Source organism: Lepidothrix coronata, unplaced genomic scaffold (genome assembly GCF_001604755.1).
Source record: "Lepidothrix coronata isolate B3197 unplaced genomic scaffold, Lepidothrix_coronata-1.0 Scaffold60, whole genome shotgun sequence".
Taxonomy (NCBI): Eukaryota; Metazoa; Chordata; class Aves; order Passeriformes; family Pipridae; genus Lepidothrix; species Lepidothrix coronata.
The window spans coordinates 2725025-3013382 of NW_016690240.1; the positions used below are offsets into that span (position 1 = coordinate 2725025).

The 288358-nt window shown below is 41.0% G+C and overlaps 3 protein-coding genes across 6 annotated transcripts in view; 2 read left to right on the forward strand and 1 right to left on the reverse strand.

Annotated features, from left to right (window-relative positions):
• The first annotated feature begins 36116 nt into the window (after positions 1 to 36116).
• On the forward strand, positions 36117 to 165270 carry RASA3 (RAS p21 protein activator 3). 3 transcript variants are annotated; one of them, XM_017817379.1, is made up of 25 exons: positions 36117 to 36264; positions 73832 to 73949; positions 85287 to 85390; positions 97261 to 97355; positions 108302 to 108378; positions 131343 to 131423; positions 134116 to 134188; positions 138445 to 138524; positions 142487 to 142591; positions 143094 to 143250; positions 144063 to 144211; positions 146115 to 146229; positions 147102 to 147176; positions 148045 to 148168; positions 149279 to 149385; positions 150013 to 150090; positions 151020 to 151097; positions 151646 to 151719; positions 152718 to 152765; positions 155386 to 155492; positions 156423 to 156505; positions 159863 to 160074; positions 160842 to 160945; positions 162654 to 162837; positions 163416 to 165270. In XM_017817379.1, exons 1-25 carry the CDS (start codon positions 36210 to 36212, stop codon positions 163489 to 163491), a joined length of 2559 nt encoding a protein of 852 aa, XP_017672868.1. In that variant the 5' UTR covers positions 36117 to 36209; the 3' UTR covers positions 163492 to 165270. The 3 variants fall into 3 exon arrangements, with proteins under 3 accessions (XP_017672868.1, XP_017672869.1, XP_017672870.1); XM_017817380.1 differs by lacking the exon at positions 152718 to 152765 and having other exon boundaries at positions 155386 to 155501; XM_017817381.1 differs by lacking the exon at positions 152718 to 152765 and having other exon boundaries at positions 36121 to 36264; positions 163416 to 165267.
• Positions 165271 to 216833: 51563 nt separating this feature from the next.
• GAS6 (growth arrest specific 6) lies at positions 216834 to 259152 on the forward strand. Its single transcript, XM_017817410.1, has 15 exons — positions 216834 to 216913; positions 217334 to 217500; positions 231799 to 231823; positions 232547 to 232609; positions 238336 to 238458; positions 239955 to 240074; positions 242042 to 242167; positions 243279 to 243400; positions 244400 to 244518; positions 244907 to 245096; positions 250466 to 250630; positions 252127 to 252295; positions 253930 to 254102; positions 254915 to 255143; positions 258569 to 259152. Exons 1-15 carry the CDS (start codon positions 216844 to 216846, stop codon positions 258718 to 258720), a joined length of 2013 nt encoding a protein of 670 aa, XP_017672899.1. The 5' UTR covers positions 216834 to 216843; the 3' UTR covers positions 258721 to 259152.
• A 4053-nt stretch (positions 259153 to 263205) lies between these two features.
• Positions 263206 to 288358, reverse strand: part of TMEM255B (transmembrane protein 255B) — a 71503-nt gene continuing 46350 nt past the window's right edge. Inside the window, exons 5-10 of one of the 2 annotated variants that reach the window (XM_017817312.1) lie at positions 281310 to 281390; positions 277419 to 277504; positions 273846 to 274005; positions 270969 to 270977; positions 268496 to 268639; positions 263206 to 263886 (exon numbers count right to left, since the gene is read on the reverse strand). In XM_017817312.1, the coding sequence (XP_017672801.1) occupies positions 263719 to 263886; positions 268496 to 268639; positions 270969 to 270977; positions 273846 to 274005; positions 277419 to 277504; positions 281310 to 281390 (648 nt within the window). In that variant the 3' untranslated portion in view covers positions 263206 to 263718. The remainder of the gene's footprint in view (positions 263887 to 268495; positions 268640 to 270968; positions 270978 to 273845; positions 274006 to 277418; positions 277505 to 281309; positions 281391 to 288358) is intronic. The other variant, XM_017817313.1, reaches the window with a different exon arrangement.

Here is a 288358-nt window from a genome sequence, read left to right on the forward strand (position 1 = left end):
GTCAAGGTTGTGAGGCCACACAATTATTATCATCTATCTGTCAGCTTGGATATATTACATTTTAAAAGCTATGTCTAATCAATGCAACTATGTCAGGGAAGGTTTTAGGCATCAGTGGGCAGAACTGTATTTGTTTGGGCATTAGCAACTGGAAACAAAAAGTAATCACAACTTCAACCCCTTCCTCAAATGTCTGCAGAGAAAAATCCTGGTTTTGATAAGCTGCTTATAGGACCCTTAACTCATCTATGCTTAGAATTTTATATGTTAACACTGTGACTGTTTGTCACCGTTGGGAGAAATAAATATGACAAGGAGGAGGGAGAATACTCTGAGTTGCTACTGTAGATAGGAAAGATATGGAAGAATTACCCAGGGACCTTCTAGCAGGAAGGGAGGTATGTGTGATGAATTTGGTCTAGTCTGTAATCCCTTAGAAATTTAATTCACTGTGCTCCACAGAAACTGAGGATATTTTTACACTGCTTTTAGCAAACAGAGAAGTAACGTTAATGTAGCTGTGGTGGCTGGTTGCTTTTACCGTAGGAATGTTTTAGGTTGTTTTGTTAGAGTCTGCCAATGAGCTGGCAAAGAAAATGTCAGCATGCTTCACTACTGACATGGATAACAAAGAGCTTGTGTCACAGGCAGAATTTTTCCTGGGCTGAGAATAAGTACTGTGCTCTTGTACAACATATCCTGTCAAAGCAGGTCTCATGATCATTGTGTTAATGCCCTTCTAAAATTGCTTAATTTAATTTCTGCCCGTGGTATTTCTTAGTTTATCCTGGATCTCAATAGTTGCAAGGAGATACGCCCGTGTGTGCACATACCTGCTTATCCCTCTCTACCAAAAAAATAAATAAAGTCAAGAGAGATACTGAACTGTGTTCCTCAGACCACCCTACCTGTCCTTCAAAGGCCAGAGAGATAAATGGTGACCTGATCATCTGCATTGCACTTTTCTACAGTTAGGTAAATTTCACAGAAAAATAACAAATTCCATAGAATAATCTGCTTCCTTCTATACACCTCCTCCAAAAATATGGCAGGAACTGGAATGTTGCTTGTCAACTTTAGGCTTAATATCTCATTTGTTCCCGTTTGGTTCCTTACTAGAGTCTATGCTTGCCTCAGGCTATTAGCAACATGTTTGTTCATGATGAAATGTGATCAGTTATTTGGATGTTAGTTGTAAGTGGTGTTTCTGTTGGTTTGGATTGAGTCTTAAGAAGTCCTTTCTTTTTTTTTTCCTAACTGCTGGCTTGTTTGTTCTAGCTCTAGATTAATGCACTCTTTTGGTAGCACAGCAAACCGGCCTTGGTGTGTGTTACTGTTATATATGTTACAATTTTTTGCCAACTGACTCACCTGTGGCCTGCGTTATCCCACTGGTTCCTGAAAAGCCAACACTTTCTTGGCTGGATAGCATTCAACTGACCTCACAGCACGTACAAATCTTCATATCTACCTGGATCTTGATCAAAACCCTTTTTGAAATCTTCTAGATCCCAAATGTTATGGCTGGAGGGAGAGCCTATGCACCTGAGAAGTGACTTTCAGAGAGGTCCAAGGTTCTGTCTCTCATCATCAACTTTCTCTAGTTTATCAGATTCCATTTTCCAGTTGATATAGGGGATTCAATTGGGCTTGCAAATGACCTGTAAAAGAGTCCCCTGGAGGAGGAAAGCTCCCAGCTTCCACAGAGCCAGTTTCTGCAGGCTGCTGTTCTCTTTCCTCTCCTCCTGCTTGGCAGTGGCCGGTAGGAAAGGGCTGAGGCTTAGAAAAGGCAATCTCACTGATCTTTATATGACCTTAGGGTTATCACAATCTGACACAAAGGTCAGGGAAAAAGAACCTGCTCAGAGATCCTCTGTTTTCTTGTGTTCATTGTCAGAAGGGAGACCCTTACCCACAACACCCCTGCCAGCATTTTCTACAGGCAGCATAAATTACTTGGACACCCAGAATGCAGACCCAGCTAACATGCTTGCTTAAGTTTCTGCTCAACAGTGCATCAGGAACTTGTGAGAGTTATTGCACTTGTGATGTTGATTGTAGATGGGCACGGGCCTTGTGCATGTTCAGGATATTCCAGGCTTAGTGTTTAAAGCCATATATTTGCTCTAAGCATGGTAACTCTGAGTGTCTAAAATGTGACTGTTATCACAGATGAGTAGAATCTGGTGTGCCTGTGACAATGGCTTCATTGTGCATACAGAGTAGGGTTGCTCTGCGCAAGAATCACAGGTAATGGTCACTGAACTTGTTCTAGTTTATAATTCCCAAGGCAGCAGGGTGAGAAATGAAAGGAGCAGAGTTGGTAGCCCTGTCTAAACATAAAACCATACGCATAGGGCAGCTTTCTCTATCTTCCTGTTCAGTCTCTAAAATCGAAACAGCTCGTGTTCTCTTCTGTCCTGTGTCTGGGCTTTCAGTCTTACTGGACTCAACTATGTTGAATTGTTTGACCTTGTGGAAACTGATGATTTGAAAACCACTTCCTAGAACTTCACACATTTACCACAGTCAAATTAACATGGTCACTCTCTGCAAGCAAGTCACAAGTAGCTGGGCTTTGAAGGAGCTATGCATTTAACTTCCATGGGATACAAAATTCCTTATCTGGAGCTTAGAAAGAACATACTTCTGTGATGTGAAGAGAAAACCGTCTTTTCCTCCTCATATAAAGATATTTTCAATATCATTATCAATGATCTGGATGAGGGGATCAAGTACATCCTCAGTTCGCAGATGCCACCAAGTTGGGTAGAAGTGTTGATCTGATGGAGGGCAAGAAGGCTCTGCAGAGGGATCTGGACAGGCTGGGTCAATGAGCTGAGGCCAATTGTATGAGGTCAACAAGGTGAAGTGCTGGGTCCTGCACTTCAGTCACAACAACCCCGTGTAGCACTACAGGCTGTGGGAAGAGTGGCCAGAAAGCTGCCTGGCAGAAAAGGACCTGGGGGTGCTGGTCAACAGTGAGCTGAACATGAGCCAGCAGTGTGCCCAGGTGGCCAAGAAGGCCAATGGCATCCTGGCCTGTATTAGGAATAATGTGGCCAGCAGGACCAGGGAAGTGATTCTGCCCCTGTACTCAGCGCTGGTGAGGCCACACCTGGAATACTTTGTTCAGTTTTGGACCCCTTGCTCCAGGAAAGACACTGAGGTGCAGAAGCCTGTCCAGAGAAGGGCAGTGGAGCTGAGGAAGGGTCAGAAGCACAAGTCTTTTGAGGAGCGGCTGAAGGAGCTGGGGTTCTTTACCCTGGAGATGAGGAGGCTGAAGAGGGACCTTATTGCTCTCTACAGCCACCTGAAAGAAAGTCGTGGTGAGGTGGGGATGGTTTCTTCTTCCAGGTGACAAGCAATAGAACAAAAGGAAATGGTCTCAAGTTGTGGGAACATTTAGATTGAATATTAGGAAAAATTTTTCATGGAAAGTGTTGTCAAACATTGGAACAGGCTGCCCAGGGAAGTGGTGGAGTTGCCATCCTCAAAGATATTGAAAAGATGTGTAGTTGTGGCATTTAGGGACACATTTTAGTGGTGGACTTGGCAGTATTGGGTTTGTGGTTAGACTCAATGATCTCTGAGGTCCTTTCCACCTTAAATGATTCTATGAGTCTATGTGAGAGATTTGTTCAAAACACATTCCAAGACACATGTGGAAAGATCTGCAAAGATCCCAGTCACTTTTGTGAACAATATGACTATACTCAGTAATTTGCCAGTCTTTCTAAAGCCAATAAAATACCTTTCTCAGCTTGTGAAGTGGTTATTGCTTTTTTCTGTGCAAAGAAGTTTATTTCTTCAGTTGCATAATTAAGTCAAATTGTATTTCAGGTTAAACAGGATGTTTATTGGGGAGCAGCTTTGAAACTACTAGGAAATCTAAGTAAACTAAAAAAATCTATGCATCTTGCTGAACTTATTAAAAGCGCAGTTTTAGTGAGATATACATATCTCTCTATATATTGACTAGACTACGCATGGTTTAAGAGAAAAAGTTTAATCTTAAAAGTTTAACGCAAAATATGCTTGGTAGCAGTGATTTGGATGAATCCTTCTCCAGACCACTAAGGCTAAAGAATAAATTCTACAGCTAAAAAGGTGATACACGATGCACTCAGAGGTGTGGACCCCCCACGAACTTTTGTTTAGTTAAGTTAATGTGCAGTACTTGTCCTCTCTAATTGTTAATCACTCCTGTGCCAATATGTTTTGCTCGAGTTAATTTTGTGCAGCTGCTGCAAGCCTGTGCCAGATGGCAACCTAGCTCTTCAAGCATGAAAAATAGAACTGAAAGAACCAGGAAGGTCTTGGATGTCCATGTAAGGCTCTGATCCTATAGGCAGTAGGAGTTCTTTATATGAAGGGCTTGTAAAGCTAAGTCCTTTGCATGCTTTAACTTAATACAATTAGCCTACCCTTTGATTTTACTGGCTTGAGCTGTTTGCCTTTACAAGTGTGGTCAGATGAACAACATTTTTTAAATGGAGTCAAACATCTTAATTCAAATTTGATTATCTAATTAAGATATAGAACCATACTTAGACAGCCAAGAAAAGAAGGCTTGATTTTTTTTAAATTTGCTTTCTGTCTGAAAATGCCAAGTGCCTTGTAAACAGGACATTTTATTTTTGCACATAATTTAAACTCTCAAATCAGAGACATTCCTTTTCCCCCCACTTCCAGGTAGGTTTGGTATGTAGACCATGTGTCTTGTATTAAGAATGTTCATTGCACAGAACATGCAGACCAAGTATGTCTAACTCTAATGTCTACCTCTGGTATTGGAGGTAAGATAGCATTCAAGATACTCTTCTTCTTATAAGAACACTGAATTACAAACAAGATTTTTAAAAAGTGTATACACTTACAAATTCAGTAGCAGTCTGAGAAATTAGAAACATCAAAATAAAATTGTGTTTACAGTTTCGTGATTAGTTGCATCAGGATAATATGTTATATGATGGAAAAAATGTGCCAGTACATCTATGCCAACCTTGGTTTTTCTCTCAGAAAGGTCAGAGGATGAAAGTATTATGTCCTGTCAGGCAGCCAGCACTATTTTACAGCTGTTATTAGTTGCACTCAGCCTAGAGGAAATGGGCTCATGCCTTCAGCTCACAAAATCAAAGCCCGAAACACACTGTGCAAAACATTCAGATTGGATCTCTAATGTACTTGAAATTGATCTTGATTCAAGTCCAGACCAGCTCTATGTACTTGCACCCCTTTGCTGGAATTTTGTTTTCCTGATGTTTTCCAGCAAAGGTAAATGTGATTTTCCCCCTCATATCTGAACATTTGCAAACTTTTGCAGGTTTTCATGAATAGCATTAATGTGATCTGTGTTTTATAACTTTTTTAGCTGATGTCATCAAGGGTTTGCAAATATCACTGATTTTTCCCAGGTAAGGCTCAGCTTATGTTCTAATGTAATCTAGTGGACAGAGGGCTGCCTCCATGTATATCTGCATCAACGATGAATTTGAACCAGTCAGGTGGTCTGTATCCTTATCGTGTGTCTTCCAACCTGTGTGTCTTTTCATGTTGTTTAATCTATCAGTCATGTTTTGTCTAGCCTAGGATGTAGCTGTGATACTGAAATGCTTTAGCTAATGGCTGCTAATATGTTCTAGAATTGTGATACAGGATGTATCAGTACAGCAAAACAGTTAAGAAATCCAAGCAGCAGCAAAAATGAAGTAATTTGCACTTTAACTTCACACAAGAAACTTGCTTTCAGGGTTGTACTAACCTATGTAGCAAAGGAGAGATTGAACTGCTGCGAAACACAGAAAGTAGAAAAGCTGCAGGGACTCTGACGAGTGGGTGACTAGTATTTCCTGAGGGTTTATACCCACTTTGCTTGTCTTTCATACTGTGTTTTCACAGGTGTTCATGTCAGTGTGTTCAAGCTACAGCTGCACTCCATTTGCTGTGTACCAGATAGCCCAAAATCCAAGGTGTGTTGTCCTCTGGGATATGCTAGCTATGCCTGGTTAATTCTGTGTTTTCTTGAACTGTAACCTGTTAGTATGTACTCTAATTTGTGCTAAGCTTCAAGCTAAGGAACCTAGAAGTGAAATAAAACTCGTGCCATGTAGGCTGTTAAGAGAGCTTGGCCAGGTTTGCCCTGCATGCTTCTGTGGCAAAGAATTCTGACAATGAGACCAAATTAAACCAATTATCAATATTATGCAGTTCAGCAAATGCTTCTGTTTCTGACAGTATTAATGAAGTGGCAGGAGCAATTTGAGGGCTGTAGTCCCCACAACAAAGTGCTGGGAGTGCACAAATGAAGCGGCAAGTAGCCCCGGGAGGGACAGCTGGAGGATGGGGGGGAAGGCAGAGGAAAGAAATTATTGTCTCCTGAGAATGGGACCAATTTTTAGTGCAGCTATGCCAGCTGAGCTCCAGGGAGGCACCAGGGAATCCAGCTCAATGGGCTTTAATTTGTGCGTATGTGTGTAGATTATATATGACAGGCACGATTCCACATGCCTTCCAAATCATGGCACTACTTAAGCCCTTATACATAGATAATGCAGACGTGAGATAATCAAAGCAACCTTTGTCATGCTGAAAACTGAAACTCCTCTGGGCAGAGTTTAATCAGTGTATTATAGGAACTAAAATTCCAGCCTTACTGTAGTGATTGTATTACTAGATGTCATACTTAATTCATGAAGAAAACTATGAGTTTTAAAATTGAAATGAGACTCAAAATTTGCTGGTTGATGCAGAATACAAAATTAATTTTCCATTGGTCATGGTAACAATGAAATTGGTAAGAAAGAGCAAAAAATCTTTCTCCTTTGGGTTTGGATTCCTTTTGTCAGATTCTTAGCAGTCTTAAAAAATGTTAAAAGAAAACACTGCAGAAAGGTAGCTTTGATTCACTTCACAAGTTGCATCTTTCTTCTTACCAAAGAATTTTCTTCTATTCCTTTGACAATGTGTGTAAATGTCACGCTTCTGTAGGCTGAAGAAATATTTCAGCATTATTTAAATATATATTTATAAGAAAATTATTACTTCCCTATGGTTTTTGTGCTATTACCTCCTTTTTGTTCTTTTTTTCAGACAAGTGAATTGCTAGGAGGTGGTAATATATCACTTTTACATACACATAAAAAGGCTGTAATCATTACCCTTGTTCTTGAGATTGTATGTTTTCCTACAGCTTTAGAAAGGTTTCCTTTAATTAAAAAAAAAAAATCTGCTAATTCAAAAGAAAACATGACAGTGAAATAAATCTGGGTTGTATTTGGTTAACAAGGGAACAGAGGATGATGCCGGATGTGGAGGTGACCAGGATATTCCATTCCAGCTTTCCTTCCTCATTTAACTCTGTTTTGGCTGCTTCAGCTAGAAACTATGTATGAGAGCTGGAACAACAGCAAGCACGGAAGCTTTTCATTACCTGCCCCTCTGACACAGTAGCACAGCAACCAGCATGTCTCCATCTTCCTTCCTGTAGGCTCTTTCTTTCCTACCCTGGGGATATTCTTTCTCCTGATGTGCCTTATCTTCCCCCAGGTATGGTTTTATAGTTACTGTTCACAAAATCCCAGTAGAAATTAGCTTTTAAATTGGAGAGCTGTAACAGTACTTCAGGATGACAAGTTATTCAGTGTCTTCCTGTAGCCCAACAAATTCTAGTGCTTCCACACATTGAGGTTCGTGTGTTTGTTTCAGACTGTGGCTTTTCATCTGTAGAATAGCAAAAGAATAACTGGACCTCTTGTTGGCAAGGAAGTGACATCCCCACACGATATTTTGGGCACCAGCCTCTCACTTACTTGAGAACCTGGACCTTGAACTCTGTGGTTATCTATGTACAGTCTTAGGTAAATGTGCTTGAAATTGCGGAAGTGGCTAGGGACTGTGGAATTACTGTTAAGAGAAGAGTTTAAATTCCTACACCTGAGCTGATTTGTTTGGTGGCATAGTTGGCTTGTCCTGAAATGCTAAAGGTGACAATAGAGTCAGGTGCAAATATGACCCTCTGACTAATGTGACAGTAAACTTTATGCCAGAGTTCCTCATTGCTATGGTGAAGGTAGTGTTTCCATCCTTCACAGCAGGGTGTATGGTGGGATGAAACTATTTTAATACTGAAGGGACAGATTAACAGCATAAACCACGGATTTAAACAAACCATCAGGCTGTACTCTGTCCTTGTAACCTCCAGTTGTTGCTGCATGACACTGCTGATTTCTTTGCTCTTCTTTTGTGCTGATTTAGTTTTTAAACACATACAAGTTAAATGTGTTCGTACACATCCTACATCCCTTCTTAAATAAACATTACCATTTATTTTTAGAAACAATTTAAAATATAGAGCATTTGACTTCAGTGAAGTTAGAAATGAGAGTCAAACATGAGCACTGGGAAAGAACAAAGATCATAGAATTAGAAACAAAGATCATAGAATCATAAAATGGTTTGGGTGGAAGGGACCTTAAAGATCATCTAGTTTCAACCCTCCTGCCATGGAGAGGGACACCGTCCATGAGACCAAGTTGCTCAGATTTCCATCCAGCTTGGCCTTAAACACTTCCAGAGATGGTGCATCCACAGCTTCTCCGGGTAACCTGTTCCAGTGACTCACTACCCTCACAATAAGAATTTTTTCCCAGTATCTAATGTGAAAGATTCTCACTGATACAGTTTTATTACAACTCTTTTAGTATCTCTCTTTTTTCTATTTTTTTTTTTATTTTATTCATGTTTCTGCTGCTGCGGCAAATGAAAACCTTTCAAAAGAAGGTTTCTTAACTTCATAAGAGCAAAGGAAAAAAAGATTTACAATTCAGATTTCACTTTCACAACTTTTAATGCACTAATACAAGTGCAACACTTTTCAGAAGGCCTGATTCAATTTTTTTAAACTGCAGGCTGAAATATAGTTTCAGCTCATTATTCTTGCTTAAACTCAGGGCCTGGAAATCCAGGTGAATAGTTTTATACTGAAATCGTAAAAACTCCATGTTAAAAAAAAATTTACAAATTGGGAATACTTAAGTAATATTCCTTTTATTGTGTAAATATAAAGAAGTAATAAAATCAATACAGTGATAATTGGTGTTTGTCCAGTTAAAAGGGTGGTGTGTGTAAATACCGGATTAGTCATTCCTAATTTGGACGACTCCTGATTGTGTCTATATTCATGATTTTTCCATGGTAACCAACATGGATTATTGAGTTGCAACCATTTTTTCAGACTTCTTGTGTTTCTCTTGAGAGTTACTTTGGTGCCAGGCAGTGAGTAAACTGTTTTCTACTTTACCAAAGGCATATGCAGCTTTACTTCTTCCTTCCTTCCCTGCATAGTCTTAAATTCATCTTCAATGAACTGATTCAACTCGTTAGCCCACTGGAAAACTATTCTCCTTTCTAAAAAAAAAAAATATGTTTTTTTATCCTGGAGCTGACCTAGCTCAGGGTTTAGAGAGCACAAGCATAAGACAAATAGAATGGAAGAAGAGCACTAGGATTAAGATTAAAGGGTGAGAGTGACTTCTTGTTTCCCATGGCAGTAAACTGGTAGTTAAGCTCAGCCCACTCATCTTTAAAAATTCAAAATGAATTAATGAGGATTTTTTTGACATGGTTTCTTAATGTAAGGTTATCATATCCACAGCAATTGCAGCAAAGATAAGGCTGCTAGCCTGGATTTACAATAGTGAAAATAAAAGCAGAACTTGACCCTCAGATTAACATTTCCTGTAACTCTTAACATTCTTTTTTTTTTTTTTAATAGTGGTACTTTAGTTCTCTTTTGTTTGAAGTATTTAGTTTGTAATGATACCAGTGCTTCAGTAGCAAAGTGTTTTAACTTTGGAGCCAGGGATTTGAAGAGATTAAGATTTCTAATTAATTATAAAGCAAGTGGTATTTGGTAAAATATTTTAGGTTATTATTATCTCAGTTTTAAGCTTTCAAAGAAGAAAAGGAAACAAGAATTTTGTTGGGTTCAATGATGTAACTTGTTAAGGATAGCTGGCCCCTTACAGAGTGTCCTAATGATCCAACCCAGAACCACATGAAGCAGGGGACTTCCAGGGTGTTTGACTTCAGCCACAAGGGCATAGGACATTTTCATTCAAAAATAGAATCGCTATTAAGCCAAGTTGGCATCTTCGTTCTGATAGTAAGGGAAGTTTTGGTTAATTAAGTCACTTTTTGGCTCTTGTTTAAAGGGTTTATAATCTTTAATCTTTCTTTTAGAAACAAGCTACTGTTGAAGGAAACAGCTGATGTGTGCTTGCCCACTGTGATTGCTGTAACACAGGCGCACAACAGAAGCTGAGTTTGTCTGTCCTGGCACTCTCCCTTCACGGCTGGTGGCTTGAGATGACCTCTATCCACCCATGGAGGCCTGTGCCTGATCACTGCATGGCGGTCATCTCTCTACACTGGATCTGGACATACTCAATGCACTCTAGGATGTATGTTGCCACAGCACATCTGACCAGTCCCACTACTGCTTTGGGTAAACAAGAATCCTTTCTACTTCTTGAGCCAGGCTCTTAGGTATGGTGACATTTCCTCTCTAGCACAGTGGGTTTGGGGATCCTGCCCTGGGAAACTGAATTTTCTGAAGCCAGCAGTTTGCAGTTGTGTGGTAGAGTCACTGAAGGACTGGAAGGTGCTAGTTATAGTAGCTGTTATTTCTACTCTCAGTTCAGTACTATAAAGTAATAGTCTTGTATTTTAGAGTTTCCGTGCTTCAGAAAATAAGTTTTCATCATTAGCACTTCAAACGTTATTTACTGATCCATATTGCAAATGAGAAAGGACAAAATATCTTAGAAAGCATTTCCAAGTGCCATAAAGTAGATAATTATTGATGGGATGTCTGCTTGGAAAGTTGGCAGCCTCCAACATGATTGCAGATGAAATTCTACATCAGATAAAACAAGAGCTAATACTGGGTCAATGCTTGGTTGCGATTGAAGACCCTTCTGAGAGAACTGCTACTACCCTGCTTGGCTATGCTAAGATCAATTTGTCTTTTGAAGAGGTGTAATTAAATATAAGAAATACAGAATATGTACTTCAGAACACAAATGTCTGTTCCCTGAACTGTAGATAAATGGTGGGGTAACAGAGCGGTAGATTATAACACGCAGAGAGTCGATCAGTCACGTGATGCTGTTTCTCCTTGTTTCAAGCTGCTAAATCCTATTAAAAAGGAAGCTAGAAACAAATTTTATGTATTTTTAGTATTTTTACTCTGTGAATGCAATTACTGTGACCGACACAAAAGTTGCATAAAATCATGAGTAAAGAAGGCAGTGTTGCTGTAGTGGGAGGGTGTTGGTCTACCAAAGAGTCCTCCCTCATTCATAGCAAGTGGCTCAGAGGCTTCAGAGCCTCTGAAGATTTTCCCAAACCTCATTCTGAAGTATTTATTGTCAGCCAACTGGGTTCTGGCTGGAGAAACCTTGGATACTCAGCTGAAAATTGTCATGTGGAAAAAAAAGCCTGAATCGTAATCAGATCAATTAGTTATGCTACAGTTGCTTGTTTACAGTCCTTTTCCCAGCTAGGCTCCTTCTTTGCTAGCTGTTATAATCTCAAAGGAGTTCTGTTGTAAGGGAAATGGCTTTTATGTCATTTTTCTTCATGTTTTTTGCACTGTACTGAACACAGTGTCTTTAATATCTACACTCTTAGAGAATACTTAACCCCCTAATATCCTGAACTATGTGGGTCCTTCCACCTGATGGTTCCGGGCAGCACAGCTAATTCTGGAGTTCTGCTTACAACTTTTGTGGAGTTTAGCTGCATAGTTGGAAAGGTTACCACTCTCACAAGTTCATTTTTTCAATGCTAGAAGTTATAGTCTGCATAGGAACAGCAGTATTTTAACTCAAACTATGGAAATCAAAGTATGCTGATGCATAGGGTTGCAATCACAAAATGTCCTTGCAACCCCTGTTCTGCTGGTCCACCATGCCAGGAAAGGAGTGACTTTCAGAATAAGGGCAAAGCAGAAGGCTGAGGACAGTAAAATTTCCAAACGCCATTATTATCCAAGAGGGAGTAAAAATTCTTTGCTACTTCCAGGAGATTACTGGAATAATGCTATTTCTGGAATTCTGTCTTGTTCTAGTTGTTTTTTACTTTCCATGGTGAACATGATCTCTTTCTTTTTCCTTCATCTTGCTTTTCACATCTTCTTGTTTCATCTGCTTTTCTCTTTTTTCCTGTCTCATTTAGATGTTTGGTTTTTAAATTGTTCTTCCTGACAGAAAAGAGAAATCAATATAAATATATAAAGAACCTGTCACTGCCTTGATTTACTAGCCTCCTATGACTTATTTTCAGGATTACTCTCTTGGCACCAGAACTCGGTTAGCTAAGAAAGGTGACAAGTGCTTGCTGGTGATATTACTGCTGTCCTCTTCAGGAGGAAAGAAAGAGAATTCTCCTTTTCTTTCATTCATGAAAACTGCCTGAGCCACCGGAGTCAAAGCAATTTACATCAGTCAGGCCAGTGGAAAGGCTGGTTCAGATAAATCGTTTCTTCAGTTGAGATTGGTAAAGAATGTCCTTATATAAAAAAGACTCTCACTTCTTCCTACTGTTATAGCATATGACTAGTAAAAAGCTTTAAATTGCAACAGGGGGAGAACAGCAAAACACTTGATAAGAAGTAGTATGGCTTGTCCCTTATTGAAATTTGACCATGGACTGGTGTCAGGTGAACTATAAAAGCACAGAGGGATCACCCAGTAGCACAAGTCATTGCAGATCTTGCCAAATACTTCCTCTGACACTATTTTCAGCTGTAACTTTGCTGGATTTCCTCTGATGATGAAATTTGCAGCAGGCACCTCCATCAGGTTTGTTTATTTGTCAAAAGACAAATGTCCTTCAACACGGATCACCCATTTCTGAAACGGTGGGAGGAAAAAGGTGGTTTTTAGTGATTACTTAACAGCTATTCTAGTACCTGTTAATTACAGAGCACAGACTTGACAGTTGATGTGGGGAAGGCTGCAGGATGTATTTACTTTTCCATAATTTTGGTACTTTCTAACTATGAAGCACCTGGCTTTACAACCTTACTATTTTTTTATATCATTTTATTTAATTTGGTTTGTAATGTTTCCTCCACAGGACTTAAAGCTGACTAATATTTTCCACTATAGAACCTTCTCTTTCAGTTGCAAGTCTTAACTGTTTGGGTTGAAGCTTTCTATTCCTGCTTTCTGCCTTTGACTGAAGAGTTTTGAGAAGATTTAGTAAAAGTTATATAGCTGTATGCAATAATTATCTCCAGACAGAAGTTGGGAAGAGGTTGAGGTAGTTTCTTGTTCGCAGTTGCTCTTTCTTTTGAGTGCTTTGCCTTTCCTGAGAAAGTTCTCTGGAATTAGAACTGTGGCCAAAGATTTGGAAAAAGGCTAGTCCTGGGATAGAAAAAATGTCATTTACTGTCCTCCAAAGACTCGGGCAAATTTGGATGAGCTACACCTTTGAAAATCCTTCTACGTTAAGTTCAGAAACTACAGGTTTCAGAAAGATTTATTTCAGTGGCCTCAGGCTAGAGGTAATGGGTAGGGTAGTGAATATAGTGAACGTATAGATAGTGAGTATAAGCCATACCCAAATATATTGAATCAGACTCACACGGCAGAGGACATACCTCCAGAATCAAGACAGATGACCACAGAGGCCTGGCAGTCTGAGGCAATAGGGAGGATGGGTAAAGGCAGAGCTGATGTCGGTTCTCTGCTTGGTGGGCAGTGCTGCAGGTCCTCTCTGGTTTGTGTGGGAGGAAATTTGGGAATTTCTGAGTTAGAGGGCTCAAAGCCTGCTAGATGGACATGGAAAAGCTAAATACAGTCAATTTTCTTTCTCTGGGAAAGCTTGCTAAAGCCTCTTATAGCCATATTGTTGTTGATTTTCTTTACATCTGTTACTAATAAAAATAAGAAGCTGGTTATTTTCCCAGTGTAGATTTTGAAGCCACCAATGCATATGCCCTTTTGGTCACCTTAAATGTTGCTGCAGTGTCAAGCTGTTTCTCTCAGGGAACCAGTAAGCCATTGCTTCTGGTTTTTTACATTTTTAGATTATTTCTGAGAGCGCCATCTCTCCACGGTGCACAGTCTGACCGTAGAAACTACAGCAGTTACAAATCACCTAATAAAGTCTGAAGAGCGCTCTGGGATTCATTTGATAAGAGTGGCTGTATAAATGAAAGGCTGTTAATTGTGTGGCTGGCTGCCACATGCAGTTAATCCTCAGCGCAAAAGCACAGCGAAACACACTCTATGAGCAGTTCCGATCCAGAAATAACCAGGCAGAAAAGAACAGAAGCTCAGGGCTACCTTTCAGCTCTGTGATTTACACCGCCCACAAGGATATCTCGCAATGTTGGCCATGTATTTTTCAGCTTGTTGCCAATCCTCATGCCATCGTTGAACTTGATACGGAGGCTGGGACTTTGTAATTCTATCCAGATTGGCTCGGTTCTCCTAGTTCACTTTCCTCAGCTCCTGCTTTCATTTTTCTTCAATTAAACTAGTGGGGGAAACCATATAAGCAGAGTCAAAATTCTTCACACTTGTTTGTGTTCCCATGCCTGGGAACCCAAAATGTGAAATATTTGTCAATCTTGTGCCAGGGGGAAATTTGCCTGAGGTTTTATATGTCCCGTACAGGGACTTGCTCCTCTTTGATGTGCATTAACCAGCCCTTGCAACCCAAACTTTTTGTCCTTCTTAAGATGATAGACTTTGTTCAGTATCTTCCAAACACAGCCCTGCCTATATGGAGTTTCGGTACATTTTACGAAAGGAACAATGCTATAGTTTTTTCTTAGATTAATGCCAACCCTCCAGTCTTGGAATTGCAGTAGTGCAATACTGTGGGTGAGGGGATGGCTAATGTCTGAGATGTTTAACCATCGACTTCAGTTACCTTGGTTTATACACTTCTTTTGTGTACAAACATGACACACCGAGTTGGTAAGCATGAAGATAATGGAGATAAGCCTTGGAAATGTTCTGTGAGTTCTTAGGCTGCAATTTCCCAGGCAGCTGAGTTGACCTCAGCAGTCTCCTGCCACCAAAAAAGGAAAGGTCTTGCTCTTTTCCTTCCCCTGCTCATGTCCCCACTACTCTCAGCTGTATGGTCTTCTCCATCCCTTGCAACAGCCCTGAAATTCATGACTTTTCAGAAAGTGGCAGAAAAACCATCCAGGTTCATTTTGTTTTGCTGGGTTACTTTTCTGCTGCTGTTTCAAGTTTAACTAGCTAATGGAGAGGTTTGGTGAACAGCAGAGTTGATCCAAGGAAAACAACAGGAGTTTGCCACTTGAATTGTGAAGGGAGAGAGGGAGGATACTCTGCTCCTTCGATATCATGTGGAATCACTCCTTCGGCAGTGGAATTAACTGATGCTTGTTGATGCCTGCACTGAGCAGGGTATTATTCACTAGTGACAAACCATAAGTGCTATGATGTGGATTTGCATGATGTGGCCATGACCAACTCTGCTTCAGATAAAGGAACTGTGCAGATATTCATGACAGTGATGTGTAGTGAGTTCTACCTAGGTCACTTGCACCTGATCAGCATTTTGCTGTCTGGAGACACTTTAGGACCTGATGAGCAGTCACTCTGTCATGAAGTAGTCTGTCTGTAAATGAATCACAGGTGATAACAATTGCCACCTGAGCTATACAAACCATTCTCTTCACTTCAAAACCTGTCCCTGTTGTTGATTGTTTTGCCGTGCCCTATTTGGGATGTGAATTTCCTCCTGAATCAAAAATATGTAGGATGGTTCTCTCCAGTGACGGAGGCATGTTTTGTTTGGTCTCCTTTGAGCATTAAATAAAATTTTTGCTTCTGCCTGCTTCCTGTTCCACTTTTTTTTTTTTTCATTTTAATTCTATTTTTTGCTCTGGTTTTATTTCATCTCTAAGCTTTGGGTCTCCCTTTTTCCGGTGGTGTCTGTAGGAACAACTGGCAAAGTCAGCAGCAATGACTCACTTAGCAGGATCAACAGCTTTGCTGAGACATAACAGGTTTGCTTCAATTATTTCCTTAAAGTAGGGCAATGTTCCCCCTCTCTTTTTTTTTTTTCATTCCATCAGTTATTAGACTGAAAAATTAACTTAAAGCCATCTTCTCTTCAGCAGAGGGTAGGAGGAAAATGACCTGGCATCAGATTTCATGTGACAGGGCAAGAAAATAGCTTTCTGAAGTGTTGATTATACCTTAGGCTGCCTTTCAAATACGTGTCCTTACAGAGCAGTTGATCCTTAGCTATGTTTGTCACTGGGAAGGTAACTTGATAACTACATAGAAATAGTGCTGCTGATGTTACCTTTTGGCCTTATAGTCATTTTTGTTGTCAATTTGTCCCTTTGTTCTCATGATGCAGGACATCTCCAGCAGCAAACAGTTGTCTCTTTCAATGGCAGAAAGTCTGTATTCCTCCAACTTTGTGTAGAGAAAGGATAAAGCAATGCTTCTGTTTATACAAGGTCATAACAAGGAGCAGTGATGTATCATGGATACCTAACAGGGTGTCCCCTTCTCCACACAGAATGGGACAGACACTGATCAGGTAAAGCTCTGTGCTAATGTTGAGAGAACCTTTTTTTCACCTTTTTCACAGTGACACAGGGAGAGAAAGCCCTTTGCAATGCTATGAATTTGACTCTGAAACACCTTCCTGCAACCACAGCAGCAGCCTCCATGATTAGTGAATGCGTTTCATCAGTGTAAGCAGAATTTCTATTTGTCAACATATTTTCCAGAACCATCATTATCATTTGTGTCTCCAGCAGCCTTCGTAGGCTCTCATCAAAATCTAGAGCTATTATGGACGGTGCACAAGCACACGATGGGGCATATCCAGACTCTTGTGAAGTCAGTGGAACTTTCTCCATCATCTTTGGTGGGCTTTGGATCAAATGGTAATTTTTCCATTGACTTCAGTGAGATTTGGGTTAAATTTCAAACCATTTTTGTCCTGGAGGGTTTGCAGGCTGGTGTAAGAAGGGAAACAACAACTGAGTGTAATGAACAAATGGAGAGAGATGTATGAGGCAGCATAAGCTAGTTCTTTTCATTGTTAGCGTGATTTTACGTCTTTTTAAATTTGATTTTAAAATGGAAGATAGTAATAATCTCAGTCTCTAAAGTTAACTGTGTCAAAAGCGGATGAAAATTGAAATAGTCCAGTGGAAGAGAGAGAAACTCTTTGGATATCCAGAGGTATTGAATGATTTGTAAAAAATGTTACCATACTGTTTTTCAAAGAACACAGATCTGTGATAAAACTGTGTTTGTGGGGATTGGGAAGGAATGTGGGAGAGGTGAAGAGAAAAATAATGCCTTTTCCAGTAGGGCTGAATTGGAGATAACCAGAGAGAGGCTGGGTGGAGGAAAACAGAGAAAGCACACTTTTCATAGCTGGACTTTAACATCTTGTCCTCAAAAGGCTCTCGGAACAGAATCACTGAAGGAATAGTCTTGTTTTGAGCATACTAATTCAGTCTTTTCCTTTCTCATGCTTTTTTCCCCCGTATTTGATTCTAGGCACTCCAAAGATATGTCAAGTCCTATACAAAATGAAGAGAAAATCCCGCTTATCCAGCTTTGACAGTTTTGAGTGGCTAATGTTAAGTAGCAGGTTTCCAGAGGGAATCTAATGCATCTGCCTTGTTTGCTGGGCTTTGTAACCAAAGGCCAGATGCTGGTCACACTGTAGTATAAAGGTACCTAAAACTGGTTCATTAAGTCATCTCACCTGGGTCTGAATAATGCTGAGGAGAATGACTGTAAAGAAGAACTGGTTATCAGAAGATTGCAACATCTTTTTTTTTTCTCCTCTCCTTCTGTAGCAGTATGGGAAGGAGGAGGATGAGAAAGAACAGGTCTCACTTCCAGGTATCAGAACCTGTGGTTCAGAGGAGAATGCCTAAGAGTAGTGGGTCCCTGTCAGCGTTTTTGTTGTTAACCTCTGTGTGTGGGATTATGCAATGTTTCATTTTCAAAGGAACTAATCAGTGCTATTTTTACAGTAATGGGAAAAAAACTAACAGCAGCAATTGAATCCACATCCTAATATAGCATGTGATTTTATGCATGAAGAAGAAATTAATTGTTTTGCTAGTGAAATGATTTTAAGGTGCCTGGGGATTATGTCACACAGTGAGATGATAAACAATTTTAAGGAAATTAATTCCAAAGTCCTTATATGGGCTATGCTCCCACTGCCTGAGGGGCACTGCATTGGAAATTAAGTCTTTGGTTTAGCTGCACATATTTTCTACTTCACTCACATTTGTTTTTGTTTTTTTTTTAAATTGTTGTTGTTTCCTTTTAGTGAGCAGAGATAATTAGCTAACAATTTCTTTTCCATTCTCATCCTTTAATAAAAATTTGTCTCTTGGGAGCAGTAAGATTTTGAAGGATAACTGCCAGTCAAGGCTACCCATTGTTATTTCTTGTGCTTTGAATATGTTAACATCCTATTATTCAGTTCTTTGCTCTGTGTGTATCTTGATGATTGTGCTATTCCTGTTATTTGCAATGGGTTTTTTCATGGTCGTGCAGAAGTACATTGTAGGGGGCTATTTGAACACTTTACCGTTTGTTAAGCACTCTGATTTCATCAATAATCCTAAAGTGAGTTATTTAATGTTGCCGAGAATGTGCTATTCGTGCATCCCGATAGTCCTGTCACAACAATCACTGCACCGAGGAAAAGAAAAAGCCCTGAAATTGTGACCATCTGGTAGTCTCTTTGTTTCCTTTAAGGGGAGACATGAAGGTAAGCATGCTAGTGCCCAGTGAAATAGCTGATACTACACCTTCAGCTTCCCTAAATTCTGATGAAGGTGGCCATATATTGCAGGGGCACTTGTGTCCGCTATTGATTTTGCTGTCTGGATCTGCAACAGAAATTAAATGTTTTTCCATTTTGTTGGAAATACCCTTGCATATCATTATGGAAAATCTTTCAATTCTCATGTTTTGTTTCGTTAGCCAGCAGTAACACTATTAAACATATGTTAATTGTATCAGCAAAGCCAGACTTGTCCAGAAGAAGAGTAGTGGAAAATAAAAATGTTGAAGGCAGTTGTTCTAAAGTCTGCTGGAGGTGCGAAGTCCCCTTTGTGCTGGAAAAATGTAAAAATGCATACAGTCTGGTTACAGTTATGTTGATGTTGTGATACAGAAATGACTGTCTAAAAGAAGGCAGGCAGTTTCTGTTAGGTCTCCAGCAGAAACAAAAAGACTAGTGTAAGAAAGTACTAGGTACTATAAAATAAGCCAGGTCTTCCAGAGAGATGCACACTTAGGATGCTGCTGGAGAGGTAAGAATACTGGAAAAGGACTTCTTGTGTTGAAAGTATTCCCAGGTCTCTTCTTATTAGCACATTAGAACAATCATCAAAAGCACATTGTGGATCTAATTATTCTAATGGAGTTGGTAGTTCTGGCATAACAATATTTATCTCCATCTGATCTAAATAGCCATGCAACATATGAGGGAGAAGAATAATCTGTGAGCTGTGCTGGACTATGTAAACCTCATGGAAGAACAGCTGGCAACAGGAAGTGGAGTCAGGATTTAGAAGGGAGACCACTTTCTCTCAGAGTGGGGTTCTGCAGGAAGTGAGACTGGAATCAGTTAAAACAATGATACTGTGATTTTTGTCATGAAGGACATGTGATAAACATTCTCCCTCTCTCCTACTGTTTCAACTCAGGCAGACTTAGTGATATGGAAAGAAGAGGAAAATACTTGCTATTTTAAAAAATAAGAGACTGACAAGTAAAGGCAGCAGGCACAGCACCAACACAAATCCCTCAGTGTAGGACATGAGCAAAGCAGTGACTGAGTGCAACACAAGTTTTCCACATCTCTTTCCATAGCAGCTTTGTGATGAGCCAAGGACCAGGCTTGAATCCCTGAGAGTAGATTGTCATGGGGCCCCTGGTGGTCTAGTGGTTAGGGTGCAGCACTCTCACCGCTGAGACCCGGGTTCGATTCCCAGCCCCCCGGGCAGATGGAGCTCGTCAGCCCTGTAAGGCAATCCATCTAAGAGAAGGTCACTCTAAACAAACCCACGTCCTGAGACCCTCACTGCCACTGTCCAAGCTTGCTCTGCCCCGGCAGATGAACCTCAGGATTCAGGACCTCACTGCTACTGTCCAAGCTTGCTCGGCCCCGGCAGATGAACCTCAGGAATAAAGGGTGGGCTCAGTTCAGCGCACGCTGGGTCTCACCTAAAAAATCCACTGCGCAGGCTCGAAGGGTTAATGACCTTTCCCAAATCTTCGCTCGCGAAGACTGGCCATACGTACATACAGATTGTCATACATACTGCCAGGTTTCTTTCTTTTAGAACAGAATAAATAATTTACAGCATTGACTGGAATAATGTTTAGCAGTTTCTAGCTTTGTCTGAAATTGGCTTGAGTTGCTTGGCTTCTTGTGAAAACATTCAGCTGCTTTTTTTGTGGTAATCATCTCAGAGAAGGTGGGATCCCAGAAGGGGCCAACTGCTCTTGACTCCAGCTGATTTCAGGAAGTGATGACAGCACTCATCTGAATCCTTTCTAGATCCCATCATGTTAAGTAGCTGATTTTTACTGGATGGCAGAACTAAACTTGGTAAATCTCTGACGGTTTTGGCTTCTGCTGCTGCTATGTCCTCTGATTCTTCAGGTGCTTTAAATTATCATGCTATTAAGTTATTTTAAAAATAACTTTAGGAAGATATGTAATTTGTAAAAGAGGATTGTTATTGGACCAGTCAGTAGAAATCACAAGTGTGAAGAACAAAATATGATATTTATGCAAAATGTGATTTTAATTTATAGATATGAAAACTGTTTCAAATTTGAAACAAGAAAAGGTGGATTTAGAAACCAGATTTCTTCTGTGGAATTTATTTCAACATAATTTCATTTTCTGGAAATTGTTGTAATTTGTGTCTTGTTGTTATATGCACAGCTGTGAAAGATAAACCCTGGCATTTTTTAAGCCCACCCTTGTCTCTTGTGGCACTTTCTAGTTGGTTTTGGAACCATTTTGTATTTAATTTTATGCAGAATGTTGCAGACATGAGATGCAACTTTTGAATTTTTTCCCTGTTTCTTTCTTCTATTAAGAAAATGGCAAAATTATTCAGACTGGATGCATTTGCTCTTGTGTTCATAAAAACGTGCTGACATATTTTGTCCATTTCCACCACGGAGAAAATGATAACTTATCCCTAAACATTGCCATCTTTTTAGTAGCCTTCTCCAGGAAGTGTACCTTGTTTTCTTCCTTGCTCCCTGTTTTTGCCCTTTCTCTCTTGCTCTGGTTCTTTTTTTTTTTTTTTGTGAGCTCCTTCTATGCAAAGCCTTTACATCATCAAGCAGAGACCCTTATGTTTTGTCAGAGCAATTCCTGTCTCTCTTGGCAGGGCAAAAGCCAGCGCTACAGGGGGCTACGTCATTCAGGACAACTTGGTGAATTGCCCTGCTTGCCCCAGGTACCCCAGCTGTAGGTACCTCTGCTCTGGTAGCTGCTGTTCACTGCAGCAAGCCTGAGTTCATGCTGGCAGAAGGCACAGTGAAATTTCTGGGCAACCAGCATAGGAATTTAGGACCTTCAGCATGACAACACAGGGGCACTTGAAAAGGCCACTCTTTGGCCATTGGAGACCTTGTTAGTTGCTGCTTGGTGAGAAGCCTGTAATAAGGAACAAAATTCTGTACTTTCTGAGCCATCCTTTGCCTAACATGATAGTTACTCTTTCTCTTTGCTTGCCCTCAGAAATTAGCAGTTGTGTTTAATCCAAGAACAGTTGAGTCATGAGAAATATTTTGTTCTCCGTAAATACATTTCTTCACTACATATTGTGCTGATCTCTAACATCTATTCTTGGCCCCTGAATGCCTTATGCATATATGAAGTGCTCTGTATGCTGAACAAAGGAATTTGGGATGCACAGGGGACGCTGAGAGTATTTCAGCTACACTAATATCAGTTCCCTGCTTTAAAAGAGTCACTGTTTAAATAGCCATGCTTATATACATTAGTGAGCCTCTTGAGGTTAATTCACAGAGAAATAAATTTATTTATTTATTTCAATATTGTCAATTTAGTTAGAAAAATATGTCAAATTCAATTCTCTACCTCATCATTAACTTTTTTCCACCTTCAAGTCAAATTATGGAAACAATGGAAGGAAGGAAGGAAGGAAAGTATTTTTATACAGTTCATGAAACAGACCCAGTCTGGAAATAATGAAGAACTATTTCTTTGTATTAAAGCTAATTGTGATACAATATTTCTAAGGTAGCAATACAGTGAATCATCACTGCTGGTATTCATTATTATGGAATTTGAAGAGGGCACAGTCCTATATTATTACTGATTTGGAGCAAATTACTAACTCAATCTTTTTCACTTCTAAATTTGGTGAACATCATTATGATAATGCTAAATGGACACAAAAGCTATACCTATATTTGATGGATATTCTTAAAACATTTCTCTTGTATGTAATTGCTGATCAGTAGCTTTCACAGCAGTATTAAGAATGAATAGAGAGATGCAGTTGTCTTTTGGGGTAAGCATATTCTTTCATGAAGGCCTCTTGCTCTTTATCAAACAGTTGTACCTACCCTTTTCTTGTGTTCTTCCTACTTTGCTTTGTCCCACTTTAGCTGAAGATATTTGTTGCCAACGGGTAGAACTGATGGTAGGCTCCACGCATCTTGCACAAAATAAAGCATCTCTGAAACTGGGCTTTTTAAAAAAAATAAAAAAAAATAGAGTGTGAGTAATACCAGTCTGAGTTTTTTCTAAAGCAAAGCCCTGGAGACTTGTGGTATGCTTGTAGCCGGTCACGTGGGGGTTGTCATGGCATCGCTGCTCAGAAAAAGAATGAATAGCTGGTGGTAGCATTTCAAACAGTACATTTAACGAACAGCAAACAAGAGCTGAATGTTATAGCAAAGCATTCCTAAGAGTATTTTATTCACATATAAAATATATTACCAGTTATACTTCACTAGCCAGACCTACCTCACACTGGTGAAGGAAAGACAGTAGTGTAAGACATTAACAAGATCAGATATATGGAAGAAATTTTTCACTATTAGGGAAATAAGACACTGGAACAGGTTGCCCAGAGAAGTTGTGGCTGCCCCATCCCTAGCAGTATCCAAGGCCAGGTTGGATGGGGCTTTGAGCAACTTGGTCTAGTGGAAGGTGCCCCTGCCCATGGCAGGGGGGTTGGAGTTAGACAATCTCTAAGGTCCCTCCCAACCCAAACCCTTCTATATGATTCATATGATTCTATGAATAATTCATACAAATATGTAAAGGGTTGTATAATGGTCTATATTTGCTGAGTCTTGACTTGCATGGCGCACCTCAGTAATGCTCTGAACAAACCCACAGTATCATCTTTTGCACTGTAATAAATTTTTTAAAACAGTTTTTTCATTGATAGTATGCACTTTTCAAAAGCCAGAGTAAATGTGTTCGTACTGAAATAGTCCTGGGTTTTAATAGCCTTTTCACGTTTCTTTATCTGCATGCCAGCTAACTGCAAAAGAGAGCTCAGACTTCCAAAAGCCAAGTTGAGTACTTGGCTCAACTTACCAAGTTGAGTACTGATTCTCATGCAGGGCCACCTTGGCTTTCATTCTTTGTAGGCAACGTTTGGTAGGAAAGTGAACAGGCAAAGATATTTTCTTGGGCCCACCCAAAAATAGAAAAGGAGCTTCTGCTCGTTCAAGATTGGCTTGGCCTCCTCAAAAGCTGACTTTGAGCTGACACAGATAATTTGATGTTTCTATTTTCATGGTATGGAGCAACCTGGCAGACTGCTGAAGGACTTTCCTTTTGGCTTATGCATTGTCTAACAAGGTCTGTAATCCCTAAGGAGAAGACTTGAATTACAGCTTGCAGCTTTCATAGGTCTTTTAAAACAGATAGAATAATGCACATTATATAAAAGCACTGTGAAGTAAGGAGGGAACCCTTGGCAGACAGTGTCAAAATTCACTAACCAGAATGGTTCTGTACAAGGATGGACCAGGGAATATTCCTTTTTACCACAAAGCTGTTTGTGCAGGTTGATCTTACACAGTGTTTCATATGGGTGCAGCAACACCTCTCACATCTACCAAACAACTACCCAACACAGAATCAGGGCCAGTGCTCTTTTGAAACATATCTTGATAAACTTTTGCGTTTCAGTAGTGACGTTAGGTTGGTTATAGGGATATGTGATTTTTATTACAGTTGGTGTTAAATGGTGTTTAAACAGAAGCAGATACATAATTAAAGCCTTGATACATACTAATTTTGAGCGGTAAGGCAAATACCCTTATTTTCAGGCAAATGATGGAGTGGGTTTTTTCAGCTGTTTGTGTTCTTATTACTTTTTTGTTAATATAACAGGAAGATATGGAGAATGTCAGTAAAATTATAAGGAGTACAGAGTTGAAATGCATTTTTTCAAATACATAGATCAAATCTAACCGTGCACATAATACAATTATATTTTGCTCTTGAACATATAGAAACGCTTGGCAGGGCCTTGGCCTTTTGAATGCTACATGTGTAACGAATTGTTATGTACTGATACAAAGGGCACTGTTATCATTATCTTTTCACTGATTGTGATGAAGCCCTTAAAACATAAGGAAAACTTAGCCTCTTATATTGATGGAAACATGGCCCTGTAAGAAATTGAAATTGCCTGGAACGGTTTTCCAGCTGCTTCTGAATTAAAGTCTGTGACAGAAGGGAAGTGGCTTTAAACTTCCTCTGTGGTTGCCTATTCTCTTTCTACTCTCAGAAACTGTGTACCGTGTATTCATTCCTTCTAAACTGGGTTCTGGCAGGGATTTTGTTGTTGCTGGGTTTTGGTTTATTTTGAGATAAATAAAGCAAAACTCAATAGTTTCAACACTGGCTGTCTTTGTGTTGAGCTACCTAAGGTCCAGCAAGTCCTTTCTGTCAGAAGATGGTGCTGGAAGACAGGAACAACAGATCCTACCTCTAGTTCTAATTTCACAGTCTAAACTTATAGCTACAGCAGGGGATTCTCTAGAGTGGTGTTCCACTGCTTAGTCAAAGCAGTCTTGTGAACTATCCTTAAACTGGTAGACTCAAACTACTCCCTCTACAAGATAAAGCAGATACTTATGAAATTTTTATTTTGCATACAATTTTATGAAGTGACAGCCATAGGAATTTCCCTGATCTGTGCAGAAAGACTTGCATGTAACTTCTTAATAGCAAAAGGTACTTGCTGGAGAACAGATGAAAAAGTAGATAATGAACAGAAGAGTATTTTTGCAAAAAATTCATTTTCCACTATGTATCAAGACACAAATACATTCAGCTTTCATACACAGCAGAGAGAATTGTATTTTCTGCAGCATAAGAGCAAGGTGGTCAACACCAGCTACCTTGATGGGGGTAATCTTGGAGTGTGGTGAGCTTCTCAGCTGAGCTCTCAGTACCCTATGGTTCTCACAGGTTTCTGGGTTTGTTTTTTAATCTCTCTGTTCTTTTGGTCTGATTTTTAAGCAAACCAGTTCATAGAATATATAGGGCTATAAACTCTGCAGGTGGTATTGCTGCTAGGAATTTGATTCTTCAGTTACTTCCTGCTTGAACTATGTTGCAAGGAGGTTAGTGAGTCACTGCCCTTTCCTCTCCCACTGTCTTTCCCAGCAGAACTTGGGCTGGCTCATGAGCTGTCAGCTACAGCAACTGCTCATGTTTACTGCCCAGTTACAGAATAAGTTAAAAAAAAAAAAATTATTCTGCCATTGCACACCCCATTTTGGAGGTACTGTTGCCCATTGACCAGAAGTGCTGCTTTCAGTTTTTGCATTTGCTGTGAACTTTTTGTATTTAGTAAGGAAATGCAAGAGGGTGAGTGTACATTTTCTAAGGCTTTAAAGCTTTTCTGTATGTATGAAGAGGAAAGTAAGTCCTGGGGTTTTTTTGTTTTGTGGTTTTTTTTGCTTTTTTTTTGTTTGGTTGGTGGGTTGGTTGTTTGGTTTTTTTTGTTTGAGGTTTTTTGTTTTTGTGGGTTTTTTTGGTGTTGTTGTTGTTGGTGGTGGTTGTTGTTGTTGAGAGCTTTCCTGGCTATTTTAAAGTTGTGGCAATTTCTCACTTTATTCTATGAAGTGTTTTACCCTGACTGACTTTGAATACGTGCACAGATTGTATCACAGGATTGGACTCACTTGTGGATGTGTTTGAGGATCAGACTCAGTCTCCCTTCATTCATTGCATGTCCCTGGATGTGCTGAGAGAAGCCAATTTTTTTTTTTTTTTTTTGGTCAGCTCAGTATGTTACATGATAGGATCCAATGCTGTGACTTTGACCCTGCAAGCACAACCCCTTATCATATAACTCACAAGCAAACTACCCAAAAGGGTCCATCTGTACTCAGGGGGATAAAAAAAGCAACTGGAAACCCTGCCGGGATGAGAGGGATCCGCTCTGTCTGTGCATGCAGCATACCTAGCTGCTTCCATCCAAGGGCTGCCTGAAGTCACGCTGAGTGTGTCTTCGTGCACACGTGTGCAGCAGAGCAAACCCTTCCCAGAGTGGCACAAGTGCTTGTTGTGCTGACTGGTGCAAGGGGAGGGGACGTGAGGGCTCTGGCTCCCACTGAAATACAAAAACAGATTTACCAGATGCTTCCTTTAGACTTGACCCTTTCTGGAAGCTTTGAGCAAGAATTAATTTTTGGCTGGGGAAAAGAAAAAAGGTTGTTTCCCACTTATTGTCTGAGAAACTGAGAGAAGGGAAAGGGGGTGGAAAGAGAGGAAGAGGAAGGGAAAAACACTGCCATAGTCACACAGAGGTCTATTTATCTATACATATGTTTATATCTACATACACAATTTTAAATCTTTTGGACCATGTTTGGTAAAATCCACGATTTCCTTGATCTACAGCAAAAATGCCAAGTAGTCTAGTGCTGACAGCTAATTTCCCTCAGTGGTTTAACGTGGGAGGAGGGCACAGAGGGAGAGGAGAGCACAGGACTGCAGAGCAATTGACCAAGTTCCTACACTGAGGTCTATTTACTTGTGCAGCAGTCCTGAGCTTTCTGAGGAAGACTGGTCTCACTGCATGGATGCTACGGAGTATGTACACAGAGATAAGGCCAGGGCCATGTCCCCCACCTTTGCTTGAGGAGGGGAGTGCTTTTCTGGGTAACCTCGTCCTGCTTTTGGCCCTGGAGAAGGCAACTGTGGGGTGCAGGCTCTTGCTGCTGAACAGCTGATCCATAGCCAGAGGCCAGCATGTCCTGGACAAAGGGCTGGGTGAATTGTCCTGGCAAGCTCATAAGCTCCAAGGCGAGTGTTTTGGTTCAGCCACATGCTCCCCCTGGGTACAAACATCGCTGCAGCAATGGCTGCAGTGAAGGGGTCAGACTTCTGTCTGTGGGCAGGCTGAGGAAGGGTGTTGCTGGTTCTGTGGCTGGCAGGTTTTTTAGTTGTGAGTCTTTTTGCATCAGACTCTTGCCAGGCTTTACAGGAGCAAATCTCAGCCAACTTGTATGCACGAGGCACAGCTAAATTTGTGTCTGGAATAAGGACCACTTGCCCTTAAGTGTAGGCAATAGATCATATTGCTGTAAGAGAGGTGTCAGCCTCCTAAGAGCAGCAGAGGGGAGAAAACTTGAGGGGCCTGAAGCACAGCTACCTTGTAAGAACAGAAAAGGCACCGTGAAGCATCGAAGGTTTTTGACTGAAAGCAAACGCTGAAAGAAACATTCTTCTGTGTGTTTGTAGGTGGGTGCATGGTGGTGCACTGGTGTCATGGGAATGGGCTGTGGTCAGTATTCCTGAAGCAAATGCTGCACACTGCAGTGGGATGTGGTGCTCCCGCCCAGCGCTGACACCTCAGGCAGGCCTGGCCCTTCCCCTCCACAGGAGGCATGTGGTAGTAGATGCCCATGTTAATTCTTGCTAATGCGTGGCTCAATGTTTTAGATTTTTTATGTTGCTTTTCAGGGCTAATATTACTTGCTGCTATAAACAGCTGTTTGCTTTATAATAGCTGAAACAAATTAGTGGAGAAAATGAGGAATTAATTAGAATTTTATTAGGTCCTGATATGGGTATTCTCTTTTTCTTTCTCCACTCCATCCCACAAACCTGGATAACCTTCAAAAAATCACTTCATTTTTTATTCTCCTTAATTTTTTATTCTCCATCTTCATTTTTTATTCTCCTCCTTTGACCTCAGAAATAATTGAAAGATATGCAGAGAAAGGCACTGTTTCCCTGAATGAAATCACTACCTAAACACTAACCCTGGGCTGTTGTTCTAAACCTGTCAGGCATACAAAAATCAGTTGCTTAAGCTCCAGGGTTTGATTTTGAGAAAAAAAAAAGTCTGCATCTCTAATCTATGGCACCTGCCTCAGTCTCCCCCCTCGCCTGGGGAGACCTGCCAAGTGCAAAATCATACCAATACAATTAGTCGCGTGATCGACCAGTCACATCCAATAAGCCAGCACCCTGACAAGAACTGCTGGTCTTACCTGCATGTCATACTACTATTCAGCCTGTTCCACACAAGGGGGAGAGAAAAGTTGGTCTTGCAGTGCTGCCTTTGGATTTACTCTCCAGCTTATTTGCATTACTACTCTGGTTTGCTGGCAAGGGGAGCAAATTACAAGGTTCTGGCTCTCTGAGGAATACCTTGTCCAAACCCTGTCCTTTTCTTTTTGGTGAGAACAGATGTCTTGAATGGGCAGGTTTTGTTCTCCTTGAGGGTTTTATGGGCCACCATAAAGTCAGAATGGTCAATCTCTTCAAATGAGGCTCAAAGACAATGTTAGACTATGTTAATAGAGGAAGAAATCCTTTGTGAGGATGGTGCAGAGTAGCAAGACAGCTATGCCAGCCTGTGATGGGATTAGCTAGGTGCATTAGTTCCAGACCATATACCTTGCCTTCTGGTCAGACACAGGAAGATAACATTTTTCTCAATAGCAAATTAAATTTCTGTTTGTTTAAACAAAGTCGCATTATTGCTTCTCTGTGAAAGGACACCAATAACCCCATGGCAAATTAAACTTTCCCAGAGGGTGCAAGAGGAATAAGGCCCTGGGTACAAGGAGCACATTTCTGCTTGTTGCATGAGCAACCAGACCTTCCATCTGTGGAACTTAGTTGCGGTATCACAGCTATTTCCTGCAGGTGGCAGATGATAATCATGCTAGTAACCAAATCTGGGTACAAATTATGTGTTTTCCAGACTGTTTATTCAGATATTGACTTAAATCTTTACATTATATAGTGGCTATAAATGTGTTTCCCACAGCAATAAAATAAGATTGCATAATTGGAGCCCGTTGGTAGTTACTCATGATAATATGTAATTAAATACTTGGGAATCAAGTGTGGTATGATTTTTATTTTTAAATTCAGCTTTTATTTTTTAAATCTACCAGATCAGAGAAATTGCTTCTATTCCCAAAACCTCCAATAACCATCTGGGTAATTGTGTTTCGTGGTATAAGATTATCTTTGCTCATGAACTGTGCTGGGAGAGAGTTCGTCTGTGTAGTCATGCCTGGATAATTAACTGATGCTTTAAAGAATTACACGCTAAACTAGAATGCCAAATTGTGCCACATTGCCTTTCCTAGGTAGCTTCTCACCAGCAGAGTTGCTCTGCCTGAGTGGTACTACTGACTGAGGGAGGTTTTTTTTCAAATTGGCAGTCCCTAATGAGGACCAGATTTTGCTCCTTTTGCTCTCTTTAGTAGTTACTCACACACATGAGTAATCCCAGTGGGTTCAATGGGAGCTATTCACCACACAGAGAGAGGGTGGCATTTGCAAGTTGACCTTCCAGCATTGCCTTCAATGGGGTATTTGAGCAAATGGAAGACCACAGGGTCTGACCCACGGTAAACGCGTGACTACATGGAAAAGTCTATTCAAGGTTAACAGCAGCATGTGGGATAGCTGTGTGGTGCTGGTTGTGGATGAATTATGCAAAGCCTCACAAAGTCAATGTAAACTTTATAGTATCTGTCATATAGATCTTGCTTATAGCACAAAACTGGGACATATCTCGGAAGCAGAGAAGTGTTTGCTTTATGTGTGTTTTGGGGTAGGTGTTAATAATGTAATCTCAATGGCTTCCCTCTGGGTAACTATACAATCCCCTAGGGTTTACAAGAGGGAGAAGATGGGGTAAAAGCTCTCCTTGCAGTACCCACAGAAGAGGTGCTACTGGTGCTGCTAAATTGAGGGGGTTTGAAGCTTTGCCTTGGAGTTGGAGAGTAAGGATGGAGTCCTATCATGTCGCATTAATGCTCATAAAGAACAGAGAAGACTGCAGATGAGCTGGTGACATAAAAGCAAAGAAGATATGAAAATGATGATTATGGCTGCCAATATGCAATGACTCGTGAAATATGGTTGTTTATATGCCTGTTTGCATAACCACATATTTATTGTAAACAGCAATAGCGAGTATTTTTTAAAACTAAAAAGTCCCATTGCTGCTCAATTTTTCTTTCTCAAGATTATTTGCTGTTTTCTCTTAGCAGTTTCTCAAAAGGCTAATGTGGGAGGGATGAGAATAGGTGCATACTTATTAAACTGCACTAAAATTTTTGTACATAATCACTTGGTTTTTTAGTGTTTTGGTTTGGTTTTGAGTTCTTTTTTGGTTTTGTGTAAGATCTTAATGCAGTTTTATTACATTATAGTCTTTTATGAAAAGATAAAGGGATTTGTTCCTTAATAGGAAAGCAAAGTTTATAGGCTCAAGTAAAGCAGATATGACCCAGAACACAATGCTTCTGCGAGTTTAACCAGAAGCTATTTCATGTTGGTAAACTTCATCGGAATCCTGAACGTTCTGTGCTTGCTGCTGAAATGCCTTGGATTTTAACATAGTTACTTATTTTAGGAGGATGCTAGATGGACAGATTTTTAGAAGTGATGAACAAGAATTGAAAGAGCAAAGTGTTCTTTTTAAAAAAGAAAAAACCCTGAAAACTTATAACATGAAGATTAGTTGTATTGTCTCAGCTATTGTAAAAATCAGTTCTCACTGGCCCCTTTTTCCTGTAATTAAAGCCATTTTTCTTTTTCCCCTTCTGGCCTCTTCCTGGCCTGGGGTTCCAGCAACAAGCAGCAAAAATGTAGGATTTTTTGAAAAGGCAAGCAGTAAGAAAAACAGGTAGACATGCTTTTCTTCCTCTACCCAGGGGTCACAGTGAAGATCTTTGCTTTCTGTAAGTGTAATAACTGCAGAGCAATCCCTGGTTTTCCTGATTCTGATGCACAGACCTATTTTTATCCAGTGTGTACCATACATGCATATACACTGGTACACACATAGAGGTCAGTAACAGCCACCTCAGTAATGTCTGCTCTTTCCCATGTTTCTCCTTCAATAAACTTTGTCACTTGTGTATTATCTGTGCTTTCTTGTCACTGTTGACGACATTTTGCTAATTAAAGGCTTCTTGTCTTTTTTCTCTTTCTTTCCTTCTTTCATTTAATGTAATGGCCAGAGTGTTTTTCTGCCAGATTAATCATACAAGCGATTTCATTAGTGTTTCTTCATTTCTCTGTTGCTACATCAAATGCAAACTCTTAGCCTTTGGAGACACAGGTAATGACAGACTCAATCTTAATTTCCTACTTGCATAGTATATTTCACTATGCATGGAGACTGGGGGAAGGTCTGCAGCCTTTTTCTGACCAGTTGGTTGGTTCTAGGACTTTAGGAGCAGAAATACCCGACTACTTTTACTATCTTACTATGAAAGGTATCACTGCAAAGGCTGAATTTACCCCTGAATAGGATGCAGAGGCACTAACAAAGACATCTTTGCATCTCCACTCACTTTGCCAGGGATAAATGTTTATTGGGTCACCCTAGTTGGCATAGAGTAGTCATACCATGCAGCATCTCTATATGGATAGTAGCTGCCTTTAGGCCTGGTACAGATATTATCAGTTGAAAATGCCTATGTCTTCCTAAAATTCAATTAAAATATCTTGCTCAGTCATCAGATCAGTGTCTTGCTTTTTATTACAGTGATGTTTCCTTAGATTTGTCTTAAATATGTTGTTCCTTCACATAAATATAAGTAGCAGCTTTGTGCTACCCTGGGGATAGAAGGTTCATATTTTGTTAGTTTCTTGCATAATGTAAAAGGAGATTAGAAAGCTTCTTATACTCTGTTTCCTCCCAAGAGAAAGCTATCGTGTAGATCAAGAGAGGAAATGATTTCCTTGCTTGGCACAAATGAGTCACAGAAAATGACCTTCTTTGTAGTCTAATTTAGATCCAAGAATCCTCAGAAGAGCTGATAATATAAACCCATATGACCTGGATGAAGAAAGTTGGAAAAGACATTGTCACTAACAGACTCATCCCCATCCTAAAAAGCAGTATTTCATTCACTTTGCCTAGATTTTTTTGATCAGACTGCTAGCAGCTGCAAACCTCATGTTGCCTGCACATGTTATCTGTAATACGCACATACACATGTGATATGCTGCTGCTGAGGTTTCATTTCAACAATGAAGAAATTGAAAAAGCAACACACATTCTTTGGCTGTTTCTTATACTGCATTTAACATCTTTAAAAATACATATTCATGTGAATTTTTAAACAGTGCTTGCATTTACACTGTTGGACTGTGTGACATGTAGATTTGAAGACAGATGTTTATTACAGAGGAAGCAACAAGCTTTCAGCCTTATGTCAGGAAAACAAGATCTGACAGAAAATAAACTAGCACTCTGATACACAAAAGCACTGTCAAAGAGCTTCAGCAGAAAAGATCTGGTGGGAAACCAGAAGAGTAGCTGGACAGCACTGAGAGCTGCAAGGAACCATTTGTAGATTTTCATGTCAGGAGTCTTAATTGATTCCATGGTAAAGAGTCTAAGAAGGTGGCAGCTTTTTTTCTTTTTTTTCCCTTTATATAATTTTTTTAAATTACTTTTTTTTTCTGTTTTGGTGTTTTGTTTTAACTGTTGGTATGTTCCAATTGTTGCTCATTGATTCTGCAGGCATCTTGGTAGTTTCTTTTTTGCTTAAATGTGGAAGTTCATGGTACTTAACTACGTTTTAAAGAAAAGGCTGGATTTATAGTTGAATTTTGCCACAGCTTTCCTGGACATATCCATACTGTTGGCAAAGCTAGGCCATCTTGAAAAACAGCCCAGAAGCATGGCTGTGGGCAAGTATGCATTCCTAAAGTGGCCCAGCATGCCACTGTGCCCTAACCACACCTTTGGATTGGAATGCTTTCTCATCAGGTTGCTTATGATCCTAGGTAAAGAATTTCCAAGTGTCATGGCTTATGGGCCTCTTATTTTCTATAATATACAAATGGAAGTAATGAAAATCTATTTTTTTTTAACCAACAAATACAGTACACCACACACCTTCCTGGCACAGGGAGAGGTGCAAGCAACACCTGAGGTTAGGGTGTGGGAGACAACCATCACCTTAGATTACAAGGTGAATTTATGCTGGGTCAAACGAAATCAGATTTAAAGTGGTGGGCTTTGACTGCGAATTTGGGCGCACATAAAGGGGTGGGGGATTCACGTATAGCATGGTTTGTGAACATATAATGACTGGGTTATAAACAGATATATTCTTTCACTTCCTGAACGTAAAGGATATAGATAGAAGTGCCATGACTGTCCAAAAAGAACACAATGGTAAATTGGGAAGGATAGTCTGTGCAGTATCTGCTGAGAACAACCCATACAGCAGGAAATGCTGGGAAGAGAATTGATAAATTGATTTTTTTTTTAAATGACTATTTTGGGGTCAACTTTCTGCAGATGAGGAAAGCTTCAGACAGGGAAATGAGGTCAACAAGTCTTTATGTACCAAAGCAAACACAGAAATATTTTATCTGAGATGTCTATACTATTTAAAGCATGGAAGCAGATTTCTCCTCGATGCTGTTAAGGAAGATTTATAGGGATCCTGAGCATAGGATAAGTTTACATTTGCTTACAGCTAAACATTATCCACTGGCTTGTGGCTTTAGCTGTAATTGTTTGTTTCTGCCTGTGTACAGCATTGTGTGTAACAGTTGTGTGACATTTTTCTTCAGTGAGATGTCTTAGTAGGCTTGTATTTGTTTTGTACAAATACATTCAAGGTGTGTGTATGTGTGGTGAAGGAGCAAAAGCAACACACTTTGTATATTCCTTTTTATCTGTGAGCATGTACAGAGTGTTAAAACAGACCTGTATAACACGTACACTCCAAAACTGTTTGTTTGTCACATCCAGCATCTGAGAGGCAATAACAGGTTGGCCAGTCTGAGTAAATGTCCTTCTTAAGATATGAGCTCTCTAATCAGCATTCTTTTAGTTTCTGTTCAGACTGCTGCTTGTGTTGCCTCTTGTCCAGCTGGAAGGGGAGGCAAAAATAGGGGAGTCAGAAGTATTGTGACAGGTGAAATTTGGGGTTAAGTGAAGAAAATGCTAAAGGTTACTAGGGCAGGGAGCACTGAAGGTATCATGGGGGATGCAAAGGACCAGCAGGCAGAGGAGCTGAAGTATTGCAGTAAGCTGGGAGTATTATGGAAGAAGAGATGACACACAGAATGGGGATAATGAGGTTAGGGAGGACATTGGGCATATTGCAGCAAGGAAGAGGGAATTATAGCATGGATGTTGGTAACTGGAAGCCTGTACTTTATAAAATCTCTTTAGAGTCCTGTGCTATAAATCAAATTACATATGTCACTTGGCTATGCAGACAAGGAGAACACAGTAAGTCAGGCAGCTCCTTAAGATAACTCATTGCTTCCTTTTTTGGCTGTGAGCTTGCCAGCTTCCTTCAGAGTTAGGCCCATACCTGTGTGGAAAAAACCAGATGCCTCAAGCTTTCCTGGAAGCTGACTTCCACTGCCACTGTATCTCCTTCCCAGGTTTTCATTTGCTGTTCTGTATTTCTGTATTTCAGTATCTCACCTTTTTTTTTTTTTTTTTGGTCTGCAGGCTTGAAAAAGGGCATTTTGTTGAGCTTCTTGGACATAGTGGACTGTCATGTGCCTGCACTGTTCTTCATAGGGATGTCCAAGCCTCCTCTGGGGAGCTGCTACTGCACCAAAGGTAATTTGGTTGTTTAGTTTTTGAACTACTGTAATCTGTAGACCTCCATTGAACTTTGTGCTCTGCTATCGCCAGACCTTTAGGGAAGGAGTATTTCAATTACCGACTTTACAAGATCCAAAGTTTGGCACTGAACACTGACATAGGTCCTATTTCTTGCTGTTTAATGTGTACTCATACAAGTCTGAAATCTGAATTCCTTTCTCTTCCCGTGCAATCAGGTAGAGCCAGCTTTGCCGCTGATTAAATGGAGCCAGGAGACAGACTGGCCTGCTCTCAGCGCCCAAACAGGTTTGTTCATTTAATACGGGACTTCTTTTCCCCGCTAATGAATGGCTTTCAACCGGGGGCATCGATAGTGCCCTCTCTTTATGGCTCTGTGGGAAACAGGACTTGAACATCATCCCTCCCTCTCTCTCGCCATGACGCCAACGGCTGCTGCCGGCGCTTGGTCCGGGCCGGCGCTGGAGCGGGGCCACGGAGTTAGTCAGCCCTCGCCCTCTCCGCGCTGCCCCCTCGGGAGTGCCGGCGGGGCGGAGGTTGCCGGGGCCAGGAGCAAAGGAGCAGGGGCCGGGATCACCGGCGCGGTGCTGCGGCAGCGACCCCTCACTCGCTCAGGGGGCGGCCGCGCTCCAGCTGTTGCCGCGCTCCGCCGCTCCCCCCGCGCGGGGCTCCCCCGCCCCCGCGGGCAGCGGGCCAATGAGCGCCGCGGCCGCCGCCCCGCTGGCCAATGAGGGGGCGGTGGTGGCGGCGGGGCGGGCGTTGCGGGCCGGCGGGGGGAGAGGCGGGCGCTGCGCTCGGCTGGGCTCGGCTCCGCTGGGCTCGGCTCCGCGGGGCTGCGCGGTCGCTCGCTGCTCCCTCCCTCCCTCCCTCGCTCGTTCCAGCCCGGTCGCGGCGTGCGGCCGCCCGCCCTCCCTCCTTCCCGTCCGGCGGAGCATCTCGCCTGCCTCCTCCTGCCCAGCCCCTGCGTCTCCGCGGCGGCGGGGCTCGAGCACTGCTGAGCGCCAGGCGCGGCGGCGGCACCACCACCACCATGGCGGTGGAGGAAGAGGGGCTGCGGGTCTTCCAGAGCGTCAGGATTAAAATCGGTGAGGGCGCGGGGCAGCGCGCAGGCAGCCCCCGCTGGAGGGGAGCGTGGCGGGGCGGCAGCGCCGGACGCCCCTTGGTGCTGCCGTGCGCTCCTGTCCCGCCGGGGGAGCGCTGGGGGCGGCGGGGCGGGCGGTGCCCGCGGCCAGGGGGGCTCCGCGGGGCCGTGCGGGGCGGGCGGTCAGCGCCGCGGTGCGGGCCGCGGTGACGGGCGGGCAGCGCCGTCCGTCCGGCTGGCACCCGCAGGAGTCCGGGAGGCGCAGGATATTAGGCGGATTTTGTGGTGTTTTTTTTTTGGTTGGGTTGTGTTTTCTTTTTTTTTTTTTTTTTTTTTTTTTTTTTTTTTTTTTTTTTTTTTTTTTTTTTCTTTTTTTTCTATTTTTTTATTTTCGTTGCTAAGCTACGCGCTAAAAGTTTGAAGGCGGTCACCGAGTCTCAGCACTGTGTGTCAGTGGCAAAGGTGGTGCGAAACCGGCCCAAAAGCGGCTGTAGGCAGGAGCGGATGCCTCGGCCCCTTCCCTCGGCGAGGGCACGGGCAGAGTCTGCTGCCGCTTCCTCACGGCTTCCTCCGACCCGCGCTGGGAGATTCGCTCCTCTGCTCTCCTTGATGTTGATCGAGTTCCAAACCACATTATTAGAAAGTAAGCGACAGATGTCAGCGAGCGGATTAAACTCTCCCTGGTCGAGTTCTGAGTGTGCCGGCTGGGAGGGAAATCCCTCGTTTCCGTAAGACAATCAGTCAGTCCCCCGTGTAGAGGGAGCGGTTCTGCTCCCGGGATGGGGCGCGGGGGCTGCGAGCTCCAGGGGAAGTGGCGAAGTTCAGCGACAGGCTCGCAGCGGTGGGTACCGAGGGCTCGTGGCTTCCTAATAAAGATCTTGAGAAATCTCCCTTTGCAAGTCCGTGCGTTCGAAAGCAAATTTGCAGCCACCAATTATCGTGTTAGATAAAACTAAAATGTGAGATTACGTAGGAAATCTCATTATTAAATAGTGGCATTAGCATTTCAAAGAGACTATTGCTAGGATCGTTTCCTCGTTAATTGTCATCAATTAGTTTAGTGACAGCAGATTTTAAGAGGTAATTTTTAGTTTATATGATAAAATTCTATGTGTTCATTCTGTGTCCTTTTGTACATGTGGAAAATAGATTCAGTATACAAAGTATGGTCGGAGACTTGTTTTCTGGCTCTTCTCAAAAAGGGGAAGGGGAGAAAAAAAAAGGTCCTTTCACAAGGGAGAAATCCAGGCACATGCAGTGATGCTATTGCAAGTTGTTCCTACTGGTGATTTTTAGTAAAAACAGTAAGAACACATCTCGTGTATAGGATGATGACTCTTGGGTAGAGTGTTTTGGTTTGCTTAGGGGTTTGGTTTTTTTTTTCGAGAAGAAAACAGTGATGATTGAAGTCATGAGAGTGTGGGAATTTCTTTGAATTGTGGAAGAGATCGAAGATAATAACAGGAGCAAAAGTCTTGAGATTAATCTTTTCAAGTTGCAGACGAAAGTTAATCCTGCTGCTGACTTCAGTTGTCAGAGCCTCCATCAAAGCTAAGCGTTTGATTACGGTAGTACTGCAGCAAGTATCCCTGCTGCTTTTTAGGGTGGATAGCGAGTAGGAAAAACGGCGTGCATCCGCGGCACAGCAGCGCTTCTCTTCTGCCTTGAGAGCCGAAGCTCTTTCCTGGATGAACTGCAGGATAATGCCCGACGCTTTCTGGATCGGCGCTGCGCCCAGGTGTTCCAGCGCCGTCCGGCAGGGGGAGGTGGTGAGCGCTTCCCGTCTGTCCGCGGGAAGTGTCCCGGGAACGGCCACGCGCCGGCTTCGGGGCTGGAACGCGAGTTTCTGGGGTTCGGGTTCGAAAGTTAAACACGTTTTTGTAGCTGAATATCTCTTGTGAGATTTATCAGAAAAATAGGAAGAGGCAGGATTGCTCTAGTGGGTTGAGGGAGTATTTCTAATCTAACAGGCCTCATAAAGCAATTGTAATCTTTAAGAAATTGTATAAGGAGGCTTGCAGGCTCCCTGCAAAAAATCCCGTGAGTAGATCTGAGGGGAGATCACGGAATTGTTAGGGTTGGAAGGGATCATCTAGCACAACCTCCTAGGCAGGGTCACCTAGACCAGGTGACATGGAAAGGCATCCAGGTGGGTTTTGAATGTCTCCAGAGAGGGGACTCCACAACCTCCCTGGGCAACCTGTTCCAGTGCTCTGCCACACTCAACATAAAGAAGTTGTTTCTCATGTTCAGGTGGAACTTTGGTGTTTCAGTTGATGGCCATTGCTCCTTGGCCTGTTGCTGAACACAACCGAAAAGATGGTGCACGTTGGAGGGATGCTACTTTTGTTAGCTATTCCCAAGAGTAAATTTGTCTTTTAGCAGTTCCCATTCACTGAAATCTTGTAGATTTCTCTCTTTTCTAGTGACAGGAGTCTTTGAATCTTTTAATGGGTTAAGGGACAAGTTATTTGAGTACAATGGGATAAGTCATTTCCCATCTTGATTTGCTTTGATTTATCATGCTGTAGAAGTGGTCAGTTCTGTTCTTTGGGAGCTTGTTTCTTGGCCAAGCTCTGACTGATGTCTGACTACAAAATACTCTGTGCTTGATCTGATAAGGTGTTTCCTTCTCTGCAACACCTTTGCTGGCAAATTGTGAATGGGGACGCTGATACGCAAGTGTGCCTCGTTATAAATCAGATGAAATGTAGGGTTGATGCCTTGAGGAATCAGTGCAAACACAGAGTGAGACACCCATGTTGGCATGCCTTCCCTGATGGGAGGCTTCTGGCTGTGCAAAGCATTGTAGCCTAGAGGTGTTTGAATGCCCTAATGTAATGTATTACTGTGGCTGGCTTGTCCTGTATTTCCAAGAAGCTGCAGGTAAATGAAGGCATTTTCTACTGCTGGTGTAACTTGTTCTTTTGAGACTGATGGGTTGCATGGAATCAGCCATATTTAGCTACATGGATAATTATATAAATGCTTCCCTGTTCTGAGGAGTGTTTCTAGTCATGCTTGGATTTGGCTTGAGCCATCTGTTTCATCTTTTGAAAATGTGAAGCATTGAGCTTCTTAGGAACCCATGTTTGCCTCATTCAGTTGCACTGGCAGTGGTGAGCCACTTCCAAAAGATATTGAGATATTGAAGTTGCGGAGCAATGATACAAAGTCTGTCAGTGTGGGTAGCAGCGTTAAGAGGAATTGTTACTGTGTTACCTGCCTCTTGTCCAGTTTCTTTTGTGGTTACTGGAATTGAAAGGACTCAATGCCTGGCTACTTCTGTTCATGGCTGTTGCAAAGAAGTAATGTACAGTAGAAAGAAAAAAGTAGTACTTGTGCTAATTAATGTGCTGTTCAAATGTCTATTTGAAATTGATTTATTTTGGCTTCCCATAACTGTACTTTTGTCTTTTTTTTTCCTTAATTGAAAATTATTTTTACCGGAATCCCTTATACATAAACAAAACAATGTGTCATGTAAGACTAAACAAACACTTCCTATAAGATTGCCACTTTGAGGAAGTGTGCAGTGCTGATATTTCCATGAGTCAGTGTTTCAAAACCTGAAAGGAAACAACATAAGGCTCTATGACTGATGATTGGCTGGAAAAACTACAAAGAGAGTCCTTCTGCTTGACAACATGACTTTTGTTGTAATGTTAATATTTAATAAATATGCTGTACTTAATTGCTACTTTTTTCTCCTTAAATGGCATCAACTGTTAAACTTTCAGTTGAAGAAATAAAAACTCATATTCAGCATTTCTGCTGTTGAAAACTGTAAGCTGGCTAGCAGAGAACCTTCTGGCAGATTTTACTTTGTGAAATTGTTTATACTTGAAAAATCTAAAGAAAGAGGTCATTTGTGAATTTTCACTTTAAAATATCAAGCTTTTCATGCCCCTGAAATCTAGTACTCATACTTAGGAGGATTAGGCTCTGCCCTAAAATAGTATTTTTTTTAGTGGTATTAGGGCTTGTTACAGAGCTTAAACAGTCCAATATTTTTGGAGTAATAGTTGGGACAGGAGGATACTGCACACTGAAAGGTTACCAGGGCCATAATATAATGAGGAGGACCATTTGCTCATAATTCTCTTGACTTCACAGATAATAACGGTCCATGTGTACACTGTGAGGACTTGTTGCAATTTAAGACATAAACTTATGAACCTCCTTTTATCATCTTTAGAAAGGCCAGGAATGGACCTTTTGACATTACAAGGTATTGAGGTCTTAGTCTAAAATGTGGGAATTCCAGGAGCATCGTCTGTCCTTAGCACTAAGTGTGATCAGAACCACAAAGCAGTGAAATTTCTGTTATAAAAGTTGGCTACTACCATTCTCTAGGAACTGTAAAACTTTGTTTATGTCCAGTTGACAGGATGAGGATGGTTGGTCTGTAGATGTACCGTGTCTCTGCCTCTTATTTTTGCTGTGCCTTTTTTATTAATTCATGCAGAGCTATGTATTTTAAGACACTGTGAAAGCAACTGAACTTTTCTTTGTGAAACTGAGAGTCTTGGGTGAAGGCAGAGTATTTGCTTAAGTGCTAGTTTACTAATATTTAAGCAGGTCGATTGCCAAGAGCAGGTATTTACAGCCTTCCACCATTAAACTTGATACAAAATAAATGTTCAAGAGATGTCTCTGCATTTCTAAGGATAAGAAGAAACTATCTTGTGTCTTACAAACTTAATGTCTCCCTTAAGTCTAGTAATGCTAACGTTGTTCAGGGAAATCCATTTTACTTTGAGAAGATGTCCCTTTTAATGTTGTCTCTTAGGATTTAGTGCCTTAAGTGGTTACTTGTAGAAGTAATTACGACTAAATATGTTCACTGTATAATACTGTAAAAGGATTTATCCCCATTTAAATGGGGCAAAAGGTTGTTGAGTAGATATTTTTAGAGTGAGAGAATTTTTCTTAGGTACTTTTTTCTAAATCTATATATATATTAGAAAATTTTATTTAGGAAATGTAAAATGTTTCTTATAAAGATAACAGTATTTTTTCCGGTGTTTCTAAGTTAGTGGAACAACAAGTAAAGAAAGGAAGAAAAGTTATTTGTATCTCACCCTAAATATATTCAAGACTTCTCAAGATCATTTCTTCACATTAAAAAGTTAACAAGCTTAAACTGATGATGTGTAGGTAAAATAAAGTGCAACTTCTGTTCTTATTGATTGACTGCAATGCTATTTAAGGCTTGAGTCTCGCAGGCTATGAAGGGTGCAGAATAGTTTAGGCAGATTTTTCACCGCTGGTTCAGTATTTCAAACTCTGCTAGGTTTGGTGGTGGTTGTGTTCTGACCAACTTGTGTTCAGTGTGCTGAATGGAAAAGATGGGGGACCAATGCTGTTTCTAGAGGAGGAGTGCTGTGGCTGTTTGTGGACTGTCAGGAGAAGCTGTGGCTGGAGCAAAAATGGAGACTAAAGCATAGTCTCTGCAAGTGAGAGAAGGAAATGGAGGAGCAGTAGAAAATGCTACTACTACAGTGAATGTAGTTTTGAAAAAATAGAGGATGCTTGTATTCAGGACTGCCAGCCTGACACTGAATTATCCATAGCCTTACTTTATTTTAATTAGAGGAGGATTCATATGTGAGTGGAAGCCAATGTGTTTTGGCTTTAGAGTGTGTAGAGATAAATTCACAGGAGTGAGACTGTTGAACAGATCTGCTCAGAGCCTCTGATGTCAGTATGCAAACTTCGTAGGTTTTTTTGTCTTCATTTGGAATTAGTATGTTTGAAAAAAGTGTTGTTTCATCTCTCTCATGAGAACTGTTTTCTTGTCTCTTCCTGGGGGCAATTATCTGTTGGTCAGAGTACCAAATGCTCTTACAGGAGGACATGATGCAAGTACTGGATATCCTATCTTTGCAGTTTTCCACTAAATGCTTTTGAAAACTTTTCACTACATTGAATTACGCTTCAGACTGGTTGGTGTTTTTTGTGTGATTTTTTTTTTCTTTTTTTAAAAGCTTATAATTTGTTGAAACCAAATTTCTATTCCCCAAATTACTGGGTTAGTTAGATGCCAATATTATCTTCCTCTGTTCTTATGTCTCTGTACAGGCTGATGCTGTTCTTCTCTGTGCTTTGCACATTGCTTTGCAATTCTATTCTCATAGCTGCAGTCAAAGCCATGACATCATGATATGCTAACCCAAATTAGTAGCTTGTTGCTGCTGAAAAGACAGGTCTTGTCTTTCCCCCTTCCTCTCATCTTGCTCTCAGCTATGAAATGCTCTTTGCACACCTGCTGTTGACTGATGCTTTTCTACTTGCAGAGTAAAAGTCCAGTTCAATTTGCAAGGCAGGTCCAAAGAATGTTATTTTTCCTGTCAGGTTTAATTTTCGTCCATTTTAGTGAGCTGAATCTGTGTGCTCAAGTGAATGTCAGAGCTGTCTCTGGACAAGTATCAGGAGCTTGACTGGGAGTATGCATGTGTGGAAATCAGATGGAGGGGACAGCAGGTGCATCCCCTGCTTTCATGTCTGTATTCTGGCAGTGTCATGAGACTGCTTGAAACTTTCTGTGCTCTTCAGTCCACTCCCCTTCCTTAGTACATGTTTTCTTGGTGGTGCTGTATTTGCTAGCTGCTGATACATACTGGCTTGGTCAGCTGCTCTGGAGAACAAATGTTAGAACTCCAGTGAGACCAGCAAGAGGATAATATGACAAGCTGATATAGATATATCTCTGACCTTCCACCTGAGAACTACTTGAATCTCATACTCAGTTCATGAGCCTTAGCTGCTTATGAAAGTTTAGGTGTTTTAGTTGGTATTAACGATTAATACTCACACATGCTGCCCCACTTCTCCATCCCACAATTACCTTGCAAAGCCTGAGGCACCTAATATTATGATGTTTCTGCTTAAACAGAACTCCCCCTCCCCTTTCTTTACATCACAGCAAGATTTCTACTTATGCAGATATGCTGTCAAACACTGTTATCATATGAAGCCATTTATTGCACTGTTGCTTCCATGTAAAGATCTTCTCATGTGAACAGTGAAGAGTGTTTTCTACAACAAGACTAGAAAATACAATTTAAAAAACCCATCAAAAATACCTTTAATAATATACATCAGGTTAAAATTCTTAGATCGGATCAGTGCTATGGACTGCAAATGACCTTCAGGTATTGTCTCTGTCCTTTCTCAGTCACTGCTCTACGTTACAGGAGTGTAAATTGTGAATAATTCTGTTGAAGCCAATAGTTGTGCTTCTGTGAGAGTAGAATTAGGTCTGTGAGTACCTCATATAGCAATTTTTTTCTTGGAGGGGGTGGGGAAAGGATGAGGCAAAATCCACTTTGAGTTGTTAAGGAGTACTTAGTACCTCTTATGTTGTGACAATTCACTCTGGAAATGGATGTTTTTCTGCAATGAATCTTAGTTACCCCTTGTGAGAGCAAGAAGCCTAGAATAAAGACTATAGTCTTTGCTGCATACTGTAAAAGATGTAAATATCAGACAATTGTATTGCTTTTAATGATCAGATCAACAAATATTCAGCCAAATATGTCAAAGAAAAATTAATATTTGTGTGTGCCAGTTAACTCTTAATGCTTCTGGGGAGCAAATCACCTAAGGCATATATTAATAGTTAAAACATGCACTGGTATGTCTTAATGCTGTGCTTTTGAACCTTCTGGTACCAGAGGTTTATATATTTTGTGGTTACACCAAGGAAAAGCTCAAGCTTGGAGTTAATTACAGGTTGTATTTTATTAAACTGAAAAGCTAGTTGTAGACTTACATGTTCTTACCTTCTGATTTTACTAACATTTGCTAAACCTTATGAAGTGTCTGTTCTTTAGCAGTGTCTGATTTCATCAGCATGGTGGACTAGTGACTGAATTTAGGATCCAAATAAAAGCTTTGTTTTAGAGTAAAACGAAAACAAATCTAACTTCCTTCCTCTGCCATCTTAACCTCTACCAAGGGGAAAGCGACTTCCCTGAAACTTCACATGTTGTTTTCCTCCTATAGAAGACTTTCTGGGTGAAAGTTTTGCAAAATGAGATGTGAAGCTTCAAAACTATGAAGAACTGGAATATTTTTCCCCTGTTTGCCTTTCTCAGATTTTAATGGATCATTGCCAAGTGTAAAACACTTTAAATATTCAGTGGAAAGTTTGAGGTATTCGAGGGGTTTTTCTCCCTCTTCTGTCTGAAAGGGAGAAAAATGTAGTGTATCTATTTTTGAGGTCTGTTGAGGAAAGAACACAAACATTGAAGACTATAGCCAGGTCTGACTTGCCTGACTTCTGAGGTTGGTTGAGAGTTCTTCTGTTCAATTTTCATTCCAGACATCTGAAGTCTTATCTTACTTTTTTTTTTTTTTTTATTTGGCTAGAGACTTGTGCATTTGCCTGTTATTACCTCTCAGGGAGCACTGGGGCAAAACAAAGGTCCCTTCATTAGCCCAACAACTGAATGTTACTGTTCCCTGTCTGCTGGGTGTGTAACTGGGACTGCATCGCCATTGACTGAAACAGATTAGTATGATGAGATGGTAAGAGGGAGAGTATTTCACTTATCTGTGAATGACTGGTAGGCTTGAACAGGTAGCATTTGAGGCAATGTTTAGTTTGAATAAATATTAATGCAGTTTTGTATGCTGGTGGTAGGTGGACAAACAATAGATGAAGTGTCTCAGTTCTGTCACACGCGACTAATTAATGAAAAGTCTTGAAGTTGGGAAGAACACCTATTTCTGTGATAATGGGAGGAGGGGGAATTATTAACACAGATCTGTGTTCCGTAAGATGCCTTCTTAAGCTTTCTTTTCATCTTTTACAGTGACTTTAGGAGGAAATATCCTTGTCTGTTTGTTGCTAAACTTGTTACTCAGAGGTTTCAAAATCCATTTAGAAGAAGTTTACATTGAAAGGCTTGAGTTTGTGTTTCAGAAAAGGAAGATGAAATGTTGGAGACATATTATACAGGGAGCAGAAGGGTATTTGAACTTGGGAAGGAATTTTGTTTCCAGGATTTTTGACCTGGAGTGGTTAATTTTTTAATTTATACCTGTAGGAACAATGTTTTCGAGTGACTGATAACTAGCAATTTACAAATTTAAATTCCATTCAGTTCCAATTGTACAGAAGGCATGTAATATAAATCAAGTTTACTGGTTTTTATTTTCCTTGCTTTCAAGTTTCATTCAGCTTTAGTATTCCAAGTAATGGAAAACTGACAACTTGAAATAGTTTAATTACAATTGTGCTTCTGTTATGGCTGTTTTTACAGAGTTCTTATATTTATAAAAAGCAGCTCAAAAAAACAGATGCACCGATGGCTGAGTTTTAAACTCCTTAAAAATAGGAGAGAGGGGAAGAAGTTTATTTTTATTACTGTTTCCAATTTAATCTAAAAATACTTCTATTTACAAATTGTTTACAGCTACTTACTTTTGTTAAGAACTCTAGAAGAAAACAGTTAGTGGTAGCTTTTTACAAGGCTTTAGTTGATTCTTGCTTGTATTTCCCAGCTGGTGTTAGAGTACATCTGGAATCTATGAAATTCCTTTCTTTGTTCCTCATTTCCTGTTTCATTCACTACAGTGCAAGGTTCTGAAAGCTGTTTCTCTTAGTATCTTCTAAGATGTGCATTTTGAAGCATTTAGTGAGTTCTTAAAAGAGGTTATATGTGCTTAACAGTGAAGTTGAACTGTATCATGAAACTTCTCAGATGCTTTGTTTTCATATTTCAGTGAAAAATAGTTTCATTGATTTTTCTGGCTGGCATTCAGCTTGTAGAATTGTAGGAAGGAGGGTGGTAGAAATAGAAGAAAAATCTAGTAGATAGTATAAAAGCTGCCTTTCTTAGTCTCCCTCTCTCTCCCCCCTCCCCCTGCCCAGAAACAATCACCAGTTTGTAATGGAAAATTAGATCTATTTTGCAGGAGACACAGGGTGTGACATCCTACAGTTGCTTTTAGATTCTGGTTTGAGAAGCTAGTGACTGCTACAGAACACGTGAACACAATCTTGGAAAACTGAGCTCTGACAGTGTGACACAATGCGAGAGTTGTGTGTGTCTAACACAAAAACAATCCTTCCTCTTCAAACCAACAGTGTTTAGGTTAGATTTACTGCTTGGGTTTGCTTTGATGCAGATAGCTCATAGTGACTAAAAAAGAGGATATACAATTGTCTAATGGAATTGCTTTTATTTTTTCAAGAGGTAGTTTTGTTCTCTCTGAAAAAAATTACGCTTTTATGAATATTTATGTATCTGAGTGGCTGGCCCAAGTATTCCAGAACAAATGGAGGTTCGTCATAGTTCAGTGATTGACTCTTCTGTTGTCATTTGCCAGCTGTGGGTGCTGTTTCTGAGACTGTAGCTTTCTGTCTACATGCTGTCTGTAGACATGAAAGATCTTTAGTGGTATGGTACATGTTCAAAAGCTTCTTCATAAAACACCTGTTCTTAAGGCGAGACTTGCATTGGATGCATTTTTTTTCTCTTTATATAAATACACTGTTTTCCCTTCCATTTTTTGAATTGTGGAGTATCTGTGAAATGGCAGCATTTGCTTTCAGGGAGAACTTAATATTGGGGAAATATTTATCTTATTTTTAGCTGCTTTTTTCAAAAAGTTTTAGCAGGGAGAAGCAAGGAATGCTAGCACTGTGAGATGTGTCGCTCCTCTATAGATCAGATTTTCAGATCTGATGACTCCAGTTCCTTCTCTTATTTTGAGTTCCTTTTTTTTGGTGTCTTTAACAGAAACTGTATAAATGATTACATTAAAAGGGCTGTACATAGGGGTAGTTGCACATTCTATTTATTTTACGTATTATAAGGGAATGAAAGGAAGTGCTACTTGTTTCCCACAAGCTATGCAAAAATAGTGACAGAACTGTGAAACTCCAGCAGTTGTCTGAAATCTGCCTTTCAGTAGGTCACGTGAATACAGAACTTTTTTTAAGGTTCTCACGTCTTCAGCATTTGTGTAAAAGTAACAGTACTGCTCAGTGTGGCTGAGAATTGGGTAAAACCAAAGCTATTTGCAGGTGATTATTGTTACTTTAAGACTGTATTTTGCCCTGCTTCAGGGATGCAGTAAAGGTACTAGGAAAATTACACCTTCTCTGCTCAAGTCAGAGGAGCTGTGCTCCTGTAAGTTTTGTGCCCTTGTAGTGGCTGTCAGTAAGATCCTCATCTTGATCTGTGTGAGTTTTCAGTAGCCTAGACCAAGTCTAGTTCTAAGAGACTTCCTTCAGACCATATTTTCCTGCAGCATCGGTTCATTAATGTATTAGTTTAGTTCCTCAGATAATGAGAAGTTGCATTTTGCTTCCAGGAATATAATGTTCAAGTTCTGAGTTTGGTGTAAAGTATTCCTTGGTAGATAAGCAGGTCAGCTGTTTCTGCAAACATTCTCTGGTTGATTCCTCTTTGTAAACTTCGAGTTGCATTTATAGTGTAGATATTTGATGTTTGGGACCTTGGTTGACATTGCATAATATTTAGATTTGAAGTTGATACCTGAAGAACCACATTTATGCTCTGTTAGCATTTCTTGCCCTAAATGTAAGATAGGAGCTGACCGACACCCCTCTCATTACTGTAAATATTTGTCTACCATGTGTTTGTAGATTGTTCCACATAATTGATTTTGCTGCACACTGAGGGCCAGCAGCTCTTGGATGATTCTGCTTGACCAGTGGGAACACCAGAGTTCCCCCCAACAGTGTACAATACTTGGAGAGGAGCTCCAGGTAGGTGCTGCAGAATAGGCTTAGATGAGTAGTGCTTCAGAGATAATGGAGAAAGTAGGTTGTGGTTGGTGGTCATAAATCCACCCCTTACTAATACCAGGAGAACTGTTAATGCCTTTTCCCTCTCATACTGATGAATAGAGCCAACCTCTGTGCTCTGTGGGGTGGTGCCTGAAGAGGACTTGAGGAAATCGGTGTTGCATGTTAGAGTTGGAAGGAACTAGATTTCAAGATCGTGTGCCTCTCCCTACTCCCTTGTGACTTTTTATTTTTTAGGCCTACTAAGCAAATTTGCTTGAGAGAGAGGTAAAAATAAAGCTAATTTTTATTCAGACCAGTACTCCTGACTGTCTTTTTTTGAATGGTGATTCTGTGATTTTTGACAGGGAATAAAAAGTGCCTAGGGGCATTTGGAATGTGGCAACAGAGCAAAATAACTTAAGTGAAGCTCTAATAGGCTGATAATTTGTGTGTTTTGACACCTGCTTCTGTGACAGCGGTCCAGAAAGTTGTGAGTTTGAAAGCAAAAAAAAAAAAAAAAGTTATCTGAATTACTTTAAAATCAGCTCCAATATTAAATGTAACCAATCTCTGTAACAGTCTAGTGGAAAATGTTGTGATTATTAGTTTTCTGATAACACCTACAAATTTTTGCTATGTTGATGCCCTTCTTCTGTTAATGGGAGTTCATAATCACAAGCACTATGGGTAACTTGTACTGCATGCTTTTGAATATGGACTTCACTTTCTTGTGCAAAGTGAATTTCTGGAATTTAAAGTGTAGTTTTCACCTATTTGCATGAAATCTTTCTTGGGTTTAGTTGTGCCATGTCAAACTCCATGGTTTTGTTTGTTTTTTGTGTGGTGACTGATTTAGGCTAAAACCAGAAGTACCAGATGCTTGTAAGGTGGGGTCCCTACTTCAGCAGTACCATGCACACTGCACTGGGAAACATGAGCAAATACTGTACTTAACAGACCATGCACAGTGGCAGAATGAAATGGGGTCAGGCACAAATATCTTATCCAGGAAGGGCTTAGAACCAAATAAGAGCTTACGTCTGTGAATTAGAGCCAGGCTGCAGGTATGCCAAAACTCCTCTTGCCCTGCATGGGGTTAACTCAGTGCTTCGGAATGTGACCTGAAAAACCCACAACTTGGGAGGTGACTTGGCTGGAAGAAATACTGGGTATGGGGCTAGGTCCGATCCCTTGTTGCTCTCCAGAACTTCACAATGTGGGATGGGGCCGGGAGCTTCCACCTACTTCTTCAGAGTATGGAGTCAGTCACAAGGCAGGAATTTGGTTCCCTTTGTGCTTCTGGAGGAGGCAGTGCTTTTGTTGTATTTTAGGTAAAACATATGGTAGTTTTTGGTGTCATGATGAAGTGCTAGCTAATATATTTTGCAGTGTATGTATCTTCTAGCGTATCAACCTGCAGGAGATAAAATTAGGATATTTGTCTTGGGGTAGGTTGGGTTTGCACAGAAGCAAAAGCAAATGGAGCACTTTGGTCTAGTGCAGGTGTTGTGTGCATGTATTTGATATTTCTTTTGCCGTTGTCTTGGACCTGGATGCATGCTTCCCCTCCTCCCCCACTGGATAATCTCCCCCCTAAGTTAGAATTTGTGTGAATGAGACTGGACATGGCAGGAAGAAGAGTATCTTATGGGAATGCATCTAGAAAATCTCATATGCAGTGGGTCCATGCAGTGGGAGGAGGAGAACCAGTCTGTGTTGGCCAGTAGCCTCTCACAAGGTGTTTGTTGCTTTTATGTCCTTTGTGGTACGCCTGAAACCAGCTGTGCTGGAGTGCTGAGCCTTCATAAATGGAGGAGGAGCAGGGTGTGGAGAGGATGAGCTGTGGCCCAGCCAGTATGTGTTCTTTTTTTTTTTTTTTTGCTTTGCATTGCTTTCTGTTTGTTGAATGATTTTTCTTTGGAGAACGTGAGATTAGCTCTGAAATAGGCCACCATAGGATGAAGATGACGACAATATAAAGCTTCAAAACATGATTTTAAGCCAATAGGTTAGCTTTATTTTAATCAGGATTTTATTTTTTTTTAACAATCATGGAAGTAAAATTTTTGAACCAAAATAGCTTAGTATCAAGAGTATGCTTAAGTATTTCTTTTGAAGAATGGAGTGCTTACTCAGTTGTTGACGGGGAGTAACGTGAATTCTGTTGTAGGGCTGTGATTGAGAGCTTTTGAGGGGGAAATGGAAGGAGGCTGAGGTTTCTGTAAATTAAAACTAACTCAAAAGGTGCTGCTGTAAGTCTTCTGTGGTATAAGTGATGCCTCTAAAGGGTCTTTAGTTATACCCAGCCTTCAGAATCATGTCAGCACTTATGGCTTAGCCTTAGACAGTGTAATTATATTGTTGTTGGTTTTGTACTGTCATAATAATCCATATTGGATGGTTCAGCCCCAAACCTTCAAAACACTAGAAAGTAAGTTTGACCTGGCCCACTTAGTTCATTTTACAATCTTCTCAGGTATTTTAATTTTTCAGTTCATTAATTGCCTAATTAACCTTAATGATAAATGAATTTGTATGCTAATTATTTGAAAGACAGCCTGATCTAAGAAAGTCACTGAAACACATAGCTGCTGTTCTGCCTGTGAGACAGCCTGGGTATTTGTCTCACTGTGATGTTATGGTATCAGACATATGTCTTCATTCATGTTCCTGGCAGCTGGCACTAGTGTCTAGAAGGCTTGTATTGTTTACCCCTGTGTCTGCTAAGCACCAGTGAGCTTCCAGAGTCAAATACTTGAAACTGAGGGTTACCATCATGAGGATAACCTTGTAACCTTGAGTCCCTTTGTGTACACAACTTCCCTGCCACTACAGGAATATTTATTTACTTATAAAAGGGAAACACTGTGCTGCTTTCAGTCTATGAGATGGGTGGTAGTTGTGTAATGAGTAATTATTCTATTATAATTAATAATAATTTATTATTATTATAATCTTCATTATCTGTATTCTGTTCATGTAGTGGAATACATGGTTTCCTGCACACCTGTTCAGTTCAAAACCTGCTCTGGCGTTGTTGTTGAGCTCTTTCACTGTATTCCTCACCATATGATGGAATTTTAAATCTTCCAGCCTTTTCCAAGGCAGAACTGACTCTTACATGGGGGACAGGATAGAAAAATTGTATTTAGCAGTCATGGTGCCAATTTGAGTCTACTTCTATATTTTTCTGGAAGGCGATTTTGTTGAGTGGCAAGGATTTTGGATCTGAATATATATCCAAACACTGTTACTTGACTGTGTCGGTCGTCTTCCTTCCTGCTGACTTGGTTCGTGGTGTGCCTTTCCCCTGCTGAGACTTTGAGTGCAGGTGCCTCTTGTATGTAGAGATCAAATCAACTGGCTTTGCCCGGGGTGATGAGAGAGCCCTGCCAGGGGAAGGGACAGGGGAGGACAAGCAGGATTCTATTTCTCTGCCTAGCCAAGTCTTGCTTCCTTCCTTTCAAGATCCTGTTCTTGTCAATCTTCACTTTGAGTCAAATGCCTGTATCTTCCTGGACACAGTAGGGCTCTTGCAGTGAAAGTCCTGCCTGGTATATCCAGTACTAGGGAGATAACATGCAAGTCATTTGCAAGTCACATGCAAGACAAGTACCAGAGCAAGTATCTCTTGAAAGGATTGGAAAGATGCAGATTTCTATTTTCTGGGATTTTTGGGAATTTTTTTTGAATTATTTACGGTCCTATTCTGAAGCCAAGGGCTGCCTAACACTTAAGTTTGATCTGAGCATCTTTCAGGACAAGCTGACTTCTCCTGAGTTATGTTACCTGTTTTAGCTGAAACACTTGAGGATAGTAGGAAGAGTTTAGCAGAAAACAAAACTGTTTGGGTCTTAGAAATACAAAGCAAAGAGGAAGCTGGTACTAAATTGTTGCTTTCCCTTTTAATTCCCCCTTTGTACCCATCCTCCTCTGCCCCTCCCCAGTAGAGCTTGTTCAGACTCTCCCTGTTGTTCTGCAGGATTTGACACAGTTTTTGCCTTTCTGTAAGCTAGCAGTAATGGAATTTTTAGCACTGAACTACCACATAAAGGTCCCAGTCCTGGTGTAGAGCACTGTTTTGTGCAAGTAACTTCTGTTCTACTTGCTTGGAGTCTAATTAATGTAGAGAATTCTGCTATAGCCTTAGTAATAAATCCCATTTTGCATTCTAGCTGCTTACCTTTCTGAAAAGCTGCTCTTCACTTATGTTACAAATATAACCTTTTGCTTAGCCTTGAAAAGTGTTACCCTGTTCTGGATAGCAATAGTGAAATACTCCACTGTTCCTTGTGACCTTAATCACAGAACTCCAGTGCCTGCTGGTGTAAGAGTGTGTTTTATTAATATTTAGAGCAGAACTGAATGAAAAAAAGATTAATGTGAGGCTAACCTATTCCATTTGTCACAGAGCACAAAGTGCATTACTTGGTAAAGAAAGGCAAGCTGGAAAGTGAGTGTGACAGCAAAGCTGGCAGGGCAATGATCTTGCCATCAAAGTGGATAGACAAACAAGGGTAGAGTAGCTCCATTATGCTAACCAGGGTCAACTAAGAGCCTGGTGATCACCAGACAAGTCTGTAGTGTTGTGCAGCTCCAAGGTAACAGCAGGAATTTAAGTCAGCAGTTCAGAGTCAGGATTGGTAAGGCAAATGACCAGGCACAGACAAACCTGCTACATAGCTCTGACAAGGTCCAAGGGTGAGTATCTGAGCTGGAATGCAACTCCCAAGTGGAGAAAGGTGCCCGGTGAGGCTTCTTCCAGTGCTTTCTCACATGGCTCACTCCCCAGCAGCCTGATCCGAGTTTACACAGCTGCACTGTGTCACAGCTGGCCTTGAGCCGAGGCATTCAGACCCCTGAGGGGTGGAGGAGAGGTTGTGCTCAGGGCCTTGGCACCACTGATGTTTTGGTAAGATCTTGTCTGGGCTAGCCTTAATCACATAAAATCTGCAGTTCCTGATCCTGGGATAGCCATGGTGAGAATCTTCAAGGGTGAAAAGAGGAAGTGGAGATGCAATAACAGAAAATAGGGCTGTGCGTTTCGTAACACTGACTGTGGCAATAAAATGCATCCTGTACACTATGGGAGCCAACCCCCCGTAGTGCTTCTTCAAGCCTCTGTGACTTGCATTGGATGGCGAGTTATTTCCACAGCTCTTTGTGGGTAAAGGCAAGTGTGTGGGAGACACCAGATATTAGGTAGCTATTGCTACAGTATGTCACATTGTAATTGAACTGTTGGGACCGACAGAAAATAAATTCTCTTGAACCCTCTTTAACCTTTTGCAGCTGTTTTTGTCCCTTTATTCATCCATGTATTTTGACTAATATCTTGCTCTCATTCTGTGACATTTTTTAGTGATTTATTCTTCTTCCCTCTTTCTGTGGTTTGAAACCATGTCTGATTTTTTTGTGAAGTTTCTGGTGCATGCTCTTACTTCTCTCCAGACTCTGTCAAGTCTGCCCTTATATCATGTCAGCAGCATTCTGTTGATTAGCAGAAGAGACCTATTAATGTAATGTTCCTTTGATTCCTGACTCTTTTCTTTCCCCCTTCCCCAGAAGGATTTTTTAGACTTTCTTGTGCTGTTTCTGTGGGAGCTGTGTTGGAGTCTCTGCAGCAGACAGAGAGTTGTGTAAAAAATTAGCTTATGAGCTCAACCAGTGACTGTCCCTGCAGACCTGTACTTGAGATGAAAGGATTCTGTTTGCATTTGAGTTTCCTGCTGCTTTAAAAGATGGTGATGTGTCTCATAACAGCAGCACTTGTAATGTGCTACTTCCACAGAAGGGAGAGTAATGACCAATATTCTGTAGATGAGCATGTGGTGCCTTGGTCTTCGTCTTCAGTTCTGACTGATTCAAAGAGTTAGAAGCTGTTATCATTGTTAATCTTTGTTCAAAAGGTGAATGACAACTCATGCACAATATTTTGAATGGTAGTCTGAATGCATATAATGGAAAATACCAGAGTACTGTTAAATGCATCTGAGGCTTGTTTTCTGTAATCGAATTGCTCAGAGATTTTTATCTTCACTTAAGATGCACATAAAGTCTGCACTGTGTGGGTTTAGTAATTCCTTGCTGCATGACATCAAGCATTCCTGTATGTTTAAGGGTATCTTGCTTGGGTAAGAGCCAGTGAGATGACAGGGAATCAGGTTAAGCAAAGATGTAAGGAGACAGCAGTTGCAGGGTTGTGGGGAGGAAATATTTTTACAACTGTTATGTAAAGAAAGTGGTATAGGATCTCCCGAAAAAAGGTAGCAGAGAGCCCATGAGATGTGTACTGTTAGTTACTGAACATTCCTTTATAGCACGGCTTTACTGTTAGTGCTAGAGTTGTATGTGAGGTCTTTGACTTGAGTCCAGTGTTGATTCTGGCACTGTCTAAATTAGATTAGGTGCTCCTTTGAGCTGAAGGATACAGCAAAGAGGTGGAAGTGGAGAGAAGTTGAAAGGACGAGCTTATCTGGTTAAGTGGCTTTTTCCTCCCCACTGGGAAGACCACAGAGCTGTACTATCTATTCAGTAAACATCTTCCCTGGCGTGTGAACTGTTGGTAATTTGCAGCTCTTAATGATAACAAGCTAGAGAACTTTACTTTAGATAACCCACATGATATAGATGGTTGTCATAAAGCATTTTAAATGAGGATCTGTCAGGAGAGCAAAAAGATGAGGAAGGAAGCTTGTTAAATGGGTTTCTTTCTTGTTCCTGCAAGTACACTGTAACTGGTTAAAATTCGATGTAGTTGGATTCCTTGGCAGATTTATTTTAGGTAGTTATTTTGCAGTTATCAACTGCACATGTGCCCCATCTCCTTCCATTTGAATTTTAGTCTGACTGGCAGCATTTATTACTTCTGATTCCTCGAGAAAACAAGGCAGGGCCTGTTCTTAAGATTTAGAAATTCATCTCCTAATTCATCTACAAGCCGTATTTTCAATACATGTGTTTATATCTACTTTGCCTTTACAAAAGGGAGCAAACTAATGGAAGAGGTGCCACTTAAACAGGTTTGGATGTGGGTGTGATGATGGGGATGGCAGTCTCAATGCCATGTGCTTGAGTTTTGTGTTTCGTAAGACAGTAAAGATTTATTGTTTTTGTTTTTTTTTACCTCTGCAATGTGAACATGTGTCAACTTTGGTTAGCCATGCCAGCAGGAGTTACACAACTTACTTGGAATGGCAGACTATGCCGGACAGAGGATATCCCGTGAATTTGAGAATGAAGCTTGTAGATGATAAATGCCAAGGCAAGAGTTAATTTAGTACCCACTTTCCATAAATAGAGGAAGTTGATTCATACAGTCACAGCTAGAGAGTACATGACCATGTCAGAGACTTCACTGTCTTGCTTGAGATCACAGATTTGCTGAATAACATGGTGGTCAAGTTGCAAAATTCAGTCTTCTACCCTTAGAATGGCAGTCAGAAAGACAAAATGGCGTGGAAGGAAGTATCTTCTTTTCTGTGATTGTTCTCTTTCACTGCTTGGCTTTTTAATACACCAAACAGTTTCACCATTCTAGACACTACAGATGTATTTATGATCTAGTAAAATATTAGCATCATATGATATTTGATTATGCTTGTAAGAAGAAAGAATTCTCTATTCTGTGTCTCAGATAAAGCTGTTTCAAAACCCAGCAGAATAAGTAGTCAGAAATGAAATTAAAGTTTTTTAAATGTCAGCTCATCAGAGAGTTTCAAAGTTAAAAGTTGCTTGTAAGTTGTGTAGGGTTTTCATATATTTCTATAACACATGACTATACAATATAGAAAACATATAATGCGTTGCAATATATATTGCACAGATTATGATTATGTTTGTAGTATATTTTATTATTTTATGCTATACGTTCCCTATATATTATTATTAAGGACAGTATTTCAGTTTGTATATATGCTTTACTGACCACAAGCATTGCAGTTCTGAGGCATATTGGCTTCAAATTACAACAATTAAACATGGTAGGTGGAAGAATCACAGGGACTATAGCTTGGATTGTGCTGTCAATTATAGGGTTGAGTGTATCCAAAGATGAGTTTAGGACCAGCTGTGTTTCTAAATGTGCTAACCATCTGACACAACTTACGTGTTTGGTTTGTTTTATGCTTGGGGTTTTTTTGAAGGGGGATGAATAGATATGCATACACGTATATTGTAAGTTTTCTTTTGGACCAGTTTTGCTTTCACTGTAAAGCTGGTGTCTAACTGCTCTAGTTATTTAATTTCTAGTTTTTCAGAAATGTTAATAGAATAAGTGGTGGAAGCTCATACCAGGCATGTTAATGGAGTAGGAGAACAGAACTGGGTGTATTTCTCTGCAGATCTTCAGTGGGATTTGGAAAGATGTTTGGATTGACAGAGACTACTTTGTTGGGTTTTAAAATAAATAAATTCTTCTGCCAAGGAAGTTCTTCAGTATGTAAATGTAAGACTCAGAGACATCAGTAGATCCTGAAGCCTGAGCTGGTAGTTCAGTGGTCTGCTGCATGCTGCATTTCAGCGCCAAGCATATCAGAAAAAAAAAGATACTCTTCGCTTACCCTGAACTTTGTGTTTCTCTTCGCTTACCCTGAACTTTGTGTTTCCTTAAAGTAGCTGGTTAGAAGCATAGCTTTCATTTCTGTCCAAAATTTTTCATTCTGCTCTGAATTAGTCCCGTAGAAGCATAACTAGTTGAGTATTCACTGCTAGCTGTCCATAAATACTGATGTTTTGGTAGGAATTATTTTGACATGCGATAGCTCAATAATACATGGTCTCCCTCAACCTCTATTTAAGCTGTTATAATGGTGTATTTATAGTTTCTTAAATTCTACTCTTAAGTGTATGGAGTATGCATGAAATACAGTTGATGGGCTGCAGTTCTGCCAGACCAATACAAATACAATCATCTCATGTTCACAGAGATAATTAGTATGACTTTAAATATTTTCCTTGCTATTTTCCACCCCTATGAATCTTGATTGAAGTTACTAATGAATATTAGAAAGAATACATCCCTGTTCTCCACGCCTCTAATTGATGCTTTGCTGGTGTCTTGATGCTGTCAAGCTTTGTAGGTGTTTGAGAGAGGAGATAAACAATGTTATGTTCTCAGTGTTTTGTAGGGAATCTACTGCAACAGCTTTGTGTTCTGTGCAACCTGCAGTTCTTCTGTGCAATCTGATGTATTCTTTGTTCTGCCCTTTTTTTGATGTGTTAATTATGCTATATTGTACTAGCAAAATGACATTTGGCATCAGTTTTTTTTTTCACTAGCCCATTTGGAGATGCATGAGTGGAAGACATCCTGTACAAGTGTCATGTTTGAGAGTTAATTTTTAAAATTATCTAGCTCTTGTTATGTTGCCATCTGTTTTCCTCTAGCTTGAAGAGGAAACAGCTGTTGTGAATAATCTCAAGACAGTATTTTTAATAAAGTCTAATAGGTCTGCTTACCTTCAGTTTGTATGTGTATCACAGGGAATAAATATGCTGTCTAGGAGGGGCAATGTGGTTCTGCAGTAGGAACTGTAATGAATTTTAGTAATGCAGTGATTCTGGTATGTCTCCTCCATAGCTGGATTTGAATACAGCTGGAGAGATCTGTGTTAATGGGGCACACTTCACTTTCTGTAACAGTGTATTTTCTTGTAGAGGGGCTGCTCTCTGCTGCTTCTGCCCTCCGAGTGCAGTGGTTGACAGGCAGCTGGGGAGTTGACTGAACCTGGTGATCCAATAGAAAAGGTAACTCATGGCCCCACTGTGCCAGCTTCAGTTTGCTGATCAAGCAGAGGCAATAGCTAGCTATGTTTGACCTCAGGGAAAGCACTGGAGATGAAAAACCAGCAACACAGCCTCTTCAGTTGACAGTATGCAGTGGTATGGAGTTAGAGGCAACATGTGCACCAGTAGGTCCTACCGTTTTGGGAAAGATATTTAATTCTCAGATGGAGAATAAGTGTTATTGATGGTGAGTAGGGTATGGATGCACTTTATGTAGCCAGTGGATGATTACCTTGTGGGTTTCTTAGTTGTATTTTAGGCTTCATTTTGGTAAGGAGTGAAAAACCTCATGAAAGAGATGATGTACAATATAAGCTTCAATGACAGTGGTGATTCAGCTGAATAAAGGGAAGGATATTTTGTCAGAGGCTTTGCTGCTTTTGCTTGAGTCTTTAGATTAATGGCATTATAGAACAACACTAGCAAGGGTAGCCGTGAAAGGTGAGCCTGTAGTCCAAGTACTTGCAAGACTGCAGCCTCAGATCTTCCAAGAGCTTATACTACAAAAGGCTATAGGAAATAGATATGCCATGCTATGTGGTTGCACAAGCCCTGTCCTGTTCACTCTCATTGCTGCCCCATTTCTTGCAGTTAGGCCAAAATTGGTGGTATGAATCCATTAGGAGCCTGTACAGTGTCAGAGCTAATGGCTGCACAAGATCTGTTCTGCCCTGATATGATCTGTTCTGCTTAATTGGTTTGTGTAGCACATGAACATGTGTGGTTGCATCATGTGGGGGAAGATGGGCAGCGTGCAGTCAGCTGGCCTGTCGTGGCTCCAAGTGGCTGTGAAGCTGCAGTGTTACTGCAACAGGTGAGGAAATCGCTGCGCCCTGCTTAAAAACCCCCTTTAAACTCTTGTCTTTTGACACAGCATGAGTGTGTTGGAATTCAGGAAAGTAAGAGACACCAACTTGCAATTTAGTTAATATTAAAAATTAGTTATAATATTTACTTTTGAGCTTTCCTATCAAATTTATGCTATTACATAGTGTTTGCTGTTTCTCTGGAGGAGTATCTTCTTTAGGCTAAGAACATATTATTACAGAAACCTATTCTATCTGCCTTTCAAAGGAGAGAAGTTCTGATTGATAACTATAAGAACTCTCAGGAATTAAGAGTGACCCAGAAGAATGTTGTTACCTATGTAGATGTTTCTTTTAAAGACTGATATTTTTGCTTATATTTGGAGGTGGTTTCTTTCGTTGAATAACAAACTGCGTTTCCCACTTGCAGGTGTATGCACTGCCTCACTTCTGAATTTATAATGGAAGTACTTTAATTTCAGAACAAGTTAAAGCTGGACATAGGAAACAAGTAATTTCCTTTGCAGAAACCCCCACTAGTCAAGTATTTCAAAAGATATGCAGTCAGAACAGATGCTATCGTGTACTGATAATTTTCAACATTCATATTCACAAATGGTTCATCTTCTAGGAAGACAATGTCTTTCTTCAGATCTCATAAATCTGTAGCTGACAGCAGTGTGGTGGTTATGGCATGTTATATGGGATGTGACAGTACTGGCGTGGGTAGAGGTGAACTTCACTTCAGTGGGAACTGTTGTTGGGCTTCTATCAGTGTTACTCTGCGCTTCTTTTGTGTGTATGTACCTTCTTACCGCTCAGAAGTTCCTCTGCACTTCTATTTTGGCACAGTATCCCTCAGTCAGCTTCCCATGAAGAGTGTCATTCCTATCAAAATCATGAAACATTTTTTTACCAGGTTGCTTTGCAACTGTTATAGTACCTTTTCCATGCCTAAATTGGTCTTCTTTCCACAATAAAGCCTTTCGGAGCCATTTTTTCTTTCTGTGGATGTATGTGACAGCACTGCTGGAAGCATACACTGCTAACAATATTTCCTGTCATGGTTACTGGAAGCTGTTTGTCTTACCTGTTTGTTAAAAGGACCTGATGCCTTGTCTTTTCCTGCTCTGCGTTGGTAAATTCTGCTTTGGGTTTGTTTTCCCCCACTTGTGCTGTTACGCCAGCAGGCAAGAGGCTTTCCAGACCATGATGTTCATCCGGACATGCTGCACAGGAGAGTCCTTTGGTGTAAGGCATTTGGATCAGGCTCTGTAGGCTTTGCTGGCCCTCAGATGCAGCTTCTGCAACAACTCATGTGGTTGCATTAGCAAATATTGTAATGCAGTGCTTCACTGTGGTCTTTCATCTGAGTAATCTGAAGTTGCATTTCGAATATGAAGTGCTAGAGAGGGATGTAGTTCAGCTACAGAAGTTAGCTGTCTGGCTTACTGTGCGCAATCACAGATGGAGTCTGCAGCAGAACTGGGATGGAATCCAGATCTTCAACCAAAAGAGCCAGCTTCTTGCATGGAGATGGAAATTTCTTGCACAGAATAGATCTGGTGTGTGTTGTTGCTTTGTGAAAATAAGTGGACTGTTTTTGAAACTACATAAACTACATGAAGTGAGTAAGGGGTTAACTGAAGCTGAATGGCTTTCCATTCTTGGGTGATCTCTGCAAAGAAGCACTGGTCTGTTTTGGTAGCCAAATGTCTGGTGTATTCATCCCCATCCCCTAGCATTAAAAATAATGACTACAGTATGCACGTGGATTTTTGTGCATCTTCTGTATGTAACTTGTGTTCTACCCTAAAAGGTAAAAGTAGGCATATTTTTATCCAATAGGCTTTGGATAGGCATGTCTATTTACATGCTTTAACTTCTGCAGCTGGTTATTGTTAATGTTTGTGAAGAACTTTTACAGTCTGTGGAAGTGTGTGATATAATCCAGAAATCAACTTCATTTTACACATGATTATCAGAAGCCTTCCCTGACTCCAGTCTGCTGTTCTTTTGTATGCCATGACTTTGCACAAGGGATTGAGGAGATTATTTCAAGACAAATGGATATTGCATGCATGTAGCTTGGCCTATAGATTCCTATTGACACTGGCTGCATATGATAGCATGGCTTCATGTGACCTTCTGAATAAATATGAAAGGATTTATTCCTTTTTTTACTTTGTGATAAAACTAGTACATGCTGTATCTGTAAGAAAAACATGATTTTATCGCTTCTGTTGGGCTCTGAAAAAAAAAACACAACAGCCTCTAAGTTGATGTGTGGGTAAATGATCGCTGTTTGCCTGCTTGATGTGTTTTGTAAACTGCTGATGACAGAGTTAGCCAAGGTTTTGTGTGTTTTGGGCTTTTGATGACTGAGTAGTTGCAGCACATAACTGTGGATTCAAAGCTGTGAGTTTAAATTTACTTGAGTGTGTTGTCCTTGTTGGGCTGAGGAATAAGCTTGGTTACAGTGCTTTCTCCACCTGTGTCAAGAAAGCAAGCCACTGGCACTGTGTTGGCTCAAAGACTGCAAAGTTGGATGTTGGTTTGATTTGGCAAAGTTTTCAGAATGGGACTTCTAAATTAAGATTAACTTCATATATCATATATCTTTTGTATTGTGTTATGTTTAGGAATGCTGTGCCTTTATACCTCCATCCTGTCAAATATCCTCCACCTGCCCTTCCCTTTTTTAAAGCTTAATCCTCCCTTATCATGTATGAATGTTTGTGTAGGCTTAAGCATTTTAAGAAAGAGAATGTCTTCTGTTTTGGTACAGCTCTTACTACTGCTGGACCTCTGCTACTGAAGCGAAATCAGAGCAGGTGTGTGCTATGGTAGACAGAATTGTCGAACTGAAGACACTTATAAAACTTCGTAAATGTATTTCAGAGCAGTTGCCAGATATCCCTCTTGTTCATGTTTTCAAATTCCCTCATTTCTGCATAGATAAATTAATTCTGCTTTGTCACTAGTAGTAACTATGCAAAATATTTAACACTTCCCGAATACTTGACATACAGTGTGACTCACCCCCTTTTCTGTAGCTGATATGACTAACTTGTAAATTGAAACCAGAAGACTAAAAGAAAAATAACATCAATTGAGTTTCAATATATTAACACTTTGCATAATTTAGGAAAGGAAGTAGGTCACTTTCCATTTTTAATACCTACCCACTTTATACTTTGCATAAAAACCCAACAGGATTGCAGACATTTCGTAGAAAGGTATACATTGCCCTGTAAATTCAAATTTTAATCATATGAACTTCTGTGGAAATTGTAAGGGAATATTGTAGTTTTGGCTTAGATGTTTCTTCAAAATCTTAGCTCCTTATAGCAAGTGTTGTATTTTTGGTGCATACAGCTACACTCACTTCTGAACTCTGTGATTTTGATCACTGCTTGAAAATAAGTGATATACTCATCTTGTTGCTTGTTTTTCTGCAACGTTGTGCCTGTCTTATCTATACTCTGTGCTGAGGACTGAAGAAGTAAATGTTTTCTCTTCCTGTAGTTAGTGAAGTTGGATAATCTAGCATTTGGTTCTCATCACATTGCCGGCACAGTGAGTCATGCTTTCTTCATTAGGTTTGTTTCTCAGGCCAGGATTCATGTGATGTTCCCCTTCTCTGGGCAATCAGATTAGTCACTGTTTGAAACCTTGTTTAAAAAGTAAATTGCACCACAGGTTGATGCCTTGCTTACCCATTACATGCTTGCCTGCTGCTTGCTGTTTGGGTTCAGCAGCATCATTATATTGAAGAATGTTTTATAGTCACAGTAACTGACACATTATTGGAGTCCCACTGAAATTAGCATATTAAATTTGGCACTTGTAGCACTAGCAAAGACTTGTAGATAAGACAGGTGAATTTTAAGTAGTTCAGTTTGCTGAAATACATCTCGCTTAAACTTGGGCTTCTTTCATTATACTCTTAGGAACAAAAAGCTACGTTGCAGATATGGTAGTAGCTTGAACTTTGTGAAGCATATAGATTTATAAAAGCAGTGGTAATAACAAAAATTGGTAACATGTGTGGCCTCTTATCATGATACTTGAATCAGACTTAAGGTGTTCGGGGCAGAAACTCTCCCTGCTGAATTATCTGTATCTGGAAGTGTTTGGAGCCAAGATTTGATAAAGGTTTCAAACAACTTTAGGACAGTAACAGGGTTTCCAGCCCGTACGATGTGATGTGCTGTTATTAAGGCTGTTGAAGTTCTTTATCTTGGTGCCGGAGGATTTTAGGGGTGGTGGTTCAGGTGTGTTGTGGTAAGTAGCAGTTTGAAAGACAAACTATGCAGAAAATGTGAGGTGGCCAGATCAGAAGTAGGGAAGGAGAGGGGAAAATCTATACTGAGTGGTTGTAAACACTTGACCTGGGCACTGATGTTAGCTGGCTAAGCTCCCTATCTAGTCAATGGTCAGCTAGAGGAACTTGTTCAAATTATGATTCAGAAAAACTGTTGTGTTCATGCCCTGAATCCTCTTATGCAGGAGTCTGTGTGACCAGTAGATGCTAATACAGGCACCAAAATTGTGCAAAATGTTGGATCTTATGAATATCACCAAGACCAGTGTCTGATTTGTGCCTTCAGAGCAAGTTAAGGTTATGACACGGTGAAGGATTGGAAGTTGCTGAAATAAATGGTTATAAAAACTGTCATAGTTTATAGATGAAAACTGGAGTAGAAGGAAAGATGAATTAATGTTCCACATTAAACTTTCATTTTGGCTCCTTTGAACAGCTTTATTTTTCATCTTGTAAGTTGTTAGCAGTGTTTTGACAGGCAAATGCTCATGAAGTAGGTGAAGGTACAGACCACTGTGGTAGAAAATGAGATTATCTATAATAAGTCTAAATAGTGAGGAGGTTTTTTTTGTGAATCTTTTTGTGATGATCTTGTTCTCCCTCCAATTTTCAGTTTATTCTTACGGATATCAGGCAGTCACAGCCATTATAAGTATTAGTTATAAGTATTAGTTCAGATTGTTAGCTTTCCTTTCATTCTATGTGAGATAGATGCCTGTGGTGACTAAACAGATATGCTAGAATTCAACTTTGGATGAATTTTATGGGTGTGGATGAGCAGCTCAGGGAATACCCAGCTTCCAAAAAACATTAGATTTGAAAAATGCTCAGCCTCTGGGTAATTACCTACAACCAAAATATTTGAATCTTGCTCTTATTTCTGTGAGAGTATCCACTGAAATAAAACAGACCTGTGTTTCTTTGAAGTACATTTAATCCTGCTGCATTGACTCTCCCTGGAAGACAACATGACCCTGTATTTTGGTAGTTACTTTGGTGCAAAGATGGGTATGTTGGGTTATGTATACTGTGAGATGGGAACATGACCCCGTGACTTCAGGTCAAACAAGAACAAGTGAATGCTTAGGTATTTGTGCACGTGAACTTCATTTTCTTGAAAGATTCTTCCCCCAGCCACCACCACTTGAGAGACTGGGAACTTGGGTGGGGGATATCTTGTTGGTTTTTTACAGTTTGTTTTGCTCAATGCTGGTCAGTCAGGTCTCATATACTGCTTTAGATTTGTGGGTAGAACTTTACAGCTTATATTTAAAAATAATCTGGTACACTGTCAGCAACTCAAAAACTTTCCAGGGCTTAAGATAGTGGTAGCTAGTTGTCATTTCCTCCCTGTACCTAGGTCAGTTCGTCTTCTGTATTTTTAAGTGAAAATTCATTGCAATAATGAGCCAGGAATCCTGTGCAGATACTTCTTTAGTAAGCCTGCTGACACAGCAAGTGGAATGTTTAGGATCTTGGATGATGATGGTCCAGTTCTGTCCATGTGTGGATATTCTGTAACCAGCTGCTTCTAGAAATTCTTGGGCCAAACTGTGTGGTGGCAGTAGTTAAGGCAGTTTGGGCTTCAGAGTAGGGACATGTTGTCCTCTTCCTTTCCATGAAGAAATCAATAGATTTTTAGATCAGTTGTGGTGCATCCTTGCTCATTTGCAATCTTAAGAGTTTAGTTGCATAGCACTGCAAGCTGGCAAGTGATTACTGTATTAGTAAAGCTCAAATACTTTTCAGCGTCTTAAAATATCATAAGGAGAGATTTTATTGGTTTTGTTAATCGAACTGCAAGCTAGCAACAAGAAATTAGCATCATTTATGTAAATTCTTTTGGATTGTTGGCATATCTGTGCACTCAACAGTGAAATAAATTTGGTTTTAAAGCCCACCAGCATGGGAAAGTCACCTATAAATCTTACAAGGCACCAACTTTAGGAATGTCTAAGTGGGATTTATTTTTGTTTCACTCTATTGGAAAAAGTGCTATGTAAATGAAGGTACAGTAACTAAAGTAAAATGAATATTGTAGATGATTTTGATAATGTCCTAATCTGAGCATTATGTTCAGTACAGAGCTGCGTTTGCAACATAGCATTTGTCAGCCATCAAAGACTGCAGCTATAGACTTATGAGTTCCCTTTTTCATTCAAAACCCACCTATAAATGCATAGACTGAGAACTGATCATGATCACACTTTTCTGAAAATAAAAGATTTCCTATTATATTGCTGTGCATACGATGCTCTTTGTGTATAAAGGAACACAGGAGGAGTATGTGTACTAATGAAATATCAAGACTGTCGAGTTTGAAGTATTTGTATTCTTGCCTGTTAGGGCGTTTAGGGGAAACTGCTAGTTACTGCAGGTTTGGAGGAGGATGTTTCTGAGTTTAGATCTTTACTTGGGGGAAAAAAAATTTGATCTCTTTGTAGCAAAGTACCTATTTTCAGTGTTTTTGCAGGAAGGCTAAAATAAAGCAAATTTGGGATATTTTGAAACCTTTTTCTCTCCCTTATCATGATTAATTTTGTAATAGGAAGAGTGTTTTGAATGTGAAGGAGGACACTACTCCGTTAATTCCTAAATCTTAATTGGTTTTCAAGATTGACTTGAACTTCTGTGCTCAGATTCACTCAGTTTCTCTATAGTCAGGTTTTATTTTGGTTTACACTGTATGGCCAAAGGACGGAACTGAACTTGATGTAAACATGATCCTGTGAAACTCTGCTTGGTGAAGATGTTTCTAAATAAGTAATTCTGAAGCAGGAGCGATTGTGGACAGCAGAATCTTTGGAGGAGACAGTTATAGTTGCTTAACATTGCCCGTAAAGCTTCAGCTTTTCAGCAACTACTCCTTTTATTACTAGTTTTTAATCTAAGCAAAATATAACCTTTGACAGATTTGTACTTTTCATGTTACTCTAAAAGTTTTTAGTGTCACTTGTGATAGAAGTGATTAGTGTCCTCGAAGAGGTGGTGCATTCATTGCTTTTTCATTGCTTGTGTTTCTTTTTCACATAGCTATAGCTTTTTGATCTACAATTTAAAAATGTACATAAATAAAAATTGTCCTTTTTTTGTCACATGGCTTTTGGTATCATTTGTGAATAATATAAATGAAAGCAGGTAAAAGTACTTATTTCCACAGAAACTTGTTTTTGCTTATGCTGATGTTTTTGAGAATGTTACTTTTGTTCCTTACAATGACTAGGCTACTTACTACAGAGCGATCTTAAATTACCCTAAAGTACAAAGACTCTCAAAAGGGAGCATTTGAATTGTTGTTGTATTTTGTTGTTTGATGTTGTAAATCATTTGCTTGTATTTCCTGTCTCATACTGTTCTTCTAAAAATAGCTGAAATTGCTTGCTGTTTGCTCAGTGCAGCTCCGTGATGGAATAGCCTGTTTTTTAAGTTACTTCCTCTCAGCTACTCTGCCCCTCCTGCAGCCTGAATCTCTCCCTCATGGCCTCCCAAACAGATGTTCAGTGACTTAAACTTTGCTGTGAGATGGTCTTTTATAACTTCAGGAAGCTGATTTAAAAAAACAAACAAACAAACAGCAACCACCAAAGCAAACAACTCCCCCACCCAAAACCCCCCACATCTGAACAAAACCAAAAAACTTACCAAGGATTACACAGAGGCACAGAGCAACCTGTAGAGAGTCCTTACAGTACTGAAACTCGTAGGAAAAACCTCATGAGTCTCTATCAAATGCAGCTGGGAAGTTACATGAGATGTGTCTTGATGCAAAGTACCATCTTCAAAACACAAGCTGAAATGAAAAGTAATATATGTGGAGTCGAGTTTTACATTGTATCAACATAGATAAAGAGACAGTTTGGTTAATTCATCAGTTTTTCTGTAGAAATGTGAAAAAAAAAAGGCACATCAAAGAAACTAAGAATGCCAACCCTAGAATGCCACAGGAAAACAGAATTTAAATGTAAACTCCTTGATAACTCCTTTTTCCTGGCAGTATCCTACTTTAAAATAATCTTTTCCAAGTGTCCTTTAACGCAGAATAGCTTCAGTCTTGTTGAAAAGCAGCTGGACTGTACATTTTCTTATTTTATGGGATTAAGTTACTATTCTAAGGGAATCTTTAGAGAAACCTGATGCTTGCTGTTGACTGCAACACTGGCAAGTGGCATGCAACCAGTTATATTAGAGTTGAGAATTATGCTTCTCCTCTTGTACAAACTAAAATCTTAATTTTGCAAGCAGCTCTCATGAAACTTGCTTTATAGGCATCTTTCCTCTCATCCCTGAGATTTGATTAACAGCCCTTGTGCTGAGAGCACTTAAGTACTTAAGATCATGACAAGATCTTTTGAGCCTTCTGAGTGTTCGTTCTTCTTACAAGAAAAGTGGGACTGTCAGCCTGCAGCTTCTCATCGCTCTGCAATGAAATATCCTCAGCTGCTTCTGTTACATACAGAAATATAACGCAAGATATTTAAACAGTTTATTGGACCTTCAAGGCTGGAAAAGGAAGACTGGAATGTCTGATCACACTCCTGTAGGAAAAAGGGAATTTGGCTACTAGCCATTCTGAGTAATAGGTCTGAGTCTGTTCACCACCCGGGCTGTGGCTGATTAGGCTTTGATATTGTTACAGCTGACAGAAATGTCTGTCTTTTGCTTTGTCAGAACAGGTTCCAGGCCAGAGGAAGATCTATCTGTATGAAGGTTCCTAACTGGTATGGACTAAGTTTAATCATGTGAGGGGAAAATGGTGGTAGTGTAGTAGTATGGCACTGGGTGTGCTGGTGGATTGTGTAGAAGGGATTTTAACAGATGTCAAATGTTCCTATCACTAGGCTGTGAATAGAGATGTCAGCTGGTGCTGGTCTTCAGTTTCATGCCAAAAGATGTGGGGTTGTTGCTGCTTCCATGAAGCCAAGAGGGTTTCCACATGATTCTCTTGTCTAAAAAGTTGTAATTAACGTACTGTGCTTCATCTCCCTGATGGTTACTTGCTGAAGCAACACTAGCTGTGGTACCAAGTTGCTCAGGGGTTTTTGGTAATGTCCAGGTCATCAGTGTTGTTTTGTTGACATAGTTCTTTCCCTGAGTCTTCTAATGTGATGACCATTTCACGTGGAAAGAGGCTGGCAGGCAAGGGCTTTTAGATTAAGAACAGGTCATCTAAAAATCTCATTTTCCAGATCATCAAAATCAGTTCACAGATGGCTATTTTTGACCTGGTTTAGAAATTGGATTTTAGAAATCCAGTGCAATCTGTCTCTCCATGACAGCAAAGTTGTGTGTATGTGTGTGTACATAAATGCCTGTGGTTAAAGCAAAGAGAGATTGTTGGGAAAATAGTGTTTCTAGCCACATCTGTTTTAAAAAATATATAATTTTTTTAATATCAATTTTCTTTATTGGATATTTATGAATTTCATGTGTTTTTCTTATTTACAGACTGTGTGAACTATATACAGACCTGGAGGGAAGAAAAAGTTTTTGACACTTGGTATATATTGCCTAGAAAGTATTTATTATTTTTAGTTTACTACAAAAGTGCAAAAGAACACTAAACTACTTACATAACTCTATAGCTGCATGCTGGGTACACCAACTCTTGGGGCTTCACTTTTATAATTTATTTTATTTTTATTGCTATTTTCTATTTGAAAAAGCAAAAATGAGTGGAAACTTTCCTTTCTGAGAGGTGCACATAGTATATCTACACATAGGAATTATATACAAATGTAACCGTATATTCTACTTTCAAACATTACATTAATTTCATATAATCATCACATTGGCTGTTCAGTAACAAAATTGGTTTGTAATGTGAATGGAAGTTTTTTTAACTATGACCACTTTAGTATTAAAGAGGATTATTTTCTCAGTATATACTTCCTGAGGTATTGCAGTCATATCCCTCCCCTTATCCCCACCTCACCCACAAAAAAGATGATTTTTCATTTGCAAGAAAATGAACCACTTTCTCAACATTCAACATTACTGCAACTGTTTACCTTCCATTTTAAAGTCATTCATAGGCACAGAATTCTAGGTATTTCTGCATTTTTTAGTTGACACAGAGTGGTATATGTATGTTTTAAGTAAAATTAAATATTAATTAGAAATTTGCTGGTATCTTTATATTTTACATATAATCTGGATTTTGTGCTTGATGAGGTTTTTAAGCATAAATTATGATAGAGAATCAGAGCTCTGTGTGTACACACATTTTCCTTTTTTTTTTTTTGTTTGATCTGTGAATGTTGAAGCAATAATTCTTTTCAGAGGACAGAGAACTTGAAAGGAGTGCTTGAGATAATTTTTCCAGATTTGCAGCATCTCTATTGAGATAGAGAGCTTAAAGGAGAACAGGACAAACTCTTCATTCTTGACATACATCAGTGTTCCGTTTTTGTTCCTGACATGCTTCCCTACAAGCTTCTTTGGAGAACATTTTCCTGAATAGGGCAGAAACAGAGTGAATTGTTGTTGGTTTGCATACGAAGCCCTTTTCAGATTTTAAGTATTTTGTTTTTACTCAAGTCTATCAGTATGCTCCCTGAAGTCAAATGCTGTGGCATTGAAAGCTCAGCTGCTTTTATTGGATTTATTTTTCGGAGGTAGGTTTTTGTTTGCTTGTTTGTTTTCTGAAATAGTTTGGGAAAAGGTTCTCTCATGGCATCTTGATAAAATCAAATACGTTGCTGCTAGGGAACAGGAAGCTAAATTGGTTGATGCACTACAAAGTCTTTGTTAATGCATTCAGATTGGCAGATGTCTGCTGGTGACCCAATACTTAGCAGCACAAGAGCAGGAAATTTTGTTCTAAAAGGTAGAAATAATACCTGTCATGCATTCTCTGCTTTTCAGAAAGTTGCATTTGGGGAAATATGTCAAAAGCAAAGCTGGCACAATGGCAAGTATCTAAATTCAATTAAAAATACTAGAAACTTCAAAAAATTTTAAGTGGCAAAACCTTAAGGAAATGTATGTATATTGGCTTATTCCTAAAAGCATCTCCAAAGTTTTTTTCCTTCTTGCCAATTATGCTCCCAGGCATCTAAGCAGTGCCCTTCCCTGCCACATATGCAGGAGAGCCCTTTTTTCTTGCTTCCCTTTTATTGCCAGTGTTTTAGCAAGGCAGGAATATGCAACATTGGAAAGAACAAGGAAGATGAATATGATTTTGAGGTTTTTCCTTCCTCTTTTTCCAGCTTGTTGCATTCCCTGTGCCTAGCTCAAGCTAAGCTGTCTGTGCTGCCATGGTAGTCTATTTTTGTGTTGTAGTAACCCAATATTTATGGGGAGAAGATAGCAAGCCAGTGATGTATTCAGAATTGTATAGTCTATTTTTTAAGACTTGTCCAAAATACCCGATGTTAACTTTTCCGTAGCTGAAATCAGCTTTGCTAGATTTAAGTACTTAGTGCTAAATTGAGTTCATCACACAGTTAAATTAGGACCCATGTATATTAGAAGTACAGGGATAGAGAGAAAAGCTATTGCCAGCTTGAACAGATTATTCTGCTACTGTGTCTCCAAATGAAGCCTTATGCTCCAAAACAAAGTGCTTGTGTGTTCTAAATTTTCAGGGTCTTAGACATCTTAAGAAACATTCTATTTCTTCTTAGTGGAAGTGGAAAACTGAAGGTTTTAAAAGTGAGTGTATTGACCTTTCATCTGCAAACCCTTTTAAAGTTCTCTAGCATACAGGTACTTCACCTGGAGTATGGAGATGTGGGGGGAAAAAGCGGACTTGGCTTTTGAAAATACAATTGTTGAAGATGCCTCTTCTACACAGATAGGTTAAGTGATTAAATTCTTGCTCAAAATAACTGAGCTCATCAGCTCTAGATGTTGAGAAAATGGAAATAGTGCATGACTGTATCATGTATTCTGGGCTTTCTTTTTTTTCATTTCAGTAGTAGCAGAACCAAAAAAATACGGATCAAGTTCACCTTCATTGTAGATGGCAAAACAGTGCCACAGAGGGAACTTTTTTGTCTTAGAGGAATCTAAAGAGCAACTGAAGCTCTAACAGAGCACATTTGTTGACATAAAATGTCTGACTGGAGAGTTGAGTCTTTAGCTATGCTTGAAAGCTTGACAGATTTTTCTTTCTCAGCTGCTCGGTGCTGGAGGAATCTAAACAGCCATTGACTGCCAGTATCGGGAAGAAACAGTATTTTTTGTGGGTTTTTTTTTTGGTGTAAGCTGCTACTCAAGTCAGTAACATGATTAATATATTTGGTTGGTCAATTAATCCCTTGTTCTCAGTGGTTTCTCAGGGTCTCTTTCTAGTTTGAAGAAAGAAATTACTGTAAAATGTCCTTCCCCTCTATCTTCCTTCTGTGCCCCACTTTGTAACATTGTGATGGTGGTGAACTTTAATTTCCTGTACAGACTGTGCAGTCAGTCTTTTTCTGGTGGTGCTAAATGGTGTCTTCTGTCACACTGCATTTAGGTTTCAATATTGTGGACTTTTCTACTCTAAGTCTTTTAACAAAGAGGAAAATTGGGTTTTCAAAATACAGTTCTTACAGAGTGCTCTGACATAACTAAATATTACCTTTAAGCACTTAAGTGAATATTGTGCACATCAAAAAACTGGAAATCAAGATAACAAAATCTGGATTTGTTTTCATGTGTTGTGCATTCATCTTGAAGTAGGAAGTGGAAGAGTGCAGAAAAAGGGAAGATGTTATTTTTTTGGTGTAATTTTGAGCTTGAAAAGTTTTGTCCCTGTCTCTTGGAAGAACTGTGAGAATAGTGTGCCAACCCCAGAGGAAGACTTCCTTATTGTTCTGTTATTGAAATGCTTCCTGTTGACAGTCTTTCTCTTTGAGGAACTTTACCCAGTTATCCAGAAAAGAGGGTGGTTTCATGTGACTTTAATGTGAGAAAAAGTTAAGAGAAATTTGATTGCCTGGGGAGAGGAGACAAACCTTGAGACCTCAGTCTGTGTGAGAGTAGTGCTTTTGATTTGTAACTTGCCTGAACTCAGACTAAGAAGAGTAAAACTTTAAGGTTTGCTACGGCAGGATAGACTTAGTGCAGACTGAGCAAGCCATGAATAATCCTCAGTATATTTTTGTCTAGAGCTGCTGCAGTTAAACTATTGCTAACACTTAGTTGAAAGCCACATTGGGCATGCCAACAGATGTTCCTGTCACACCTTTGACTTACAGTGGAGACAGCTTTTTTTAATGCAATGTCTCACAACTGTGAAGGAAGTGGGAAGAATGCTATCAATTTGTATCAGCTAAGCTGAGAGAAGAAACTTATTTAGAAGAACTCTGAAGTGAGGCATTACTGTCTGAAGCAATAGTTTCAAGACCCTTTCCAGGACCTCTTTCTATATGCTCCATGGTTAACTTTAGAAAATGTGTGCGTGTACGGTCACCCATATACAAGCCTTTTGTGAGAAGTGTGGATGTGTGATGTTTCCAAGGGCATGTCATGAGTTGGTTAGCAAAAGTGTGTGAACAGAGTGCTAGAAAGAGATCACAGGCAGGAAGACATGGAGTCCTGTGTCACTTTGTGCTTTTCCTTTAAAGGCTGAGGATGCAGGTTGACTGAGTCGTTCCTTGCTGTAGATCTTCAGTATTTACATGCATCAGATTGCTATTGAGCAAATCTGCAGAAAGGAAAAAGTATGTCTTTACTGAAGATAGGGTTGAAAAAAGCAAGGTAATTCTGTTAATAGTATAAAGCTATTTGAGAGCTGGAGACTGGGAAAGCATGTGTCTAGTAAAGTGCACTTAAGCTGAGCTGCAGACATCCAATAAAAAGTTACATTTGTTATCGTCATTTAGAGTTTCCTTCTGTGTTGGCAAACAAGCCTGTGTTCCCTTGGTCTGTGCATTTTTAGGTTTAGTTGTATTCCTTGTATTTTTACCAGGAGAGAGTGATCTGGTTCCCAAAGTATGTGCTAATAATCTCCGGGTACTGTGAGAGTGATGGTAAATAGGACTACATGCATTCTAGACTTACATTTAGTTCTGAGTTTGGTCTTTAGAATTAAATCACCCCTGCACATAGTGGTAAGGTCCTTTAGCAAAACTATGAGGGGCATTGCCCAGTTTCCTGTCTTGAGAGTTTTGATTTTATCAGTCAGCCAAAGAAATTTAGTGCTCAGCTTTGATTATTAATGGATATGTAGAGGAGAAAAACAGTGGTTTTATTCTTGTTTCATACTCTTGTGTTTTGTATTCTCTTGGTTACCCTTAGTTCCTTAATCCTATCTCTTTTGTTGTTGTTAAATACAGGATACATACTTAGTTCTTGCTGGAGTTTTGAAATAAATGTTTATTATGAAGAATATTCATGACTTGCATGGTACCTTTGTGCAAGGACCTTTGGCAGCTTCACAAGTGCTGGTTACCCCATCAGAGTGCTTTGGGGTCCAGCTTGTGATTTAAGGCTGTTGACTGGAACTAAAGTGACTGTTTTCCATCTCCCTATCTGTGGAGAGTAGTGGAGCTAGGGGTCACTCCTTGTTTGCTGTGTTCTGGTCATGTCGTTAGGATAAAATCTGTATAGAAAAGCTTGATTACCATGTTGTATGGTGTTCCTGGTACCTTATGGCAACACAAGCATGGAAGGAAGAAGTATGTATCCAAATACATATGAATAAATTGGATGCAACAGATGATTGAGTTGTTGCTGGCTACTGCTGAGCTCTAAGCGCAGCGACTGTCAGGAGCTGCTGCCTTGGAAACAGAGTACTGCTACAGAGTTTAATGGGGACTTCACATTTGAGAAGGAAAATACAACGTAATACTTCCCTTTAGCCATGTTGCTGACACTGTGTTAGTTGACAGATGACTAATGTATGGATAACTTTTCAACATGTAATCTTTCTGGCTTTTTTCTTTCTTGTCTTTAGGCGAAGCTAAAAATCTTCCCACATATCCGGGGCCAAACAAGATGCGGGATTGCTACTGTACTGTAAACCTGGACCAGGAGGAGGTTTTCAGGACCAAAATAGTGGAGAAGTCATTATGGTAAGAAATACATGTATAAATGTTCTGTTAACTCTTCTTATTCTCTGTTTACTATGTTTGTGTAATGTTCCAAAGATACTTTCTTGAGGGGACGAGAGGATGAATATGATTCTTTTTCCGCTTTTAAGAACACTAGTGGTAGAACTAGTAACGTCACGATTCCTATCTGTATTGAAGGGAAACTGTCTTCACCAAGGCAACCCATATTAATTCTTTTCCTAACAATGTACAACCAGTGCTCCTTTCTTTCTGCAATATTTGTTTTGAACTTCCCTAAGCTTCTGAAATCTCAGCTTAGAAGGAGCACTGAACTCTATTTTGCATCTGTCTGTGCTTAGAATTTTACATTGGTTTCTCTATCCTAATGGAGGGAGTTACGGTTTTTATTTTTTTCCTGTCATGAGGCTGCAACTGAAAGGAGAGGTTTTGAACATAAGATGCTTGTCTGATTATCTTGAATACTTCCTGTGAGATTGCAGAAGTCAAATGTTGAATGAAACAGAATGAGAAGCATGTAGTAAAAATTAAAATGCTTTCTCCTGGAAATCCCTATACATAAAAAAATTTTTAAAAATTTATAACAGTATTTAAAATTAATATTTAAGTATATAATTTTAATATCTATTTAGAAATATATGTATTCTGGTAAACAAGGCTTTTTTTTGAGTGGAGGGAAAAGTAACACCAAGGAACAATCAAGTTTATAACTTTTCTCTTAAGAGATAACTCTCACTCTTTTTCCAATTTGAGTAATAAGTCAGGAATTTGCCATTTGTCTTGTTATTGCAAATAATTTACTTCAGGAAGTAGCTCTAGACCTCACTGCCAAGCCCTCAGAAGTACCTGACACATTCAAGAATGTGAGTGGGCTTTATTTTCCTAAGTCTCTTTAATTGTTCTTTCACATAAATTTTTGTCATCTTTAAGCCTTTATCCCTTACATTCTGATATGGTGCACTGGGGTCTGTAAGGAAGATTTTTTGTATCTTGAGGAATTTAAATTGGCTAAACAGTGGTTTTGACTGGTGATGCTAAAACTTTCCTATTTGTAGGATACTGTATTAACAAAAAGCAAAAACTGGCTTTTATGCCTTCTTCCTCACCCCATAGCTGGTATGTAGTATCCCTAAATCTATTGTCCTTGAACCAATTATTCTCTAAAGGTGGTTTTGTAACTCATAAATTCATTCCTGTGTGGCCTTTTTCTGGATGATCATTAGTGCTTCACAAGGAAATGGAGGTTGGGAAGTGAGGATGTGTGAGAATAGTTGATTTCATTTCCTTGAACTAATCCAAGCATTTTTCTGTTGAAAAAATAAACTCTTGGTAGGAGAAATAAGCAACAAGTGTCATTCCTTCAGTGGGAAAAATTCCATCTGTTTTTAGATATCATTATAAAGCTGGAGAGGTACACTGAGGCTGTGCAGAACTGGAAGGTTTCTGGTTTCCTGGGGAGCTAAGTTCTTTTTGTTAATTGAGGTGAATTCAGAGGAGAGCAGCACAATCATCAGAGGCCTGGAAAACATAACTGATGAGGAAAAGTTAAAAGACTGAAATTGTTTAGCCTGGAGAAGAGGGATGAGAATGGACATAACTATGTAAATAAAAAAATGAAACAAAACAAAAAAAAAAGACAAACAACCCCCCCACCAAAAAAAAGGGTGAGGGAACTGATCTGTCTGTCCAGTATGGATATTACAAGTAATAATGAACTTGAATTTCAGTAGGGAAGGAAGTTGAGGTTAAGGTTTATTGTGAAGAAAAATCTTTATTGTTAAAGATCCTGAAGTGCTAGAGTAGGTTGTTTTGGTTTTTCTGTATTTGTCGGTGATGGCTTTTAATAGGTTCTGTATAATCAGTTCCAACTAAGTAATGGGGATCTTCCAGCTTTGAAACGGTGGTGGACCAGATGACCTCTCAAAATCCCATTATGGACCTATTTTCTTTGAGCTAAGGGTTGACTAAAGATCATCTCCTTGGTCATTCTTTCTTCTCCTGGTGAATCCAGTTTTAGTGGGAGTTAGCTTTCCCCCTGTGCAAGCTTCTATTTTCAAATACTATTTTTGGAAAACTTGCTTCTTCACAGTCTCTGAATATCTGCTTGTAGATACTGATATAAACTCAATTTTGCATTTAGCCATGTAAGTGTTTCTCTGTTTTTCTGTTGCATAAAAGACAAGCAGACAAAAATCCCAGATATGCCTGGGGTGTCTTCCCGGTATGTGGATAGGAATTGCTCTTACCTAGTAAGGCACACTCAAACAGCTACTTTATGTTTCATGACTGTGCTTATATCTATGAAAGTAAGTGCATACATAGACTTCCAGAAGATGTTTTTCTAATGATTTCAGACCCTACTGCATTCGCCTGTTGTTTTTTGTAAGATTCTGAGATGAGCACATAGTTGAGGAGCCAGTTACACTGTTATATTCTTTAATGCTTGTTTGCAAATTGATTCAACCCATTGAGTGAATTACTGGGTAGGTGAGGCTTATGTGCCCTAAGGCCAGTGTAATTCGTATGCAGCAGAGAAATACCTGCTCTCATGGTGCTTCTTTGCCAGGCATTTACCACTGTAATAGTGAATCATGTGCTGGGTCCCTTTTTCTGGGGTATCACTGCTGTGATCTGAGATGTTTGGCCCAGCTTCACATCCCTGTTCCCAACACTTGACTAAAAAAATAATTGAACCCTGCTTGAACATCCTTGTGGCTGGCATTGAAGTGGGGGATACAGCTTGACACAGTTCTTCCTTACAGTTTGAAGGGGAGAACAACTGGCTCTGATACATTGTTCTTGCCTATTTTCTACTTCCTATCATTTTGTGGCTGCCACAGGGCTGGCTTGCTATAAAGTTTTTAAGAATTGCCTGTATTTTTAGTCATTCTGATAACTCCCCCATCTTTCAATAAGCTCAAAAAATTATTTTCATATAGCCTATGGAAAATAAGATGCTTTGTGTGAAAATCTGAATTACAAAGTGTTTCATACTGGTTCTGGAACAATGTCTTCTCATTCAGATTTGTCCTGAAGAAGCCTACCTTTTGCAGCATTTCTGCATAAAATAATTTTTTCATCTACATGAAAAGGCTTGTAATTAAAGTCACACTGAAACACTGTCTTGTGTATTAGGGAATTCAAGGAGTGCTAGCCTTTTTTTTTTTTTCCTTCCTTTTGTTTTTACTCAGTTGAGTTTCATTAGTCTTCTACTAAGCATTCCAGAAATGTATATTTTTCCACGCAGGCCTTCTCCTGGTGTAAAGCTTAAACAGAACTGGCAAATGGGAAAAAGGAAGCAGTTATCTCTCCTTCCCGGAGGGACTTGGATGAATGTCCAGTTCTGGCTTACTTGGAATATCTGTGACTGAGCCTTCAGACTCTTGATTCATCATCTGCTGTGTTTTTACTGGGACAGTGTAAGAAGTTGCCTTCCTGAGCTCTGTCCCAATCTTCAGCAACAGATTTTTCTTTTTTTTTTTTCTTTTTTTATTAGACTGTGGCAGAGGCATGAGAAGACAGTTGAGAGCAGTAACCTTTTAACTCAGCAATGCATGAATCATTCAGAACTCAAAAGAACTGAACTAGCACATCCTGTTGTCCAGTGAAGTGCCCTTACCAGTGCTCTGAAGAGAATCTCTGTAAGCCTGATGCCCTCTATCTAAGTTTGTGTCTCAAAAACTGAGAGCAGCCAGCATGGTGAATCTTACCTCCTTTATTCAGCAATCAGGTGGGAACTCATAAATTCCAATGTGAAACTCAAGTCATTCCTGTCATCCAGCCTCTGTTAGCTGCTGTTGAATTGGATGGTAGCACTGCTGCCTTGTGCTGGAGGATTTTGAGGGCTGCCATGATAACTTGGTAGTGTCTGACTGAAATAAGTCATTCAGTTACCACATGGGCAGGCCTTTCTATGAAACCACAGAGCAACATGAAAGTACTGTTCATATAGGGCAGTTCCGAGTCATCCCCCTTCTCTGGGGATCTTTGGACAAGCATAGTGAACGTGTGGGTTGGTCAGAGCAAGCAATCCAGGTTCTCAAGAAGAGAATCTTGAAATCTTAAAGCAGCACTGTTTTCGTAAACTCCTTGGCACAAGCTTTCATTTAATTCTAAAAAGGTCACATGCAAGTCATAAGATATGAGGGAGAGGTCAGAGCCAGGATTTAATATGCTTCTCTGTTTTTTATTTGTCATTCAATATTTATATTACCATCATCCACAAAGGCACTGAGTAGAGTTGGATCCATTCCATATAACCTACCAAAGATGTACGTGAAGGGACTCTTGTATTTTATGTCCTAAGGAACATGTGGTAATCACTGTGTTTGTTTTAATGCACAGATCTACAACTTTTCTTTAGTTCTGAGCTGCAAGTAGACAGCCTGACAGTAATTTTGCCTATTAATTTCCTTGGCTGAATCAATTACTTATCTTCCCCCATTAGTAGCTTCCCCCACTTCAGGCTCCACCATCCAGGAGTGTTTCCTAGCTACAGATCTTTCCTAGGGATGAACTTTCGTGGCCCGTTGGTGTTAAGACTGACTTTGCCTTTGCTGTTTGCATCAAATGTGTCCATTCACTTAAAGGGCAGTGTCAGCTGCAACAGGAAATCAAGGCAGCTTCTCAAATCATAGGTGAAGAATGGAAGGAATGTGACATCTCTAAATTTGTTTCAAGGATATGAATAAAGGCAAAAACTGTCGTATGCTAAGAATCAAATGGCTGACAGTGTGTGCTTTAGAGAGATGAGCCAAGCATCTTGAGTCTGTGATTATTGAGTTCACCACTATTTCACTGAGGAATTTTTCACGTGCTAAACATAGTGATCAAAGCCTGAATGAAACAGTAAATGAAGCCAGAGGCACTTTCCCCACCCCCAGTCTTTTTTTTTTTTTGTGCTAGTCTCCAGTGAACATAACAGTGAGAACTTCAAGTCTGCAGTGTGCTTGTGAGTGTATAGTGAAATGTGCTGTAAATTCACAGTTAAAGCTATGTTCTGTTTAACAAGTGGTTGCTCTGTTTTAGAATTAGATTGGGTAAAAATTCAACCAGTAGCTCTCAGAACTTTCTCTAAGTAATTCTACTGCCATATTTAATGTTGTTATTTTCTAATTCTAGACTTGCTTAAACCCTTTTTTCCCCTTGTGTTTGGAGTTCGTGGCTGCATAGCTTCTCATGCTCAGATAACATCTTGGATGCAGGCCACTTCTCAAATTTTAAACACAAAGTTGTTTCCCTTAGTTGGAGCGTTGCCAAAATTAGCTGTTGCATCTGAGTTAGCTCCATTAGCTGCTTCTACATTCTTACATTGCCAGCTCACCTCCTTGAAATAACAGCATTCCCCAGACCAGTGGCCCTAAGCAAAGAGGCCTTGAGGTGGATGATATAGCATGTTCTACAGCTTCTCTCCTGCTGTTCCCAGGGTCTGCCACCTTCTGCACTCGACTGCAGCTAACTGTGGCTTGAATTTGTAACTATAAACTTCAGTTCTGAAACAACTCAAACCTTTAAGGGAAAGATTTAAGATGGGTATGGGTACAGCTTCAGCCTGGTCAGGGATATTATTTAAGCCAAGGACTCTGTGGTTGTATAGAGAAGTAATATAGCTGGGAAGGGTGCCAGTAAGGGAAGCAAGACTTAATGGAAGGAGGAGAATGAAGTGAACCTTGAGACTCAAGGCAGGGTTTATGAATGAGAGCGTTTATCCACACGAAAAGCCACCCATGTGAGTAACAATTGTTGGTGTTGTAGGCTGGTTTGAGTGATGAGGGGAAAAAAAAGTCAATGCAGCTGTAATGTGACTTCTGCTGTTTGTGTGTGTCGTCTTACAGAATATTTTGGGAGGTGACCAGGGGCCAAATGGCTGCTGCTTCAATTCATCTTAATCCATGTAAGCCTCATTGAGCCAAACCAGCAACTGTCAAGTGAGGTTGATAACTATAGCTCATGTGTGTGTCTGTCTCTTCTGAGCATAGGATTGAGAAAATAATACACTGCTTTATTTTTTTTGCTGTGTAGTAGGGCTGGTTGTGGCTGTAACACAGCACTGTTCATCTGGGTGCCTCTGCCCAGTGACATGAGAAAAAATTTGCTTAGGCTTGGTGGGTGTCTGGAAGCAGCCAGCACTCTTTAACAGTGGGCATAAGTGATACGTTTGGATGTACATGTTGCCTCCTCTGCCATATACTTTCTACTGCATGTCCTCTGCCAAATCTGGGCTTCGAATATAATATTAGTTATTTTTAATAAATTGTGTAAGGAAGCTACCATGACATCTGCCAACTTTGGCTCTTACAGAGCCTGTCTCATTTGTCTGTTGTCTTCTAGTTCTGTGTCTAATAGGAGACTGAAGTGCATTCAGATTTCATTTGGCTTGCTGTATTTGCTTTGAATAAACCTTCTCTTCTCTGCCCCACCCCAGTCCTTTTACATACGCTGCAAAGCATAGCATAAAAAGTATTAGCCAAATAGTAGAAAAAGCTTAGTAGTAGAAACAAACAAGTGTGTTCCTTTGTACAGACTGATTTTGCTTCCCGCTCACATGGTGATGTGAACTCTGGTGTTCAGTTCATGCAGCAGGATGAATCCAGTATTTCTAAACCTTTTAAAATAGTCAGAGGATGTGGAGTTGTCTGTGGCATGTTAATAGTCCTTACTTTCAATCACAAAAGCAGTTTAGAAAAAAAAAAATCCATACACAAAGAATTCTGGTTTGAGGGGTTTCATTATTATTCATCATGCAACTCTTTCACTTCATCCACTGAACTACTGGTGCCAAAACAAAAACAAAACTGCTTTAGCAAATCCTAAGTATTGAGAAACAAGCATGAGATTTTGCAACACAGCCTGAAACTAAAGAAATGTTTTTACACTGACATTTTTTATGAAGTCTTTTCCTCTCTGTTAATATTATTTGTGATGATTTCAGTAGATATCTGAAGTTATGGAATTAAAGTTGCAAGTACACCACTGGAATTTAGTAAAACATGTAAATGTGAACAATTTTTGAACCCTTTATAGAGGAAGAAGCTCCCATTCATCATGTTTGAAGTAAGGATTCTCTTCCTTATTTGCTTTCATTCTACTTGATCTACACAGTAATTTTTGTTTCTCTTCTTCCCTGTCTCCTCCTGAAAATGTCCATTGCCAAAACACACATTAGAAGGGATGCAAAAATAGATACCTTGAAATGAGACTGGTTTGAAGCTGTATGTAAGTGAAAAAATACCTAGCAGGATCCTTTTGGGTTTTGTTTTCTTGGTGTTCCTGCTCCCATGAGCAGGAACAAGCAAGTTTTTGGTGAGGGGAGAGTATGCCTGAAGATTCAAATCCATTGCACTATTTATGTGTCTACTTGACTTTATATTTTCTGTGTCTCTTTTCTGTGCTGAGAGCTGTGGAAGCATCCTAAGGAAAGTGTCCTGAGGAGGGATTGGTTAGTCTATGTGTTAGTGGTAGAGGCTGTATAAAAGCTGTGCAGTAAGAGAGCCTTGCGCTTCTTGTGGAAAAAGGACTACTGAGGTAGGACTTTCCTCCTTCAGAGCATGTTAAGGTGATGGGCACATACTGAAAAAGAAATGAGAAAGGTTTGTGAAGTGAGAGTATGTGGAATAGAAGGCTACAAAGTCAGGCCCTCATGTGCCTGAAAGCTTGGAACAAGGATTTAAAAATTGGTGCAGGTCTTTCTCAGTTCCTAATCCCATCAGGAAAACAAAAGAGTGACTTAGGAACAAGCTCTATTTCATAACTAAAGATTAGCTGATACCTGCACTGCTGCTCTTGTTGGTGTGATGGCAAAACTAAAAAGAAATTAGTAAAGCTGCTCTAAAATTAGTAGTCTTTTTTGAAAAAACTGGTTCTGAAAATACAGTTAGCTTGGAAGGAGATGAATTGCAATAGAGGTCCACTGTTTCTGGCCTTGCAAGTTCCTGCTCTCAGCAGTTATGTCCCATCACTTGTTTGAAGTCCAGAAGATAACACTTCGCTTGTCCTTGTCCTGCCCTTGTGATCATACTGATGTGCAGCCTACTCTGCAAGGTTGGGGAGGGGGCCCTCATTATAATGTCTCCTCCTCTTTAAATGATTAAAATTTCTCCTGAGTGTAGGATTGGTTAATCTACAAGGAAAGTTAAACTCAAAACCTGTAAGTTGAATCTGAACTTGCTTGGTTCTGAAAGATTTCTGAGTTTTCAGCCAGGCTATTTCCAGTATTTGTTTTGGAGGATCTTGTCAGACTCCTGAGGGCTGTGTAGGCAGATGCTGCTGCTTTTTATTAATTGCTATGTCAAAATAAAAGTACTTGCTGAATCTCCATCAGACTAATTCTGGCTTTTGGGAGAGAGGAGACACTGAGGGAGGGATTTAGCTGTTCTTTTGGAAAAACCATTCCGGAGCCCTGAGGCTCTTGTTCAAGATAAGTTAGCTTGGGAAATAAATCATGGGGTTTGACTGCTTCAACCTCTTGCTCTTCAGGTCTGGATGGGAGACAAAGAGAGTACTGTTCTGAAGAGATATAGGGAGAAAAAGCACACATTTAAGTGGAATCTGGAAGCATTTGTGTGGTTGCTTTTGATTCCTTCAGAAAGAAGTTACTGTTTCTGCAGAGCTACACAAGATTGGGGTGGGGGCATATCGGAGTTATTTTGATATGTATCCTTACAGTTAAAACTGCTGGTTAATTACTCGGTGCAGAGTGAGTATGCTTGTGTTGGAAATCTGCTTGCTTAAATTAATTAAGAACCAGTGCACCTCAGGGGTGTTACCTGAGTGATAAAAGGTTGTGAATCTGCAAGGGGTTCAAGATCTCGGAGGGGGAAAGCCAAGAGCAGAACAAAGCTTCTCTTCTATTGACAGTGGCTCAGACTGCACTGCTTAGACTAATAAGCCTTGTGCCTAAAATAGTGACCTGATATGGTCCCTGCATGACTAATTCAGCCTTTGTAGTGTTTCTTCTGTTAATTAGTCTCTTTTTGATACCAGCATTGGGCTGAGTACCTCCTGTTGTTCGCTCTGCTTTTGTGACTTGTGTTTGTTTTGCTGTGTTGTCTTAGTTGACTTCTGCCTCTGGTCACCACTAGTGACAAACATAAATAGGGGACTTGCTGAAGGCCCCACTTGTGTCTCTTCCCTGCTTTTCATCCCAGAATCAGCTGAGCTGAATTAAAGTATGCTCAGTATAAGTCACTTGTATTTATATTGCCTTTAGACTTGCAGTATACTGAAGCTTCCCTTGTATTCTTGATAGAGGATTGGATATATATAATCCCCAGTTCATTGAGTATCTTTTCATTCTAAGGTCATTAGTGAGTTAATTCATCTGTCATGTTCTTCCAGCAGAAAGGACAATTTTATGGCTGAACAGAGTATTACAGCTCAGGATGATGAAAGTGTTTTGCATGTGTAATGCACTCGATATTTGGGCAATATTTATGTGTTTGTGTAGCCCCCTTGGGTTAACCCTGTGCATGAAAACTTGCACCAAGTGATGTGCACAGAATGAGGCCCTTGGGGCTGCCAGCATGGCTGCTGGGACAGTCTGGTAGGAGCTGCTTATACCAGAGATTTAAAGTATTTTGTGCCTGAAGTGGTGGTTGCAAAAGTCTTGATTCCAAATAAAACCTGTCAGAGTGGAATGGGTAAAGAGGATGTAACAAGGAGTGCTGAATGCGACAGGGCAGTTGGGACAAACAGGCAAACCAGCTGCCATTTCCAGCTGTTAGATTTTCCTCCCCTACCTTCACAGTAGGGATGACTGAGTGGGCCTCACATTGGTTTTCATAACTTATGGATGGATGCATTTATTTCAAGGAATGGGAAACTGTTTTGGTGGTAGAAGTTTAACCTGTGGGTATGCCTTGGGCTTTGTTGTTTAACCAATATATGTTCTTCCGTGTGGCTGGAGGAGCGGTGACTTAAATAACGTTCCTTTCGAATATCTCTGGACTTCATCAAATTAATGTATTCCCTTCAAACAGAGACTGGTTAGCTAATTTGCAGTGCCTGTGTGTTTTGAGGGAGACTTGTCAGCTAGTTCTTGAGGGAATGTGGTAATTCTAGGGGAGTGTATTTTTACTGTAGGCAGAAATACAAGCAAAATCCTGAAAGAAGCTGGGGGAATTACCTTTCCTGACAAAATTCTGAAAAATTTAAAGTTAATCTAAGAAATTAATAATAATAGTAGTAATAATAATTTTTGCATATCTAATTTGCTGACATAAAAAAACCTTTAATAGTGGTTAAAGCTACAGCACCATTGTATCTTATTTTTGAGCTTAACCAAGATAATAAGGATGCCTGTGTTTAAGAGGGGAAGAAATAATTTGCTGGCTTTTGGCCTATTGGAATTAGATTTATTTTTAAGTCTACATCGGCAGTGCTTGCTGTATTTGTCCATGTGACTCAAATTGCATCTACTCATTTAGATTTACTGAAGCATGAGTGACTTAGAATGAAGGGTCTGTGTAAAATGGTAGACCTGTCAATGAATAAATAATGTTGATATATGCTTATAGTTCTTAGGAGTAAATCCTTAACCATATAATTGAATAGAGAAACTGAAAGGGTTGCTGTCAGGTGTCTGAGTTACTTTTTTTTCCCCATTTAAATTGGTAGGATGCAAAGAAAGCCCCTTAGGTCCCTAAAGAGCTTTTCATGCTGAGATAGTATTTATTTTTTTAAAAAATCAGGTCTTACTGTAAAGAAACTTACTCTATACAATTCCACTATGCAAAATTAGGTATTCGGTACTACAAGGTAACAAGCATGGTGACAGCTCCAAGGCTCACTTACAATCAGTTGACTGAATCTGACTTTAAATAAGAAACTTTGCAGAGGATGGGAAAAGAGGCAGTGGCTGTACTATTTTATTTTACTAAACACTTAAAAAACAAATATATATATATATATATGCCATGAACCATGCTGTAGTTTGCTCATCCTGTTCATATGCATGCTTTTGTGATCTGTACTGTAATAGTCTGCTGTAGGCACTGTGTGGCAGCTGGTGTCTCTCTACCCTTCAAGGCACTGTATGTTAACAAATAATGTAGTCTCTGCCCCCTTTGTTAAGGGACACTTATTTTCCAGATAGAAAGAAGTGTCTGTTCTTTTTTTGCACAGAAATCTTGCTCTATGGGCATTTAAGATATTTAGGAAGAGTCCAAGTGGAACAGTGCCTGAAGGTGCACATTCACTGGTGGGGAAGGCTCTCACGACCCAGAGTGATGTTCTGGATATAAACACACTGGCTCCTCCAGGATACCAACACTAATGTATTTTCCTTTTTTTTTTTTTGTGTGTGTGTTTGTGTATGTTGTTGTTTTTTTTTTGTTTACTCAGCCCCTTCTATGGAGAAGACTTTTACTGTGAAATTCCTCGGACCTTTCGCCATCTGTCATTTTATATTTTTGACAGAGATGTTTTTCGAAGGGATTCCATTATAGGTATGTGTTCATAAATTATTACTTTCTTTTCAGCTTAATTCTCTGTTAGATCATATGTAGTCTTATGAGTTGGGGGTCTTGATGGGACTGATGGTGACAGTGATAGGTACTGCTCAGTATTGTCCTTTTTGTCAGTTGACAAAAATGCCTTCAGTATTACATATTATATATAAAAAAGTTGGGGAAATAAGTGCTGTCTGTTGTGATAGTAGATGTGGATTGCAGTTTAACAGATTGCATTGTTTAAATGTCGACGACATCATTTGTTAGTGCTTTTTTTTTTTTCCTTAAATGCAAGGTCTTTAGTCTTGCAGTTTTCCTGGGCTTGTTACACTTACCTGCAAGCAGTATTGTTAAACTATGATTACCTTAATGACTGGCAGAGTAATAGCTACTGGCCATAGATACCCCCAGTATGACGATGACAGAATTTTGTGGAAAGTATCAGAACAAACTATGGCCTACAGAATAGCTCTAAGACTTCCAGTGCCTTCAGCAAGATTTTAGCTTTTTCAGATATTATTTGCTATGCATTTCACCTGCAGCAAACTGCATGACACTCCATTTATGTCTTCAGGGATAAAAACTTTGTATAAGTCTAGTTGTTATTGAGGGAAACAGTTTTCACTTTAAGCCACTTTAGGAGTTTGGATTTTTTTTTTCATTTTTTTATCTCTGTTGAAGTAAGTCATGTATGACTACTGTTTGTCTAATTTCAGTATAACGTGACTGTAGCAGTCAGTGAGATGTATGTCTTGATAGAGCTTGTAGTGAGGAAGTTGTCTGCTGTTGAGCAACAGATTGTATAATGCCATAAAATGTATTATGTTAAACTGCATGGGGTGATGGTGCAGATCTCTGTATCTTTACGTTACAATAGTTCATAATGCAGTCACAAGCTTTTTCTTTAATTATTGTTTTACATATGAACTAGGAAACTGGATCGTCCTTCTCTTTATGTCCATAAGTAAACTCATGTATATAGCATCTGGCATCCTGGGGAGGAGGGGGTCAGTTTCTGACTGTTGAGTGAGCTTTTGGAAAGCTTCTTGGTCTTTCTAATCTCTAGTTTCCCCTGTACTATGAAAGTAACACCTCCCTTCTTTCAACTGATGAGTTTTTCATTGTTGAAATTATCTGATGTCCTGTGTGTCACCAGTTTTCAGAGGCTGCAGTGACCCATCAATAGGCCATGGACTGGGACTTTTCCTGCTCAGGGCTTTATTTACTCCCTCTCTTGTATCAAGGGTCTCTGAACACTTGATACAAGTCAGACACATGAAATTGCAGATAGTGAAGTGCAAATTGTTTCATTTTCTCCATGCTTCCTAAGCTCGTGTTTTAATAATCAAACTCTGCCATTGGAGGTGACTTACTCAGGAGCTGCTAGAGTAATCTTAAAGGTACTGGGAGCAGTTTATGAAAAGAAGGCCTTGCAGAAAACATAAAAAGACTTTTGTTTCATGCTTGAATGATTGTTCAGGTTTCTATTTTTCACTACCTCTTCAGGAAAACACGATGTTAACTTTTGTATGTGTTGTAGAATCCTTAGGTAGGCAAACTGCTGTGTTACCATACGTATCCTAGGATCATGGAAATGCCTAGGTTAGAAGGAACCTTAAAGGTCATCTAGTTTCAACCACCCTGGTTGAAACACTGTGAAGTGGACAGTTTTTGCTAGACCAGGTTGCTCAGAGCTCCATCCAACTTGGCACTGAAAGTTTCCAGGGATGGGGCATCCATAGCTTCTCTGGGCAACCTGTTCCAGTGCCTCACCACCCTCACAGTAAAGAATTCCTTCCTAATATCTACTCTAAACCTGCCCTCTTTCAGCTTAAGGCCATTTCCCCTTGTCCTTTCATTAAATGCTCTGTAAAAAGTCCCTCTGCAGCTCTCTTGTCAGCCCCCTTTAGGTACTAGAAGGCTGCTATGAGATCTCCTTGCAACCTTCTCCAGGCTGAGCAACCCCAACTATCTCAGCCTTTCTTGATAGGAGAGGTGCTCCAACCCTATGATCAACTTAGTGGCCTCTTCTGGATTCATTCCAGCAGTTCCACATCTTTCTTGTGTTCGAGGGACTCAGATCTGGATGCAGGACTTCAGGTGGGGTCTCATGAGAGCAGAGCAGAGGGGCGGACTCTCCTCCCTCAGCCTGCTGGTCACGCTGCTTTTGATGCAGCCCAATGGTATAGTTGACTTTCTGGGCTTCAAGTGCACATTGCCAGGTCATGTTGAGCTTCTTGTCCGCCAACATACCGAAGTTTTTCACTTCAGGGCTGTTCTGAATCTATTCTCTGCCCAGCCTATATCAGTGCTTGGGATTGCCCAGACGCAGGTGCAGGACCTTGTACTTGGCCTTGTTGAGCTTTATGAGGTTCACACGGTCCTACCTCTCAAGCCTGTCCAGATCCACCTGGATGCCATTCCTTCCCTCCAGTGTGTCAACCCCACCACACAGCTTCTTGGTGTCATGGTTAATGTAGCACTAAAAGTCAGAACTCGGGTGTTACTTGTCTACACGGAGACTTTACAGTCTGTATTAGCTATTGTAGTCTTTTCCTCCCTTTCTTCCTCTGTCTGTTTCCCTTCTTCCTTATCGCAGGCATGTTTTGAAAAGCATTTTAAAGATGTGGAAGTGTGAGAGAAGCAATGGAGAGAAGAAAAAAAATCCAGAGTTACTGTCAGTTTGATACTACTCTAAAAGTTCTGCTTGTAGTAGGAAAATGTTCTGGAGAGACAGCAGAGCTCTGGAGTAACTGCATGTGGTTATTTTCAGTAGTTCCTCTTGAGCGGGATTCAGCAGCAGCAAAGCTCAGCAGTGGAGTTTTTTTGAGGAAGGGAACTCTTTCATTCGAACAAAGTCTGTAATACTTGAATAACTGCTCTGTGTGTATCTTCAGCTCAATCTTAAGACTCAAACCTTTTCTTGAAGAGGCTTGAACAAGGAAGGTTTAGAAGAGGTCCCTACTGAAAAAGTTTGGTCAGAGTAGTGCTAGAGCAAGCTCTTTTCCACTGAACCACCAAATTCTGCAATTAGGGGCCCTTTGTTTGCATTCCAGAGATCACTTGTTATATTAGGTCATCCTGAGATGCTTCTGTTGAAGAAAATGTGGTTACCCATGCTCATCTAGCTATGACATTTCTCAAAGAAGGGAGTTGGGGGTTTTGTCTTCCATCCAGGAGACTAATTTTAAGTCCATATGTTACTGAGCTTGTGAATTTACCTGTGTGTACTCTGATATGTTTGAGCATCTCTTTGCACTGTTTGTTTGGCTGGTTTTGAGGAGGTCTCAAGGCAGAGAGAACAGAGTGCGTATAAGTCAAAATTGTAAGAATTTGACAAGTAGCTATCTTTTTGAAGATGGTTGGTTAGCAGAGTTCCTTTAGATTCACTATTTAGTATTTCCAGAACTTGGTCTTGGTGATATAATACTGACTTCCAGGGTGACTGGAGCTCAGAGTAGGCACCCTTTTATTTATTCAAATATGAAGTATAAGTTTGTGATAGTAAGTTCTTAAACTTCCGAAATGCAACTCAGTGTGTGACAGATGAGAATGCTTAAGCCACCAAAAGCGGAAGGTGTGGGAGCGAGAAAATGAAAAACAAGAACTCCCTGAAACCTCTGATGTAAACTTCCGAGGAGAGCCAGAGTCAGAAACTGGAACACATATGTAGCAGATATGTTTGTGAACATACTGTATTATTTTGGCATACAGGATGGGAGGATTGTGGAGATAAAGATATCTTTTGAGTTTGCATGTTTGTTTATTACATTTGCATTTTTTTAACTGAAATTGCTAAGTCATCTAGGATTTTGGTAGCTAAACAGATACAACTCTTGAACAGCTGTGTCTTGGAAGAATCTTGGATGCTGGCTGAAATGCAAATATAATGAATAAAATGCAGAGCTCTGTGGATCTGAAATATTTTTGTCTTTTTTATATAAAATGTAGCAAATATACAGTTACTGTGAAAGTAAACTATTCTTAAGTTGTTTAATTGATATCGTCTGTTTTGACTGTTACTGGCTAGAGTTTGTATACTGTTACATTATGTTGAGATGCTTTGACTAGGAAATGTACTACTGAAAGTAATGGTAAACATAATTTAAAATTAGATGTGTTTGTTTCTGAATGATGAAGTAGTAGTAGACCAGTTTGCTGGAACATGTGTATATAGAATAGCTATTTTCCATCTAGTTGTTACAGTGAGAAAAACATTTGAGGAGATGGGGATAACTTGAAAAACTGTCAATTGATACCCCTCCAATAATAGCGGGGGAAAAAGATACCTCTGGCTGGATGCAGTAGAAAGAATATTAGAATAGTAGTGCTGCTACATCAGGCAAATGTAAATGTATGTTCTTTAATGATTATTTTGATATTTTTCAGCTTTTTAGACATGCTGAATGAGACAAGCTGTGCTAATAAAGTGGCACCCTTAATAACTCAGCTAGATTTAATGCAGAAAACCATCTCTGTGCTATGCCGCAAGCTGGTATTCTTGTAGGTGTGTAATGAACAGCTCAGGCTGCCAGGCTGTGACCTTAAACATACAGATCAGTTAAAAAACAGGAAATGTGCCACACCAAGTCACTTAACCCTGCGGTGAGAGATTAGTTAATATCATTTGCCCTTTAGGTGACAAGTACACAATTATTTATCCTCTTCTTAAATCAGTGTGGTTTTTTCACCCCAGCACTTCATTTGTTTTGGTAACAGATGCATGAACCTGACTTGCATAACATCTGTATTAAGCAGGAACTGAAAAGAACAAAATGCACCCCCTGTGAAGTTCTGAGGGGGAAAAAGTGCTGCACTGTCCCTGTGTTGTCCTGAGGAGTAAGAACTTTCCTCTGAAAGTTTGTGGTACTCCTGAGGGGAGGCTTGGTTGCCATGCTGATGGGGATGGAATGGTACTGAATAGAACACAGATGTGAAATGCCGAAGCCTTTCAGTGAAGGAGCAGAAAGCCAGCAGGGAGAAGACTAGTGAGTGGTTCTGTTAGTTACCTTTACTATAACTTAACTGCTGTAAGTCAACTTCATAGAGGTTATTAAGCGTGTTCTACAAAAAATTAAAACTCTTGCAGCCATTGAATCCTGTAGGTTGTAATTGTCTTCCTGCTTAATACTAGTTGAGGTGAAGCAAAGTAAGGCAATAAAACAAATTTGCCTTCGGAGGTAGTTAAACTTAGCTACTCTGGACTAAAGTAGATGAAACCAAATCATAGTTCTTGGAAACTCTCACAGACTGAAAGCACCTTGGAATTGAAAGTTGTTTGAGGCTTCCTATGTTTGAGGTGCCTTTGTTAATGGCTACTTCAAAAGCTGAGGAGATGTGTTTGTAGAGTTGCCACCATTTATTACCAAACATCAAAGCAAGCCATCTCCTGCTATTAGGTAACTGTTACCAAATGCGGCTGAGGCATCACCTTTTGATTATTGATTTCGAAGAAAAAAATGAAAAAGAATCATCTCTGCTGAACTGTGCTTGTTGCTAGCTAAGTCCAGGAAAGATCTTCCGATACAGCATGAAGCAGAAATCAAGATTTCAATAGAAAATTGTGTTATTCTGTTTCTTCTACCTTGACCATGGCTTAGGCAGCAGTCACAACTTGGTTTTTACTGTTTCCGTAATGTACTGTTAGATGACATGGGAATAATACAGCTCCCTAGTATGGTATAAATATAGCTACTAGTGAAATAAAGGAAATGGATGACTGTCCCACAATGACAAGTCTCAAGAAGCTATAAACTAGAATTATCCTGAGGTTATTCTCTACAGTTGCATAGAGAGGCTAGAATAAATACTTTCTACATAAAATTAGTTGTTAGAATGCACTCAGAATACCTTTTAACATAACAGGTGATCACAAGAGTAGGAAAACAAAATTGAGTTTTCAAAAAGTGATATATTTTCTTCTTTGTCCTACAAGGACATATGTTATAAACAAAACTACTGAGCATGTGCTAGAACCTCAACTGTCCTTTTTTTGCAACCTTCCTCCTTACCTAATGACAAATGTTAATATGGTCTGTATGTAGAGTATCACCACAGATCCATTGTCCCATTGCAACCAAACATGGGCTATACCCAGTGTCTTAAATGTATGAACATTTTAATGGCCCAGAGAGTAACTGACGGAGAGTTAATACCAGAGGTATGGTTGGATAGGGCTTTTTTTGTTTGAGGGTTTTGTTTAGTTCTTTTGGTTTTTTTTAACAGGAAGAGAGAGTAGACATTCTGATGTTAGCCAGGTGAGAGCTTCAGAATTGAGAGCAGCAAAACCGCACTGATAAAGGATAATTCATGCAATGCTGCAGCTTTTGACTTTCAAGGGTAGAATCCACAGCCTACTTTTCTCTGCCTTATTAAAGAAGATAAATCCCTCAAAGGGGAAAAATAGATTTAATAGGTGATACTCTTACTGTATTTGGACTAGTTTAAAAAAATCAACCAACCAAAACTGGGGTCTTGCATATCCTATACCTCAGTACTCTGTATAGGATGCACTGTTGCTGTGCTGGAAGTGTTCTGCCATTATTGCTGCTAAATTCTTACCAATGTTAGCAGATGGTCTGATAGTGCTTGTGCTTCATGGTGCACTGTACAGGAGCTGGGAAGGAGCCATTCTGCTGCTTCTAAGGCTCTGAAGCCTTAGGTAGTCCAAAATTCTCATCCTTATCTTTGTAATTCTCAAATAGGGAATTTGCTTGTTTCATGTTATGCGAGGGGTGAGTGAATTTGTGCTGTTCTTGAACAAGGTGGGCATGTAGCCCTTTCTGTCTTGCTAAGTTTCTGTACTTTTCTTTGATGAGACATAACCTTTCATACAGATAATTATAAAATTCTAGGTAGGCTGGAATAGCAGTGGTGCTTCATGTTTCCAAGGTAATTAAACTTTCATAAGGCTCTCACAGCCTAAAATGTTGATTAAAATCGATTCTGATTTGTTCTTAGTCTTCCCAGCTATTGAAAGGGACTTTGTGCATCTTCATATCAGTGATTTTTAAATGAATTTACTGATACAGTGTGTCTGTGCCCTTAACGTACTAACATGAAGCAACTTCTGAACTAGCTTCCAGCCTATCTTATTGCCTGATATTGCAGCATATAGGAGACAAAGTATTCTCTGTTCAGAGCTGAAAGAAGACTGAATTAACTAGGCATTTGTGGCTTTTTAAGGTGTGACTCAGACCTAACCCTTTGCTATAAATTAACTGTACTGCAGCCATTGTTAATGGAGGGTGTTTTATTAAAAAAATATTACATTATATTGTTTCAGCTCACTTGGCAGCAATATGCAAAGTTCTGTTGTTTTCACTGTGCAGGTATTCCAAGATAAAGAGAAGAGAAGATACAAGAGCTTCTGAAATGCTCTGGTTTTAGGCTTCTGTTGGATCACTTTTCAGATGGAGCCTTGTGCCCTTTTAAAGTGATGAACTCCTCTCTTTTTGCTGTCTTCTTTTTCAGTAAAGGAATCTTCTATTAGTCTGGCATATGTCCTAAATATTCATGTATCTCAGCTGCTAACTGGCAAATTGTTATTAAAAGGTGAGATATAATCCTTTAACTGATGCCTAAGCCTTTTGTCACCAACAGGTTATCCAGACAGAAGGTAGTTGTATGTAGATGGAGAATGCCTGAGCCAAATTATCAACTCTGTTAGTCTTTGTATGGAGATTCTGACCCTGAATTAACAAGCACGGGCATGTCCAAGGACAAGTTAATGGGCTGCATGGACTTGCCTTGGAAAAATTTTTGAAGCCAGTAGAGGGTTGGGCGTTGAGGGTGCAGTGCTTCCACAAGCACTTTCCTAAGCAGTGTAGCCAGAAATTCCTACCCTTCTCTGTTGCGTATTTCTGCCTCTGTGCCCAAATGATTGACCTTCTACCATCTTCTGTCTCCTGGCTATGTTAATGTGACTCTTGAGTGTGGAAGCTGTAAAACAGGTCACTTGAAACGACCTGTGTGTTAAAAATACCAGCACCACCCACATGTGACCCCTGAAACTTATTTCTTATTCCCTTCTCTTCCCACAGAATGTTTATTTTCATTGTTTGGGTTTTTTTGGATTCACTCAATTTCCTGAACAGTTTCAGTTCAGCTTGCTGAGAGGACAGGGGTGTATGGGTGGGGAAAGTGGGAGGCTCTTAAATCAGTTGGTACCATGGATTGTCAAGTATGTTTTGCACCCTTAAATTAAGACCATCAGGGGCCTAGGTAATAAATTTACTCATCCCTGAGCTGGCTGCTCAAGGAATGGGTTACTGGTATATTGTTTTTTCCATAAAGAGAGATTCACAGAAGGAAGGGGTCAGACATGGCATATTGTGTCTTTGTTTTGAACACAGGGCTTAGGATTTAAATGTGCCAGTGAAGATCTGTTCAGTCTGAAGTAGGGGGACATAGGAAAATTGGTGCCATATGGGTGAAAAACATGCAGGAGTGTCTGAGGTTTTACTACCCTCCTCCATTCTGAGGTCTGGTGAGTGTCAGGCTTCAGAAGGAAATTAGTTCAGATGAGAACAATGCTTTCATTGCTGGTCTTACTGCTGAGAATCTGATTTTTAAAAATGTAACAACTAAGTTTTGAAATTACACCATATACTGTTCAACATGTTCTGCTGTTTCCTGCCTCCTCCCATACAGCATCTAAAGGCTTAAACAGACACAGACTCTGCAGCCTGGGGCGGCCCTGAGGAAACCAGCAGGAGTGGCTGGGTGCCTCAGGTGCAAGATTTAGAGTTTCTCAATGCTGTCTGGAAGCCACCCAAATCTTGAGAAAGAGTGCAAGACAATGTGCTCACGTTTGGGAGCACGCTGAAGAACCACAAAGAGGAAAATGTCCTGTAAATGAGTGGTGGTAAACCTTTCTGACCTCTTGTGTCAGGTTTATCTTCAAGCAGAATTATAGGTCCTTATTGTGTAGTGTCAGGTCAAATGACAGGTGCCAACAGCTTGTAATTATTGGCCTGGATTTAACCTAGTTCTGGTGAGGCTACAAGTTGTGTGAGCCAGGTTGGACGTAGGTCAGCCAGTGGCAGAGCAGTAACTGTGTAGAGTAGGGCAAGGACCTAACTCTGCTCAGCACCTGCACTGTGGCTTATGTGGATCTGGTGAGGAGGAGGAGGAATGTGGGCTGGATGAGCATATGGAGTTGGCTGGTGCAGGTGAAAAGTTAATAACAGAAAATGTGAGGGACGCTCCTGTACACAGAGAACTGTTTAACAGGGCAGATCAGACATTCTGCCCTATCAGTAATGTGTCTTTGTATATGTTTAGAGTGGCCAAAGTGTAGGCCCCTTTTTACTGTCCCTTCCCTTTTTTTTTTTCCCCTAGTAGAATTTTCTCCTTTGTGAATCATTTGGTATGCAGTGGAAGCCCCTGGATTATAGCCAGCCCAGTCAATAAGTTTCAGTCATTAATAAGACTTGCTTGTGTGCAGAGCAAACAGTGCTGTTCAAACAGTTTCCTAATCAAAACAGTTGTAGCACCATGTTAACCCTCTCAAAGCAGGAGGCATGTGCCATTACCCCTGAACACTTTGTACTGCAATTATGTACTGACTTTGTGGGCAAACCTATCTGGGTTGTCCTGCCACCATTGACAGAGAGCAGTGGAACTCCCTGCTGAAAGGGGGGACAGTGATCACACCATTTATGCTATGTACAGGTGAAGATACTGCACCCACCTTGAGTTTTCTGCAAGGATGCTCCCTGCATGGGAAGTGACTGTGAACGAGACTGATGTAGGTGAGAGTGTTTGGCAAGTGTGTGCAATGCTGCAGTCAGATGGAGGATTTCTGCAAGAGATTAAAGGGTACAGTGAGGATAGCAAGCAGTGAAAGTAAACAATTTCAGTTGAAGTCCAAAGCAATTATTGGAAGGTCATGCGTTCAAATGTATTTCTCTTAAAGTGTTTTAGAGAAACTAGGTTCCCCACTAACCAAAACACAGACATCATCACATAGATTCTCAGCAGCATAACTTAGTGTCTCCTGTTCAGCACAGTTCAGATGTCTTATTTACCCTTTCTGCCATATTATTTTGTAGGTTTGTGTAATTACTGCTTTTCTAAGAAGTCTCAAGTCACTTGCTCTGCATATCTAATAAAGAGGCTGGTAATGAATCTGCCATGTTAATCTCTAGTTAAATGTTTGACAGAAGATGGATCTGGTAATCTCTAAAGGACAAGCCAGTAGGAGAGTGCTGAGAGCAGAATGAGCAAGACTTGGGAATAATGGATCAGAAGTTCTGTGGAAGCTAGAGCAGAAATCCTGGCAGATACTAGGGAGGGCAGCTTCAGAAGGAAGGCAGAGTACTTCAGAAACTGGGACTGGAAATCTGGAAACTGTCACCGAAGCAGCCCAACAGAAGAATGCAGCAGCAGCATGGTATGAGAAGCAGCCCAGCAAACAGGAGGGCTAGGTGAAACCATCCAGCAACAGCTAAAGGAAAAGGCCATAATTTGAGGGAATGCTGGTGTGTAACAACTTGCTGCTGGGACTTCCATAAGCTTTCAGATTTCAGAAGGGAGAATGCTTTGTGTTTGCCATTTTTGTAGTCTTCCATTGTGTGGGAGTTTTTTGTTTGGGTTTTTGTTTGTTTGTTTTGTTTTGTTTTTAATTTATTTTCTTTGTAAATGTGTTCTGTTAACATTTTCTGAGGTAACATATTACTAATGTCTGGTCAAACTGAATGAATTTAGGAAGCCTTTGAAGTCTCTTTTCCACTAGGACTGTGACTTTTTATCCAGTGGTATTTGGGTAAAGAAACTGTGTGTTTCTGTAGCAAAGCAGTGTTTGCAAACTGTATGTGAGCAACTCAGTGTCTCTGACTGTCCTGGATTCTTTCATTTTGAACATGCTGCTTTGCTCAGTGCCTGGGGAACCAGCCAACCCAAAGCTTCTCTCTGAGAATCACGTGCTCCTCAGGCATGCCACGCTCAGCTTTGTGTATACAAAGAAAGACACTTGGAAAAAGTTTCATTGCTTTGCATAATGCCTGAGAGAGACCAGGCAAGACAAAAGTTTCTACTCTACGTATATATTAGTCCTTGGCATTCGTGTACATTAGTTCGCAGCGTGGAACCTGCTCATGGAACAGGTAGTGAGTTACCCTCACTACCAAAACAACTAATTTGATAGGGATAAGAGTAGTGGAAAAAAGGTGAGAGTGAAAGGTCTACAGTGTTTTTTGGGGTGGTTTGTTTCTTTTCCTCTCTACAGTCAGGGGTGGTACTTGGGTGGCTCTGTGTTGCAGAATCAAACTCTTAAAAGATTTGAGTGAGGGAGATGAGTCAACAGGGCCTCAAAGTGCAGATCTGGGAATCTGTTGAGACTTGACATCCCTAGTTGTTGCCGTTCTCCTACAAATCTATGTAGTGAAAAGCCTTATCCTAAAATGTTGTTAGCAATAACCCGTGCATGGAACTTTATTTTGGGATTGTTATGGACATCTACCTCAAAAATCTGTCTCCAACAGTTTCCAAGCTTTTCTTCCCACAAGTTTAGTTACATGTCAAAGAAATAAGAATGATGTTTTTACAATAAGCATACTTACAAGCTTGTCTGCAGGCCCCAGTGCTTCACTCTTTTAGGTGAGTATGATGTTAGGAATTTGAAGTCATTCACAATATGAAGTGGAAAAAGATGCTTATCAGAATTGTGCCATCATTAATATTGGGCTCATCATTATGTACTGTGTAAAGGAGAATGCCCAAAAAAATTCTTTCCTTGCTCTAAAGCCTTTCTTGAATAGGACAGTCCTTAAATCATTGTTTTAAAACTTGGTTTTGATGGAAATGTACTTTTGGGGAGCTACAACGTTATCTTAAACTATGCTTCTGTTTTGTTTTATTTCCAGGAAAGGTAGCTATACAGAAAGAAGATCTTCAAAAGTATCATAACAGAGACACGTGGTTTCAACTACAGCATGTTGATGCTGATTCAGAAGTACAGGTGAGATTGTTAAGGAAATATCTTGGCAAAGGAGTATTTGTAACAAGATCATGACAGCTTTATGGGTTTCATAGCTCTAGGACAGATGTGTTGTTTCTCTACAAAAAGAAAGTGTTGCCCATTAGTATGGTTTAGGTTTTGGTGATAACCACGGGGTGAATTACAAGTGTGCATAAATCAGTAGGGATCAAGATTCTGCCTACAGGAGTAATTAAAACTTTGTGAACTATCAGGGTCACTGATTCAAGAAAGGGTGTGTGTATCTCAAGTATCAAATAACTTCAGGCCCTATAAATGACTGTTGATTCCTCAGGAAGTGGAGCCATCTTGAAAATAGTATCTTCAGGTACTGTTTTAAAAAGTTATGTTGGCAGGTTGTCACAGGAATTGCAACAAGTACATCTCAGACATAAAAACCACTCCTTGCCAGATTTCTAGACCGTGTTCCAAACAGTGGGAATGCTGATAATTGTATTGCTTCAGCTTTATTTAGGGTTTAGTACTTTGCAGATTTTTGTACACAGCAGGACTCCTCTCTTTTTTTGTATTTAACCACTCTTCAAACGGATTCTATTTTCTGTTATGATATTAGATCTTCTGAAAACAGTCATTACAACAAAGCAAGAAATTAAAATGATGTAACAGGATACCAAACCAGTTACTTTTTTTTTTCCCTGTAAGTATATATTACAGATCACTTTTGAACCACAATATTTGCTTAGGAGGCCACAGACGTGAATGTCTGACCTGTGCAAAAGTCTCAAATAAATGCGAGGGGAAATGCTGCTCAGGTACTGCCATGTGGTAGGGTCGGACACGGTGTCTCAGCTTTTCAGTCTGCGTGCAGGTCTGCACATACCAGGTTGGAAAATGACACTTAAAAAGCACATGCATTCCAACATATAGTGTGGTTATGTGTGGTGAAGCGGATGTGAAAATACATTCAAGGTTAGATTTTCTTTTTATTTGGAGAGACAAATAATACACCGTTGTGCATGTAATACAAAGAAAGCCTCATGACAGCCTGTTCGGACTGTGACTTTCTCTTGAAAAATATTGATCTTCTTTAATGCCACATTTCAATATCACTGGTAATGGAAAGGCTTTTAAGAGCCTTTTAACTTGGAGATCTATTCTGTTTACTCTGTTTTCCCTGTCTTCTTACCCCAAAGCCTCTTATGACAGTGCCTTTAAAACAGTAGATTTAGTGTTTATTTCCTGTAGGATAAGAAAACTTTCCCTTTGTAATTTGTCAGCTGAAGAAGGCCAATATTTGGATAAGCTTCTGCGTTGTTTATTTTGTTACAATATTTACAGAGTGAGTTTGTGGAAGCTTTTTAGACTGAGGTGCTTTCTAGGACAGCACTGGTAATGTAAGCTGTGAACTCATAACAAAAAGCTTTGCAGGCAGCTCTAGCTTTTGGAGGGATGAGGAGCACAATATTTGCTGGAAAGCGTGTTCTCTGTAATTGTTTGTACAGTTTATCGCTTCCGCTATTTGTATCTTTACAAGACCCTGACTGTTCAAAGCTCTTTCTGCGCTCCATGATAAGAATTTATTACAACTAATGTAAATATGAACAGTTCTCTGATGATTTTATCCATTTACTTAAATATTCTTTGGTCTTTATGTTAAGAAGTCTGCAAGAGGGCTTTGTCTTTCCATAATACCGGAAGCAAATTTGTAAATGTTTCGTATGAATTCTTATGCAAGTGAAAATAGCCAAATTAAGTATTTCTGTGTTTGTCTGTTTTTACATTTGCAGTGTCTCAGTTGTTTTTCTAAACACTTTTTCATTTATAAGAGAAAAAAGGAATACTTGTGTTAATGGTAGGTATTTATGCAGCGTTACTCAGTTTTTGTGCAATTTTAAGGAAAATAATTTGAGAAATTTTTAGTGAATTGAAATTTGCAGTGAATCATGCAAATATTAGTAGTACAAAAGCAGTTTTAACACTATCAGTTTTATCATTTGAGCAGTTGTTCCCATTTGCCTTATAATCTAGTGGATTAAACATTGAACTGTGTGCCAGGGAACTCATGCATCTTCTGTTTTTGTCAGCCAGTGGCCTTAATACTATTTTCCATGTTGTAGAGCACTTCATGGCTATTTAGTTATGCATCACAGCACCGTATTGAGGTAAGCTACTGTCACTCCAACACTTGGAATACAGTGAAAATGTATTCCAAGAACACATTCAGAAAGAATGTGACTTACTTGAGGTCATACAATCAGAGTGAGGAATTAAAAAAGAAAAAAGAGACCAGGTTTATAATTCTTTTTGATTCATTAGGCCATGATATCAAAGAAACTGAGTGACAGTGATAAGCTGTGTAGGACTTCACTGCATGCAAAGCCTGAAAACATTCAGATTTTAAGCAGACCAGTCAGCACAGTCAGAAACTCAAAACCAGCTTAAAAACAACGGCTTGTTGAAATATTAGTGATATTGGATACCAGGGTTCTTGTGGCCCAATTCCGAGACATATTTAGCCTCATTTTTTCAGAATAGAAAGACTGATTTGAAATTATGGATAATACATTTGTGATGTAAGAACTGATATTTTGAGCTATCCGGAGTTTAATGAGTAGAATTAAAAATTTTGTTCAACATGGTTTATACTTCGCTTGTGTGAGTTCCTTTACATTTAAAAAATCAATATGTAAGTATTAATGTCGTATAACCTTGTTGAACATTGTTTCCGAGGTATTTAGCTCAAGGTTTTTTTAGTTCAGTTTTATGGTTTTACAACACTGCTGATTCTTGCTGTCTTATAAAGGTGCTTTGTATTGTCAGGAGTGAGATTGACTTCATAAATTTTATTGCAGGTAGGGCTGTTACTGACAGCAGGAGTGCGTTAACTGTCAGACTACACAGATGGTTTAATGCCACCTCCATTTATTGCTTGACAGCAAGTAAAGGAGTCTGGCACGATTGCTCATCTTGAGGAAGAAATGAGGGCATTTTCTGTCTAGGCTAAGTGACTGCTAAGAGGCCTGTGACCTCAGCACTGATGCTGTTTAGTCTCACATGAGCAGCACAGGTGGGACTGTGCAGCTGCTCAGCCCACAGATGCAGATCAGGCATTACCACCAAAGGCATGCCCTTTGTGGTTTTGGTTCATTGTTTGGTCTTGCAAACCTGCCTATTTGGGATAACCATCATCATCAGGTGCTTCTGAATTTCCCTTCATTTGGCAACAGTAACTGTCAGAACCGAAGCGCTTTGTCATTCATCAATGGACTGTAACTGCCCCTTGAGGCTGACAGAATTCATCAGTACCCCCCCATTTTACTGGCTGGTTTTGCTCTCACTAGTTTGAAAATGGCATATTGCATAGTCTACTCTTGTCCTGAATGCTGTTTAGATATAGCTGGGTGATGAAATAAGTTGTGCTCTAGGTGCTTAAGTTTGAGCAGCTCTGTGGAGAACAAATTATGAAACTCCAGCAAAATTGTATTTGTGTTTGGCATACAATATGAAATTACATGATATGTGAATATTTCCTTTTTAAATATAGACTAAAACATTAAATGTGATCAGGAATTTTTATTATACAGAGTGCAGAATGAAAGTTAACAGCAGCTGTTAAAGTGTAATTTATGGCTTAACTTTCTGGACTGGAAAACTTGTTCTAAAAGTATGAAGCTATAACCAAGTGGGTTTGTGCACATTTAGTTTAAGGAATTTTAAGTTTCCATCTTCTGAGGGAGCCTACCTCCTTCTCAGTGGGATGGTACTGTGCCCAGAGCTAAACACCCAGTATCTGACAGTACAAGAGCCCAAGCATTTCAGTGAAAAATAAAACAGGAATTAAGCCATTACTGAAAATGGTTTATCTTCTGTATTGAAATAGACTATGAACAATCAAGCAGCTTCAGCTGGAAGGGAGGGACTAACAGCAGAAGAAACAACTTTCTAAGGTCTTTGAAGTCCATAAGAGCATGATGTTGCACACTTTCCATGGGACCTGTTTCTTTTCTACTAGTCATTTGTCTTTCAGGATTTGCGTTCTCATGCTTTTTGAGGTCTGGAAGCAAAAATTGCCCTGCTGTTGTGTGTACATCTCTTTTGATCCATGAATGTTTGCCTTTTCTTCACAGAAGGAAGTTTACCCAACAGTAACTGATTCAGATATTTGCCTAGGGCTGTAGATGACAGATGCTCTCAGTGGTCCATGTGTTCTCAGCGGAATTTAAGCCCAAGTGCACATGCAATCTCTAAAAGGCCTTTCCTGTTTTTGAGTAGTTTTCCCCTTCATTTTTTTTCACAGTAATTTCGTAGTTCAAGTCTGTTTTGTGAAGTTTGGGCTCTGCAACCTGAATACCCTTTGTGTGCATGTAATCAGTGGAGTGGTTAAAGATCCAGAGATATTCCAATTAATATTGGTATACACCAGCATACTCCAAACCATGTAGTCTATATATGCCAAAGCAGGGGAGAAATGTAAGGAGAATTAGATCATTCTGACATGTTTTCCTGTCCAGGCTCTTGTTTTAAAAGTTCCCCTTTTCAAGTGTGCTTTAGTTACTTCCTCCACAGCACTGACAAATGTGAAATGGTCATATCCTCATACAGCTGAGTTCTCAGTTCTAAATGACAGAGTGCTTTTCCAAAGCCAGTCATGCTCAAGGTCTTATGTAAAACTCATTGTTGGGGCAAAAAAAGTCTGACAAAAACTTGAAAATTGCTCATTTCTCTTTCCTTCTCATAAGAACTTTAATGTGTCTGAAACATGGCTATTTGGCTATCAACGTAAAAAAAATAAAAGACATGTGAAGGGCAGATAACCAACACTGAGGAAGCAAATTGTCTCACATTTTAACCTTCTGTACTCAAAGCTTTGTGCAAAAGATTTACTCATGTTAAGTACTTTCTTCAGACACCAGAAGCCCTTCACCACATTAGCATTTTGCCTGCATAGGCCTTTGACTATTGTTGATTTAAACATGCCTATTCCTGAGTATGGACTGATATGACTGTCATGTGGTGTACGAGACTTCATTAGTGGAAAACATTACTTACAGGTATGTTTGGAGAGTACATCTAAAATTCTTTTGTTGTGCTGGACATCACTACTGGCTCTGAAATGCTGCCTCTGTATTAGGTAGAAGAATCTATCCAGGGCACTCTGTGCTCCTCAAAAAAACCTTTCCTCCTTTGTCATAACCTTCCCATTGAATGTAGAATCTTTATCCCAAGTGTCAGGCTTCATAAATGAAATCTTGGCCTTGCCAGGGTGGGAGTTTTGCCACGAGTTCATCAGAGCCAAGGTTTCACCACAAGCTTTTGAATTAACTCTTCTTCGTTCAGTCCTGTGTGACAAAGAAGTTTATTGCAGAACTGCAAAGGAAGCTGGAAGTGTATTACTGTGTTATTTTTTTCACTCTACCTTCATAATATTGTTTCCACAGACTCTTGCATATCTGCCCACTTCCTGTTCTGTGTAAATCAATGCTCTTTATATTTGTCAAACAAATCGTGTTGAACTGCAAGGACTCTGATGCTAATTGTTATTTAAGGATATGTATTTGAAGATGGACAAGGTTGAGCAAATTATCTTTAGGAGCAACTGTATAGGGCTGTTTCACTTCAGTGACTGATAGAATTACGTTATCTGTTGAACAGTTAAGAGCATTGCATGCTCACTGTCCAACACTGATATTTGCTATCTTTGTGTAAGTATTTAAATGCTTCTCATGTAAAGATGAACCACTGACGCATTTTGTACAACCTATTGTAAGCATGGGTATATGCAAATTGTAAAAAGAAGTTGCTTCCAGGTTTGGTGTCAGCTTTTTACCACACACAGGAAATAAATGGGTGTTACCCTCTATTTTGTGAACAGTGGCTCTTAGGTTTCTATCTTCTAGTTATTTTGAAAAGAGATGAAATGTCTGTTTCGATAGGGTGGGGAGATTCTTAAGGCTAAATGCCTACTGACAAAATTATTTCAAACAACTGAGCCATGCATCAGCAATGGTAAATAATGTTTGTGATAAAGGAAAAGACAAGCTATCAACCAGATCCTGCTTTGTGGCAAGACTTCCTCCCTATGTGACTGTAAGAGTGGAGGATTGAGACTTAACCCCACAAAGGACTAAGACAGTCAGTCAGGATTTGGTCTGCTACTCTTCAATAGCTAGTCTGTAACATGGCATGTGGTAAGGAGCACCTACTTCTGAACAATATTTACATGGTTTTAAAGTAGCATACCTGGGTTTTCTATCTACAGAACACAATTTGTCTGGGGAAATGAAAACCTTTCATTTACGCTATCTACATATTGTATCTCATCAAAGTATTTGAGAGGAAAACACGATTGATTATAAGGATTTTGACCATATGGCTGCATTCTCCCCTTAGAGAAACAGGAAAGTTAACATTGTACCATGTGAAGTTGTTTGCCAATTATTGAGCAATTCTGACAAGCTTGCACATATGGAGAGCAAGCAGTCATCAGTTCTGCTTTGCTTAGCATTTATGAATCCATGCAGTGTTCATTAGAGCTGTTGTACTTTCCTCAGCAATAGACTGGGTTTTGTTCCAGTTTCTTGTGTGCTGCACTGTGGCCCAGCAGGCAGGCTGTGATCTGGAGCATGATCCTTAGACCTTTCCCAGCTGCCTGCTGCCCTCTGCTAAAGGAAGGAGCAACTGTTACAAGCAGCAAATGTACACAGCAAACAAACTCTTCCTCCTGCTCTCAAACCTGCTGTTAAACTGTAACCTTATGTGAGGCTGCTGATAATGCTGCAGGTTTGGATTTACCTAAAGCAATAGTTGCACCCTTGGTCTTTCCCACTCCCTCAAGGGCAGCATTTAGTGAGCCCTTAGAGTTCGGCTCAGTTTTATTGTTTGCTTTTAAGCTTTACCAGTGCCAGAAAGTGACATCTTAGAAAGTTGCCTAAGAGGGTTTCAAAGTAGACAGGATCTGTTCAATAACATTGGCTATATCCTGAATTAAAATTTGGAAAGACTGAGAAAGCAACAACACAAGTTGTTCCCTAGTTTGGAATGGTCTGTGTACACCACTGAGTTCTTCCAATGCTCATTTCTCCAGACAAATTGCAGCAAGAGAAAATAAACCAACACACCAGGGCTATCATAGTCCTAAATTTGAGATTCAAAAAAAATATTGTGTTGGCATTAGTCACTAGTGGGCTGTGGTTCATGTCACCTGCTTAGCCTAGTCCTCTCCTGCAACTCGCCCATCTCCAGGCATGAGACTGCCTGCAGTAACTCTTTACCAGCAGGATGAGGAGTGAAGAGCCAAAAGGCACTCACAATCCCTCTTTCCACACTACTGAGCAGTGAGCAGAGTTGAGCTGTGTTGGGAAAAGTGTCCCCATATGGGATAAATGTTTGGAAAATTTCCATGCAGGTGCACTCACACCTTTGCGGGAGAAGTTCCCAGCAAAATTGAGTAGGCTAATGAGAAGTAGAAAGGTGGGTGATCACAAACCTCTTGTCCAGGAGGCTTAATAGTAGACAACTACCTTTTCCAGGAGTTTTTGTGCTATCAGTGTTTCAATCCGCAGTAACTCACAGCTGGATTCCAAGGAGAAAGGAGGTGGTTGGAGGCAGGATTTTCCTGTATCTATAAAACCAGGACCTTGAGTCTGCTTTTTCTTTTCTTCTTATGATCAGTTTCAAGTTTGGTTTTCAGATAACTGTTTGTGTAGTAAAGGGTATATTTAACAACCATAATTTGTTTTTTCCTCTCTAAGATCTTTCAAAAGTTTGGTTTGTTACTGATTTCCTTTTGAATATTGTCTACTTCCTTACAAGAAATTCATTCAACTGATGGGTTCTTTAATCAATAATTGAAAAATGGAAGCTGGCTGGCCCCATTTTGTGATGTTAGATGTGATTAGGAAGGATGTACGACCTATGAACTCACCTTCTGTATCAGCTGGAGTTTATGGAAAAGGAAGTGTTCAGCAGTTGACTTGGCACTCTGTCAGCTTGTTCCTTGAGAAGGTCTTGTCCTTCCAGATGAGAAGGTTATGCTAATAAGCATAGCTACTTCTAGGAACATCCTGAAATATATTTTTTAATGGAAATGTTTTGAGTAATTAATACATTCTACTTCAGAATTGTCAAACCTCCAGATTTTTCTGAGGTTTTTTGATGTGCTGAAGGGAAAAAAGGTTTATGACCTTAAAGCCCAGGACTGAGCCTAGATTCAGGCACTGACTCCAAAAAAGGGATTCTGTCTGAGAAGGATCAAGGCACTGTTTCAGCTGTAAAACAGAGACAGTATTTTTTTTATCCTGTTGCATTGTCTAACCTTTCCTGCTTGTGAGTTTTGTCTGTAACTGCACATCTACTACAATTGGAGACTCTTGTTATTATCACAGTAATTCTTTTAATAATAAAAATATGAATTTTTTTCTTATAATCTGTCAGTAAAGATCATGGCAATTCCCTGTTTCTGTGGTACTTTTAATCCATTATAAGTTGACCTTCTTGTTGAATAGATTAACTTTTGATCTTATGATACTGATTTATTGCAGTTTTCGGGGCCTCTGGTGGTCTAGTGGTTAGGGTGCAGGACTCTCACCGCTGCGACCCGGGTTCGATTCCCAGCCCCCCGGGCAGATGGAGCTCGTCAGCCCTGTGTGGCAATCCATCTAAGAGAAGGTCACTCTAAACAAACCTACGTCCTGGGGACCTCACTGCCACTGTCCAAGCTCGCTCGGCCCTGGCAGATGAACCTCAGGATTAAAGGGTGGGCTCAGTTCAGCGCACACTGGGTCTCACCTAAAAAATCCACTGCGCAGGCTCGAAGGGTTAATGACCTTTCCCAAATCTTCGCTCGCGAAGACTGGCCATCAACATTGCAGTTTTCAGTCTTCCCCTTGAGAAATGAGTTATCTGATATTTTGTAAACCCAGCTAATGCCATAGCACAGGAGTAAACTTATTCAGGTGAATCCTTACGTTTTGCCTAATTAATTTGGGAAAAAGCATTCTGTTTATTGTAGGAGTTACATTTTCTGTGAATTAACCCTACCAGTATGTTACTGTAGCCTTATTTTAAGGTATTTGAGTTTTTAACTGGAAGTAAAACACTGGAAGGTGTTTTGGGAATAGTTGTAGGCTGCTGGTCCTAGTGATCCCATGACCTCTGTTTTGCTGTATGAAGCTTCGAATCACTTTTTGAGCAGCTGACCATTATCAAAACCTTCACAAGAGAAAAATGAAAGCTACAATAAATAAAAAGCATAAATATTTCTATAAAAACATTTTCTTCCCTTAGTATTTTTCAACAAAGGGATATTTTCTCTGGAGTTTTTAGGTCTCTGTTCCTGTCTCTCAGTTTCTTCAAAACTTGTATTAATGTTGATTTCTCTAGTAAAGGTGGTATGCAAGATAGCAGCAATTGTTTTTACCCGTTCACAATATAACTTTGTTCTCCAGAGTCTAATTGTTTAGTTCCTGTAATTAAACATTTGACCAGTGGAAGAGAGAGCAGTGAAGAGTAAGGGAAAAGATAGTAAAACAGAAGGCAGAAAACCAAAGTGCTTAACTAGAGTTCTTAGCTGGTTCTGTACTCAGCTCTTGTCATGTATGAGTACAGTGGGCACTGCAGTGGTACTAAGTCCTTAAGAGCTGGGTCTAGAAGTGGCTTTTTATGCATTTGTGCAGAGAAGTCCTGCTCTTATGCGTGAGGACAGGCTTCAGTTCAGAAGCCAGTGACACATGTTGACTTGTGTACACACTGACAGGGTGAAGGAGGATACCTGTCTTGCGGAAGGAGATGGGTCAGGAGTCTGATGGTGAAATGCAACACCTTTGGGTTTTACATTGGGCAGGGGAGTTTAATTGTTTTGTTTAAAATGAGGCAAAAGATACCTGGCAGGAGTCTTGTTTTTAAACTAACACACGTATTTGGGTCTTTCCCTGTTCAAAATGCCAGCGAGCTGCTGTGATGCCTCTGCAACCATGGGCTTTTATACAGACTGGAGAGGTTGTCTTCCTAGTTTTCTGGATGAACACCAGTATCATCTGCCACATGTACTTGAAAGGTCTATGTTCCAGCCCTGGCATAGGAAAAACTGTTACTGAGTCAGAATACTAAAGGTATAAGTAGGTGATAGAGGTTTGAAGAGTGAAAGAGTGAAGTGCAGGAAAGTATGGAATATGCATTCAAGGTAAGGCAGAAAAAATGGCACTGAGAAAGGGAATACACTAGGAAGGGAAGGGAATACACTAGGAAAGGAAGAGAATTGATTGTAGCAGTAAGAAACAATCTCATAGGCTTCTTCAGGACAAGTTTTTGGGCACTGGGTTTGTTTATGCTGCTCAGCCTAAGAGGACCAGGCTACTTAATTGTTGCTGCACTCCTAGCTGTGCTTTGAACTGCCTTCACCAGCTTTCGATATATAATATCTTAGCCCAAGTCATAATAAAGTTAGTGTGATGGTAAGGAGATGAAGACTGTCTAATAGCATTCAACAGGTTTGAATGTTTTTTTGTGGGGGTTTCTTTTGGTTGTTCAGTATAGTTTCGCTGATACTTGTGTCCCAATTTATATTGTTTAATAGATTTTATTTTTATAATGTTTAAAACATATAGGTGTTAATTTATAATGCGCTTCTGTGGTAGCTTTTCAATGATAGTGTTGCAGATACTTGCTTAATATTTGAAATGCTAATTATAGATAAAGCTCCAACACAACATTTCTGTGATACTCCTTGTCCTTTAATAGGTAAAACATACAGAGATAAGATAATGGTGGGAAGTATGCATTGAAATGTGCATAAATGGCTACTAATCTGGATTCTCTGGCAGTTGAAAGACCATAGTTACACAGTTATTGCTTAATCTTTATGCTTCTTCTGGAATTACTTGCACTAGCTGGCTTGCTTCAGTTTAAGTTGGAATGGTTTGACTGAGTATGCATAAAACTAACTTTTTGGTGCTTCTGGTGTGTTTCAGGGGAAGGTCCACCTCGAGCTGAGACTGAGTGAAGTAATAACAGACACTGGTGTCGTCTGCCATAAACTTGCAACACGGTAGGATTTGAAATGTAACTGCAGAGTTATGAGAAACACACAAATATGCAGTGCTTCATTTAAAAATAGTTGGAGGAATCAAAACATTGATTTGGACATTAAATGTTCTTAATCAACAATATCCTTATGAATTTATGGGATGTGAGATTTTTTTCATTTTCTCCTTTTCTCCACGTTATCATTTTCTTTGTAATGGCCTTAAATGTTAATAAATCTTTTATCCAGTTTAGTCATAGCATAAATACTAAAAAGACATCAAAGGGTAATAAAATAATGTGCTTCTATTTTCATTAAGGACCTTACCAGTTAAGCAATTTGTAGCACAACTTATGTGGTGACAGTGTGTTACAGAGTTGACTTAACAAACAAGTCTGCCATCAGTTTTTAAAGCAGCCTCAGAATCAGCACTACAGTCTCATTCAAGTTGAAACATAGGTGCCACGGGACTCAGATGGGAGTAAGATTTTGCTGTCCTCTTGAGTAGAAATCTGGAAGACCATTGCCCTCTGACCACACCAAACACTTTCAGGTGGCTACTTCAGAAGCAGTGGCAGAGCTGGTTGGCTTCTGACAGGTCCTATCAGAGCTCTGGAGTAGGTACATTTGAATTCTTTGCTGTCTGCTGTGAAGAGGCAGAGCGAATAACAGGGATAGTCTGGCGAAAGTTGCTTTGTAGGCTCTGAGTTTGAGTGAACTTGTTAAGTAGCTGCTATATCTCAGAACAAAAATTGCTATGTCAGTATAGCAACAGACACCTAAGCTGGTGTCTTCTGTTGAAGTGTTGTTTATATTGCTGTAGATCCTAAGACTTTGCAGAAGAGGGGGAAATAGAAGGTGGGAAAAGGCAGTTTCTTGCCTTTCTACTCCAGTGTGTGTCTGCTGTGAGAGAGGGTATATGCATGTGTGACATACAGGACAGTGGACTTATCACTGAGCTTGAATTATCCTCAGAGCAGGCCTGGAGGATACTGTGCTTAGAGAAGAGAGCACAGTTATACTGAATACCAGGTTGGGTGGTTTTTTTGCTTTGGCCTTTCTGGAGGTATGTATTGCACTCCTTAGAGGAGTGATACAGCCACAGAGGCCTCTGTCCATGTCTTTTGAACTCCAATTGTGGTTAAGACCCTGTGGTGTCTGTGACTCTGCAAACATAAATTAACTGAAACATTCTTTCATTCTCACCATGTTCTATTTTGAATAGTTAGGTGGTATACAGAAGGGCCTTCAGAAGTGTTTGCCTCTCTTTGTTTTGTTCCAAGAGCGTGTGTCATGCCACAGCCAGTTTTCTTTTAAGGGTTTTGTCTTCTGTTAAGTGAGACCTGATAACATTACAGTACCAATGGATTTTTCAGTGAAAGTCCTGAAATGCTAGAAATAGGTGTCTGAAACGGTCCTGCTATGTATGTAATACATGCAGCTTCTTGCTTCATGGAAAGCAGTAAGAGAGTGACTACTTTTAACAGTGTGGCAGTGTGCAGCATGTTTTTCTACCTGTCTGTTCATTTAACCAGACAGGTTTTAAGTCTTTATTCAAATTTTTGCCTATATGGCAATGATTTGAGGACTATTCCATTAAATTTTTACAATGCAGAGAAAAAACTTAGATTGGTTTGCAAAGCATTTTGTAACTGTGATTTGCAAGGTATTGTTCAGTAAATGAGCCCTTGGCTTTTGGAAACAAAATTTGAAAATCAGAGCTCAAGCAAGCTTTTGTCTGCTGATACTAACTTTTCCCTTTTTCACCTTCTCTTCTGTATCTGGCCTAGGCACTTGGTTTGTCTTTGGCTAGTTTCCATGTTTATTTGTTATTTGAGTGGTAAGTGAGAGTAGTACTTAGCAGCTTAGATAAAGAAATAAGGGGGAAAAATATTTCTAGAGTATGTAGTTCCATTGGTGCAGGTCTTCATGGCAGTGTCTCATGTGTGATTAATAAAAAAGGAATCATGAAGAGGAATGAGAAAGGGGAATGATTACATGAGGGGGAAAAAAGCACTTCATTATGTAGTCCACCATTTTCTTCATGCCACACTATTTGCTTTAGGAAGGTGTAGAACAAACTGCAGTTCTTAACATTTTTCCACATGATCTGAAATCTCCTTCAGGTTTGTTCATAGTTAGTTTGGTTCTAATACTTAGGCATGTAAGAAAAGAGTGTGGTAATTAAGCAATGCTCAGCTAAATGTCTGTGTAGCTGGAATTTGCCAGTAGGGAGAGCAGCAAAGGCAGGGGAGGCAGAACCTTTGTTATGGGTAGGTCATGAGTGAAAAGCAGAGACTAGGTGTATTAGGAAAGTGCAGCTTCCAGTTGAGTATTGTGAAAATAACTGATTTCCTTGTGAACAGCTTATGAGTTTCTTACAGTGAACAAGTAAGACAAGGCTCTAAAACCATGAGTGAGAACCTAGAATCACTTAATCTTAAAACCAGACTCTTCCAATGAATCTAACACCTGTAAAAAAAAAAAAGTTTTTTTAAATGAAGCATTTAGCTGCAAAGATAAACACTATCCTGCAAATGATGTCATAGATATATCTAATTAAACAATTCAGGTTTGCAAGGAGAACAAAAGCTGCTTCCAGTGGCTAGCTGTTTAAAAATACCTTAGAGACACCTGCCTTTTTTAAGCCCCAGAAGAGTGCTTGTTTTCAAAGACCACATATACAGGCTGAATGAAGATTAGACCTAATTGGGAAACTTTTTTACCTCTCCAGGAAAATAAATAAAGATCAGTTTTCTTACAAGCTTACCCATAGGTTTTTGTCTGTGTGCCCTCTGAGCCTGTTCCCAGTGCCACCTCTGCATTCCAGAAAGCCTCAAAAGCGGCTAGGGCTTTGCTGAGCCAGTCTGCAGTCCCATGGAGCACACCATGAACAATCAGCTGGATGAATGGATGGAAAAATTCATCTCAGTGGAAGGTCAAATTGAAATTAAGTGCTGAGCTCTTGAACATTAAGTAGTAGATTATTTTAAAATGCAAAAGGCATGTCTGCTTCCTTAGCCCCTGCCGAGGAAGCAAAAAAAGCAGTTTAAAAACTGTTACCTAATAGCTTCTCCTTAGGAAGTGTTCAATACTTTCATTTAGTCTTAAACCACTAAACTGTTGTGCTTCATCAAAGCTCTTCAGAGACCCTAGTCTCTGCCAGCTGCTACAGCACAATCTCTTGGACTGAATCCCTGCAAAAGAGATTACAAGGAGAAGCATTAGTAGATTTATAAGTTACATTGACAGTACAGATGTAGGCACCACACTCAAACTGCCTGTGTCCCCCACCAACTTCTGCTGTCTTCCTCTGTAAGAATCACAGCTCACACTTGCATGTTCCTTCTGGGAACAATTTGCTACTTGTGGGCTCCCTCTGTGGAACTGGTGCAAAACCTAGTGGTCCTGGTCACTGCCTTGGGCACAATTGTCAGCTGAGTCCTCATAAATCCCTCATATCCCAGTTACAGGACTTGGGATGCAGGCACTTGATGCATATGTTCACATCATACAGAGAGAGCAGACTTACAGCCTGCTGAGCACAGACCTTGCCCAAGTGTATGTCAGATAAAAGACAACATGCATGGCCTTTGTGGCCTGGTACCTTCCTGAAACTGCATTTGTGCTAAATACCGTTGTGCTGCATAGTGAGTCACCTTGAGTGCTAGGAGAAAGAAAGTCTTACTCAGTACGTTCTGGCTTCTCCCCTCTCTGTCCTTCACTCACAAAAGATCTCGTGTTGTGTTCCTCCACAATTTTTACAGCCACAGCCACCTTGGCCCTCTGCACAGTCAGCTACTGCTTGTTGTGACTACCAGCATCTGGCCTTACCTTCCATTGGTGACAAACACCTCCTGTTTGTCAAGGGGTTTGTCTCCTGCCAGAAATCAATCTGTAGTTTTATGAACATTTTTAAGATACTGAGGCCATGGAAAGAAGTGGTCAAGACTTTCCCATACTTCCTGCTGCTTGTGTCCATACACACCCCTTTGTGCTGACACACAGCTCCTGGCAGCTGCTTGAGCAATGGTGTATTTTATTTTTTTTTTTCCCCTTGTGCTTTTTAAGCTGAAATATGCCTTAATGCTGTGTGTCCTAGAAACTGCACTTTTCTTTTTCTGTAATGCAGAGGAAGGAAAATGAGCAGCAGGGACCAGGGAAAGATGGTCTTTTTGCAGCTGTGCTAGGTTGAAGTGTTTGAATTAAGTCATGAACACTTTATCCATAATCCATTAATACCTCTGAAAAACAATGGTACATACTTCTCCCTAAATTTTTTATGAGCCACTACTTTCCATATGCAAGATAGCCTTCCTGCTTCACAACAGAAGGAAACTTTACTTTCTGTAAACCTTTCCTCACCATCGTTAGATCAGTTTCTGTGCAGCATATTTGTGTTCAACACAGAAAGGTGGTTTCCCAGAGGCTGTGAGGCCTCTTGGCTGTCCAGACAACTTTCTCTCATCCATCAGAGCAACAGGAATAGCAGATATATGCATTTGTATTTATTTAATAAAGAGGAGGGCTCCTGCAGTTAGCTTTGTAGAAATCCATAGACTTCGCTGTGGTTAAGCTACTAGAGGCAACATTTAGAAGTAGTGTTCTGTATTTAGCAAGATGACATCTTGCAGCATGCCTGAAGGAACAGGCCACTGAACTCCTGTTGAAAGTCAGAGTGAGCTGGGAGCCTGGCTCCCTGATCATCCTTTGAGAATTCCAGCATGTGTATGTAATTAGTCACATTTAAATGTCTGTATTTATTCGGTGTCCCCAGCTGCTCCTTCAAGTGTTGTCTTATGTCTTGTCTCTTAGTTTTAAAAAAACTTGCAAACATCTGCTTTGGAGAGCTCTCCCCTCCCCCCACTTCTTTTATTCTCCCACCCAGTACATCTATATAGCTAAATAACAACATATGTGGTTCAGTAGCCACAGTTTTCCATTAAGTTTCATAAGTCTACAAATACATGATCAAGGCTGAAATTTTATTTGGTAAATGAAACATTTGTAGCTCAGGTGGGGAAGATGTGGCTGCTCTGCATTAATTTAAAAATTAAATGCTATGCAACTCTCTTGAGAGCTCTACAAGATGTATTCCGACCATGTGGAACAAAGTTAAATGGGCAGTTTGCAAGAGCAAGCAGGAAAGGAAACAATAAGTAGATATGACATCCCTAAGATAAACACTTCAGAGGTTATTAAAAGAACAGTGACTGAGCTGTGGGCTTTTAAGAGCTTTAAAAGCCTTCTGAAGAGGAAGAGGGAGGTAAGGAGGAAGATGTCATTTATCACGTGTGGTTAAAGCAGAAGGTCTTTGCCTAGGGGTGTGCTGGGACTTGGTGATGGTTCCCCAGCCTTCTCTGCCATGTGAATATAGCACAGAGCATGTGAATATAGCAGAGAGCAGCATCTGACCTTTGTCACTGGTTGCTCATATTATAGATTTGAATTTCCTTGTCCATGAGCATTGCTGCTCACCAGTTGACAACCATTGCCCTGGATCAGACTGACTTTATGTAACTGTTTAAAATTCTCTTACGCAATGTGATGTTTCTAAGGTTAAGGTAAATGATGTTTCACTTTGAAAATTTTAGAGGCTCAGCCTCTCTTGTTGGTCACAATTCATGAAGGGCGAAGTCATATGTCAAGTCTGGCTGGAAGCGGTGAGATAATGGCCATTCGTACTTGTGGATCAGCAGTCTGCATCCTTAACTAAAGAGGAAAACACAATCCCATCTTGTCGGGTGAAGGTTTTCTGCTGTCACCTGTGATTGCATTTGGAGACACCTTAAAAAACTGGAGGAGTCCAGCTAGTCCTTCACTCGTGGAATATACTTAAATGCATTTGTGTAACATTAAAACATACAGGCATCATCTTGGAGTCATCTGAGAATTTTCCTTTACTGACTAGCTTGTTCCCTGATTTTCTTGTTTATGTTGGAGCTAGTTTGCTTTCTTGTAGATAACTATCTTCGTCATATCCCAGGAATAGATAAAGACTGTCTGAAGAGTTGGACTAAAGAGAAAAGTTGGAAATGCATGGCTATATTGTATCTGTTGATGCTGATGACCAAATTTTGTTGGCTTTCTGTTGTGACTTTCTGGTGCTGTTAAGAAGGAAAAGCAGGATTGCAGACAGGATGGCCAACTAAGTTTTAGATGGTATTTTTCTCTGCCGTTTTGTGGGGGTTCTTTGTTTGTGTTTTCTGAGTTCAATTGTAATGCAGAAAACACTGTGACTTGTTAGCTTGGTGCAATTTCTTTAATCTCTCATAGTATTCCAGTTTAATATGTGGTGGTGCTGCTGAGTGAACTCTGGTTACTTGTCAGAGCAGAGTTTGCGACTTGTCAGAGCAGTTTGCTCCTCTCTTGAGTGTGGTGTGCCATACTGTATTTTCCTTTTCCAGATGAGAGGTGGTATTCTGCAAAATGTCAGCAGGAACCAGGAGGTGCTCCTTCATGGAGAGAGTGTGCTGATGACATTGTTTTGTTACTATGTGAGGCAGCCGCACTTGGACTCAGGTTGTTGGTATGTTGGCCTGGCGCAAAGCTGCAGCTCCTGTTGAGTGTGGAAGTAGCATGAGGCCGGAGCTGGCAGTGGCTGCTCTTCCTGTGATGTTACAGCTCCTGGCGCTCTTTGCTTACATTGGGAATGGGTTTCTGAACCACCCTGCCTTTTGGGTTTGCTGCTTACAGGTTTAGAGAATGTATGTTTGTGTTGCTTTAGAGAAGTTTCTACTCCACTGCAGAGACATACAGCTTTGAACTCACTGCAGGGTCAAGTGAAGCTTATTCTCCTGCCTGAAATATGAGCTGAAATATGAATCAGTTAGGGGAAAAAAGGTATTGCTGACTACAAGCAGGCCAGTTTAATGTATGCATCAATTAGGTCAACTCACAGTATTTTGAAAAAGTTCAACTTCTGTTTGCTCCTGGGAGGGAATGCTAATGAAGGCATAAAGTGGTTTCAAGATTTCATTTTAAATAAACTCATACATCTATTAAAATGTGTTACAATCTTCTTTCTCTAGAGACCATACCCTGCATCAAGCTATGCCTTTTTCCTGCAGGATTGCATCTTGATCATGCTTTTAATCTTATATGGGTTTCATGACAAACTGTTGGGGAAAAAGTGGTTGGAGGTTAGATCACATAGTATCTGGTATTTTTATCGTGAAGTGCTGCAATACTGTGAAATTTGGGGAATAGGAGGGGAAGAGAGAAAGAACAGATATGTATCTCTGTCCAAGGCTGTAACATAGTACATGATTTTTTTTTTTTCCTTTTCTCCAAGCTCATGTAGCATTGGATTACACTACCTCCCCTTTGCTTCTCCATCCCCACCATAACCTCTCTTGGCTGTTTTGTAGCCTAAATCAAGTTTAAACTCTTCACTCTCCATCAAACCTCCCCATGTATAGAAATACTATCTTCTCCTACTGCTGGATTTCCCACTAAATGAGGTTTGTTTCACACTCTTCACTTTTTTCTTCAATGCTTCTCCGCTGTTCATTAAATTCTTTGTTTATGCAAATCACGAACAAGTATCTTCTTTTCTATAATCCTAATCAAGAGCAACTTCGATTAGACCCTCCTCCAGCAAAACATGTTTTAAACTGCTCACTGGTTTTGGATTGAATGGTCATCATATGACTGTGGAATATGTATAAAACTGAGTTTGTAATTCAAGACTTGAATATAACTCTTTAAAGTCAACAGTTTTAACAGTAAGTGCTGCTATTTAAATAACATCAGTGTACTTCCTGTTTTACACAGAGTAAACATAGACTGAGATTATAAATGGAGGCAAACTATTCAAGCATAAATCCTTCTGATAAATGACTTAATTTCTAAATGTGCTTGAGGTCACTGTATTTGTAAAAAATTTCAAGAACTATGAATTGTTAGCACATTCAATACACCGATAGTACCCCAAATGTCTACACTTTTTACTTCACTGATGTCCTTTAATGATGATCAACCAGAGCACTTCAATCAGTTCAATTGCGTTTGAGGTAGGGCCCTTGGAAAAATTAGTTAGTTGTCTTGCAACATGAGCTCTTTGGAGTACACCATATTTAGCATAACACAGAGGTAAATTTCACAGAATATCACAGAATATGCCAAGTTGGAAGGGACCCACAAGGATCATGGAGTCCAACTCCTGGCCCTGCACAGGACCGTCCCCAAGAGTCACACCGTGTGCCTTAGAGAATCATCCAAACTCTTCTTGAACTCTGTCAGGCTTGGTGCTGTGACCACTTCCCTGGGGAGCCTGTTCCAGTGCCCAACCACCCTCTGGGGAAGAACCTTATTCTAATATGCAACCTAAACCTCCCCTTACACAACTGTTCTTACACAATGATTCTCTTGCATCCTGTCACTGGTCACCACAGAGAAGAGATCAGTGCCTGCCCCTCTTCTTCCCCTCACAAGGAAGTTGTAGACTGCCATGAGGTCTCTCCTCAGTCTTGTTTTCTCCAGGCTGAGCAGACCAAGTGTCCTCAGCCACTCTTCATACAGCTTCCCCTCAAGGCCCTTTGCCATCTTTATTGCCCTCCTTTGGACTCAGTCTCTAAGAGCTTAATATCTTTCTTATATTGGGGCACCCAAAACTGCACTCAGTGCTTGAGGTGAAGCTGCTACAGTGCAGAGCAGAGCGGGACAATCTCCTCCCTTGACCGGCTGGCGATGCTTTGCCTGATGCCTCCCAGGACACGGTTGGCCCTCCTGGCTGCCAGGACACTGCTGACTCATATCCAACTTGCCATCAACCAGTACCCCCAGGTCCCTTCCCATGGCACTGCTTTCCAGCATCTCATTCCCCAGTCTGTATGTACAGCCAGGTTTGTCCCATCCCAGGTGCAGAATCCGGGGCTTCCCCTTGTTGAAGTTGTTGTATGGTTGGTGATTGCCCAGTCCTCTAATTTGTCGAGGTCTCTCTGCAGGACCTCCCTGCCTTTGAGGGAATCAGCAGCTTCTCCCAGTTTTGTGTCATCTGCAGACTTGCTTAGCATCCTTTCCAGTCCTGTGTCCAAGTCCTTTATGAAGATGTTGAAGAGCACAGGGCCTAAGATGGAGCCCTGTGGAACCGCCCTAGTCACAGGTCACCAGTCTGTTGTTACCCCATTCACTATTACCCTCTGTGCTCGACCTGTGAGCCAATTGCTCACCCACCAAATGATGTGTTTATCCAGCTGCGCTGGACATTTTGTCCAAAAGGATCCTGTGAGAGACAGTATCAAAAGCTTTACTGAAATCCAAAAAGATTGCATCAACTGGCTTCCCTTGATCAACTAGGTGGGTTACTTTGTCATAAAAGGAAATCAAGTTTGATAAGCAACAGGACTTTCCTCTCATGAAGCAGTGTTGGCTGTGACCAATGACTATGTTGTCTTTCAGGTGTTTTTCAATACCTGCCAGAATAATCTTCTCCCTAACTTTGCCAGGCACCAAGACTGACAGGCCTGTAGTTTCTGGGGTCCTCCTTCTTGCCCTTCTAGAAAATTTGTATGCTGTCTCATTCTGAATGACTCTTGGGATTTCTACAGCTTTTGTGGCAGGCACTTAAGGAAAACCAGTGCTGGAGAAGTTTCTAAAGGAGCAGTGTGATGGGACTCAAAAATCACACTTGTCTCTGCAGATCTTTTTATGTGTTGTTCCAAGAGCGATATTTGCCAACGTTGCATTTAGGTAGTCTAGTGGTTAGGGTGCAGGACTCTCACCGCTGTGACCCGGGTTCGATTCCCGGCCCCCCGGGCAGATGGAGCTCGTTAGCCCTGTAAGGCAATCCATCTAAGAGAAGGTCACTCTAAACAAACCTACGTTCTGAGACCCTCACTGCCACTGTCCAAGTTTGCTCGGCCCCGGCAGATGAACCTCAGGATTAAAGGGTGGGCTCAGTTCAGCGCACGCTGGGTCTCACCTAAAAAATCCACTGCGCAGGCTCGAAGGGTTAATGACCTTTCCCAAATCTTCGCTCGCGAAGACTGACCATTATTAGCATTTAGGTAGCAGAACAGAGAACTAGGGATGGACATCAAGGTATGATAGGAACAGGGGAAACTGAAGGGTAAAGGGGAAGTTACAAGGCCTCAGGTGTCACAGTTGGGTGGCTTTTTTTTTTTTAATTTGGTTTTTTTCAAATATAAGGAAAGTAAAGACATGGTAAACAATACATAGGAAATACTTTTTATTAACACCATTGTTCACAGAAGAATTTTTGAGAGGAAGTTATTGCAAGAAGCCTTACAGTGTGTGTGGCAATAATGAGAAAATATCTTTTGCCCTACTCTGTCTGGATGAGCTAGGGATCATGTGCTTCTGTGTATATTATTGTACTGAGAATGCAACTGCTTATATACTGTGACCAAATTCTTTGCTGAGTCCACTGTGCTAAGGTCACCTGGCATCTACTATACTCTCCCTACTCCCCTTTCTTGTTGTAAATCTTTGACTTGAATGCCATTTTCTGGCAATTTCGGTAAGAGTTTATTGTGAAAAATTTTATCTATGTTGCTAATTGTGTATTTGTAACATACAAAGCACTTATGAGTCAGAAAGATTAAAAGTCTTTTAATATCCATTTTTAATTTAATAGCACTTTGAGATCAGTCATTTTCACTGTCCCACTCTTCTCCTTCCCCCTGTACAAGACAGGTTGCTAGTTCCTCCTTTAATCATGAGAAAAGGGAAATATTTTGAAAGAAAATGCAACAAGTGCAGAAATTGTCAAGGAGGCTCAGCTTTTGGAGGCAGTAGTGTCTGCAATTAATTTTAACTCATTTTATAGTTGACTTGTTTCCAAGCTGATGGTTTTGTAGTAATTTCTTACATGCTTCAAGCAGAAACAAGACTGTATACAGCTGTAGATGTACTCACTGCAGGTGATTTTACCCTTTTAGTTAAGTTGTTTGTCACTGCTGTGTTGTCCAGTTTCCCACCCTACCAGCCTAAACATCACACTGATAAGAGGTGGCACAGTGTGACAGCTGACTCTCACTATTTATGAGTCAAAAGCTGCTGAGAATTGATGAACTGCCATATTCCTTCCTGGGGACATCCAGTGGTGCTTTCTTCTCTGCAAAGCCTTTGAATTTAACAAAATTAGTAGAATTTGAGTATCTTTTGAAATATCTACCATTTTTTCAAATTTTGCAGAAATCGCCAACTGATTAAAAAAAGAAGTCACCAGTGAGAGATTGGTGGACAAATAGAAACAGAAAACCTAAACCTGTATATTTAGGAGACCAGGCTAAAAAGGATGCTGTTAAACTCAGAAGTGTTCATGGAAGAGGTACAAGAAGAATTGAAGACCTGGCAAATATGTCTTACAGTGAGGGAGTGTTTGATTCATGCAAGAAAAACTTCAAAGTCATGAAATCACAGTATGCACGATATTCAGAGGAGAGTCCTTTTGATTTTATGGTTACTTTATTCTTGCCATAGTAATATCTGGTGTTGGGAAGCTAAAGGCTCATCTAATGGGAAACAAGTAGTAAAACACTTTTTTTTTTTTTTTTTTTTTTTGGTAATGATTGTTAATCAAGGTACAGTTTAGTGAAGAATATTGTAAGGATATTGTAATCATTGTGAGTCTTTTGAGTTAAGCCTCAATTGCTTTTAAGAATATGCTCTTAGGATGCAGTAGACATCATGACGATGCTGCACAACTTGACTAGGGGAGAGCTTTTATCGCTGACTTGAAAGAGACCACACAATATTATCCCAGTGATCCCTTTTGGGTCCAAAATATGAGGAGAAACTTAATGAAAGTACAAACTGTTTGTCCAATAACTGGAATTACAGAGCTCATGCGGGCTACTGGTTACAGCTGGATATACCAGAATGCCCATCTGACTATGCTCTAATTTGAATCTTGTTTTTCCATAAGAAGATCTAAAGTGGTAAGACATAAAAACCTTTAATAAAGAGCACGCACTTTACATTGTTTTTCATCACTAGAGGTTTAGTACTGTACAAGCAACAGTATAGCCACCACTTGGTGAAGCAGTCTTCTTTGTATGAAATAACTACAGGTTTTAGCTGAACTAGGACATGACCGACCTTTCAGAATAGAAACGGGACAGTGTGCCAGTAGAAGCTGTTTACAATTTGTGTAATGCTTTGCTCCTGGTAGAGTACCAGGTTTACCATTTGGATGTGCTTTCATTGTGCAAGTAATCATACCTGATGCTTTTTTACATCCAACAAGTCAAGGTGTTTTGTCTTCCATTAAAAGTCTGTGGCTTCCTCTCAAGGCACCTTCCAGGTATAACTGTGGTGACTCAGTACTCGACAATTGTTCAGAAAAGTCTATTTGTTGTTGTTGTTCTGAAATACTGCCTCTAAAAACTGTATGTCTCTGTGTTTTTAGAGGAGAAAGACATCAGACATTCCAGGTTGGTATTTTCCAAATGTCTTAAAAATTGTGGATAGTCTTGAGTCTGGTGCTTTAGCTTTACAGTTATAGTGTTGCAGAGGACGATGCTTTAGAAGGTTTCACTGCTAATGGAAGTTTTTGTCTGCAGGATCCACTTTCTTTGGTGTTGCCACAGAATGGCCACAAAACATCCTTCCTGCAATATCTGTATTATATTCACAGTGTGATCCTTTAGACACAGAACACTGAACGCTGTAAAGCATGTCTCCTTGTAGGACCAGAGGAATGATTCCAAGTAGGCAAGACACCATCCTGTGACAAATGGTGTATGCATCCTGTTTGATCTCTGATCTTGCCAAGTCAGAGACCTGGTCTAGTGGGAGGTGTCCCTGCCCATGGCAGTGAGGGTTGGAACTAGATGATCTTTGAGATCCCTTCCAACCATTCTATGAATAGCTCTATCTGCATTAGTGTAAAAAATTTAGGTAAATGAAACTTAACAAGCCTGATCTGGATGTTGCTATTTGAATTACTAAAGAGTCCATAGTTCTGCTTCCCACCTTTCACAGACTTGGTGTATCTGATTTAAATCGAATATTTCTGTTGTGTTTTTTTTTTTCTTTAACTAAGCACGATTTTTGAGGATATAGTGCCTTGATTTTAGTGTTAAATAACTGGGTTTTATTTTTTTACCTCCTCTACTTGATTACTGCATTGTCTGTAATCACAATGAGATACATTAACATCTTTTTAGATACGCAAATCTTAGAGCTTTCCTAAATCTTCGTTCGAGAAGCCTAGCCATGATTTGATTTGATTTGAGATACACAAATCTTGACAGCATCAAGTTATTATTTTGTGAATTCTAGTTTATGTAAACTATGACACAATTTGTTTAACCTTAGCCCAGTTCTCTTATCAAAACAAATACAGTGCTTCAGCATCACTTTGGAACTTAGTTGTCAACCAAACTGCCATCAGGTTTAAGTAGGGCTGATGAATCAGCTTAATTTGAATTGCTACACATGCAATACTTTAATTAAGAAAAGATCACATGCTCTGCCCTGTAATAATAACTATTGTTAATTGAGATCCCAGATCGTCTGATTATTCATATAAACGTGATCAAAAGTTGTTCTGAGTTGTTTCAGGACTAGTAGTAGTATGGCCAGTCTTCGCTAGCGAAGATTTGGGAAAGGTCATTAACCCTTCGAGCCTGCGCAGTGGATTTTTTTTCAGGTGAGACACAGCGTGCGCTGAACTGAGCCCACCCTTTAATCCTGAGGTTCATCTGCCAGGGTCGAGCGAGCTCGGACAGTGGCAGTGAGGGTCTCAGGACGTAGGTTTGTTTAGAGTGACCTTCTCTTAGATGGATTGCCTCACAGGGCTGACGAGCTCCATCTGCCCGGGGGCTGGGAATCGAACCCGGGTCGCAGCGGTGAGAGTCCTGCACCCTAACCACTAGACCACCAGGGGCCCCTTGAGTTGTTTCAAGTTGTGTTTTTAAAAGCATTAAAAGTTCTGCCTACCTCAGGTGTGCCAAGGCATGCTCATCACAGAAGGCTATAGTCTCCATGATGTGTTTGAAGGTACCTTTGGTTGCTTTTTTGGTCCACAAATAATTACTTCTTTTCTTTTTAAATTGTGACCTATTTTTCTTTTGCTTTTCACGTAGAAAGGTGTATTTGCTACTACATCTAATGAAATGTATGATGTGAGAATCTATGTGGAGGAGTATTCAAGGATTTTAGTGGAGAAATCATTTTACTTGGATGAGAAGAAGCTGGCTGGGTTTACGTTCAGTTGGTGCCATGGCTTTTGTTAAACTATCTCATTCCCTTGCCTTCCCTTCCTGTGCACATCACCCAAAAGATATTGAGATTTGATCTAGACTCTCAACTGATGCATTCCCTTGGCCCATGGAGTTCCGGGTTGTTGTGCCCTGTGGTTCAATTGTGTCATGGCATGAGATTTAGATACTGTCCTCCAATCTGCTGTACTTCATGTTCTTCCAGTTCTTCTAGGCGTCCCTGTTCAAGTCACTTACTAGCATGTTTGAATTTTTATTTAAAATATTTCCATCTGTGGCTAACCTGAGGTATCTATTTGACTATACTCAGCACTTGGGAGGAAACCCTTACCAGCTAGGTAGGAAACCCTAGGATGTGCTGCTTCTGTTTTGCTCTTTTGTTTCTTAGAGTTGAAAACCCCAACTGTCACACACCCACACCTACCCACTCCCCACCAGGGTGCCTTACTTCCTTCTCTCTAAGTTCTTTAAAGCTTCTGCTTTTAATCTCTTCCTTATTTTTTTACTTACTTCATAATCAGATTCCTGCCAGTAGGTTCAAAAGCTTTGGGTGATTTCTTGGTAACTTTTTCTCTGCCAAGTCATTCCAAAACTGGCTTCTTCATTTTGTCTTCTTGTCATAGGGGTATCAATCATCTAATAATTGTAGATGCTTCTGGCCTCTGCTGGCTGGCAGAGGGGAAGTCAGGACAGTTTGTTTTGTTTGCAGCTTAGTTTGTTTGCTTATGTGGTCATGCACGTATACAGTGACATCCAGGCACTACCTGGAAGGAGGGATTGTGCTGTGTGCAGGCAGTTCCTTCCTGGGAGCAGGTTAAACTGGAACTGTTCTCAAGACAGAGATCATTGCAGTTTGCTTTCCATAAACCCTGTATATCCCATATAGCATACTGAGACCAACCTACCTTTTCAAGCAAGTATAGAAACGGCAGGGGAGATTTTTGTGTCACTGTCTGGTTTCATTATTTAGCCTTAACAGCATTTCTGTTTCTGACTCCCATGCTACCTTTTGGTCTTTTTTTTCTTATCAGCCTGTACAGACAGTATCTCATTGCTTCTATTTAGTATTGCTGTAGGCCACAGTCGGCTCAGCTAAAGCTTCTCTCTAGGCTGTAATCGCTTGTTGGGTATTGTAATTGTTGACATTTTGTGCTTCACTCCTCTTGCATTCCTCACCACACTGCTTTAACATAAATGCTTCTGCAACTGCCTTGATATGTCGACCCTGGCTTCCTGCCATACTACGTGAAATTCAGATTTCCTCACTTGCCCCTACCAGAATCAATAGTACCATCATTAAGCAAATTTATCCTTTCCTGGTTGTACCTCTTCTTTTGTGTTTCTATCCTTTATAATTTTTACATACTTCTTGCTTTGCTGTAACTTGTATTTGGGTCTTTTGTCTCCTCTGAATATCAGCATGTGCTAGAAATAATTTCTTCTCCTTACTCACCCTTCTTCTTTACTCTTCTGTCATTAAACTATCTCTCTGTGTTAATAACTAAGGTTTGCAAGTCTGAGACCAAGGCAGGAAGAAATGTTGTCAATGCCAGTAATAGTCACTAAATCAGATCAGTTTAAAATTTTAGTGAGCTTGTGTCTTTGTCTAAAGCCTCAGGGCACTGTCACAGAAGATAATTTAACCAATTTTTAATATTAACATAACTGAAGATTTTTAGAAGTCGTATTTAAGAAGCTTGCAACTCTCCTGTAATTGACTTGTAAACTGGCTTAACTACTAGTGAATTAACTCCCTCTCCTGTGAGAACAGGATGGCTGGCACCCAGTTTTTAGTCTACTCTCTTTAGTACAGGGTACAGATGGTACTCTGTAAATGTGTGGTTTTAAAGGTCTTTCTAGAGCTGATGTTTTGAACTATAGTATGGAGGACAGCACCCAGATAAGTAGCAGGAAAAAGTCTGTTTTCAAACTTCTAAGAAATTTATAGGTATCTACTGGCACAAGAAAATTTTGTGGTTTATTTGAAGTGATAGTGGTTTTAGGGATGCATATGTGTTGTCAGTATTTTTATCTTACATTTAATGAAAGAGGTTTTTGCATTGGCTGTAGTTTTACTATAGTATCTCTAATAGTATTTGGTTTAGAATGGGGAAGGAGGGGTTGTACCTATTAGTTGTCATTTGCTTTCTATATGTTATTTATTGGCTTTGTATGAATATTTGTCCCTGTTTTAGTATAAAATATCTTCAGTAAAACATCTGGGAAAGAAATTGTTGCTTGAACCCAGACATTAGCAGACAATTCCTCTTCCTCTGCTCTGTCAGAAGGAAATCACCATTAACAGCCTTGTGTTAACAAGCATTGTGTGTGTGTGACAGAAATGTTGCACATACAGAGCTTTCCACTTAAGACCAAAAGCTGATCTGGGTGCTGCAAGAGGCTGCAAAAACAGATCAGCTCAGGAAGGAATCTATGTTCAGGATAACATGAGTTTAAAAACACATTTAAATGTTTTGCTGGACTACAACTACTCTAAACTGAACTGGGAATGGGAAAGAAAAGGCAGTACTTATGTGGGATTGCAGCTGTAATCTCAGTTTCACGTTTCTGTTGTGCTTTTGATGTAGAGGCTTCAGAAGGTATTTTAAAGAGGAAAAAAACCCCAAATAGTTGCCTGTTCCTCTGATGTGCTTAAGCTCTATCAGAATGGGGGGAGTTTTGAGTGTATAATGTATCTTGTATATAAACATTTCAGAGCCAATGCCTCAGATGCTGTATAGCCTTTATTTTAAGAGAATACACTTAAGTGAAATGCTGATCCCAGGTGAAGTGCCATTTGTTTCAATGGGGCAGGATTTTATTTAGTGCCATAGATCTTTGTGGCAGAAGGAGTTGTCACATGAAGGGGGGAAAGGTAGCTCCAGTCAACTGTTAATCCTCTTGAAGGTTAAGGGGATAGCAAGTGTTTGTTTGCTTGTACACCAGAACTTGTTTGTTCTCCAGAATAAAACAAAACAAACTCAAAAGGAGGAGGGTGTTATCCGTAAGGGGTAGGGTACTGCTGGCGTTTCTAAAGGAGAGTGGTTTTCCTGGAGGGGGTGGTAAAAGAGGTGGAAGGGTAGACTTGAGAGCAGCAGTGTGAATGAGGATTGGATAAAGATTCTGGTTTCGGATTTCCTTGAGAGACCAAAAAATGTCTTGAAAAATCATGATGATAAAGCATTGGTCTGTGAACTCGGTGCTACACAAGCATTGATGTCTTTTGTTCAGTACAGCTGTACCTACTTGAACACTGTTCCATCCTTTCCTTTCTCTGGTTCATTCTGCCAGGCATGGTCAGTGGTCACCGGACACTACACAGTGCTGTAACATTTTGTGTCTGTGTGGAACATAACATGAAGGGGAACTCAGGCACATCATTGCAGGCAATTCACAGTATGTGAGAACTGCTTTCAGAGGAAACTGGTCTGTTTCTCAGTGCAAAAATCATTCAGATGGGACGAATAGTAGGAGATCTTGGTTTGGTACAAGTAGGTCACTGCCCATTGTCAAGAAAGAGGTACTTTTGAAATCTTCTTTTACTAGAGTTCATTTACTGGGAGTGGGCATGATCCTTCAGCTTCAGATGATCATCCGGAGGACAAGGACTTGATGTAATACATTGATTCAGTACTGTTAGCCTCCTTATTCCCTTGGGACAGGGGTAAGGCAAAGTCAGTGTATGAATTGGTAAAGGAACTTTGAGTAGGTTGGGAAATAATAATCTTAGTAATTTTGATGATGAAGGCAGAGTGTAATTTAAACCCAGGATCGGGTCAACTGTAAAAATTTTTGCCTTATTCCAGGAGAAACAGGCGACTTGGTTAACCTCTTGGCAAAAAAGGGTTGAGTGTTTATGTTAAATCCTGAGTGGAGATCCAGTAGATTACTTTGTGGAAGTGAAGGGGAAGTGCAAGGCTTCTCTGAAGGTGCACAAAGTTAAGATGTAACACTTGGTTAGACTCAACCCAGGATACTGATTCTGAGTCTGTCTAGTAGGAGATGAAGAACTATGAGAGCAGTTATACAGTGACACACTCTCATGGTCTCCAGAAATTTATGATTCAGGGAATTTCTGAGCTAGTCTTAGCACCTTTCTGCTTATTAGTGGTGAATGCAGTTACGTCCAGACAAAGCCCCTCTAAAACATGTGTATATAACTGGTTTATTAAGGTTACACACACAGACAAAGGGAATAAGGAGACGGCCTGGGAATAGTTCCTGCTTACAGTGGAAGGTGTTCACTGGTCTGAGAGCAGCTACCATGTGCCACCACAGATGTGAGATTTGCCAAAGTATATATGAAAGTCTGTTATGCAGCATTAAATCAAAGTTCCTCTTAAACCACTGGCAATGAGTGTGGAGCTCAGCTCGTGATGCAAGGCTGCACTGAAAGAAAAGAACATTCAAGAATGAGCTTACAATGGCAAGGAAAGGAGAGAAAAATCCATCTCTTTACTGTCAAACTAGGCAAAAAGACTGGACTACTACATTATGAAGTTAGATTAATAGCCTATTTTATGTGCCCTAAGAAGCCCAGCCACAGAGGGAGACTATTCAGAGGTACTCTGTTATCCCTGGAAGACAAGGTTACTCAGGGTAGTACATATGTTACAGGATGACTCTATAATCAGTAGAAAAGAAAAATTGGGGGGGTGAGGAGGGGGGTGGGAGAAGGGAAGAGAGATTCAAAGAGACTTAAGAAGATAAGTCAGATACCCAGCTCTGGGGAATGTGCATTGCCAAACAAACACTTAGCATAGGCCAAAGATGCATTGTTTTGATGACAATTATGCCACAAAGTTTAAGTTGATACTTGTCTGGTCAGGCTTGTCACACAAAGTACTGAGTGTTCAAGTAATCATTAGATCACTAGAGCAAGCAAGGAGGAAGTCTCTTGTCTTTGAAATGAGAAGAACCTGAATATGGCCAAAAACATGTCTTAAGATAAAGAAATGGAAGGGAGGTGAAACAAGTGGAGGCTGGAAATAAAAGAATAAGATAAATGAATAAACTTGCCAAGCATCAATATTGATCCCAGAAACCAAGCAATTAAAATATATGGATTAGGTACAACAAGAGAAAACAAATATATAGAAAAAAGGATGTATGTATTTTCTGTTGAGGAATCACAGTCTGATCTGAGAAAAGAGAATGGGAACAGTGTGCTGTTCCCTGCCTGGGCTGAAAGTGGGGGAAGAACTGAGCCTGACTTGGTATACTGGAAGTAATTTAGTCTGGAAGAATGGTAAATACGGATATGTGTTTTAAGAACAGCTATGTCCCTTCTGGTTTCTTTTCTCTGTGTCTGTTTTTGCCTTGGTTGTCCATTCTGATACTCAAGGAGGCCAACAACACGTGTGTCCTGAACTGATCACAAAGCCTGTAATTTTTAAATAATTTTTGCAGTTCCAAGGAGGAGGCATGGAATGCCCATGGGCTTGGATCATCCTGATGTTCCTCACCTGTGTTAAGCCTGGTTTTGAGTATGTTTGTTTAGGGGCTGTGTCAGAGGCTACAGCCTACAACTCTTAGTTGGCAACCCAGAGGCAGAGGAAATGCCTGTACTGTCAGATATGAGCTAATTAGTCTTTGTTGAAAAATCTCTTGATTGTTTTCAAAACCTCCTCCTCCTACCTTCCTCATGAGGCACGAGGGCATGCTCATGGTATGTTTAAGTTTTTGAAGTTTTCTTTTAACTGCTGGGAATTTTCCATATCTTATTTACTCTTGTGAAAGTTTGGTCATGAACCACACTGAAAACTGAACTGTCTTGTTTCTTGAAACCTATTAATTTTATAAACCACAAACAAAATATAGTGAGGCAGCTGCTTTGAGACTTTTGTCATATGACCCAGCACTAACCTTAGCTCAGCCCAGCCAGGCAAGCTGTGAGGGATGGCTCACCCTGCCCCAACTGGGCTCCAGATAGCTAATGATCAGAAACTACCAGTTGAGTAGAAAAGATTCTGGCAGCTCCCAGACATTTTTCCTCGGGGGTCTGATGAGTCACTTGTAATTCTTGAATAATCTCGATTGTCTAGGCTTTTTTTCATTATCATTCATGTATCGTTCTGATACATATATGTTAATTCTGTAGATGATTAGAGCAATGGCATTTTATTTTTAACGGCTTTATTCGCTGCATCCCAGTGTGCTCCCCCCTCCCCCCCCAAGATAATACCTTTATTACACATTCCTTTTCTTTTTCTTTTTTTCCCCATCTATTACAGATACTAACTGTCAGTCTTAAAAATGTGATAGCCATGTGGCAGAACTGAGGTTCCATTTTATTGTCTCTGAGTAGCTGACATTTTGTTCTAGCTCTTTTCCTGCTTGCCAAGTAAAGCCAGTGTTCTGGTACCAGGTCGGGAGAGGAGGAGTGTTAATTTACCCAGCAACTTTCCCTTGACTGACGAAAATGGCTGTAACAAAAGCAGCCCTAACATTACATTATCCTGCAGCTAATGAGTCAACCAGACCTGTGTCTTGTTGAATTTTATTGTCTCTCCTCATAATGTTTTGTAAGATACAAGAACTAGAATGAACTTCAAACACAGCCTTCCCTCCTTAAAATCCTGTCTTCAGTCTTTTGCTGGATTTCTTCAACATTCTCAAACAATAACCCCTTTTAAATTACCTGAAAGACTTGTGATACAGTCTATGTCAGTGTCTGTTTCCTGTTTTCCCACATTTTGTTTCTTTCAAGGTTTTTCTTTTGTATTGTTTTTCTTTTTGTATTCCAACTGCACACAAAGAAACAACTTACTCTTAAGTCATCGTGACTGCACAAGAACATCTGTGTATTTTGTTTCATTCTTTTTGTGTTTTCCTTTTTTTTTGTTTTGTTTGGTTTGGTTTTTGGTTTTTCCTCAGAGAACAGAAAAACTACCCTCCTGTGTGAAATGCCCCTCTAGTGTAGCCTAGTGCTGTTTCTGATATTTGACGGTGAGTGATACTTCAAATATGGCATGATTGCTCCAGTGTTGCATCCCTTCTTGATCACTAATTTGGGATTTCCTGATCTGAAGGAGGTTTATGGACCATTAATCTTTAATAGCTGCCTACAAACCTACACTCCATGAGTTCCTGGTTTGAATCCATGTATTCTTTTGGCATCCATGACACCCCATGGCAATAAATTTTGCAATTTCATTGTGTGGAAAAAGTACTTCCTTTTTTGTTTATTTTTAAACCTGCTGTCTGGTAATTTAATTGTGTGCCCCATAATTCTTATTTTGTGAGGAAATGTTCTCCACACCATTCATGATTTTGTAAGATGTTTGTGAATGAATAACTTCTGTTTTCTGAGCTGGAGAGTAGAGACCTGGGAGAGCTGTGAGTGATTAGAAGTCGTCCTCCCTGTGTTTTGTAGAGTACACACAATTCAAGATGTGGGTTCCCAGTGATGTACATTGCTGTGTTCTCTCCAACCAGCTGGTGATACTGTTTGCCTTTTTAGAATCACAGAGGATCCCATGAGGACCATTGAGTGTGTGCCCCTTAGTGTGATCTTCAGTCTTCTTGTACTTGTAGTACTGTGTGAACCTATCTAGATTGTACCTCTTCTGGTACAAAAATGATTTCTGTATTGGTGCAGAATATTAATTTTTTTCCTCCCTCTCTGCAGAATAAGTAATAATAAGTCTGTTGTTAAACTGTATTTGAAGTCCCCATTGTATGTTACCAAATAACCTGCCTTGTGGATAAAGTTGGGGAGCACTATCTGTTACTGAATTTTTATCTATTGATATTTTTAGTATTTTTTTGTATCAAAGTTACTGTCTTTGAAAACATTAAAATGGATATTACTTTTCTTCTGTTTGCAAGATATTTCATGCTGTAATGATATTACTACTCACTTGCCCAAAGAGCTTCAGAGTTTGTCTTCACTGAAATTTTCCAGTTGTAATTGTAAATACTTCAGGCCAGCAGGCTTACCTGTTGGAAGCAGAACTTGCTTCAGGAGGGAGAGGCCTGGCAACTGGCCAGGTTGTCTTTGTTTCCAGCTGGTGCTGCTTTCCTCAGTAGGTTTTAACTTGTGAAATGTGAAACATTTTTTCACTTTTTGGGAGGAGTTGTGTTGGGTTTTTTCTTATTTTTCCTTTTTTTTTTTTCTTCTCCCCCAAAGGGGTGTTGAAATGAAAGTGCAGAAGTGTAACTTTCCCACCATGGAGTGCAGCAAACCCCAATTTGCTCCATGTTTTCTTTCCAATGTCTCTTTTACTGCTTCAGTGCAGAGCTGCTGGACATGGAGAAAGATGGTTGTGTCATATTGTCTCTTGATCTGTTGTTAACACACCTTTACAAATAAGCCCATGCTGAATTTTGTTAAAAGCATTGAGGCCTTCATGAATGTTATTCTGAGGAATTACCTAACTACTGCTGGGATCTGTCTGTGTGGGTTTTTTTAATCATCTGTTACAGAAATAAATTCTGGTTATGTCTTTTGGTTAAATAAGTTGTCAGAGAATTTTAAAGCGCTGATAGCTCCCAACTTGACAGCAAATTCTTACTTTGTGAACCTTAGGTTGTTGTGCTTGCATAATAAGAATCCTTTGAGTTTAGGTTTCTCAGTAATTTAACAGCATTTTTGTCCTCATTAAAGTTAGTGTTTAAGACCAAAATGTGTTTTCAAGTTCAGGTATAAATAAAATATTTCTCTTAGTGACATTTCAATTCCATAGTGTAAAGTATTATGAAAAGGGAACAGGATAAAAAATGCTTTGCTTTTATTTTCAGTCCAGCTTCTTTCCATTTAATTGATTTGTTTGTCTTGGTTTTCTTCTTTTTTAGAGTTTTAGAGTGCCAAGGACTGCCCATTGTGAACGGGCAATGTGATCCCTATGCCACTGTTACCTTAGCAGGACCCTCCAGGCAAGTATTGCACGTTCAAGAGCTTCCATTTTATAAGGATGGTTTCTGTTTCCTTTGTCTGTTAGAAATCTGCATTCTCAGGTGGACAGCTGGGAGTATTTAGACACTGCTAGAATATGTTAAGTGTTGGTGTGTGTGTGTGTGTATGAGCTACTGAATTATTCTAGAATAAGTAATTTGAGGCTTGTTTCAGTTTTGATTTATGTAAACATCTGAATAATCTCAGAATAATTTGAATATCCTGGAGTATATAATTTGTGGTTAGGCTTAATTTATGCATCTTCTCACCTCACAGTTGGAGGCTGGTTTTTGAGCAAATTCATTGCCTAATTTTGGGCAGGGGCAGAAGAGAAATCTGAATACATCAGCATCTTGCAGAGTATGCACGTTTGTATGTGAATATTTAGTGTCTTCACTTTCAAGGTGTGGCAAATTATTGTGTATATCAAAACCCCTAGGTGGCTCAGTCCTATAATTTCATATAAGCAGACATAATAGCATGGATAAAATTTGGAATGAGGTTTTAGTGATGAGATTCTGCATAATACTCTTCAGTTTAAATTTGGGATTCAATTTTCCCATCTGTTATAAAAATTTCCTGTGCTGTTGGATGTCACTGTGGGTTTTTTTTCTGGCTATCTGAAGTCATCTTTTATGTTGGTGTCATTTTAGAAACAAAATAGCTCTGCTCTGACCTCAAAGAATCGGATTTGGTAGCATGGGCTATTCATAATATTTTACAACAATTTCTTGAAAATACTATAAATAAGAAGCATTCTTGACAAATATTTACCTTGCATGCAGAGGAGTCTTTGAGTTTGTCTTTATTCTTCATCTTTGTCTATGTGCATTGAGCCTTGTCTCTATTTTTGAGCTGTGTATTTGAGTTATACACTTTGTTTTAAGCCTGTAACCTTTTTCAGATAGCACTGGATGGCTATTACTGAAACTGTAAGGAGATTGTTTGACTAACCCTTGAAAGACCAAACTTACCTTTGTCAGCTTCCCTCCGCCTCCCAGTCTGGATAATGTGTGACTACTGATCATGTATTTCTCTTCAGAATAAGAAGCATAGCCTTATCCTATTCCTGTCCGGGTTTTTTGGGGGGGAGAAGAGGGCTTGCCTCCTATCTCCAGCAAGCAGCATGCAGCTTATTCCCATCCACTGCTTTGTAATTGCTCAGTAATTGTGCTGCCTTAATCACCTCCCGTTCTACATCCTGCTTCCCAGTCCCCTCCCAGATGGGTTTATCAGTAAAGAGGTTGGTTGGCAAGTGTGACTGATGAGATGGGGTTGGCAATCTGTCCTATGTCCTGGAGGCGATTAGTCTCTCTTATCTCTCAGCTTCTCCTAGGAATAGTGGGATATTCTTAACCTGTACATCATTCTCCTCTCTGGATTTTTCAATGCCTCTCAGAGTAGGAAAGCTGTTTTATTCAGCTGCAATGCCAAGAATAAAAATTTCAACAAACGTGCTGCTGTTTATTGTGTGATTTGTACTTAACAGAGCCATCATCAGGCTTCCTAACCAAAACTCTTTCTATTCCTGTGTTATAGATGGGAAAACATTGTTTATTCATGGACGGGCCCATTCAAGTCACATGGGAAGCAGCACTGAGAATTAGACCCAGCTTTACTTGACCTCTATGAAATACATAGAGTTGTCCAGTTAATATAAGCAGCTTTGGTGCGTGAGAAATGACAGATAGATGTTGGGATGAAATGATTAGTAGGTCAGTTTTCCACATGGCTGATGTGCCTCTCCATCTGTGTCTGTTTTAACTATGCCTGCAGAGCTGTAGGGGAAGATTGGTGACACCGGACAACACAGAGCTTTTCTCTTGTGGGTAATGAGAACGAATCAAGCACAGGTTCATAACATTTGGAAGTCACCAAACAGCTGTTGGCTGGCCTGTGAGAAGTGCGTTGGATGGCTCTAGCCCAGCACCAAGCAGTTAAATGTCTGTGGCTAAAAGCCATGGAGGATGAATGGGCAGTGCTAAAGTTGGTCAGGCCTGGTGAGTGGCTGGGAGGAGGTCTGCCCTGTCTTGTTCCTACAGAACAGTAGAAATAGACTTCTGCTCAGCAGTGCTCATAATAATTTGCCACCATAATATTAACTAAGCTGCAGGGAAAGGGATGGTAATACAGCAATAAAAATATTCTTACTGAAGAATTCATTCTGGATTTTTTTATTATCTAACATTACTGAAAAGCAGTCATTGATTCTTCAGGCCAGGATTATAAAATATAAATATCAGAAATAGCTGTGTTAGTCTTTGTCTCCTGTGTTTTTAGAGTATAGGGAATTTTTGAGTTGCATCAAGACTGAGACAGTCTTCCCTGAGACAATGTTGCTGCTCAGAACCCCGTTCTTGGCAGTTGCTTTGTACCCATAGAAGATTCTGCTGGATCAAGCAAGTGACAGAATCAGGATTTAAGGGCTTGTGTTTAAAAGAGGATAACAAACTGTGATTACTGCCACTTTAGAGAAATAAGCATGCGTTGAATCTCTCTCTTAAATGTGTGTGAATGTCTGTGCCTTGCTGTGCTGGAGCCACATAGCATTCTGGTTTTATTAGATAAATCAAGTGTATGGCTGTTTCCTCTTAAGGGACTGTTTTAGGATCACACTTTTGCTAATGTTGTTTCTTACCTTTTTTGTTTGTTTGTTTTGTTTCCTTAATTCAGATCGGAAGCCAAAAAGACTAAAGTTAAAAAGAAGACCAACAATCCACATTTTGATGAAGTCTTTTATTTTGAGGTTGGTATTTCAAAGGAATGGGTGATAAGCTGAAATACTATACTGTAGATAGTTGGCACGGCATCCTGCTTCATGTTGTGCCAGCTGTCATCTTTGAAGACTGTTTCAATGCATGGCACAGGGGAAAGAAGTACCTGGGATCAGACTACCCGTCTGCTGAGGAAGCAGTATATTGCTTCAGCTCAACTGCTCTATAGGGAAACCTTTAAGTTGGGCACTTCTGAGCAACAGGCTTTACACTCAATCACAACTCACCCCAGTAGAGTTTCGAAAAAGTACAGTTAAAAATGGGTTAAAAAAAACCAACAGTTCCCCCCCAGAGAATTTTGGGGTTTTTTTAAGCCTGTATTTTTATAGCTGCTCCACCCTGTCTTTCCCAGTCAATGGGAGGAAGGTTATTTCCTTAGGAATACTGAAAACTAGAGGAAAATACACTTAAACTGCTTGTTCTGGATGTCTACCAGTCTGCTGCAATACCAATGCCTTTTCTCCAAGTGGGTGACACCTCTACAGCTTTATTTAATACAGAGCATTTTCAACAAATCCAGTTAAGATAAAGTATAACTTGTGTGACAGTTCTCATTTAGGTTCTTTCTGGCAAGAGTAGCTGTAATTGTGGTGTGGCCATACATATATGTGCATGTGTTTATAATTTAGATACCTCTTGAAACTTTCCATTCTGTCTTCTAAAGCATGTGTATCTTTCTCTTTTCTTTTTCTCTTGGACATCATAGTCCTGGTCTCTGCTTAACTGTTCTGTTTCAGTAGACACCTCAAGAATATATCTGGAACAACAAAGTCAATAAAAAGCCAGAGTAGCCCAGTGCAGCTGGCATATATTGAAAAGCCCTTTCCACTCATATGGCTTGCATCATTCAGGTCACATTTGCATAAGAAATTGTTGCTGGCATAGAGATGGTGCCTAGGGATGTGGTTTCTCAAATCAGTTCTGGGATACAGACAACTATCAGGAAAGGATAGCTGGGGAGAGAGGAGTCATACAGGTGCTGGTACACTGCAGATCTAAAGTGCACACATCATTTTTGGCATTTATGTCTTCCTCCTTCTTCTACAAACCACTATCTTTGCCTAGAAGCCTATACTTGTACTGACTAATCTAAAGTCTGTCGTACCAGCAGAAACGTGCTCTTGTTGATGTAATGTGTTTGGATACAAGGAACAGATATAGCAAGTTCTTTATTGGCAGGGGCACTTTCTCAGTACCCAAAGGGGTGGAAGCCATGAGGGTTGGCCAGGATAGTTATCTAAGATAATCTTTCCTTCACTAAGCCAGTGTATCTCATCCTAGGATCCTAGAAACCCTGCTAGCAGTGAGCTTTTGCGCCTGGCTCTTTGAGACTCTGTGGAGTTGCTGCATGAGCATTGCTGGCAGGGGAAAGATTCTGTGATCCTGAGTGCTGAAACTGCATTGAGGTGTCTGTGTTTGCTCAAGGCTGCCCAGGATTTCGGTCTATCACCTGGCCCAGAACTGCAGTCTTTGGCAGTGACACAAGAGTGATGTAAATAAACTAAAATGGGCTTCCCTGTTCTTAACACAGGCAATTCTGGAGGTGCCTGTCAGTGAGAACTTTTAAATGAGAATATAATCTGGGAATTTCAGACTATAAACCATAAAAACTTCACCTGTCTGATTCCTCAGCCTTCTGTGTGCTGCAGAAACAGCAAACATTTGGTATTTAAACACTGAACGTGTCAGGTGGTGCCATATTGGGAAAGGAAAGAGAGACACAAAGCATCTTCCAGCTGGAGTTGGGAGGGAGGGGGCTGGAGGCTTCCTTAGTTTGCCTTTCTGCTGAGAGCTGGGTTGCGTGCAAGTACCGGCAGAAGCAAAACCTGAACTCAAGCCCATGCCCCAGTTGTTCTGCTAACTCAGAGCAAAATGATTTCTGTGTGGGTAAGAGCAGAGCTTAGGAAATGTCTGAATCAGCCAGAATTCTGAAACATAAACATACCCTTAGTACAGACAGAGCCATCATAGATTTATGTCATTTGGAGAGTAGTTAATACATATCAGGCTGAACGTCTTCAAGGAACAAGGTTCAGTAGAACTGCTGTGACTGGAAAATACATTCACTAATGAGATGTGGGCAGACCTGTGGCTGGTGCATGCAAAGTGCTCCAATTCCTGTGGAGCTGCACACAGTCATGCTTTTGACAGCAGTGTCACTTTCTGCTTCTAAACAGCTTCATCAGCTTTCCTGCAGTCTCCTAGCACAGTGATTGGCCATGCCTCCAAGAAGAAGCTGATCTGTAAAAGGCAGTGAATGGGGCCTTACCTTTCTACAACTAAAAAGTCGCAGATTTAATTTTCTGAACGGAAAGTAGCTTGTAATTGGTTTGGGAAATAGAGGACCTTATTTAAGGGATGCTGTGAGTGAAACTTGCACCTGATGGTTAGGAGCCATTTTCATCACCACTTCAGCTGCAGTGTGGTGTGGAGCTCTGTAACAGGAAAATGGCCCTCTTTCAGGAACTGAAGGGGGGAGTGCTGGGAACCTGCTTGTGAACCTGCATGTGCTGGAAAACAAACGAGCAGCTAATAAACAGCTTTTCAGCTTTGCCTGAGGAAGGGGACCAACACAGCAGAATTGTGCCCCCTTTTTTGTGAAATGTTATGTGGCAGCTGGTTCAGCACCGTGGACTGGGAGTTTCCTCATCTTCAGTTCCATAGAGCTGTCTCTTTAGGAATACCACTCTTGAGCTGTATTAATGTGCATACTAAATAGTCGTATGGGTAAACAGAGATACTCATACAAGTAGATTCCAGCAAAACTTCTTAGGAAAGTGTTTACTTAAAAGGGACATGCCATAAGTTATACTATAGCTTTTTAAAACAACTCATGTGTTACAGATAATAAGACTTAAAAGCTTCCTTCCTCATTGACAATGACACCATTAGCTTACAGTGGTAGTAGCAAACGTCATTTGCAGTTATGTAGGAAAATTTGCAGGAATAGTGAAGACAGTGTTTGCAAGGCTAGGGTGAGGATATTTGTGCTTAGATCCTGAAGTGTATTTAAATACACTGGTTTTGGGCTTGCCAGTTAATTTTGATTTCATTAGTTTGTAGCATTTGGTCTCCAGTGCTGCCAGTACCTTTTAGTTTTTATGTATCACCTTGAAAATGTTTCCTCCCTCACACAGACATACGTACAAAAGGCTCTGAGTGTCCTGTGCCAAAGATTCTTCTCTGGTTCCTCCCCACTTAGGCAGCTATATTGTTGCCTCCCTTGTTTGTGCCGTCTGCGTCTCATGTACAGTACAAAACCAAGAAGTCAAGTTTACAATAAAAGCCAGTTTTTGTGAGTGGGAAGTATTAAGCCGCAACTGTATTCAAACCTACAATAAAGTTGAGCTTCTTTGTGCAACCAAGAGCTGAACCCACACATCATACACCCTTGCATTTGGTCAGTTCCTGCTGTGGTTTCAGCTGGGCGGGGTAGCCTTTTTCTCAAGTTTCTGACACACTATACAAAAACACAACCTTCAAAGTCTTTTTATAGGCATGCTAGAAAATAAATTTTAAGAAATGTTTGTATAAAACCTTTCTTGCTAATGCTCTACACTTACAGCTTTCTGGGTTTTTTACCTGTGCTTTGCTGTTTAATCAGTCTTGGAAATATGGTTGGTGAACTGTGCAGCTGGTTCTATATTCTGATATGCACAACATAGGCTAGGGTCTCTTAGACAATTGGTCTGCTTGATATTTGTTGTGTGGACAGGTTAAATTGACTTCCAGGATATCAGGGCAGGCAGAACTTCCCAATTCTAACTGGATACACAGCAAAGTGTTTTTAAGGGTGGTTTTCATTCCTCCCCCACTCTCTCCTCAGAGTGCCTCAGGGCATCTGTTGTACAGCTGTATTTAAAACCCAAATATTAATTGCCCTTTTATTTCCCTAGATGGATTATAAAATTGGTGCTCCTTCCAACAGTGTTTTTCTGTTGTTAATATAAACTCAAAGTGCTATAGTAATATTAAAGATGTTCTTTCTCTGTAAAGAAAGTATGGAGTATCTAGTAACTCCAGGTTATGACTTTGTAGCCAGCACTTTTGTATAGTCAGGAATCTGTTTAGTCAACATGTTTATTCACTTGCATGAATGTTTTCAGTATCGGGTCTGAAGTCACTATCTGCTGATAGTGAAAGGCAGTGATCTTCCAAAGCTTTGTACAAGTTAGATCAGAAAGTTTTTGTGTCAGATAAGCTGTTAAAGTTTCTTCCTTTTTATTAGGTTACAAGACCCAGTAGCTACAACAAGAAATCCCATTTTGATATTGAAGATGTTGATGAAGTTGACAAAATGGAGATTAGGTAATATAAAATACTTCACTGGTATAAAACTGTCTTCCTAAGTTGTGTAACTTTGTAGTAGACCATGTTTTCAAAGTGGCAAGCATGGTTTTACTGTTGATGAATCAAGATGGGGCTTCATCATTGTATGTTCATTTACCTCCACAGTATTGTATCTTGAATGTGTGTGATGGTTTTCCTTTGTATCCTGTGTATACTGTGTGTATGCTAATGTGTGGTTGTCATGAAGCACAGCCTTTTGTCTTTGCTCCCCTTTCCTCCCTCCCTCAGTTTCCCAGGAGAGCCCAGAGGCTCTGTGATGCTCTCAGTTAAAGAATGTATTTTCTTTTATCGCTTACTTTTAGCAACCCTTGTAAGGTCCTTCTTCCCTGGAAAGAAACTCTTGAACTCAGAGTTTTTCTGGGGCAGAGGCAGTTTCTCTTCTCTTTTGCCTGCCAAACTTTAACCCCTTATTGCAAGGTCTGGTATGATAAAAGTGAAATCAGTTGCACAGGAAAAGAGCTATTCTGATTTCAAAACCAAAACAGCCCTGCCCCACCACGTGCCACCCTCTCAGTACTATTTTAAGCCCTGCTAGGGACAGACGAGTATAAGAGTGGAGAGAAGAAAACAATAGGAGGTATGAAATTTGAAGGTATCACATGCAGCATACCATCACATAGGTTGAAACTTGGAGACTTAGGCTATCTGGTGATCTGGATGCATTGTAGATGAAAATTGCTGTATCTACATCAGATGATGAGAAATTCCCCTCTCCTTTATGCTAGGATTTGGAGGAAGAAAGGTTGAGGGAGAATAGTAGCACCCTCTTCCTCCCCAGGTATTCCCACATGAGAGGCAGTGAGGCATCTCCCAAATGTTCCCTAGTTCCTTCAGAAGCACAGCTGACTGTAAGGAAAGGAGGGAATACCGGGAAGGGGAACAGTACTTAGTCCCAGCAAGCAAGATGCATCTGTGTTCACGAATGAATGGATTGAGAGCTGTTCTAATTTGACAGTCAGCTGCTGGTTCATGTAGCCTGTCAGTGTAGTATTGCAGTGCTACAAGACCATTAATAGATTTGTGTTTGCCATGGCTCTGTGAGGCAGGAAAGGGAAACTATTCCTATGTGAGAGACACAAAAGCTGTGCTCTTTCTCTGAGAACATCTGTGTCAGGCAGTGTGTCAGGTAGCTGCTTGAGGGGCAACTTCACAGCTAGTTAATGGGAGAAAAAACACAGACCCAAGTGCAGTGCTGTACTGGTTTGGTGGTGTCAGTGTTGCAGCACAGCAGATGATGTAGTCCTAGCACTAGACTATATTTCTTCAAAGCTTTGCATGGTGTAGGCAGATATTAAGTAGCATGTTCCATATCCCATGGGATGTATGGGATGGAATGGGCAACTAAACCACATCTTGGGAGTCCCAGTCTAGTCTTTATAACCATGATGCTCAGCCATACGCTGATTTGAAGTGAAAGCTAGGATTCTCTGATAGTTTTTGTGATAGTTTGGAAGGGGACCCTAGACATTGTTGGGCAGTGGTTACACATTGCATAATATTTCAGTGATTCTTATTTTGTACTACTGGACTAAATGAAATTATACAGTTATTTTACTTACTGAGTATATTTTCTGGTCAAATGACTGCAACAAAAATGTATATGGAGCTGAGCTTCAGAAAAGTCTGTCATTCCTGAAAACCAGTGTATCACAGTGTGGTGAAGATGAGTAGTTTGAGAGGAGGCTTACAAAATAGTTGGGTAAAGATTAAGTACTTAAATAATAAGCAAAAGCAGATGAAGTGTTAGTCTTGGTTGGACAAATTCTGCTCAGAGGTTTTGTCCCCTGTAGGACAGAGTGTTTTTGTTTCCATCTCAGGTTCCCCTTCCACCCCCGCTCACTTCCTCCACTGTGTTTAGTGAGAGTTAGGTTGCACTCATGCCCTCTGGATGGATCACACAATCTATGGGTTTGGGGATTTGTTTTCTTTTTCTCTCCTGAGAAAAATACAGTACCACAGGGTAAAGAGGAGACTTAGTCTCTCATGATTTCTCTCTAAAGCTATGAAAGTTTTCTCTTTTTGAGTGGGTGTAGGAAGTTGTAGGCAGCACATATCAACACTTGGGGACCAGATGTTCTGGTGAACTCATTGTTTCTCCTCCCCCTCTCTGCTGTTTGTTTCTTTCTGTGACTACAATCTGTCCAGTTTCAGAATAATACTTGTCATAATTTTGCCTTTTAAAAATCTTGGGAAACAATCGTCTTTTAGACTCTGAGGTTTGTGTATTAAGATTTTTAATAAATGCTGTTCACTCTTTGTAGTCCAAGAGCACAAACCAATAATTTCAGAATTTACATGCCTGCTTTGCTTACTGTGTAGTGTGAGACCTACTTTAACTTGCTAGTTCCTCATGTACAGATCCTTTGCATTGATTTTTTTCTTTAGCTGGGGGGGAACATCCTTTGTTTGAATGTGTTATTGCTAGTTGGCATCTTGAAAGAGTTTGGATAAACTAGAAACCAGCAGCCTGTAAATACTTAGTAAATTGTAAGTTTGACAGTGTAAATAGACTTAAAGATTCTTTTCCTCCTGAAGCTGCTTTTAGCTACCTGAACTTGTTAGCAAGATAACAACTCACCAAATATGGAGAAAGGGGAGAGGAGGTTGAGTTTTCAAAGAATTTTTTTTCCTTTTGGAGCATTCTTGCCCTGCAGAAATACTGTCAAAATACCAATATTTGAAGAACTTTACCTAGCACATGTGCAATGTGAGATGATGGTATGTCTAGTGTATGATACTTGATGCATGAGACACTGCTGGCAGATACAAGGCTCAGAGTATATAAAAGTGATGTCCTCTGCTCTTGGATAAGATAGGATAAACCTTTAGCAGGATTCTCAACATCCATGCCTTGACAAGTCTGCTGTGACTTGCTTGAGACTAGGAAGGTTGTGTAAGTACGTCCATGATTTTGGGGACACAATGACTTTACAACTTATCAAAATTAAAGTTGCTCTTCTAAAAATCATCATTATTGGAAAACCTGTATTTCTTCCCATGTAACTTTTCCCCCCCCCCCAAAGATTATGCCACGTTCAATCTCTCTTAGCTGCAAAATAGTCAGCTGAGCTTGTTTTATAATAAAAGTACCTTACAGAGGAAATCTTAAAATATGTACAGAAACCACTACCTTGGAGTTTGAAACCCTTGCTTCGAGGTGGGTATGGTAGCATTTATCTACAGATGCTAGATTAGGCACCAGTACTTCTGCTTTGAATCTCAGTGCAGTTGTTTTCCATCCTAGTGCTAAAAAGCATAAGAAAGTATCATCTAGAGATACATACCAGAACTTTCCAAATGTGAGGGACCAAGTGCCAAAAATTGTGTAAGCTTCAGTCAATACATAGATTATACAAAATGGTAGAAAATATCCCGAGGCTTTGAATATCTCTACAGAGCTAGTTTAGGTGCCCAAAATATGTAAGCTTGAGACAGTGAGTCTTTCCAGGAGCTAAAGTGCTGGGAAGGACTACGTAGACATCCAACCTTATTCCATAAAGCTGCCACTTAGCTGCTGGTAATCCCAAATTAGACAGGAACTGACAGTATGGAGTCCTTAAATTTGCACTTTTTTCCCCTGGTGTCATTCTACCTGTATTTTTCCATTTCCTGGGATAGCCAAACTATCCCAGCCCTCCGAATCTTTATCATTATCAATCATGGAAACACTACAGATGAGAAAAAGTTAATCTAAATTATTTTTTTCACTGATGTTTCATGGAGATGAATTGCATGGCTTCAGAAATCTAAGGTAAGGTTATCACTTTACTGTTTGGAAACCATTGCTGTACAGTTTTAAGTCTTTCTAACTCATAGACTTAAGGGGAAAAAACCCAACAAATTTGGAAAAAAGGTTGGAATTATTTGTTTTTATTTTTAATTTATTATTAATGTTTTTAATTTATTTGTTTTTAATATAGGGTTGATCTTTGGAATGCCAGTAACCTGAAGTTTGGTGATGAGTTTCTAGGAGAACTGAGACTCCCTTTGAAATTTCTCCGACAGTCTAGTTCTTACGAAGCATGGTATTTGACATTTTTCTTTTGGAGAATAAGTAGAAACATATGTCTCCTCTGAAGACTTAAGAGTCATTACTGCTATGTGATAAAGTTTAAATGGATTTAATTTGTATCTTTTTTGTAAGCAAGCCAAAGTAATCTTAGCTAGTGTAAGAACAAGAAGTTTTGATAACGTGATTAGAGATTTCAGACTGCCTCTGTGTTGCGTGTGGGAGTTCTAATATGTTGGGTTTATGATATTATTTACTGCAGTTTATCAGCAATGCCATGGTTTTAGTGTGTGAGTTTTTAATCATAACTACATAAAACTTATGTTCAGAACTTCCCATGTTGCAGTTGGTGCAAAATAGACTGGCAAACTTAGTTAAAAACCCTGATTCAGAGCTCTCAAGGATTTGATACATATATAAATACTCTGTGTATCTGTACATTTTCTATACGTTCACATATAGCCTGAGATAATCTTGTGTTTCAGCACAAACTTTCTGTCTTATTTTTTGCATATCAGGTATTTCCTGCAGCCCAGAGATAATGGTAACAAGTCATTGAAACCTGATGACCTTGGTTCCTTAAGGTTAAATGTGGTTTACACTGAGGACCATGTTTTTTCCTCAGACTATTACAGTCCACTTAGAGACGTCCTGCTAAAATCTGCAGATGTCGAGGTAATTTGCTTGCATTGTTTGTTGTTTACCTGCAGATCATCCTCCCAGGGGTCTCTGAATGTTTGTCACTATCTTGCTGGCACCATAGTTTTTTAGTTACCAGAGAGGTCAGCTTCTTTTTCACACCTGAGAGCCTTGTTAAGCTTTGCATATACCTGGTGCTTGTTTTCAGTCCTTGCAGAGATCTTTATCTGTATGTAGTATGGCGGGTGAAGGCACACCCAGGAACACCAGTGGTTTTAACAGCAGCATATTCTCTGTGACTTTTTAATTTTACATGTGAAAATGCAAAGTAAACTTCAGTTTGACCAGTTGTTTTCCTGTGGTGGAGAGGAACAGGTTTGCTTGCATAATTGAGAAAAACCCAAACCAAGAACTATTCCTGAAGCGTCAGAGTTGGACCTTGTGCCCTTGTGTATATTTTTAACAGTTGTAGCAGCGCTTTTATTTTTTCAGTGGAAGAACTGGGTTCTATACTCACTGTGACTTGAAATTGTAAAGGGTTAAATAGAGTTCTTCCTCTTCACTTGCTTCCCAGGCAAATGACATTCAGTGAAAAGACAGCCATTAAAAATGGGGGGGGGAAGAGACTGTACTGTAATAGTTTTTAAAGTGCTGCCCTCTTGCGATCAGAACTCACAGCCCACAAAAACTGGGATGTAACATCACCTATGTTAGGTACAGACATGTTGGGTAACTGGCCGTTGCAACTGTTGTATGGGGTTCAGCATTATGGAGCTAATGGTAAAAGAAAGGAAGGATGCTTGTTCTGGAAGGATTTCTCAAAGTTTTTATTACTTTCCTCTGTTCAGCCTGTTTCAGCATCAGCTGCACACATTTTGGGTGAAGTTTGCAGAGAAAAACAGGAAGCAGCCATACCTCTTGTCAGGCTTTTCTTACACTATGGCAGAATTGTGCCTTTCATAAGTGCCATTGCGAATGCTGAAGTGAAGAGAACTCAGTAAGTACCAAAAACCAGCAGCTTTGCTATCAAACATACCTGCTGTGCTTTGGCTAGTGCTGGGATGCTCCACTCAGTTTCTAGAATCATGCAATTTCAAAAGAAAACGTCAGAGTTTTTCCTGTTCCTCCCAGCTCAGTAGCAGAGTTCTTTATAAATGCTTTCACTGCTCTCAAGATCTGGTGAGTTTGATTTTTGGAGGAATTCCCATCGTGTTTTGTGAAATCTACTTGCAAGACTATTGTAAGATCAAAAGCAGGGATTTTCATTCTTTTAATGTTAAGTATAGTTGATAACTGTAAAATTCTGTGTTTCCTTCAGCTGTTCATATGAAATCATTTCAGCTTTATCGTGTGCTAATAAATCATCTAGTGCTGTGTTTGTTGAATTTGTTCAAAACAAAAAGCAAGTTTCTTCCTAATAATGAATATTTAAGGCAAGCTGTATGTATAATTTTTCCAGTTAGAGGATGGAGGAACAAAGATGGGATTGGATTTGGCATGGGATAGCAGAAAACAAAGTTGGGTTGTTTTGGTTGCTTCTTTTAAGTGCCTTGTTTGGCTTACTGGGGGGCTGATAGTTCAGTAGTGTAAGATCTAGTATTCACACCAGGAAGGTCCTAAAGAACATTTGTTGCCACAAGCCTTGTGCCTATGTAGTGATGCTCTTGACTAACAGTAGAAGAGACAATTGGGAGGTAATGGGAATGACAGATACCGACTCTGAAGTAAGAGCTTCCTCTGTACAAAATAAAGTCTTTGTGTGGGTTGGCTCTTTTAAAAGTGTCTGAGGGATCAAGTGTTTTCCTTCCTCTAGGAAGGTGGTTTTTTTCTGTACTGCAGGTTGGCTGAAAGAGCTTGGTTGCTGCAGTATGAGGAAATTTGCTGCTCCCTTGTCAGTCATGCTCCTGTGAGAAAACAGCAAAGACGGCATTTGTTTTCAGGGCTTTCTGGCATTTGTAACAGGCAGTGAGCTTACTCTTTTTGTGAAACAAAATGATAAATCTAGCAAAGCAATTCATCCTGTTATTCACTGCTTGTAAATGAGTACAACTGTAGTAAGCTGTACACAACAGAAAAGATTTCAGTGTATGTACAAGAGCAGCCACATAACTTCATATCAAGTTTGATCTGCTGTCACTAGGCACAGGGTCTGATGATATGGTTGTAGATGAGGTCATTGATTATGTACCTATTTGAATAACGTAAATTGCTGTGCGAGGAATTGCAGGTACATGATAGTGCTGTTAGCTAAACTTTACAAATCACAGTGGCTGTATGTCTAGTACAAGATGAATTCTGTGCAGGGGACTTTTCAGAAAGACATGAGATGAGTCTGCATGACATCAGGTCTCAGGGCAGAACTGGGATCTGCACTGTGTTTAATAGTGTTACCACAGAGCAGTGCTGTAAGTCCTTTAGAAAAGATGACTGTGTTTTCTTCTCCCTCCCAGCTTACAAATGCTTATTTTGTAGGTCGAAGTAGTAGGTCATGTGTAATGTCCGGTGTTGTTGTGAGACTGTAATCACTGCCTCCTTCCTTTAGTGAAACTAATGCTGTTCAGTAGGATGTGAAAACAGGTGATTTTCCCCCATTTATATTGTAAACCCCTTTGATTTGGGCCTGCATGTTGCTGTGAGTTTGGATAGTGCACTGAGCACACTACACTAATACAAAGAAGATCTGTAGTCCCTCTGGACTTTCCATGACTACTGCTTTTCGGTTATACCTGGAAGTGCACTAAATGCTGTGTGACTGCATTTAATGGCAGGCTGTGTCAAAGGGAGAGTTTTGCTTGTGTATTCAAACCCAGGTTTTCGTCACCTTTCACTGCTGCTTTTATTTCCATGTATTAGCAGTTTATTACAAAGACACTGAATTACAGAAAATTGTTCACTTCCAGAGATCCAAACACCATTTTCAGAGGAAACTCATTAACTTCCAAGTGCATTGACGAGACAATGAAACTGGCAGGAATGCATTACCTGCAAGTTACACTAAAGCCAATTATAGATGAGGTAAGAACAGTTTAGACTGTTTATTTGGTAAAATATCCCTCTAAAGACCTCCAGGGAGCAAATACTGTTTATTACTTCCCATTTTAAGATGGCTTTATAGGAGTAAGTCTTAATAGTCTGTTTCTACATTAAAATCTTGTGTGTTCCTTTAGCCACAGCTGAGTCTTCTAATTCAGAAACAATTGGATTGAATTAAATGAAAAAGAAAACGTCTATTTATTAACCTAAATTACTCTGTTTTATAAAATATAGCATATAGTGTTTCTGAGAAATTAGTAAAGTAATAACTTAATGAGTAAAGAATATATACAACAGAAAGCTATTGTAAAGCTATAAGTAACACATTTAATCCAGTGGGTATAAAGGAATACAGTTATTCTTAGATAACTGTGCATGTGATGCATGTATTATAACAATGGTTATCTATCCAGTGCAGAATGGTGAGTGTGGGTATTTTAGTGCAGTAATTGGGCAATGCTTTCAGACCACAGACTTCCTTTAAATGATTTGGCAATTTCTTCGGCTGTTGTTGTCTTAGTGTTTCATCAGAAAGTGTCAAGTTTTAAAACATATGGATGTACTTCCAAAGTTGACTATTTTGGAAACAGGGCTTTTCTTGAACAGCCTTGCTTATGAAAGTCTAAAGAAAAATTCTCCATTTCAGTTGAAGGAAAGGGTAGAACTAATTGATGCTACTACTTTTTGGAAAAGAATAAAGATCACATAATTTGCTTTGTCAGAAGGAAAAATACTATTTATAAAGTTGGCTTTTGCCTTTTACCTCAAAAAACTAAGAAGTATACTTTTTACAAAACCTTTTCTACTTGTAGATAAACTTAAATATTAATTGTTAAATATATTTTTTTTTCTAGATCTGCCAGGTCCATAAACCTTGTGAAATTGATCCTGTGAAATTAAAAGATGGTGAAAACCTGGAAAATAACAGGGTATGCATTAGATTTTGAAGACACAACCTCTGTTTACACTGTCAGGTTTAACTGAGGTCCTCAGTAATTTGCAACATTTGATGTTGCAAATAATTTTGTCATTCATTAGAATACAGTGCAAGCTTTCTTAACACCACCCTTATAATTATTTTACAACAGCTTTATATTATGCTATAAACCTGTAGAAAATTAATCACTTCTACTGCTGCCCTTGAGGACAAGGATGACTTAGCTTGTGGCTAGAGTGGAGGAAATGAGGCTCAGGGGATCTTATCTTTCTCTGCAATTACCTGAAAGGAGGTTGTAGCAAGGTGGGGTTCAGCCTCTTCTCCCAGCAAGTGACAGAATGAGAGGAAATGGCCTCAAGTTGTGTCAGGGGAGGTTTAGAGATATTGGGAAAAATTTCTCCACTGTAGGGGTGTTCAGGTATTGGAACAGGCTGCCCAGGGAAGTGGTGGAATCACCATCCTTGGAAATGTTCAAGAAGCATGTGAGGTTGTGGCACCTGGGGACATGGTTTACTGGTGGACTTGGTTTTGCTGGGTTAACAGTTCAACTCAATGATCTGAAAGGTCTTTCCCAGTTTTAATGATTTTGTGATTCTGCTGATGATGTAGAAATGGTGCTATGAGAAGGAATGATATGCCATAAAACCGTATCATTTAATGTTTGGATTTGATAGGAATGATATTGTTACTCTTTACATTTACCAAAGAGAGTATAATTGAGTGTGAGATTTTTTCTCAAGTGTATAATGTTGAAAGTGAAAATCTTTTAATGATGCCATTATGAATAAAACCAGGAATAGTGCCACTTGCCACAGCAGAAAGCTGCGCTAATTTTGTCATACATCTTTACACTTTTTCAGGAAAATTTGAGGCAATATGTTGATCGCATTTTTACTGTAATTACAAAATCTGGTGTAAGCTGCCCTACAGTGATGTGTGATATTTTCTTTTCACTGAGAGAATCAGCTGCCAAACGTTTTCAAGGTGAGTTTCTATATATTGTTTTATTTTATGTAATTGATAGCTTTTAAACACAGACACAGTCTGTGTTTACTAAATCCCTGATGGATTTAGTAATTGAACAGCAGCTTATCTAAAATATGATTTGGAGTGTGTTAATGCAGGTTTTTCATTGGTTATTCATTCCACAAAGAACATGACTTTTAATTATGGTTTTGAATTCTTTCTTCAACATCTTTTAGAGGAAAACAGCATTTAAAAAAATTATTATGATGGTATGTGTTTATGAGTTCAGTACTTGCAAAGTATGTTCAGTTTGCAAATGTTCAGGGTTTTGTAAAGGCTTGTTTTGCAGACTTCATGCAGCAGAATTACTTTCTCCTCATATGTCAAACTATAATAAAGGCCAGTCTATAAATTAGAGTTATTGCAAGCTCATTGCCCTAGAAGCCCATGTGCTGCAAAGGTTTTCTGGCTGTCAAGAGAGAATTCTTTCCACTCCCTCCTAGATGTTTTGGCTCTGAGAGTGAGTGGGAATATAAAACTGGAATTGGGCAAAACAACTGACCTATGATTTTTCAGGAAGGGAAGCAGATTACAGTAAGGAAGTTTTAGAGGGAGTAATAAAAATTCAGCTTTTAAACAACCACTCTGGAGTAGAAAAGCTCAAGCAAAAAAGCATTAACTGTGCTGTCATGCGGTTTATGTTAAAGTAAATAAATAGTATGTTTTCGGTAACTACCAACTGGAATAGATACATTAGGGGTCTGTACATTAGGAGTCTGCAACTAGGTAACTGAGAATTGGCCTCTGTGCTGAACATTTCATTAACTATGTAAATTATTCACCTTACTTCATTGCATAGATAGCAGATGTTTGTATGAAATCAAAAGTGAATGGTGTTCTCCTTGTAGCTTGTGTCATGGACCCACTTCTTTTTTTAAAAGGGCTGTCATTAACATTTCCTTGGTTTAGGCTAGATGATCTCTGGTTTCAAATCCTTTATCATCAGTTAATCCTTAACTCACAAATATATACATTTCCAGCACATGCTTGAGTTGGCTTTCTGATAATTTCAGGAGGTTTTTAAGGAAGGATTATTGAAATGCTGAGTAGAGGTCTTTTTTTAAATAGGTGACCCAGATGTGAGGTATACAGCTGTCAGCAGCTTTATTTTCCTGAGATTCTTTGCTCCTGCTATTCTTTCTCCAAACCTCTTTCAGCTTACACCACACCATCCAGTAAGTACTGTATCAGTTTTTTTCTGGCTATGTTTACAGTTCCATCACCATAGTCTGTATGTTGAGATTCTTTCTTTAATTCTTTTAATAGCCTTTAGGAAAAGTACCTTTGTTAGTTCAAAGATCTGTTCTATCTGTCTTGAATATGAAGCATGTGTTGAATGGCTGTGTATGTGTAGAACTTGGGAGATAATGGGAAGAACAGTGAAATTTAAGGACAAAAAAGGTAGAGAGTCTAAGCTGCTGTGGAAAAGATTGACCTTGCTTCATTTTTGCTGCATTACATTAATGTTTGATTGTCAGCAGTGTGGGAAACGTTTTGGAGACTTTTAGTAGTTGTTCTCATTGGAAGTGGGAAGGACACGGGCAGTCTTCAGGAAATCTCTGGTTTTGTTTTGCAAGTGATTGCCTTTGTTTCTCAAATCAGTAGAGTAGCTATGGAGCAGGATGGCTTAAGAGTCAAAAACCTTTTTTTAAAAAAGGCAACTTTTGCCTTCATTGTTTTATTGGTCTTTTCTAATTTTATGTTACTTTTCTGCAAGTGAAATAAGAAAGAAGAAATATAGTTTACCTTCATCTATTCTATATTTTAAGTAGCTAGTCCTATAATATTGTTCTCTTTCCTAGGATCCTCAAACTTCTCGAACTTTGACACTTATCTCTAAAACCATTCAAACACTAGGCAGCTTATCAAAATCTAAATCTGTAAGTATGCCATTTTCATTTAAAGGCTTAATTTAGGAAAGTGGGGTTTTTTTTATTCTTCTATCACTAATTATAATTAAGCCTTTAAAATGCTTGAGTTGCACTAGGCTTATGCAAAACTGGTTATGTTTGCTTTGATTATAAGCCTCTCATGCACAGAGGAAAACTAAATCTGTCTTAATCTGAACTAGATTTCAGTAAAGCAAAATTGTGTGACCAACCTAGAAGTCTGTTTCAGAGCTTTTCATTCCTTCCATCTAGAAGAAAGTGATCAGGAGAACCTCTGAAGTTCTCGACTTGTCTGTGGTACATGATTAGCAGCTCAACGGGGCTTTATGGATTGTTTCATCATTTTAAAACTCAGCTGAGAAGAATTCACCTAGTAAGGGGAAGGGCTATACTTTTCATTCCAGTTCAGTTTTCTGTCTGTCTTTTGTGAGATTAGACCTAGATGCCCATACTCTGGATGTTTGATTGAAATAAGTGTACCTAAAGCACCACACTGCTATAGCCGGTGATAATTTGGGGTCATTGGTGGTCTGGTCATTGGTCACCTATGGGCAACTGTAGGTGACTGTGTACCTCAATTATGAATCCTTTGAAATAGTAGAATTCCTTTTCTGACACTTTTTGTCAGCTTCTTTTAGGAGGAAGATTAAAAACCAAAGCAGAATTTTGAAGGTTTTTGAATAATGTATTACTGACTGAAGCAACCGAACATTTGAAATGCATTCTGCTACCTTCTTGAAATAAAAACTTAGTACTACTGAATGTGTGCTGTCTAACATGAAAATTGCTTATTTTACCTCTGGCCAGAAAAAAACCCTGTCTTATCAGCTCTGGCTTTCCTCCTGACCTACTGCTGTTAACAATAATATTTTCTGTATAAACTGTATTATGATATGCCTGGGTTTGGCTTTGTATTTCAGGCCAATTTCAAGGAATCTTACATGGCTACATTTTATGACTATTTCAATGAGCAGAAATATGCAGATGCAGTAAAAAATGTAAGTAATGCATATGAATGTTCTGAAAATCCTGCTGTGTTGTTGAAGCTGAAGCTTGGAAACCTAGAATATAATACATACTGTTAATAAACCAGGAAACGTGCTGAAAAAAGCAGACTCCTGATAACTGTAACGTTCAAGAAACTTTTATCAAATTATATGCATGTCAATCGTAGAATCTCTTTGGGTGTATTTCTACTTAGTAATTAGGTTGGATTAATGAGCTACTGCTTAGAGGTGAGATGTGTGTGCTTTGTAGCATGCTGCAGATCTGTGATGAAAAGTCCAAAAGGAAGTGAAAGATAGGTATAACAAAGGAGAAGCACAAGAAGTGTTGATCATCTGCAGTTTTTCTGCTTAAGAGCATGTGTGCTATTTTTAGTTTACAACCCAGGAAACCTCCCAAATTTCTCAAGCTTCTGCCATTACCTTTTGTTTAACTACTTTTACAATACTTTCTGTAGCTCTGTGCTGTACAAATGTTAAAGATTTTTATTTGGGTGATGTGGTCCTCTCATTTTTATATCTGCTTTTTGTTCACCTCTTAGTTTCTAGATCTAATTTCATCTTCAGGAAGAAGAGATCACAAGAGCATAGAGCAGCCTATATTGCTTAAAGAAGGGTAAGTATGCATGTGCAACAAAACCCTCTACTTGTGTGTTTGCCACCATTCTAAGGCAGCTGTCTTTTCTTCTGCCACCTCTATTCCATCCATGCATTCAGGGAAGAATGTAGGAAAATTCTTGTGTTGCTGTTTCTGTTCTCTGTGGTTGCTATAGCTGATGTTAATGTATTTTCATTTGATTTAAACATCTTAATTTAATTATGTTTTGAAATAAGTGGAGGAAAGAGAAGCAGAGAAGTAGAACTTAATTAGCTCGGCTAAGGCAAAATAAACTTAAATCAGCATTGTATTAAAATCATGTTGATTTTTTTTCCTGAACTGCAGTGAACAAAAGCTGTAAAATTCCAGTGTGAAGGCAGATACTGAATGTCTTAATGAGGGCAAAGCCTGCAAATGGAATTTGCTTTTGCTGCCCTATAAGATCCATATGCTAACCATTATCATGGCCATTTCAAGGAAAATTTGAGATGCACTTGGAACAGTTTCTCGTTTTAGTACCTTTGCTTTTTTGGGAAGCGTGTTCCGTATGCTGTATTAGTTTTAGATACCAATTGTTGACATTTTTTGTGTTACAAAACTGAGTAATTAAGATCATCGAAGTACACTGTGGAAACAACTTGTTTGAGCTGGGAGGAGGAAAGTAAAGAAATACAAATTCTTCTCAACACTCAATAAGGTGAAATACTGCTTGAAAGTAAGATTTCATGGTCACTTTAAGTAATGCAAAAACCAGATATTTGGTGAAAACATGACTACCTCATCAGTTAACCTCAACATTTCACTTTACTTCTCTGATAAGCGTCTGTCCCTAGAAGCAATTTTGTCTATTTTAATTCTGTACATGCATTTATCATTCTTTTGTTTTTCAAAATAAATTTATAGTTTGTAACATTTTCCCTCTAACTCTAAAACATTTTTTCTGCCTCTGTCTTTCTTTTGCTCCTGTCTGATTTTTTTCTGTCTTTTCTTGCTCGGCCTGTGGCTGCTGTTGTAAGGACTCTTAAACTAACAGTAAAGAAAGTTGATGGTAATAGTTCATGCAGGTAAGATGGTAGAGGCAGTTGCTGCTTTGCTGTAGCTACTGGCTGACAGCATGTCCTGTGCAGCAGTAGACTTGTCTGACTTAAATTTGGGGAGGAAGTACTCTGTTTAACAATCCTGAAATGCCTGTGTAAACCCAGCAGAGAACATTTTGTTATCTATTTCTTGATGTTGACCATTTTTTCTTTTTCCTTAAAACAAAAACCTGCTGTAAATAGAGAATAAAGGAGTTTTATCTATAAGCAGAGGCTCCAAGAAGCACTGTATGGATCCTGATGAACTCACTGGAAGTGATTAAGAAGAGACCATACATTTTTTAGGCACTTCTTAAGTAGTATTCATGCAAATTGTTCTCAAGGTTAAGGAGTGGCCTTCAGCAGTCTGTTTTTCCTAATGCTTTGCATTATTGTCGTGTTATGTCATGGGAAGTGGGTTGGAATTTTCACAAGCCTTTGATTCTTCTTTGGATTGAATGGCTGTTCAGTGGGATTTCTATTTTTGCCTTTGCAGTGTTTTTACCTGCATATGTACTTTTGAATGAACGTGCACTACCAAAGGTTAGGCATAGGCACTTGGATTTGCTGGCATCAGTATTGCCATCGCTGCCTACCAGGCTGCCTGCCTGGTTCTTTTCAAAAGGAAGAGAATTAAAAGGAGAACTAGTTGTTTTTGTAGGTGAAAAGGGCACATTGATGCTTCCAAGCAAGGCTAAGGCAGATCCAGACTCAGGTCTACCATAAGTGTGAGAAGAAACAGAATCTCCAAACAACCCATACTTGAAATGGGTTTCGTCTTGGACTTTTTCTCCCTTTGTGCTTCTGTTTGCTCTGACTTCTCACACATTCTGCAATTGCTAGAAACAAAGAAATCAACCTTGTAACTTCTGTGACTTTGACTGCTTTTCACCTGTCTTTGGAAAATAAGAGCACATTCATCTTGTGGCTATGTCAATTATGAAGGATTTAATTAGGAATGTGCTCTTAGCTCTGCTGTATGGAGTTTGCATTTTTCAAAGAGAGAAGGCTCTATAGGAGTTCTCAGTTTTAATTCACCTTTTAAGTGTTGGCATGAGTAGGATGAGAAACTAACTTGAAGAGTAAGTTGTCAAAGGCTCTTCCTTTGAAATTTGCCTTAACCTTGATATATGAGGGCTACTGCCCTCATATTTAGGTGATGACCTAAATCACATGGTTTAATTCAATATTTGCCAAGTATTCCAGGACTAAGGACCAAGGCAGTAACTGTCTGACCATTTTAAGAATGAGAGGTGTGTAACTAGAACCAGTTAAAAAAAAAAAATCTGTTGCTGTTTACAATCCTTGTCAGCTTTTGCCCACACAACTCAGAATGAGCATCAGGCACCAGCCCAGCTGGTTGCAAAACAGTTAAGGTCCGAAAGAACTTGGGTTTCTGTTTGAGCTTTAAATAGACCTGCATTTTGGTCAGATGTATTGTAGTTGTTTCTGACTGAAGATACCACAAGCAAGAAGCAGTATTAGCTGTTCCAAGCATTTTAGCTCTGCTATTGAAAATCTTCAACCAAGTAATTGACTGTTCTCTTTGTGTGCTCCTTGTGCTGTATAGTGCCTTCCTACTTGATAAAAACTACTCTGTAGTAAGTAGTTTTTACTCGCTCTATTATACAGTTCTGTATTTGGCACAATAATTAATGTAATGTGTAGAGTAGCTGTTATCAACTCTCTATTGCATATGCATACATGTTTTTATCATCAAAAGTGATGCTGAGCAGTCTGAAATCACTAGGCTTTCCGAAGTCACCTTGAAGCTTTTGGATTGATTTAGTGGATTTTAGGAAGGTGGTGAATGCATCATAGTTTCTTATAAACTCATTTAAGTTTGCAATAAGTTAAAACTGACAACTCACTAAATGAGCATCCTTCATCTGCCAAAACAAAAGGGGAGGTGGTATCTAGTTTTCAGCCATCAGATTACTTTGTATGTTACTGAAAACAGGTTTCCAACTGCAGTGTCAATGTGAAATTGCAATGAAACTGTGGAACATTCTGATTTTGTTTCTAGAGCTTGAGAGTGATTAAAGCATGTAAGGGTACAGTCCCTCTGCTCCAGAGGCCTTAAACATGCCTTTTAATTATTTAACATATTCAAAACTTTTTGAGCTTTCTTACAGCCTTAAAAAAACCAAAACAATAAAGCTTGTAGAGTCAACAGGTCAAGCTTAGCAGAGCAGTACTAACCATATTCTGCTTTTTTCTGCTGTACTAGGAAACTGTTTAGCTGTATTTGTAACTGCAGCAAGAGCACAAATTGCAGTTCAGCCAACTAACAAGAGCCCCTATGTAGGCTACAAGTCAAGTTTCATGTCTTGCCCCTTATCTAGATATGAAAAAAGGACAGACTTAGCTAACACATGCACTAAACCTATCCAAATGTGACTCCTTTCCTTGCCAAGACAAGACCTCAATAATTAGAAAAGCGTCCCCTCCTTAAGCTTTGCAAGTGCCATAACATGTCTGTGCGTGCGTGTATATATATATGTATACATCTCTATACTTAAATATGTATTCTATATCTATGCATATATTTATATGTATGTACATATAAAATCTGGTGTATTGTAACAATTGGTATCCTGTTTACTAGGTTCATGATCAAGAGAGCACAAGGAAGAAAACGATTTGGTATGAAAAATTTCAAGAAGAGATGGTTTCGCCTGACAAACCATGAGTTTACCTATCAGAAAAGCAAAGGTAACCAAGGTTTGCCAGTCTTCTTCTGATACGTTATAGTGAAGAGTAAACATAGGGATTGTATATGAACAGAAGACTGAGATCTAGATCTGTGACTGTAGAAGGTACAGTGCAGGCAAGTCTGTCAGCCTGTATGTTCTTGCCCTTTTTTTTAGGATGTCTGTATAGACTGTTAGAGAAGCTTTTTGGATAGCAAAGTGCCCTGTAAGTTAGCAAAGTATTTGATAACATTTGTGTAATATCAACATCATTTGTAGGTTTCACAGTTGCTGAGTAGATTGTCCTAGGAAACAAAACTTGCAAACTTTACACTGGGATTTGGGTTTATACAGAACATTCTCTGGTGCATCTCAGCTTGTTCTCATAAATTCTGTAGCATTGCCACAACTGCATGCAGTACACAGGGATTTGCCTGGAGCCTTTGAACTTTCAAAATGTGTTCATTTAATGTTGCCTAACAGCAAGGATTTTGCTTTTTGAAAATTGCTCCTATCTGTTCAGTAGTACACAACAAATACCACTTCCTTCCATCATAGGGAGTGGACAGATAAGGAAACATGTTCAGATCATGCCAGTCATTATTTCACACTCAACTTTGAGATCCTACATCACCACCATCCACATAGATCAGTTCAGCTGACAGGAATGATTTCTTTCATTGTCACCTTTTCAGTACATATCCTGCATCCTGCTGCAGTAGTCAGTTTCTGAGGTTTGTTAGTGTAAGGTAGTACAGCTGAAAACAGAAATGAACTTAAGACAATACTTAAGGACCATGCTAGCAAATCCCTGCTGAGGGGAAGATTTTCCTCTTTTTTTGTGCAGTCAAAATGATCTTCAAAGAAACTGAATCAGCCCTTAGAATAAGGGCAGAAGGTGAAGTTGAATTGTGAATAAGTTGCTCATTATCTGTGTCTGTGTGTTCTGCAGGTGATCACCCTCTGTGTAGCATTCCAATAGAAAACATTCTGGCAGTGGAAAGACTGGAGGAGGAATCCTTTAAAATGAAAAATGTAAGTAGGTCATCTTCATTAATGTATGTATGTTAGGCTGCTCTAGATCCACCAGCCTAGTCACCTTTTTTCCTTCTGTAACCTGGATTGGATTTCTATTGAAAGATGTACAACCACAGCTGCTTGTTCTGTATATAGTAGCAGGAGTTTCCAAAAGTACAGCCCATTCAGATTCTTAACAGCCCAGTCAGCAGTCTTTGGATTTCGTGATCTGCAGCACACTCAGTACTGACCGCTGCTGATCAGCTGTCTGGGCTCTGTAATGTCAGACACAGGTAAGATGATCGAGTCCCTGCCCTTTCTGTCAGACCTCTCTGTTGGGAGGGATCTGGCTGCTTATAATTGTGAAGGATCACAACTTCTTTATTAGCTATCAGGTTTCTTTATTGGTTAATGAAAGTACATATGTGTGTATATATATAAATATATATTGAATTTGGGTTAGCTCATATGTCAAAAGAACATCTGTGCTGTGCTAGTATGGTTTACCATTTTGAATGCCACATTAAGGAATAAAATCCAGCTGTATTTCTCATGCATGGAACACTGCCACCAACTAAGCAAACAGCTCAATGTTTTTTCCAATTCTAAACATGCACCTACTACAGACTTCTTCATACACATAAGTGGTTGTTACTTGTAGCTTTTTCTGCTTTTTAGTCTTTCCTACCATCTCTTCTGCTTCTGGGCACTTTGCAGGGCAGTGCTTAAATCTGCCCTAGATATCAGGTTCCTTAAACAACAGCTCTTCATTAAAGTGAAATACAATTCTAGGCTCCTCAGTATTTTCCCAGTTTCACATACTATTTTGGTAGCATATCTCTCTCTGTTAAAACCTCTGTTAAAAAGTTTCAGTTCCACCTGCTTCTCGAACATGTCTCAGTTGTACTGTAGTTTGCTTTGGTGTTTGTAACTCAACTACACAGACAAAACCCAAAGCTGAAAAGCTGCAAAGTAATTCTCAAGCTATCAGAAGGCAGCTGTAACGTGTGATGAACTGTTGCCAGCTGTACCCTGCAAAGTGACTTGATTGAACTAAAAGCAGCCACATAGTTGAGATAAAACTCACTGTCTGTGGAGAGGAGCTGAGCTATAAATCTGTAACTTACGCTGAGCCTACTGAGCTAGACTGAGCATCCAAAATATGCCTGTATTGTGAAGATTCGCTATGGGAAAAATATACCTTTAACATCAGAAGCTGTGCTATTTTGGTTGCTTAAATTCAGTATTACTTATGAAATGAAGGTGACTACATGTATTCTGGAAAGTAAGGTTCAGAGTCTTTCCATATGCAGTAGGGTTACCACCTTCTTGTGCTGATATATTCCTGCTTTTTTTTTGCCATACATAAATAGAATACTGCAGCAAGAACAGAATTCTCAAAACACCACAGCAGATGTATTTGCAATGGATATTCCATCATGGATGCTAAGTGTGATTAAAGATTCGTGTTTTCTATAAATATTCTCTATGAATTTGTGCTCTGAATTGCATCAAGTGTGTATTTATCACTCATGATAAATCTGCCTGTCTGGCAGTAAGGCCAGTAGCCTTCATTGTTCTTAAGCACAGTTTGGAGGGATGTGAGGGTGGCTTTAAGCACTGTGCATATCTTCTGTGTTGTTCAAGAGGCAGCTGGTGGTTTTGGTAGTGTTAAAGGTCTTGCGACCACTTGAAATTCTTGGCTTGGTTGTGGGCTTCTCAGTAACAGTTGCCGTATGTTAGTTCACTTCTGTTGGTATCCTTTTACACAAAGCCATACTCCTTAAATCTGTTCCTTTGTTGCAATGCAGGAGGCTCCATTTACCCCAGCACAACATTAAAATTCCCTATAGTTTTGTGTTAATAGAGGGTTGAGCTGCACGCTCCTATCTTCCTTGTTCTTCCTTCCCTGCTTCCCAGACTCAAGTTGACATTTATGTTCTGAAAAATTGTGTTAAAAGGACTCTCTTTGGCAGTTCTGGACTGATCACACTAAGCAGCTCCTACACTGCCGTTGTGTGTTGTGACTTTCTAATTATTGTCTGACGCATTTACGGATACTAGATCCAGCAAAAGGGCTGTTGAATTGTTCCCTTTCCTGTTAGAAGAGACACTGTGGATAAAAAAGCCCTATTCATTGACAAAGTAGCAAGTATATTTGTAAGCTATTTCAAAGGATGTTACACATAAAAGTGTCACAAAGGAAGGATTGCACTTAGTACCAGTCTGCAACATTCTCCTGACCAGCTAGGTGCAGAATTCAGGCCAATGTTTCAGGTCTTTGTAATAGACAAAGATCAGTTTCAGTTTTGGTGTGAGCTTTGTTCTGTGTTGTGGTTGTTTGGTGGTTTGTTTATATGTTTTTGTTGTTTTGGTTTTTTTGTGTGTGGGTGTGCCTCTCTGGTTTTCTTTTTAAAATAGCACAGAAAACCAGCTTTTTGGAAGATTATATTCCTTATGATGTGGGCAAGGTAATGTCTAATCATTTGAATAATCAAATGAAGAAGTAGAGGGGGAAGGATAATTTAGGAATACCTGAGAGAGAGCAGAAAACACATTAAAATTAAGTATTCGCAGAAGCTAGAGGAAATGAAAATGGTTGATATTTGTCTTTCAAAAATTTGCAGTTCAGATCACTCACTTGAGCTTAGTGCATGATCAGTGTAATCAAGCAATAAGGCTGTGCATCAAAAACTTGCTTCTTCAAGAGGAGGAAACTAACAGCCATTTTAGGTTGCAAGCTGTTTTGAACAGACCGGAGAGCTCTAGTTTAGATTTTAGATGCCCAACCCATAATACAGAACTACTGTGCAATTATTTGAACCACCTGATGTTCAATTAAAGAGAAGCACTATTGATGGGATTTTCTAATAGCAGCTATAGTTGGAAACAGAAGCGTGGAAGTTATTAAAAGCTAAGAGTCACACTGAAATAGGTATTAAAAGGACTAGAGAAATGGCAGTGTTAAAGCAAAGCTGTTCACTAAGGCTGCATCCAAACTCTTGATTTTCTCTTTTCTGTCTCCTGCTGACTAGCATTTCCTTTTAGGCCAACACTGGGTTCCTCTGTCAGCCTTCCAAAACTTGGAGCTGCAGCATTACTAAAATTGCATCCCCAAGGCTGACAAAAAATCTTTTTGAGGCCCAACCACCAAGTTGATATTAGCTGTCTGTAAATCATCTCCTGCAGGAATGGTATCTTACTCCTTGTACCATGTGAAAGGTCTTGTTCTTTTAAAGGCACATTTGCTGCTTGGTTTTGTGTCAAAATCTATTTATTGGTGCATTCTTTCAGTATGCTGTGTTTTTCCTCTGATAAATCTTCACTCTGAATCTAGTCTTAGGTTCACGGATTCATTCTGTGGTTTATTTGCAGATGTTCCAGGTGATCCAGCCTGAAAGAAGAGTCCTGTATATCCAAGCAAATAATTGTGTGGAGGCCAAGGACTGGATTGATATCCTCACCAAAGTTAGCCAGTGCAACAAGAAGCGCCTTACGGTCTACCATCCCTCTGCCTATCTTAATGGCCACTGGCTTTGCTGTAAAGCTACTGCAGACAATACTCCTGGCTGCACACCCTGCACAGGGTAAGGATTGGTAACATGCCAGTAGTCTGGGTCCTGCCCTGGGTGTGCATGTCTCTGCGGGGTGACTTGCAGGTGTGCAGGTACCAAGAAGATCTGCCGGGTGTGCAGGTGTCATAGTGGTTTCAGAGGCCATTTTTATTGGTGTTTCTGATACTGTCAGTATCGGCATGTCTTGGTCAAAATCTTGATGGTTTTAGAGTTAAAGACAGTGATAGGAGTTGACTGTGGGATAAGATATTTTGGTTCTGATTCACCTGCCATTAATAAAATCCCTTCAAGGTCCTGTTTGCAAATTCCTGGAACAATCATGTGCTGATAGATTTAGTTCTAAACGGAACTTTTTCTAAGGGGCCAATCCATGCTGTCTGATAAATGAAGACATACTGTCTGGTTTGTAGGAAACAGTTTTCATCTAAACTGAGAGAAGTAAGAAGTCTGTAGTGGTAGTTAGTCTCATAATGTAAGACCTGGATGGTTGAAAGTTCAGTGCTTTGGCTCCTCCATCTGGTTATAGCAGACTAATTCACCAAAATATCTGGAGATTGATACAGCCTTTGCTTTCAAGTCAGAGTGAAAGCATGCTGGATAAATACAGGCATAAAGAAATTTGAACTTGTCTACTTCTTCTTTGGGGGAAAGTTTGAGCTCTATTGCACACAATCTGTTGGCTTTCATGAGTACTCACTTTTACTTTCTTTCTTGTTAAGTGCTTTTTTTTGCCATTATATACTGTTTAGCATATAACTTCTGTTCTTGATACCTTGCAGAGGCCTGCCAGCAAATATACAACTGGACATAGATGGAGATAGAGAAACTGAGCGCATCTACTCTCTTTTCAACTTGTATATGCCAAAATTGGAGAAAATGCAAGGTGAGAATAAAAGATCACTGCATCTCCAATACACTTATGAAAGCAAAAATACCCGTGAAATGTTCTAGCTAGACTAGCCTTGCAAGTCACATCCAAGAACACAGTGACCATTTCCCTTGTTTCCCCTTCTGTTTTCTTGAGGCAGTTGTGTGAATTATTCTTGGTGCAGTGTGCAGTCTCATGGTCTGTTAGAAGTTCTTTGCGTAATAACAGTTGTTTGAAATATGGTCTTAACCACATCATCCTAAAATAGCATAGACACAGAGCGTTGCTTGGATGCTCTGAATTGACAAATCACAGCCAGCACTGAACCAGAAGTTTACTGATCCTGACAAGAAGCAAAGTTGAGGTTTCAGTGGAATATGGTTTTGTGTTACCAGAAGTCATGTGCACATTCCCTGATTCAGATCTCAAGAACAGGCTGGATACAAATGGTTTCTTCAGGAAGGCTCTTTTTGAATTACCTGTCAAGGATGACCTGTGGATGTCTGTGAAATGTTGAAAAGTGGAGTTTTGTCTGGGAAACCCTCAGGAGCTGAGAGGAACAGAGATGTGATGTAAAGGAAAAAGAAAGAAGAGACAGCAGAGGAAGTTGGTACTAGTAGGCATGCCAAGAAAAGTATCCAGTGTATACAGTGCCAGACTTGAAATCCCAGTTTAGCACAGGGAGTGGTGGGGAAGCCTTCACTGTGGCACTGATCTTTAAATAGGACTTCATTTTAAAATATGAGATAAGCCAGTGGTGTCAAACACACAGATTGGAAAGCACTTCAATCTGTTCCTGGCTACTGTGCAATTGCAAATTTAAGATTACCACCACTTCCGAACTGTCTGAACCAGTGCCCAGCTTTCCCCTGTTCTGGATCCTCATTACCAGAGCCAGCATCAAGTTTCAGCATTGGGGAAAAGGACACAGGTCTGGTGCAGACAGTGCAGCAGGGGGAAGGGAATTTGAAAGCTGAAAGTGAGACAGCAGTAAAGCTAGAAAGCTGGGGAAAAAGAGAGACAAAGCAAAATATTATCTTTCCCCCTCGGCTACAGTGCAGGAGTAGATTACACAAGGAATATGTTACAATTGTTCACGTGTAGTCAGTGTCCATATATCTTAGCCAGGAAGTTTCCCTGTTAAGATCAGAAAGTAGTGTAACTTTCCCCCTCTAAATATCTCAATAAGAAGGCAGTAATCATGGCATGTTATGCTTATGCTTATTGTATTAATCTTTTAGGGGTCATGTGGTAAAACGTTACTTCTTCAGCCTGTAATGGTTTGGAATTCAGTCTGTACTTGCTGCTTAGGGATGGAACCTTTCACAAGTGAATACTTGACTTTGCCACTGTGCTGCAGAGTTGGCCTGCTCAGAGTCAGGCCAGTGTCAGTTTGCAAACTGTACATGGGGTACTGCTAAATAGTCATGGACACGAAAGCATCGCCTGTGCAGTGAAGGAAAACTTCCCACCAAGCCAGTTGCTGCCCTTCCTGTATGAGATGAAGAGGAGGGAACAGACATGGGACAAGCCTCTGTGTCTACCAGCAGCTCAGCAAAAGGACAGAGAACTTCTGTAGATGTCAGCCACAGTTCTGTGGTGGTCATACAGAAGCAAACCAAGGAACTGTATGAACCCCAGAACGGAGTATTTTTAGTCTGCATGTGTTACTCTTTTCCCTGCTGCCTGATATCTATTCCTGTACTTTATTTTTTTTCTCCAGAGGCCTGTGGCAGCAAATCTGTGTATGATGGACCTGAAGAGGAAGAATATTCTACATTCATCATTGATGACCCTAAGGAGACGTATAAAACACTAAAGCTGATTATTGAAGGTGTTGCAACTTTAGAGCAGGAACATGCTCAGTATAAGAGGGATAAATTTAAGAAGACAAAGTATGGAAGCCAGTAAGTATAATGGGTGTTGAAACAGGGGAACAGTCCCGAGAAATGGTACTTCCCTTGCTTATGTTCTGGCCTTCACCATATTTTGTCCAAAGAAGATCCTGTAAAGACATGCAAAGTAGGACTATGACTTAGGATTGATATCACCATATTTTAAAGAACTGCAAGGAATTTTTAAATGCTTGATTTTTATGCAGTTTCATTAATTTAAAAAACAGTGTGGATTTGTTACATTGTTGTTTTTAAAATTTGAACATCGGCTGAGCACTTAATAACAGAATATAAATGTATTTACCAGCTTATCTTGGAGAGTTGGTTTAAAATGGAAAGAGTGGTTGATACAACCACATGAATCTATTTTGTGTACGCATAAATAAAGCATTCTGCATATAGCTGACAAAAAAGAGGATCAAGTCCATCAGTCAGTTCTTCTAGGTGAAGTAAGATGCAGCATTATCCTTACAATTATAATTTTGAAAACAAACTTGGGGAAAAAGTTTTGTCTGTTCCACTTTCTGCTCTGCGATTTTCATGTCCTGATAGAAAACTTTATAGTACTTTTTTTTCTTTTTTTTTTTTAGGGAACATCCCATTGGTGACAAGAGCTTCCAGACATACATCAGGCAACAGTCAGAGATCTCAGCACATTCCATATGAAGTACAAAGGAAATCACAGGACAGTGCTGAAGGGTTGTTCAGTGAAGCTAAATAGCAAAACAAAAGGGAAGCCACACATGTAGCAAAATGTATGGATAAGTGTCAAGCTTACAAACTTTGAGACTTGGTAAACGTATTCTCTTTTCAAGAAACTGTTATAATATTTGCTATGCACTTTATTCATCTGGTTATTGACAGATGATAAAACTCTGCCTTCTAGGTAGTTGTTGTCATGTGTATTTTTGAATTTGCTTTGGTTTCTCAGAATCTAGTGATCAGTTCAATGATCAAGGTGTGTGGACTTCATCTTGACAACTCCCATGCGATTTGTTATGTTTTGGAAACCAAGCATGCTGCTAATATGCAGCATTTTCTAGAATGGTTGTTTGTTACTGTTTTTTGTTCCTGATTAATGTATATTATGCCACACCCCTGCGTGCTCTCGTAGGAAAAGCTTAGTAACAGTTTACTTTTAATGCCTGCATTTAGAAAAGAAGCAGAGAAAAAACCCTCTGGTGTAATCTCTTGCATTGTAGCTTGTATTCTGAGCAGGCCAAGGAGAAGGCCTTTTGTTTTTACAGCAGCGTAATTTTTGCTAACTGTGCAGTTTTTAATAGAAATTCAGATCTGAATGGTACTCTTGATATTTTTGAGATACTAAGTCATTTCTCCAGGCACATTCAGCAGACTGGTTTTGAAGATGCAATCTCAGTGGTATAATAAAACTGACTGTCATAAATATGAGTAAGAAAGAAATGAACTCATGTCAAAGCTACTTGTATCTCTTATGCAGTCCAGTGAACGGTAATCTTTGAAAGTCTGCCAACTGAAAGGCAAAGTAAGCTGGTTTTGATGACCTTTTACCACCACAGTGAGAATAGAATACAAATCTGGCAGATGAGACACACTGATTCCTGGGCACAGAAGTAGTCAAGATGGATTTTCTCTGAAAGGTTGTTTATGTACTGGAGTCCATGCTATCCTAGTACCACTTGCTTTTCTGGAAAATAGATTTCTACTTTTCCAAAAATGTTTTTAAATACTTTTTAAAAGAGATTTGTTAAAGGATATTTAGTATATTAACACACATAATGGTAACTTGTTAATATTCTGAGGGTAGTGAAAATGGAATGAGCTGTGTATCTCACTAGTACCAACAAAAGTCATTAAGAAGGGGAATAAAGATCTGCTAAATATAAAATACATATTTATGTATGCTGTTTAGTTGTACACCGTATTTTTTCTCTGTGTAAGGGTCTGATAAACAAACATCTAGCTTTGATGGCTTGGAAGCCTGCATGATGAACTTTAGGCCACTGTGGGGTAGAAGCTAGTACTGGTTTTAAACTGAATTGGATCAGAAAGCATTGAACTATTAGTTTAATGTGAAGATGTCTGTGTCTTTGCTTCAGGTGTTACAGAGTAATTCTTAACTGTGTCCTCATTGCATCTGACATGATTTAAGATGGCTGAAGTACTTTGAAATGCCTCTGTTTGTTAGTGATGCTCTTAGGAATGAGGTTTTCTTTTTGTTTGCATATATGGTAGACCACCTCCTAGTAGATGATATATGATCTTTTATTCATTTTCACCCAGCAGACTGGGGAAAGGGAAGTAATGATGCATTGCAAAGATGCATTTTGGACTCCAAGCTTTTAGCTGCCATGAACTGCAATTTTTAACATGTATTTGTAACTTAATATTGTTTATAAAATACTAATGACCTGTAATGTGTGTTCTACTTGCCAATTAAAAGAAATGTTTTATTTCTGAAAACCATGTCCCCATTTGGAGTCTGTTTAAATTCACAGTGGCCACCAGCGTGCCTGTTGGCACAGCATCTGCTGTTCATAGTTGGATCATGGATGGAGATCCTGTGAGTGTAAACCAATCTCTGTTTGGGCTGCTGAGTCCCATCCTCTCTCCTCTTCCCATCACCACCCACCCTTTTCTTGTCAGTATTGCACCAGTGAACCAGACTGGGCACCTGAGCCAGCCATAAACTGCTCTAGCAAAGAAAGCAGTTACTGCTCAGCTAGATCAGCGTTTTGAACTGGTTCCTTGCGTTACTGTGCAGCTGTTGCTGCTGCAAGGGAGGGGTGAGACCATATTAAAAGAACAAGAGGAAAGAACTGAGAGCACAACACCTTTCATGCATATTGATTGGCTCATGGACCTATGGACCCACTACCCTTCTGATTAGGACCTGTTCTTTGACAAAACCATGGACATGCTGAGGTTTGTGCAAGTCAGACTTCTGGGGCTTACCAGTCCTGTCTGGATACTCATGTGCATTGAGCTTTGGCTCTGAGATGTTGTGTGACAAGCTGCACACACTGGTTCTGTTGGGGAATGTTTGCAGAAAAGCTGGGAAACAGCCCCTTCAGGATAGAAAGCTGTTGACTGGCTCACTCAGGGCATGTTCATTCAGCTTATGTTCAGGGTTAGTTCCACCACTGTAGCAGGTGCTGTCTCCAGAACACAGGCATGTTCTTCTGAGAAACCTGGGGGAAGAGCTGCTGTAAGTAGTAGTGGTTTAACAGATAAACCACATCCAGGAACAAAAACCAAACTGATGGTGAAGACACCTCACTAGTGTCTTGGTGAAGGTGAGCTTGACCACAATTGCACAAGTGTGGGTTTTTGCTGAGGAACTGTAATCCTTGTTTTAAAAACCAAGTTTTATGTAAGATGAGGTTATAAACTGACACAGGATTTGTGAGAAATGAGCAGAGCTAAATGCGAAGCTATTGTAACATCATTTCCAGGTCTGTCTCTTTTTCACTCTCTCTCACCCAGTATATACAATCATTTTGTTCTCCTGGTAACATGTCTAGGCTTAAGTCAATAGGAAATCTTTGAAAGCTGCTTCTTATGGCATAACACATTTGGTGAGGGGGTTGTGTTAAAACTGGGCTTCCAATACTTGCTTAGCCTCTGTCTCCTGTCTGTCTGCAGCATATGTTTCTGATATCTTCAGAAACACTCAGCAAATCGTGCCCACAAGAGAAATTACTTGATTGGGACACTTGGGACAGCATCCCTTATATCTAGAATGAAGAAAATAACATTAAAAAAAAAGCATGGGCATAAGTAGGCATGTCAGATCGGCTTTCTTTCCTTCTCTGTCCCAGCCTGAAAGGCAATAAAATTATTTTTGACATGAAAAATAATTAGTAGCTGGGCTGTTTTGTCTGGGGACTCCCAATGCCAAAGCAGTTCCCCATGCCTGTTTTCTCCCTTGCTGGACCAATGTGCTAAGGCAGGGATGCTGTGGTGATGGGACCCAAAGATCTAAGTCCCTGGCTCTGTGACACAGCTGTCTGGGGCACCTGAATATTTGTGATTCCTATCTCCATTCCCTGCTATACTCCATGCAGTTTCAAGGAGGTAACTGCAGCTTCTGCAAACAGCTGTGTGAGAAACTGGCCTGGATAGCAGGAGAATATGTGAACCCTGCCAGCCCCCATTATTAGGTCCAGGAAATGAATGCTGCAGGAGGGATATGGTGTAAGGAAGTCCCAGAGGCTGGGGCTGATACTGGGTGGTACTTGGAGATAAAGAATAGCATCTTCCCATGAGCCACCGTCTGTATGCATTACAGCCAGAGACGAAGGCCAGCAGGGGTGACTGAAGACATTTCTTTTTGGCTTTTGGGCTACTGTCATGAAACAGTAAATTATTCCAAAGCTTGAGCAGGTACAAACGAACAGAGGAGATTTTAAAACAGAAGTGCTGTATTCCTATATGGGTAAGATTCTGGATCTAGTCTGTGTAAGAAAAGACTGGGAAGAGCAGTCATCAATCAAATAATTGTTCCAGGTTTCTAAAATAACTAAAACAGGATCCTGGGAGATTCATCTTGGGGATAGAAACCTTGACATCCTAACTTGGAAAAAAAAAATCACACATGCCTTTCCATTTCAGTCCCTGGTTTTGATCTGCTATTCCATTTGAGCCACTCTGATTTACCTGAAAATTTCAAATGATTGGGTTTACTGTGTTTATGCAGAGTTGTTACTTCCAACCACAGAGTTGCCTGGTGTTAGCAGGTTTGCCTGTAAAGATAATGTGGATGTGTTCATTACAAAAGGCTCACCAGTAGCCAGGGTTAAACATAAGAAATGTTTAAATAGTGAAAAGGGAAATTGGCTTTTTACTATTTTGAAAACACTGCTATGCTGCATCTTACCAAGAACGTACCCTAGGTGTACATGGATCCGGTTGGTATTGAGGGCGAATTACAGAATCACAGAATATGTTGAGTTGGAAGGGACCCACAAGGATCATCGACTTCAACTCTCAGCCCTGCACAGGATCATCCCCAAGAGTCACACCATGTGCCTGAGAGTATCATCCAAATGCTTCTTGAACTCTGTCAGGCTTGGTGCTGTGACCACTTCCCTGGGGAGCCTGTCCCACCCTCTGGGTGAAAAACCTTATTCTACTATCCAACCTAAACCTCCCCTGACACAACATCAGGCCATTCCCTTGGGTCCTGTCACTGGTCACCACAGAGAAGAGAGTGTCTGCCCCTCCTCTTCCTCTCATGAGGAAATTGTAGACTGCAATGAGGTCTCCCCTCAGTCTCCTCTTCTCCAGGCTGAATAGACCAAGTGTCCTCAGCCACTCCACATACAGCTTCTCCCCACGGCCCTTCACCATCTTTGTTGCCCTCCTTTAGACACACTCTAACAGCTTAATATCTTTCTTATAACAGTGACCAAAACTGCCACAATATTCAAGGTGAGGCTGCACCAGCGCAGAGCAGAGCGGGACAATCCCCTCCCTTGAACAGCTGGGGATGCTTTGCCTGATGCCCCTCAGGACACAGTTGCCCCTCCTGGCTGCCAGGGCACTGCTGATTCATATTCAACTTGCCATCAACCAGGATCCCCAGGTCCCTTTCCCTGGCACTGCTTTCCAGCATCTCATACCCCAGTCTGTATGTCCCATCTCAGGTACAGAATCCAGGACTTCCCCTTGTTGGACTTCATATTGGTGATTGCCCAGTCCTCTAATTTGTTGAGGTCTCTCTGCAGGGCCTCCCTGCCTTTGAGGGAGTCAGCAGCTCCTCCCAGTTTTGTATCATCTGCAGACTTGCTTAGCATCCCTTCCAGTCCTGTGTCCAAGTCCTTTATGAAGATGTTGAAGAGCACAGGGCCTAAGATGGAGCCCTGTGGAACACCCCTACTCACAGGTCACCAGTCTGTTGTTACCCCATTCACTATTACCCTCTGTGCTCGACCTGTGAGCCAATTTCTCACCCACCAAATGATGTGTTTATCCAGCTGTGCTGGACATTTTGTCCAGAAGGATCCTGTGAGAGACAGTATCAAAAGCTTTACTGAAATCCAAAAAGATTGCATCAACTGGCTTCCCTTGATCAACTAGGTGGGTTACTTTGTCATAAAAGGAAATCAGGTTTGATAAGCAGAACTTTCCTCTCATGAAGCGGTGTTGGCTGTGACCAATGACTATGTTGTCTTTCAGGTGTTTTTCAATACCTGCCAGAATAATCTTCTCCATAACTTTACCAGGCACTGAAGTGAGGCTGACAGGCCTGTAGTTTCCGGGGTCCTCCTCCTTGAAAATTGGGGTAGCGTTGGCCAGCTTCTAGTCAGCTGGGGTCTTGCCAGATTCCTGAGACCGCTTAAAAATTCTCTCAAGTGTGAGGCCTGAGTGGTGTCTGACTTATTTTACAAAATTGACTCATAATTTTTAACCTCTGTCACAGTTGCACTGTTCTGTTCTGAAGCTGTTGAAAGAAAATATGGTTTTTATTATTCACTTGAGGCCACAACAAAAATACTGCCTAGATATGGACTCTTACATGCAAATAAGTAAGTTTTGATAGAGGTGACGGCAGTGCATGGGATTGACGTCATGTACCAAAGGTAAATTTATTTGATTAAGAAAGGCACTTTGTATAAATGTAGCCATGTATTTCTCTGGGGGTGGAAACTAATACTGTAGTTACCATGTTTCTGTAGAGAAATCTGATAATGGGAATAAAATAAGTTACTTTTATGAATTATAGGGAAAGAAAAAGGGAAATATTTGATGAAAACAGAAACTGCATACAATAAAAGGAGGGGCTACCTTCTGTTTTGCTTCCTTTAGCAAGTTTTTCTGCCTTTCAGCTTAGCTATAATTCCTATTTCTCATCCTCTACAGAACCTATCCTTTGGCAACCATGACATTCTATGCATGTGATGGAAATGACTCAAGAGGCTCACAGCTGAGAAAAACTACTTTAAAAATAGAGAGACTCATCTGTGATGTCTGGAGATGCAAATGCTTTGCCTCCTGCTGTGCCACAGTGTTCTGAGAACAACTCCATGGTATATTTCCTCTTGTGGTAAGGCCCCCTTAAAGAGATTCCTGCTCCCTGCCCTGGCTGTGGTTCAGCGTCCCATTAATAACACTGATGCAACTGAATCAGTGAAACAGCTGGTTGTTGTTAAAAAAAAGAGGAAATTTTGAAAAACCTGGACCATCTACCTGACCAGGTTTACAGCAGTCTCACAAACACTTGCATCAGCACACCTAATGAGCTGGGAACAAGCCACCCAAACAGCTTTGCCACGAGAAGGAATGTGTCTCCCTGCTATGCTCCAAATCCATTTGCTTCCAGCACCATCTCAGCTCATGCTCCCTATTGGAACATGCAGCACTATCTGTTATAGGACTTTCTTCTGAAGCTAGTATTGCCTGCATACATATTCCCTCCCCCCAGATATGTGCTGTTGTTTAGGTGACCACCTTTCTCATCTTTATCTTTTGTATTGTCTACGTGTACAGGCTGGCAGCTGCCCAGGAGTCCCGCTGTTGTTCTAGTCTGAGAAGTGGGCAAAATCAGAGAGAAATTCAGCTATGAGATATGGTTCTTCCTGCTGGCACAGTACCATGTTTCCTTCAGGGTTTATCAAGGAGCTGGACCTGTGGTAGTTGCTCTGGTACCCTCCCCACCAGCCCTTTGCTGCCTTGAATTTCCCTGGTGAAGATTGCCACAGGCTCAAAGGCAGGTTTCCCACTCAACATGTGGCCTGAACTTCTTTGTCTGAAAATTGTCATTCTTCTTCTTTACAGAGAAGTCACCTTTGTATGATTTCTGCCAAAAGTACTGGGAAGAGGGAATGGTAAACAAAAAGCCCTTGTAGAGAGTAGTTTGGAGAACCCTCTGAGGGGACTTGGCACTGATTCTCACCAGAGAGTAGCTGATATCCAAGTTATATCTGTGTCAGAAAGACATGGTTGATGCTTTTGCTTTATTTAGAAGTTGTGAGTGCAGAAGAGAGCGGATGAAGAATCTGGCAGTCCTGGGCAGATAGTGTCAGTCAGACACATTAAGAGGAGGAAGGTATGGAAATGCTCAAGAAGACTGGAGGGAGGCAGGACCCATCTTCCTGGGTTGAAAGGGGCCAAGTGCTCTGGTGTTTGAGAGCCTGTTAAGCAAGAGCCAAGGGGCTTTGGGCAGGCTCAAGCACGAGAATTGGAACTGGTTTTGCCCACGGGGTTCCGAAAGCTGAATGATGCTCCCTTAATTAAGCTGCTCAGTAATTCATCTTCTCTGCCTCTTTCTTCCGCTTAAGTAATTCATGTTGTGAGGGAGAGCTGTTGGTTTCTGTCGCGTTCCTCAGAGCAACACCTGGCTGAAAACCCTATAAGCCACCACACAGACACGTGTGCATGGACCACCTGCAGCTGCCTGGAGCCAGCAAGGAGGAGAGTGGGGCACTTTCCTGGCTCCCTGCAGGTGGGTGCTGCAGGGCAGGGCTGCTAAGAGTCCCTCTGGGTTCTGTAGGCAAGGTTCCTCTTTCCAGCACAACTTATTTGCCTGCCTTCCTTGGCCCTGCCCCTCTAAAACTATCCCCATCTCTTCTCCTCACCTGGTTCCTGGGGAGAGTAGATGGAGACAGACCCTGCTTACCAGCAACTTCCTCTTCTCCAAAGTGCCAGGCCCAGCCAGCTGCCCCTCCTAATTTCTCAGACCTTGTGTTCACTACTACCCCAGTCCTGGTTGCCACCATTAATTAGAGAATCACTGAAAGTGATCAGTGTGGAAGGGACCTCTGGGGTACCCCTCATCCCACCTGTCCCTCAGATCATATCTTCTGACTGTTCCTGATAGTACCTCTGTCTGTGAGACAGCACCACTGTCTTCACTTGGTCAAGGATGTCACTTGGGCAGTTATTCAACAGTGCAGTGGAGGTGGAAGGAAGCTGATGACCTCCTGTGGAGTTTTTTTTAATTCCCTTACAAATCAAATAATTTCAGTGCTGCTTGGAGGTAACGGGGTTCAAAGGTATTTTCATACCGTAGACAATTATGCCAGCATCCTTGCCTGTAAAATTTCACTTAGCTGAGTACTTGTATGTGGCAGGGGCTGAGCGTTCAAAAGTGGACATTAGGGGCTTTGGAACTGCTTTAACCAGAAATGGGTTTTCTTTTATAGTGGATGGGGAATTATGTTCTTCTGAATATGTTCAGCACTGTTAGAGTGTTACTTAACCAGACGATCTCTGATGTGTTGTTGACATCCACGAGAAACAAGATTTGTATTCTAAATTAATTGAATAACAGCCATAAGACAAAAAGATAACATCTATCTCTCCAAATGTAGATGTCCACCATGTAGATGCTGATATTTCAGTTAGTTACTCATCCTCTAGTAGTCAGGGGAAAGAGAGAAGCCCCTTTAAAGTGTAATTCACAATACACTTCAGAATGTTTACTTCAGGATGAAATTAATCAAACCCTAAAAATTTTCAGTTCCATTCTGTTGACCAGAAAGAACCTGGCACGATCTCTTACAATAAAGCCATCTGAAGCTGGTGAGATGAACCCAGGGTGACAGGAGGGAAGCCCAGCGGCTGTGATATGCATTGTCGCTCTTTACTCTTCTTTACTCACTCTCCCTGTGCAGACAGTGATTTTCTTGCAAGCATGATCTCCTCACAGAGTTTTCCCCTCCTGCCTTTGGTGCCACAGGGATGGCTGAGGCCGCTAGATGGGGGTGCAGGATCTCATGCAGGATCCGTCCCACAACCCTGAGGCCCTGCTCAGCTGCTGTTTAGCAGCTATCCCAAACAGGAGAAGTTCTCAAGCACCAATGCAGAGTCTGTGCACTGCCGGCTCAGCTGGTGCCACATGACTGACTCAGGCAGGGTGTGAGCCCACCGTGGGTTCCTGCTACTTGCCAGAACATGCTCTGCAGGCTCCAACTGTGTTGTTTTCCTTCCACCTGCCATGGTGGGACAGGACAACACCTGGTCAGGTAAAAGCTGGGGCTGCTCCAACAGCACCTCATGCACCATTAAGGCTGCTAGGACAAAATGCCCCCTCCCAAACAAGCTTTAACTGGCAGAATGAGTCTGGGCAAAGAGGTTCAAGCCTTGTGTGGTGTGTTCACTGGGCTTTCAGTTGCGTACTTGAGCCAAATAGGATATTCCTTCTTGGCAGAGGGCAGCCAGGCCAAAAAGGTAAATTCCTCACTGCCTCAGCACTGTCAAACAGATCAAAATGGGGAGGATGGCAATTCTCATATGGTATCACTTAGATCTAGAGCATCCAAGAATTTCCTGGTTATTGCTTTCAATTTACTTCATACTTATCATTGTATTGATCTTATTCTAAGAATTTCTGCTCTACAAATTAGCCTGTTTTGTCCTCTTTTTCAAAGTGGGAAGAGAAACATGTTTGAGTAGGTGAGCTGCACATCCTAATTGTTAAGCTCACACTAGGAAGTGACTGTATATTTAATTCCCCAGTGCCACAAGCAGCTCCTGTGGTGTGGATCACAGCTTGGGAAACACAGAGCTACAGATGGCCCTGTGGTCATTTCTGGGATGGCTGGTAAGAAAACCCAAGGCCACGGGGCCTTACAGCATTAATACAGTAACCATCGCATCCATGTTAGAGCTGACCCAAAGGATTTATGTTCTGAAAAAAAGGTTTCTCAAAAATATGAAGGATACTGGCGTTCCTAAATTTGAGAGTGGAGATATCCTCCTATTGTGTTTGAAAGCACTAGCAAAACAAGGATACTACTATATTTGATCAATCTTGTGAGTCCGGTGAATTATTCTTTAGAGGCCCTCAGCTGTTTGACCAAGAACTTCCTTAACACACAGTAAGTATCCTTTGTACCTTACTGTTTTGTTTGTAGGGATCAGATGGGGTTATCAGCAGTACAGAGTCCTTAGTAGAGAGCTGCTGTCAAACCATCTCTGTCTCTGTCCTGGTGTCCAGGCACCAGAGAAGCTGGGCTGCCTCCGAGGCTGGATGAGGCAGGAGAGAGAAGGAACAGTGCTAAACAGACAACCATGTCTTGGGAGCCACTCAGACCTGGTCTGGGGAGGGATCTGGACCTCAGCTGGACAGAGGAGAAACGGTCTCCACCATCTTTTTTTCACATCCCCTTCCTGGCATTATGCATTCAGACCTCTTCCCTGGCACACCTTAACCCAAACCTTAACTTCCCCAGTCCCTTCTGCTGTCACCATCCTCCTGTGGCATTGGGGGTGGCTGCTGACAGCAATCCTAGAAGGAGCAGATCCTGCTCCCCGTAGGCTCCCAGCCACTAACTTGCAGGACTGTGTGAGCCCAGAAAGTTTGCCAGAGGGATGTGCCTGTCTGGCACTGGTGAGGCTATGGAGCACCTCTCCAGGGCACATCCTGGAAGAGGAAGTATAAATCATGCTGGCTGTGTGGCTTTCCCCCCACCCCCTATGCAGATCAGCTGATCCCTTTTTGTTTGCACTGTGTGTTTTTTCCCTGGAAGGCACGTGATGCTTAATCTGCATTTCTTCATAAGAAATGTTTGCCTGAGTTTTGAGCCAACACTTGGACCTGGGAGCAGAACATTTCTCAGCCAGCTCCTCCTCTGCAACACCACTAAATAGCAGCAGTTTGTGCCTTTCTCCTGCGCAGACACTGGGTCAGGGATGGCCGGGGGTGGGCTGGCAGGAGCTGCATGCTTGTGGCACAGGCTGCTTTCAGCTACGTTGCCAGAGACTGGATGTTTTAGGCACTGGCTTGCTCAGATGTCTGTCTGCAGATGCTGGAGCATCTCATTCTTGACTGTGAGGGCTGACAAGGACCAGCTGGGAAGCAGATGCTAATTAAAACAGAAAAACAGAGCTTCAGCCTGGTTTCCCATATGTCCAGAGTGCCTTATACAGAGAACTAGCACTCATTATGTGGTGCTGTGGTTGGTGCAGGGGGAGGCTGGGATCTCTAATGCTTCTTTCTAAAGAGCTATGCTGAAGCCAAGCTCCTTTTCCTTCAATGCATAGCTTTGTGTTTAAATGAATATCTGCTCTCACCCCATTTGCTACTGGTCTATCTCACATCTGTTTTTTGTGGTCTAAATTTTACCTTGTTCTTTCACTGGGGTCATTGCTTTTGTAATACAAAGCAACAGTTTTGCTGGGAAGGGCTGGGAGCACAGCAGAAAATTAGGTTCATCTTGCACCAGTGAAATGGGTTTGTGCTCAAACTACTCTTCTCAAAATGACCCAGTTGCAAATGCAAAAGCCTATGAGGGAAGAAGAAACCAGCATTAAATACAATATCCTTTCCTCTGCCATACATTTTATTTCTCTTATGATAGACACAGGTAGATGATGCTGGAAGATTTACACTCAACAGAAAGTGATGTAGCCATTTCCCACCAATGAGGGCTGTGTGTTACCGTACCTGTGTCCAAAGGCTGGTGAAAGCACTACTCTGCTAAAACTTTGCAGAAACATTTTCCATGACTGAGAAGCTCCCTGAGATTGGCAACTGAAAATGAAGAAAAGGGTGGGAGCATATTCAGCTGGGAGAAACCTGCTGGAGGTTAAATCTGCCTTTGCTGCTCTCCAGAACATGCTGCTTTCATGGGTGAATGACAGTAGAGTTGCACGCTCTACGAGTGGATAAATTTTTGCTTTAAACACTCAGCATAATGCTCTAGGTAAACCACCTCTTCCCAATGCAGTTAGAGCCCCACACCCAAAACCTCACCATCCAGATGTACTTAGCCTGCTCTAGGATAGCTAAAATGTCCAGAAGTCTAGTGTTCAATAACAGAGGACTGTTCCCATCTCACTCAGGAGTAGGGATCTGGAAGTTGCTCTAGGAGACTTTTTTGGTACAGTGAGTGTATGAAACACTTATATTAGTCCGAGAGTCACAAACACTTCTCTCATTAAATCCATTTTAAAAGCTCTATCCTTGGGATTTTAAACTATCAGCAAATAAAACAAGACATGGATCCAGTTGTGGGGGCTTGGTGGATTATGCTTCACTCCCAGTGAGAGCTCCAGCACCCCACTGCTTCTTCTCCCCTAAGCCACTCTCTGGACTAAGAATTTGGGAGGCACAAGGGGAGTGTACATACATCCTCTTCACTGCAGGGATTCCACCTCACACAATCCCTGAGAGCTGCTGCTGGTGTCTCTCTGATTGAGCCCTAAGCAAACGCCAAGCTCCTAAGCATGATGTGTTTGTGCTGTGGAAGTGAGAAGTAGAGATGATCTGTCACTGCCTATAGAGTTCCTGACCCCAAGGAGCTGCTTCTGGAGCAAGTTCAGGGAACATGACTTCAGGGCCCCTGATGACCTGTGGAATCATGCAAGGTAAGTCATTGGAGCTGCTCATCATTCGGTTCACTTGAAACAGAGAAGGAGCTGAGCATCCTGCTCAGCTTTCCTTAACGAGAGGAAGATCTGTGTGGTCTTAGATCCACCCTTTCAAGTCCTGCCAAAACTGAAGGTTGGAATCTTGATCCAAAAAGCCCTTCTTGGCACAGGACAACAGTTCCCAAATTTCTCTGTTGCCTACTCCATTTCTTGCTGAGAGCCACTGGCCTTACAAACCCTCTGGACAATGTGAGCTGGCATCTGTAAACCTCTGAGGTGGAAGGTGCAAAAACAGCCACAAATTTCATTACTGACACTGTTAACTTAAATTCAGTAGAGACAGATGCAGGAGAATTGCATGATGAGGGATATTTATGTACCTCTATCACACATGAGCATTCAGTAAATGCTCACTCACTGCCACTGCTGTCTGTGCTTGGTACATATCAACAGCACTGAATGGAGCTGTTGCAGTATCTTAACCAGAGGACTATTTTTCACTGAAATATTCATAGGATTAGCAGAAACTAGAGTGTGAGCTCTCTGTCTGTCAGCTGGCCCTTCAGTGAGGGGGGTCTGAAAACGCCATGTCTGTTGAGTGTAAGAATTATGAAAGAAATGAGAAATCTGCCTTCCTTCAAAACCTCCCAGCAAACCTTCATACAGCCAGAGGGCTGAAGAGTCTGAGCAGTGCTGACCCCTGAGGGCTGCCACTTAGTCCTCAGCGGTGTAGGGCTGTCTGCAGCACAGCTGCTCTACCTCAGACTAAGGCATCCAAAATATGTTCCAAGATCACCATAGCTTTCCTTTCCATAGGGCTTGCCTCCATGTCAGCAGCCCTGTGGTGTTTATTGGAACTACAAATCATTTTCCATCTTATAAAGCATGAGGTTTGCTGTGGAGTAGTCTGTAGGCTGGGTAGAATCTCCCACTTACTCCATGTTTCTCTAGTAACATTTTCCCCTCTCTGCCCTGCCTCCATCAATGGGACTGACATGTTTTGTTCCAAGTTACCAGTGTACATCTGCCAGCAGCTTTCCATGCTCATGGAAAGTCCTGCTGTATTCCTCAAAAGCACAACACTATCTCTTGCTGAAATCAAACAATCAACTGAAAAGAAAAAAAAAGTGTATATCAGATACACCATCAGCAAATATTGGGTAATGCTTGTAGTGCCCCTGGCAGTGCTGCACAGGGAAGTAAATCTCATTGGATCTCAGCACAGCTTGTGTCCCTAGAAGCTTTGGAAAACATAATTTTATTTTCCTGATGTAAATAAATGTCTTTTGGGGCTGAAAAAGTTCATCTTATGTTCATGCAACCTCCTTGTAATGCTAAGAGTAGAGTTGCTTTAATTATTGCCTTTGAGTAGGTCTCATCAACCTTGCAGCTGCGGATGGAAACAGCTTTTCATCAGACAGTCTTCCTTTTTCTATTCTTTTCCCTGAGACCATTTTTATTGGAGGAAATATGTCACTTACAGCAATGGGCTTGTGAGAGGCCAGGAAGGCATCTCTGCAAGCTGGATTTCTTCACCCTGTTCTCACCAGTGGATTTGCTTGGCAACAGTACACAAAAACAACACAGATAGCTGCCTTGGATGAAAGTGGACGTCCTGTAGGCCATGATTTGATGTTTTCCAGACAATGTCTCTGTCTGGCAGCAAACTGCACTCTTCTTCAATTCTTCAATGTCTTCAAGAGGTGGACAATATCCAATGAAACCTGGTTGTCCAAGAACAGATTTGCTAGTTCTTACCTGTTTCTATCTATTTTTTTCATGCACTTAACACAAAACCCACCACTGGGAGCTCAAATTCAGTTCCCCAGAAAAACCTGTAAATATTTTTTGGAACTCCTGCTTTCCACTTTGCAATCTGAGCCTGTCCCACTCTCTCTGTTCATCTTTGGTGTGGTGGGGATGGCTGCAGGTAGCACTGGTCTGCTCAGTAAAGTCTGCACTCACCAGGGGCCCAGAGACACCTCGGTAAAGGGCATGATAGGGGCGTAGTCAATAAAATGCTGATTTTCATGCAAGAAATTTGAAAGATCATAGAGGGGGTAAATGGCCAAGACAGGTAGGCATGGCCTGACTCATCACCAAAACTAAGTTAGCACAGTGGTTAACCTAATCTCCTGAGATGGTCAATGTAAAATGACAGGCAGCTTGTTCCTGCAGAAGAACTGCTTGTCAAATTGAGGCAGATTAGTTTTAGGTTTTGATGTGACTAGCTCAATGGTGCTACCTCATGGCCAAACAGAAAACTACTTTGCCTTCGTATTTCTTTTTTAACTTTTAATTTATCCTATAAGTGACAGACTTTCTACAGGAGTCTCTTACCGCTGCACAAATACTGCAAGTACACCTGAGTATCCAGCTGCATACACAGTGATTCTTGATTTTTTATTTTTTTGGTGGAGATGAAGACTTAAAAGCAGCAGGGTTCACAGAGTACTTTTGTTGAATATTTAGTTTTTGTTTGTTCTTCTCCTGTTACCTGGCACAGTGTTGTACTCATCGTCAGACAGTGAGCTCTTTGGCACAGGGACAGTTTCTGAACTCTGTTGCTCAGCTCCCTGCAGAGGAGGCCACAGAGGTGCAGCCACCACAGTTGGCTGGCATTGCAGCTGGCCCCTGCAAACACTGTGCCTTATCTTGGGGAAGATAAAGTTAAGAATAAGCCATAGAGAAACTGCTCAAGGCCTCTCGATACATTTCCAATGAAAACCTGATTATTTTATTCTTTCTCTAACTTGATGCCACCTCTTTTCCTTTCAGTAGTATCTGCAAAAAGACCATACACTAAAGCATACTGGAAGAGACTCATGATTTGGAAAATTGATCTGGCCTGGAAACTCTTCATTCCCTTTCACCAGCTTGTTTCCAGCCCTGATGCAGAGCACTTCTATGCTGCTACATAAAAGAGCTACTGGAGACCCATCATGAGGCCACTGGCTCTTACCTGCCCCATACTAGGCAGATTTAAGCCACACTGATTTCTTTCACACTGTATCACACCTGCCCTGGGTCTCCTCTGAGCCACAGACAGCACCTCTTTGAGCCACAGACAGCACCTCTTTGACCCAAAGGCCCGGGATTTTTTCGCTGTCTGCTTTCAGTGCAGCCTCCCAGCTGTGTGCTTTATGGCTGGATACCAAAGGTGCAAATGCGTTCCCATGGTAAGTGCTTTTGTGAGTTAACTCCAGTTGCTGCAAGGAGATGCAAAGCCCTCATCAGATGGAGAGTCAAATTCTGCAGAGCTAAGCCTGATGTCGTCCCTCACTGGCTGCGGCTGTCTGCAGCTTCTCTGGGACTGGCAGCCACCTCCCCTACATCACATTAGCCATTTTGTCAAGAAAGCTTCTCCAGGGAGCAGCAGACAGAGTAATACTTGTCTGGTTTGTGCACCAGAAGTTAGCTCTGTTTTTCATAAGCTCCTTCAGTGGTTCTGTAAAATATTAGAGCAGCATATTGCAAAATGAGCCCCATACACGCCATAATGGAGCTGATAAGATGCAAGATTCTGCAGTCCCAGTGACGGAGACAAATTAGGTATTTAGGAGAGAAAAATAGTCACCTTCTGCAGAAAGGCTGAGTTGAGACCACTGTAAGTGGTGTCTTCCTGCTGCTTTCCCATGGAGATGTGGTACACACACCTTGTTAGCTGAACTGACTTGGAGTGCAATACTACTGAGGGCCAGAGCCGAGTTTCTGTACCAAAGTGTTTGAAACTCTTTATTTTTCATAAGGTTTTGTTTACTAGCATACAGGAGCTACATGGAGGAGCTTCAACTGTGTATCAGCACTACCACAATCTTTGGAGATGAGCTGGAGAACTGTCCTCCTCAGACAGATTCTGATTTTAATATAGATCAATCTTTTGACTTATCTGAAAAATATGCAGAGGTTTATGCCTGTCACCAGCACTAAGAGCATTCTGTCTTCCTGAGCTTCCTTCCCAGCAGAGGCACGGGGCAGGAGATGGTATAAATGGTAACAGGTCTGGGGACAAGGCTCCAACTTGGTTGAAATTTGTTGCTTCTGGCAGTTGATAAGCAAGCACTTCTGTTTGATGAGAGCTTCATGGTGTATCCTAAAAGCAGCTGTCAGCCCTGGAGATGTTTTACCCAAGCTGGAGTCTGCTGAAGCAGCATCATTGGAAGGGAGGTTCTCTGAGGGCTAAGGAAGGATTGCCTCTCAGCTGAACATGAATGAAGGCTTAATCAGCTGAGGAAGACTCCTCCCATCTCTGTTTTGGGACCTCGAAGAAGCATTCAGTGACTTACAGGAAGATTTACACAATGTCCCAGCACTGCTTGCTTCCTGGCTGTGGGGACACAGAGTTTCCAAGAATCCCCTGAGCTCATGTGAGAGGCACGGAGCTGCTGCCTGGCAGAAGAGGTGCTGGCTCTGCACATTTGCTCAGCCAGTGGGATGGAGGAGCCCAGCCAAAGTACTTTTTTTGGCATGTTTTTCTTTTAAAAAATATTGAGAAATAGAAATTTAAACTGACAAGTTTAAGTCACTAGAAAGCCCCATGAAAGAGGCTCAGTATTGCTCCTGTGGGAGCTCTTGACTGATGTCGTGTAGAAAGCTTCTTTGGAGAGGATGGGTTTAATCTTAGCTTGACTTCTTTTCTGTGGTGTTGATGCAGAGAGACATGGTAATTGCCCTGCTTTTGCATAAGTGTGAAATTCTGGCAGCCTCAGCTTAAGAAAACAAAATGCTAGGGTTTAGATTGCAAAATATGATCCAGTTGTTCTTGGTATTAAAAAAATTCTCAAGATATTAAAGTTGAGAACAACGCTTTCCCGTTTTCTCCAATTTATCTGCTTTTATGTGCTCATAGCTAGTGAAACAATGGAGAGAACAAGGAATACTAAAGCTGATTAACTGTAGAAGTAAGTGTAGATCAATTGGCTCTTAGGATGTGTCTCCAGTATCACTGCACTTGGTCATAAATCCCAGTCTCTGAGGACCCCTGATTGAAGAACATACACACAGAGCATTTACCACGACTCTGTATGTGAAAGCAAGTTGTTTGGATATGCAGATATCACTCTCTATCCTACTGTTTGGCAATGGGATACCTATTCCAACTGGCAATCAAAATAAACTAGGTGTGGTAATCTATTTAAAAAAAAAAAAAAAAAAAAGGAAAAAGCCCCCAGGACAAACCACAAAGGGTAAGCAGCCAGAAATACAAACTGTGTGTTCTCCAGCACTGCTTGCCCACGTTGCATGTGTCTCTGACTCCTAAGCCTTTCCCTAGGTCAGTGTGGGTTCCCTGTATTTATTTACTTCCAAGAACAATAGCCTGCCTTTTCTTAGTGTCTTTCAGGAACCCTTTAAAGGCAGTCATCCTCTCATAACCATCACCCTCCAGAAAGAACCTGTTGTGACCCACAGCACAGCATGACCAAGGCTGCAGTGCTGCAGAATAAGCATTTCACCCATGAAAGCCAGAAATCTGATTTTTCAAGAACGTTCCAGTTTAAATATGTACCAACAACCTTCAGAGGAGAAAGAAAACAGCTTTTAAATATTTTTCCTGAATTTTTCTGATTTTAGAAATCAGAAAAAGATGGGGTCCTAGCTTAGGGGCATGACTAGTGGAGCCAGGCTGAAAGAGCGAGCTGCCAGAGATTGCAGACACTTCTCTCATTATATTCCCTGTTCCTGCTGTGATGAGTTTGTGTGTGATGCTGCCCTGGGACAGCCCTCAATGGTCCCAACTTGTGCAAGCCCATGGTGCTGTGGACATGTGTTTTCTCACAGTCCAACAATGCAATGCTACATCATGCTGGACCAGTGGGTTTTTGGTGTTTTGGAGGAGGATCAGTGGGTGACAGTCATACTTTTCTCCTTTTGGCTTTTCCATGAGCAAGAATCCCTCTCCAAGCTGCTGATGCTAGGACAAGTCTTTGGGGAGCTGGCCCTCCCCTCCTCCCCCCCCAGCCCTTGGAATTTTGCACGAGGAAAACCCTTCTGAAAGCCTCCAGCTTGCTCTGCAGGAACACCACATTAGCTACAACTGAGGCATGTTCCTGTTAGTATCAGATGCAATATGCTGCACATTGTGACCCTCTTCCCCTGGACACTGTGCTTCATGTACATGATGGTCAGTTTGAGATGTTTTCCCCAGCTCATAGCTCACATCCCCTGTTCATTGTAGGTATTAAAAATCAGAGCAGATTTCACAGCCTTACTCTCTGAAATGCTGCCCTCCCATCAGCTAGTACGCTGACATTAACTCCCTAATTATCCTTCTAATCTTTGCACCTATGTCTTTGGAAAGCTTTTCCTGACATCTAATCTAAACCTCTCATTATGCAACTTGAGGCCATTTCCTCTTGTCCTGTAAGCAAATAAACAGCAAATATAGCAAAGATTAAGGGATCTACATATCAATAAAAAAATTGAACATTCAGAGTTGTTTCAGCCACAAAACCCACAAGAAGTGAAAGGGACTGGCACAGTAAATAACATACAGAATGTAAGGAAAACACATCAGTTAGCCTCAATCAAAAGCACACTACAGTACCCAAGACAGGTTATAGTTGAAGAAGACTGTGGTTTAGGAAGCGTAAAGTGAAAAACCTGTTGGGCTCAATGGACCTTGCTTTGACATGTTCCTACCATTCTGACCTTCCTGCGTCCAAGAACAGTTTGGATACCCAGCCCCTACTTGTCTTCACACTAACTCCAGTATGTTTTTCCTGAGATCCAGTATGTCTTTCCTGAGACCCAGTATGAGGTCTTCCCTGGTTCACTAATTCCTTCAGCTTCCCTCTCCTTGTTAAAGGAGCTGCCATTGACAGGGACTTCTGTCAGCTTTCATGTGAGGAATCATCCTCTCATGATGAACTAGTTTTGAACTACTTCTTTGGGTACTTTTCACTGGCATATTTTCAAACTACTGCTCAGTTTGAAAGCTATTGCTCCACTCATTATTTTAATTACTGTGACAGTTAAGGGAATGCAGATGATTCAGAAGAGCTTCTGAACCAGAGATACCTCAGTCATAGACAAAACTCACAAAATCTGAAGTTCTGAGAGGAAAAAATGCTTCACACAAATCCCTCCCCTTCCTCCTTGTGCCAGGATCCTCACTGCTGTTAAGACATGTCTGTCTAGTGTCCATCTGGGCACATCTGGCCCTGCTGTTTCTACTCAGTCCTCTGGTTCCTGGTGTGCATGAGATTTCCACCCAGGCTTGAGAAGGTCTGACTATGGAAATGCTTCTGGCTTGGTCTCCTCTCCTGGAAGGTCTTCAGAGCAACCTTGGACACCCCTTAGCAGAGCTGGTTTCTCAACTTCAGCCCCTTTTGTGAAAGCAGCTGGGTTTTCCTATATTGGAGGTGACAGTTGCCCTGACTTCAGTGTGGGTAGACATCGAAAGTTAAGCCACTTAATCAAAGCTTTGATCATTTCCCCTCCTTTTCAAACTCTCTGTTCTACTGAAGGGGAGAAGGAAGATTTCCCAAGGCTTTCCATGCGATCACCTTGTTCCAAGTAGAGATAATACCTTGGTGGAAAATGCAGACTCAAATCAGTTCAAAGAGCCTAATACTTTCCACACAGAGGAGCTTCCCTCTGGATTAGAAAGTTAGTGGTGATGGGAGCAAGGACTCCACATTGTCCACATCCCATTGACTGCTCAGATGACTTACTTCAGGATCAGTGCAGGAAGCTGCAGCTCTGCCAGGGACTCAGTGCTGAGCTTTTGTCTGTGCAAGGTCCTGAAGGTTGGTCAGGTGGGAGCCCTCAGTGTACCTGCATATCTTCACATGCACATCAAGTATGAAAGAAGCACTGAAAATATATAGGCAATGTTTGACTGCAGCAAGTAAATGCAGTTATCTTGAGAAAGGTCATTAATCTTCAGCAGATTTTATCAGGAGTAAGTTGTCTTCTGTGAAAAATTTTGGTTTTCTTTCCCCAGGTCAAGTTACCAGATGAGATACTGAGCCAAATTCCCTTCATACCTGTGGATTGGCAGCTGCAGTGGACTGTGTTATGCTCCAGTCACATGGTTTTTGGGTCCTTTGTCAGGCTTCAAGTCTGAACCCTTCTTTAAAAAAATATGCAACACAGCTGATTTCCTCTGGCCTGCAATAAGAGAAGTGTCTAAAAAACCCTGTCCTTTCAAATCCGTATTTTTGATGTCAACATCAGTTTTGTTTTCCTGTTTGGCTTCATTTATACTCACTACCGCATCTTTTTTTCCTTGTCATGTCCAACAGAAACAGGCAGTACTCCAGGTTGCAATGAGATGCTCTTAGAAAGCAACCATGTTAACTGTGCAGCATTTCCTCAGCATCAGACATTCATAACTATTCTGCCTTAAATCACATAGTTAATTACCAGATAAAGCCCAAGGGATCAGCCTGCAAGGGTCACCCAGTGGAAAGTGCTTTTGTGATCATGCGTGTCATGTGTGTGGCACCAATACTTTGTCCCTCTCAATGACCAGGTGAATTGATGCCACATGGATGTAAAAAACAAGAAAAAGAAGTTTTAGTCAATGGAAGTGCTCTCCTTCTCCCAGCTGGACCTGGTGCATCTTCTGTCCTAAGCTGGAGAAAGCCCAAAGTAAGAGAAGTATCTCTGTCTCCCTGGTCCCATCCCACACATCACCATCTCTCTCTTTTTATCACCTGAAATTGGTTTGAGTTTAGACTTAATTCAGCAAGAAAATGATCTTTTGTTAGAAAAGGCCTTTCTGTCTGTCATGCTGGTCATAAATCATCTTATCTCTTTACAACTGCAGAAAAACAAAGTTCATAGCATGCTTTAAGCTGCATGTGTCAGCTGATTATTTTTGCAGAACACTATATTATTCCCTACTAAGGACTGAATCTGTTTCTCCTGGTCTTTTCCACATTGTGTTCTTTGCACTTTGTTGTGTTGCATCCTTGCTCCTTTGCAGCCTATCTTCTTAGGTTCATTGTGTCCTTCTTGACAAAGAAAACAGGTTTGTGGCATGGAGTGTTTATTTGCAGCACATTAGGAAACTATGGTTTTCTAATATCTGCACTGGTATTGGGAGGAGAGGAAAAACTGATACCTATGGGCTGAAATCATGGTTCCATGGAAGGCAATGTCAGCATTCCTGCCAGCTTCACTATGACCAGAATTTCACTCTGGGAGGGTCTGGGAAACTAAATATCTTCACTGGCCCCTTTAACTGCTTGCCTTCATGCTGAACCAGGAGCCCAGAGAAATACCTCTCAGCTGCTGCCTCCACACAGCCTCAAAATAAAAGAAGAAGAGGTCTGGTGGCCACTCCAGGGCCAGACTGCTCTGCTGTTTAAACCCTCAGCTACTGCTTTTGTTTCTCTTTGTCCCTACTTCATTATACCAAAAGTGATGCTATCAAACCTTGCCATGCTTCCCTCAGGCTGGGAGGAGAGCAGCTGTACCTGTTTCAGCTGGTGCATAGGGGACACAACACCACTGGGCCCCACCAGCCGGCTGTGCCCTCATGTTGCTGCTGGACAAGGACACGCAGCCAAGCCTGCAAATCAGCCTGCTCATGTTTTTGGTCTGCCTTGCTCAATGTGTGGTCAGAAGGGTGCATCTACAGAGATTTGCTCCCTAAATTGCTTTTTGCATCTCCACATAGCCGCGACATGCTCCTGCCTGCCAAACCCTTTAGTCCTTCTCGTGTCTGGGAGTCTGCTTTAACTAGGGCTTGTAAACCTGAGGATAGTATTGAGTCTCAACCAGCAGCCCTGATCTGCTGTGCTTCCCCAGGAGCTGGGCTGTAAACGAGTGCTTCAGATCAGCTCAGGTCTGCAGCAAGTCAGATCTGCTTGGGTACACTTCCCACTGTGGTACACGATACCCAAGTCTTCATCATCCCAGTCCTTCACCCAGAACATTTTGTGTGAACACAAATCAGACAGTTTGGAAGAGCTGATACTGTTTCTACTCAGCTATTTTAGTACTTTTGGTAAGGTTATAGCTGTTCACAAACTGTAGGATACAGTTTCATGATCAGCATAAGCAAGTTTGCATGGCTGCTGAAGGTCTAAATTATTAAATTACTGTGGTACACTGGGATTGCATCTACCATATCCATTAAGTTTATTATCCCAGCTTCAAATGACAGCAGTTATATTTTTCTCTCCTGTTTATCCTGGTGTTGTATGGCTCCAGACATCTTGTCTGTTGCTGATTTTTTCCCCCCTACTACAAAAGTCAGGATTTCACCCTTACTTGTGACACTGATGAGTAGAAGGACTGCTCCCAAACAGGCTGAAGGGTCAGTCCCCCCAAAACAGGTTTCTCTCCTAGACTTGAAGCCTGTGAGGCTGAATATTGAGGTAAGGCAGGGGACTTGCTCTGGCTGAAAACTGCATCTAGCAAAACCACAAGAAGTTGAGTGGTCCTGGCAGGGCAGTGGAGGGCAGAAACCGTCCCAGAAGCAAAGGGGAGAATGAGATGGCTCCCATCAGCAGCAGTCCACATTTAGACCAATTTAAGCAATCAGGAAACTTCACCTTCTGTGGTAAACATTCTGGGGTTTTATCACAAAAGAGATTATTTAGGAATGGAGGACTGCCCAGGACCAGGACAAGGACCAGGTCCAGGTGATGATTAGCCATCACTGCAGCTGGAGGTTAGGGCCAACACCCATGGCTTCACTTCACACACCTATAGTCCTTGCCTGGCAGGTCCTCTGTGTGGACTCGCCTCCAAAGTCACCTTTAACTGTATGGGGCACTTTGGTACTTACTGCTGGAGAATGGCTTTAGTGGGGCACCTGAAACTCATGTGTGAGCTTGGTACTGAAATCCGGCCCACTTTGTCCCATCTTTTCCTCCCATGCTTTCTTCAGCAGATGTTTATTTACACGAGACTCAGAGCCCAGAGACACAGTGATGTGAGTGCTTATGTGGCTCACTCCGCTGGAAAACATGAGGTTAAATCTGTAAGCCTTTGGCCAAAGCAAGCTATAGTGTCCTCTGGGACTGATCCTGCCTTTGTTGAAGTCAGTGGGAACTTTGTCTGATTTTGCTGGCTGCTGTGAATTATTGTCTAAATTACTGCATCAGTCTGGGACTGAATTTACCATGTCCATAAGGAGTTCATTACCTAAATGACAGCAAACATATTTTCTATTCTGTTTATTATCGCACTGGTAGGTTTTTGAAATTTTAGCCTGACATCTCTTGCATATATTCAAATCTTACTGTTTAAGACTTTACCAGCCCAAACCTTGTATACTCAATTAACATTGAAAGCAGAAATTTATGTATAACCATCTCAACCCACTGGCTGATATCAAAGTGGGAATAAAATGGCAAAGATGCTACTCATGGGGAAGGTACCTGACTGTTTTGTGACCTGACTTTGTAGTCTGGCATTTTTCTCATCTTTGCTATTTTCCAGAAGTGAAGCATAATGAGTTGAGGGTGCTCATGCCCAGGGCTCCCAATTTCTATATAGAAAAATGTCATGGAAAATGAGATTCAGGCATTTACTCCTCTCCTGTGCTCTTGCTGAAAATTATGTCATCCATGCTCCTTTAACCTTGGACACTGTAGGGCCTGATTCAAAACCCTCAGTGGGATGATTCAGTAGGATTTCACTTTCACAAAGTCTCCTAGCAAGCATGTAACTTCCTTGGAAAGGCTGCGTAGCAATCCATCATTTTATCTGAATGAGGTTATTCCACAGGGCACCCTGGGCTAGTGGCCCATGCTGGGCAGGACCCAAATGCAGAGCTGCTCCCAAGGCTGAACCTCCTATACAGTACTTCTGCTTGTGGATATTAAATTTATTTGCTCATGTTTTGGTATGGCTGCAAGAACCGTCCTGGCCTTTGAAATGTGAAGGTGTAGTGCATAAATGATAAATCAATAATCTAAGTTGAGACTTGTCATAAGAGAGGCTTGTCTGCAATTGCCTCCTGGCAACTTTTAAATTAATTTTTTTTAACACTTCTGTCATTGCTCTTTACAGAGTCCAGAAAAATGCATGCGAACAGAAGAAGGTGCTGCCTTTCAACAACTTCACACCTGATGTTACCCTGTGTGTTGAGAAAGCTTTCCACAAAAAGGTGAGTGCCAGCAGCAGATACCTGCTTCCCTTGTGTTTGACATCCCTTGGAAGCATTTTGTGGCTTCAAAGCTAAGGCCTGGAAGGCTGTCAAGAGAAAGATAACCCTCTGAGTGGGTTATTTATGAGACTCCTACTCCGGGAGAAGGCCACAGGGGAACAGGCTGTCAAGGGCATCAGGCTGTGTTTTCCTCAACTGACTCCCAGCTCTTCTGCCTCTGGCCCACAAAGTCTCCTGGAGCACCTGCACCCCCGAAGGTTCAATGCCTTTCAGTGTGGTGTGGGCAGCAGGAGGTATGTGTGTGCACGTGTGTACATTGTGTGCCCGTGTCCTTCCAAGCTCAGCAAGACCTTCAGTTTGCCCTCGTTTTGTCTCTGTGTGCCCAGCCCTGTCTCCTGTTCTGCAGTGGCACCAGCTTCACTTACCACCTCGCTGCCTGGGATCCCAGTAGCTGGTTTCAGTATGCACCCAACAGCATGCACACCCTGGAGGCATACCACCAACCCAGCACCTCCTATCCATTTCCAGCTGGCAGCAGTGGCAGCACTCTTGGGAAACATCACTCATCCACATATTCAAGTGTACTTTAGGGATGCCAGTAGTTTGTTATTTGTAAACACTGCTGCTCATTGCTTGGGACCTCAAGGTTGCTGCGCCCAATCCCAAGAAGCACCAGACATCAAGAGGGAGTGGGTAGTATAGGAATAAGGTGGACATCAATCACTAACTGATATGGACAACACCAGACACTTGCTGAGTACCTCTTTCTTGGTGGATCAGTGCTCACAGCATCAACCATGGCACAGGTGGAGAAGAAGCAGGCATCCAGACCTAGCAAAAGAGGATGTTTCCTGACAGAAACAGATCTCAGGCCCAGCAGATGTATTCTGATTTTCGGGTTCTGTGGTTACAGACAAAGTTTCTTTGCATGATCACATCAGCTCATGCATGCAAGTCTTTCCAGGGAGGGTTTCATGCTGAAAGAGAGAAAGTTGTTTGTCTCCTGAAAAAGTTGGTTGGGTACAAGGTCCCCCAGGATAGAAAGGCTTTTATATATGGGACTTAAAATTAAGAGTGCTGCTTTTTGCTCCACTTTGCAGTTCAGTCTGACAGGGATCTGCCAGATCTTGGGCCTTTCAAGCCTTGTTCCTTTAAAAATCAAGCTCACCACAGTGAAGCAAACACTCATTAAAACAGCACTTTGATGAGTGACAAAGAAGTGATGCTGTGGAAGGAAAACCTTGAGCATAAGGAACGTTCAAGTACAAGATAGTTTCCAAAAGTCTCCTACAGGAGGATGAGCCAAAGTGGAAAATTGTGATGTAGTCTTTTATTGACCCCCACCCAAACTCAGCACTGTTTGGGCCACAGCTTTTAATTTGTCCAATCTTACTTATTATTCTTGAAAAATAAAATAAAACATTCTAAGAGAGTTTTAAAATAACTGAAGTGTGACTCAAATCCCGCAAAAGCGTGTCATTTTAAGCTTAAAAAAATGTTTTATCCTTAATTTGCCCTGCAAAATTCAAAACCACAAAATGAGGTGCTATTCACACCACCAGCCCAGCATGACTCTTCTGGGTTAGGGCCAGGTTTCCATGGGTGGAGGCAGGGACCAGCATACTGGTTCTTCAGTGTCTGCGCAGAGGCCAAGAGGAAGTGTGAAGGGAACAATCTGCAGTTGCATCCCCATTTGAGGGATGCTGAGGGCAATGAGTAGCTGGGCACCTTACTGAGAGGGACAGGGGTGGCAACGTGGTGTGGAAAAGGCATATTCCCCAGCCTTGTGATGCCTATTGGCTTCTTTTCAGTAATATTGGGCAGCCCTGCCCCTGCAAGGCTCTCTAAGGCTGTTGAGACATGGTTACTTTCTCCCATCAGCTTTACTTTTCACCTCTCCTTTTCTTAGTCCATTAAAAGGAGTTGCGGTAATGTCTTTATCCACTTGGCTTTCCTTTTTTGAGTGCAGTTCTTTCTTTCCTCTTCTTTTCCTCTCCTCTTGACAACAAATAAACCCTGTCTTTGCTGCAGCAGTGTTCAGTGCTGGCTTTTTGCTACGCTTCAGTGACAGGTGACAGCATCTATTCTGCAGATGTAGGGCCACGCATGTGGCTCAAGGATACCCAGGTGCAACTTCATGATGTACTTCAACTATAACTTCACTCTCTCTCTGTTTCTCTCATTCTCTTTTTCTCTCTCTGGTGACAAAAGGAGGCACCTGAATGTCCCCTCCAGTCCCCAGGCATTTGAACATCCTTCTATCACTCATCTCCCACCACATGCCAACTGGGGAGTCAGAAACAATGTTGCTGGCACTAAAGAAAGGGGAAAATTCCATATAGTCAGAGGTAAAGGACTAGCTGTCTTTTGGCTGAATGTGGACTTAGGTGGGCCTAAGGCAGCCCTGGCAGGGCAGCACAGGTTGGGACAGAGCTATAGCTCTGCAGTGCCCCAGATAGCCACAGGAGCTATTTCCCCAGAACCCTGCTCATATGGATGTCATGGGTGATACGGTGGAGACAGACACCAGGAGTAAATCTGGCTGTAGCCTCAATGCTGCATGGAAGCCTCTCCCCACAGCACCATGCCAAAACCCTCGGCTGCCTTAGACCAAACCATTGCAGCAAGGGTGTAGTTACTTTAAACCAGAATGTCTTCAGTCCACTGAAGTCCACTGGTGGAAGCTTGGATGAAGTGCTAATTTCAGAAACAGAAAGATATTTAATGAATTATGACTCTTTTCCCTCCCAAGCGAGTATCACTGTTCAGAACAGCTGTGAGAAGGGGAGCTGTAAACATCCCCCAAGCAGCCTGGCACAACCCAGGCACAGGGATATAGCTGTGATGCTCTGGTTAGCAAACGTGGCTAATCATTCGCATATTTTTCCTCCAGGCATAGACAGCCCAGAGATTGCCATAAAGACTGCTTTACAGTCTCCCTGAAGGGTAATTAGCAGCAATAAAAATATTTTCAAAATTGCTGGCTAGTTAATAACATTTGCAACATAGGAGAGCTTTGAGTCTCAGCATTGGCTTATGATGAGGCATGAAATGCCTCCAAACTAGTAAGCAGTCCAAAACAAAAGCCTGTGTTTTGCCTCTCCATCATAGAGCAGCAGCAATCTGGGACATGCAGGGGAGGTGTTGCTTCAGGCAGGAAGCAACATAAAACCTAAATATTGTGTTTAACCACTATCCAAGTAAAAGAGAAGGAATCTCTCTAGTGGAAACTGAATTCAGAGCTGTACTCCTATGCAAGGATAGCTGGAGCTGTCAGGAGGCATCATTCTGCATCTTCACTTATGTAAGGGGATTTGCACAGGGAAGAAGCTCAATGTGATGGTGTTTTACCAATCAAGGTTGTATCATCTCCTGAACCCCTCAATTGCCTCTTTGTGTTCAAATTTCAAAGTGTTCCTGCTCTCCTCACAGGTTCCTTCAATGAGCCAGAAGGTAAAGGCCTGAAAGGGGCCAGAGGTGAAAGATGTGCCATGGGCTTACAGCTCCCAGCCACCCTACAGCTCTGCACCTGTGCTGCTCACTGCCTTCAGCTCTTGGGGACAGCATATTCTTCTTCCCAATCAAAAGAAAGAGCAAAAGAACTATATAGTAATTAGGGACCTGGGGATGGCAGGAATGAACTTGCAAGAGTCGAGACAGGGCTAGTGGTCAACCCACCTAAGCTCCAGGTGTGCCCTGCTCGTTGCCCTTTCCAGTGATTTTGGGCCTTGCACCTGACAAAGGAGACAGCTTTAAAATGACTTTCCATGTTTTACAGCACATGACTGCTGTCAGCCTGACAGTGACTGTGATATGCAAAGGTTGCCACTGACAGTGAAATAGAACCCTTTATTTTTAAAGCGTCACATCAAGATCTTTTGACTTTAATATTGTTTTAAACTACAAAATGTTTAAAATAGGTACATTATCAGTTGGATATGACCTATATATTAGTATTGGTTAACTAGGAGTTGGTAGGCCAGTCAGTCATGGATCCTCTGGAATCAAAGTCCATGTGAGAAATCATTAGAGCAGTACAATAACAGTCTTCTCCTATAAATCATTTGGAGCATCACATAATGTTATGCTTAAAGACTTTGCTCTGAATACTTCTAAACTTCAATGTTCTTCACATCTGCTAATGTCATACATAAATGGGGAAGAAAACGGTTCAGAAATAAGTTGCAATTTTTTTGTGATTAGAAAATATTTGTCCATAAAATCATCATCAACATTATCCTCCTTTCATTAACATGTATCTGGAATGCCTCAGAAGGATATTATGAATCTTTTAATAAAATAATACGCATAAAAATATGGTCTTGCGGTCTTGCATGTGTCCTATATGAATAAACTGTTAATTTAAATTCCTGTTATTAGTGGCAGGAGCTAGTTTTAAAAGGGAACTTACTTTTAACCTGATCTATCGATAATATTCAATTACCCCCAAAGACTGCAAAATTATAGAGGAGATTTTTTTTCAGTACAGAATCAGAGCCTAAATCATTTTCACAAGAGGATTTTTGCAAGGAAAATATTTAGAGAAATTAATTTGTCTGACTTCTTGGCTTAAATTCCAAGATAGTATTTCTAGTCAAGTACTTTTAGAGCTTTGATGGGTTTCTGATCAGCATGAAATGCAAAAAATCAAATGGGTTGTGAGTGGAAGTGGGTAGAATAGGTTTTGATCATTGACTGCAAGGCTGATACCTTTCTTTGACTCATTATTAGCAAGATTTACTTCTACAGAGACTTTTATGACAGCAGATCAAATCTTGCTCTACTGAGCTGACACTATGCTTTCAAGCTATAACAAATGTATTTGGGGTTTGAAATGTTTCTAGCTCTACCATTTCCCGCTACTGGAAGATGCTGGGCCTAACATTGGAGAGAGTTTTCCTTGGGATCGCCAAGAGCACATCCAACACCGCTCTTTGCACAGTATATAACCACAGAATATACAAGGTTATGGGGTATGTGACAAGGATTTTGGGAATTTAAAGACTCTGAGGAGCCCTAAGCAGCCAGGCAGCTTTGGACACTCACAGAGGAACTTGCTCCGAGCAATCCTCTCCCTTCTCCCTGTTGTCCTTCAGCCAAGCGTGCATGTATGGGACTAATGTAGTGTGCAAGAGCATTTGGGGAAATCAAACATCTGTTTGATGAGGGATCAAAATATAATAAAAGGAGGTGGGTCAAGAAGTGTTGCCAGAAGGATCTGAGAACACACTTTTAGCAACTACAAACCACCACCAAAGCTCTACAATGGCTGTTATGCTCGTACGACGAGAAAGTAGGTTTTACTTGGCAATATCAGAGCTTGGAAGCTATCAGATGACAGCCTGTTTTTCCAAAGGCTTTTCTCATTGAGGGATGCAAGCCATTCTCATAAAGCTAATAGCTGCAGGCCAGCTCAGAGTCCTGTGAGCCAGATCCCACTCTAATTTCTTGTGATTGTAACATGAAAGAACAAAGGGCTATATCCTGCCATTAATACATTTTCAGTCCTCCTAATGGACATACCTTGGAGATCCAGATATAGATCAATGGTAGGATATAGTCATAATGACCCAAACTGAGCTAAAAGAATGGTGTCTTCCTATTTCAGCTTAATATGACATAGCACTTGCCCATAATGGACACCAGATTTTTCTTTTGAACTATCTGTTGCGTCCCATTGAAGGAATGCTTGAATAGCAAATTCCAAACCTAACACTTCAATAAATCTAGCAAATTTGTTATCCTATACCACACTGAAGCATCTCTGCAGATCCTTTCAATTCAGCTTTTGCAGACCTCTTGACTGAGACCACAACTGGAGTTGTTACCAATAAAATGAGCCACCTTAAAAAAGGTGATGGATGATGATGCTTCTCCAGAACACTCAGTACCAACTTTGCCATGTCTGTCAGTTTATGTAGGGCAAGTGTGATGAAACTATATTTTAGAGCTAAACAGTGCTTCTCAAGCCTTCATTTACATGTGTATTACTGCATAGATTGGTAAAAAAACCCCCACAAACAAACCAGCCACAGAGGTTTCAGCTAAACAATATTTTTAGAAGCTAACTTATTCTTCTCCTGGTGGTTATTAGTCCAAACAACTCACGACAGCATAATTTCTCTTTAAACTTTTTCCCCCTCACAGTCAGAGGTAGCATTTGAAAATATCTGGAAGGGTGCTATTTGCTTTTCTTCCCAAAATCTCCACAAAGATGTTGTGGATAACCGCAAGAGTCTCGTCCACATTCCTTTATGGTAGTATATGGGGATATGATTTATTCAAAACCACTTTGTACTTTAAACATGTGCCAAGCTAAAGCTCACCGAATCCCAGAGTGGAGCCCTGGAGAATCCACCTGGACTGTTGACAAACCTGGCTTGAAAAAGCAATCTCTATACTGTCCAAGAGTAACAGAGTATATGACAGTGCTGCTAAAAACCTAGGAGGCTAATGTGAACCAACCAGGCCATCTGGGGCTGTTTAGCTGTTCTTGCTGTGTGATAACATAACTTGGCGTGAAGGGTTGGAGCCTCCAGCAAAATCAGACATGACAAAATATTCTGAGCTGAGTCAGAAACAATAATCATTCTTTTTGCTGCTAAGAAGCAGAAATCACTGAGTTTTGCTTATCAGTGAACAGTCTGGTGGGTAGGAGCAGCTGGTCAGTGGTGCCTTTTGCCTACTGATCACCTTGAAAATACTGAGAAATGGAGCGCTTTTTAGGCTTTATTGCACAATAAACATTTACAGTGTTGATTCTTGTTCTGGTAAATGAGACCACATTTGCATCTAGAATGAAAGCCAGCTACCAAAGCAGCCATAGGTCAGGATGGACTCCCAGGAGAAACAAGACAACGTTAAGTCACCCTGTGATGAAATACAAAATATTTCAATTTTTCAGTCTTTTCCCTTTATTGAGGCTAACTGTGAATTAGGAGTCTTTCAGTATATGTCTTGGATGGAAATAACTCTTCCTCCTGCTTGCTGGGATGACACAAACTTGATCCTGGTGAGACACAGAGGAATGCAAAGTGGAAGCCCAGCTGTCATAGCTACAGATCAAGGGGTGCACATCTGGGCTTCCCCTCACCAGTGGTATTGCATAAACAGGAATATCAGCAGCATTAGCAGGGGTGAAACCGTGGGGACCAGACGCCCAGCATGATGCATCTCCAGTGCATGAGGTGATAGTTCCTCTAAATTGGATCTGCTGCAATGGGCTGTGCCAGAGGGAATAAAGTTGTCTGAGATTCCACAATGAGGTAGCCTGAGGTAAAGCTGAGTATGCTTTTTACTAGGGGACAAAAAGATAAGGGTTGGGAACCTCAGAAGAAAGCAGGCTGGAGCTGAACCCTTGCACTTCAGCTGTGCATAGCTGGCAGCTGCCACCTGGGATAAAATGCAAACCTAAGTTTTCCTTTAGGTATTGCTGCCCTAGACTTTGTGAATGCTCCCTGTAAACACTGCCCCATTAAATGCTGTTATTTAAGGATAATTTTTATGGCAGGTTTAAAAGTTGATTAATTCAGGACAGCTCTACAGTGACTACTGTAGAAACTGTTACTCAGAAGAGGTATAGATACTGCTCCAGGCTCTCTGTAGGTTGCTTCTCACACCATGTGAGGCTGCCAACCTACATGTCACCTGGGGCTAGGGATAAGATTCTGGTTTGGTAACATTTTTACTCTTGATCTGTGGGACACACATGGCTACTCGAAGTGCATGACAATGATGCCTCAAGCCATTTTGGTTTTCGTGGGTATTTGCAGCTGACACTCTCATCTTGCAAAGTCCCAGGTGTGTATAGACTGATCTGTGCAAAATTTCAAGCAATGACCTAAACTTCGTGACTTAGGACTGGTTGGCAGTGCTGGAAAGGAAAACAACAATGTGTGATTCTGTGACTGCCTAGACAGATGTGCTCCTGTAGCCACAGTTTGCTTTTGAATTTGAGGAATTACTGAGAATTTTAGCCAACCTGGAAAGTAATAAGAGTAAAAGAAGTCCCAGAAAGGACTCAAGCTGGTTCTGGCAGCAGAAGAGTCAACAAAGTCTGCTTTCATGTGAGTGTTTTTTTGTTTGGTGACCTTCAGCATCCTACCACAATAACCCTAAGTACTGTTCCAGCTTCTGCACTTGCTTTTCTTTCACTTTGTTTTATTTTTATAGCTATGCTTATTGCCTATCCCATGTACAGATGAATTCATGTCATTATTAAAAAAAAACCAAAAAAACCCACAAAAAAACCTGCCAGAAAACCCCAAAAGAGGGAAAGTAACTAGAACTCTAAAACAGCCAAAGGAATATCACTGTGTCTTTCCCAAGACTCCCAAACTCTTCCCAGTTCCTCCATGTGTCACCTGTACCTGCCTGTGTAACCCTGCCAGCTGTGCTACCTGACACCACGCACACCCTGGCTGCTGCAAAATAGGCTGATAAAGATGGAGCTCTCTGTTTTCCCTTTCACAAAAGAAGGACTTGGAGGATGATTCTTCACAGCTGAACTAACAAGGGCCATGTACCATGGCCAAGGATCACTGAAGAACTCATGTCACATTTGCACTGCTTAAGGCTCTCTGGGTCAGGCTTATGCCACAGAAAGCTGTGCAGAGCAGTCTAGGACACAGCTAAACACGACGTGTGCAGACAGTCAGATGCCCAGGGTTCTAGCTGACCCCCCCAGCCCTTTTCTTTTGAGCAGAAGAGATGTTCTGCTGAACATTTCAAAAGTGAAAAGCTAAAACCGCGGGATCCTGTTGGAGGTGATGGGGGGTGTGGGAGGCAGGAAGAGGTGTTGGTGCTTATAGTGTTTTTAAGAGCATGAATCTTCCCACCTGAGAGCAGAGGTTAAAGCTAAACAAGATTTGCCATTGAGGTCTGAAAGTTTCTCCATGTGTGTTTCTTCATTTGTGTACATGTCTTTTTCTTCAAATGGAATTTGGACAGTGTTTTACACTGAGTTTCCAGAAAATCTTGTTCTTCATCCTGACGGAATTTTTAAGAAGATTTTTTGCTCAGGCTGTCCACATAAGTGTCTCTTGTAATGTTTGATCCCTCAGAGAACAATCATGGATGAAATTGCAAAAAATGTTGTGCAACACTGTTTTTTTCAGTTAGGAGCTTGGAAATAACAAATATACTGGAATGTGGTTTCAATCCATTCCTTTCTTTAATTGACCTCCTATCAAGAAGAAATAATATATTCCTCTTCTGTAATAGGAACCGTGTCAGCCAGTATATTGGTACATCTGTGAAATGCACAGGCTTACTTTGAAACAACATCTTCTTTTGGAAAGGAAATTGCACTGAATTTTTCTTAAGTCACTGGCCAACCATGCAACGACAGGACAGGAGTTTGTCCTGCTTTTTGACAGATCTCTGTAATCCTCAGTCAACTGAAGCCCTTCCAGTATGCTCTCCTTTGATAGCTTTGTAGGTTACACCATCCCTATCCCTCTGCTCCAGCAAAGACAGTACTCCATCCCAGCTCCCAGCAAACTTTTCACAGCCTCCTTGGCTGCTGAGAGCCCTATACATTCAGCAGCCCCTCAGTGTTCATGCAAGGACTGTGCTGTCCACCAGCCCTGGCACTCTTCAGGGAACCAACCTTCATCCCACCCATCCCTTTCCTACAGCTGGGATCTGCTGCTGCCTCTATGAACTCCAGAAACCATGTGGTCCATGGGCATAGACAGACACTCCTGTGGGCAGGAGGAGCCACCTCACCTGTTTCCATCTCAGCCGCATCATTTGGCTGCAGCTTCTGCAGTCTTCTCCTCATCTCCAGGTTTGCTGAGAGCAGAGGGGGAAGGCCAGGAAATGGGGTTACAGGCAAAGAGTCCTCCCATGGCTGTTGCACCTTCTTCTAGCAGGCATTTCATGGCTCCCTCACCCACATGAGCCTCCATTTTTACAACTGGTAGTACTGGTGAAGGCAATAATGATTCCCAGCTTGGACAGCTTAGCAACCTTATCATCCTCACAGGCACCCTCCACCATAGCCACATACACACCAGTCCCCTCAGATATGCTTAAAACACCTCCTGCGCTGCATTCACCTTTTCCTACCATCAGCACATCATTTGGAGCTACACTTCCTCCTCACTTTCCTTTTGCCTCAGAAGAAACTTGCTCCCTGAGTCAAATAGCAGGATGAAATAGATCACTGGGATGTTCCTACCATCATAGGGGGTTTTCTTGCTTGTCTGCAAGGATGTGCAGGCAGTCACTGCTGAGGTTTTTTAGGAATTGCTATGGAGACAAAGGAGGGCTGGAAAGGAGGTTGGAGGATTGTGTCTACACAAGCAACTGATCGTGGTATTTGACTTGCTGATTTTACAGTTGAAGTCCTAAAGTCCTGCAGGATTCTATAATGGGATTTTTTAAGAGCTCATAGAGGCCATATTTATCCTATAGATGTTTTTTCTCCAATGCTCAGTTTGCTTTTAAAATATCACCAAATTACATAAAATTAATCTTTTGTGAAGTCTTCCCCTCTTTCCATCTAAAACATACTTTTCAAACACCACAGTCTGCTTCTTAGTGATTAAACTGGGAAAGTGTCTGTGTTGCTAATATTTTTTTTCTGTTGAATAGTGGAATAGAAATTGTGCCTGTGTAAGGCAAGAATTCAACATAATTCTGAACCTAAATATTCAGCCAACATAATCACAGATCTCTGGGTTCTCAGGGAAGGTAATTTCATCAGCAACCTGATCTCTGAACAGCAAAATCCTGCCTATAGTTCATTACAGCGCTATTTTGAAAACACTGACTTCTTCTCGAGAAATCCGCATGTTCACAGAAGAAAACAGAGGTGAAATAACTGTGAGAAAAACCACAAGCTATCTATTTGCACAAATCCTCCATGCTAATCAGCCTTTTGATTTATCCAGCATATAAGGACTGCCCTGAAATCCACTACGGATGTAATTGAAACCTCCTGCAAAATTGGGCTTTTCTTATGGAGTACTTACTCACTCTAACTGTGAAATTTCAAAATTTTAGCAGTGTTCTATTACTTGCCCTGTATAGGAAATAAAATGTTGAAAAACTGGCTTTCTCCTCAGAGTTGTTGGTTTTGTTATGATTCCAATAACTACCACATCACTCAATATCTCTTAATATGCTTGCACAGACATGAAAATTTATGATAAACAGATGGATTTTGAGAAAAAGTACAACAGCAGTAACTCACAGACATGTCTTTCCATGTTCAGCTCTGTGCTTTTTTTATTATTATAATGTATATACTTTTTCCAAGCTATATGTTCCTAGAGAAACACGCATTCTTTTCAACTTGGGACCATGAAAGTGTAGCAAGTCGCCTAACAGGAATATATAGGTCATGGTATTACATGACTTAGCTCTGATTCAATGATTTATGCTCTTTTTCAATTACTTCATCACCGATAGCTGCTATTGAAGGAGCCAAAATGAATATAAATTGAAAGAACATAAGGAAAGGTATTTTACATTACTTAAATATCTATTTTAGGTTCATTTTTTAAAGACATTATTTCCATTTATTTTCAGAAGGAAAATATTACGTTTACTTTGCTTTTGTTAACTCAAATGAACGGGTCTTACTTGCTATCAAAGGGAGTATTAAGTACTGCCATTAGTCCCATTAAAATCAGAACTGGGCTTGAAGTGACCTGCAGAATGGAGCACTGTGGTGTACAATAGAACGCCATAATTCTGCCAACTTTGAAGCATGTGAGCAGGCTATGTCCCTTTTCAGGGGGACAAAATGTATATTATGTTGGCTGACTTGCTGCAGTGCCCCTGAGCATTACCTGTTGAGACTGAGCATCACCTGCTGAGACGTTCGGTGGGAGAGGCCTGGTTTGGAGGGGACAATAAATCATTAAGTTGGGGTTGGAAGGTTTAAGAACAAGTAGCCACACTCTTTGCATTTTTAAACCTTTGTGCTCTGAAAATTAACCTTGACTTGTGATGAGAGACCTCTGTATTTTCCAGTGCTCCCTCCAGGAGCAGCCCTGCAGCTCCCAGAGCTGAGGTGGGAACAGCATAGGGCACCAGAGGGATGAGCTGGTCTTGTCTCAGGTCCAGTGCAAGGGCTGCTGTGAGGGTCTGCAGCACTTCCTACATCCACTGCCTTCCTTTGCAGAGAATGCAGGGCTTTACATCTTGTAGCAAATCAGCTTTGGTATGTGAGCGGGAAGAGCTGTCCAGAAGGTTCTAATTTAATGTATATCTTGTTCAGCCAATTAACTGAGTGCACCAAACACAAAACAGCTTTCAAACACACTGAGAGATCACCCAATTTTGCCTTCACCAAAGTCAGCAAGAGTTTTACCACTGATTATCTTGGAGCAGAGGGATGCAAATACTGCAGGACTTTGAAATCCTTCCCATATGGTGTACTCTGACTCTTCCTACCACAGGCTGCAGTTTGAAAGCCAAATACAGTCAAGTATATCCCTGGTCTCTACCACAGAGGCAACAGAAGAGAGAGAGTTTTGATACCCTGTCTGAAAAATAGAGTATCCTCAAAACTTCACTGCATAACCACTGCAGTGACTTTATTTCTATATCAAAGTAAAGCCTTGTAGCGAAGGAGCAGGTGGCTGTGATGGAAGAAGGAGTGGAGAGAACAATTACTGCACATGAGTCTTCAGTAGACTTTGAAGACACAATCTTCTCTTAGTAATGTACCAAACTTTACTGTTTCCTCCAATGACAGTGAAAATTATTTGAATAGTACAGAATTCCTGGAAGATTTCATAAATTATCCTATGTATATAAACAGATATAAATCTATTATTTTACTTTTGTAGGGAAGAAAGTGCTTAGAGTAATCCCAGTCATTGTTGTCTCCTCTTGATATAGCTGACATTTCAGGTTTGTTTTTTTTCTAAATATGCTGCAGTCACAGAGACAAAACAAAAATTACCCACAAACTCCCTAAATTTTAACCAGACAAGAATGTGTAAATATAAACATGGCTGATTAAAATATCAGTCAGTTCCGTTTATAATTACAGGGAGCCACAAGGTCCTTTAACTCAAGATAGGTTGCATAAGTCTAAATTCCACACATGAAAGTAACCCTGCTACTACTGCTGGTTGTAGGAAGACATTTATTTGATGTCAGAACCTCATTCAGTGTATATCTTTCCATGATTGGCCCAGCCTTTCCACTTTAAGATGTTTCCATGCTACAGTATTCCCAAAGTACCAGAGAATAAGGAAAAAGGAGTAGATGTAAACAAACCTGAAGTCTTCCAAACCAGTCGCCATCCCTTAGGCTTTTTTATTTTCCTCACTGCAGATCCTTGGATTCCAATCTCAGTCCTCTGTACACTTCCCACAGATGAAGACACAAAAGCAAAGACTAATGCAATTTGGGCTTTCTGCTATCATGTGTCACTCCTTATCTGTGTCACTGTTGGATGAAAGCAGTCAAGCTGCTGGGCGCAGCAGACTCAAATTTCATTTAGATTCAAGATTTTCTTGGTTTCTTTCTTTTTAATGTTTAATTTTGAGGATTATCTTGAGGAAAATATCCAGGACTTGACTAAGAGGTTTAATTTCGCAAAGGCGTTGATGTTCTCAATTCTTGTTTAGGATCTGGATCCTACTAATGAATCTAGATGTACAACTCCACACCAGAGAAGAATTTGAGCCTGCCTCAAATCACAAATGTACAAAGGACTTTTTTGCATGCCCAAAGTAACACACACTTGATAGCTTGTCTGGACTGGATCTAGTTCAGAAAGTCCCATAAGACACAGCTCCACATCACTGTGTGACAATATAATGAAAGGCAAAGCACCAGTTCTGGACAGAGACTCAGTGTTTATTGATCTCGCTCTGAATCAATACTTATAGCATCATGAATTTAAACCATGGCTCCTGAGTGGCAACTGAAAAATGTATAAATGTTTAAATACATATGTCCTCTGTAGTGTTCCCTTAGACTTACGCATAGGCTACCAAGACACACTCCTCTATATGTCAATTTTTCTACTTCTTTTCTTGCTAATTCTCAGTTCCAATTGAACTTAACTCAAGAAGCCACAGGTAATTTTGGATGACATCCAAGGATTGCTGGCAGACGACTCTTCAGCACTCTGTTTAGCCTTGGGACCTGAACATGTTTTTGCCATTAGCACCTGTTTGTTGTACATAAGGGTGAGCAAATGCATTTTGCTGCTGTGCCAACGAATGTCCTAGCTTGTGAATCAGTATATGCTGTTGGAAGAGGCTGTACCTCACCCTGCCCAACTTAATTGAAAAAGTATAGGCTGGAGCTGGATTTTAGCATGTCAAAGTACATTTTTATGTGCAAAAAAGGGCCAGTGGTATGCAGATTATCAGTGAGGAAATGACATCCCTGTTCGTGGCTCAGTCTCCAGGGGATGGGAAGGGAGCCAGGGTGCCAACACAGCCTTACCTGAGCCAGCCCTGAAGATCGGCTGAGCTGTGATTGCTCCATCACACAGAGATTTCACAACCTAGAACTTGCTCTGGACGTTCAGTCAAAGGTCTGGTCCTCATCTTCCAGGCATGGAGATACTGGGATGCTACCACACAAACCCCCTGTCTCAGCTGCACAAACATATTTCAGCCCTTCATCCTGGAAAATCCATTTGGTCCTTTGTATATTGTCTTTGCAGCACAAAATTTTATGCTCCTAAGATACAGTTCTGCAGCAAAACTACTGTACTAAAGACTGGTTTATAGTGGTAATTATCAACATTTACTGTACCATATAGTTTCTCTTCTAATTTTTTCTCTAGATGCTGATTTGTTCAGAGTCTTCTGGTCTGGAATGCACTGGAATTTTCTAAATACTTCAACTATAGGATTCAAGAATAGAGAGATAACTAACTGTGAAACTGCATTATCTGGGGAAATAATCCTTGCCAGTCTTCCTTGTCGCAGTGCAGCTTTACACATTTGCTTTGAAGGATTAGGAATTTATTCATAGGAAGGAAGGTTTCTGGTTTCCTGTTCCTGCTCTTGCCAGTCAGGTGAGCAAACCCGTACAGCTCCCAGTGGTCAAATATGATGGCTGATGGCAACTACCACAACTGCCTGTGCTGACCTGTGGGCTCTTTTGATGAAATTTTAATGTTTGTAACACAGACATCCACTACAGAGTAATCTCTTTTTAACCAGTAAGTATGTATTCAGGTGTGTGAATCATTTAATCTCAAACCAGACACCTGAAATAGTGTCAGATGAACCATATCCTTAACAGTGTCTACATCCCTCTACTTGCCATAAGGAAAGCCTGGGGTGAGTGGATCAGACAAACATCTGCTCCAGATGTGTCCAAAGGCAGGTAAGATGTTTGATTCCTCCTGTGCATTTCCCAATACATGAGATCTTGGTCACCCTGAGTCACCCATCCCAACCTTGCACAGAGTGCCTATCTTTTGCAACGGAGTCGGGCTCTGTGAGAGCTTTTGGCTACTGGACAGTCACTTGCTCTGTGCTTCAGAGTTCCTTCTCTGATGGAGACAATTCCAACATAGAAAGCAGAAGCTGAGCTCTTTGAGGAATGCTTAATTTTATCTCTTTCACCCTCCACCCCTGCTTCCCGTCACAGTAAGCTAAAATAATTAAACACTTGGGGTTTGGTTGCATGCATTGTTTATCCATACTTGCTCTTGCTTCTATGTTTAACAGAGGAAGTAACTCGCTATGATAAAGTATCACTACATGCTGGTAACATCAGATAAGCTGCGCTGGACAAAAATGTTTTCTTTGGCAATTCTCCACTTTCTTTAATTTGGCCAGAGAACCCACTTCTGGAAATGTGAAAGCCCCAGTTCCCCTTGACTGTAACACAAAGAGTTTCACAGTTTTTCTTGCTAAACTCCATGTAGGACAAGGAGAACAATCCTGCCATTTCTTTCCCTGCTGTATAATTGGGCTGATAAGCATCAAGCCACACACATCAAAAACCACAGTGAATGTAATTTGCATTAGTTTTCTGCCTATTCAGAAAAAAATGAGGCTTTGCAATCTGCTTATCAGCCCCCATTGGAAACTGCTCAATGCTATAGGGATGCATATTTAAAGTTAAGCACAGGGACGGAAAAAGTGTGCCTGGAGGGAGCCCTTCTGGGGTGGAGACAGCATTTCCAGGCACAGGAGAAGGAGTCGACTGTCACCCGCGCAATTGATGGGCGTCAGAGGAGCCCACTCATTCACCCCCAGGGAGTGGAACGGGGAACTGCACCCCTGGTGCAGCAACGGATGGGGACAGAGGATCGGGGTGTAGGGATCATCCCATGGGAGCGGCTTGTGGTGCAGCTCCTCTCCGGCTTCTATCAGTGGGTTTCAGGCTGCAGGGTCACTCTGGAAATAACTCAGCACAGGGGGAGAATGGGAAGGAGAGGGTTGCTGGCGGTTGTATGCCTCTGCCCCACAGGTGTGTGCTGGTGATTGGGGTGGTTCTGGGATCAGATTTTATTAATCCCTACATGATTCAGCCAGAGCTTTGGGTCGAGAAACCTGATGCGCTGTACATTTTCTGCACCTGCCCTAAGAGACAGCCCAAGTGATGGGCACACTGAAGATTTCTAGTTTCAACAGCTGCCAGTGCTATGGAAAGCTGTGCTATGTTTCCAGGCAGCAAACGCATCTGGAGTAGAGTAAGCCACACTGTGGGAATCTTCCTTGCAGCATATGTACACACTGAAAGCCTTAAATACGCTGTATTATTTGTTGGTTTTTTTCTCTGCCCTTTCCTCCCTCCTTTAATACAAACATTTATGCAAAAAAACATTTTTAGAACACAATGTATAAACAGTGCACACAATAAAAATAAGAACTGGAAAACTCTAGTAAGAAAACAGCTGAACTTTATTTTATAGCCAGATAATGACTGAGGTTTCTGTTATTTTTTTTTCCCCAGGTATTAACGTGTTTTTCTTGCAACAGATTTGACTTAGGAGTATTCCGCTTAACACCAGCTCCTTAAAAGAATAACTGAAATTTTTTTCCTAGTTATAACCAAAATGTAATTTCTGGGACTTAAAATTTGGATTTCTGGTTAAATAACTTAGAAGCAAACTGTAATTATGTGCATTTTGCTGGTGCAGCTGGTGCCAAACCGTAGATGAAAGCAAAGTGATTACAGACAAAGGGCAACCACTGAGTAACTAGGTTTCCTTTGAAGAGGGTAAACACAAGTAATTTCTGAGTAAACCTAGCAAAGAATCTGCAGCAGAGGCCAGTATCCAGTGTTAGGATGGGTCTTGTATACAATACACAGTCTCTGTATATTGAATACAATATACTCCCAAATCTTCGTTCGCGAAGCCTAGCCATGACTCTATAAATAATTATTAAAATTCTGAAAGAGGCTAATGTAGGAGACACCATGTTCCCTGCTGAATGTCCTCTCCAGACACCACAGTATCACAGTTCCCTCCTCTGTCACCTCCACTGCTTCATAACGTTGCTTATAGGAAATGAAGGTGTGCTCCTCACAGACACGAGTCAGCACCACAGGCTGAAGAAAGCCCCAGCCTGTGTCCTGTAGTGGGGATTTACTAATCTGCAGCTTACACCAGACTGTAAAAGGGGTTGCTGCTCCTCCAGACCTGCTTTGCCTTGTTTATTCCTTTAAAAGGGGGTTTGTATGGTGCACTGGTGTCTACCCATGCCAAAATACCATGCTGCTGAACTGGGTCTTTTGGACCATTGCTTTTCTAGTTCCAGCCCTTAAGACCCAAGTAGGGCTTTAGTTATTGTGAACTGAGTGTAATTCAGGTTTTCTCAACTGCTTATTCACCTCTTCCTGTGGTAGAACTTGCAGACCCAACTGGCATCAATGATGGCAATAATACATTGCTTTTTGAAGAATCAGCCTTTCATTTTTAAATTACTGCTTTGATACAAGCTAAGATAGGGGTAAGATTTTCTGTCTCTCAACTTAAAAGGAAACAATAATTTTCTTCTTTTATTTGAATGCTATTCTATCCCACGATTTTTCTCTCTTTGCCATAGAAATTTTGAAATCAAGTCAAACAGCCAAAAGATGGTATTGTAAACCTTGGACACTAAAACCCCACCTTGGACTTGAAAAACTAAAGCCAATTCCAGCTCTTCTTGGGTTTTACATCTGAACTTCTTCACCTCCAGGCTTCAGCTTTCTAATCTGTAAACAGGAATAGTACCTTCTTGTCTCAGAGGAGTGTTGTAAGTAGCTTAACTGATTCATGTTTGTAGGATGATGGGACATGGTCATACATCTGTGGATATGGAGATACATATATGTTCATATTTGTATGCATCTATGGATGGAGGTACAGACTCATTTTATGTTTATATGTGCCTCCTGCTTTTTCTTTTCATAATATCACTATCTACCTAAACCAAAAAGATTTCTTGCAGAAAAAGAGAACGTTGATACATTTACCTGAAGATCAGCTTGCAAATAAATGAAACGTGTTTTCTTGCATACTTCTTGCCCATTTTAAGTACCAATGTTAGAAAGTTTGGGTATTTGATACAATTAGCGCAGCACAGGCTCAAAGCCAGCTCTCACTGGTAATACATTGTGTCATTACCATATCTTTCAGAGCAATTTGTAATTGAAAAGGAAAGTGATACTTCACCTAGATATCCCTATCACTCCCTAATTTTCCTGGTTAAAATAACATGTTGCTGAATGTGGTGGTTTAACTCCAGCCAGCAGCTCACCCCCACTAAGCCACTTGCTCACTCTCCCCCACTGGGATGGGGGAGAGAAGTCGAAAGGCAAAAGTGAGAAAACTCATGGGTTGAGACTAAGACAGTTTAACAGGGAAAGCAAAAGCCACCAGGACTTGTGAGCCATCCTCTGTACCTCACACCTCCTTTTGGGCTGCTGCTTTGGGTTTTTGCAGGTCTTCTCCTTTCCTCCAACTTTTGAAGATGGCAACTTCACAGGATGCTCAACAACATGACATCTGGAAACTCCTTCCCTCAATGATGACAGGTTTACAGTGGGATGACCGTCTGCTCTGGCCTGATCCCCATTTTCCTTTGTCTCCCACAAAGACATTAACAAGCCTCATTCACTTCTCAGTCCCTCTCAAACTGGACAGATAGAATTTCCCTTCCAGAAAAAAACCAAAACACCTTCTGTTTTAGAATTAAACTCAGGATTCTTGATATTATTATTATTATTATTATTATTATTATTATTATTATTATTATTATTATCAGCAGCAGCAGCAGCAGCAGCAGCAACCAACAGATAAATATGCACATTTCCATTTGGATGAAGAAATCAGCACATCAGATATTCTATTTTCCATTCAAAAATTAAATCTAAATATTGATATTTTAATACATATATTTGCATACACTTCCAAAATAAAAAAAAGGACTTTTTGTTTTCTTGGTTCTGTCTGTTTCTTGTCCTGCTCTAGTAAAATTTCTTCTGCTATTACCTTTTCCCCATCCGTCACACCCCTCAGAGGTTACAGCATCCCGCTGACAAATCTTGTTGGAACAAGGAGTGGATCAATAAAAGATTAGAGGAAGCCCTGTTTTCATCTTGCAACATGGCCCTGCTAGAGTTCTGCTGCAAAAACTCATCTCCTAAGCAATTTAGAGATGCTATTAAATAACTCCAATTTTGTTATATTAAACCTGACAAATTATAAGCTGAGTTTCTATTCTGGTATTATTCAGCTCCTCCCAATGCAGTTTAACAGCTGGAAATGAGAAGGTGGCAGCTCCTTGTTACCAGGCAACTCTCCCCAACCACCAGAAGCCGCCCCAGGGACAAGGGTTTGGAAGCTGCTAAGCAGTGACAGCTCTTCTCCCTTCTTCCAAACCCAGATTGATGCATTGAGGCTGCTGCAGCATAGGGTCCCCTCTAAGAGCTCAAAGCATTGGCAAGAGCTACATCTCATGAAAACTATGGTTTTGTCTCTCACTGCCCCCTTACACTGTGTTATAAAGCTGGGAGTTTAGCCACTGACTTCGAATAAGCCAAGTTTTTTCTATTTGTAAGCAATTTTTAAGTTATGGGCTTTACTACTTTGAGTTAAGGAGTACAATAAAGAACATACCATGCTCTTTTGCTAAGAGACCCCTTTCAAATGGGTATCAGTACCCTCCCTCCTACCTTTGAGAGGCAGCTCCAACTCACGCAGTATCTCAGCAAGTCCAGTTGCCAACTTAGTATTTCTGTTAGCCCTGGTATGGTTTTGTAAGGCATAACATAGTGTATGGGCTTATATTTGTTCTTACTGTTTTGCTGCAATCTTCTTCTCCTCATGTCATCCTTGAATTTATTTATATTTATTTGAAGCTTTATTCAGGCAACTAAAAATGCCCTAGAAAACAAGTACATTTGGAATGTATGGGAATAGAAACCATGATGACCTCATAATATATTGAAATACTGTTGGCCTAATAAAATACAAATCAAATCACATCCACTAGCAATATTTATGAAACACCCTACATCACTTAAAAGTTCATTCATATTCAGAGAGTCTGGTTTGGGATTCAGGCTTGTTGAACTCTAGTCCTGAGTATAAGTCAGAACTGGGCTCCATCTGCTGACACTGCCTTTTCTCTTGACTGTCTCCTGGCAATCGTTCAGGTCAGGAGTTTCTTCATCTCCAGGATGCCCTTGTTTTAAGTCAGCACACTTCCACTGAGATGAGGGCACCAGAGAAGATAGAAAAAGAAACAGATCGTTCCATGTTTGTGCAATGCTTCAATGCAAGGTTCAGTTGTCTTGGCTGTGGAGGAGCATTCAGCAGCAAAGCTGATGGCCCTGAAGAGAAATTGGTCCCTTGCAAAGGTTATTCCCGTGGTCATTCAGTTCACCATATGGACATGGGCATGACTAGCACTTGTAGGAAAAGAAGCTTTTTTTCCTTCTCCCTCCAGCATAATGCATCACTGTCAGAAAATGGGGTTTGGATCCCTTATTGAAGAAAGATAGTCATTAGGAAGTCTTTTATGAAATTTCTTTTTGAGTAAATGACAAGTGAAAGATGAACAACCTTTCTTCTACAACTCCCTCCATGCACTCAGCTCCATTTTTTTTTTTATCCAAGTCTTTTTTTCTCTCTCTAGTCTAAATTTACTTACTCTTCTCATTCATTTCATTCTCATTAAAATCAGGCATATTTTGAAAGTTAACCCTTTTCTTCTTGAGTCAATATATGCTGATCACTCAAAAGAGCTAAGCAGTATAAGGGGACCTTTCTTGTGCTTCTTTTTATTAGCAAATGTTTAATCTGAACATACCAGGTAAGAGGAATTTTATGCCATTAGCATTATTAGAAACCTCTTCATGAAATTTCACATTGTCCCACAGAAACACTGGCTCAGTCTAAACAAAGACATGTTTTTGTGGCTCCATGAAGGATTTATATTTGGAAGAGGGGAGAGTAAATTTTCACTTTTATCCAGGATTCCGAAAATAGCCTGAATCAAAGCATGGCTTCTAATGGTTTTTAGTTGCAGTTTCTCATCCTTCTGACATCCTTTTACATCACCACTCTCATTTTACATGAATTTGTATCTTTGAATATGGTTTCACACATGTATTAGTAACATCTTTCAATGGAGCTGCATGACTATCCAGCATTACGCTGAGTGCTTTGAAATCTTCTTTGAAGACTCGCATCCTATTTTTGTTGGCTTTCAACTCCTGCTTCTCATTAGTACAAACACTTCACAATTTTAATTTATTTTGATCCACTTTACATCCAGACATTAGGTGAAGTGTTTCAAGCTCTTTTGTTTTTAAAAAGGACAGTGAGGGCTGTCCAAAAAGCTCCAACTTATCTGTATCTGTGGCACTTTAGGAGAAGATCCAGATGGATCTACTACATGGGTTTCCCAAGCAGCAGGAATTGCTTTCATTCCATGAAAGGTTCCTCTGTTGTACTCTGGGTTCAATTCCTGCTGATGACAAGAAGAAATCTTAAATTTTTAGCGTGGGAACACATACTTTTTCTCATTAATTTAGGTCCATCTGGGGAAGCTCCACACACTACTCCAGGAGCTCGTTCATCTTTGGGTGAAGCAGAATTACAAATACTCAACTCTTCAAAATGACACTGTTTCAGTAAGGAATTTTTGTGTGATTTTTCCATATAGTCAAGATTTGTGTGTGTGTGTGTGTGTGTGTGAAGACAGTACGATATTTATGATGCTGCTTTTTTGATGTAAATTACCTGTTGGGGTAATTATAATCTGTCTGCCCCCAGCAGTTCCACTGAGGTCCCTTCTTTGCCTTCTCACATGTGGGTGAAAAATCAAGGTATCTTTCGAACTCCACAGAATTTTAATGCCAAATGGCAACATAAGGAGATACTATAGAAGCATTTAGTGATGGTACAATGGGCACTTTATCCTCAAGCAAGAAATCTATTACAACTTAATGTGATATCCTTAACTGGGTAACAGACACGCAAAGGCAGGTGTGTGGCAAAAGAACTGGGCTTCCTCCACAGTGCAGCTAACTCCTCAATATAATGCTTGGATCCCAGGGATCCAGAAGTCTTTCCCAAAATGCAAGACAACAAAACTATTCTTTTCAAAGGGAGTAAGAAGTAAAAAGCAAAGTCAGTTATGGAAGGACCTCTTCCAGTTTCTCCTTCTACTCCACCTCCCAACTGCTCAGTGCTAACTGCATCGTGATGCCTCAGATTGCACAGAAAACAGACGCTGTAGTCCTGCATCCCCACCTCAACTCTTCTGTGATCTGTAAAGGTCCTTAAAGAACAGGGAGGTGTGATGTCTTGTAGGCTGTGGCATGAGGTCTGATGCTTTTGGTCGGTGCCATTTAGTCTGAGAGTTCACCTATAGATGATGGTGGCATGTTCTACCCGGGGGTTTGCTCATTGTCTTGCTTGCCACAGAGGGAGTGCCATTGCCCAGACAAGAAATTCGGTTCTGCTGGTGCCTAAAGCCATTTCCAGCCATCATTTTACCTCTAATGAAAGGAAATCTGATTCACCCGAAACCGAAACAGGCACAGAGGGGATGAGACGACAGTTCAGAGCCTCCTGTCCTTAAAACTTTCAGTTTATTTCCTGGCATCAGGCTGTGAATCATAGTTCACACAACTAAGCAGCATGTTCCAGATCTTAATGTGCTGAGCATATTTGGCATATGCCTAGCCTGTAGTGCATTCAGGTCAAGGATCATGGAATCAGCTCCCTTACTCTCACAGGGATTTTCTGGTCAAGTATGCTGCCTTCCAAAATAATTTAATTTTTTAAATATTCTGATGTAATCTCACATCCTTTTACTCCCCTCTATTCATAGAACAGAAGAAAAAATAGGAATACTACCTTTGGAACACTTTCAAAAGAAAAATAACAGGAAATTATTGTGGAATGAGCATGTGAAACTTGCCCCTAAAATCTGAGATACTTTGACAGTGTGGGACAACTCATAGGACATGTCCAGTTGATTTTTCCTTGAGGTCAAAGAAGTATTTTATGTGGAAAAGATGGTTCTTCAGAAGTCAAGAACCATGCACCCCACTGTATCCCTGGCTGGAGGACTGATGCAAGGAAGGAAGGACATGCTTGGGAATCCCCTCCTCTTCTCCATAATGCAATATTAAATCATGGAATCATTTAGGTTGGGAAAAACTTCTATGATCATCGAGTCCAACTGTTAACCCAGCACTGTGAGGTCCACCACTAAACCATGCCCCCAAGTGCCACATCCACATGTTTTTCAAACACTTCCAGGAATGGTGATTCTACTACTTTCCTGGACAGCCTGTTCCAACGCCTAACCACTCTTACAGTGCAGAAATTTTTCCCAATATCCAATCTAAACTTCCCCTGGTAAAACTTGGGGCCATTTCCTCTCATATGTCACTTGTTATCTGGGAGAAGAGACTGACCCCCACCTTGATACACCTGTAGCTGATACAGGTAGCTGTAGAGTTGTAACATCTCCACCTGAGCCTCCTTTTCTCCAGGTTAAACAATCTCAGCTCACTCAGCCACTCCTCATAAGACTTTTGCTCCAGACCCTTCAACAGCTTCATTGCCCTCCTTCTTTACTTCTGAAGTTGTGATGCCTATATACTTAGGACATTTTACTTTCATTCTACCATTGGTGCCTACAAATGTAATTAGTTGCAGGAACCTAAAGGAACTTTGCTCAGTTAAACCTTCTTCCACTACATCTATGCGGCTTGGCTACATACTATGCACTGGTTTGCTCTGAAAGGCAAATGCTGCCTTGGTTTTTGGTTTGGGATTAAGTAAGGAAGAAAAACCAATGGACACTCATCAGGATTTGGAATGACTGATTTAAGTTCTGTTAACTGACAAATCATATGAAATTCAACAAGGGAAAGTCCTGGATTCTGCACCTGGGATGGGGCTACCCCAGATGTACATACAGGCTGAGGAATGAGATGCTGGAAAGCAGTGCCAGGGAAAGGGACCTGGGGAGTTGATGGCAAGTTGAATATGAGTCAGCAGTGCCCTGGCAGCCAGGAGGGCCAACTGTGTCCGGTTGGCAAAGCATCCCCAGCTGTTCAAAGGAGGGGATTGTCCTGCTCTGCTTTGCGCTGGTGCCTCACCTTGAATATTGTGGCAGTTTTGGTCATTGCGATAAAAGAAAGATATTAAGCTATTAGGGATTGTCCAAAGGAGGGCAACAAAGATGGTGAAGGGCCTTGAGGGGAAGCCGTATGAGGAGGAGCTGAGGTCATTTGGTCTGTTCAGCCTGGAGGAGACTGAGGGGAGACCTCATTGCAGTCTACAACTTTCTTGTGAGAGGACCTGAAGGAATGGTCTGAAGTTGTGTCAGGGGAGGTTTAGGTTGGATAGTAGAATAAGGTTTTTCACCCAGAGGGTGGTTGGGCACTGGAACAGGCTCCCCAGGGAAGTGGTCACAGCACCAAGCCTGACAAAGTTCAAGAAGTGTTTGAACAGTGCTCTCAGGCACATGGTGTGACTCTTGGGGATGATCCTGTGCAGGGCTGAGTGTTGAACTCAATGATCCTTGTGGGCCCCCTCCAACTCACATATTCTGTGGTTCTGTGTGATTCTGCGACTTTTTGATTTTTGGTCTTTAATGAATACCTTCTAGTAGTATTTTTAGTCACTTATCTCAAAATTTGTTAAATCTGCATATTTCTGATTAGTGTCTAAAACCCAATGGAAACTAGTCCTACAGTTTAGATTTACATCTGGAAACCTCTGCGCCTAGATTACTCTAAAATCAAAATGGGACATGATGAGAGCACAGGCATTTCCTATAATATTGTTTTAATATTTCCTGCATTATTTTTCTATCATGTTTTTCATGTTCCCTAACTGATCTTTCACTGGGATAGCTGAGATCAGATGGAATAGACCCATAAATTCTGAAGAAAATGAAACTGTTGCTTTATGCAACTCATTGCTTAAATCTGCCTTAAACGCTACCGTGCCAGAAGAATGGAAGGTGGAAAATACGACTAGTGAAAGTACTTCTGAGCTCACTGAAATCAGTGCTTGGTGTCTGTGCCAAACAACTTACTGGAAAATATAATAAAGAATAGAATTGGTAAACTGAATGATATGTTGGAGAAGAATCAGCATTGCACACCAAGAAGGATGTCATGTTTTGCAAAATCATTTGAAGTTCAAGGAGTGATATTTATTTAGATAAGGATGGCTCTGATAACATTATATACCTGGATTTTAAAAAACTTTTGAGCTGGTCTTTCACCATATGCTCTCAAAATGTGATCATACGGGATAAACAGAAATGGATAAAAATATCATCTAAAAGAAAGCTCATCATTAGATTACACAATATAATGCAGTTTCCAGAACCCACAAAAATCTCTGCTGTTCAACATCTTCAGAAATTTTATGGAGAAGTTTAATGCCATGAGGTCAATTGGCAAATAATACAAAATTCATCTGAAGAGACAAATCTTAAACTGGTTATTGAGAATATCACATTTAGAGAAAAAAGGAAATACTTTTATCTTCGATTAGTAAGTTGAATTGACTTGCTGAGAGGTCACACCAGTGACAAAAGCATACAAAGGTTGTGCATCTAGGGAAAAGGTGGAAGCACGGAGGGAAGGAAAAGTGGGGCAAGCTGTTTTAGTAGCAAGAAGCTGTTTGATTCACTCAGCTGTATTGCTTGATAGCACTTTTAATGTGACAGGATAATAAATGACAAGTGAAATTTAAATATACAGACACATAAAGTAATGCACCCACGAAAGACAACCCTTACCTTCTGTATTCACTGGTAAAACAGCAACTCCACTCAGGAAAGAGGTCTCAGACCTCTTGTTCATGACTTTTTGAAAAGAATAAGTCAGGAAGTGAAAAGGAACCCACACAATGTTTGGAAATAGTAAGAAAAAAACAGAAGTAAGAAAGAAGCAGGGCAGTGCTGCTGTAAAACCACATCTTGAATGTTGCATGTAGTCGTGTCCACTTTGTCTGAAAAGAGGTATAAATAGAAAAGATACAGAGCAGGATGAAAACAAAGATCGGGAATGGTTTCCGTTTGAGGGGCCCGTGCTGAAACCCCAGAGCAGACTATGGATTTAGTGCTGCAATGCCACTCCACACTTCTTCATATTGTCATTGGGCTGGCTCAGCACAGTAACCTGGTAGAAAACACACACCCACTAAAAAAAGGGAAGAGTTTCCTGCTAGGTGACTGAGCTGAAACAGCATAGCCACATCTCTGGATGTGGGCGAGGACACATACGATGTATGGAGGAAAGTGGCAGCCAGTCCTAGGAAACCTATGTCTGCAGCTGTAGCTTCACAAGCCATTTTGGCCAGCTTTGCTGCTGAAATTAGGCCCATGCTCCTTTGCCTGCAGCTACTCGCTGTCACCCCTAAAAGCCTCTTCCTTTTGGTGTTTGTGCAGCTGTGCAGCAACTTGGGGGGAGGAACTGATCTGAAATAACATCAATAATTTTTGTTGGGTTACTCTGATCGGGTTTGCCGCATTCTAGCACAAGAAGAGGAGGTAGCCAAAGGACAGGAAAAAGCAATGGGGACTGGTGGGACTGCTTCTTTGAGCAGTGCCAGCTCAGAAAGGTTGGGGAATAATAGAACAAAGCTCCATAGTTCAGGAAAAAGGATGGTTCTGAAATCATATGAGAGAGGTCTAAAAAATGGTATGGTGAAAACAAATAGGGCATGATCATTCACTGTTTGTTAGATGACGAAAATTCAAGTACCCTGTAAAATTATTAAGCACTGGACTTAAAACTGGTGAAAAAAAGTTCCTGTCTAACCTTTGTGCACATTTGGAACCTTCCTGACACTCCTGAAAACCAGGAGCCCCAACAGATCAAAAAAGCTATTTGACAAATTCAGAGACAAGAGATACATTTGTGGCTATTAGTGTTGCAGTGGACACAGTTTTTACCTGAACTTTTGGAGATGAAAACAGAAAGAAACCATAGTGGTTTATATGCTCTTACACCTCTTACCTATATGTCTGCTACTGGCCATTGTCAAGACAGAACATACCAGCCTAGGGATGGTTGCTTTGAATGAGTAGGCTGGCTCTTATGTTTTCATGTATGTTACTTCAACTACATGTGATATAAATACATTGTTTACATGTATTATAATTGTAGTAACTTACTGTGGATACACAAAGTCTGTATTAGGTTTAGCTAAAATAAAATTAAACTAGTCAAGTTCTTCTTTTCAAACAGCTTATACCACTGAAGTTTTCTTGAAGAATACGTAGATTTGGTATTACTTGAGTCATCTGTCACACTGACCCTTCCGCAGGGCAGTACAGATAAAAGGGGTGACTTTAAAACGATGGCAATTAGGCAACCTAAGTGCAGCTCTGAGCTCTGACCTTACAGCTCTGAGGTACCGCTAGCAGGGTTTCCCAGATTGGACATGTTCTGTGTAAGTACGAATGGACGAGGGACAGTAAAGGATGGCTTGCAACATATTGGTATAAACCACATTCATCTCTTTCCTGAGAAGGCTATCCTAAAATACTGAAATAAACTGAAAATGTATTCCTGAAGAAAACCTGCTTTGGTGTGTGGGGAAAAGCCAAGTTTCTAATTTACAGCAAGACTGGGTTGGGTTTAGTGCCAGCTTCTCCCTTCCTAGTGATAAGCCCCGGAGCTATTAAAGAGATGTGCCTGGAAGTGAAGGCGCAGCCTCCCCGTCCGCTGCCCCGGTCCTGCCGGCTGCCCATCTGCCCGACTCCCCGTGACTGCCGTTCCCGGGCAGGTACGCGGGGCCGGGCCGGGCGGCCGCTCCGCCGCGAGGTGTGTCCGTGTGCGGCGGCTCGGCGGTGCCTTGGCGAGCGATTGGGCAGGGCGGGCGGGCGAGCGGCTCCGCGGCTCCCCCGCGGGAACAGGTCTACCCGCCACCGGGCCGAGCGGCGGCGCCCCGGCTCCGCGGCTCCCCCGCGGGAACAGGTCTACCCGCCACCGGGCCGAGCGGCGGCGCCCCGGCTCCGCGGCTCCCCCGCGGGAACAGGTCTACCCGCCACCGGGCCGAGCGGCGGCGCCCCGGCTCCGCGGCTCCCCCGCTGGGCTCCCGCCGCCGCGCTCCCGCAGTAGCAGCGCGCTCCCCGCCCGCGCCGCCGCCCGCCCCGCGCCGCTCCCGCCGCTCCGCTCCTCCAGCCCAGCCCGGCCCGGCCCGGCCGCAGCCGCCGCGCCGCATCATGCCGCATCCCGCGGTGCCCCTCGGGGCCGCCCTGCTGCTCGTCCTGCTAGCGGCGGACTCCTCGCAGAGTGAGTACCGCGGGGGGCCCGTCCCCCCCGCACACGCCGCCGAGCATCCCCCGCCGCCTTGTGTGTGTGTGTGCGAGCGCGGGGTGTGCAGCTGGGGCAGGGGTGGGGTGCGGGGGGATGCGCAGATTCGCGGCTGCGGTAGGGACGGCGGCTGGCGGCGGGTGCAGCGGGAGATGCGGGTGAGGGGCCGCGCCGAGGCCGCGGCGACCCACGGGGGAAGCGCCGGGCAGGGAGGGGGCTCGGTGCGCCGCGGAAGGAGGGTCGGTGCCCTCCGGCTGGGCGGTTTGGTGTGCGGGGTGGGAGATCGGCGGGTTCGGGGCGGCCAGGCGGGCTCAGATGTTCACCGTTCCTCCTGCTCCTCTCCTCCTCCTCGTCCTCCTCCTCGCCTCCCCCGCGCCGCCCCGGCGCTCGGCTGCCCAGCCGTGCTGCTGCGCGCCCCGGAGGCTGCCCAGTTCCTGCGGCAGAGGCAGCGGCGAGCCTACCAGATCTTCGAGGAGACCAAGCAAGGGCACCTGGAGAGGGAGTGCGTGGAGGAGCACTGCAGCAAGGAGGAGGCCCGGGAGGTGTTTGAGAACGACCCGGAGACGGTAAGCGCGCAGAGCCGCCGCGGAGATTTTGGTGGGTTGTCCGGCTCTGCGCTCCCGCCCACTCTTCTATCCGTCTGGCACAGCTGGGTAAGCCGTGGGGAGGAGGAGGATTCAGGACCACTAGGTGAATGGAAAGCAATTAGGAAGACACAGTAGTACTCAGCCTGCACAAGGCAGTCAGGGCTGTCCAGTTAGGAGTGCCTTGGTGAGCGTGGTCTGGGTGAGCGGCCTGGCCTGGCACCTGGCACCTTCATGGTATAAATCCATGAAGCAAGACCAGAGCGACATAGTGATACACCTTCTCTGTCTGGACATGTTACCATCGCTCCTCTTTACTTCAGCTTCCCATCTCAGCTGTATTTAAAATCCCCTTAATGATGTGGCATATGTCACAACAGGAGTTCCTCAGAAGTAGTATGTCTAACCACTTGTAAATCTGTTGGGACCATATTCAGCTTGGTCAATATCTTGGAATCAGGAGGTTCAGGACCCATCAGTACAACAGCAGGAGAGCACGTGTATGGGAATGTGGTATTGCTGCACTAACAGGTGTGGATTCACACGGTTACAGAATGCACACTGCGCACAGAGCTGTCTTTTCCAGTCTTATCAAGGCTGACTTTCACTTCAGTCTTCTCACTTTGAGCAGCATGTGGATGCTTTACTAAGCTTGGCTTATTCTTCCAGTCACTTTACACCTCCTCTCAACACTGTTTTGGATAGGATCTTCTCATTGCAAAGATTATCTGGAATTGATTTAGCAGTGAGAAGTGGATTTTCTTGGTGTTCAGTCTAAAGCTTGATACGGCACAGCATGTTCCTGTTAAATGGTATGATGCTCTAGGGAGAAGATTGGACAGAGAGAGAGAAAGAGATAGATAGATAGCACGTGTGTGTGTGTGTGTGTGTGTACACAGACGCACAAACAACAGGCAAGGGAGGGTCTCAGCTGAGGACATGTTTTATGCTTCAGTCAGACAAGTCTTGACATGTGTGCTTCATTAAGTCTCAGCACTGGATATACAGTGCAGTAGCTTGTTGTCACAAGGCAGTAGTAAGTACAGCAAAAACATTATGATGGATTTTTGACAATCTGTATTTTAGAGATTAATGTGGAGCACTTGCCCAGGCAGTGTTTAATGTTACACCTCTTATGTGTATGTGTAGTCACATCTGCATACAGCAGCGTTTGCTTTGTTCTGCAAAAAGTGAGCTACAGTGGATAACTGTAATGTGGTGAGCATGACTGGCACAACTGTTTCCATATTCATGTTGAGTAATACAACTTTAAGGTCAGTATAAATATTCACCACATAGCAGTGAATGCAGGGAAAACTATAAGTGTGATTTTGTAGCATTCTGGAACAAAGGTGATGTAAGGTCACTGGTTTTACTAACTGGCTTCTGGCCAAGAAAGGAGCTGAAGGCGATGCCTCGATAGATCAGTTTAGAGAGTGGTATACTGTGTAAATATGTTTTTAACAATATTTGGTAATTATTTTGTAAATTGAAAAAATTATACAGTTCTCCTGGTGTAATGACAATAATGAAATCATTTTGGTTTAAAACATTTTCATGTATAATGTAAATTCTTTAAGATACAGTCATGCCCCTTAAATGTGTTTTGTATGACAATGCCAACTTTCTGTCATTGCAAATGATTTTGATTTTTTTGGTACATTTCCTTTGTTATTGCTGCTTGGTTTCACTCAGTTCTTAAAACCACTGAAGAAAGGCTAGATGGACTTCTAGTGTCTGTGCCCCCTTGCTTATTTAACATGTCCTTCCAGACCAGGACTCATGTCTTCAGTGACATAAAATCCAGCCTTTTCTGAGATACAGACCTCCCAAGAGCTCTGAAGTTGCTTGTTACATGCAGTATGTCCTACTCCTTGCCATAACTTGGCTTCAATTTGATTGAGAAGCAAGTGTGCCACCACATATGAGGAGGATTTATGGCCTTTCCTATCCATTTTGCAATCAGTATGTGACATGAAGGGAGCAGCTGCTGTTCAGTAGCAGTTTTCTAATGCAAGGTGGCAGAGGTCATGTATGTGGGCTGTTACAACTCTGCATGGGAAACCTTCTGTGCTTTGTAAGGCATAGGTGACTGCTCCTCCAGCAGTCTCTGTGAATTGGATGGGCAGAGTATTAATACACAGTGGAAGCTTTTCTTAAACAATAGGGAGTTATTGTGCTGTCATTTCACTGATGTTGTGTTGTACATCCAGTCCCGGTGACTGACAGAAGAAGGAAGCTGAGACAGACTTGACTCAGGAAAGACAAAAATTGCTGCAAACAACACCGGGCATTTTGAAGAATCACAGTAACTGCAATCATGGTTCAGCATATTGTCAGGCTGCAGCTGATCCATGCTGGTAAAATGAGATTTTATTGACCAGGGAACTATAGAGATTGCTGTTGACAGAAGATGATTCTCTGTAGTTAAGAAGGCTGAAATTTTTGCATCTCCCTGCTGAACCTGGTCATAGGGATTAACTGCCTAGGTTGTAGCAGAAAGAAACAGCAACAGCCCTTTTTACCCTGTGCTAAGTGCTATGGCTTAGCCTCATAGCAGTCAAGCCACGGGGAACACATCAGTGCATTGCTCATCTATGCTGTTGCATCTCACAGGTTTTATACTTTAAAGCACCAGATAAGCATCAGTGTAGGCATTTGCCTGTGTGCTGTCCCATGAGAGGAATGGTCTTGCAGCCTTGACAACTGAAGGTTACTTTGGGGTTAGTTAATAGCTTCCCTGTTCAACCTCAAGAAATGCTTGTGATGTGAGACCAAAAGTGTTGTCCCTCTTCCCTTTTCCTCTCCATTAGATGCTAATGAAATGTGTGAGTCTTCCTCATAAACCTTACCATTCTGAACTATCCTGTGGTTGTGTGAAGAGAATTTCAAGGCCTAACTTCAAGACCTATGACCTAAAGATATGATAGAAAATTTCATTAACTGATTCAATCAAAGAGCCCCAGAAGTTGAGGTAAGACGAAGCAAGGCCGTAGCGTAGCTTGCATGATGCTTCCCAGGTAAAACTATGTCTTGATACAGTCAATTATAATATCTAGCCAAGAATAACATTATACAGAAAGATACCTATTTCCTGGACAGACCACTAAATAGAAATGAAATGTCGCATATCTATATCACAGCACCCTTTTTCCGTGCCTTCCATTGTTTCAGTGATCAGTTTTCCACAGCAACATCTGCAGGCCTAGTCAGCAGAAGATGCACATTCACTGGAACCTAAATGTGGGTGTTGCCACATGTGAAGTTACTTACATCAACTGCTAAGAATAGTGTATTAGGCAGGTCTAAATAGCCATTCATTTGCAGGCCAGTGCAGCTTTTGTCTTTTATGTTACGGAAAATATAAATATCAGCTTGCTCAGACTGGAGGAAGGAAGATCAATTGAAATATTTTTAGATTGTTTTTTTTTTTTGAGAGGCAGAACAAAACTCAGTCTGTGCCATTTGTATGACTATACATGGTAAAAACAAGTATGCGCCTGGGTTAATGAGTCTTGCAGCCTACTTTTTTCATGAAGGTGATTGCAACATTCTTAAATATTACTGGAGAATTCTGGGATGGTTCCTATTTTATAATTTCATTTATGCTAGAGGTGCCCAACAGAAAAATTAAAAGATAATATAGTGAGGAAAAAAAGAAGGATGAAAATCATGTTCATGGGAGGTATGAGGACTGTTTCTAAACATGATCTATTAAAAAGATAGGCTAGGTGTGATAGATGGGACGAAGTTGCAAAATATCTTGGATACAGAGATAAGAATGTTATCTTACTTAGCGTGTTGATGAGGCCTTATAAAAAGCAGTACTGCAGAAATATTTGACCTTGGTATGCAGTCAAGGTATTACAGCTTGTTAAGTGACTGATAAACTACTCTGGAATTTGGTTGACCTATTCTAAAAATCTGGTCATCCAAGCACGTAAAACAAAGGGCAGAAGGGAGTGTATCTTCCAGTAGTCTTGGAAACATAAGATTTCGCGAAAGAAAAAATAGAGCAAAAAAGTGTCCTTGTGGAAGGAGTTTCTCTGTTTTGAAAGGCTCAGCACAGGGAAGGTGTTTGAATGCAGGCTCTTATCATTTGGTACCATAGTTTATCCATACAGCATCTGTCCCTGCACATCTTGCTAGCTGTTGTTACTGCCGAAGAATTACTGGTCTTCCTGCAGCTCACCATAGAAATTGCCATGCTGAATACATTTAAAGGTGTGAGTCACACTGGAAACGCTGATGTAGGTCAGCCTGGCCACCTGTGTTTACTGTTTATGGATGTGGTCCTCAGTAGATTATTGGGAAAGCCAGCTGGTTTTCATGTGTGTGCGGAACGGACATCTGATTCATAGGCAGGCACTTGAAACGTTCTCCTGTTTTTTGAGGGACTTGCATCCAAAATGCTATTAAAACCTACAGCTTGTCAGATACACAAAACACTGGCAAAGAATCACAGGGTAACTTGGGACTGAAGAGGTATCTAGTCCACTGTCCCTCTCACAGCAAGTGCAGCAGTGACACCAGATCAGGCTTTTGGGGGCTTTTTGCAATCCTGTCTTGAAAATTACTGATCCTAACAAAACATCCAACAATGTCAGCATTCTTTCTGCTAGGGTGGATTTTATTGAGAAGCTGAAATGCAGATGAAGCAATGTATAGGGTGTGATAATGGTCAGTTTGGTTGGCTTTCATGGTATTACTAGCTCACTTGGTTTTATTTCTTTATGTATTCCATGGCATGACATGGCCATGACAACACAGATGAGCTGCGTGCATGGACTAAGGTCATCCAAACTTTACTCTGATCTTTTAGGAAGGGTGGCTGTCAGGCAATATTTAGGTATTATTTCTAAGAATAGCAAGGTAGATACACATTTGTAAATACTAATCAGAAAAGTATGAAGGCATGTAGGGGGAGGAGAGGAGAGGAGTTACTTGGAGAGTAAAGCAGTGTAATATTTCTTTGAGTAATTTAGTGCATGTTGTGTAGTCTAGACATGAAAAATACTGATATAATTTTTAGATACAGATGTCATCATCCCTGTATAGAATATTCCTTTCTAGATCTAGGCAAAAATCTGGGTTTATTTGCTGTGACTGTTCTTCTCAATATACTGATTTGTTTTGGCATTGTGGCAGAGCATGGGGAATGGAATAGATTTATAGCTGGTATAAATTTCTTTATCTCTTCTTGTTGGTGCAGAGAGAAGGAAAGAGTTACTGGAAAACTCTGTGCTGATGTTTTAATCTGTTTGGACTCAGTACATGGAAGAATGGATTACCAGGCACAGTGGTACCTGCCTAGTAGATTTTGAGAAAAAAAATATGGGGAGATTTAGACTTCTATTCAGGAATGGCTTAAAGGAGAGAAGAAGGAAATAGAAAAATTTGAGTGCCAGGTATATGCCACAGTGACATTCCAACTCTGCTGGGATGAGATCTGGGTGTCCCACCAGGTGTTCTCCCTTCCCTTTCTTCCTTCTCCTTGTAGTTTCTTATAAAGGACAGGAGAGCTTTGTACCAAAATCCAGTGAGTCTAACTGATCAGGAAGGCAAAAAGATTGGGACTGTGGACCAGGATGCATCTCTCTACTCTGTGGAACAGACACAGCATTTGTTTGTGGTGGTGCTGTGCAGTTGCAGGATGATGACAAAAATACTCCTGTCTGTCTTAAAAAGCAGGTTATACATTTATTGGCTAAATGCTGCTTTATTAAAAGTTACTGAGAAGGGTGAGCAAAGTTTGCTGTTGGTGGAAGCAGACACAGCTCCATCAGCTCCCCTGGACTTCTGCTTACCTGGTCTTTATCTATTGCCACTCATGTCAGTGTAGCCCAGAAACTCAGAATAGACATGGAAATAGTGACACACTACATCGCAAAAGATAAAGTTAGGGTAAGTCAGTTTTTTTAGAGGGATACAATAGGTTTTAATAAATATGTGAAAGGGGAAAAAGCCAATTAAAAATGAAGAAAACAGTTTTGTGGCCATGAGCTCTCATTTTCTTTTTAAATGAAAAAAAAAATAAGGAGCAGCCAACTGGGAATTAATACAGTTTGTTAGTGCAGCTGCATAAGAATCAGGTGAAAGAAACATTGAATCTGTATGAACTGGCAGTTGTGGTTCATGTGTGCTCCAAACTCTGATTGAGCTTGATGAATTACAAGCAGTCACTTTCCATTAAGTATGAAGAACAAGGATGGAACCACCATCACAGAAACTGATAAGGAACATTGCAGCAAGGTTTACTTCTCCCCTCACATTACCTTTCAGGCTTTGGTCTCACACTGGGAAGCTCAGCTGATCTAGTAGAGGTAAGCAAATGTCTATTCTCTTCACCCTTCTTGCACAGCAATTTGGGAAACTGCATGGACCAATTTAAGTAACTGACTAAAGAAAAGTAGTCTGCAGAGAAAATTATCATTTTGCAGCTGGATCAGTTCCCCAGTCCAGTTCACCATGCAGCTTCACCTGACAGAGTGGAAAGGACAGCCTGAGGTTAGGATGGGAAGGCCAGGTGCCAGGTGAGAAGCAGAAACTGTTGTCACAGCTCAGGCTGCCAAAGAAAAGAATGAACAACCAAGGCTTAGAGAATCTGGATGAAGTTTTTCAACAGGTCTCCCTTCTGTATCTCTGCTTTCATCACAGTTTTGTTATGACTTGGTGTTCTGTAAGCTCTCCACACATGCACATCTGTGGGGAAATTTCCTAATTGATGGTTTTAGGTTTTATCCCTGTTCCTCTGAGCATCAGCAATGGGACCCAGAGAAAGAGCAAAGACAGAAAATAAAGAGGATACCCAGGGAGGGGAGCAACTGTTGTCTTCACTCTGCACATCTACCAGGACAGAAGGGTGAATGAAGAGGTGAAAGGAGAATGGGTCATGCTTGCTCTTTACAGGATCACATGCATCTGGAGAGCTACCATATTTGACTGATTCCTTGAACAGGGAGTCCTAGTTCAATTCTAGAAAATATTTAGGACAAGAACAGAAAAGCAACTACTACTTACTTATTAATGAACAGGGAAGTATGAGATCAGATTGTGTCACAGGGGCCTGGTGTCATCTCAGATGTCACTTCCCTATTCCTTGCTTGCCTGTCCCTTCTGAGGCCAAATCCAGCAATGCCTAAAGTGGCTGAATGCCATTAGTATGAGTTGCAACCTCTGCAGATAAGCAAAATCCTAAGGAACAAATCATTAGATTACAAGAAGGGGAAAAACTTCAGTGGATAAAATGTCACAGAACCTATAAGAGAGATCATAGATATTTAAATCATATTTGATGGGATATAAGACCTGTTCTGTTTTAAATACAGCTGAAATAATTGCAGAGTGATGACATAGTGATGATGTTGAAGGGAGACAGGCTTTTACTTACGCTAGGTGTTTTGTCAGATACTGGTTTCCTCAATTTGACTGAAGTTTCTGAGCAAGTGTTAGTTTAACTGCATGTACTACACATACACTAATAGTGTAACTATTGCAAGAAGTAAGGATTCAAACAAGCAACACTGAGTGAAGATCTATCATCAAATTGAGATCTTTTGAAATTGCACATTATTACAATTGGAGGGAAAGTAGCCTTTTGGTCCTAAAGCAATGGAGGAAACCTCAAGGCATTCGTGATTGTATTGCAGTCAGAATAATTTAAAAGCGTATGCAACCAACTTATTAGAATCACTCTACAAATTATTTTTGTTGGAGTACTTGGCAGCAGTTGTATCCATTTCACACCATTACTGTCTAATCAAACTCTGCCTCGGGCCATCTATAGAAATTATCTCTCGGTGCCCCCTACATCTTCACAAAATCTAATGTATCTGTGACATACAGTAACTTTTTTTTCTTCTTTTCTTTCCTTTCATTATTTTTTATCCCCCCATAACTGTGCATTTTAGTCATCAGCGAGTTTTTCCTTATTGCAGAGGAACACCTTTTGCTGAAGTGGCACCTAAGGAAGCTATTGGGAGATGGTCTTGCTTCTCAGAAAAGGGCAAGGGAAGCTGTGACAGTAGATGGGCTTTATTTCCAAACTTGAGGATTCTGCAGAGATACCTAGTCTCTATGGAAGGAGTGATGCTAGAGAGTGTGGTCTTGAAAGTGTCTTGTTTGAGAAGTTCAACAACTCGGTGGAAGGGGCAGTCACAGTCTTTGTGCACCAGAATAGCTGGACAGTGTGAAGTGGCTACTTGGCAAATGGACACAAAATCTAAAATCTACCCGAAGCAGCTGTAACTTGGGTGGTAGGAGATGAAACTTGGAGGCTGCTTTTGGATTGTAACGTGACCTGCTTGCTACTCTAAAGCCTCACTTGGCAAATTGTGGAGAGAAGTTCTGTTTGCTCTTTGCATGGAGAATACAGATCGCCCCAAAGCAAAATAGGAAGCAAACTAACCTGGCTGAGTGATGGGCTCCTCGTGAGAAGGAAAGCTTGTGCAAGCAATGTGGCATTCATTTGATCGTAACTTCTTTAACTATAGATTCTACATATTTAAAATTCTGAATTGCACAACTGCTTAATTCCATTATATGGGAGGATGGGCCCAATCACACAGCATGAGATTTGCTATGTATCAGAAGTCTGGGGCTGAGTTTTAAAAAATGGAGAGAGCTCTCAAGCATTAATGAGATTTGCATTCTCAGGTTGTAACAGTTGAAAAACTGCCAAACATTAAGGTACAGCCTGTTGTGATTGGTAGCAGTCATTTCTTTGCAAAGAATATCTTTCTAAACAGGCCTACAGTGTGGAAACATGAAATACATTTATAAATGAGCTCTGGCCATGCCCAAGACAAACATTCAGTCATGAAGGAAAGAGGAAAAGGGAGAGTCATTATATGGAAATGAGAAAAGGGCATAAAGTGGGAGTTGTTGCTACTCTCTAAGATGTAACTAGGTAACTAAAAAAATAGTTTTTAGAAATCACTGTTGCTAACACAAGTCAGTGTGATGCTCCAGTGTTAGTGATGCTGCAGTCACTGGATCACAGGATGTTTGAGGTTGACAGGCACCTCTGGAGGCCTTCTGGTCCACCCCACTTGCCCAGGCAAGACCACCAAGAGCCAGATGCCCGGGAACATGAGCAGTCCTCCTGTAAACTGCATCTTCTACCTGCTGCCTCCAGAGCTCAAACGTGATTTGGGTTAGATTCTCTGCTGATCAGTCTTACCTGACCTAGTACTCAAGCAAAACAAACAGAAGCAGTAGGCAGGCCCTTTTGTCTGAGGTCTCCAGAGTTGCCAATTACTTTAAAGCAACAGTGAGAACATTTTCCTGGTGTTGACAGGGTCATTGTTATGTTTTCAGAAGGGCTATTTTTATACAGTGACTCATGTTAACGCTTGTTCTGATTTGGTGTTTTTCCATCTTCTCTAAAAATGCAGCAGGGCTAATGCAAACCCTGTATAATTTCACTCGCTCCTGGATTTTACCACCAAGGGAGAGTTTGGCCATAGAGTTGAAAATAGATGGTGACCCCAGTCGCAATGTTGGTTTCCTCTGGCAGGAAAGCTGACATAGGTAATTCTGCCCCTTCAGCTCCACAGCTGAGCTATGAATTCTTTCCTTCATGTTGCTGTTCTCCTCAGTTGTTTCAATGCAGGGTGTTGTGGGGATGGCCCAAGAGAAACTGTTCTTAACATTTGAAAGGAAAAAAACACAAATAAAAAAATTAACAACCTGGAGTTTTTGGGGGTTGTTTGCTTGGGTTAGTTTTTTTTTGAGGACACTTTTAAAATTATGCTCTCTTTCCATTTTAGATATCCAGGCTAACTGTTGTAGTGGCTGTTGTATCAGGGTAGTAGTAAGCTCTGGCTGTAGGTGGGAGAGGAACATCTTAGCCCCTTGAAAAATGCTTGGTGTCTCTCTACCTTGAAATAAAAGCATGCATTCTTAGGTCTTACATTATTGCCATGGAAGCTAATAATTGTGTTTAACGCATCGTAAGACTTGCTCCTGCATGTGTTCGTATGAAAGGGGTGGAGACTGTAGAGCTTAAATCTTTACTGTTATAACTGTCTCCTGCACAGCAAGGGAAAGGTCTCTTGAGCTGAGTTGAAGTAAGCAAGCCAGGACCTGCCTGGAGAGACTGGCCTCATGCTGTGCTTTCCACCTCACTGAAAGGGTGGAGACTTGCAGATGTTAGGCACTTCAGTCTCCCCTATTTCTCCCTCTTTACCTGAGATCTCTGCTGAGCTGCACTTTGGATGGCACATGACGTGGAACTCATGGTTGGGTGACAGCTCTGGTGTGTAGCTCATACTACATTTGATCTGTAGTTACAGCAGATAAAAGATATAGTTTACAAAAGGACTGTTCGTGTTCCTGGGACACCACGGGCTGTTGGTGTCCTGCTGCCAGGCCCTTGACTATTGTAGCTTCTGGCATCCCAGCCCTACTGGTTGATACATGGGAACCAGTCAGACAGAAGGTATGTTGGGTCACAAGGAAGAGGGGTGCAAATACATTAAGGTTTTTTGGTAGGAGCGTTCCCAGAGGTTGGAGTTGTTGAAACTACATTTGTGACTGTTGGTCTCTCGTGGAGGTTGGTGCTTCTGCAAGGTATTGTCTTCCTCTTGCCTGCAGTGGGACATTGCTACTGGACAGATGGGTTAAAGAGCTTGGTGAGGTCAGTGTCTGTACAGCAGCCTATCCACAGGATGTTTATGTCCAACATGTATTTGTTTATAGCTTTTTATTTTAAAAGTCCATTTCTCCTGCTTTTATTTTCAGCTATAATTAGGAAAGCAAATCCAAAGGGGAAGGGCTGACAACATTTAAGCATTGACTTTTTATACCAGAGTCCAAGCTGAAAATTTAACACATAATTCTGTCATGATTTTTGCCACCCCAGCAGTAACAGTTAAATAACTTCTTGTGTTTTGATCATATGAATTGTGTGTGCTTTCTGGATGGTGATATATTTGGTAAGCCTAAAATTGAAGGTGGATAGCTGATAAATCAGCAGAATAGTAATAGAGAATCTTTGCCAACTCTTTCTTAGCAAGCCTCAAGCATTTCTCTTGGCATTTTTGTTGGATCATGAAAATACAATTGAACACTTCTGGTGGGGAGAAGATAAGTCTCATGCTTTTAACATGGACTTGACCCTGTGTAGGATCTTTATCTTCCCTGACATCTGGGAGTCATTAAAGCTTAGTACAGCACAGAAGACTGAAAAGGCATTGTGGAGTTAGGCACAGCTTGAATTTTTAACTAAGAAAACTTCTCCTTGATATTTTTTGAAAAGGGACTGTTACTTTCAGTTTAAGCAAGTTCCTTTTCTCAAGGTGTGAGATCATGTGTCCTTCATTCTTGATTAACCTTTTGGCTGAATGGAAATATGTTGTCATTGTATTTCCAAAAGCCTGTTGTAAGAAAAATTGATTATGGAGAAATAGGAAAAGTTAATCATACAAGAATGAGTAATGTTAGAACCTGTCATCACATTGCTTTATTTTAGAATGGTAGTATCAGCAGGTCCTGTAAACCTGGTGAAGTGCTACTGATCAGCAAGTGCTTTTGTATAAGTAAATGCGGAAGATGGGGAAAGAAGAGTTAAATTTCTATTAATAGCCCCCTGTTTAAATCACTTACCTTGGTTATGTACCTTGTGAAATGAAGCTTGTCATGGTACCGTGTCTTGGAGTTTCACTTGTCTGCTGTTCAGCTGGCATTGAATCAATATACAGTCAGTTTGCATTTAGAGGGTTATTTGTACAAAAGTAAACTCTATACCACTTTTCTAGCACTCAACTCATTTATCAGAGGTCAAGGAGAAAATTAAGTTTTATGCCTTTGCCACCACTGACTTGGAGCAATTAGGCTGATGGCCATGAATATGAAAGCTCCTATTTATTGTTCTATGAGTGCCCAAACAGTTGTTCTTGCCAGAGTCTGGATTATCCTGTTGGTGGTTAAACACATCTGCACATTCTTGTGAAGTATGTTGGAAAAGGAGATCTAATGAAAGAAATGTTTTGAATATTTTATTACATGCCACTAGCTTTTTCTCCTCAAGTGCTGGCTAAAGTTCAGCTTGTGGTTAATAGTACAACTGGACACTCACCTGAATACTTAGAGTGCTTGGATTTATTTTTATTTTGACTGCACTTTTTTGATTTGTCCTTTCCAAAACTAAACCTTAAAACAAACAAACAAAAAATAGGAAACAGGGACTGTAGTGAGTTCTGAGCTCAATACTATGTTAACCCAAAGAGACAGTTCAAAGCTCAACCCCAAAATATGCCAAGCCTATTACGCTCATGACAGAATTGAAAATGAACATAAGTATAAGCTGCTACTCTACTTCTTTGTTGGTGCTCTGATAATTTAGGCTGAATAGTTACATGGTGCGTTTCAGTTACTGGGCCATATTTGCCAGAAGCAATTGATTTTTCTGGTAAATGACAGCAATGCAATTGATTGCATTGGACAGTCCAGATCAAACTGAATCATGGCATGAGCCTGTCTCTGTTGTTTATACATGCCTGTAAGAACGCACAAGCCTATCCAAACATCTGTAATTAGAGGAGAAGATAAAATAGTTTCTTACCTTGCACATTGTATAGACCAATTTAATTTTGTAGAATGCAGGGTATTTACTGTCCCAATCTCACTGAAGATAGTGTTATATGAAAATTGCTCATGGTGTATGAAAGAGAATTATGTTGTTCAAATGCTTTCACAATTAGCTGAGAAGTGGTCTATTTTAACCAAAAAAATTAAGCACCAGTACAATCCATAAGTTTTTTCCTCATTGCATGCCCCAGTCACAATTTTAACAGTGCTTGAACCGATGACTTATACATTATGAAAACCACTATAAAGGTGGAAAGAAATGCTTTTTCCTAGCCATGAATTTTTGTACTTTTTTAAAAAATGTGATACAATGATCAACTTCAGCCAATTTCCCATCCTTCTATGCAGCACAATTGTATTTTCCTGCTGTTTCTCTGTGCTGGTGCAAGCAATTGTGGGTGGCAAGGCCTCACCAGGCTCAGTAGTTTTCTGACATGCAGGGGTGGATCCACATCCCATCAGCAAATACCTGCTCTCCCTGTATGGCTGCACTTTGTTGATGCAAAGCAGGGAACAGTAACACATGACCATGTACCATGAAGGCAGTGGGAATGCCCTTTGCAGTCTGGTTTTAGATTAACGAATGTCAGTTTTCCCCTCAGTTGCAAATTGTCACTATTCGCTTCTTTGAGCAGACTCTCTCCACGATGGAGTGGGTGGTACGGCAGCGGGTGGTGTTGTAGTGGGAGTTGCAGAGTGCTTGTTGGAAGAGCAAATGGTACCCTTTCATTTTGGGTGACTGTGGTGTTAGTGTGCTGGCCATGTTCTGCATCAACAGAGTGCCTCGGAGGACGTGCTGGGTGACTAAATGATCCTATACTTTCCTGTGGCAATGGATTTGCCATATATAGGATGGAAGAAGTCCTGTCAGAGATGGACTAGTGAAGAAAAAGAAGAAAACAGCTCAAATGTTATAGAAACAGAAGTTTTTAAGGTGGTTTAAACAGGTTTTAAAATGGCTTTTGCTTTTCTACAAAGTCATTGCTCCTTCTTCCCGACACCCCCCCTGTGAAGGACTATTGTCTCCCATACAGGAGTGTCCTGGGAAGATGTCCTGAGGTGTTTCTCGTTGGTTTTTGTTAACCCCTTCCTATTGGCTGTTAACTCTTTACCTGATTGTTTTTTCTGTATGACCCTGAACATGTAATTGGTCCCCTTTTGACCCTCCTAAAAGCCTTATAAACCCCTATCCCCACAATAAACTTCCTCTTTCGTCCGTCCCTCCCTGGTGGTCTGTGTGAGCTCCTTACAGGGTTGCCAGGCCACGTGGCGAGGGCAGGGGGGAAGAGCATTCACCTTCCAGGTAATGGGCTGGCACCCAGGGCCTGAAGGTTCCCCCTCCACTTTCCCTCTAGGGTTTTGCCCCTATCTCATGTCATCATTAGCACCTTTTACCTCTTGGTGGGTAAGTGGCTTCATGCTCAGTCACTGCCACTGACCAGGTCAGCTGCCATCAAAAAATACCTTGAGACTGGAGCTAATGTTTCCTTCCTTTTCAAATAACAAAATATATGTGTGATATTGTGGTGTTTCTGGTTCTGAATAAAAAGAAATTAGGATGTTGGTGTTTGGAACTTGTTAAACAACTGTCACGCAAGAGCACTAAACTGACAGCAGCTCTTAAATAGTATGACAATAGAAGCAAATGTTATTCAATAAATTTTTGCCTTTTTTTTCCCCTTTCTACAGGAATATTTTTACCCGAAATACTTGGGTGAGTTGCAGCTTTTACTTTTACTTTGTGGCAGTGCTGATATGTGATGCCTGACACTGGAGCTTGTTACAGCTGAAACCTCTGCTAAGAAACGTGATGGAAATATGATTGCAATAAACATGTATTGCTAACTTTAGAGTGTATGTTCCTTATAGTACTTTGAGGTGTGTTTTTTTATTTACGTGTACATTCGCATACATAGATGTTCTATATGTTTTCTGCATGTTAAAATCTTGATGTTGCATATGTATCTGTGGCTTGCAGTGTTGTTAAGTAATTTGTAGTTTTCTACCTTTTTCCCATTTTAATTGACTTAGTTATTAACTAATCTCTGTATTTAAAAAAAAAGATGCCTTTACTTATTGAACCACTGACTTATTTTATTGGCTGTATCATAGTCATGGTGTGAAAAAAAATCTTTGTGCTTTTTAGGTATTTTAAGAAATTTAGTTGGTCAAATTTGAGTAGCTACTATCACAGTTTTAGAATCACAGTAGCATCTGGTTAAGTGATCATCCTCTTCAAATGGTTTATAACTGCTGTACATCAAAGCTAAAAAAAAATTAATGAACTTAAGAACTTTAAGGCATCTGGGAGGTTATAATATTGCATAGATTTTGCATCTACCTTCCAAGTCCTTGCAGTCCAGGTATCATTTTACATGCTTTGAAGCACTGTCCTGTCATCATTATAAAAATAACGATTTTATTTTCTGTTCTTCAGCTTGTATTCAGAAATATGGGTCGCCGTATACAAGAAGTCCAGATTTCCTTACATGCGTTCATAGTAAGCATTTTTGGTTTGTATATTGTAGTTAAATGTTCTCTCATTCTGTCTAAAGGTGTGGTACTAGCTCAGCCATCTCCATTTCTGATAGTATTTTAGTACTGGTCTTCCTATTCTCTAGCCTCGAGACTCCATACCACCAAAAAAATCTTTTCCATTTATAACCTAATGCCATCTTGCTGTCATGTTTTAGTACTTTGGTATTTTATGATGCAAGTTTCTTTCCCACCAGTTTCCCAAGGTCTGAATAAACTGAGAAGCAAGAGGGACAAGAAGTAGGATGTACGTAAGGCTGTACACTATGCTTGGCCTTTCATTTTCTATTCTCTTGAATGCTAACTTTGGCTCACTCTATTAAGGAACATTAAGAAAAGCTTAAAGTCAAACTCAGGCTCATGACAGCCTTCTTTACATTAAGGAGATGAGTTTCACGTGTCATGTGACTGTGCTTTAAATATTGCAAACTTTAAAAACTCAAATTAATTTGGAAGTCAAACTGATAACTTTGTAGCGGGTGAAGGGAATTCTTCTAATACATTTCTAGTTGCCTCTTGAAGCTTAGCAGTGCTAAAGGTATAAAACTGCATAAGTGTTCTAAATACATCCTGGGAGCAGAACAAATTGGGAGAAAAATCACATGTATGTATATTTATTTTCTTTTTACCCCTGTGTTTCAGTCTTTTATTGTGATCAAGTTTGATTAGTCATGCATTCGTACCAGTGCTACCAAAGCAGGATCAGGATTTAGTTGACCTTTCACATTTATGAACTGCATTACAACAACCTTTTCTAAGAGTGAATTCCAAGGTTGTTAAGTGGTATGTGAAGAATTGCCCTCATATCACTTACAGATGTTAGCAGTATCACTTATGGTTGTTAAGAGTGCTCTGAACTGGGAATTCTTGGACTTGTGGTACCTGTGTCAGCTGCAGCGTGCCAGCTAGTTCGAAGTGGGGTATGAGGCTGAATGCTTACTTTTACTTGTGTGTGTGGCATGGCAGAGGCAGGAGTTTTTGATGAAAATGGTTATATCAACTGGGAGCACTTGTTCCAAACAGCTAAACGGTGTTTTAGAAATGCGAGTCTAAAGGTTGGCGATGAAAAAATCTGAAAAAATAAAAGCTGAATAATTGTTTTTAGGGCTCACTGCCCATTTCATATGCAGTGGTTTGGAAAGAAAATGATAATATTTTCCCCCATTAAAATATTAAAAGATCTTAAAATGGCTGAGTTTTGGCTAGCCATTGTCGATTCACAGGAGAAGTAACAGAAAGGAACCTGAAACGCACTTGGAAGAATGACAGTCTTTGTGCTTAGCCAGTTCCAGTGTGCCTCTTAATTTTTCACAGATGTTGCTAAAAGACTGTGTAGCTCTGTGATTTTGTGCCTGCAAGATGCTTTTAAATTTTGTTTCTTAACAGCCTTCTCCCCTCAAAACAAGGCTCTTTTAGTGGAAGGCTCTTTTAACCTGGTGTACAAAGACATTGCGCAGCCTGAGGGCTGGAGAGTGATTAACTACACTAGTTTATACTAGGAATAAGGTAGAAATTTTAACTGTGACAGTGATTAGACAGCTTAGCAGAAGATGTGAGGATTTCTAGTTTCGTAGAATCTGATAACCTTTAGATCAGGTTTACAGGTAGGATTCAGCTCTGGATTCAGAGTTAGATGCAGGTGTTTCTAGCAGTGTTCTACATGAGTAGTATTCCCATCACAGTCAGTGGAGCGTTAATCTCCTCTGGTTCTAGAGGGATTCCATCAACCAAATTGTGCCAGCTCTGGGGAGACCTGAATCCATGTATGGACTGTTTATTTACTATCTCTAGCAACTGCAGTGAGTGTTTCCAGTTGCTTTGCAGATAGATGTTTATTTTACACACAGACACCTGTACTTTGGTCTGCAGATCTGGATATTTTTCTAAAAAAGATCCTGCGTGTCAGCTAGGAATTAAGGATTTGGTTCTGCAAGACTTTGGAAAATTGTGCAGGATTTTTTGGAAATGAGGCTTCATGTGGCCTTAAAAAACAAAATGAGATTTTTGTTATGTCACGTGCCTGCTTTTCAGTAGTGACTGTCATAATCTTCACAACCTAACATTTCCCTTAGGAAGTTCTACTATGCACCATTTTGTGAATATCAAAAAATAAATTCATAGCATGGAGTAATGAACTGGAAGTGGTAGTCAGCAGACATAAGTAAAGTCTTGTTTCCATACAAGACTTCAAAAATGGAACTGGTAGTTCTATTCTCTGTGTCCACTTATGAGCTACCTATGTGCTATCAGACATAGCTCAAAGCACACAAAAAGGTCATGCTCATCATTACTTTGAACAGCTTTACTAAATCCATTGTGTAAATGAATGGAAACAAAAGCACCATTTTCTTTTGTTGTTGCTTAAATCAGGAGCACCTTTTATGAAGTTGGTAGAATTATGCAGCTGTGAAGCCACCAGAGGAGTGTAAGACTGTGTCTTGTGTTCTCAGCCTCTCATGATAAGAGGCTGCAAACTATCAGCACTGTGTCGATGTGATAAAAACATCCTTGGTTGTTCCTGCCATTTACCATGGTTGCAATAGCTTACTATTCTGCTGAGCAGTGTTATTACCATCTGGCTCTGCAAGGCATATCAGAATCCAGTTTGAGGGAAAGAATCAGAAACCTGTAGGTACACTAGATAAGTCATGCATAACCCTTTGCTTATCAAGAGATAAACACTGCCATATCTGGAAGGCTTGGTTTGTGCAGCTTCAAAAAAAAAAAAAAGAAGACTTGGCTTACTGTACCTAAACCATTCTGTTTCCTGTACACACATTCTGGTCTGTCTAGGAAAAAGAAATATCCTGGTCAAACCTGCTCTATCATAGCTCACTGCTGCCTAAACATGGCCTTTCCTTCTCCAACTCCTCCACCTCCAGTAGTGTGTCAGCTGGGCAGTGATTCATCAGAAGGCGTTCTGGCAGGTGGATGTTGAGAATTGTAGCTGTGTTTTCTTTTGTATGGCCTGGCCTCTACTTTGGCTGTGGCTTTGCTCCGACTCTGCACATCTGGAGTGGAGAGGAATAAAGAAAATTAGGCCTTGTTTATAGTGAGAGGATGGTTGTTTCTGTGAGGCTTTTGGGATTGTGAATTCTTGCTTTTCCAGTATAGTTTTCCCAGGCACTAGCTTCTGAGCATGAAGGTGAAGTACTGAAAATGGGCATTTCTTTGACCATGTCACACTCCTTTCCCTATCAGTCCTCTGGCTCTCTCCTCCCTTGCCCACAAGGGGCACCTTACTGAGGCTCAGGATAAATGCCTGCCTTCTGAATGGCATGACCCTAGCTAGAGGTTGAAGCTGTGCAGGTTACAGAGGAGAACCTGAAATGAGAGAGTGGATGGAACCACTGTGTTTTGGCTACAATTTGATAGAGGTAGATGAAATCATAACTGGAAATGCAAATTCCATCAGTTATGGAGATTTGTGATCATTTATGGCCTTCTATAGACCTCCTTTCTTTGTTTGATTATTTTGTTCTGCTTGATTCAGCCCACTATGTTTAATGAGAGATATTGCCAATCTTCTCCTGTTTTCTGGCATTTGTCAGTCCTCTACAGAAGAACAGTGGCTCCTTTATAAATATATGCGTAGTGGACAGGTAATGTTTGTTGTAGTTTTTGAACTTGCTCTAGATGGTTCTTATGCCCAAAGATCAATTAAATACCTACAGAGAAAGGAGCAGTGAAAACTTTTATACTGTTGTATCAGCTCTGGTAAGAGTCTCATTTGAACTATCAAAAGTACTTGAAAAGAGTACCCATGAGATAGATGGAAAGAAATCAGAAATTAGTACTCTATGGTAATCTGAATAAACTACAGCACTATGGGCATCTAACTTCAGTCAGCGTGCAGTGCAGCCCAAGAAGCTGACCATTTTTTTCTTGATAACTATAAAACAAATGCTGTCCAACATTTGAGCATATGCCCGTGCCATATTTTTATGCCTAAATAGCATAACTCCTAATGGCTGTCTAAAAAGGCAAACCAAAAGCGCAAAAGACTGTTGAGCAAACTGAAACACAGATGGTTTTGCCTGAACATCAGGAAATACTTTTTCACTGTGAGAGTGACCCAGAACCGACACAAGTTGCCCAGGGAGGTTGTGAAGTCTCCATCCTTGGAGATAATCAAAAGCCTTCTGGATGTGGTCCTGGGAAACTGGCTGTAGGTGGCCCTCCTTGAGCAGGGCCCTCTGGAGACTGGACAAGTGACCTCCAGAGATGCCTGCCAGCCTTAACCATCCTATGATTACTAAGATTCAAATCTGAGGCAGTCAGTGCAAACAAAAATGCTGTTCATGTGACATCAAAGGGAGCTGCTTCTGCCTGCCCTCACAGAAATGTTAAAAGTTCTTTCAAAGCAGCCTGTCATGAAGATGACTTACAGGGTCACACAGAGGAAGTTAAGAAGAGACATGTAGAAGCAGTATAATCCTGACAAAAGTAGGAGTTAATTTGAGTCTTTAATTCTCTCAATTTGAGAAGTCTGATGGGGCTGCTAATCTATGACTAGTTTCTCTCCTAAAAGCCCCCCTGCCACCCTATATGCCCATCAGTTCACAGGTCATGTTTCAGAATATCATCAAGAGTCTGAATTGGATGCTGGTCTCAGCAGAACCAGTGTATGGAAACGGGTTGCTTATTGTGTACCCACTGGGCAATCCCCACTGCTGGGAGGAGATGTGTAAAAAGAAAGGTCCTTGAACTAGGTGACCTTTGCAATCTGCAGAATGAGCTTCTGCACTGTTCCTTCTGGTTAAAGTTGTGGAAACAGTTAACACATTTATGTTTTTGAAGATCACTGATCTAGAACACTACTGTTAAGAGGTTGCTACTAAATGATAGCTACCAACTCTTTTTTTTTGTGGGAACAAGGGTATTCTTTCATCCTTCCTTTAGTTACCTCTGTGAAGCACTGTCCTTGTGTGTTTTGCAGATAGGTGTGCAGGTGAATTTAGACGGGTGATTTCCATTTGTTGAGTAGTTAGATAATAGTTTGAGATTTTTTCCTCCAATCCTCCCCAAACAGTGGTGACTACTCTTTTGCTGCTTTCTAATGAGAAAACTCATTGCCAGGTATTGAAACCTGGCTTAAAAATCCCCATAGGATCATTGTGCTCTCTGTAAACTGGATTAGTGGTTTTCTATTCCTTTGCTGTTAACTCACAGGTATTCCTTTTTTATTCTCATTCTACATAATAGAAAAGCTCTGACAAAAAATTCAGATATAAACATTTGCTAGCTGCAAATCTATCAGCTCTGGTAAGATCCTCAGTTGAACTACCAAAAGTACTTGAAAAGAGTACCCATCCCTTCTTGAGTACTTTGTTGATACTGCTTTTTGTTTTCTCCAAAACTAGGGAGAGTAGAATTAACTTTCTTAAAAATGAGCTACTTTGAGTTGTTTCTTTCAGTATGTGCCCTTCAGATAAGGGCAGTGGTAGCTCACTCCATTTTGCAATGAAATGAATTCCACTGCATGTGCTCTGCAAAATTCCTGGCACACCTTGTTTGGCATGTGAGCATTAAGAATTAGCTTCCAGTTTTGCCAGCTGTGAGTATTTCTGAGTGATTCCCCATTACTATTTAAGCTTCCCAACTTCTAATGAGAGTGAAACTCCTGCTTGTCAGTGATTTCAATGTATTGTTCTGTTCTGTTTTGGCTTTTTTATTCCTTATGTAAATCAGATTTGCCAAACCAGTGTTCTCCTGATCCTTGTCACAAAGAGGGGACTGTCAAATGTGAGGATCTCAAGGGGGACTTCTATTGTGAATGCAAGCGTGGCTGGCAGGGGAAAACATGTGAAAAAGGTAATCAGGTTTCATTATCTTTTATACTTGTAACAAAGATGTTTTGGTTTTTGCTGTATTCTCAAATGGTCATTGATACTGTGCTGCACAATTCAAAAGTCACAGAACCGAACCTGGATTACACACCACTCGTGTTTTTACCCTTCTTTGACTCAGGTAATTTTTTCACATCAACATTTTTTTATGACTTTAATGGAGCTTAGCTTGGTCTTGGCAAGGTAATCTAAGAAGTTAGGCTCTGACTTTCTGTCCCACCCCAGCAGCAGAAATAGAGTTGGAGTGGCTTTTCAAGCAGAACTGCAGCAGATGCTGCTGTGAACCCTGGTGTAACAGATCACAGACTGCAGAGCCAGAGAAGCTGGTCCACCTGCCCTCTAGCATTCCTGCTGTGGGAACAATGACTTTCAGTCAGCAAGTTGGAGTCTGATGATACACAAACTGATAAAATTAGTCTGTTAAAGCCTCCGTGCTAGTAGGACCTTATTCCACGTCGCTTAATCCCACATATCCCAGGGTATATTTCCATCACCTCCAAAGAAAATATTCAGACAGAATCTGTTTGTGCAAGGAGTGCCAGGTAGCCACAGGGCTTTCTCTACAAATTATCTTCCCTCCTCCTATTTTCTGGTTTCTTTTTTTCCCCTTCTGCCTGCAAGGCTTCCTGTCAGGTAAGGAATGGCTAGAAGTCACATTCAGCCAGTCCAGAATTGTGGCAGCCAAGATAGCAAGAGATCCAAAACCTTTCCTTCTCACATAAATATCACGGTGAGATTGTAGGGTCACTCACAAGGAGCACGTTTAAGCAATTCAGAAAACAGACCAGTCAGTATCCAGTCAGCTTTGAGAGCTCAGACAATGATCAGTCTGCAGCATATTCCCTTATTTTCCTATAAAATTTCATGACATGTGATGTTCTACTCATCAGCTGACTCTAGAGTCCCATAGATAAGCAGGACATAATGAGCAGGTAGGGCAGGTCAAGGGTGAAATCAAGGCTCTGGGATTTTACTGGCTTTTTCTGCCAACTTCAGTGAGGCACACAGTGCTCAGTAGCTGAGAACTTAAAACTTTTTGTGTTTTCATGAGTTCTGTAGTAGTAAGGCTATAGTGTTCTTGTTTTATTTAAAGCTTTCATCCTGAACTTACTGGTCATGGTATGATTTTAAAACTTAGTTATGATATAAAATGCATTATAATTAGTTTGCTTCTGCAAATGAACTTCTTCACCTCCACAGTGACTAAAGATAGGCATTCTCAGAGCTGTGAAGGAGATGCTCCGTTACATTGCCTTTTCTTTTTTTTTTTTGTTTTATTAAACAAGCAAGCTAATGTGCTTGAAGTGTTTGAATGAAATCTTTGTGCTTTTTGTAGTCATTGCGTTGCAGTTGTAATACTGTTTCTTGTTTGATCTTTCTGCTTCCCAGTGCCTATCCCACTCTCACCCTCCAGATTATTCACAGAGGTGAAAAGCTGACTAACGCTTTATTTTGATGTAGATATTGATGAATGCAGAACACAGAACGGTGGCTGTAGCCAGGTCTGTCTCAACAAGCTAGGCAGCTACCGTTGCTCATGCAACAGTGGTTACACTCTTAAAGACAGCAAAATATGTGAAGGTAAGTTTTGGTGGGACTCTCACTTTGCTTCAGGGGATGCTTGGTGACTTGTGCCTGCATTTTGGAGAGCTGGGTTGCCCTGAGCAGTCCTGGTCTGCTCCCTAGCCCAGCAGAAACTTGCTGGTAGCTCCTGTTGGCTGTGCTCCACTGGCATTGTGCTGGGTGCTCCAGCCAGCCTACACGCCTGGGCTTGTCAGCAGTCGGACCACGATGCTGTCAATATCCTAACACAGGCGTGATTCACAGAGGATTTGTGGCTTGGATTGTGCTAAATTGGTTTAGCCGATCAGTCCTCATATCCTGACATTGAGAGGAGGAAGTGCTGGCCAAATGCATTGTTATGATTCTTTCCAGTCTCACAGTGCTGTAGTATATGAGCCATTTGTTTTTCTTTTATGTGTTTCTTATTTTATTTTTCTAAATTTGGATATGTGCAGCAGCTAATTCAAACAGATACAGATGGCTAAATTCACTGCGACTGAATATTAATACGTGTAGAAAGGCCCTAGTGAAGGTTGGCAGATATAGCAGCTGGGAACAGAAAGTGAGGATCTGAAATATCTGATTGAAACTTTTAAATGAAGTTACATAACCAAAACTTAAGCAACTGAGATTTCAGAAGTGTTAATAAAACTACATGCTGAGACAAAGACTCATTAATGATTACAGTGATTGTTAAAGTTATGTGTATCTCATAAAAAATGGGTAAGTTTGTGTATATACCTCTTACAGATGGATGTGACAACATATTTCTAAACAACTTGCATACCTGATCTGAAGAGTGTATTAATGCTACCAGCAAAAAGACAAAGAGCAAGATTTTATTTCCATGTCACTTCCACTCTAAAGATGACTGTATAGATTACATAGTATCCCTTTCTAATGGGAGTACCCACTTAGAAGAGCCAACTTCACTTTTGAATTGTCCTCTGGTGCCAGTTGGCAGGGACAGGTGAATGGTGAGGGTGCTCACATATACGTTTGTTTTCATACTTACGTATATTTGTTTCATACCCTGATACTGTCACTTAGGGCACTGTGAGCAGTAGTATAAAAGAATTCTTTAGCTTCTTTAGCTTCTTTGCTGAGGTTGCTGTCAGGTGTGGTTATTGCTAGTTCAGATTTATCATTGCATTTTGGCTTTCTTTCATGTTTATTCCTTTTATCATGTGCACGCACACAAAAGTTACCTTTTGTCTTAATTTGTAGACTAGGCTACATAGGGTACTAGGTAGACCGTCAGCCAGCTCACTCATACGTGGGAAAATCAACAAGTGTAATGTGTAATTGTAGTTTTAACACATACTAGAAAGCAAACATAAATATTAAACTCTCAGTATACTGCAAATGTTTTGTCAACAGCAGGATTTTGCTGGGTATTAGTTAACATCTTAGGAAAACACTTGTGTGTTTTTATGGACCTCCAGTTCTTATCCTGCCTTCATGGTGAAACCCCAGAACATCTCTCAGACATGACTTGTTCTCTGTGACAAAATGAGCTGCTTCAATTCCCCTTTGCCACTATAGATCAGCAGGTATAGATCTCTGTCTGAGGACAGAGAACAGAAATCTGCAATGTGCTGCAGGCTGCATCTCCCTTCAGTGTTTTGGTAACATTCATGCTGCTGTTCCTCAGTTCCTGTCTGTTGGTTTTTTAACCTGCAGTTTCAGCCCCCCTGAGTGAAGGGAGTGTGGCTTTTTGGTTTTCTGGGAGTTGGTTTGTTTTACAGTTTTTCTCCTTGCTCACTTTGTATTGTTTTTTTCCAGTAGTGGTTAATGGCTTTAAGAAAGAAAGACCAACTGGTTTTGAAAGCCTGAAGTCACTTCTCATAGCTAGCTACCCCTAAAGGTATCTTAAAGATACTGGTTTTTCAGTTTCCAAAATTTCTTGACCCTAAGCCTACTCCAGTATATGAATAGTGGTTATACTCCTCTCAAGCCATGTTGTTCAATTACTTGTTTTGCAGACATAGATGAATGCGCAGCATCAGCAGACATCTGTGGAGAAGCTCATTGTAAAAATTTAGTAAGCTCGTATGAATGTCTTTGTGACCCAGGCTACAAGTATGATGACGTGAAAAAAACTTGTCAGGGTAAGCTCATGAAATAACATCACGTTAGCATTTATTACATAATTTAAAGCTGTAACCCCCCCGAAATTTAGTTTCAGGCTTCAGTAAAAGCATTTTTCTTTTTCTTTTTTTTTTTAATCTTGCTTACACACTGTACTTCTGTTCCATCTCTCTAGTTGGGAGTGAGTTTGCAGATTTCAATCTGAGTTCATCAGGCTTGCAGTGGTCTTTGAGTTCATAGAGTTTGCAGTTGTCTTTGAGTTCACTGAGTGTGCAGTCAACTTTGATGACTTGAATCAAGCTGTACAAGCCAGAGTACTGAGATTTCTTGAATTCATGACAAGTGCAAGATCTGGTGAAAGCTCAGAAGCATCTGTGCATATTGCTGTCTCTGGACAAGAAAAGTTACAGAGCAGTAGCTGTTCTTTCAAAACCTGTCTTGTGGTATTACTCTGAACTATGAGCTTAATATGTGTTGGAACCATGCACAGTTCTGCTGGCTACACTGCCTGCAAGCTTTCTCAATGGAGTAAGCTTTGAAAGTATTCCAAAACTAGCATTGTTCCCTGCCTTTTGTCTAAGTTAATATACTGGCTCAAATCACACGCCAACCAGTCCTGCTGAGCTCTAAGTCTTTACCTCTGCCTGAAGAGATCCCTGTGGACTGTCAGAATTTGTTTTCCTGCAATTGTTTGTGAAGCAGATAAAAAGAAACCAAAGGAAAAAAAAAAAAGAAAAAAAGAAAAAAATGAATGAGAAACTCAGCGCTTACTTGCAGTCCCTCAGTTGAAGGAGCAGGAGCCAGTCAGCACAGGCATAGCAGAAGGGGACTGAAGGGAGGAAGTCTTGTCCAGAAGTTAAAGCCCAGGGTTCTGCTCCAGCAGCTTCCAGCCTTCCCACTGATTTGGGCAGCTGGAATCTGTCTGTGAAAATAGCTTTGTGCAGATGCTAATTCTCACTCTTCTCTCCTGTAAATTTGTGGCATAGGGTAAGTACTGGCCACAGAGCACTTGGACATGCTCAAGGGGAAGGTGCTACGAAAGAGCACTAATAATGCTTTCCCCCCCCCCCAGTGATTCATGTTTAAACAAACTCACTGTTTTCTCCTCTCTTCTTTGCTGGTTTTGTGTAGATATAGATGAATGTGAAGAAAAGCTCTGTGAACAGACCTGTGTCAACTCACCAGGGAGTTATACCTGTCATTGTGATGGCAGAGGGGGAGTGAAACTTTCCCAGGATATGAATACATGTGAGGTATGTCAGTGTTCATTGCTGTAACTGCAGAACAGACCTTTTCTTTACATTGCAATTAAGAATAACTGATGAAGTTCTGGACTAAAGTCATTTGAGCCAAGTGAACAGCAGGAGGGAATCCTATTGGCAAAGTTGCATGAGCTGGGGACAGTAGGTCTCCTGAAAAGAAATTTTCTCCTGAAAGTCTCTCTTTTCCAACTCCTCCTGTCCCAGATCCAGTGATAGCCCTGCCACCCCTCTGTTTGACTATGAGTTATGTTGGCTGCACAAGCTTTTCTGAGTAAGGTCCACTAGGTTGGTGCAAAGGTCTAAGGGCCTGTGGCGTAAGTTATGGACCAGCACTTGCATTTGACACTTTCGTCCTCCAGGCGTTTGAGGTGGATGGGCTTCAGTGGCACAGGCTGCCTCTGTGGTAACCAACCAACAGCATGTTCTTAGCACATCTTTTGTTGCAGGCACAGTGTGGTAGAAAACCTTATGCTGTACCTTATGAATATGATTTCATCATGCAACAGGAAAGCATTCCTCCAGAGCAAATAGTGGGGGGGGGAAAGGAAAGAAAAGAGGAAATGTTCTCTGTACAATTGTATTTTGAGAGAATAAACATTACAGTGCACTATGTATTGTATTAATTAATGATAAACAACCTGCCCTCATTGCAAATTTGTACAACATCTCTTAGTGTGAAAAAAACCAAACAAATTCTATTTCTGAGAAAAAGCACCATACGATAGTTTCAACATTTCAGTTGGCACATTTGTAAAAGGCAGCAAGAAGTACAAGTGTCCAACAAATCTCTAAACACATTTATAATTTGAGTCCCTGGTTTTATTGTCCAGATGATTTTCTTCATCTTCATCCACCAATCAATATGAAAGTCAATAGTTCTGTCTTTGTATGTATAGCATCTACATGAGAAAAGAAGTGGAGACATACTCTTTGATTCTCTTTCTGCTCTCTGAGGAAAATAAGCACTCAAAAAATGCGTTTTGATTATAGAACATCATACCATGTGTGCCTTTTGCTGTTGGAAGAAGTATTAAATCCTTGTACCTGGGGAGGATGTTCAGCGGCACTCCTGTTATCAGGCTGCGCTTCAAAAGGAAACAACTGACGAGGTGAGGACAATTTAGAATGACAGTCAAATGCTCTGACTGATGCATGCAAGGGTGTTAAGTTGTTACTATTACAATTAGTCCTACATTCACCATTATTTGCTTGGATTATGGAGTCTTGTAAGGCAAAACCTTATCCAAGCCAGTAATTGAGAAAGCCAGCCGTGACCACAGAGCTGTTAGGATAATTACTAAAGTATAGTATTGTATTCTTTATTGATGCTATTTTAAAACCTGTCTTCACAGCTTAAGTCTTTCAGGAGTGCATTAAAAACTAGCATGTTTTAACAGAGTTTTGTAGCTGCTAAAATTGATGCTATCTGTATGGAAAGTACTCTGTGGTTTTTGAATTCTGCATAACTAATTTATTTCTTGGCACCTGTGTGGTCAGACTTGTGGCTGAGTTCGACTTTAGAACCTTTGATCCTGAAGGTATCCTTTTCTTTGCTGGAGGCCATCAAGACAGCACATGGATAGTCTTGGCATTGCGCAAAGGACGGCTAGAGCTGCAGCTGAAATACAATGGAATAGGGCGTGTGACGAGCACTGGACCTCTTATCAACCATGGCATGTGGCAAACGGTGAGTTCAGACCATGGCTGAGGTCCAACCGCTTCTTGGCTTGTTCAAGATGGGTTCTGCCAAGTGCAGATAGACTTTGTGTATTCTTGAGATGCTTTTCCAACCTATCTATCCATTCAACACATACGAGTATGTTATACATTCTAAGGTGAGAATGGGATGTTCTTCTTAACAAATTGAATTATACTTTATATCCATTGTAATACAGACTGCATCATTAATTTGCACAACCAGAGCAACCATTTGCACAAACAGTGTCTTTGAAATATAGCAGTGCTAAGCTGACTTTATGTCAGCTTGAGAAGATGCCATCTGGGTGAGGATTGGAAGGGAGTAAGAGGGAAGGAACTATGTCTGTTCTTTTAAGGAAGTTTCCAAGTGTGTTTGGTCTATGGGGGTGTGTGTGTAGTTGCTTTTGTCCATTTGTTTCTTTGTTTAGTCAAGGGGCTCAGATCGTCTGAGGCCTTGACAAATGTCTTATGCTACAGTATCTTTTTTATAAAGTCTTCAAGCTTGTTTATATACAAAATAGACAATTTCCCTTGTAAATATATTGGGGTCTGTTATAGAATCATAGAATCATCAAGGTTGAAAAAGACTTTTTAAGATCATCAAGTCCAACCGTCAACTCAGCACAATCACTGTAACCCCTAAAATATTCTGCTTACTAACAACATAATCCCAGCAATCTCATGAGTTTGTAAGGATTGTAAGGATTCATGTTCTTCTTGATGCTCTTGCAGAACATTGCCTGGTGATTTTGGAAGCATTATGATCGTTACTGTTTGTGACATGATCATTAAAAACATCCTGTGGTGTGATCCACAGTAGATGAGCAATTTATATATGCTTTCTCACTTCTACCTTTTCCTCTCCTTTCATTTTTTTCTTACTTAATTAGTTCTTTTAAGTTTGTGTGCCTCTTGGGGAGTGGGCAGGAAGTTCTCAACTAAGTCACACATGAGACAAATGCAGATACTGGTAATTGTGAATAATTTTCTGATTTACATTTTTTAGTATATAAAAATTATGCGTTAAAGAAATAAGCAAGGTAGGAAAAATTTTACTCCTGATGCATAAATAAAGAAGACCTTGCATGCCATCACTGTCAACTGTTGACATTTGGTAATGTTTCCAACAGTTCCGTTACTGTCAGTGAAACAATTTTAGATTCCAAATGAAGAACTGTAAAGGTTCGGTGAAGTTGTAGATAAAATGTGTGACATGCTGTATCTTTACATGTAGGAATAGCCTCAAGCCAGTTCTTACTGAATTTTATGGTAAAATTTCTAATGGTTCTGCTATTTTGAAATATGACAATTGTAATTTTCTGCAAAGAGAGGATGGGGACGGAAGATGTGAAAAGCGGAGTGGATGACACTGGCTGACTTGGAAGTCACAAAAATCAGCAGTTACCAAGCTAATCCATTTAATACCAGAGCATAACATACTTGTTAAGTGCCAGACTTCATTATGAAATATTTACAAACTGTCCAATGTTAGTTTGAGGGGACACAGCTGAAATGTATTTCTTCAGGGAGAGAAGGCAGGATGATAAAAGTAAGTATCATGTTTAGGCAAAAATTATTTGCCTCCTCCCAGCCACCAGTGTCAGGGCTCTTATCCCAAGGTACCATATTAACCAAGAACTTGCCTGGCTGAGTTGCTAAGGCAACAGACTCTTTGCACATTTTCTGAGAGGTTGTATACATCCCCTCAAAATCCTTCCCCAAGGCTTTTTGGGACAGTACAGATCTAGCTGTGGGTGCCATGTGGTGCAGGTGGACAGGACCTACACTGGTGAAGGGGTCGGGGTGCCCTTGCAGCCAGCAGTGCTGCCCTGCACATGGGTTGAGCAGGGCCAGGCAGCTGCCAGAGACACAACATGGCATGAGTGGAGGAGAGAGCAACATGCACTGCTGGCACAGGAATGCTTGCTTGGAGCAGGTCAATGGCCATAGTTCTGGCGACTGTCTCCAAAAGTGAAACTGCTTGATACTGGCCAAAGGCAGAGGGATCCACCCACAGATGAACAGCAGCAGGAGGAAGGAGCCTTTAGTCTCTTGACTTCATGATTGACTCGCTTCTGAGTCTTGGGATCCTGCTTGCATTGTTGGAGTGCTGTTGATTTCTCCTTTCTCTGCCCTGTTTTCTTATTCCTAGCCTTCACCCTACAGGTACTTGGTTTTCTTCTGTTTGACATCCGGTGTCACCCATCTCGAAATGCCATTTAATCTATATGGCTGAGTGATACACCTACAAATATGTTCCTCCATTTTATCCCCTCTCTCTTTTCTCCTTGGCATGGTTTTTAATTTAGGAAATCCTGTCAAGGAGGGGTTATTCCTTTTTGTCTGTCTCTTTTTATAAAACATGTAACCACACTTTTCATTTTAAGTGTGGACTTTTCATTTTAAGTGTGGACTTTTGTGTGCTTTTCAAGCTCACCTTCTGTAAAGCACAAACCCAAAAACATTCAGAGGTAGCAGTCCAGACTCAAATGCAATTTGGGAGCTTTAGTCTGGGCTTCAGTTTGCACAAAATCAAGCCTTTTATTTTGGTTAGACCTTAAACAGAGGAGTTTGGATACTTGGGAGAACTTTATAGGGGTTATAAGAAAATAGTAATTTGACTATGCAACTTTCAGCAGATGGAAAAACAATGGATATTTAAAAGCAAAACATATGAAAAAGCAGCAGCGGTGTATGACTTCTGGTCTGTTGAGCAAATGCTGCATACTTTTATGGAAATATGATGGATTTTCAAAACTTCAGCCCAGTATTTCTACCTAGCTACTTTCTCTGATGTTGATTCCTTCTAAGCTATTTTTAAATGAACATTGAACCAGCATTGAAAACACAAACAAGCAAGCCTCAGAAAAGACTTCTAATGTAGTTATTTGTGCATAATCCAGCTGGATAAAGTGGCACGTATGAACTGATGATAGTAGAGGACACACTCGCCTTCTGTTTGTTTTGCATTTCCAAAAACAGTCATCATTTTGTCTTCCTTTCAGTGTTCAGTTTAGTAGCACTCTGAGGACACAGTATGGTTAGCAAAAATAATAACTTAACTACACTGTTAAATGTCAGGACTGAGGGTTGAGCAATCACAAGCAGATTCATATTTGGCTTTAACCCTGTGTGTGGCTGTAGCTCTGTCCTTTTTCAGTGCTGTCCACGTGCTTTTCAGCAAAGAGCAGATAGGCTGGCTATGTGCTACGAGCTATCCAGAGTGTGAATCCAAAACACAAAGCTGGCTGCCCTTATGGCTAGCCATAGGGGAACCCTTTGCTTTAAGAACTGCACACCTGAATGTCCCCCAGGATACTAACTACTGAAATGCTTTCCCTTTTGGTTTGTAGGTGATGGTGGTGCACCAACAATTAAGCTTTGAATTTAAGGAACATGAGCTTAAACAGCTAGAGGGCATTGTGAAGTAGGCAGAATGTTATTTCCCAAACTGGAATTTATTAAGAGTTTTTACAGGGATTAACCCCTCCTCCGATGGAAGTTTTCACTGATTTGGGTTTACTTGTACTAATGACCAGAAGCAGCAAAGAACTCATAATAATTTTTTTTTTATTTCTATGTTATTACTTGCTACAAAACATAATAAAATTTTAGAAGGCCCTAAATTTTGGTGGCCCTGCAAGTAGCAGGATTTCTTCACAGAGGAAGAACAGTATGGGCACTACTGCAGACAGTATTTCCTCATTCCCATTTGCTCTGTGACTGCCCAGTGTCTGTGCTAGGTACAGGGAGACAGTCTGTGCCAGTTCCTGTTGCACTCCATACCCTGGTGCATTAGGGCAGTGGTGACCATGACACTGAGCAGAGGTGTCCGAGTGAGTTTTTAGCTAGATAGCCTGTGTAGCTCATCCAGTTGGGTGGCTGCCAGGACATGTTCCCACCAAGCGGACTTTACAGCTTGCCAATCCCCAAAAAAACCTGTTTGAGACTGGCTTGTGTGTCTCCATGGAATGCAGTTAGGAGGTGTAGGTGCCACTTTAAACAAGCAAGCTTCAGACAAATAAATTCACATCCTGTGAGATATGGCACAGAGCAACACACCAGGTGTAAGCTGTGTTCTAGCAGTATAAAGCAGACTCTGCTGGAATTCACAAGAGAAGAAAAAAGGTTGATGAGAGGAGAAAAATCTGTGAATAATCTTTTCAACTATGAAATTAACTAGATCTTCATTACTGAAGACTGAGGTCCAAAAGGAGTGTCCAAGTATAAATCTGCTCAGCCCTGTCCTCCTTTGTGTTACAGCCACAGAGCAAGAGCTCAGCATGGCTGATAACAGCAATTTTGGGACAGCTACTCAAAATGCAAAGAGAAGGATGCTCAAGACCTGGCCTGCTAGCAGGGAGAGGGAAGAACAAGTCTAAACAGCCTCACAAATAGATAATTGGTTTTATACAGTGGCTCACGGGTGGAGGCAGCATCTGGGTGTCCCAGGAAACAGAGCTGTGTGGATGAAGAGTGAGTAGGTGGAGTATCTGTCACAGAGTGGGAAGAAGGTTATGAAATAGCAGAGGTGCACTCCTTTCTCCTTCTCTACAAGAAGATTGGGTTTTCTTCTGCTACAGCCACAGAACACCCTGTCGGTAGCAGGACCCAGGTCCCAAGGCAGCAGAATCTCTGCTGCTGTTCAGCAGCCTGGTGCATCATCTATATACTTTACCTCCTTCTCTCCCTCTGCAGAGATGGATGTTTTATTGTGCTTCTCTGTGCAACCTGGTCATAATTAAACTTATAACATTTGTTTGAAATTTCAGTGGTAATAGAATCTTCCTAGAAGTAGCTCTTTGGAGACATGGAGGGAAAACTTGCAGAGGCTTTTTTGAGAGAAAAGCTATTGCCTATTACATGTTTTTATTACCATCTCAGAAATCACATCATCTGTTGTTCTTTTTGCAGAAGTCAGTATTCAAAAACTGTGCCTGGAAGGCCTTCTGCATTATATTCCACTGGTCCAACAAAAGCCATCTTGTCTGTCTTTCCAGCTTTTCTTTTCACATGCAGTTGCAATAAGAAGATTCTCGTTAATAACTCGTTATTGCATTTACATTTTACATAGAGCAACCTGCATATGTCACATAATCATTCCATTCATGTTTTTCTATAGCTGTTTTGAAGTAGCTGGACTGTCTTCACTGTTAGGGTAACTGCAGGTTGCTTTCTAGAGTAAAGATTTACATGTCAAGGTCGAATGTAATTTAAAAGGTAGACAAAGAGGCTTGGGGACAGAAAATATTTTTCTGTCTTGGGGATTTCACTGGCGGGGTCTGTCCTGTAGTTGAGGCTGCAGATATTAAGTTCTTTTCATAGTGAATTGTTCAATTTGGAATTTTATTTTTTCAGATCTCTGTTGAAGAACTCGAAAGAAATTTAATTTTAAAGGTCAACAGGGATGCAGTTATGAAAATAGCTGTCTCAGGGGATCTGTTTACTCTATACAAAGGAGTGTATCAGCTGAATTTGACAGTAGGAGGCATTCCTTTCAAAACAAAGGACCTTATTCTACCAGTAAGTATAGCACGATCCCTCATGCTGCTTTGTATGCCAGAAGGGCTTGATTTCATCTTTTCTGAGAGCAGTTCAACCTGCCCTGAAACAGGTGGCATTGTCACCTTCTGGATACAACTTTCTCTCCATTAACTGTAGCAGGAGTGTAAGCTAGTAGCAAAGGTGAGACTCCTGATTTTTTGATTGGTAAGTTTGGGTGAGATGCATCCCGCCTGTACAGTTGGGGCACAGCAAAACTGGAGCACATGACAAAATTCACTGTGGTCATATGGACTTGGAGAGCATGAGTGGCCCTGGGGGAGGTGGTCCGTGGGCACTGTCTCTCTGTGAGGGTGCCACTGTGCCTACTAAGTCTGGAAACAATGTTGGGGCACTTTTTGTGTTGCGACCAAAGTTTGTGCTTCACGTGTATTGTGTGACAATTTTGCTGCTTCCGTTTGCTCATTCAGTTTAGTGAGATCTGAGGAAAAACAGCTGCTTGTTTTTATTTATTTCCTCCTAATTAAAGTAGGTAGGGCATATGAATAAAAGTTAAGGCGCTCCTTTGGGTGAGATTAGATGATTACTACATTTCTGAAATAGCTGCTGCTCAGGCTGGTTTGAATGTCTGCCACATACAGAGGTAGCACCTTGAAACTCTAATTTGCATCTCTTTATTTCTAAATGAGGTGACAAGCTTGTGGCTTGTGACTGGGAGTGTAGTAGCTGAGGAAGGCTCCTGTGCTTCACAAGAAGTCATTCAGGGCCACTGCTTGTCTGAAACAGTAAGGTCAGGGTGTGGTCTGAATCTAGGATTGAGAGCCAAAAACTCCTCAGGTTTTTATCCTGGCTCAAACATTTAATTCTCTCTCTCCTTCAGTTAAGTGGGAATAATGGTGCTGATTTAGAGGCTTTACATACTGTCTCATGTTTTAATGCTGAGATTTCATACAGGATAGCCTAACTAGAAGCTGGAAGGAACAAGGTGTGTGAAGAGTGGTGTGCCTGTCTTGTGGCTCAGGCACCCCTCCTTAAGCCAGAACCTAAAAATATACTGTGATCAGGTCTAATGTCTGTCTTGTGTGTCATGCAGGCTGTTTGCAATGACACAAAGGCCCAATCCTTTTTTTAACTTCCAGTTAACCTCCAGCATTCACAGTGCAGAATTATGGGAGTTACAGAGCTTTGGTAACAGATCTTTAGAAATAAGTTGCACTGATTATCTGCATCATAGGGGAGATTACAGAATCAATACAACCAAATCAGCACCTGCACTAGCTAGTGTCCTTCTGTCCTGTGGAGACAAACTGAGCTTAGGGGAGTTTCCTGGGGAATACTGAACACTCATTTGCTTGGGGTTGCAGGATTGAGATTGCTGCCAATTAGTTTGCATGTGCATAATGCATCAAAATTATTTCTGCTATTTAGTATCGTAACATAACTCAATATTTCTCTGCACCCAGTTCTTCTTCACTGAACAGCAGTTTGAAGCATGAGATACTGCTTTATCTTCCTAGATAAACCCTCGGCTGGATGGTTGCATGCGGGCATGGAACTGGCTGAATGGGGAGGACACCTCTATCCAAGAGACCATAAAGATGAATGAAAAGATGCAATGCTTTGCTGTAGCAGGACGAGGGTCTTTCTATCCTGGCCGAGGTTTTGCTGTGTTTAATCTTACTTATGGTAAGTAGTTTGGTTTTTTTTTTTTAATTTCTGACCTCTTGTCCTGCTATTAACCATACTTGGTTTATAAACAGTGTAAAACTTACATGTATGCCAGATTCACTGTTCATTGATGCACAAAAGACTGGCAGCTGTGGATGGAGAGGAATAACTAAACTTGTGATTCATAGCAAAGGAAGTCCTATGTATGATGGTTAGAACTGGTGTGAATATACCCAGCATGGATTAGGTTCACTCTGTGTAGCTCCAGTAATATATTTCACATCCAGACTGGTTCTAGCTCATCCTCAGCCCAGAGGGGCTGAGCAGCTTCTCCACCAGCAGCTTAGGTGCTTCCAGTCCTTACCACTGTTTCTGCTCAATAGGGAGAGCTGTAAGCCACAGTGCTGTATCTTGAGTTTATGATGGACAGAAAAATCAATATTGTCTGTAACAAAATGTCTGAGGTTGGGTTCACTTTTAATCATGGGGTGGCATTAGTTACACTTGGGTCAAATGCACTAAGCTGATACAAGCTGAATGAAATTGGCATAGGTAGAGTAATAACAAGTTTCAAACTCGACTTGTCCATACTAATGTGGCACTCAGAAAGGCACCTTTTTATTCTAGATTATTGTATTTGTTTATATGTCTGATCAACTGTCAGTGGTTTTGAACCCACACAAATGCCGACCACCTGTTTCAGCTTGGCGTGTAAGTCCTCCTCTTCAGGAGCCATCTGTTCATCGTTATGTGGATTTTTCTGCTGTGCCATTGTAAATTAGGGAATATCAGCAGTCTGTCATACTATTTAGCACATGGATTCAAAAATGACAAAGTAAAGACAAGCATCTGAAGTGCAGATGACAACACTCAGCAGAGATAAGGCCTCAGTACCCACATTCTTTTTTTCTTCAAACAATTATTCCCTATTTTGTTTTTTTTTCCTTCATAATGGTAAGCTTTATAAAGAATGAATTATTGTATTCCAAGGTGTGGTGAACCAGCAAAGATAATACTCCTATGAAGGGAGGTTGCAGGAGTAGGATTGAGATCTTTCTTTGTAGCCAGCACTACCTTTTAAATTACAAGGGCACTGAGACAGTAAGAAGATACCAGAAAGTTTAATTCACGATTCAACAAGTGAAATAAAACATCCCACACTTCTGGAGGCTGGTGATCAGGAAGTATTTGGTTAGGTGATGAGTGTAGTATGCTTACATAATTTTTCAGTTTAATACAGACTTTCGTAGAAATGTTTCCCATATGTCAGATTTGGACTTAGATTCCTCAGTGATCTTTGGGCAGTCAAGAACAATTAAAAATTGGGTGCCCTACTTAGCAGCAGTTCTTTGAGTGTGTTGCACTGACAGCCATGGGAATTTGAGTATTTCTTTGTGATAAAAAAGCTCAGCATTATCCTTTGACATTCTGAAAAGCAGCAGAAGGCAAAAGGTAACAAGAGGAAACTGATGCCATTTTCTTCTCTGATTTTATGTCCAGATGCTTTGGAATGATTTTTTTTTTTAACAAAAGAAATGTGGCAATCCCTCCATAGGCTCATCTGCCTGTGCTCTTCTCTAGGGAGAAGCTGCACAGCCTACCCATTTTACCTGTTAGTCCTATGAGTGTCCTGCGCGTTTTTTTTTCTGCAGTGCAACCTTCTTCTGGAAATGAAACCAAGAAGAACTGGGAAATAGAAGTAAATGCTGTAATTCAACCAGCAACAGATACTGGTGTGCTATTTGCTCTAGTTACGGAAGAAGCATCTGTCCCTTTATCACTGTCTCTGATTGACTATCACTCCACAAAGAAACTGAAACAACAGGTACAGACGTAAGCATTTTTCTAGAGAAGGTTCCTTACTGTTCTCTAGGAACTGAAAATCATTTTCAAAAACAGTTATCAGGTTTGCTGCCTGCCTGTTTATTTGCCCCACCAGTTCAGAACATGGTCTGAGACAGCAGTGCTTGCCTGACACCGAAGTTCTGCCTCTTATGCGTACGTGTCAGACACTATTAGGGGGCTCTTTGCAAATGTGCTCTAGGTAAAAGATGGAACTGCTCTCTTCAATGCAGGCATATTTGACTATTTTTTTCTGGCACAGAAGCTGTTTAGTGCCATAAACCAGAGATTTCCATTCTTTAGAGCTCATCAGTAACAGTCCCAAAGTAGCCAAGGCTTTAGGTGTCACTCTGGGTGCTGTGAAAGGCCAGTTATGATGGACTGCTGAAGCTACTATTTAATAGCATTCATAATAAAGGGCTAGATTCTGGCGTTTCACAGGGGTAAACCAGGAATGATTTCACTAAAACCCATGAGCAAATTTTTCATTTATAGTCAGCCGACAGCTCCAGTTGGCTTGGTTCCAGTGCAATGTAACAACCTCTGCAAGACCCCCTAAGAATTCTCTCTGAGAAGACACTGGTTTCAACCAATAATTAGTCCACTGGTTCATTGGTTTTTCGTCTGTGCAAATGAGTTCATAACACAATCAGCAAGTGTAATAAGCCTAGTTCTCTGGTGGCTCTGCAAAATGTTAGTAATAAAGGCCACAGTGGGGTCATCCTGGTACTGGATAAGTGTGGTTAGTATATTTCTGCTCACTGCCTCTTTTTCTTTCTTTCTCCTGCTGTTCAGTTTATCACTGTGGCCTTGGAGAACATAGTTGTATCCCGACTGGCAATAAATCTCTGTGATAAGAAGGAACACTCTGTGGACATCATCCTCAAGAAAGATCACTTATCCCTGAAGGTAGATGGGATAGCAGGAGAGAGTGAACTAAGCATCTCTGAGTTAGAGGACAGTCTGTCTATCTTGGAGAGCTCTTTGCAATCACCGGTGAAGACATATGTGGGAGGATTGCCAGGTGAGCCTCCAGTTTTGTACCATGGACCACAGGCTCCCAACTCGCCTTCCTGAGCTGGATGCCAGGAAAACCGTTTCTGTTTGTGCAAGTTGTGAGCCTCCTTCTCTGTTTATTCTCGAGCAGGCTTTGTCTGCAATGCAGGCACGTGACCATAACAGATCTGGGGTTGGACTTTTCTTAAGAGATTGTGTCCTTCTGAGGACAGCTGGAGGCAAAAATAGAAAGAGGAAGTTTTGCTTTTTCAGCAGTAGGACTGATTTGTCTGAAGGATACCTGTAAGGAGGATCATTATCTTAAACCTGGTAAAATCCTTAGGAGCTGGACCACAGGCCCCTGCAGTGCTTTATTAGTATAATAAACCTGTGAGAGCATTCCTTGAGAGGAATACTAGGGGCTTGCATTGTTTTGACTGAAGCCTGGGAAGCCCAGTGTGGTGATTTTTCCCTGGCTGATGCTCTCTTTGAACTGATCACAGCACTCCACAGTTAACAGATTGCCTCCCAGCAAAGGGTATGTAGGGCACAACCAAGGGCATACCACCATTTATAGTTTCTCTGGCTTTTCAGCAACAACAGGGCTTCTTCTGAGAGGTCAGTTTGCTCCTCTGTTCTGAACCTGAAAGATCAAACTTTTATCTGAATTGTGAATTTTGGCCAAGTTTGGGAGTTTGTTTCTTGTTCTGGCTGAACTGGTTTATCAGTCCCTTCTGCTGAGGAATGCAGTTCAGGAAACACGTCTCTGATGCACATGATGCCAGCATCTAAGCAAAATCTTGCCCTTACTTGCCCAAGCAAGGGAGAGGCAGCAACACTGGCCTCTTAGTAGGTGCTGAAGCAGTCAGGCTGGAACAGAGTGGCTGAGGTGCCGTGTGTACTAGGACACATAGAGTGGCTTTTCTCACCATGAACAAGAGTTTAAAGAGTATTTATGCTGATGATGTAAATGGCTCCTAGTCACACCTAAAAGGAGGAGACCAGATACTCTGGGACATTCACACACTGGTAGAAACAAGCTGAAGCCCCAAATGTGGCATTTTCCAGTGTCAGATTGAATTGTCCAAGCTGGCTATTGCATAGGCAAGATAGGACACCTACTTTCTTTTAAGTAGCTCTCAGATGCACAGCAGAGGGTTTTATAGCTCAGAAAACAATCCCATTCTGTCCCTATCCCAAGTTCTCTATGGTTTGGTTAGACTAACTGTGCTGGGTGAAGCACAGTTTTAATTATCCAGAACTAAGTGTGAGATACCATAGCTATGGCTGTTTAGACCCAGGTGGCATCTGGAGGTTTAGCTACTTTCCCCCCTTTGATCTGTTTTGCTCAGTAACAGGAATTTCTGCCAGTGATCTGCTTTTGCCATTGAGAGGAACGCAGCACTTGCATTGAGAAACCTTGTCATTTGCCAAACAAATAAACATTTCAGCACTTCAGTTGGGGTAATCTTTCTGGGTTAAATAACTATACCGAATGGTCAGATCTAAGTGAGTTTGGCTCCTTCAGATTTTGAAAACATTACGTAGTTTTTGTTTTTCCTGGCTTCCATACCCAGTGGAAAAGAACAAAGTATAGTGGTCACACTTAATGTCTTTATTCCATTTGCCACAAATAAAGAATTCTAGGATCCAAGTATGTAATATGTCCCATCCTCAGTACAGCTAATATTGCAAATGTGGAAGAAATACTATGGAGAGTTTCAAGAGATAAGAGGGAACATGTAGGCATTTATTACATTTTCTGTGGTCTTTTCAGTTCTGGTAAATCCTGAATTATATAATTTATGTGATGCATAGGTGTTTTTTCAGGAAATGTGCATTCCACCAGGTGAAGGAGCCTTTAAACTAATCTTCCAAATCTTTACAGGACCACATTTCAGACAGATCCATTTCTAATCATAACAGAAAATTAAATATTTCACCTGATTTACAACTGTAACACAAAGAAAAAAATTTATTTGTTTTTATAGTATCTTACAGATTCATCTGAAAGCCCACACTGTCTTACAGTCAGCCCTGTGGCACATGTAACAGCAGTCTGCATGATTCCTTAGATGAGTCTTCAAGGTGTTAAGCCACAACTTCAACTTCTTCTGCATCAAAATTTAGTTTACATTCATGTGAGGTGTTACGGAGATGCCCCCTTCTTTTAAGCATACTTCAAAGATAAAATTTGGGAAATAGGGAGGAATAGGTAACTTCTTAAGTTAACTTCTTAAGTTCTTAAACTATAGTTTAAGCAACTACTGAGGAATGTATTTCTCACACAGGAAGCTGAAAAATTTCTAGTATCTCTTTGTGGTTTACAGATTCCCCACAAATGTTCTTTCTCTCACTCAGTCCTAGACACACTTTGGGCTGTGTCTGATCACATCAGCCTCAAATTTGGCCCTGCATGTCTCCAAGCAGAACCTTTTAAATTTCATATAATCTTGGGTCAACAGGACAACCTATTGTTAGAGTTGTCCTTGCTTCGGTGTAAAGATAAGGGGTTCGTTTAGCTACCTGCATCACTGTGACGTTAAATAATCTCTGAGACGTTTACTATTTTCCACTGCACAACCAGTTTGATTGGGTCAGCTTTGAGTTGTAAATAAACTAATGACCTTTGGGGAAGGGTAGAGGACACAGCTCACATAATTTTTCATGTCATTATGTTACTGTGTGGGGTTTTTTGTTTATTTTAGGTCAGTGTGTATATGATGTTAGAGAAGTTAGTAATTTCTCTAGTCTGTTGGACTGTACTTGGTGTCTTTTTCCTTGTTATATGTTTTCTGCCTCTGATAAACTGAGTAAAAGTATGTCACCAGTGAATCTCCATAGAAAAAATTAGTCTCATTAATCTGACCAACTCAATAGATGCATTCCAACACCTTTCTGGTGAAGGCCGGCAACCTCCTTGTGCATAATCATCATAAAGATGAGTCCAGCAAGTGATAGAGGCTGCATATAGGAGGTGCTTTCCTGTCATAAAGTTCTTTCTATAATCTTTTGGCAGCTATTTTGAAGAGAGGGAGCATTAGAGGAAGGTGTAACAGCTCCACTAAAGACAAAGTAGAAGGTTCAGAGATGGAGAGGGGGGAAAATATCGAGATGGAAAGCAGTGTGAACACAGTTGTGCAAGTGGAGTGAAGCCTTGCTGCTGTGCAGCACATGGTTTTATCAAGACTGGAGGACTTGCAAAGATACAGAGCAACTGAGGAAGGGTTCATTCTGGGAGAAGGGCTTTTGTGCACCAGAGCAGATGGTGTTTTCCCCATGTCTGGGATTGTGCTCTTGCCTTCTGGCAAGAAAGGCAGGGGGGAGGTAGAAATCCTGGGGTGGGGAAGAGGTGAGCCTAAATTCGTTGAAGTAATAGTCATCTGAGCATAGGTAGGGCAGGTATTTATTTAAAACCAGCCATGAGAGATCTTTGTCTTCTCTTTCCCACAGACGTTCCTGTCACTTCTACTCCGGTCACCGCGTTCTACCATGGCTGCATGACTGTCAAGCTGAGCAACAAGGCACTGGACTTAGATGAGGCTCTCTACAAGCACAGTGACATCACCTCACATTCCTGTCCTCCAGTTGAGGCAGGTCTGTAGGTACCACTACAGTGCGAAAGTTTTATACTCAGAAACTTTCAATGCTTTTCTTTTTTTTAAAGATATAAATTATTCAGATCTACCGCACTGCGTGTATAGTTTCTCTTAAACACTGAAGTTATGTAGGAGCTACTGATCCTTATGTCAGATTGATTATTGAAATACTCTTTGCTTTGAGGTTTAAAGGTTGTAATATATTTGTAAATAGTTCAGAAGACTAATATTAAATAAGTCAGAAGTACAGAATATACCAAAAGCGAATGTTATCTTTAGACTGTAAGAGACAGTTTTATCTGTAATGTGCAAAACACGGTAATATATGAGTGTGGACTGGAAGAAAAATAATAATTCTGTATTTTTTTTTTATTACCAAACACTGCTTTCTGATTTGCAAAATACGAGAGAATAAAATATTTACATACAAGTTTTTAATTTACCTGTACTGAGATTTTTCTGTATTCTGGTATTTGGAGATAATGACTCAGATTATGCCTGATGTGGAGATTACAGTAGTGGGGGAGTGCTGTTTGGTTGGTTTAGTTTTTTGTTTGGAGGTGGGGGGGGTTATGTGCTTACATCTGTATTATATATCTGCTCAGCTGGAGAGCAAATGTTTTTACTATTGTTATTGCTAGAATTTCTCTTCTCTTTCTTTCTCTGAAAGAAAACTCAGTTGTGACCTTTAGAAAACCTCTTGGTCAACAGAAAACAAAGTTGGGTCAGCAGGAAACATTTAGAAGAAACAACTCAATAAGTTGAAAGCCACATGGCTTTTTTGTCGATAGCCACTGAAGCAAATGATGAGGTGTCGAGAATTGGGGAATATTATCTGCTGATGACATATTTTTGCTGCTGAACTTTTAGGTTGGCTCACTCACTGTGACCCTAGTGGGAGCAGAGGAGCTTGAGCTGTGAGAGTTAGCCAGGCCGAACTACAGTGAGGTCGGAATATACCTGAGGGTTTACTCAGGAGAGGTTGTAGAGCCATAAAGTGCATTCAGCTTTTAAGTTGGGCTGGGCTTTGCCTAGCCTGCTCTGAGCCACTTAAATCTTGCTTTATTTGGTCCTTGTCTTGCACCAAATTAATAAACTGAGCAATACAGGTATATGCTGTGGTGCGAAATCCAAATACTGGATGGCTAATATTACACCATGCTTCAGAGGGCTAATGTGGAAAAGATCTAATTCTACAAGGTCTTTTATAAATTATTCCTGGTCATTCATCTCATGTTTTTCCTAAGCAAATACGGAGATGACACATTAGTCTAATAATCCACATGTGTGGCAACATCTGTGACCAAGCTGTGACGATGTAACTGTCCCAGAGGAAAAGATGAAAGAGTGGGAAGACTATCCCAAGCATATTTTCTGGCAAGGATCCCTGCTTTATTTAGCAGAGAAGAGGAAGGTATTCTATTAGCCGTTAGGCAGCATGGCATCATAGCTCCATGTCATGACCAAATCAGTCAGCAGTAATGCAGTAGGGCAGAAAAGAACTTTATCACTTTCAACCAACCTACTCATTTACACTTGAAGAAGGACCTGTCAAAAGACTCTTCACACTCAGGTCTGACCAGACACAGGTTTAAAAGGGAGGTTTCTCACTGGACAGTAATAACTAATTGGCAGAGTGCATGTGGATAGAAAACCCCAGAAGCAGTTCTAGTTTTTGCTTTTTTTGATTGAGCAAGGGAAACCATGTTATTCCTGAGAGTGCTTTGTGTTAGAGCTGATGACTCTGGATCAATTTGTGATTTGATGGAGCACCCAAGAAAGATTAAATTAGTATCTTCAGTAAGAGCTGGAAATCTTGAAGATACTCTGGTTAATAGCATGTCCACGCTGCAGCGTTTTTTATGATTATTTTAGTCCTTTACCAAAATACATCTCTGTGCTGGTTTTGGTTAATATTCTTCATAGTAGGCAATATAGGGCTATAGTTTGGGTTTGTTCTGGAAACAGTGTTGATAACTCAGGGATGTTTTAGCTATTACTGAGCAGGGCTTGCACAGCGTCAAGCCCTTTTCTGCCTCTCACCCCACCCCACCAGCGAGGGGGACGGGGGTGCACAAGAGTTGGGAGGGGAGACAGCCAGGACAGCTGACCCCAACTGACCAGAGGGATATCCTACACCGTATGGCCTCATGCTCAGCATATAAAGGTGGAGGAAGAAGAAGGAAGGGGGGACATTTGGTGTGATAGTGTTTGTCTTCCCAAATCACCATTACATGTGACATTGCCCGGCTTTCCTGCAGATGGCTGAACACCTGCTCATGGGAAGTGGTGAATGAATTCCTTTTTCTGCTTTCCTGGCATGTGTGGCTTTTGCTTCACCCATTAAACTTTATCTCAACTCGGGAGTTTTTTAAATTTATCCTTCCGATTCTCTCCCCCATCCCAGGGAGAGAGTGAGCAAGTGGCTGTGTGGAGCTGAACTGCTGACTGGGGTCAAACCAAAACAATTTCCCATCTCTTTAACTTGGATTAATCTGTACTGAAAAAAGTAGACTTGGAAGGCACCTGTTTTTAAATCAAGAAGATGAAACAAACTCTGTTTTTCTTTGTTCTTTTCAAAGGAAACATGTTAGAAAAATAATATTATGTCTAGTATTTTTGTATAATTTCTGTGGTAGTTCCCAAAAAACTACCATGTGGCATAAATGAATCACAAACATGTTTTACTTTTGTGTTAATGTAAGTGGCATTATTTATGAGGCCAGAATTATTTTGGGTCCTGGAAATGTGAGTTCTGTGGTACATTATGGTACTCTGCAGTTTCATACTAAATGCTATGTGAACAAGACTATTTCATTTTCTAATTCAGAGCAAAAATTGCTCCAGACTTTGCATATGTGTGTATGTATGTGAAGACATTTTGCATAGACCACAATGCACCCTGACTCAAAATGTGGTTTAGAAAAGAAATCCAGAATTTCTATCTGGAGAATAACAGAAGGGGAGGGAGTTCTTTTGTGTAAAGGTGAATTTTTAATACCCTCCATCAGTACCACACTGGAGGAAGAGGTCTGGAGGAGGAGGCAGCTGCAATAAGCATTCCTTCATTCCTTCTCAGTCATTGCTTCAACGTAAGAGAAACATTCATTTCATTTTTGTTCAGTTACTAGTTTAGGTGCTCAACTCAAAGGGAGCAAGTCTGTTCTGGGATTTGAGTCCTCAGAATGAACCCAGGTGATTCCCCTGGTAGTATTCATAGCAAGCAAAAAGTAAATATGTGGTTTCACTTACTTCATGATCATGGTGACTGTGCTCTTCATAGCATGTATTTGCACAAGAACTAAGCATTTTGGATGCATTAAATTAATGTTTAAAACAAAAATAATGGTCTCCTCTGACTTCTGTTTCTCTCAGTCAGGTTCATATAACTCAACAGTACACATAAGGCACCTCGTCACTGATGTTGACATCACTGGCCTAAAACTTTGCACCTTAGAGAAACCTTAACAAAAGGTGGCTTTTATGATCCGTATAAATTAATCTCTGATCTTACGTGTATTAGTACTGAATCTGCTTCTGCTTTTTATACACAAATGTACGTGAATTAACAGACATTTCTTGAAAATTGGAAAATATGTAAAAGGATGATCATTCTTTGTTCTATTTTGAGCAGGTCTGATGGTGTCACTTCCTTTGAAAGGAAACTGTCAAGTAAGCTGATTTGGTTTATATAGTTTTTTTCAGTATCTTCATAATTCAGAGCAGCTGCTTAAAACGTTAATGAGAAATACCTTCCTTTCCCTACTTTGCTCTTTGGCCTTTCAGGAAATTTTTGTAGCTTCCTTGATGTCTAGACTGTAAGATCTATGGAGCAAGCAGCACCAACATCCTTCCTGCAGGAGCAAAATGCAGTAAAGGGGTGCAGCAGTCAGATGGGTTTTCATGCTGGTGTAACCACTCCTGTCCCAAAATGTGGCAGCCAAGTGCCAAGATGAATCCCAGCCAGTGTGATGCACAGTGAGGCAGAAGGGTGCACACATCAGGGACATGTTTTTTTTCCGGTCAATGGCACTGCCAGAGGTATTGTTGCTTAGCCTTGTCTCTATACAATAGGAGAAAATTAAAAAAAAAGGAATTATGACCCTTCATTCATTCTGTCTCAGTCATTGTAAAGTGCCTGCATCAGATCTTGATCAGTTTAAAAATAAATAACTGGCATTTAAATAGAATGGTTTTGGTTGTGGTCTTCCTTTGACTAGAAAGGAAATAATTTGGACACTAAAGTACAGCATAAAATACACGTCTGGAAATTTCATCTTTAGCACACTGACATGACATTTTACTATGCAGACTAGACTGGCACAAAGTACAGATGTAACAGTCCAATAAAATTAGCCTTTCTGTCTGAAACTTGAAAAAGGAAACTGTTTGGTAGTGTACTTCTTCCTCTGTGCGATTTTGTTTTCCTGTCCTTACAAATACAGACAGCCTTAGGTACAGTATAAATAGACACTCTGAATTTTATTGTAAAATAATTGCCACACTTTATTGGTACAACACTTTCACCAAAAAGGGTTATTAAATAAATACTACAAGCAAACAAACACCTGGCCTCTTACTGAAAATTATTGACTCAGAGAGCTTCTGACTACGCACTCAGACAGCACAGGCTTAAACCCCTCTATATTGGTTTATGAAAGCAGAACACGTATCCAGAGTGTTTTCTTCATTTCTCCCATTGAAGAAAATCTATTCTGCAGTGCACCGAGAAGGAAAAGTCTCATCCTTACTGCAGCCAGAAAGCACTACTACACCTGACTGCAGGCAAACTAGGTGGTGACTGGATGTCCCAGTGGTGATGTGCCTGCCCTTAAGTTTCCAGGGTTCTGCCCTGCTCACAGTGAGATGCAGGTAAAAGCGGAGTGGCTGTAACACACTCTGCGGTGGGTTCCTTTGGGAAGTCTAGTGCCTGCACAGCAGTTTCCAGAGATTTCTTAGAAACAAAATAAAAGCCTACCAGCTACCTAAAATTAATTCTTTGTTCTATGGTGCATATGGTGGAGGCTTTTCTCCAGGCAGGCAGTAAGTCGGTGTATACAGGGCTGGAGCATTTGGGGGAAGACCATAGCTGGAGCTGGACTGAGATGGAGGCTGAGTTTCTTCTGATAAAGAAATGTCAGTAGATGATGTTCCTGGAAAATTGTTGGCAGGCTGTATGTAGACAAAAGAAAATACCTTATTCAGTAAAGGTTTACAACCCCATTGCAGTTCTGGGTTTTTTTGCCATGTTAGTGTTAGATAATGAGCTTCATGATTAAATTTCTCCTGCATTGCAGCTTAACATTAACTTTAGTTCTAAAGCACCTGCTTAAGTCTAGCAATTATGGTGTTTAGTGAAACAAGACAGATTCCTTCTGTAACTTAAGTCAGTTTTAATAGACGTGGTGCAGACAGCTGGGCAATAGAACAGAACAGGAATTTCTGGAGGAAAAGATGCTCTGGCTTCCTGGGTGAGGCACAGCACCTGACCGGCTGATTAGGTTACGTGTAGCTGCTTGTTTCCAGGCATCACTGTGAAATTTAAATTACCTCAGATGTAATTAATTTCAGTTGTAGTACTTGCATAAATGCAAAGTCTTATTCCTTTGCCAAATACATGTTCTTCTTAAGAAAATTTTACAGGTAGGCATGTGTCTCCCTGTAGGTCTTTCACTTTGGCTGTCTCAGCTATGGTGGGGCTTTGGTTAAAAGAGGCACAAAAAATAAATAGAGCTTAGGAAGTAGCCTATGTTCAGGAACAAGCAGAATTTATTAAAAGAATCCATGTAGGGAATAATGTTCTGGATAAAATGCTACCATTCTTTTAACCAAGTTTTGTCACTTATGTCAAGAGGGTCAGGATTTTACTCCTCCCCTCATATGCCAGCACATGCCAGTCCATGCGCTTCAACTGGAGAGTCGGGCTCAGGTCCCCTCAGGTTCAGGCTTTAAGTGAACTTTAAGTGCCTGGAATTTAAAAAACAAAATGAAGTAATCATGGAGCCTTTTCAAGGGAATTGAAAAATATGGCAAGTAAACGCTGCTCCCTGCTGCTAAAAAAATTAATAGCCACAATCTAAAAGGCCAGTACCAGGGCTGGCCCTTGGACAGTGGCATCTCAGAGCTGCCCCGGTGTTGGCAGACCCCATGCCAGAGTGCCCAGCTTCTCCACGGGGCTCTGGGTGAGCAGGGGCTGTTGCCCTGGGTCAAACTCTCCTGGCAAGGAGAACGTTATCCTTCATTTGTGCCACAGGGTGACTTAGTGAGTGAGAGTGGGGACATCCTGACAGGAAGGCTAATTATGTCCTTCAACCCTCTGAGGCAGTGCAGGTATGCTAACAGACCTGCTAGCTACATCAGCTCTAAACCTAGTTGTGGGTTTGGGTTGTTTTGGTTTTTTTATTTTGGAGGTTTTGCTTCCCTCCCCTCTCAAGCTGCAACCACTAGTTCCATCTGTTTGCCTGAAATTGCTTCTACAGCAAGTTCTCCTCTAGCACAAATGACTGGCACAACCCGTAACTGCTGTCATCACCACCAGTCCTTGCACAGCTGATCACAACCTTTACCTGACCAGTTGGCAGGCCTGTTACTGGTTGTGACTGAATTGTACCAGGAAGTGATGAATGATTTTGTTGGCACAATGAACAAAATAAATGTTTGTTACATCCTTGTCAAAATGCATTCCTGTTATCATCCTTTCTTTTTGCATTTGGCTGATTTCTGCTTGTAGACAAGGAAGTCATGAGGTGAACTGAGGAGTGTTTACCACGAGCTCAGGTTGCAATTCTTTTAAAGACTCAGTTTGCCCCTCCAGCAAGCATTTATTCAGTGAGATCCTGGATTCAGCAGAGGACCAGGAATGAATGTCATATATCTTTAGCCTGAGACAATCCATGTGTGACTCTAAAGGTTAGACCAGCTCAGGCAGGCAGGGTCTCCTATTCTGTGGACAGCTAGAGCTTAATTCAGTTGCCCACATGTAAGTGCTCAGCCCTTTTGGGATGCCAAGGGATATTCCAGATATCCATGCATATTTGACACAGGGAGGACTACAAGACCTGGACCTGGGCTCTCTCAGAGGGGCAGGAGGGAACAGGTGGCTCCTTGATTTCTTTATAGGCAGTACTAGATCCCTAAATGCCAGTAGCCCTTGCATTTAGTCAGATGAATCCTGGCTCCAGATTCCTAGCTCCCAGCATTAAGAACTAAGACCAGCTGAGCAGGGTTTGTGAATCCAGCAGAAGGCCTGAATCCAGCAGCTTGGAGCACTTAGATGGATCATGAAGACTTCCAGCCACATGGATTCAGCCCACAGCTCTCAAGTAATGGAAGCAGATTACAGTTAAGCTTCTGGCTGTTCCTAATCATCCCTGCTTTCAATATTCACTGTTTGTAGCTTTGAGTAAGTTAATTATGATTTTTTAACTCATATACTGATGCAGAAATTACTTCTCTCCCAACTGCAACATGATGAGCTCAAACATACAGGGAGGTGGCTGGCTCGTGGGTTTTTTTCTCTTTCCCCCTAGGAATAAATAAGATTAAATTTTTCCCTCTGGAGCCGAGTGCTTCTCACTAACGTTTTCTGGCTTGGGAACAGCTGATGGTGTCTGCCTATGTATGTTATGAAGGGGAAAGAAGACAAATGAACACACTTATTTAAAAAAGTAGAAATTAGGAAAATAACTGTGTTTGCTTTGGAATGCAGACAAGAATTTGGGGTAAATACAGTGTATTTCTGTTTCTCAGTGGACGCAGGACTGAACAGTTACAGTGGATCCTCATGACTATTTACATGCATCTTTTCAGCTTAATTGTTTTCTTTCATCTGTTTTTATCCCCTTCTCTCTCTACTCTTGGTTACATGCTAACTCAATTCTGCAGAACAGCACAGCTTTGCAGCTAAAAGCAAACAAAAAGAGATGTTCTCTTTTGCCTCTCAACCCTTGGTCTCAAAGTGCCTGGACCCATTTATGGTAATAAATAAGACATGCCAAGGACTGTTCTCTGGCTGTGAAGCCAACTGGCACAGCACATACGACATCCCTACAGCTGAACTCTTACCACCAAACCAGTGGGACTGTCTGTGTGCATGCTGCTGACTGGGAACAGTCCATTGCCCTTGCCATCTTCTGACCCCTTCCTAAACATTGTTGGGAGACTGTTAGATGGTCTGGGCAGCATTCTAACTATTGTGGATGATCATGATGTCCCAGTGCTGGTGCCTGGTAGCTTATTGGCCCTGAATAGATGTAGCCCAGGAGGCTGTGGGGCACTGGTCCACTGTTAGTTCATGCTAGATTGTGCAGTGTTTTCAATTAAGAAGTATTGCAAAACTTGTGGTACCCATTGGTCTAGCACTACACAGCCAAAGTATAACAAGCCGTCACATGGAACAAAACAGTCTTACTGTGCTTTACTAGATCTAAAAGCTCCTGTGATTGCTACAGGGTCTCAGTATATTCAGTTATTTACCAGATCACTCTAGGGGCCTCTGGTGGTCTAGTGGTTAGGGTGCAAGACTCTCACTGCTGCGACCCGGGTTTGATTCCCGGCCCCCCAGGCAGATGGAGCTCGTTAGCCCTGTGAGGCAATCCATCTAAGAGAAGGTCACTCTAAACAAACCTTCGAGCCTGTGAAGGGTTAATGACCTTTCCCAAATCTTCGCTTGCGAAGACTGGCCATTATTATTATTATTATTACTATGTTGATCACCTCACTCTGGCGGGGAAAAAAAAGCAAACACCATCCTCAGCACCACTCTTTGCATTTTCCAAGCCAGCTCTGCCTGAACACAACACAGGCTTGGAGCATGACTTGTACCTCAGTCTTCTGAAGGAGGTGATTGGCCTGAAGCTGACTCAGCTCATGCTGTATCCCCTCCCGCAAGGGGTGGAAGCTGCATCTCTGGCAGCTTTCCTTCCTGCTTTCAGGCCAGCTGCCTCTGGTCAATGAGGCTCACTAACCTCTGCCAACTGCCAGAGCTGCTCTGTACCTGTTGTGTACCAGTGGTGGCCCGTGGCAGATGCTTATTGGAAGCTGAAAGAAACAGGGCTCCATCTTCTGATAAGCCCCCGTTGGTTCTTGTGGCGTGCAGACATTTGGGGTCTTACTGGGCTGCAAGTGAGACCGAAATCCCTAACCCCTTATTTATACTCCTCCACACTATCCTGTGGCATTTGAATCTTCTCTTGTTTATAAAAGCACTTCCTATTTCTGGCTTATATTGCCCCTTAATAGCTTTACTGAGGCAACCAACACTTTGTGTGTAAGAAGTTATCACTAATATCCATCCACAATCCTTTCTGTAGCACTCAGTTTCACAGGCCTCTTATGTCCTCCCCTTTCTCGCCTCCTTTCCATCTGATAAGTCCTAGTATACTTATCTCCATATTAAGAGTAGGGTGGGCTAAGGTGTATAAATTTTTCAGCCAAATCCTGTGTGTGTCAGATGCTTCCTTTGGGTTCCCCAGTGCCTCTGTTGCTGCTTTATCTTGCCCAATATGGGGGCTGTGTTCACCTTCATAACTACTTGTACACGGCCTGAATCCCACAGTGGGATTCCTGGTCAGCAAAGGACAACCAGAGAAAGCCCGAGGTCTGAGAACAGACTGAAACTTAGTGCAGACTAACTCATCCCAGAGATAAACCTGTGAGTTGGGATCAAACTTCCTTGCCTTGATTCAAACCCTAGAGCTAAGATCTACCTCTGCAAAGTATGTACTGAGTAGCATCTTATGCTTTTCTGATGGAGTAAGAAGGGTGCCATTTTGTACTGTACCTGAAGAGCTAATGGGTAGGATGGATATGTAGAAATAGTTGCTGCAGAAGGACAGAACCCAGCATATGTCAGGATCTGCTGGGCAGGATTGTACAGGATCTGAGGAGGAGGTGCAGCGCTGAATGCAATTTGGGACAGAGGTACCTGTTTAGCACAGAAGACAACAATATATCAGCACAGCATAGAGGGAGCTGGAGCAGGAACTGCTCCTAACACAAGCAATCAGACAATTTAACAGCTTTCTATTTTCCAACACGATTACAAAAAACCACGGAGCAGACAGAATGAGAGGGTGTATCCAGAGTGAATTTTCTGAGTAAAAATACAGAGCTATTTTAATCTTCTTTCCTTGGAAAAAGACGGCTGGTGCTTCCCTAGCAACAGTTCCAGAAGCACTGGCAGGACTCCAGATCTGAGACAGCCTGAAGAGCACAGCATACAGCATACATTTGGCTGTCTCTTCTCACTCATTCCAGCACTGAACACCCAGTCCTTCACCATTTGCTGAAGACGCTTTCCAACAGCAACTACCTGATGCCCTCATGTCTTTTCTCACTGCTTTCCTACACGGATTTACAAAGATCTCCTTTTCCAGACCAGTTGCTCTTCTTTCACAGTTCCCTCTCACTTGTGAAAGAGAGTTTGCTGCTAGCTCTCCAGTATCGCTCTCGACATGCATACCTCATTCCTACCACATAAAATCCTTTTCCCGTGGCTTTATTGACATGTCCCTTAATTACAATGTGAAATGAGGTTTGCAGGAAGAAGTAAGAGCTCATATTAAACCAACTAATAAAACTTGGTAAGGAAAAAAAAGAGCAAAAGCTAAATATGAAAGGGGGTTTGTGTTAAACCCTAAACCTATGTGCTATATAACCATTTGTGAAGGACAACAGAGCTCTGTGAAAGATTTTCTTGAGATAAATCCAGTGGGTTTTTTTCTTTCCTTTGTTTTTGTTAGCAGATTCCTCCACATGAGAGCATGGAATTTTCTTTTCACTGAAATAATAAAACATGGTAGTTGCCAGACAAATGCTGAAAGCAGCAGCCAGTATTTTTTTTCTTGGCGTTTCCTTTCAGATTTATCAGTGAGAGACATAAACCACTGTATCCTCTAGAGATAGTGTGATACCTCTGAGATTAAGAAAGAGGCATATTAATTGTGTTTGTACATGGAAAACATCTAGGTCACTGATGTACCACATGAGGTTACCTGACAATTTAGGCCTTAGCTCCTTAGAGAAACTTAGCATTTTAGGAGCTGGCACAGAAAAAGGCTGGGGTTGAAAGCAGAGAGCTTATTTCATGGGAGAAGCAAGTCTCTCATTTTTAAGGCATCCTCAAAAACACTCTCATCTGCAAGGTAGCCCCCTTTCTACCCACCCTGCTGGGTGGATATGGTGGGGAGAAAGGAAGAGACATTGCCTTTTAGACAGTGAGAAGCAGTTAATATGCTTGCCTCAGACCCAAAGGTTTGCAGCCAGCAACATGGCCCCAGAATGTGCCCTTCCTTCTTAGGAGAAGAGAAATTAGATCCCTCTGGTTATGGACATCAATGCATCAAGAAACACTTGTTTTGCCCGGTGTAAAATACAGATGCCTGTTCTGCATCTGTCACTGATTTTCTGGTGTGAGTCTCTTTGGGTGCTGCTATTTGACCTGTTTTGAGTTCTTCTCCTGGGAACCTCTCTCAATCCTCTCACCTTCCCTCTATCCATAGCAGCACTGCTCTCTAATTGCTAAGTATGAACATCACAACAGTCCTAGGAGACAGTTTTAGGGAGTCATCTACTCCAAATCCACTGATCAAAGCACCTTATTATCAGGCTATCTGGTCTCAGCCCAGAGCCATCAACAATTTGCAGGTACTGAAGCTGGTTGAATGATTTTATTAAGTATTCCAGTAATTACACTATGTTAAATTAGTCACCTAAAATACACTGGTAGGTGGAGACATTCTAAACTAAACCACCACCCAAGTCAAAGAGATAAAGAGCTACCAACTGGTCAGGGTGTGCTGCCGGTGTCAGCTCATTGGCCTGACACAGACCTGCCAGAGCATTTATTTTCAAGCTACAGTTACTTTTCACATCAGACTGCACCTTTAATTGCATGAGTGCTAAGCCATGGCAAGTAGCTCAGTAATTAGGTATTAATTTTGTTTCCTTTTTTAAAGTAGGGTTAAGGAAGAGGAGAGGGGATATGGGAATGCTATTCAATCTGTTCAGATTCCCTTAAGGAGACTGCAAGAAGGAGACAAATTGAAAAAAAAAAAAAAAAAAAGGCAGCAATCCCCTCCCCAAACCATCAGTAGTTCAGATTAATGCAACCCTAAACTCCCAGAAGGCAGATTCCTTGGCAAGGTGTGTCAGGAAAACATCCAGAAGTCATCAGATGAATACGGGGACAGGGCAGGGAGTTTCTAGATTAACTCTTAGGACCAGCAAGTGAAGTTTTCCATGCAATTCTTTACCTCCGTCTTCTGTAAGAAATAATCACAGTGTGTTATCATTTTGGATACTGCAAGTCCATCTATTGAAGTTATATATTAATCTGCTTTTTGTTAAAGGTTATTTTAAGGTAACTGCCCAGCCAGTGTCCTATATCCAAGCACATTGTAGACTTGAAAAGGAAGGTACCTGTCGCAACCACTGCAGCCCCACGGGTTACATAGGGGCCACTGAGCTGACACCTTGGGAGTCAGGAGAGGATGAAATGTTTCCCACTGAGCCAGCACAGCCCTGTGGCAGGAAGCAAAACTACAGGGAGCGTGCCACAGTCTGTAGGGAATTTGTCACAAGAAAGAAAGCCCGCAAAAACCAAAACAACACTTTTTTTTTTCTGTCCAGGAAATATGATGGGTTTAAAGGCAACGGCACTGTTTTGCAAACTCTCCCCTTTGTAGCATGTTTTGGCTGCCAGCATTCCCGAGAGATAGACATGATGTTTTCTGGAAGTTTTTTGGAAGTTAATTCCAGAGCAATGCCCTGAGGCGTTTCAGCTGGGCTTTGCAGCTCTTCCTGCAAAATGCTAGTGAGCACTTCTGTGGGAAGGTGACATCCTGAAACAAAGAAGTTCTCCCACATATTTTAAAAGGTTTCTTTCCTTATTTCAGTCCCATGCCCCTTTCTTTCCCTCTTCTGCTTGATGTTTTCTTGGCCCTGTCTTTCCCCAAGAGTTACTGCTTTTCTAAGGCAAGGGAGTAGCAGATTAGCAAACCAGCTCTAGTAAATAACTCAAAAGAACCTGAAAAAGCACAGGCAGGAGCAAGGAGTGGTCACTGCATTTTGAGTTGCTGCTTCAGTAAGACTTTCACAAGCACAGCATGGATCCTGTGCTGAGGTGACTGACACAAACTCATCTTTCCCTTGATCTAGGAGTACCTTTTCTTCTGCTCACACTGAGAGGAGACATTAAACAGTTTATTCAGGTCAAGTTTTTACCTGGAGCCTTGACAGACTCGCTCCAGCCAAGTTTGGGGGGAAGCTGCCCATCCACTACTGCTGCAATTTCCTTGCACAGCTTTATGCCACTCAGTCAAAAGGACCAAGACTGTGACCCAGGCTCTGCCTCCTAGCCAGGCAATGTATGAGGTCACGGAGATCCCAGTTCTCCCAGGAACATCTCCTTGGCTTGATATCCTTCACACGCAGTGCAGTGATGGCCCCGTGAAGTACAGAGCTGTGTCTGGGCTAGAGCTTGCCCTGCTACAATGCATCAGCCCAAATCCCATGTAAGCCTTGGGTTGAGCAAGACATTAGATGGACTTGGGCTGGCTCTCTGTACCTTTTCCCATCTCAAGAGAGCACTAGCAACTCCAACAGCTGCACTTGCACCCATCTGCTAGGCAGGGGAAAACACTTAGTGGCGCTAAAAAGCTCTCTCAGGGATTTAGTGTAGATGAGCTTCATATAGCTGTTCTCTCCCTTATTTCCCACTGCAGTTGCTTCTGCCATTGCTTCTCTGACGAGTAGGAGATGAATTAAGATGGGAAAGCTGCTCCCTCCCATTGGGCAGCTGCAACTCTTTACTGGCTGGCTACAATCTTATCAACTTCTAGCAAGAGTTCTCTGACTTAAATTTGATAGGTCAGCTGCACGTCTTCCATAGGAAAGCTCAGTGTGCTCATTTCCCTTAAGGTAGAGAGGGAAATATTTCCTGGAAATTTTGCAACTCTTAACAGAGATAAATTTCAAATAATTCATATGGCTCTGCTCTGTCAGGTGGTTTTAAGCACCCAACACACGTTGTAGCTAGGCCAGGCATGCTTGCTGAGGAACTCTGGGTGGTCAGAGCCAGGCCTGGATGGTCTCCAGTCTGACTGGGTCCTTGGCTCACTGGCTGCTAGCTCTGAGCAGCACCTTCCCTCTAGTCTGCCCCTTCTCCTGCCCAGATGTACATCTCAACTATCTCTCTTGCTTTCTCTTCCCTGCTCCATACCTCTCTTATTTTGTTTTACCTGTCTTTTTATTGAGTTTTTGCCTCTGGAATAGCCACCAGTAACATCATGGATCTAAGATGACCTGTGCTGCTATCACACCTCCCTTTGGCTCCTGCATTTCACTTCCATCCCCTCACCTCCACCCATTTAGTTTGGAAGCTTTTTGGGCTGGGACCATCTACTCCTCTGAGAGTCTAATCAATCATGAGCCCCTTTTTTGGTCTTTAGGCACTGCTTTAGCAAACATGACCAGTGACAGTGATGATCCCAGGAATAGCTTCACCCTTTTAATGTGTAAGAAAATCTAGGTGGATGAAGCATTGTATCAGATTATCCCTCAGCTAAAAGCCTCTTCTGACTGCAGTGTTGCGCATCAGCACAGCATGGTGGTGTGGCACAGGCAGCAATTAGAGAGTGGCATTCCTTAGTGAAGCAAAAGAGAATGTTAATGTGACCGGGGTACACAACTGTTTAAATAAAAACTTGACTGGTACTTCAGAATTCATCCCCGTTCTTGGGGAAAAGAACTACGTAAATTAAACAGTCACACCTAGGACTTGAGTTTTACATGTTAGCTACAAACTAGCATGCTCAGACTCTGTGCTGGCCCACATGTTCAGAGATGAATTAGAAGGAAAAAAAAAGATGCCACTTAGTGAATTGCCAGCATTTGTTCAGACAGGCACCTGTTTTTTCCCTTCTATTCATGTATTTGACCAGGCTTGACCTACTTAGCTGTGAGCAGCAGCAATAGCTTAGCCTAAAGATATAACTCCAGACTCCCAGAACACACAGTAAACATGTTCAAAGTGTCTCCTTTGTACACTTACGCTTCCTTGGTTTTAACCCATATGACAATGTCAACAAGCCCAGACATCCACACATAAGGCAAGAGACCGTGAGCCTTACCATGTCTTTAAAAGCCCCAAGAATGGCTGCTGTAATAATGCCCAGAAACAAGCCAATGATGTTGAGGACTGTGGAGGACCACAGCAGCCTGTACAGGTGAACCACGTCCTGACAGCTGCTGACGCCAAGAAATTCATAGTAGCTGGAGGACTGGTCTGAACTGGAAGGGAATGCAGACAATGTCACTGCAGTGGGAATGGTTTTGCACACAATATAGAGCTCTAGAGGATCTGAATCCTTCCTGCTTGCTTTCCTGTTTGGCAAAGTACTTCATCCACGCTCCCACCAAACACTGCTCAGAAGAACTGGATAAAGTTCTGCTGTAAAATTGGCTCTGCTAAGGCTAGCATCAAACATGCAGTCCAACTAATACCAACTCTGGTTTTGCTGATTGGTGGTGTTTATCAGCATGGACTCTTTTTTAATTTTTTTGCTCAGGGCCTCTAAATACAGGCACAGTCTTGGTATACGGATGCTTGTCATTCAACTACCAGCTAAAGCATGCTTGCCTTTGATTTTTTTCACAGCTCACCTGCTGGCATCTTTGAAACTGGGAAAAACAAGTTGCTTAAGCATTAATTCAACCACAGGAAGGGAGGTTTTTCTAGCTGGCTACACTTCTTTATGGTGTCCGTGGTTCCAAATTAAGAAATGCAATACAGTACAGTATAAAGATGTGTCTTTTACACTATGGATTGTACTATCCAGAAATCTTTGTTCATATTTCTACACCACACTAGTTATTGCAAATCAGGCATGTTTAATCTTCATTGTCTTGCCAAAAGCCAGAAATATCCTACAGCAAAATTTGAAACCACAGGTTCCTGTAGTTCTTTCTGGTACCTGCCTCTAATTCTAGCCCACTAATGAGCTCCTAGGGCAGCTATTTGAGTTGGAAAGATTTTTTTAAATGCCAAGCCTGTTTTCCCACTGTTAGGAAATTGCCATCAGATTATAGTGGAAACCAGAAGTGACCAGTTTGTGCTCACTCTTCTGTTCCTCCATTCCCAGTGCATGGGGCAGCAGTGGAGATGGTGGTTAGGGAAAGCTCTGCAGAGGAAGGTAGCAGCATGGAGAAACCCGCAATATTTCTGGGAAGAACCAAGGCAGGCATAGTCCTGTCCAATCAATGGCTTGAGGGCATGGTTCTGGCACTGAAGAACCACTACTGTTGAGTTCACTTGGCCACTATCATGAGCCCATCTTAACTAGGCAAACCTATAACTTCAGCTACCACGAGGCTGAGGAAATCTGACTTGTGATCCTGCCCACATACCACTCTATTCCACGGCTGAGAACAAGCCACTCTGTATGACTGTGTCTAGTCCTACTTCTCTCTAGCCATCCTGTGAGCCGGAATTGCCAAGTCTCTAGAGCAGCATGACTGTTTGTTTACTTGCTGTCCACTGTGAAGGACACACATGTCTAATTGTATCATGGAATACTATCACAGCAGTGATCAGTCCCAGGTGTTCCAGACAAACTCAATGTCTTAGAAAAAAGGCACTGAGGATCTCCATCTGGAGAGGGAATATGCCTGAGCTCTCCTTGTTGTTACCTTATGCTTTAAGCAACAGTTTCACTCACTTTTCTTTGATAACTCTGCATACTTCCAGCCCTTTAACACCCTTGTTCTTTTCTGTATTGAATCCTGCTCTTTGATTCAGTGTTAACATGTAGCAGTTAGCCGTGTACCATGGAAGGAAGCATTCTCAGAATATACATTGCAAATGTATATGCAATGCATTGCAAATATGGTGTTCTATCATTTTTCTGTCATAGAAATGCGTGATGCCTGATTGACTAATGTAAGGACTTTTGTGCTTGCTGTCCATCACAGAAAAGGTACAACAGTTGTGCGTTCTCTACCTTTCCCATTTCATTTGTTTTGTATAACTTCATCATATTCAGATTTAATATTTCTTACATAAGCAAAAGATTGTAACATTCATAGTAGATTTTAATCCATCCTATAGACCTGCACTCACTTTTCGTCTCCTATCTGCATGAGAAATATGCATGCATAGATGACTTACCCCTAGTCCCAAATGTCATTTTTCACTTCTCTAGTTGAGCCAGGAACTGGGCAAGAGGTACTTTGTTATGCAGAAACCTTGATTGTGCCACCCTTGTTTCCCTACACCCAAAATGTTCATGTCTGGCAGGATACTAGCCAAGGCTTACAGAGGACTGGGGCTATAAACGGCTGCTAGCATATGAAAAGGAGGCAAAACCAAAGTAAAACAGGAGATGTAGGAAGGAAGAAAGATGAGAAATACATGGAGGATAAAAAGGAAAACTGACTGTCAGTGAACTGTAGAGGGTTGCAGAGGTCGCATGAGAGTGCCTGGTAAGATGATTGTGAGAAATAAATAAGATGGTTTTATTACAAGCAGAGATTTCCATGGTTACCTCATGTTGAGATACCTGGAGGTCATTTGGGGAGATTGAAGAGCCATTTTGTGGTCAGGAGCTGGTGGGTTGCATGTTGTTCTGGTCACTGTTACTGACTGCTGCTTACTGCCTTGTTTGCTGTTCTTATTGTTCTGGTGGTTCTGATCACTGTTACTACTGCTGACTTACTGTTTTGCTTACTGGTACAGTAGGAAGGCGAATTGGAAAGCCTGTAAGGCAGTGAGACCAATTTGGGCTCACTGCCAGGAGACCATGTGGCTGGGGGCAGGGAAACAACCTCACAGGTGGATGGGAACAACCAATGAACTGGTACCAAAAGGCGAGGATTGCCTTTTGAGGAAGAGAGGAGCAGGGCCTGGCATGGGAGGTGTGAGGGAACGGTTATGTAAATCAAGAGACCTTAAAAAGGCTTGTCCCCTCCCAGTCAGGTGTGTTCAAACCAGGTCACGAGTTCGGTGCAACCAGTGCTCTGCTAATAAAGTTCTTTGTTTCACTTTATTTGACCATCTTCTAAGTTTAAATTAGAGATATTTCTCACAATGACACAGGGGCACGTAGTGATTGGACAAGAGGGAATGGCTTTAGACTGAAAGAGGGAGGAATTAGATTAGATATTAGGAAGAAATTCCTCACTGTGAGAATGGTGAGACACTGGAACAGGTTGCCCAGAGAAGCTGTGGTTGCCCCATTTATGGAAGTGTTGAAGACCCGCTTGGACAAGGCTCTGAGAAACCTTGTAGGTGTCACTACCCATGGCAAGGGGGTTGGAACTAGATGATCTTCCAACCTAAACCATTCTGTGAATCTATGATACTGAGGTGTGCAAAGGGTGATTTAGGCAGAAGACTTATTAAATCTAATGGGAAAATCGTATTGCCAGACCAACAGTATATCCAAACAGGGCTGTGACTGTGATCAATTTTGATCACAAAGCAAAGAGCTTATGGATGTATTTAAAGAAAAAGAAACTTAGATAATATCAACACTAGTAAACAAGTCCTGACATCTTCTCTTCTGGCATCAGGACTTCAATTGCAGAGGAACTGGACTTCTCAGCATATAAACTCCTTGTGTTGCTTCTCCAGGCCCTATCATTTACAAGTAAGGACAAACAACCAAAGATTTCTCACAGGCCATGAACCACACCCAGGTACTTACTTCTCACAGTTGTACAGATCACAGCAATAGCATGTGTTACTCTTTACTTTCAGCTGGCACTTGCTGTTTAAGGTATGACATGTCACCTGCCAAAAAAGAAGAGACTGACCTTTATTCTCAGTGTTTCAGTGTTGTGTAAATCATCCTACTGACCACAGAAAAAAGAAACTACTGCAGTGTCAAGTTTTATTACCTGTTGTGCAGAAAGATCCTGATATTCCAAAATCTACAACCACAGGCCAAAAGGATGTCTCTGAGCTCCTAGGACATTTAACCAGGATGTCAGCCCCAGAGTCTGAGGGCATTTGCACTATGAAGCCCAGAGCCCCCAGCACCAGCCTGCAGTCAGGCCTTGCCAGAGTTTTTAAGCACTTTGCTGCACTGCCTGGTGCTATTCTGCTGAGACCCAGAGTCTGCAGCCATGAGAATTGGATCTCTGCAGCTGTGGTGTGGAGACCATGTCTCCATGTCTTGAGAGATACACTACAGAAAGTCATCGAAGTGGATAAGAATACCAGTCCATTATAGTGGTGAAATGGGCAAAGGAGTCAATTTATCTGAATAACTTCCAATAAATGTGAGCTCTCTCCTTTCAGTAAAAACCTCCTGAAGATGGAAATAATTAGGAACACCAGCAAGAACAATCTCCAAATTCACAAACAAAATCATTCAGAAAAGATCCAAGCACTCCAGTAAATAAGTACCATTTACTGCAAGGTTTTGAATAGAAAACTGAAAAGGTTAATTTGCGTGAGCAGGAATTCGAGGGATGGACAGATGTTAGAACAATAAAGGCAGGCACATGTATACCACTTTCTATCCAGACAAAAAAATCATTTTAATGACTCCTTAATGTGGTAAGCATTAATCACTTCTACTTGGCACTACAGACCAATTGAAATATTTTATATGTAAGGCGTTTTTTTTCCCCGAAGATTTTTAGCTTATTGACATTGAAATCCTGGAGAGCTCTCAGGTTTTAAAAACTAGCAGGTCAGAAAATACGTTCTTTCTCTAGCTTTTATTTTGATGGAAAAAAATTTACTGTAACCACTGAGAAGTATTTTGTTCACAAAACGCAAATAAAATATATTGTCGAATGGAAAATTCCTCATAATGAAAAAATAGAAGGAGCATGCCTGCTTTTGAGAAGTTTCTGTCAGACAGTTCTGCTTAGCCATGAATATGCTACTCTGTGGAACAGTGTCCACAAGAGGTGTTAAAAAAGATGTTTCTCAGCTCCTGAGTTCTGAATCTGTACATCCATTTTAGTGTGAAAACTGCCACTGTTGATGAGTCTGTACGCCTCACGTTTGTTCCCAGCAAAAAGGAAAGCCTTAAACACACACAGAGCACCAGAGAATCTTGCAGCTGGTCTCAACTTGCCACACTTGTACGTAGCAGGATTTGCTTGAGCAGTGGAAGATGAGTGACAAAACTAAGGTGAAACGGAGATTAAAATGATGCCTTGAGATTGTTTTTCTGACCAGGACAAGGCTGTACATGTGGTTTGTGTCTCATACAAATCAGCTCTTCTATCCCAAAATAGAGGTTAGGTTATAAAAGGACAGTCTCAGTCTGGATTGCAATCTGGAAACAGAGCTCAGAGTTTGATAACAGACACATCACACTTGTCACAAGAACATCTCACCCTGGGATGGGACTTTTTTTCATAGCCTTGCTCTGTTGTGTCTGAATTTACTGGGATTTCTCATAAGGGCTTTGTCAGCTTGAAGTCACATTCAGCTGCAGCTGTCCTCAGCCTGAGCTGCAATTTACTGCAGAAGAGGAGCATTAGCTCAATCAAGGAAGTGACTGAAACATCACACCTGGCTACTTATCAAAGTAGTTTGAAAAGTGATCTGAAGCACAATGCATTCACTACCACAGACATTTTGTGGGATGCTCTAGAGCCTTTGCACTTAAGACTTTGGTTTTGACCACCCGGCCCAGGACCTAACCCTTTTCCCATTACACATGCATGATTGGGTTAGTAGGGCTTTGTAAGATGGAATGGACTGCTAAAAAGTGGTTTGTTCTGATGCGTGGTTTGGGGACCATTTCTGATAGGAAATGAGTTCTCCCCTCTCTGAGCGATAAATAGGCCAGACTGCCCCTTTTATTGTGGAAGGCTAGAAGTGTAAGAGAGGGAGATCAGCAAGATCTTAAACATTATTTTAGCTTCTTCTAGTCTACAAGACTCATATTATTGGCCAAGGAAGTTACTGTAGTTGTCTGTTTTTATCACAGCATTTTTAAAACATGCAAAGACAATCTTTTTTAGGAGAGCAGTGAAAAAAAACCAAAATAAGTTACTGTGTGGTGTGAGCAAGGGTGGTGGAAACAGGTCATTTGTGGGTACTCTGCATGTCAAGACCTATTATTTCTTTTCAGTGACCAGACATTGAGCTTTTTCACGTCCTGGATGTTTGTGATCGTCTATCTTCTCAGCACCAATTGAAGAGATGTTCTTATCTCACAGTAATTGCAAGACAATAGAATTATTTCTGCTTTGATCAAAGAGAACTGAAACAAAGGCAAACCAAATGAGCTGTAGACCACTTACAGGTGAGAGACGGCAATCAAAAGGAAACTTGCACTCAGTAAACAATCTGTTCTTCCTAGTTAAGTGTTTGCCTGGCATGCAGAGCATGTCCCCTGCTCACTAGCTGGCTAACTTTGGAAAAGTAAAAGCCAAGTACAAATGCCGTGGATCCTGAACTCTGAATTAGCATATGCTGATTCTAAATCAGTGGGCAACCAGACAAGCATGTTAGTAAAAACTACCCACGCTTTTAAAAGATACATTTTTTTTTTCCAGAATAGAGAAAGGAGTTCTGGGTGGCCCAACTTCAGACATTCCCAGAAGCAGCAGAGCTGTAGAAAACCATCTGTCTGGAAGCTCAAGGCTGGCGTCACCCGCAAGTTGTGGTCAGTGTGACACCAACCACATGCTTATTACAGAAATCAGAAGCATTTCTCAGGCTATATGTCTGAGTGTGCAAGCACACTTTAGAAGAGGATGGAGTAAAACTTAAAGAGTGTTGTCACACTTCATAAGTTTTTCTGGGCAGGCCTTCAGTCAAGGAGATAATTGAAATATTTTTGTCATACATTTTCTGGGATCAACAACAGGGTGCCCTAGCAGCAAGATTTAAGGAGCTGCTTAGCCTGGTAATATACTTTGCTAAGCTTTCTAGAATTTTTGGTGGTAGCACTCCCCATACACCTTTTCTTAGCCATGGGAGGGATAGTGATAAAGGACATCTGGCTTCTTGAAAATTATACCGTTGTCTAGCTGTTCTCAATGCTGCTCTGCCTTTCTTTTCACCATCAATTTACCACAATAATAAAATAGGAAAAGAAACTAAATCTGGACTTCTCAGGAGGCTAGCCATTTGGATATGGGCACTTTTCCAACCATGTTGATGTCATTGAGATAATAAAAAAGCTGCATTCAGACCATTGATGTTTTTGGCCTGTGCTGGATAAATACAGAGATTTGAAGTCTTCTGGACAATACAAGTGGATTAATTTAGATATTTCCTATTCCACTTGGAGTCTACAAAAACCTCCTTAGAGAAAGATGCCAATGTGACAAACACATTCCAGACAACTATTATACAGCATAGATGGACTGGGAATCATTCCAGTCCCAGAGTAATGTACTGGATAGAAACACCAACGATGATTCAAAACCCCACTGATTGTAGTGATTTGCAATCATCAGAGGCTTGGATAAGCAGGGAGTCACTTGCAGGAGAAAGAACAGTGGGCTTTCTCTCTACCCGTGACCTACATGGACAGACATGCTGTCAAACATCTGCCTCCCTCCTCCCCAGCCCCTCAAAGCACAGCAAAATAAACACATGATGAAGTGAGTTTGTTTACCTCTGTCTGGTAGGCATCATATAGGAATCCTATTCCACTTGAATAAAACTGGCACCTTTTGTTATACAAAGGTCTGGGTTCCTGTAAAGAAAAGAGAAGTCAAAATAGTAACTGGTATGGAGGAAGTGCGAAGGCACCATGTCCCGTGTCCCCATGCCAAATGCTTACAGCTTTGTGGAGCCAAAGCCAATGCAGTCACTTGGGTAAGCAACTCACACACCTCCGTGTTGGCTTTCTTTCCAGAGTGGCTCTCCTCTTTTCCTTCCTCACTCCACCACTAAGCTATGGGAGTATCATTTATTTTTCTCTGTATTGATCGCCACTATTAAGAAGGCATCACTGCTGGCATTTAACCACTTCCTTGCTTGATGTCAAATAGTACTGCTCTATGAGAACGGTTCAGACACTCTTTTTTCTGGTACAGTGTCTTACTGAGCACCAAGATTTACTTTGCTGTTTTCAAGATATGGGACTTTCTTTTTAAGGGATTTCAACAATATCCATAAAGAAAACAAAGTAAAATAGGTAATACTTTGAGCTTACCACTTACAACACACACTTAAAACCCTAAAAGCAAAACAAAGAATGATGAAGAAATTAAGGCATAAAGAGAAGGCAATTTGCACTGTTTGTTTTTGCCTTATTTTTTATTTATTGCAAAATATGTGTTAGCTGCTCATATTTCATATTTTGCTTGTAACAGTTCCCACAAACTGATATAAAGGAAGAACACAATGAAATATCCTTGGCCAGATGGACGATATGTGTTTCTGACCTTGGCAAATGGCTAGAGGGTGCATATGGTCTAGGCAAATACCTAGACCATATTTGCCTTGGGAGGATTTGACAGCTTGAGTCCTCTGTGATTCAATGTCTATCCCAAAGCAGTGTGGGAATTACTTATACTTGGGAAAAAAAAAATAAAAAGAGACTTTTTCAACTTTCTGTCACTTATCTAGTCCTGATCTGTGCCTTCAAAAGGACTCAAGTGCTCCCCAGTATGTCACACAGACCACTTCCAACAGAGATGATGGAAACTCACTATCTGCCATCCCCTCTTTCCATACTAACTTACAAGCAAAGGACTTTTTAAGTTGTTGGCAGAAATCTGCACTGATTAACTTCCACTGCATTTTAAAGTGTTAAAATCCATCCAGAAATAACACAGTAATTGCAGAAATATCTGCACTACTTCAGACCAATTTTGAGTATTCTATGCTTGTTGGATTATGAAGTGTGAACTGTATAAATTTGCTGACTCAAAATACATAGTTAGTTAAAATGCAGAGCTAGGCAGGATTGCAGACAGATCAATGAATAAAGCTCCTCCATCAGCCTGTTTTCCTTTTTGATTACTCTGGCAAACCCAAGGAAGTTTGGACACCAACTCCCAAGGGTTAGGGAAAGGTTAGCTTCCTGCCTCTAAAAATATTAATTTATATCACACAAGTGTAAGAAAAAATGCTTTAGTAACTCTTTTTCTCTAGAGAAAAAGCAAATACCACACAAACAGCATGCCGTATCTTGAACTAGGTCAACATCCTTCCATAGTCCTGGGAAAGCATTAGCCTTTAGCCATAACTTCCAGGGACAGGTCTGGTTGGGAGGTCTAACAGGGATGTAGTTTCTCTGCCAGAACAAGGAACTGACAAGAAGAGCTGCTCTGCTGGATCTCATACTCACAAACAAGGAAAGATTGGTCAGGGATGTGAAGATGAGGGGCAGCCTTGCCCCTAATAATGAGGTGGTGGAGTTCAGAATCTGGAGAGGAGGGAGCAGGGGAAAGAAGGATCCCAATCCTGAACTTGAGTAATGGAGACTTTGGCCTATTCAGTGATCTGCTTGGAAGAATCCCATGAGATACAGTCCTGGAAAGCAGTAAGGTCCTGGACAGTGGGATTCAAGGTTCACCTCTTCCAAACTTAGGAACAGTTCATCCCAACCAGCAGAAAATCAACCAAAGGCAGAATGAGGCCTGTGTGAATGAACAAGGAGTTCCAGATGTAACTCAAACACAAAAAGAAAGTCTACAAGAAGTGCTATCAGGGGAAAGTCACCAGGGAAGAAAATAAATAAATTATATGAGCATGCAGGGATGGGGTTAGGAAAGCCCAAGCCCATCTGGAATTCAATCCAGCAAGGGCTGCAAAGGGCAACAAGAAGGGCTTCTATGGGTGTATTAGCAGCAAAAGAGAGATCAGAAAGAATATGAGCACACTACTAAATAAGGCTGGCAGCCTGGTGACAAAATTCATGGTAAAGGCTAAGGTGTTCGATGCCTTCCTTGCCTTAGTCTTCAGTGAAGACCAGTGGGAAAATTTGGGGCAAGAAAGACTTACCCTTGTTGGAGGAGGATCAGGCTAGGGAGCATTTAAATAGGCTGGTGATACATCCCATTTTCATGAATGGCAAGAAAGAGAATCAAGGGAACTACACACTGGTGGAAGGTGATGGAGAAAATAATCTTGGAAACCATTTCCAATCATCTCAAGGACAGGAAGGTGATTGGGAGTGTTCAACATGGATTTACAAAGGGAGAATCATGTCTGATCAATCCGTTAACCTTCTACAATGATATAACTGGCTTGGTGGATGAGTGGAGCTTCTCAATCATCTGCTTCTGGATGTTGTTTACCTTCCCTTCAGTAATGCCTCTAACAGTCTCATTCTTGCAGACAAGCTGATGAAGTATGAGCTAAAAAAATGAACAGTGAGGTGGACTGAATGCTGGCAGAACTGCTGGGGTCATGGTGTTGTGATCAGTGACATGAAGTCCAACTGGAGGTGTCTCAATAGTTGTCTATTCCAGAGGTCAATACTAGGGACAATATTGTGTAACATCTTTATTACTGAACTGGATGATGGGTAGAGTGCACCCTCCACTAGCTAGTAGATGACACAAAATGGGGATGAGTGATTGAAATACCAGGGGACCATGTTATTGTTCAGAGGGACCTGGGCTGGAGGAATGGCCCACAGGAACCTCTAAAAGTTCAGCACAGGGAAATGTCAAATCCTGCACCTGGGGAGGAATAATCCCGTGTACCAGAAAAGGCTGAGGCCTGACAGGCTGGAAAGCAGCATCACCAGCAGGCCTATGGAAATGATCCTTCCTCTCTACTCAGCACTGGTGAGATGTATCTGGAACGCTGGGTAAAGTGCTGTGCTTCTCACTATGACAGAGACCATGAACATGGTCTATTAATTAACACACTGGAGCATCTGTCATAAGAGAGGCTGCTGAGAGCTGAGACTGTTCAGCCTAGACAAGAGAAGGCTCCCATGTACCTCATCAATAGGTACCAATACCTGATGGGGGAAGTAAAGAAGATGAAGACAGATTTTTCTCAGTAGTATCCAGAAAAAGGACAAGAGGCAATGGGCACAAACTGAAATACAGCAAATTCCATTTAAACATAAGGAGAAACTTTTTCTAATTAATTTAGGTGATTAAATACTGGAACAGGTTTTCCAGAGTGGTTGTAGAGTCTCCATCTCTGGAGATACTCAAACTGGACACAGTTCTGAGCAACCTGTGCTAGCTGACACTGCTCTCAGCAGAGGTGGTTGGATTAGAAATCTCCAGAGGTTCTGCCCAGTCTCAGCAATTCTGTGATTCTGTGAAGACGGTCAGAGTCTATGTCAGGGTATGAGCACACTAACAAGTTCTCTCGAAGTATCACAGGCTGTGAATTTAGCAGACATAACTTAGCACCTGGAGGCAGATATTCCCTGATCTTACCTTCTGGGCACTCATGCCCTTATTACAGGTTGCTGGTGAGTGACACCACCGTATCACACTACGAGGCTCTGTCTGACCCCAAATGCTAAGATACTCTCCACACACACCTCTGTATCTTGTTAAAAGCAGTGAGAGAGCTATCTAATCTGCCTCCATCAAGTACAGAAAGACCCTCACTTTGGTCCTGATCTCTTGGCTTACACAGTTTTAGTACCCTTTACAACTCCTTCCTCTTAAAAAGAAATTAGTCCTTTTATTGGTTTGATCTTTGAGGGAGAAGACAACATGTTTTTCATCCAAGTGTGCTTATGACTGGAAGCAGCACTGTTCCCTGGGGAGAGAGGTGATTGATTGATCCATACCAGCTAATGTCGTTCCATATTGCTGTGCAGCAAAAAGGTCAGAGCTGCGACATGGAAGCGACCACTGTGAATACAGTTAATACATTTGCATGCACAATCATGGCAAACAAGTACCTTCCTTCATGCACCTAATTTTGAACAGCAAGCCTGCTGCACCAGTACAGCCAGCCTTGTGCATTCAGCCTGTTCTTCTAAACTCATCCGTATGTGCAATCAAAATAAATGAGTGATGATCAAGTGTACAGAAATAACCAAGATTAGACAACTGTTGACTTTGTCCGGACACCCATAGAATTTAACACCTAAAGCACAAAGCTTTAAAGTAGAGGTGTATTGGGGATGCCTAAAGCTTGCAATGGTAAAAGCTTCCATTTGCATGCCACAGAGGTGCTGTGGTCTGTCTCTTGGCTAAGGTGTTTATATGAATAAGGCACCACACAGATATTAAAAGGTGTTTAAAAATTATCCAACTACATCACACCACATTAGCACCTGCTCAAGTCTCTAATACCAAAGGCAAATGAGACATACTCTAAAGCTATAAAAGTAGTCCTGACAGACTGCTCTTAAAATACTCTTGCATACAACAGAGTGTGTATGAATATAGGATATCTACCAATTCTTGATTCTTCTTGATTCTACTGCTTATAGCAATACTGGTGGAGACACAGCTTTTACATACTATATATCTAAGTATATATATGTACTTCATCTAATCACAGTAGCTTTAAAGTATATAGGAACAATATTGTGTTTAACTGGTTTAATATTCTTTGGTACCAGGAACTTCCTCAATCACTATTATTGAAACAGAGCTATGCAAAACCTCCCACTAATGTGTACTATTAATATACTAATATATAATGAATAATGTATTTCCTTTCTCTGCTTCTTTGAGTAACTTTCTTTAACTGGAAATGGGCAGATGGGAAAGTTCTGTTGGTTAGAGCTCTGGTGATAGATGCAGAGGGCAAAATATGTAGGCTGGCAAAAAGAGGAAGAATTCTGTATAAAAATGTAGTTGTATGCTTGGTTTTATTTATTGATGTAAAGGAAAAATGCACAGGTTTTATTCAATCCTTCTGAAAAAAGATGATTTCTTAGCTAATTATGTGTGAATGTGTTTGTGTATACTGGCTAGATACAGTCAGATTGCCATCAGTCCAAGTTTAGAACATTTCCAGACATGTCGAAAAAAAATAAGGACACCCTGTAGTTCCCTTTAATTTCAGACAAATCCAAACTGCTCAGCCTTGAACCTTACAGGGCAAAATGTAGCTCTCCATCTCCTTGCAGTTTTTATTTCAATAATTTTCTAGTATGTGTATTAAAACCTGAGAGTGATAAACAAATGGACAAGAGGGAAGTCTTTATGCCAAGTAAGAGAAGATTTGGTCCAAATATAGAGGGTTTTGGTTTGGTTGATTCCTTTAAGAGCATACAATGGAAAACCCATGTTCTCTTTGATGGTGGGAGCATTGCAATACGTTTTTTTTGTGTAAGAAAAGTATTCTTTGAACAGTATCTTTGGTGGATTTGATAAAAATGTCTGTGGGGAGTTGGAGGGTTCTTATGTGAGGTACGGAAAGTAAATATTTCTATGCCACTTTTTGTTTCCTTGGAGAACAGATGTATTTTGGATAACATAGGGAAAATTCCATCTCTGTTATGTGTAAAATCACTTTCAGAAAGCTGAGATATAGCTTAAACTGTATTGATTGAAATGTATGCTATATTTTACAAAACATGGATAATAATTTAGTGAAATAATTATATAGTGAGGGCTATTTTTTTCCAATTTCAGTATTTATTTAGTTTTAACTTCCATGGCTTCTAGAGGTGTAGATCAATCATTGCCAGGGAACATTCCCAGGCCTGAAACTTGACCATCTAGCCTATTAAATTGTTAGAACTGTGCCAATGATGGCTTTGGCCTGGGCAAACTGTCACTCATCCAAAATAATTTCTGGGCATGATTTGTAAATTAGCATGAGCCAAGAACTATTCCCAGTAAGTAATTTGGACATTGCCATTTACGCCCAGAGAGACTTTGAGAGTAGGGATGTGGGCTTCGCCATGCCAGTTGGCCTGAGAAACACTATCCTGGGCACATGTAAAAGACAAATATAGATAAAATTGAGAAGTCCAAAACCAGACTAATGTTTTTAGTGGCCCACTAACTTGAAGTTTTTAATTTTCTGTTTTCTTCCTACAACATTTTTGTAGGTCCTTTTCATCTACACTATAGCTAGCAATGAATAGGAGAGGTATAGTTGCCAAGGTTTAAGTTTAATCCTAAAAGCAAACCGAAACATCACCCTTCAGTGCCAGCTCAGCCTTGTGCCAACATTTGGGTGTTCTGGAGATTATAACTCCCTTCAAGATCAGGTTCTCTGATAACTTTCTGAAAGCAAGCATGCAAATATGAACAAACAGAAATTATTAGCAACAAGCTTTTATACCTTTCTGGAGGCTGAGATGGAGGGTAGGTATCTGTGTCTGCCCCGCACTGACTATCTTGACAGCACATGGCATATGGGAGCATACAAACCTGAGAGCTTTCAGACCAAAGAATCCCATAAAAGAAGGTGCTAACATATTAGGAGACTGGAAAGCAGGCAGAATGAATCACTGTCTGGGGACAGGTGGTTGGATCCTGCCCTGTACAAATAACGAGAGGAAATGCTATAGGTCTTTTGTAATTCCTGTCTCACTCTGACCAAGGGCTCTTTCTCAGTGTTTTTCAAGAACGCTCTCAAATGAGATGGCTGTCTATGAGGAAGTCTGCTAGGAGATCCAATGGATTTATAGAAATGATTAATCAAACATCTTTGTGCTTTCACTCATAAACAAAAGAAAAATGACCGCTGTGATAAGATGACATTAAGGAACTTCTGAGTCTATGGTTATCAATACTGAAGTGAGGGTGGATAAGCTTTAAAGAA

Bases quoted from the DNA above. Each gene is read 5' to 3' on its own strand.
- GAS6 (XM_017817410.1), top strand. From the start codon at position 216,844: ATGCCGCATCCCGCGGTGCCCCTCGGGGCCGCCCTGCTGCTCGTCCTG. The intron at 217,501-231,798 runs GTAAGCGCGCAG...CCCTTTCTACAG, and splicing joins TTGAGAACGACCCGGAGACG to GAATATTTTTACCCGAAATA. The intron at 250,631-252,126 runs GTAAGTATAGCA...TTATCTTCCTAG, and splicing joins CAAAGGACCTTATTCTACCA to ATAAACCCTCGGCTGGATGG.
- RASA3 (XM_017817379.1), top strand. From the start codon at position 36,210: ATGGCGGTGGAGGAAGAGGGGCTGCGGGTCTTCCAGAGCGTCAGGATT. The intron at 138,525-142,486 runs GTAATATAAAAT...TTTTTAATATAG, and splicing joins GTTGACAAAATGGAGATTAG to GGTTGATCTTTGGAATGCCA. The intron at 142,592-143,093 runs GTATTTGACATT...TTTGCATATCAG, and splicing joins TCTAGTTCTTACGAAGCATG to GTATTTCCTGCAGCCCAGAG.